This window comes from Megalopta genalis, chromosome 2, assembly GCF_051020955.1.
Source record: "Megalopta genalis isolate 19385.01 chromosome 2, iyMegGena1_principal, whole genome shotgun sequence".
Lineage (NCBI taxonomy): Eukaryota > Metazoa > Arthropoda > Insecta > Hymenoptera > Halictidae > Megalopta > Megalopta genalis.
The window spans coordinates 31649827-31886277 of NC_135014.1; the positions used below are offsets into that span (position 1 = coordinate 31649827).

Consider the following 236451-nt stretch of genomic DNA (forward strand, 5'->3'; position numbering starts at 1 on the left):
GAGGACTGCAGGTTGCGCGTGATGGATGAGAGGAATAGTTGAGAAATGATGGATAACAAATGTTCAGGCTGACTCCGGGGGGGAGGGGAGGGAGGGGCCGGAGGGAGGTGAGCGAGATGGGTATCGGTGTGATGGATAGAAAATTCGAGACGGAAATAACGAGAGCCCGTCGTAAACAATAAGTTAATACGCCTCCTCTCCGGCTGCGTCTGGGAACATGATTAAATAGAATTGGTGGTCCAGAGGCAGAAGTAAGGAGAAAGGATCATTGTCAACGTCTTAAAGAACTCTCTCCCGGATAGCCGCGGTTCAGATGGCAGACGGGAATGCCGGGAGCAGGGAACGAATCTCATAATATACAATTTAATAACAAGAAGTTCGCTGTAATCAGGGCTGCGTGAAGCCTTGGAGTGTCTCGATCGCTGACGTTAAGCGGCTTGCGTCCGGCTCCGGCAAAAATGGGATGGGTGACCGCTCATAAAAGTATCCTCTCTCTCGTCTCTTCTGGTTTCTCCTCCTGCAATTTGCTGCGGTGGATTCGGTGGATGTATTGACGGAGGGAAGCTCCGGCGAAAACCAGGCTTTTCCACGCGGCAAACATTATGGGACGAAGGAAAATTCTTCGGGATGCTTTATTTGTTGCAGCAATGCCGCGGGGATCGACGAGGTAGAAAAAGGATCCGAGCGGATTTTCTCTAATTCGTTCGTTTTCTGGACTTCTGTAATTATGGTTGGGTTCGACGTGTGTAAGCGTTTAGGTTCAGGTATCAAACGACAAAGTCCTGCGATAATTCGATCGACAATGCTGATCGATAGTCTTCCGAGTCAACTGCCATTGAACTTTGGACGTCCTCAGGTTCTCCGAATCTTCTTTCCCTATAATTGAAGTTGGTTCGACGTCCGAGATGATATCCCAAGTTCTAATCTTTTAAACAGTCTTTCCAGACCCGTTTGGCCCTGAACTTAGGATGTTCATAGATTCACGAAACCCCTCCGCTATAACCAAGATTGATTCGATGCGTCAAGATAAGTATCTAGGTCTCCGAAAAGAGGCAATAAAGTCGTGCGATGATTCGATTGACAATGCTGATCGACAGTCTTCCATGTCAACTATCATTGAACTTTGGACGTCCTCAGGTTCTCCGAATCTTCTTTCCCTATAATTGAAGTTGGTTCGACGTCCGAGATGATATCCCAAGTTCTAATCTTTTAAACAGTCTTTCCAGACCCGTTTGGCCCTGAACTTAGGATGTTCATAGATTCACGAAACCCCTCCGCTGTAACCAAGATTGATTCGATGCGTCAAGATAAGTATCTAGGTCTCCGAAAAGAGGCAATAAAGTCGTGCGATAATTCGATCGACAATGCTGATCGACAGTCTTCCGAGTCAACTGTCATTGAACTTTGGACGTCCTCAGGTTCTCCGAATCTTCTTTCCCTATAATTGAAGTTGGTTCGACGTCCGCGATGATATCCCAAGTTCTAATCTTTTAAACAGTCTTTCCAGACCCGTTTGGCCCTGAACTTAGGATGTTCATAGATTCACGAAACCCCTCCGCTGTAACCAAGATTGATTCGATGCGTCAAGATAAGTATCTAGGTCTCCGAAAAGAGGCAATAATGCAGATCGCCTTTGATAGCTTCTCGATATACCTAACACACATGAATCGATTAACTCGAGGTCCCCGATAAACCCCTAAAACCCGAGCACCAAGGACCCGGAGAGCACCCTCCATTGCATATTCGCGTCTCGATTCTAGTCTCAGCGTTCACGCGCTTATGAACGTCGGCAAGTTCTCAGGTATCCCGAAGGCGGCGCCCGTCCAACACTAAGGCGCAAACAAGTCTGATTGGACGTCTCGAACCCCAGAGCGACTATCTTGCGACTACACCGGCGTTTATGCCGAACTTATAAGCGCGTCGTCATTGACTTAGGTTAATGACGTCGTTAAGGGATCCCCGAGCTCGGTCAAACTTCCCGGGGTTTACGCGCGCAATAAGGGCGCGCAGAGCTTAGAGAAACCTGATCGGTTCTCAGCGTCATTAGGGTCTGTCAACGTTTATTTCCTAAAAGACAAAATCGGCGCGTGTAAAAAGAAAGCAAACGAGTGCCGGCGGAAAAAGGTGAGAAAATCTGCCTAAAAGGTTGTTCCAGGCTGCTCCGAATGTAACTGGAGATATCCGGCCGGCGAAAGCTGCGACGGAAAAAACTGGGGAAGATCTGTAGGTGTGAAAGCAGCTACAGAGAGATAGATATAGAGAGATAGAGAGAGATAGAGGAGAGAAGACAGGCGCCGAGCAAGGACAAGGGAAATCCTCGCGGCGGAACGAGGCACCTGTATCAAAGCGCTGTTTTGCCGGCGTACACGGCAAGAGGGAATGAAGAATCTCCAAAGGCAAAGAAAATGAAAACAAATGCCCGGCAGGGGTGGAGTAGGGGTAGGACGAGGGCGCGAGCAGGATCGTTGCCGGGAGTCGGAAGAACCCGAAACGGCCGCGGAGTGTCCGTGGGGCGGGGGAACGCGTGTTCGAAAACACGGACACCTATCCTGATCAAGAAAGATCGAGAAAGCAAAGGGGACGCGGAGAAACAGAAACGGTTCGAGCAGCGAGAGCGAGAGAGAGAGAGAGAGAGAGAGGGAGAAAGGGGGTTCGTGGGGTTGGAGATTCGAAAAGGGAGAACGAGAAAGAGAGCAGGCTGTGGAGTGGGAGAGAGATCGAGCCGGGAGGAGTAGGAAGGAGAGAGCGTCGGATAGCGAGAGAGAGAAAGAGAGAGAGCGAGAAAGAGAGAACGGGAGAGAGAGAGAGAGAGAGGATGTGGTTCGGGTCGGGAGCGCGAGAGAGACGGGGCGAGAGGATCGCAGAGAGGAGAGGGAGTAGCAGGAGACCCGAGGCTGCGGCGTAGCCTCAGTGCCGGCGCAGTGGCCGGGCCATCGTGTCCTGTGCCCAGGTTTCCGTGCTCTCTTTTCTCTCCGATCCTGCTCGGCAGCCGTCGTCGATCCTCCAGAGAGAAGATCCTTGGACCGTGGTGACGCGAGCAGCTTCCTGGCTCCCGAAGCCTTCCTCCCCGCCGCGTCGCGTCGCGTCGCGTCGCGCCGCGCCGCGTCGCGCCGCATCGCATCGTTCCAGGATAGTTCCCGAGGAAGTGTGACATAGCAAGCGTAGAAGAGGTCCTGCCGCGAAGGACCTCCCGCTGGTGCCTCGCTCTTCCAGCGTATCTCTCGCTCCGTTCGCGGCTGGCTTGTCCAGGTTTTACCGGTGGATTCGGTTCGGCGGACGCGTGAACACGCCTCGCGGCTACGTAGTGCTACCCTCGCTGAGTGAACAGGACGAACGGACGAAAGGACACCCTGCCGGGCAGCAGCGGCCGGGAGGATCACAGGCCGAAGAGGTGGGAGCCATGCCGCCCGGGCGAGCTTCCCTCGAGGTAGCCAGGATCGTCCGGCATCCCCGTCCTTACGGTGTACTGCGTTCGCATCGCCTCTTTTGAGGTAAGGCCATTACTGTTCTTTATCTCTCTATCTTTCTCTTTCTCTCTCACTCTCTCACTCTCTTTCTCTCTCGGTCTGTGCCGACACTCTCAAAGCTCTGTCACCATGCGCGTCACCGCCGCGTCCTCGAGGACCCGACTCGATGCTCCCTGCGGGCTGCGAGTATCATTCTTCGGCCTATTACCAAGCAGTCCGGATTCTGGACTCCGGAAAACCCGGATCCCTGCTTTGCGACTCGCTTTATCCCGACGGAGATACCTCTCAGGGTGTAACCGAGCTTCCCAGTATCTCGGCTTCTCCAGTGATCGAGCTTTTTCAGGAGCCGAGGCTTCTTAGTATCCAGTCTTTCCCAGCATCCAATCTTCTCCAGTGTCTTCTACGGTATCCAAATTCCGCGAGCTCGCAAAGTCGATTCCTTGAACCGTAATATCGATGGTCGACGCGATCAAGCGAGACCGCTCTTGCTCGGTCTACCAGGGGTTATTGGGTGTAGGTTGATAGGTCGCCGAAGATGCCGCGGAGGGCAACGACGTTCTAGGGTCAAAGCTCGACCCCGGCGTCATCGAGCAGCCTCTGTTGACATTCGGCCGCACGGCGAGGCTTCCGGCTAGGTTGGCCAGCCTGTCGATGCGGCGACGAGCACCTGTTCCAGAAACACTGGAACTTCTGCCGTGGCTCCCGTTCGATCACTGGCGTAAACATTAGGGATATACGAGAGAGAGAGAGAGAGAGAGAGAGAGAGAGAGAGCGACGGTTCAGGCTCATTTCGCGAGTGAACGTTCGAGGATCTGTGCTCCATTTTCGCCGTGGGAGGAGAGAGAGAGAGAGAGAGAGGCGACGGTTCTTTGCGGGCTGCGGCGATCGAATCCTGGAACTGCGTCTCGAACTAGTAAATCTTAATAGAGCTGCTCTTTCTGACGCCGTAGTGATTCATGGGATTGTGGTTCGTTCTGCACAGTGGTCGATTAAGGTGTTCTGAGATGCTTCTTCGGTGATCGATTGCTTCTGTTTTCGGTGCAAGAAAGCCAATCGGAGAGCTTTTACTACCGAGGATGTATTTACTTTCGTTGGGAAATTTACTATGAACGTGAACATGATTCCAGTGAATCTAAGGGGAACTCGATGTTTGCTCGACAGGTAGTCGGTTATGTATTTTGCGGAGCTGTTCGGGTTTTTGGCAGTGGATGTGATCTCAGGAATGTGAATGATATTTGTTTATAGGGATGTTTCTCTTTGGTAGATTTGTTACGCGATAGCGTAGAATCTTCTATAGAACTTTTCATACTTCTGTTTCAATCGGCTCTTTTGCTGGATAGTCGAAACACGAAGAAAAGGTATATTCTTGATTAGGGAAGTTTTGTTTTACCTTTCTAGATGAATAAATTAAAATTTCGCTCAGAGACGATGCAATTATGGTCTCTTAGGATTTAACTTTTGCGTAGAATATAATAGAACAATGCGATTATCGTTCTTGGATCTTAAATTATGTATAGATGAAATATTATTTATTATAGATTAAATATAATTGAACTAAATATAACTATGATTCTTAGAATTAAAATTTCGTACAGAGTATAATTAGACGATGTAACTATGGTTCGTGGAGCTTAAATTATGTATAGATTATAATTAATCTAAATATAACTATGATTCTTAGAATTAAATTTTGCACAGAGTATAATTAGACGATGTAACTATGGTTCGTGGAGCTTAAATTATGTATAGATTATAATTAATCTAAATATAACTATGATTCTTAGAATTAAATTTTGCACAGAGTATAATTAGACGATGTAACTATGGTTCATGGAGCTTAAATTGTGTATAGATTATAATTAATTTAAATATAATTATGATTCTTAGAATTAAAATTTCGCACAGAGTATAATTAGACGCTATAAATATGGTTCATGGAGCTTAAATTATGTGTAGAATATAATTAATCTAAATATAACTATGATTCTTAGAATTAAAATTTCGCACAGAGTATAATTAGACGCTATAAATATGGTTCATGGAGCTTAAATTGTGTATAGATTATAATTAATCTAACTATAACTATGATTCTTAGAATTAAAATTTCGCACAGAGTATAATTAGACGCTATAAATATGGTTCATGGAGCTTAAATTATGTACAGAATATAATTAAACGATAGAACTATGATGCTAGAACTTTCTAAAACCGTGTAACAATAATTAGTATAAAAGCCGAAAGCGCAGCGAAGCTTGGAGCGCGATATTTTGAATAAAATTCGATTCGTCGAATGAAATGTCGATGACCTTTTGACAGTAATGATCGAAATGTCAGGGCGACGAAGAATTTCCGCGGCACTTTACAGCCGAAATTAACTGGGAGGCCAGTCTCCAGCGGACATCGTCGAGTAATTATCGCGGTTCGGTGCTCAGTTTTTTCACGAAATAGTTGAAGTTCGCCCGGTAGGAACTTTTTATTCGCCGTTCACGGCACGGTGTCGTCACCGGGGCCACGGGTTCGGCGTGTCTCTTCGCCGTGTCTACCGATGTGTCGGTGCACTTTTATGCACACCGATTACCAGCGTACAACGGCGGGTTGGTTCGGTTTTATGCCGGTGGTGAGATACATCAAAATGTGGGAATGTTCCGAAGTATTCGCGGAACGCTCCGCGGAATTCGCCGGAAGGGAATAAAACAGCGAAGCAAATGTTCCAGGCGGGTTTTCTTTATTTTCGGGTGGGAGAACGTTAATTATACAAATTGTACTCGCTCGCCCGAGTTCTTCCCATTGACGGCCAAAAAAAAAGGAAACGTTCCGTTCCATTAATTCCTGTATTGTTGGCAAATTGCACGCTCGAGCGCGCCAGCTGAAAACATTTCCACAGCCCTCTGAGAACCCTTATCAAGTACCGTGTAACGTTCTTGTAAATGTCTACGGAGCAGGAAATGTTTTAATATCAATTTTAAAAATTTTCTATTAAATTACAAATTCTTGCTCTCGTTCCATTCGAATCACGGTTTTCTAAAGTAACATGCACGATTAACAAAAGACTACGAGTGAAATTTTGTTCATATTTAACGTGTACGTTCAGTAGACGTCACTGTGTATAATAAATAATGATTGTGTTGCTGGGATCATCTTTTATTTGTTTATTTGAGGCAAGGAAAGACGTCAAAACACACCCACAGTGTTCAGTTAGAAAAAAATAAGAAAATATTAAGAAAACATACTAAATAGAAGCTTAATCGTTAAATAATAAAATGTGGTGAATCGGATTTCAATATCTGGTTCCAATTTCCCGTTAAAAAAAGTTCAAAAGGAATTGTTTCGTTGCTTTTTCAGCTCCACGTGTATCAAACCCTGTCGGATCTTCGTGCAAACTAGCCATTTTCCAGGACTATTGTCCTTTCAATTAAATCACGTTCCTTTGAATAATTTTGATAAGTTGAAAATAGCGTAAGAATGTTATTAAATTCTTCTACAGTGCCTTTATAATTTTATATTCCAGCTATATAATTTTATACCAGAAATGCATAAGATCTACTAATCGTGCATCTCTCCGATTGCATGTTGCAGTTCGAATTACTTCAGGAATTTTGGGAACGAATGAAGGCGGGTCGGAGGGCTCGCGACGATTCCGTGATTTGAAATCGAAGAGCGGGCCCGGAGGAACCGTTTCCCCGCGGAGCCGTACCCGGAGAACAATGCCGCGAAAATCGGTGGTCCGCGACGCTCGGCAGACCAGCCTTATTTATTTTTAAAGGCCCTCGGCGGCATCGGCTCGCGCCAGACCCAACACAAACAGAGCCGTATTTATAGAAGTCAGACACGCTCTCTCTCTCTCTCTCTCTCTCTCTCTCTCGGCCCGTCGTCGTTGTCGCGATCGAGCGTCGGCGAACGGAAGTGCGCAACGCCGAGGCGCGCTATTAAATTCCTGAAGCAGCGATGCGTCGGGAAATATTCCACGGCGATATTCTGCCGTTTCGCGTTTTCACCTGACTTCGATACATTCGTCGAAAATTTCCTCGCTGCTGCTCTCCGCGTCCCTCCGATCCCACGGATTCATTGGCCGGGTCGTAATGACCCGTTCCGAGCTTTTGTTTCGCCGGAATTACAGCGGCGATTCTCGTCGGAGAAGCTGCCGAAAATCGTTTCGTATGGTTCAGGGAAAAGTCAAACTTGAAGCTGTGCACTTTTGCCTGTTCTATATTATTTCATCGTTTAATTTTGCCGCTTCGTTTTTATGCCGCGTGGTATGTACAGCTAGAGCTGTTGGAAAATTCTGTGAAAATTTGAGCAGACACCTTGAGGCATGCGAATTGAAGCTACACTGTTTAAATGTTCGGAAGATGTCGGGGAGATTAGGTTATTTGTGATTGTGTTTTGTGAAAACTGTTTGGTCGCTTCGATCGAAGACACACGCAATAGTCGTATTATTGTAACTTAGTGAAAAAAAATCGTACGACAGTGTAGCTTGCCTTGTTTTAAAGGGCGAAGTACGTATTTCGACGACCTTGGCCTCATTTTTCTGGTACATTTCTTTAATTCACGCAGCGGACAGGAAAGTGGACATACTTTTTCGTCTCGACAATTCTTCGAATTCAATCGTCTCTATAGATCTTGAAAAATTTTTCTCGCGGCTGAAACTTCAACTGTTTTAAAGGCTGAAGTCTCCTCTTTACAACGGTGTCCTCAAAGTTGACGTGCGATTTTTTTTCTCAGATTTATCGACACTGACGCAATGTGACCTCTCCGCGTATGTATCGTACATTAATCCAAGGCATATCTTTCATTCAAAGTCGAATAAAACGGTAACAAAAAATCGTACATCAACTTTTGACAAGTCATTGTAAAGAGGAGACTCCATTCTTTAATCTTATCGTGACATCTGTTAAAAAAAAAATTTTCTAACGACCGCAGAGACGTTTAAATTCGTCGAACTCCGAAAACGAAAAATTGCCTTCACTTCCCTTAAAAAAGTACTTGCTACACCGTATAGAACTATTTTCGAGAAAAATGAATACTGTACACTTAAAGCTGAAGTTTCACGCTTTAAAACGAGCCAAAGTACACCGTCGCACGATTTTTTCCGCTGAGTTATCGAAGCTCGACCCTCTGCGATTTCGGATCTAGATATTTTTAAAGGAATTCGAGTTTTCGATTACGCGGAGGAGCAGATTGCGTTCGACCGAGGTCATTGGTCGTTTCTCAGACGGTTTACTCGCCGATCTATCCGTGTACTAAGTACTCGGAGAACTAAAAATCTGCGGGGCAGGGAGGAGCCGGCGTTCGGAACGGAGCAGAACGGAATAAGGCGAACGGGGAACGCCTGGCTTCTGCGCGAGGAAAAATAGGGAAGGGTCGCGTACAAAGCGCCCGGTTTTTGTTTGTTTTTACGTTGCGTCGCGTTCTCTGCGAACGCGGAGCCCAAGGGACGCCGGTTCAGCGAACGGCAACGTTATCCCGGGCTTCGGGCTCCCTTAAATGAGTTTTTACGTCGACGCTGGAAAACGGGACTCGCCTCGCGTCGCGCGCTTTGATCCAGCCACGCAGCGAATTAACTCACCCCACCGACAACGAAATCCGCCGGTTTGTTGTTGCTTAGAGACGCCGCGGATTCGCCGGTTTCCAAGTTGTGCGAACAGCAAAGCCGGCAAGACGCGCCGCGCCGACGGGAAATCTGAAAACAATGGCAGATCCCTAACGAGTACCGAACACGCCCACGCTCTCCGGGCAAGAAACTTTTTGTCGGATTTCGGGCAAAAATTCTGCAACGAGCTCTTCTCCTCTCTGTCTATCTCTATCTCCGGTATTTGTTCGACGCGGCTGCTGAACCCCGCTTGGTTCGCTTTTGCGAAACAAATGCGGGCTTCGCGGTAATTTATATTCCGAGCGTATTCCGCTTCTTCATTATTTATTGTTATTTTGTGAAACACGTTCGACGTGATTCGGGCGCGTCGCGTCGTTCATCATGCTAGGATTCGCCTATTTCGTTTCTCCGTGGACAAACTCTTTCGAATTCAACGAGAAATACAAAGACGTGCCGAATCCATTTGATTTTTATGAGCGGACAACGAATTTTCTCTGAAAGTTGTCTGCAATAATTGCGAGACACGGGAGCTACGTAGACATTCGTTTCTTTTATTGACAGTCGAGTGATGGACCTTTTTGACGAAAATGCAACAGGGTCGATTTAATCGATACATTTTTTAATACAACAGTCGAATAAAAGCTTCTTTCTTTCTTCGACAATTACAGCGAGATGAAATTAATACAAGCATCCTGAAATTCTCGTCATATATGTATCCTTTTAAAATTCGCCCATCTATTATTCTAAATGATAAAAAGAAACTCGCATAAAGAAAATCGTAAATGCTCGAACATCAAAGCTCAGAGCTTGAGCCGAAAAATAGTTTCAATCTCAACGTCGCGTCTCGAAGGAAACACATTTCGCAACGCGAGCAAATAAAAGGCAAACGCGTCGCGATATCTGGGCGAAAGTGCTATGGCAAATGTTTGGCAGAAGCCGGAGGCTAAAGACAAGGATCGCGAAGGCTTCTGCGTAGCTGAAATTGGTCTCGCCGGTCGATGCGTCTGTTTAATAAAGGAGCTGAAATTTCGCGAACGGGGAGCAGAGTGCAGCGTAGCTGGCGCGGTTTCGGGAAGTTCGAACGAAAAATTCACGAGCGAGCGAGCGAGCGAGCGCATCGTAAAATCGTAGGAAGCGTTAAGAAGCCGCGGTCTAATAAATTCCGAAGGAGCCGGGATCTGTTCTCCGTTCGACAGAACGACCGGCCCGGAATTCTTCGAGGATGCCGTCTCAGAGGGATAGCCGGCATTCTTGGCGAGCGTGTTCGCGAGCGCGTACGACAATAAGTCACGCTCGAATTTGCAATAGCGTCGGCGCGGTGTCTAGCCGACGGGAACACGGCTCGTTCCCCGGGGATACGCAAATTTTGGCAGCCGCGGCGGTCCGTAAACCGGCGAGCCGCGTCTCGTCGCTTCCGGCACACGATATAACGACCGGACGGTATCCGAGAAGCATGCTCGTTTCTAACGACGAGCTCGCCCGATGGACGCTCGATGATCCTTCCAGCGACGCGTCAGCATTTTTGCGACCGTTCGGCAGGAACGTTTATCGACGAGAATTCGAATCCGGAGTTGTCTCGCCGGAGACATTTAACTTGTTCGCGACGTGTCGCGCGAGTCGCACCTGCTCCAGTTACTTGTCCGATCGCATACAAGCCGCGACTACTTGTCTGTCTTCCAGGCACACCTCTTCTATTTATCTGCACGAAGACAATGCTTACTTATCTCTGTCACTGATCTGCCCGGGGACGTTTCTGTTCCACGGTGATTCAATGGACTGCGATGCACGCGTATCAGCTATGTAATCGAACTCGCTACCTTCGTGTCTTCGCGGACGTAATTATTTGTGGATGCCACGGAAGGAACGGTATTTGTTTTAATAGGGAGTTGCATAATTTGGGTAATACTTCTTGGTTGGATTGATAATGGGTCGACACGAGTTCGGTTGTTTTCTTGTGTGACAAGTCAACTAAGACCTTCTTTCGTAGTATTTTATGATCAACAATTTTTGTGTGTTTTATAGCTTGTCTTGAAAACAGAAATATTGTAATAGTCTGATCGTAGACCGTCCTATTTCACTTTTTGATGCTGAGAAATTTATTTCCAATGTTCCTTGATAATAGACGATTTTTTTTCTACGAGTCTGATCATAGACCGTCATATTATTTCACTTTTTGATGCTGAGAAATTTATTTCCAATGTTTCTTGATAATAGACGATTTTTTTTTCTACGAGTCTGATCATAGACTGTCATATTCCACTTTTTGATGCTAAGAAATTTATTTTCAATGTTTCTTAACGCTAGACAATTTTTATTTGACTTAAGTCTTGCTTCACAAACAGATATCTTCTACGAGTCTGATCATAGACCATCATATTTCACTTTTTGTATCCAAGAAATTTATTTCCAATGTTTCTTTCAACGCTAGACAATTTTTATTCGACTTAACTCTTGCTTCACAAACAGATCTACTATACGAGTCTGATCATAGACTGTTCTATTCCACTTTTTGTGTCTAAGAAATTTATTTCCAATGTTCCTTTCAACGCTAGACAATTTTTATTCGACTTAGATCTTGCTTCACAAATAGATCTACTATACGAGTCTGATCATAGACTGTCCTATTCTACTTTTTGTATCCAAGAAATTTATTTTCAATATTCGATCCTTCTCTCACTTTACTAACTATAAACCGATGAATATTTTACCAATCTGATCACAAGCTGGCCTATTTCACTGGCATCTAACATATTCTAATATTATTGTAGCAAGAGAAACTATTTTTCAATTTGGCGAACAGAATTTTCCCGAGTCTCTTCGTAGCTCGATGGTCGAAAAGACGGAAATTTGACCGACGGATAAGCACGCCCATAGAAATAGGAGATTCCGGGATTTATATGGGGTCTGGAAATTTCCAATTCGAGCCCGAACGCGATGGAATTTGAAGAATTCCACCGCAACGGGAAATTTATGCCGCGAAACGTCGTGGATCCGAGAGGAACTTCTGCCATCTGAGTGCCCATTCGTTTGCCTGATATCCAATTCCGCTTCGATTCTCCGCGAAATTATCTTTGTTGAGTTTTCAGGGCTCGGTCCCCTGCTGGAAATAATGTTATATCCGCGGGACAAGTTACACGAGTTTCCGTACACTTGAGAGCGAGCAGCGAAGACGTTTCTTTCGGTTTTTGCGTTAAACCGTTCGAACGGAAAATTCAATCTCTCAAATAGAATTGTGGATGTTAAACAAACAAATTTCTTATATCATTTGGCGAAGCAGCTCTCTTCCGAAGCTGTCGATTTGATATAGACGCGCTAGAAAAATTTTGCTAAAACTAAAACGTTTTCGAAAACGGAATAACTTTTCTTTTTCAAATTAGACCAAATTATTTAATTCGTGTTAGACGTTAGAAGGACCAGTTTAGTAGACGTTGAGTAAACAAATTCTTGTAAACGTTACGGTTGATTTATATAACCAAACGACTAAAAGATTTATGCTTTTTAGCTTTTTTATCTGAGCTATTTGTAACGAAAATTTAAATACTGCATTTTGTAAATCATGTTTTAATTCTATCGTCAGCCCAATTAACTGCAACTTTCCCATAACTTTCTTGACACTTAATTGTCTAGAAAAATAGCCCTTAATTTTAGAAAAGGTATTCAATTTTAAGGGATGCACGCATATTTTTTTCACCGATTTTACATTCATTTCAGCGCACGCCGAAACGTTCTTAGGTCGCTGTCTATGAATTTTAGTTCAAAATCGTTTCGCTGCGTTCCAAGGATGATTCGATTCGCTCGGGGGCTCCTTCCTCGGGCGGTTAATTTAATTAGGAGTGTGCGTGCGGTGATAACGCAGTTATCGGACGTCATCGCGTCATCCCTTGTTGACGCGCGCACATTTTACGATCGCTGGCTACTCCGCTCGGATTACTACGGGATCTATCCTACATCGGAGCCGTCGTAAACCGGCGAATAGGGAATTCGTAGGTACTAGCAGCTGCATCTATTTCTCTGGAACGGCTTCCGTGAGTTCCTGTTTGTACCGAGCCAAGGACGGGGTTAAAATCCATTTCGGGCAAGGGTTAACCCCATGATAATCGCAAAACTGGCTGCAACCCTCTCCGGAGATTATGCTCTGGAAATATCTGCGGCAATAGCTGTTCCTCCGGAAACAACGAAATTTTCGCCGGATCTATTCACTGTAAATGAAAAGATTTTTTTAAAATTACGTAGATATATTTTATATATTTTTCTTCGCACTGGTATTTACTATTTTATCGTGTAAATAATTGAGAACTGAGCTGCGCGTTACCAAAGGCAACTGGGGTTGGCCAGGAAACTAATTTTTAGTGTACGTTCAATTTTTCTTATTGATCGTAACACCTGTGCCACTGATAAAAAATATTCTATTTTCTCTTAATTTTTTTTTATTTATTTGTCTGACTGTAGACTATGTCTACTTGCACTATTCGGCTGATAAAAGGCCGATATTTTCTACTTATCTGACAAATTACGGTACCCGCATCAACTGTCCGACGAAATACTGACCCATTCTACTTCGTCTGACTGTATACTGTCTCTGTTCTCATCGGCAAGGTTTCAGATTACTGTTTCATTTGTCTGACCTTATTTGTTTAATTGCTAGACCGTGTGAATATTTAATGCAGAATACAAATTGTCTGCGTCACGTATCACGTCACGTTGTAAATATCAAACGTGTCGCATTTAGCACTTTACGAATATTTGTCTTAAACACGTATTTATTATCCTTGTCAATTTCAATAACCGGACATAATCGTATAAATCATTCCATCCGATCTTCTTCGGACTGTTTCGTGTATTTTTTGCTCGCCTCGCTTCGTCGTAAATCCATAAAATCCGCTGTCTAATAATTGGAGTACCGACGAAAGACCAATCGAATCGAATGCACGCGGCGATTTAAATCCCCGAAATGACGACAATTCAATGAACGGTTAACATTCGATACGCGAGAAAATATGAGCGTGTGTCTATATCGAAAGTGCTCGATCGAAACGAGGTAAACGCCGCGGAACTTTCGACTGGCCGGTCGCCACCTCGATTTATCGACGCAGCTACGTATCGTATTATCGAGATGAGGGAAACTCTCGCAAATTAGGACACCGGCCAGAGAATCGACAGACCGGCGTCCCTAATCGGCCGCCGGATAATTCCTGTTTGAAGTCGAAACCGTGCTGCTCGGCCACGCGGAACACACACACACAGAGAAATCAGTCGAAACGGTGGAAAATTGTAACGGAATTATCAGGCGCGAAGTGCAAAAGAAATTGAAAATATCGAGCGGCCGCGATGGTTTGTTTCTCGTTCGGCGATCGGGACGGAGCACCGTTCATCCAGATCCCATTATTTCCGGGCCGGGTAAGGAGGATAGAAAATTATTACACTGTTCACGTAATCGATACACCTGCGCAAATAATCGAATGAGCCCTTCGGATCAAACGAGGCGCCCAGGGAGGCGTGAATCCTGTTATCCTGCAGCTTCCATCGTTGCTCGAAGAATTGACGCGGCGGCCTATTCGGCGAATTCGGAGACACCGAATTTTTGGGAAAAAAACGGAACATCGATATCGCGAATTTCGAAACACCGAACTCGTTGTATGAAATAGAGGAACGCTCGAAATTTGGGAAACGGTTCGAACAACGCTTCTGCCGGTGTCGAGCAACGAGAGAGCGACTCGGCGAATTTTGTTAAATATTATCGACAGCTCGCGCACGAAAATTTGTTGCGCGAGACGGCTTTGTAACGAGGCGTCGACACGCATGAAATGTGTTATCCTAATTGAAAGCGAAGCTGAGATATCGATCGACAGCGTGACTTTTCGAACCGGCGGATGCACTTCAAAGCGGAACACAGCCGAATGCACTGGAGAAACATCCGCGTGTACAAATGTTCGCGGTACCGGTCGCATGATTTGCGACTTGTTTTCGAGTTCTGTTCGTGTCGCGTCCGTGTTCGATCTTTCATGAGCCTCGTCCCCCGTCGGTGATTGATCGTTTGTCGGGCGTAAACAATGGTCGGCGTGTTTTTCCGCTTCGATTCCACGGTGAACAATTACTGTTGAAAATTAGAGACGGTTCACGGAAATGCAGGAAAAATCGCGACATGTCTGGCAGACAGTTGCACGTCTCTCGGGTTTATTATTAATAAATCTGCGATAGGATGTAATAATCTGCCACTAAATTCGCTTACTATGACGCAAACGTCCGACCAGATATTTGAATATGTTTCATTTTCTTCGTAATTTAGTTTAAGTACACCACTTTTCTAAGACATACAGGGTGTCCCAAAAATGTCTTGCAATCCGGAAATTGCGGGTTCCTCAGGTCATTTGGAGCAACTTCTTCCTTTACAAAAATGTTCTCCGAGGCACCGTTAACGAGTTATTAACGAAAAACAGTGACCAATAAGAATCGAGTACAGCTGACGCGAGGCGGTTCAGCCAACCAGCGCACGAAGCCCAGTTCCGCTCATTGGCTCGATCGCCTCGCGCCAGCTGAGCTCGCCTCTCATTGGTCACTGTTTTTCGTTAATAACTCGTTAATGGTGCCTCGGAGGACATTTTTGTAAAGGAAAAAGTTGCTTCAAGTTACCTGAGGAACCCGCCACTTTCGGATTGCGAGACATTTTTGGGACACCATGTATGATTTAGTAAATAATATCAAAGCATTTATATATCTTTTGTAACGAGTTGGCTGCTTTTGACGAGTGCACTCGTCACGAGGGAATGGCAAAATCTTGTGTTGTGGCGAGGATATTTGTCGAAAACGGCTAACTGGTTTTAATAATTAAAGAACTTATTTTACTAAATGTTACCAGATTATTACCGGACAGGAATAGATTTGAGTCCAAGAATGATTTTAGAAAGATACTAAATATTTGCGAGTAGATCAAAAATGTACTAATCTTCGAAGCTACAAGTTTCCTTAACAGACTCTAATACGCTGACAGATTGTACTATCAGTGTAATATGATGCAAAATGAACTATGCACGGCAGGCGTGTACAGTAGCGTAATTATACTGTAACTGCTAGGTCGCTAATGACTCCGCTGTTAAAGCGGCCTCCTATAAATTGACTCGATATTGACGAAAGAAAGTTCCGTGTTTCTAGAACAATATTTCGCCTGTAAAACATATAAACAGGGAACGAAGGGAGCCCAGTAAAAAGCGGCTCCTTTGTTAATGCGAAAGGGTCGGTGCGCGAGTCCAGCGGTGAGTACGATAAAAACGATTGTTCGGAGGGGAGTGTAAAATCCGAAGCACCGGTGAAAGCGGGGTCCGGCGCGAACACAAAAGCGATTCCGGTGATCATCGGCAGTTTTTGCGGGACACTGCCGGTCGTTAGCGTCGTACAGGTTGTTCGGCGATCGTTTTCGTTCGTCGCGTTATTAACGGGGCCGGGTTTCAACAATTCGCCGCGCGACAACGGACGCGTGGCTCCGGCTCGGAATTGGAAATTGAACCGGCGGATTAGCGTCGGACGTGTCCCGATCCGCGGGACAGCGTTCGTCGAACTCTTAATTCGCGCGGAGGAAATGACAAACGCGGGAAGTTCTCCTGCGGCCCGGTAAAAACCGGGCCCGGGGATTGCTGGCGAAATTAGCGACGACTCCATTCGAAGGCGAAACTTTCGCGTAAATTGCGCGGCCGGCCTTTACGGCCGATGCTAATGAAATTTCTGCACTCGCGCGATTCCGCTGAATTTTTCGTCCCATCCTCCCCCCCCCCCCCATCTAGCCCGGATCGGTGAGAGGAATTCATTCTCGCGATGGGAGAGGGTAAATGAGTTTTTGCGGGACAGTTTAATTACCGGACGCGTTCCTTTATTTTTATTGGCCGCGGCGATGCGTCGAAATTCGACCGCGGATTTCTGCGTTTCGAACGATGCTACTTACTGGATATCAGAGAATTAGGTGTTCTCGGACGGCTTTATTGGTCGCTGAAATGTCCAGGAGCTTTATTTTTTGAGGACGATAAACAGAAGCTGGAGGTCCGACACATGACCATTTTATTTTGCTTTAATTGGTAGCCGATGGTGTGTTTAACTGTGTCTGAATCTTCTTTTTTTTAAAGAATTTTAGAGATTACTTTTGTGACTATTGGAGAACTTATTCTACTACTTGCCCGCCGAGTCGAAGGTCTATTCTACTCGTTTCCTGATTATTGAACTCTGTATACTGTTACTTGGCTGGCTATTGAATGGTCTATTCTACTTCTTGTTTGATTAGTGAACGCTCTATTCTACTCCTCGTCTGATCACTGAAAGGTCTAGTTCATTAATTGTCTGACTATTGGAGAACTTATTCTACTACTTGCCCGCCGAGTCGAAGGTCTATTCTACTCGTTTCCTGATTATTGAACTCTGTATACGGCTGGCTATTGAATGGTCTATTCTACTTCTTGTCTGATTAGCGAACGCTCTATTCTACTACTCGTCTGATCACTGAAAGGTCTAGTCCATTAATTGTCTGACTATTGAATGCTTATTTCTAATGCTTGTTTGATCATTGACTTCTACTACATGTCTGACTATTGAATGCTCATTTCTACTGCTTTTTTGATCATTGACTTCTACTACATGTCTGATTATTAAATGCTCTATTCTACTACCTGTCTGATCATTGACTATTCTATTCCACTACATGTCTGATTATTAAATGCTCGATTCAACTACCTGTCTGATCATTGACTATTCTATTTCACTGCATATCTGACTATTAAATGCCCTATTTTACTACTTTTCTGATCATTGACTATTCTGTTTCACTATGTGTCTGACGATTAAATGCTCTATTCTACTAGCTTCCTGATCATTGAACGCAGCATTCCACCACTCGTTTATCCACTGACAATTTTATTATACTGCTTATCTCGTCATTGAATGCTGTACAATTTACTATTGTCTGTCTAAAAATCAAGATAACAGAACAGGCCACTCCACTCAACTCACCATAAATCGTCTTCTTCTCCTGTGACTGCTAACATATTCGAACGTTTAACATCGTCTGACACCTGGCTGCCCTATTTTACTTCGTCTGCCAGGAAGCTGTTGTGCTTTATCTTATCTAGTCGCGGCGTGCTTCATTCTAATTCATATCTGCCTGCAAACTGTTCCATTCTCCTCCGTGCCCGTCCGCAAAATGTGCAAACTATTGTCTGTCCATACACGATGCCACTTTACACGGTCTGGTTACCGTCTGTCCTATTCCACTTGTCAAGCCATATGCTGTTCTATTGCACTTGTCAGATCACGTGTGGCTCCACACTACTCGTCTGACCGTAAGCTGTGTTATATTCCACTTTAGGGTTACCGACCAGCTCGGGAAATAATTTCGAATTCCTTCGCAATCGTACTCGCCCTAACAAATTATGCGCCAAAAATCAAACCGAAAAATTCCTACGAAATCAAAATAATTCAATTAATACAATTGAAACTGGAATGTTAAAATTTATCAGAACGAGTGGTATTTTGGAGCGAGTTGTATCCTGCGAGAAAAATTCATTTTGTTCGAATATAGTAGGACAAAAATTAATTTCGCTTGGATTTTGAAAATTAAGTTTCACGATTATTATCTACTGCATCTTCCTAAGTTTATTAGACTCTGCGAAACGTTCGAATATTCGGAAAAGTAATCGATGCAATGCAGCTGAACTTTTTAGTCGAATTGTCGATAAACGAATTCAACGAACTTCAAGAAATTTTGTAGCAACTTCGCGGAGCTGCTTTCGATGAATCTTCTTCGCCCCTTCGCGCAGCCGGTTGCTTCTCGAGATAACTAGATTCTCGGCCCACCACGGCCTGATACAACGCCGACCGTGAAGCTTGATATTGCACCAGGGAATACCGCCGAGCCTTCTTTCGCACGGCCGGTTTCGTCGAATCTTCCGTGGACGGGCCGCCGCCTGTTATCTTATCATCAGCGGCATTGTCCAAGAAGTCGGCCGCGCCGCCCCAGTTGCGTCCCTTTTGTCGAGAGGCATCGTCGGGCAGAAAAACGGACGATTTTCATGAGCGAAAAGCTCGTTTGCCTCGCAGCGAGGCGCGACGGACTGAAATGGAACGCTTGTTTCATTCGGCTGTTTCGCAAATCGGCCGTGCACGGTTCGTAGTCGCCTGACTGCCCTCATGTTCATCGGCATCCCCCCACAGTTGCCATACTCTATACGAGTATTATCCGCGGAGTCTGTTCCCTCTATTGTCATTTTTTTCCGGGACAATTTGCAGGGAGCGAAAGTCCTGAATGGAGGGCCCGGCGCGGACCGAGATTTCTCTTCGCATTCAATCCGCATACCTCGGGATCGCCGAGCTGGTTAACTCGGAATTAGGGTGCGGAGGTATGGGCGCGCTGCAGCAATCAACTCGCCGACACGCGGAACCCACTCTTCCGGTTTAAATTGTGCTAATCATTTTAACCGTGATTCTTGCCAACGCCGGTCTCGTGCCACGAAATATAACTGTGCTTTGTGAATATTTTTCTGTGTTGCAGCTCTCTCTGCGGAGATCTCTTGATTTATAATTATCGCTACAAAAGAGTTAAAATAGCACTCGCTATGATGAATTTTAGTTTTCCAGTTTCGGTGATTAAATATTTTTGGTGGTACTTGTGATTATGTTACTAGGGGGTGTTCGGTTTTAGGTTTATTTTTGGACGGTTGCGCGCTGAAAATGATTATAAATTCTTTGTGAAATGAATAAATTAAAATTTTATTTTCATTACGATGCGAAAGTGACAGAAAGAAAATTCTCGACTGTTGAACTTCGATTTTGAAGAGGTCATTAGAAAACCGTCGGTGTATAAAGTGTTAATATTCCTTGCTGCTAATACTATTTTCAATTTTATGTTAACATTTTTATACTACATTAAGTAACATAAACGTTAATTATAACATTCTGCATTTGGTAAATCTTATGAAGAAGTATTCATTGTTCGAACGAGTTTTCGAATTCTCAGAGAAGCAAAGAAAAGCAGAAAATTAAAAGTTCCGTTTTTTCATTTTTTAAATGAGAAGATCGCTATATTTTTTGTCCATGGTCGCGGAAGAAAGAATCGGGCCGGAAGAAGCCCTCGTTAACACTTGTGGAATGCAAGCGGGAAGCCGCATGCGAAATTAGAAGCTAATTAGTCGAACGTAGTTTTCAGGGCCAGCGTGGAAAGAAAACTAGTTTCACGAAAAACGCCCTCGAAGTTCCAGCGGCAGCTGCAGTTCTTTTTTTCGTTTCGTTGGAACTGCTAGGTAACCCGGATAAAAAAAGTTTAATTCGAGCGTTGCAGGGTCCGTCATATCAGGATTCGCGCGTTGTATATCTCATCGGTGATCGCGACGGACAAATTATTTTTGCAATTACAATGTCGCATCGGAAGTGACTGATTCTGTATGGAATATCCGAGAATGCCTAGGGACTTGAAATCAGCGAGGTAGGAAATTAATGGAGCTTCCTCGCGTAAAATCACGACTGTCAGAATTAGACGAAGCTGTCAGCAAGCGTAATGGAGTCGCACGAGGTCTTGACGAAGACCTTGCAATAGCTCTCAGCCAATCCTATCGAATGCCAGCCATTTATTGGCAACTGTTTCGTAGGTGCACCAAAGTGCATAAATAAATTCCGTGCGCTTTCGCGCTTTATAATCTGGCTCTGAAGCTGCAATTACATAAAATCCGACTTAAAAATATTTCAATTGAGAAATAGAAATATTTGCAAACACTATTCAGTGAAATATTGTTATTCAGTGAAATACTAGTTAAAATAATTAATTGTTTTTGCAAACATGCGACAAGTATTTAAAGCAGATATTTTACAATTTGAACCTGGAATATTTCATCGATTTTGCAAATACATAATAAGTATTTAAAACATATATTTTACAATACGAACCTGAAACACACTTAATTGGAAAAAAATATTTTCGTTATTGTGCGCGAAACAAAACGCTTGAATATTATTTTCATGAAATTTTGCCGACCAAGCAACATTTCAGAGATTTATTATATGGGATATGTACATTGTTGAAAACAAACCGATTAAAAATTAAATTAATTAATGTAATTGAGAGAAATATAAGAAAACGTTTACTTTTCCCAAAAAATGTGCGTTTCACCTTTTTCTACATGTTAGTTTCCTTTCGTAAATGTTAATCTTAAGATATAGAATTTCAAATAATTAACAGAAATTTATACACATGAAGTACCATTTCAAATAATTATTCCCAGTATTACATAACCGCATGTGGTTTAATTATTCAATAACAAAATAAATAAGAACTCTTGTTTACGAAATCACATAATCATGTTTATGCGGATCGACGCATCGTTGTAGTTTCTTTGACAAATTACTGAGGCATATTTCGGTCGACAATCGATTAGCTTAGAAATTATGTTTTTTGTCCCGGGTGCTCATGCAATCGCCGCACTGCGCGGCATCACAATACCCGCGTATGCTGCATCGCCGGGCTCGCAATTAACCACCATTAAAGTATTTAATAATTCGTCAGCCGTGGAAAATCCACGGTTTACTGGCACAACAATAATGCGATGATAAAGTTTCGGATGGGAGGAGAATCGGCGCCGGGGATGAGAGCGGCCGGCTGGCATCCGTTCATTAGAATAATCAGGGGCAAAAGTCTCTGGAAAACCGAGAACGCTTTATATGGTTAACGGGAATTAATGTAAAACGGGGGATCGGGCTCGATTTTATAAAGCGCCCGCATTGTTGCAGGGACCGGCGCGGCGGCGTCAATATTGCGCGCGCGCGCGCGCGTGTTAATTTTAATCGCGCCCTCGATAATATTACATTCGACGAGCGCACGGGGTTCCCGGCGATTTCTCTGCAAACGAACAAATACCGCGTTGTCTCGCTGAAAGTAATTTCGAGAATCAATTACACGGTGCCCCCGCTGTTCGGTACGGGGTTTTTTCCCCATCTGCATCCGTGACGAGAAGTATTCATGAACTGAATCGAGCGTTTAGCAATTTTGTCGTTCGTGCTGTGATCATAAATTCGTGACGGTGAATTTTCACGCTTTATTACAGAAAGCCTGGTAATAGGCCCCCATTAACAGTTCAGTGAGTGAACTATGTCTAAGACATGGTGTATGCTGTGACATTACAAGTTTGTTTTCTCATAAAAATTGCACAGGTAACAGAAGAACCTAATTTATTTGTTTTATTACATTCTACTGTAAAATATGAAATTTCAAATAAAGTACAAATAAAGTACATTTAGGGTCGATTCACATCTACGTGACATAACCCTGACATAACTTTGGCATAACTTTGGCATAACTTTGGCATAACCCTGACATAATATTGGCATAACCCTGATATATAAATTTGGGATAATTTTGGCATAACCCTGACATAACTTTGGCATAACTTTGGCATAATTTTGGCATAACCCTGACATAACTTTGGCCTAACTTTGGCATAACCCTGACATAACGCTGACATAACCAACTTTGTCATAACTTTGGCATAACCCTGACATAACCCTGACATAACTTTGGCATAACGTGTATGGTCGTTATGGCATGATGTGTATCGACCCTTAAAGTACGATCTGCACATTTAAAACAATTGCAAAATAAACACGAGTATAATATCACCCTACTGTCCTTTCTAAAATGGTATTCGAGGAGTCGCTACGAGGTCGAAGAATTCAGATCGAATTTTTAGAGCCACCCTGTGTATGTCGCGCGTTGATTTTCGCCGGCCCGTCCTCGTTAAAGCGAAGTAATTAATGTTTCTCCGTATTGCGACCCGTGGACTCGCGTTAGTTCGAGAAGAGAAGATGCAACCTCCTCTCCGTATCTCACGTCCGATCTTCCAGCATGCCTGCCGGAGTGATACGCAGCGACGGAACGATAAACGACGGGGCCAATTCTCCCTTCTTCCGGCTTTATCCGGCTTTCGCGTGGACATTCTCCGCATTTTTATGCAAAAGCCCGGTGTAACTAATTCGGTGGCGGTCGGGAACGGTGAATTTGGCTCCCTCTCGACATTTCGGCGGGCGACCCGAAGTTCAGCAAAGCGGATTCGACGGTTTTACGGCTATATTTCTTTTATGCATCAATTTTCTTCACATATTTTCGGGCATCTTTTTTTCAGGTCAACGTTGATCTTCCCTCGCGGACTCTCGACACGCGTGGCTGATAAACCAAATCAGCCGCGGGAAAAATTAGAATTTCGGACGCTCGTGAAACTGCTTCGAAACGGCCCCGAGGAGAGATACGTTGCCGGAGATAATACTTTAGGACGAGGTGAATTTATTGTTTGCAGATTCAAAGGAACGTAATCGCGCAAGGTGGAACTGTAATGCAGAAATCGGAGTTTCTTTTAACGCGTGAGTGTATAATAGCGAGAAATTTTCCGTCGTACATCATTCCGCGTTTCTGCAGAAACTCGTAGTTGGATTTAAATTTTAAATGGCTTTGCCGGGCTCGCGGAAGAATGCCCGAAGACCAAGAAAATCGAAGCGTCCATTTATTCTGCCAGAATATTATACGATTACGCGATAAATTCGCTTGACATTCGCTTGACATTTCGGAATTTCGTTTTATAATTCCCAGTGGAAGCATTGCCATGATTTCAGTAATCGTGCAACGACGGATGGGAAATGCCGCTGTGTTCGGTGTTAGCGACCATTTTAATGTCCGCCGTCGCGTAGAAATGTATTTAATACCAGAACTATTAAGGGGGGGAGGTAAAAATGACCTGTTTGGAACCTCTTATAATTATTAAACATTTTCAGTATATTTTTTTTTTTTTTAATTTTGTGTGCCTTCTTCTAAAATATCTAAATAATTGATTATGTAAAACAGTTTCCTTTTTTATCGTTTCTTTGTTATAATAGTTTATGTAGTACACCTAGAAATACCAAGATGAGTCATTTTTAGAAAATTAAAAGTATATTTTCGTACATGTATCTTATTGTGTGCCACGATACTTCGAGAAATAATCCCATAAAATTATTTAGAAACCGTGGGAATATTTTTACGAAGCAGTAAAATAATAATGTTCTAAATAATTTGGAGAAAAAATTGTTCTGATACCGACTGGGATGATATCCGATGTCATTCGATAATGACAGTGAAGATTTCGACGTTTGCATAGAAAGAGAAAAAGACTTCAAGCGTTCCCCAATTATTATTATTATTCAGTTTATAAATCTATTTTTGCTCATAAAATAGGAAACTAAATAAAAGCGCATAAAATGCATATGTCTTCTTCTCTTAAATGATTTATTGATTTGAAGAACAAGTCATTTTGGCTCCATTGGTGGAAACAGGTTTACGTAAATGTCGGTAATTCTAGTGTAAAAAGTCACCCGCGTTGGCAAAATAAAACGGAACCAGAAAGGAGGATTCCGCCGAAAATTTATCGGAGTATCACCTAATTCTTCTGCTCGTGTCCGCGGAAACCATAAGGACCACACCCAGCGGGATCGAACGGGGAGCAGATGGAATTTCGTCGGCGTAGGAAAAGCGTCGCGTGCAAGCCTGGAGAGCACTTTTCCCCGGCGAATAATATAATAGGTGGGCGGAGATTTCCGCCGCGGAAAAATTGAATCGTTATCATGAACCGCAACCGGCTAAGGCTGACGCGTGCGGTTTTGTTGCTCGTGCCGGCTTATGACAGAACTATCGATCCTACTACTGGTCCAACTCGAACTTTTCCTCTGCGCTACCACCCACCGTCCCCGCATCGTATATCCCAAATTCCTCTCTCTTCCTCTCCTCTCTCCCTCTCTGTCTCTCTCTTTCTCTCTCTTTCTCTCTCGTTTGGCCCCGATCTCGTGCGTGAAACACCCTCCGCGAGAATGGCAAGCGTTACGCGTCGGGGGCGCGCGTTCACCTCGCAAATTACGTTATTTCGATAATCGATCCCCTTCTTCTCGCGAGCACGAACCTCTTATTCGGAACTTTGATTGAGTTTCGGATTAATTATGCCCGGGCAACTCGACGATCCCGCGCCTCGCTGTATCGCTGATTTCGTGTCTTCCGCGAAGTTCCGCGGTAAAAGCACGGCAATCCCTCTGTAGTTGTCGTTTCGGCTGTCGATAAGTGCTTTCGGGGAAGTTGCCCGGTGTTTACAGCCTCCGCGCGACACTGCTAACGACGTGGCAACTTTCGTCGTGATGAGCGCGAATGAATTCTCTGTCGGATTAATCTTTGACTTGCTGTGGCAGGTTTTAGCCCTGGGAACACAGAGAACGAACAATCTTATCGAAGTAGTATTGTAATCGAAATAAAAGAGAATTAATTCTGTATTAATTTCTTTACACTTTCTGTAGTGTAAAGTCACTTTCTTTAGACTTTCTTTATAGAGTTTCACCTAAAAAGAAAGTCAACGAATAATCTTATTGTACATTAAATGAATCGAGTCTTTTCTTAAGGACTAGTAGCGAGGTTGTACTGTGATCAAAATAATAGAGAATTAATTCTGTTGTATTAATCGTTGACTTCCTCTGCAGGTTTCAATCTTATAAAGACAAAGAATGGACAATCTTATTCGATGCAGCAAATATCGAAGCTTCTGTTGAGGACTAGTATCGAAGTAGTACTGTAATTGAAATAAAAGAGAATTAATTCTGTATTAATCGTTGACTTTCTGTACAGATTTTCACCTAAAAAGAATGTCAACGAACAATCTTATTGTACATTAAATCTATCGGGGCTTTTCTTAAGGACTAGTAGCGAGGTTGTACCGTAATCAAAATGAAAGTGCATTAATTTAATTGTATTAATTGTTGTCTCTTTTCGTTCAGGTTTTAATCTAATAATAAAATGAAAGAACAGTCTTCGTGGACACAAAATCTATTCGGATCTCTATTGGAGGACCAAAAGCGAGGTCGTACCGTACCGAAAATGTTAAACTCGTATCGATTAAATAATATCAATCGTCGACAATAATAATTTAATAACCTTGACATTATCATAAAGAACGAAGAGAAGAAACTGTTTGCTGAAAAGAGAGAGAAAATTAATTGAGACAACTAGCGAGGCAGCACTGCAATCGAAGATCAATCGAATTCAGTTAACCCTTTGCACTCGAAGCCATATTAACTGGAAAATTTAAATTAACTTTTTCGACTTATGATATTTCCATTTTAGCAACAAAGTGCATTTCATGCATACAAAATTGGGTCTTGTGACTGATCAACAGTTGAGACTTTTAACAATTCTTTATACCTAAGCTTTGATATTACAAAAATAATCTTGGAACGTGGCGTAACAGTTTTAGTGTCAGAGGTGTCTCAGAGTCACCGCTCGAGTGTAAAGGGTTAATATTTTACTCCACGTCCAATCTGTTCGCAACAGAAACGGCGGACAGCCGTCGAAATTGGATCTAAACAAGAAAAAAACAGCCCACTCCGAACCTCGCGATCCGTTTCCCCGTCCGGTCCACGCGGAGACCGGCAAACGCGAGCAGGAGAGACACGTGAAACATTTTTTCCAGCATTTTATATCGCTGAAATCGCAGAGCGAAACCTCGCGGCGCCGTTCCGACACCGTTCGCCAGCACGATTCCAAAAGCAATTCCACACCCTGTCGCTCTCCACACGAGATTAGTCAATTCGGCGGTGACAAATGCCGTTTGAAGCGCGGAGAATCTGCTCGGCCGGGTCTCGGGGGACGCGCGGAACCGCGGCGGGCGCGCGTCGATGACGTTCAGTCCTGTTTCCCGCGGCGAATCTTTCGCCTTAATTCGTTTCAATTAACGCGAGAACGTTCGCGGAGCTGCGCGCCGCGAAACGTTCCCTCGCCGAAGAAGAAAGCGAGGAATTAAGCCGGCAGGAGAGGATGTTCGCGAAAACGTTTACGAATTACGCTCGGTTTCCCCGGCAGCCACGGTTGCGCCGCTCCGTTTAGTACGAAGCATAGCGTTTCCTGCGACGCGGTTCCGTCGAACGATTCCTCTGGCGCGTCTCGCGAATTTTCCGCGGCCGTGCTTTGCCACCGAGAGCCTTCGTTTCGCCGCGGTCCGATCGGATGCTGCAGCTGTTCTACTCGGTTCCGGCGGCGTCCCGCTTCGTTCCGCAGATCCTCGGTCTAATTGACTGGATGTACACGACGCACGGTCTCATTGTCTGACAAGACTCCACCGTCCCCATTCTACTTGTCTGAATAGACACGGTTCGTGATCTTCCAGGCTCCGCCTGTATACGCTCGCTATTCCACTTGTCTGGCTACGAGCGGCCCTATTCCACTCGGCCAAACTATCAGTCTTCCGCGGTCCCTTTGTCCAAAGATCTCTGCCTATTCCACTTGCCCGACGCTAACTTTCTTACGATGAGAACAGCGCGATCGAGGGCGGCATTGTTTCACCGATTAGCTTCGGCAGATCGATCTGGCCAATTTATGTTATTTCAAGCTACGAGGAACTCGACGGAGCTTCGTATAGAGTGATAACGTTGGTAGAACGCAGATAACAAGGCTAGGATAAAAGATAATTGCCGGATAACGTTCCCTTTAGAAGCACCGCGTCAGCGGCACACTTTCCGTTTGAACCGCTGTAGAACGGCGGGAAAAAATCGTCGGTCTATTTTTTTGATCTCGTTAGAAAGGGGAGGCTTCGTTCGTTAAACTCATGATAGTTCGAGTACCGAATAAAATGTTTTCGAAGCCCAGCTCGAAACGGAAATGTTCGCGAAAATAAATCACGTTCGCTGAATTTTCTACTCTAGAAACTTCGTTGTATATAACCGTTGTAGAACAGCGAAACAAAAATCGCGCATCGGGGCTTTTTTTGGTCTCGTTTCTAAAGAGGAGTCTCCATTCTTCAGTGTAATGGTAGTTTAAATACCGGACAAAAATGCTTGAAGCTCGCGCACGCGATAAAAATGTACGCGGAAATAAATCGCATTCGTGTCATCAATTTTTTACTCTAAAAACCCCGTTGAAAATAACTGCGCTGTAGAACAGCGAGAAAAAATCGCGCGTCGATTTTTTTGGTCTCGTTCTAAAGGCCGGTCTCCATTCTTCGATCTGATGGTAGTTCAAGTGCCAAAGAAAATTTTTGAATCACCCTACAGAAGCTCGAAGGAACACCATACACAATTTCCACGAACGTAAATTACATTCGCTTCCTCGTTAATTTTCCACTCTAAAAACATCAGTTGGAAAAAACGCGCTGTAAGCGGATGAAAGTAGAGATCTTGCTCTTCAAGATGAGCTCAGACGCGTTATTGTCTCATTTTTGTTAAACGGAGTTACAGCGGGTTAAACGTCGACGATCGCATCGCTAGAAACGCAACGGTGTAGCGAAGACATTCGTCGTCATAGCGACGCGGCGAAGCAACGCGGCCTGAAATTAATTTATAAGCCGGCTAATTAATTTCCACGTAGCTCGGATTGTAATATAAGCAGAGTTTCGATTTTTTCCTGTCGAAACGGAGAAGCCGGTTCGCGCGCTCGCAGTCGGAAAGCCGTGCTAAAGTCAGCGGAGGCGTTCCACGGTCGGCTCTGTTAATTACCAGCGGCGCGATACCGTTTAATTAGCGATGATTTACTGCAAATTGACACTGCGACGTCATACATTTGCGGCGACAATGCGGAGCGGCGCGATTTTTCCAACAATCCCGTGCAGCCGCGCTCGATTTACCGACTTACACCGGCAAAATACAAGCAACAAATACCACCAGTTTCGACCATTAGTAAACCGAAAAACTTCTAAATGTTATTGCAGCGTGCACAAATAAACCCTGCAAATGTGACTGCGCGTTACAATTTCTTCGCGAAAAAACATGCCAAAGAAAATTAAACGAAAACGTTAAATTTAAACTAGAATACGTTCTTGTAACACTCCACTGCCAGCCGGGAAATTTAATGCACTTCCCGTGGAATATTTAAATGGAGCATAAATCGTTCAACAGGATCGCGACAAACAAACGGGGCAGCGAGGCAAAGGATCCTGGAAGAAAAATTGTAGCCGAAGCGGTTCGCGCGGACCTTCGCGGGATTAATTTAGCACGAAAGAAATCCTGAATAAATTAGGAAACCGTCTGGAAGACTGCGATCGCCGAGAGGATCGCGTCGTTATTCTTGCTGGAGCGTTTCTAATTTTCTTTCGCTCCGGGAACAGTGTCGTTCGCCCTCCGGAAAATATTTAATCGCGTTTGTTCGACGGTTGCTCGTTAATTAAGTGTACCGTTCCGCGAGTGCGCGGGCGCTGACGTAGTAGTTCTCTCGTAGACGGGGAAATGTGTCGGACGCACGCAGTGTCGAAATTCGCCCGTTAATGTCGCATTCTTGTCTCCGAGCGAACGAGTTCTGTTTGTGTCAGGTGCCTTTCAGTTCCGTTACAACGACACCCGGCGTTATGAATTAATGATGCGGCGGCAGCGGCCGACGGATGCGCGGTTGCTCCGCGGAGGAACGTTATCCGGACCGAATTATGTCCCGCAGGGGAATTTTTAGTCATCGCGGATTACTAGAATCTCCGCCGACTCGACGTTACGGAAATCCCGGCACTAAAACAACAGGCAAAGTCGGCGGAATCGTTGGAATAGCGTTGAACGATATCGTGCGATCTCGTTGTTGTCGAAAGCTACCGGAAAAAGCTACCGTAAAAAGAACGCTATCGTTGAATAGTACCGGAGCTTAGGTGTTACTTTATTCGAATTCGCCGCGGCGCGAAGCTCCGCTGGCAGAGATTTCGGAAAACTGTCGTCGTCGTTGTCGTGCTTATTCCGGGCGATTTTCATTAACGCCGGTCGCGCGCGAACACGTTGCGATGAAAATTTCCATTGAAAAGCAGCTGGGACGGGCAACTGGTGGCCGTTTGTAAGCCGGGATACAATTTAATCCTTCGACAAACGGGCGGACGTATCGCAGTATTTCATTGTATTGCGCGGACCGGGCTACAAATTGCGCGGAAAGATATAGGGTTATGCGCTCCGTGCGAATTTTCGAGGCGCTTGGCCCCGACCGCGTGTCCTCCCCGGCTTGCCGCTACAAAATCCCCGTGCTCTAGACCCAGCGACAGAGAAATAATTAACTACCGACCGTCGAGTGCTAACACTGGCATCAGGACATAAAACGCACACGTTCGTGTTCACGGTAAATAATTACGTTGTGTCCGAAAAGTTCTTTCTACGATAATGTCGTTGTCTGAGCGTGAACGGACCTTTACTACTGCTTCGTCACTGGCGGTTTATACTACTGGTAAAATATTTACATACATCGATAGGTGTACGTTGAGGTTCTACTACTTGTCTGACAATAGGTCTGGCTGTACTACTTGCGTGATAACAGCTCAGCCTATACTACTTGTCTGGAAACTGGGTTTCACTAGTTTTTTGATATCAGTGTGGCTTGCACTACTTGTCTGATACCAGTCTGGCTTGATCTACTTGTCTGGTATTAGCCTGGAGTGATCTACTTGTCTGGCATTAGTCTGGATTGATCTACTTGTCTGGCAATAGTATTGCTTGCTCTACTTGTCTAACACCAGTTTGGCTTGCTATACTTTTCTGACTTGGCTTGCACTACTTGTCTGACACCAGTCTGGCTTGCACTACTTGTCTGAACCAGTCTGGCTTGCACTACTTGTCTGAACCAGTCTGGCTTGCTCTACTTGTCTCACAACAGGTTGACTTGTACTGATAGTCAACGCAATAGTGACCTAACTTGCTTGCCTGATTACAGACTAACTTAAACTAGTTCCTTGACTAATTATAATATATAATTACAGCTTTTACCCTCGCTTGTACCACATATTCCATCGAATTTAAAACCGATTAAACTCCTTTGGCCCAATTTGAAAAAGTAGTGCCTTCTGAAAAGATTATTTTGGTTATAAGGTTGTAACCCTGACATAACACTTTCGCAAACCACGGCGTATCAAAATGGCTCGATAATCGAATGAAAAGAGCCCGTGACATCGGCTCGCGACAAATATTATAACATTGGCCAGCCGGCAGCGCGATTATTCAAAGAAAATGTATCGAGACCAGCGAGCAAACGACGCGCAAAGTGCGTCTCCGCCCATCGCTCGTTACCGGTGGTCCTTTATCCGATGAAAAGTCGCGGCCGTCTCGATTCGAAAGGATTAACAAAGGGACGATCAAAAGCGAGACGCGTCCGGGCCGGTCTCCGTTCAAAAACAATCCCCGGCCGCTGTCAATTATTCCGAGGGAGACTTTGTCGGTTCCTGAAGCGTAACGAGGTTCGTTTGCGCCGCAAATAAAGCCGGCCGACGAGCGACGTTTTGTTTCCTGCGGCGGGCCGGACTCGTCCAATTTTCAGGCTCGATAAAGTACCTGGCTGGCAATCCGGGCCGGCTGATGCCGCGTCGATTTAAGGGCCCGCGGGGTCCCGGCACGCGTCGCGAGTTGATTTCAATCCTTCGCCCTCGAGCAACGACACGTAAAATAGAAATACCGCAGGTCGGACAAACTGTTTCGGAAGCTCCATCTGTTTAAAATTGAAACGGATTCGAGGACAAAGGGTTGACACCTCGAACGCAACGCTAATTTTCCATGGATCGCCAACGCGATCTCCAAATTCCAACGTGAATTTCTTCTGACGTTACGGCGAAACGTATTTCGCACCAGGCAAGTTAATTAACGCGATCACGCGTGCCGCATTTACGTTCGTAGAAATCTCGACAGCGTTTTAATCGACAAATTTCGGAGTGTCGAAATTCACTCGAATTATGCATTTCTAGTAATCCTGGCTCAGCCCACGTCGCTACGAGCAAAGTGCCGGTCATCGGTGATCCTCCCCCCTCCCCCGTCCCCATGGCATTCAACGTGTTAATAACCGCGGATCGTTTGAGGTGTTCCTCGGCGTATATTCTCCCGGCACTGATGGGAATCGGCGATCGCGGTCAAAGCGGAATCGCCGATTTTATTGGGGAGCTCGTGCGACGACTCGTCCGCCGAACCCGAAGATTAAATTGGAATTCGATTATCAAACCGGGTTCGCATGCCGCTCGTCGATTTACTTTCGTCGACGATATTGCGGCCGAATGTCGCTTCCGACGCGCTCGGCCCACCGGTTACATTTTATTCGAATGCACAGTGATTAAATAAACACGACGCAAAAATGCTCTACCATTATGCCGAGCATTTGCTGACCGGAGCTCGGTGTACGACGCGCGTCTGACCTTCGGCCGACTTGTACTACTTGCTCGAATATATATTGACCTATTGCTGTTGTCTAACTACTGGCCGACCTATCCCATTTGTCCGACTAGATGCCGTGCTGTACCGCTGATCTGACTACAAACAGTGCAATGCATACTAATTGTACTACAAAGCTTATATTACTTGGGCGCAGAAGGGACGCAAGTTTATTCCCGTGTAACCGCGGAGTTGGCCGAGTTATACGACGTGTAAAACGTCTGAATTATTAGTTTATTAATTTAAACGTTTGAATTGTTCGAGTGAAAGACGTGTATTTGATTTGGAAGGCGACGTTGTCTGGTTGAATGGCAATCGTCTGATGACCAATCGGTAAATTCGTAGTCTGTCTAAACAGCGATGTATTCTACTTGACAGTCTGGAGATGGACATTTGTCATTTATTTGAACCACTTGTCGCATTTATTCGACTATATTCTGACCTGTACTACTGGTCCAACTTCAGACAGATCTCTATGCATACTCATTGGATGACAAAGGCTTGACTTTTACTACTTGTTCGCTGAGACAGGGTTCAAGTTTAGCTTCGCCTAACCTTGAATAATGTCATAAAACAAACCGAAGTGACATTTCTAGTAAAACCGATGTTACTTCGCAGTGTATAAACGGTTCCAGCGTCGAATTAACAACCGTTCCATCATTCACATAGACAATTATTATCATAAACTAATTCTTGAAAATTACAGCAGATATTTACCACTTCATAGTATTGGATAAAAATGGATTTTCATTCACGAATTTTGCCAGGATCAACGGTGCAGTTATTACTTTCTAATCTCGCGAAGCCTTGAGTCCACTTTTGAAAAGCCACTCAAGATCTCTGCTTGAGAAACAATGTCCCGCAGATCGATAGATTCAACGGCGAAGGCAACGCTCGTATCACGAACGGCAGCAAGCGTCGCCGGCGTCCTCTTTCTCCCATGAAAATCGCTTTTCCCGGCTCGGAAGAGAAACACACGTTGCTCGTACAGCATTCGATAATACACATGTTTCGTCGATTCGTGGCTGCTATCGGCGGGAAATTCTTACGGTCGATTGCGCGCTCGTTTCTTTCCCCCGAAGCCGGCTCGGAGAATAATTTTCCATTATCCTGCACGATGCTTTTCCTGTATCGCGCTCGCAGAACCTCGACCGTAAGCCCGCTGCCCCCTCCCGTCAAAGGGAATTTTCCTTTCATAATCGATATCCGTCCGGAAGAATCTTCATAACTCGGACGATTTCTCTCGGAAAGTTCTCCGAAGCGCCGACCGCCGAACGTTTTCAATAATTGTTCAAGGAATCCGGAACTGTTTTCGAAAGTTTTCAAGACCTCGCCGGCAAAAGTACGCGGCTCTGGCTCGCCGTGGGATACACCGATCGAGCTCGGAACGGAGGGAACAAAGGACGGGAACGTAGCGCGGCGTTTCTTTCAACAATGCTTCCTTCAGCCGCGGGTTTTCTTTCCAGCAGAGCGCCGATGGGTTCGAAAGCGATTCGCAGCCGTTCGTTTCGAAAGCCGTTCCGCAGAGAACGAGACTCGGTTTGCGGATCGTTCAAATCGAGCGCACCCGGTTTCGGGCTGCTGGCGTCGATATCAATCAGCTCGAGACGTCTAATTATACAAGCGGAGGATAAATCATGCAGCAGCACTCATGCCCGGAGCTTCTAAATATCGACGGACGTAACCCGTCTTCGAGAACAAATTATATTTTATGAAAATCGGATCGATCCCGTCTATTTGCGGCGTCCGACGAGAACGCTCTTCCGTCACCCTATAAACGCACGATTTAATCCACGGTGAACGGGATCTCGTTGAAATTCCGAAGCTTTTTGATCCCGGATCTCTTCCACTTTGTTATTTAAAATCTGTTTGTCACGGTTCCACATTGTTCGGAGCCGCCCCCCCCCCCTTAACGGGTGAATACGTTTCAGCGGATAATCGAACCGTCATTAAACAGTTCCGCGCGCATTTATTAACAGTAGTCCCGAAAGCAACGCGCCGACTGCGCGAATTTACGGACCGAATAGGATCTGTAATGGGCCGTTTTACGAAGGAAAAGAGATCAAAGCGATCCGATTTGCCGCATAATTTCGCGCGATCAACGACGGATAAATAAGTTCCGAGCAGAAATCGCGTCGCCTTCGTTGTTTGCGTAAATCGCGTAATTCCGACGTTCCGTTTGCGAACCTTTTCGGACAACAGCGAGATCGATTTTGTCACAGAATTATAATTTTTTGCGTCACTCTTGAGTCGTCCTATATCCAAATTAAACTGTTAATATAAATATGAAAATTCTAGTATACTAGATTAATTACGAATGAAGATTGAACGATGCTTTAAATTTATCCACGGTTCTAAAAACCGTGAAAATTGCTTTCAATTGTCTTGCCACGTAGCGCCTCAATCTACTTGCCTGATCAAAGGCGGGTCCTATTCCACTTCAAAAACCATTCAGTGTATCTGTCCAATTCACCTGGGGCCAAAGCTTAGACTATATTCCACTTGACGGATCAAAGAAAGCGCCGTTCTATCCGTCTGACTAAACGCTGTCCTGTTCTACCGGTCTCTCAAAAATTTGTTCCCGATCCTAACGCGACGAAACACCGACGCATTCTACTTGTCAGTCGAACGATTGATTCGTTCCATTGGCCCGTCCAAAAATTGACCGGTTTTACAATTAATGTATCTCTAATTGACGCCCAGATTGACCACAAAAATGGACAATTTGGGAGGAGGAGATACGATTATTTACAAATTATGTATTATATAATTATATTATTATATATAATAATATAATATTATATATATAATATAATAATATAATAATATAGTAATATATATATATATATATATATATATATATATATATATATATATAATAATATAATAATAATATAATAATATATAATATATAATATGTAATGTTATGTCAAGGTTATGTATATATTATTTTATATATATTATTATATTATATATATTATATAATTATATATTACAAATTGTCCACAATTATAAAAACGAGCCGCAAGGCTCTTCTTCCCAAATTATCCATTTTAGTGGACAATCCAAGCGTCAGTAAGGGAGACATTACTGTACCTGGCCGTTTAAAAAATCGATCTTTACCGCTTGTCGCGGTAAAAACGTAGCCGTTCTATTCGCCTGTCCGAAATCGAGCCGTTCTACTTATCCGTCGAGGATCGACCTGCTCCGCTCGCCTCGCCGACCCTATTCCGCGGATCGGTCGAATAGAACGACGATAAATGTCCCCTGAAAATTGTTCGGGTTGCAAAAATCGCGCGAAAGATTGATGAAAGCGTATAGGAGGTACGGTTTCACGTAACAGTCGAGCGCCAAGGGCGTCGGAAACAATTTCCCCGGAGAAATGCCGGCAATCTGCGAGCCAATCGACTGTCTCTATCGATTCGGTGTTGATTCTATAACCGTGGCGCGCCTCGGCCGCTGTCAAGACGTTGTTTGCAGCTTAGTCAACAGCCTAACGCGGCTGAGGCAGTTGGTCAGTTTTCTCGAAGTTCCTCTTAAGTGGCGGGAGGAGTTCAGCATCGAGTGTACCTCGAATATACCGCTGCCGGCTCGGACATGCCCGATACAGGTGCACGCGAAACTTTGGAAAACGATCGGAGCTGCTTGCGTGAGATATGCGATTCCGTGAAAATAACCGATCGAATGGGATTGTTATCGACAATGCGAAGAAATGCGGAGAAACGCGGAGAAATTGCTGAATTGATATTTTCGATTTTCGTTACGATCGTTTCGACAGCCGGAAATTGCGAGCGCGCGCGCTGAATCGTCGGTGTTTCCGCATTGTCTGTTCGACCATAGGTGGTCCGTTTCCACTGTAGCAACGTGCGCGGAGAGAATTACGAGTCTCGAAGTAATTGCACGCATCTATGGTAGGACGAAATGAAGGAACGTACGTTGCTGCGGTCGAGACTTGGTTCCCCTCTGTCCCTGTGTGTTGGTCGGTGTGTGGCCACGGGCTGACCAATGGAACCACAAATCCCATTACACGTCTATGTTCTCCTTGGCTGCGCCGGTATTTTCGTCTTAGTCGACGTTATTCTCGATTCATAGTGCCTAATCTCTTGCCGAAATTCTCTTTGCCTTGCGGACACGATGCACGGCTCTCGGAGAAACAATACACCGAGATGTATCTGCATCGTTTAACTCTGGAAATCTAGATCCTCTTTTCAAAGTATCTCTGTCATGCATTATTCCATGTTGACATTAATTTCCACTGAATCTACTCTGCTATAAAAACGACTGGAGATATACTGTTGCTATAAAAGAATGACAGCGATGAGTTTATCGAAATTTTTCGCCACTTTTGTTAGAATTTATTCTTGAATCGAGAAAGTTATTCGATCGTATTCTATGCGAGAGTTCTCGAAATTTCAATAAGTCTGGAATGAAAATGTTTTCGGTGTATGTGTGTGACAATGAATTTCTGAATTTTTACCGTCGAATTTCATCCATGTTCGACCACCGAATTTCGATAGAGCGAATTTCGGAGCGACGTCGAGCAAGGATCGTCTGAAAGGATCGACGATTTAGTCAGCGCTGAATTATGGTCTCCATCTACGGCTTAACCGGCGACACAAAGTATTCGAATTCTGGTTTTAATCTGGCACGGTGCTCCTTAAGACGTCTGGCAATTTCGCTCGTTGCCGAGCACGGCACTCGGAAGCTGAGCGATGAAATTAGGGGGTTGACGGTCGGTCATGTCGGAACTATAGAGGGTTAGTACGGCGGAAGGACCTTGAGGGCTTTAAATTAATTTCCCTCGCAGCTGTCTCGTCAGTTCTCCCAAGCCGCGAAGTCCGAGCCGAAGACGATCACCTTTTAACAACTTTGCTGTATAGTCTCTCGCGAGTTCGGAGTTCACTTGATTTTCTTGTTTCACCGAAATATGCACCGAATATCTTCCCTTGTTATAGATTTCCTGTTAAACTTTCGAATTTCTTTTCGCGTGACACCGGCGATACACTTTATCGCTTCCTCAAAATTTCGCGATATACTTTCTCTGCACTTTTATATATTCTTTTTATATCCTGATCGAGACACATCGCTGATAAAATCGAAAATTTTTTATTATAAATTATCGAAGTACCAGTCGCTGGCCTCGTGGAACGATTCGTGTCGGATCAGTGACGTTCCTCTTCCACTGAGTTCCTTGCTTTCATATGGAACGTGTCACCAATTTCTGTTATCTTTAAAAATTAATAACGCGGCCTTGCTACACTGTGAATAAATTTCCAAATCTGCGTTGAACTCTTTCGATCTGTGTCCGACCAATGACTTTCCTTTTCCACTGATTTACTCTTTGTTTAAATTCGGAACATTGCTTCATTTGTGGCATTTTGAAATTAACGCTGCGTGAAGTCTTGCCTCAGACTGTTATCAATCTTCTTTTCGCGTCCGACCAAAGGTATTCCCTTTCTACTGACGCACTGCTTAAATCTCTAAAGAATGTTTCTGTATTCTTTGATATTTTTATAATGATTCCGAGTTCAATTCGCACTGTCAATATTTATAATTTCATTTGGAACTCCTGCGTTGTCTGATCAGTGCCCGTCACATTCTCCTGCGGCAATAAATAATTCAACATTCCTCTTGTGCACAGATTGTATAAATAATTTGTTCCCACGACACTGTAATGACTAATTTTAGCAAATCTTGATTATTCTGCCGAACGCATATACGATTTTAGAGACGAGTTTTTCAAGGGATTCGACGCCAATGCGAAGTAAAATCGACGGGAACGGTTCGAGCGATACTTTCGACGCGTCTTCGCGGATCCATTAGAATTCCACGGTGCCAAGTTCAACCTTGTCTCCGTGACCTCTCGACGCGGGAACGCGGACGGGCCAAAGATAAGGCACGTAGTCATTAATTTCGGGGGCAACACGTGCCCGGGGGTGTCGACATCGCGTAGACGCCCGGCCGTCGTCACCCGTTTGTACACCCCATGTACACCTCCAATTCTACCGAACACTAATTGTGACCCCGTAATTTACTTACACTCGTGCCGGTCCCAGGAACGCTTTGAATTTCCCTCGGAATTTCTATCTCCGTCTTGGTTCGTGACACACTTTAGTCGAACGCATGCTTCTTGTCGGTCGAACACTCGAAAATATCCTTGGTATATCGGGGAGAGTCCTCTAATCTCGTTCATCACGATCCTCTCGACGGTAACAGAAATTGAATTAACACGCCAATGAATTCCGTTTCGTTGAACGCAATCGTTCGGGCCCCGAATGACCCGCCGATACGATCTTCGTCAGAACTTTGCAGCCGCTCGTCGCTTTCGAAAATCGAGAATATATTTTCTTATCATTCAACGGTCGTATCAATTTGAACACTAAACCCACCACGGTCAAAATGACCGATCTTTTACTTCACGATACTACAAACTTCGGAGACTTCTTCGTGGAAAATGATTGAATAAATTATATCATTGAAACAAGTCTCATAGTTAAAACTTTACAAGATCCAAGTGAATTCTATCTTGTCGCTCTTATGAGTCTCAATTGCACGCTAATCATCATTACAGGTTGGTTTAGTGTTAATTCGAACGCGTTTCTCTTCTTTTCATGTCCAACTAAACGCAGGCCTGTTCCACTTTTCAGACACACAACGTCCGCGGTCCGATAATGAACGTTGAATTAGAACATATTTGTTGAATTCGAAATTTCAATTAATACGGTCACCCGTGTTTTTGTAGTCATTGTAATGGACTTGTCGGACCGCGGACAGGAGCATTCCACTCGAAACAGAGGCTTTATGCGAGCGGTCTCCACGGGCGGAATGATAACACAAGTTATGTCCCCCAGACATTCGAATTCTATTGTCCTCTATAACGATCGATCCCGGCCGGCCTATTGTTTCAGGTTACCGAATTCACACCCACCTCAGAAGTTCGAACAATACTCGAACGGCCGGGCGAACGTTAGCGGTGTCGTTCGGATCGACCGATCGACTATCCATTGCGTCCGGAATTAGCCAATCCGATGCTCACGGTTTAGTCGGCTAGGGGCCAGAGACAACGCGCGCGAATTAGAACCTGTTCACCGTGAATCCCGGCGACTCGTGCTCGCATATGAATACGGCAATTAACGCCGGCAAATGTACGTACTCCGGCCGAGGAACACGGGCTCCGGTGCCGCTAACAATAACCTCCGACCGGTGGTAATTGACGTAACTTCGATTCCATTTACACGCGGCGGGCGAATCCGTCGGCACTTTTCTGCGTCGCGCTTCGCGTTCTCCCCTTTTTCGCATTTAATTAAGTTCATCGTTTCATCAAATTAGTCCTTTGTTCCGGCATCTATCGCGCGTCATTCCGCTCCGCTTTCACGGCGCTCGCGGCCTCCCCCTTCGTTGAATCGCAGTACCTTATTCAATCGTCGACTTGTACTACTGAATCCACTTGGACTCGAGGCTTCTTCGATTGTTCGTCGATATCAACGAAGTCCATTTATACTCTTCGACTCGATGAGATCTCTCGTTTGTCCGTCAGCATCGGGTTCCTGACTGCTCCCCCGGAGTACCGTTCTTTCAACCGACCGAGGATTGTCGAGCGGCCAGCAAAAGTTGTGCATTCATCGGTGATTCAGTGTATCTTTCGATCATAAAGTTGACGCCGGCTTGGCGAACCGCATTAAACGCCGCTGGAAATGCACACCCCGGGCCCGACGTCGCCGTCGCCGACCGGAACTTTTACCCACACACGTCGCCGACACGGACGAGGATCCGCATAGAGCTGCGGACGTGTCCGGCGAGGGAACTCGCCGAGAGATCCTATTCTCGGGGATTAGTTTACGCATTCGCGTGGAATCCGGCGTCCCCTTGCGGACACGCCGAAAATAATGGGAAGAAAGTTCGTGCTCGCGCTCGGAACGAGAGCGTCTCAGTTGCCGAAGAAATGGAACAGCTTCGTTTCTCGTCACTATGCTTTTCGGTTGCGCGGAGATCGGCGCCCTTCGTTGCCTGATTTCTTTCGGTGACTTATTTCTCTGATCTCGTTGCCGGTCACTTAATCAGTCCTGTTTCATTTGCACCACTTATTCTCGTAACCTTGATTTCTCCATTCGTTTCAGTCGCCGCTGACTCGTGCCACTTGCCTCACTTCAGACTGACTTGCACTACTTGCTTCGCTTTAGATTCTGTCTTGTACTACTCGGCGAACTTCGGATCGACTTGTACTACTTGCCAGATTTTAGATTGACTCGCGCCACCTGCTCCACATTAGATTGCCTTGTATTACTTGGCGAACTTTAGATTGACTCGTATCACTTGCCAGATTTCGGACGACTTGTACTACTTGCTATAGACTGACTCGTGCCACTTAATCAGGCCACGTTGGAGATTCACCTGCCGGTTTTCCAAGCGCCGTTCGGCTTCGTTATCGGCGATTCGTTCCACCTGCTTCGACGTGTATCGACTTGCACTAATTGTTCGTTAATCCTATCCGCCGCGTAAATCGCGATGAAATCGCGACGAAATTCTACCGTCGTATTCTTGTCGCTCTTCCAATCGAAATAACACGGAACACCGTATAATTATGATTACAATTACTTGTGCAATAAATACAAATCCTTGAAAATATTAAATTAAAAAAGTTATAGTATAGTATAGTATAGTATAGTATATATAGTATAGTGTATTATATTATATATATATAGTATATATATATAGTAGTATATAGTATATATATATAGTATATATATAGTAGTATATAGTATATATATAGTATATATAGTATATATATAGTAGTATATAGTATATATATAGTAGTATATAGTATATATATTATATACTATAGTAGTATAGTGTAGTATAGTATAGTACACGCTGTGTACTATATAAATGAATATCTGCATAAAAAATCTTGTACTAACTAATAAATTGAAATGAATAGAACACGGAGATTGTAACGAATAACATTGTAAAAATTCGTTCGTCGTAAATCGGTCGGTTCTCGTCGAGATCGACGTCGCTATTCGAAATTCCGCCACTCCGACAGTTGAATTTCTATCTCGAGATCCCACGTGTTAAGCGAACGATGATGACGGAGTGTCTCTCGGCTAGTTCGCCATTGAAAAATCGTTCTCATCCTGGGTAGAAGACCGCGCGAGACGCTGCAATCTCTCGTGAGGGACCGGGGTTGCAGTAATCCGGGCCGAAAACGTCACTCGGCTTATCCAGGTGCCTCCCCGGGGCCGTGTATTTGCATTGCACGGTACACAATCGCGCCGGCGAATATAATGGCATGACACGAATAATTGAATCTGACGTGGAAGTTCGGTGGCGCGCGGCGTTCTGGATATTTAGTTCGAGTCCTCGCGAAGACGCGGCGAGTTTCGCAAGCCCGAAGTTTCCCGTCGCAACGACGTCAGCCACGCCGACGGTTTCCGCGCGCCCGCGCGCGTGCAAAAGTGTTCCAGTAATATCCCGGTGTTTACTTTGGACACGAATTTTCTCGCGGGGACGCCGCCGGCCGCGTTTCCCCGGACAGATTCGAGAAAAATCTACTGCAAATAGAAAGCCGGGCGCGCGGCCGTGTGTCGCGAGTAATTTGAAGCAACACTCGCGCATCCGTTTCCGTGATACGATATCGGTCCTCGTGGATACGCGCGAGACGGGAAAATATTTGTCTGCTATTCCAGGAAGCTTTGTACGGTCGGACGAGTGGTTCGTGTCGTTCATGGCCAGACGAATAAGAGAGATCTCGCGGCGTGCGGGGGAGAAGCTGTTCAAAGAAATCTGCGGGACGGTAGACCGTTCAATGGGCCGAATAATTGGGTGTCTTATTTCTTGCCTGATTGCACGCTGACCTATTCTACTTGGCTCGGACAAAACCTCGGCCGAGATTCGACCTTCGCGATCCGATGAATATTAATCGAATCTGCGATAGAATCGGAGGTGTCTGCGATCTGTTCTACGGTATTCCCTTTGTTCGTTGCTGCTCGAATCGTAGATTTGCACGCGCGTCCGGCGGACTATGCGAAATTAATGAGGCTATTCTTCCTGTTGCGGAGAAAAGAGAAAAGATTTTCGACTGCGTGTTTTAATTAAGGAGCTCCTAACGAGTGGGCTAAGAATACAGAACGCGGATGTTCGCTTGGTTTCAGTAACGAAGGGATCTCGACCAGGGAAAGAAATGTCTGCAATAAAGCCGGTCCGCTCGCGGAAGAAACGTAAAAGTGACGCAGCGACGATCTGCTGCACGACGAGCTCCTATATTTTTGCCTAAGAAATAAAAGTAATTCCCGGCCGGCGCCACCTGCGCCGTGATAAAATTCCAGCCCTTAACAGCTTGATATATGTGAGTTTTCTTTACGCCTTATTTCGGTCGCGTAATTTATAAATTTAATCCAGGAATATTGTGGACTATACGACCACGGCAATATCTTTCCGGCTACTTGTCACGATATTGCAGAAAGCTAGACGTGCAATTCGGTTGAAACGTTCCAGTTGCAACGAAAACTGCAGTCGCACTTGCAACATTCGTGTTTTTCTATTCCGAAGGAATCGCCGGTTCCCGCAAAAATCGAGACTCGTTCCATGGAAATTTTGCAATGAATCTTATTGCTTTAAAAAAAGAAAAACAGCGGGCAATCGAGAGATGGTTATACGAAATTTCGCGAAGTTTTACGTCGATACCCGGTGCTCCCCGCGTCAAAGACGTTCCCGAATGCGCCTCGCTCTTTTCATCAGCAGGCCAAGTCTCGCGACGCCCGCCGCAAAAAAGAAGCTGCTGAAAAAAGGCCGGACCCTCTCGGAGACGCGTTAATTCCACGTACTCGCGGCGAAATTCTTTGCACATTCTTTTTCCTTTTCACCGCCTCGAGGGGGTGGTTGCGCTCCTTAAAGATTGAATGAGGCGCGCGCGGCGACGTTCTCGTAGCGCGCGCGTATCGATCCCGCGCTCCTTTCTTCGGTTTCTTTTTTTCTGAGCTCGTCAGCCGGATAGAGTTAATTACAGGGAGCGGTTGAGCCTTCGGCCCCGCTGCCCCCTCTCCGGCCCCCATCTCGCCGATTTCAATGAGAGAGCCCGGCAATTTTTCCCTTTTGCCTCTTGAATTTTTTTTCGTACGGCTTCGAGGAGCGCGCGTCTCGAACTCGAGAATCGCGCCAAGTGAAAAGGTTAATTAGGAAGGGGAAAGTTTACTCCGACAGTTCTCCCGCCGAACCGGTTCGCTAACAACGACAGTTGCCGGTGCAACCCGTCGCCAGATTTTCTTGTAGCTTCGGGCCAAGTTCTGTAATGACATCCGAGAACTATGGACTCGAGAGTTCCTTTATATAATGATAATTCTTCATAGAATGCCTTTTCGCCTTTGTTCCAGCTGCTGGGTTCTTGTTTCATCCCTTGGGCAAAATATGGATGGGAGTTGTTGACTTCGTGCTCGTGGATGTGCGTCAGATTCTTCGGAAGTTAAATTTATTCTTCGGTTTTTGTACGGTGTTCGTTGGCGAGAGTGTCTCCCTTGTCTGACTATGAAAAGCTCAATCTACTCGTCTGGCAATGAGCGAGGTCCGTCTACTTGTCTGGTTATGAAAAGGTTCTATCTACTTGTCTGAGAATAAACAAACTTCGTCTACTTGTCTACTACGTTTACTTGATTGTGAGAAAGCTGTAGCTACTTGACTGATAATAAACGAACTTTGTCTACTTGTCTGATTATGAGAAAGCTCAATCTACTTGTCTGACAATAAACCAACTTTGTCTACTTGTCTTATCATGAGAAAGCTCTATCCACTTGTCTGACAATAAACCAACTTTGTCTACTTGTCTGATTATGAGAAAGCTCTATCTACTGTCGCCTATTTGTCCGATTATGAGAAAGCTCTATCTACTTGTCTGACAATAAACAAACTTTATCTACTTCTCTGATTATGAGAAAGCTCTATCTACTTGTCTGGTAATAAACAAACTTCGCCTATTTGTCCGATTATGAGAAAGTTCTATCTACTTGTCTGACAATAAATCAATTTTATCTACTTGTCTGATTATAAGTAAGCTCTATCTGCTTGCCTGATCATGAGAAAGCTCTATCTACTTGTCTGTCAATAAACGAACTTCGTCTACTTGGCCGATCAAGACAAACTTTAACCACTTGGCTGTTTATGAGCAAACCTCATCTACTTGTCTGAACATGAGGAAGGTTAATCTACTTCTCCGATCACTTGTCAACATCATCTACTAGTCTCTCAAATAATCGAAATCTACTTATCAATCTGAACATGCTCCGTAAGCGTCATTAACAAATCCATAGTAGAATTAATATAACCAAGGTCCGAAATATCCGTGGCAATAATCTCGTAGCTCTCGAAATCTCAATAGAACCGGATCGTTATAACCTCTCAGTGTAAACAAGGTCAGGTTGCCCGGCCGAAAAAAAACATCGGAGGAGCAGCCCGCCGAAATTCCTATTAACCGGCGGCAATCATAATGACCCGGTCCGTGGTATTCGCAGTGTTCAAGCGAGCGCATCAAATATCCCGAACGACTCGGGCTTTAATTAGAGAGGGAAGCTTACTTTAACGGGCGCAGCTCGATTAAAGACCGCCTCGAAACTCCGCGGACGGAAAGTTTGCCCGGTTCCTCACCGGGCCGTGCCGCTCGCCGGTCTCTCTCCTTCACGAGTCAACACTCGGCGGACACTAACGCGTGGACCGCAACGCGATAGAAACGGTGTTCGGCCAGCCTGGGAACTTGGCCACCGGGAAAACACGCCGCGGGCGACACCCCGGCCCCCATCTATGCCAACAGGAAGAGACGATTACGGCATCGTCTCGCGCATCCGACAGCCATTAACCTGTCTCGTCCGGTGACGCACGAGTATCATACCTAGGCAAGAAGCGGCAAGAAAGTTCTTCCGGGTAGGTCGCTCGCGGTTTTGCACCCTTCCGCGCGAATTTTCGCAGCGTCGATCGTGACTCCTCCGTGTCCGCCGGGATATTTTAACGGTTGGAACGCGCTCCCAGGATTAGTATCGCCTCGTGTACCGATTTGTCAGTGACAATGTCGATGCTGCTGGTGGCCGGAGAGGAGCTGGATGTGACACCGCTCCAAGCGAACGGAGACCGAACGGTTCCATTTGTCAAATAGACACCCTGCCGGCGTGTCCGACTACAGGCGCGACCGTTCTACTCGCTTGATTATCCGGCGACGCGAGGCTTAAAGCGCCGCCTCGTCGCTGCACCGTCGTTCTTTATTTGTCCGATCACGAGCTTGCACGATCCACCGAGATCGTTACATCGGTTTAATTACTTACCCGAGTCAACTGCTATTTTCCTGGGGCGTACCTAATTATTCGTGTCGCGGAATACGACACGAATTCGTGCCGTTCCTCTGGTCCGACCGCAGCCAGACCCGATCTACTTAGACGAGCGTGTTCAAGTTAAATCTACTCGACGAAGTACATTCCGATCCAATCTTCGTCTCAACTGCATCATTTAGGAGCTTCTCTTGGTCACTTTCAGTATTTCCATGGAGGTTCGCGTTCTGCCTGCCTGAGACGGATACGATTCGTTTGACTGAAAACAATCCGTTCGCGCGAAACGAATTCACCACACGTTTCCCCGGAATCCCAACAACTTTTTAAGTAAAATATATTTTCGCCTCGCGGCGCGCGCTATTATCTTACTCGCCGAGCCAACAGGCGGACTTAAAAACTCCCTGATTAATTTCTCGCAAAGTGAATTTCAGTGTTCGATCGTACTCCCGAGAATTCCTTCGGCGAAATTAATTACTATCTCCAAAGTAACTGCGTTATTTCACTTGCCCGACGAAGAACAAGCCAAATCCGCTACAGCGACCGCGTTAGATCCACTTTCGACCGTGTGTTCAGCCGACCCGAACCGGCCAAATTGTTTTATTACCTTATTCTTTGCTTGCATCATTTGTGCGAGTCACGTACGATAGTCACGTCTTTAGCAATCCGTGTCGTAAAACATCTCTCCTTCCGACTATATGACAAGGACTAGACCCAAGAAATCCGAAGACAATATCTTTATGGATATTGCCACTTTCACCTAGCATGCCGAGGGTCGAACCTGCGAAACTCGCAGACACAAGGTAACGCGAGGATCAACCATCCCCACAAGGTTACCTTCCTGCAACGGGGTCCACGGGCGCGGACTTCGAATCAACTAAACGAATCACATCGAAAATAGCACCAACGAATCAGCACACTTTTGAGACAGCACACGCCCACACCGACATTATAAAACGCACAACATCCAGCACTCAGGACTTCATTCTTGATCAGTCGAACTGAAAACCGCTTAGCCCATCGGTCTACCGTCCACAGTTTAACCGGATAGAAAGCGAAATAAAGTTACAAGTGACAAACATCGTGTTCATTTCTCTAATCTAACATCCTTAGAACCCGACCAGGTTGTAGGGAATTCGTTCTGCTACGCGTTGTCAGGAAATCCTGAGTTGAGGATTTACGCCCTTCAACGACGCCGAAATTAGAACGGCATCACAGCGCGATACAACGAACACAGTGTATTTCTTACAAATTCAACGTTGTCTTTCGCAATCTTGCTTTCCTCGTCTCGTCAATGGCAAGCACGATCTACTCGAGCAAGCAAACAGAGACCAAATAAATAAATTCTCTCAATGGACTGCGGTTCTACGGTACTCGATCTTTGTTCTACTGATTGGGAACGAGCCGAGTCTGCTTGTCTGACCGCACTCGGACCGCTTCTACTTCGAAACGTTTCTCGAGCAGAAGGTCGTCCAGATTTCCCCCCTTCCCCCCGCCTCGAATAAATCTTTCCGGTTAACGCATCTGGACGATGCATTAAAGCTAACACAGTGACGTAAACGGCTAATTTCGAGCCGCAAGTTGCCCGGGCGGTGTTCAATTCAATGATCGCGCTAGTTCGCCATGTGTGAGAACCAGTCGGCTGGCTCGCGGCAATTCCGGCGAACTAATCCGAATTACTCCGGACCGCCGCCGCGTATTTCTGTCACTTCGCCTTGTAAAACGCCCGGATTCGCGGCTCGAAATTTTCCTTTGACGGATCCGCGAATCGCGTCGCTGAACCCCGGCTTGTTCGCAGCGGCGAATAATGCGTTGGCGTGACTTGCGTTTCGCGGCAACGCGACCCGAGTTAAAGATCGCGACTCCGCGAGCAGTCGTATTTAATCTGCTTCGCGTTCGTGCGGTTTGCGAGCACGCTTATGGAGCGCCGGTATCGATAATTGCCAAAGGAGCCGGCAGTTCGCCTGTTGAAACTGTTTTTCGCGAGACGCAGCCGCTCGACAATGACTGAAGCAAAAATAGCGGCGAAGAAGAGTTGAATCGCACTCTAAACTCGCCGTCAAGGATCGGACAATGGCGTCTCTCCAACCAGTCGAAATGACGGGACACTGATTTTTGAAGTTACGATTGCCCAGATTGCATTATTAGTGATTGTTTATTAGTGATTTAATCGATAGCGTTTGGCGTAGCTGCGATTAGCAGTAACACGACCCGAGTTAAAAATCGCAACTCCGTGAGCAGTCGTATTTAATCTGCTTCGCATTCGTGCGGTTTGCGAGCACGCTTATGGAGCGCCGGTATCGATAATTGCCAAAGGAGCCGGCAATACGCCTGTTGAAACTGTTTCTTGCGAGACGCAGCCGCTCGAGAATGACTGAAGCAAAAATAATGGCGGAGAAGAATCGAATCGCGCTCTAAACTCGCCGTCGAGGATCGGATGATCGCGTCTCTCGATCATTTTTGGAGTGAATGAAGATAACCCGCGTAACTCGTCGAAATGACGGGACACTGATTTTTGAAGTTACGATTGTCCAGACTGCAAAGATACGTTTATTAGTGATTTAATCGATACATGCGCTGCTTGCGGAAAACACCGATAATTTCGCAAACTAACGTAAAACAGCCGCTGCAAGTGCTCCGTGAATCTTCCCGTAAACGGGAATCGACGGAAGTATCTCTGGAAATCTCGGCGAATTGCGCAGGCGCCTGATGAAAACAGGATACGCTGATTGGAACCGATGACTTAGCGGCGACGCTCGACGAGAACCGACGCCGGGAATCGTGTTAAGCTGTCGACCGGGGCAAATTAATGGGAATACGAAATATCCATTGGGCGCTGATAGCAAATTGAATATTCGACGGTGCGTCGGGCATCGCTATCTATCAATGTTTTCGTCGACGGGACCTGCGGCTCGCGCGGATAACGGCACCACGGGCACACGAAAATGGCAGTGTTTTCGCGCAGCGAAGTCTCGAGGACGTCGAAAGTGTACACGGCGAGATGAACCAGTCGATAACTAACTCAGACAGAATAATGTGCTTGGGTGCCGTTTACGTAGGATTACTTCGGTTAAACTGCGCCCTGCGTAAATAGGCGAGGCTCCTTCAGAGTTTCGCATGTAACGGCGCAGGAGTTGGATTGATATTTAATTGCGGAAAGTGGAGCATCGAGCAGCTTCCTCTAAGATAACGTTAAAGCCGCTCGACTTCTGCATTATGCATGATTTATCGTTCCGCGCTATTCCATTATCTCGACGCACGAAAACAATTTGCCCCCGGAAATGACAAATGTACCTTGTATTTCATATCATTGAATTAAATGTTATTTCCTTTGGCAGTTTAAAATTCGATCGCGTTGACGAAGAAAGCGTCGACCAGTCACTTATTGTAATCGCAAGAGATAGTCGAAGAATTTGTAAACGTTGCAAAAAGGGTGCCAAAGAATGCGATAAATATAGCTTCGCGGTGAAACGAACGAATTAATTTACGCGGAGTTGTTTAACGTCGATGGAATTCTTTAGAAGTAGTTAGATCCCCTTTTGATCCGCCAATCGAATCTTCCTGGCGAAGCAGTCCGGGAGAACCTCTCTGCAGAGTCAAGGAGAATGCAACAGTTCTTGGTCAGACAAGTGGACTGCGTTGGTATGCGGTCGGCCAAGGAGAACAGGTCAGCAGCTGGCTCGACAAGTAGAATGAGATAGTCTCTCGTCGGTCATGCAGAATAATTCGTGCCTTGTGCGATTAGCGAGGCTGTTTCGTGACTAGTCGAACGAATCGAATGGCATAATTGCGAGTACAACATTCCTCGTTACCGCGTTGTTGCTAGTTCCATTACTTCGTGGCTGTAAATGTTACAAACTACTTGACTCGTTGGACCGTGAACTATCAAACGAATCGTATTCGTTTGTACAAAATTGATTCATAAATTGTTCGTGTGGATGACTGTAACGCGAACCCCTGTAAATTTGTTACGGTCAATTGAAATTTCGCCCGCGTATCCGAGAACGACTGTCATTTTGAATGTTATCAATACCCGAAACGACTCTCGTAATCCATGTTTATTCGTGTTTTTTTTCTCCAGCAAATATCCGCATTTCCATAAACGACGAATCGCGAATAAATTGACCAACAACTCACGTCACCGCGGCTCCCCGGCATCGATCACCGTCCCAAAGTGAAAATACCAACGCGTTATCAGATAGAGAATCATGATGGATAGATTCGTGGATTCGCGACCCAACGGCGGGATCTCTGGGCGCGCGACAAATTGTCAGGAGGATTTATCGTCGTCGATCCCGATATCGTTTCGGTTCTTTTTTTCTTCCAGCAGCGGGTCCCGGCTCCGGGACCGGCGAGAATATTTTCTTGAGAATACGTCAGCGAGGGATTTAGGGAAATGGCCGCGGACGTAATGCACGCAGCTCGCGCGACGCGGGCCAACATGGGAGACACAGGGCCGCGGGATTGGTATACTAAATTCCCCAGGGTTGACACGTCTCGTCTTGGCTGCTGCTGCTGCTGCTGCTCGTTGCCGCATTAGCCGCGGGGGTGGAGCGAGGTCGTCGCTGGAAATGCGGCAGCATTTCTGCATTAACACACACGTGCCAGACCCGCTGACTTTGCGAGCTGCCGCGAGCACAGACGTCGTGATTCTTTCGCTGGTCTGTCGCCGGCAAGAAATTCCGCTCCGTGTGTTTCTAATGGCTTAGCTAAGTGTCAAAGAAAACCCCCGGAACGGCGAGAAACACAGCTGCGCTGTCGCTTCAATTCAATCCGGCCGGATCAACCCGCGGTCGACCACTAAGCTTCGCGGCGAACAATTTTACAAACTTGCGTGTCCGACCATGAACAGAGTTTTTCCACTTGACGAGTATCGCGCGAGATGTTTTCTTCCGAGCGGGCTTGCGATAATTTCTTCGGTGAAATTTTCCGTTCCATTGTTGGTAAGTCTTAGCACACTTGTCTGAACGTGAACGACTCAATCTACTTGTCTGACTTTGATAAAACTGAATCTGCGTTAGACTTGGGTGAAATTCATTTCTCTTGCTGATTTTATTCGACGTGTTTGTTTATAGAGAGATTATTCTACTTGTCTGACTTACCAGCAACCCAATCTACTCGTCTGACTCACGAACTACCTGTTCTACTTGCCTGATCACAAACAACCCGGTCTACTTGCCTGACTATGAAAAATCTGCTCTGATCACGGTCAACCCAGTTTACTTGTCTAACTATTATGTTAATAATAAATTCTTACCAAGCTTAACTTGTCCAACTCTGAACAACCTAACCCATTATAGACAGACTATTCTACTTGTCCGACTTACCAGCAACCTACTTGTCTGATTCACGAACAACCCGTTCTACTTGCCTGACCACGAACAGCCCGAACTACTTGTCTGAAAAATCTGCTCTTCCCGTCTGATCATGGACAACCCAGTCTACTTATCTAACTATTAACAACCAAGCCTAACTTGTCCGACTCTGAACAACCTAACCCATTGTAGACAGACTATTCTACTTGCCTGACTACGAGCAATCCGGACTACTTGTCTGAAAAATCTGCTCTTCCCGTCTGATCATGGACAACCCTAACTATTATCTACTAATCTACTTATCTAATTATTAACAACCAAGTCTAACTTGCCCGACTCTGAACAACCCAGCCCATTTATCCTGGACTGCAGTGAAGCCGAGTTTATTTCCCACGGCGTTCTGCATTAATATTCAAAACGGCCTCATGAAAATGTATGCCGATTACTCGAAGCTGTACAAAACCAGCCGGGCTAACAGAGAAGTCTAGAACAATGTAACTACGGTGTACCGGTGCGGGAAACCCGTGGCACGAGGCAAAAGTGGACGTTTTACGGTTCCGCCGCTCGGCGCCGTGCGGCTCGATCGTTCCGTTTCCACCGCGACTCCGTTGTTGTTCGGCGCGGCTATTTTACGAGTTAATCGTGTTTATAGGAGAGCCTTGTTGTTATTAGACTTCTTGACTCTCGAGTGTGTTCCATTCAACGTTCGCAATTCCCATTGAGTTCCCCGTGTTCGACCGCGCTGATACTTTTCATTGCTCGACGGGGGGGGGGGGGGCGCACGCCGGTTAATTCAAACGATCACGGCTCCGAATCCGCTGTGGATTTAACGCGGACGCCGGGTCCGGAAATGAGGGCTGTCGGCGAATCGATCGAGGCTTGTTTGCCGAACGCTCGCGCGAGCCTCAGAGTCTGCCACATCCGCTCTCTAAATATGTCGGGTAATATTGGATATATGCCGTAGCATCCATATGATTTGTCGACCCTCGCCGCGAGACCGTTTGCACCTCGTTAACAAACTGATCGATTTTAATGGCAAAGATGCTTACGGCCATCCAGCCTCCATAATAACCCGCCGCTTTCAGCGCTGCCGATAATCTTCTGCTAGGCGGACGTCAAGCCAAACATCACGAGGATGCCGATCATTAGACTGTGCACACAGAACCTCTTTTTTTTATCCAGCGTTATAATGTTTAGAGATGTCCGTATTTTACCGCCACTAGCGATACAGCGTTGTATATCGCTCTGTCTGTCTGGTAATTGGCAGGTTTATTCTGCTCGCGTTAATTATGGCTATTCATTATAATTGTCTCGGTCTCGGTCTCGACAGGGCCGACCCATTGATGTTGATTTAATAGACTGAGTTACGGCATCTCGTCCGACTGGAGATGGGTCTATCTGCTTCGCTTGATAACAAAGAGCTTACTGTACATTCTATGGGTAAATAGCCAGGATTATTCCATTACACTCTGTCTAACAGACTGGCATACTCTACTCTGGCCGATGATTGGATTATTGTAGCTTGCCTGGCCGCTAAGTCGTCTATGCTACTTTTCTTCATCTGGAAATAACTGAATTTATGTCTGTCTGTATATATACACAGGGTGTCCCAAAAATGTCTCGCAATCCGGTAATGGCGGGTTCCTCGGATCATTTGAAGCAGCTTCTTCCTTTACAACAATTTTCTCAGAAGCACCGTTAACGAGTTATTAACGAAAAACGGTGACCAATAAGAATCGAGAGCGGCTGACGCGAGGCGGCCCGGCCAACCAGCGCACGAAGCCCAGTTCCGCTCATTGGCTCGGTCGCCACGCGCCAGCTGAGCTCGCCTCTCATTGGTCACTGTTTTTCGTTAATAACTCGTTAACGGTGCCTCGGAGAAAATTGTTGTAAAGAAAAAAGTTGCTTCAAACGACCTGAGGAATCCGCCACTTTCGGATTGCGAGACATTTTTGGGACACCACTGTATATCTGAACCAGTTCTGCGACAATAAATCTCGTTGCAAAATCCTCTGTCCGACTACAAAGGGTCCTGTAACACTCAGTCTGGCAACAAACGTTACTATTCTACTGCTTCTTGCCTCTGCAATGCTTATCCGGCAACAAAAAGGTATAATCTACTTACCTGTTACCTTTCCACTCGTTCAAAGACTATCTACGCGAGCTATTCGCCAGTTTTATCGCTCTTACGTCTGACCAGGGACTGTCCGGATCCCCTAAACCGGTCGCAAACTGCGTCCACGAACGCCTTTGACCAGCAGACTCCAGTGTACCGCGCTTATCGCACGCCGTGCAAATCTGCTTCGTTAACGTAGCATGCACCGTTAAAGGCGCAGCTTGCTGCCGGAGAGGTTCGCGAAGGGTGCGGAGCACTTTGTTTCGTTTCCGTGTCGGTGGCCGCGTCTCGGAGCTCGCGGTGGATGCAGGTGCGCGGTCGAGAGCAACGTTTCTCTTTGCATCCGAGAATAATGCGGAGTCCGGTGGCATTCTTTGCGAGCCGTGGGAAATCCTTCTTTTCTGCCGCCGTTCGCTGTGTCGTCGCCGACACGTGACAACGCTGGGACACATTTCAATCCTCCGCCCCCCCCCGTTTCCGGGAACGCGCGAAAGGCCACAGGGCGCTGTAAATTCGTCGCCGCGCATCAAAGTAATTTCCATGCAGCTGATCTCCGCGCGGAGCACGGCCCGCAGACGAACGGGCACGAAACCGGACAGAAAATTATCGGATTGACGAGAGGGGACCGTTGGCGTTCCTCGTTCCACGTTCGATCGAATTCTGTCTGAAATAACCTGCCGGATCGAGAGCACGGGTTCGGGAAAAATGAGTGGACTCGTGACGGGAATTGAAAAGCAGCCGGGATGAATGGCCAGGAAACGGCAGCGCCAAAGGGAAAGCGTTGCTCGTAATTACGAGGCACGCTTGAAACCGGAAGAGGACGCTGGGCCAATTTCAGCGCGCCTCGGCCTTTTCAACCTGCGACGCGATAATGCCTCTTTCCCTTCGTTCGCTCGGATATTCTTGCCCGGAAATGTTCCGAACGTCCGATACCGTGCTGTCCTAATCCACCGTGCTGATCGTTTACATTCCACGATCGCCGATCCGATATTACGTCGAACTTTTGATTACCTTTACAAACGTCGTCCGATCGCCGACCGAATCCACCGTATTGTTCGTGCAATCTTTCGGCGAGCTACGTGTTCGCAGCGGGCTTTTGTTACGCTGCGTTATTGTACCAAGTTCTCGCGTGTATGAACATCGACAGAATTATTCCACGCTATTCTGCACAGAAACGTATATTACAGTTTGTTGATACCTTAACTGCCATGTGATCCATGCAACGAAATTATTTGCTGCGATTCGAAAAGTGATTTTTGCATCAATTTGTCACGTCTTCCTAATTCGATCAGGTTTCGTGAAACGTATAAATGTTGACAGTTTAATTAATTTTAATTGTTTTTAATTGAAACTGTAAGGTTGAATAAAACACTTTAATTTCGTGAGGATTTTCAGGCTGTTCGGGTGCCAGTCAAATTTTAAGCCTATTAGGCAAGTCTTATGTTCCCTTTTTCTGTGAAAAAAATTATATTATTCTTGCGTTGTCTGTGCAAAAGGAAGCTTATTTTACTATATATGGCTATAAAGAAATTTATTGAACTACAGATAGATCAAATCTACTTTATTATACCAAGCCCGGGTCTATTCTACTTGATCTGATCAGAAACCGGCTTACCCTACTTCGTCTGGCCATGTAGCCTGTTTCATCTGGTAGCTCGAAGGCCGACTCCCACCACGACCTGGTCAAAGCCTGACTTATTCCAGTTGTCTGACCAGAGACACGGCTTCACTTGCGTAGCCAAGGATTGACCTGTTCCACTTGTCCGGCTAGAGAGTGATATGTTCTACTTGTCTGCCTCTACGTGTCATAATACTACTTCATTGGACTGCGTTCAGATTTTCGTTTCTGCACCGAATTTCGATGCAAATGATCTCTCTTCCGGCACAATAATTGACACCCGTTCTAAAACAATCTTCTGAATGGTCTGATCATGAACACTCCTATTCCATTTAATAACCACGCTTAATAACGCTTAATAACCACGCATCATAGCGGCGACTATTCTCCTTCTATGTTTGTTGATAAAATCGAAGCATCGCAAAAACGATGATTATAATAAATCAAGCAGCATTTCTCGAGCAGAACGCCGATCCATTTAACGTAACAACCGATCGACCGTTTATCGTTCATCCGGGAACGAACGAGGGGAACCGTGTTCGCCGTGGCGCGCCCCTCGTAATGGCCGAGCAGCTCATAACACGTGAAAGCCGTTTTCCTATCTCAGTTTCCCAGATCGAGCCCGAAGAATGCTCAAGGGCGTGCCGGGCAGGAAAGTCGTGGACAAATTGACGAGAAGCTGACGGGCTCGGCGCGTAGAGACGAAAGACCGGCAGGAAATCCCTGCGGGAGCGTCGAGTTTTCTGGCGCGGAGTGCGCCGCGAGTAAATCCCCTGAAATTTTCATGCGAAGGAAATGAATTTGAGAAAAAGGGAGACCGGAGACCGTTCCGGGCGCGGAAGCGAGCACAGAAAGACGCGATTCGCGCGCGGCCCGAGATGCGCGAAACGCGACGAGAAGGTTTTCGTTAAAAATTTGGCATCCCGCCGGTGATCGGCGTTCTCGCAAAACTCCCGCGCAACTCGCTTCGTTTTAAAAAGCGGACGAACTACGTGGACGCGGCGTAACGCGGAAATTACGAGCCAACCAGTTCGATATAATGGTCGTAACACGTTTCTAACGGCGGAGCGCTGCACGGCGTGCAACGTAGCGCGCTGGACTCCCAGCAAACTGACCAGGGTTCGAGTCCCCCCATCGCCTCTGGACGGATATTTTCTTCCTCTGAAAACTCCTTGCAGACCCTAAATGCTGGAAAACCATAATGGAGGAAGCACTTCAGAAACTTGTAGAAAAAAAGAGGAACTTTATTCCGACCACGTAGCAACAATGGAAAATTCATTCGGACCATGGTGGGAGACAAGCAACCGGTTTTCCAAGAAACGCAAAGAGGAGAGATAGCGTAGCGTGTTGTTGTGTTAGTTTTTCCCAGAGCCTCTGCGTTGCTGGATTCCTGAATGTTTGAAAATCGCACGTAGGTCACAGGAGAGAAAACACATAACTGTCGGCGCATGTGCAACGGGCGCATACGTGACGGACGATCGCTGGCGAAATTCAAGATTCGAGGAAACGGACGAGTTTCCCGATAGGCTGGGGACCCGAAACCGCGGGAACCGTATTCGGCAACGTGACAGGTGTTCGTGATTTTTCGAGCACTGTGGATGGCGGAATAGCACGGGAAACGAGCGGGTAGGGGAGAAAGAGAGGAGGATGGAATGCATTTTCCCCGTGTTGCTGCGTGCTTTCACGGATCCGAGAGCGCGTTTCCACGGGGAAAAAACACTCTCTCGTCCGGGGTTTCCCTTTGAGTCCATCATATTTCTCCGGGGCTTTTCTGCCGCGTTTACGATCATGGCAAAGCTAACGGCCATCAGAGAAATCATTTGATCGTTCCGGGTTACTCGTAAAAACTCTGCCACGTTCTTCGCCGAGGCCTTCGCGCAGCAGGCGCGGGCAGGCTTCGCTTGTCGTCCAGCCACGCGATGTCAACGGGACAATAACTTTTCTCCCCTCACCCGCCCCCCGCGACTGTTTCGAAGAACTATATTGCCAATATCGTGTCGAGTCTCGAAAATGACCAACCGGCTCAGGGAAAAACCGCCTTTACGGCGCGGTGTTATTACGATCATCAGGTATATTGCTCCTCGGATTTCGTCGCGCGTAAATTGCGGCTTGCTCTTAACTCTAATAATCGTCGGGAAGTTGCCGTGTTAACGGGCCACTCTTGGGACCGTCTTCGCACACGCGCCGTCTTAATGGGTCGTTATCGGGGATGTTAATAATATTTCAAATTTCTGAAACAGCGCCGTGCGAAGTCTCTTAAAATTCCCGGCGGACCGCCGCGCTGCCAGTCGTTGCCAGCAACTTGAAACAGTTTCTAGAGAGCAGCAAAATGCACTCGCTTTTTCATGCTGGGATTTCCGGCGCTAACACCTTCCGGCCTGTTAATTAAATAAAATTCGGAAACTATTCGTTTTCTATCATTTCGTGGAGCTTAGCTTTTAACGAAGATATAAGATATGATCAGTACGATGAGCTTCTGATTAACTCCAAACGAGAATCGATGATAGCTGACACGTCGCTGGCAATACTTCTTGACGGTGTTAACAATAGATTTACGGAACAATAATTTACGTCAAAATGACGGGTCAGTAATTTTTTAATTTATGATTATTCGTATCGTAAAGATACATTTACGGGCTATTTATTCAATTTATATGTCACTTACGGTAAATGTTACAGTAGCACTTCTTAAAAATCAGAATAAATGTCTCATTTCGACTTTTATAAATTAATATGAAACAGCTGTTTTTTGTGCTCCGTAAATCTAGTGTTAAATAATATTTTAACACTATACCGTCCGGTGGCACCATGCTGGTGCCATTTTAAAAAACTGAAATAACATTTGAACTATATTTCTTGGGTGTTAAAAGGCAGCAAACTATCCATAGCATTGTGCTTATTTAACAAAGAATTAAGTACGAAAATTCTTGGATGAGTTATCTTAATTTTAGGAATTTATATTACCGCCATCTCTTCGTATACCAATTGTGAACGATGAAACTGTTAAACGAGCCAACTCAATTAATTCGAAATTAATTGGCGGTCTTCGAGGCAAAGGGCGTGGAAGAATAAAAAGATGGCAGGTGTCACAATGGCTGACCTAGTATAACGCAGACCGGAGAGGACCTCCGCAGAGGTGTTACGCGCGTACGTGGGTGAAAAGTCGTCATCCCAGGCGCCGAGGCGGAAATCTCGATATGCAGATTAGAAGGGTCGAATATAGCGGGGCTAGAGCTCTGTCCAATCGGAGTTCAGACTCGGTTTCCGGCATCCATCCACTGCTGTGGAATATTCAATTGGTCGGGCTCTCCTGGCCGAGCCCGAGCCGGCCTCCCCCCTTCGATCCCCCTCTGTTCAACTCTCTCTCCCCGGACCGGACTAAAAGCCACTCTTTCTTTCGCGGTTCTTCGCGCTTCGTTCCAAATTCCGAGAGCTCTCCATCGTTCCCCCCTCTCCCCGACCCCTCTGTCTCTTTAGCTATCCTTCCTGCTCCGTTTCGGGAGGTCTCGGGAAAACAAGGAATCAGCCGGCTTTCTGGATAGGATTCATCGGAGATGAGAAACTGGTTCGGTGCCCATGCTAATTTATGGATATCGCGCGGTGGTTCGTTAATAACCAGTGTCCGCAGGGTCCGCGGGATCTTTCCACGGAAATATACGGGAGCACGCGGGATATCAAGAAGCCGGATACAAGCTCCGCTCCGAACGAGTCGCCGCGATTTTCGTGGCTCGACGACTCCGATGTAAATATTTGCGCTTTTCGATCCGAGCGTAATTTGCTAATGCAGTTTTTCGCTCTCGGCGAAAATAAAACGCGCGGACGTAACTCCTGCCGCAAATTGAAAATATTCTTGTTCAAGAAACGTTTCTCTTGCTACGAGATATCGTCGAATCTACCGTGAATAAACATTCGCCGGGACTTCGCGGGCGGAGCAGTCGAGCTTGCTGGACGGGAAACAAGCGCGACAACGCGCGGTTGCGCTGCTGCAATTGAAGATATTCCATCGAAGGAACTGTTGTCCGGTTCTAAAATATCAAAAATCTACTGCGAATAAATATTCCCAGCATGTCCGCTGATTTATTTTTCTTCGATTCCGAGCTTACGTTTGGGTTACGCGTATGGTAATTTGACAGATTTCTGCACGTTTAGTTGGCGAATACAGCTGTTCTGTTTATATATCGTGGAACCTTTATGTTTACTGTAAGAAGAATACAGGTTCAATTCCACAGGTTTTTCTTACTGAGAATAATAATAATAGCGATAATACTTTATTCGTTCATCGAGACGGGATAAATCCTTCGTAGAATACTTCGCGGTGTAGTATAAATAGCTTCCTGATTGAACCACCCTATAATCCGCTCCGTTCCCAGAACTACGCAAACGAACTATCCTCGAAGCTCCGTCGGGCGGGATCAAAGTAAAAGATTGCTCGGGAAAACGCACGATCTGCATCGGGAATGAAGTCGGCGGAGCTTGCGAGTCACGAGCCCTTTCTCGGCCGAGCCGGCTAAAAGTATGCAAACGACGGAAGCCGGCTGGTTTCCGAAGGGCCGTTGTCGGAATTAAGAGCAGGGTCGTCCGAAGTGAGGCCGGTTTTTCGTACCGGTGGGGCCCCACCCGGGTTGAGATTCATAACGCGGGCCACGGGGAACTTGGCGTTTCTGCTCGCGAATTTTTCTCATCCCGCGCCTCTTGATTTCCATACATTCCGCATTCAGGTGCAAGCTTTCTCATTTCGCATTCCCTCTCGCCTTTCACTTGCAACTTCAGCCAATTCATCTTCCGCCATTACCATTCCCGGCTGCCGCCAATTCCTCTTGTTGTTAACGGCACGACATTAACGCTAATTTTCGCGCACGCCACCCGAGCTTCCCGGTTCCCGCTTGTTCCCCCCGTCGCCCCCCTCCCCCTCATCCTCGCGTTGACTGCGCGATCCACTTTTACGCAGTCGGATTTACATAGATCGGCCCGTGATTTACGAATGATTTACACGCGTTCGCCCTCGGCTTCGATGGATCCTACGAAGTGTGCAACCCTTTTGAATATCCAACTTCGCGGCCCGCCACGCGAACCGAACTTCGTTCGAACGAGCACGCGAATTACAGGCCGAGGAAATTTTCCGCGGTTCTGCTCCGCGAATTCGTTACGCCGACTTTCTCGAAAAATCGATCTCTCCTCGCGTTTCATCAAAGTTTCATAAATTCGCCGTATATCTTACAGTCGGTGCTCGATGTTGGACAGGTCGGATACGAGTTTCAGTCGTCGTTTAAAAAATTTCGTTAGTTGCGTCCTTTATCAAATTTAAATGAATCAAATTTAATTTGTTTAAATGCACTTCAGGATCGTATGATGTTATTAACCTGTAATCGAAAGCACTGTAACAGATGTGATGCATACTGCACGCAGTGTACTTTCACTTGCAATTATAAATTCATTTTAGAAATGATTCGAAGCAACGTAATTCTTAACGCCGAATAAAGTTAAATATAAAAATAACGCGTTTAAAATTGTCGAAACGATTTTTTATTCAAACTCACTATTCTCGCAACGAGAATAGCAAATTGTCCAAATCGAGATTCCACGGTGGAACCAATTAATGATTTCGTTTCAACGCTCGGAAGTTCGTTGCTTGCGCGAAAATTCGCAGCTCCTATTAAAACATTATCTTCGAAAATAGCCGAAGTGCATTATCCGCGGGACTTTCAATTTATTTATGCCGTAGAATAGTTAAATGGCGGCTGCGGCTGGTCGGGTAAATGGGTTCGCTAGTAACAGCGCGGAAAAACTGCGGCTCCCGGCGCGTTTCATCGTGCGAACAGCGAGCTCAGCAGGCGCCGTTGCTCGGCCGGTTAATAAAATGGTCGATCGTGCGATGCGGGATCGATGGAGCGCAGGGCAGAGAGAAAGAGAGCGAGCCAGAGAGATCGGGAGAGAGTCGGGGATAGACGTAACGAGCGAAAACGAAGGAGGATTTCGCGCTTGTCGCGCTGCAGACGATATTACCCGCTTAATGACCGCGTGGATTACAGGCCGTATTTCGAAACGACTTCTCGTTGCCTTTGTTGCAATCCTGACGCCCCTCTTGCCGACGAGTAATGCGACCGAAGAGGCGATCAGTTACGGTGTCTGCGACGTTAGGCTCACTTCGGCTGATCGTTGTCTGAATGCTAATTACTAGACAGCGGATTTTACGACAGAAACAGCTGGAGGAGCACTTTAGAGCGGAAGAGAAATGAAAAGAACGAACGAAAGAAAAAGAATCGTCGGAGAGAGAACGAAATTTCTACGTGGAAACGTGGAACGTTTTTTTAGAATCGTTGCAGACGATTTCTGCATAAAAATCCGCGGTCAGTTAATTTCCGATTATCACTTATTATTATCGGATGAAACTTGCCGGAGAATTCCAGGAGACCGAACAATTTTTTTTTAGAAATATTATGACTACAAATGTGAAATTCGAAACGACATTGAATCGATGGTAAATTATTTAAAAAGCTCGTTTTAATTTTCTGCGACATGGCTGATCATGCAGTTCACGTTCCACTGGCTGTCTGACTGCAGAATGTTCTATTCTACTACTATTTGGTCAGACACCGACCTAATTTCGCGCTGCCCATTCACGCATTGACCTAATTCCCGCGCAGTCTATTCACCGACCGATTCTGTCCGTTCACACACTGACCCATTCTACTACGGTCTGATCATAGGCCGTCTAATGCTCCTGTTGTCTGCCCATGCACTGTTCTATTTTACTTCTGTTTGTTCATGCGCTAGCCTATGCTACTGTTGTCTGATCACACACCGGAGTATTCTACTATTGACCGTAAATATAGTGGCTAATACACCTATTGACTGTCCATAGATTGTGCTACTGCTGTCTGATCGCAGGTCGACCTACTCTCCTTTATTCGGCGATAAACTATCCCTTTCTACCGAGGACATAGAATGTTTTGTTCTACCGTTTTCGGCCTGTTCTGTTGTAGCCGGAGTAGCAACAGGCTGGAATATTTTACTTTTGTTGGCAACCGGTTCGAATATTCTACTTTGCCTGACCTCCGACTATACTGCGCTACTTTATCTGTCCATAGACTGTTCTGTGCTACTACTGTCTGCCTTACACGGTCCCATTTCACTTCATCCGACCAGATAGCATTCGTTTATTCTTTCGCAGTCATGTTCTGTGCTGTGTAGCTTGTTCGATGATATACGGACCTGTTCTACTGGAAAATGAGGATGTTCGACCAACGAACACTTCGCGTATTCAAATCACCTCCAACGTGCTAATTAACACGTTCAGCGCCGACAGTCGACCACAAAATTATATATATTACATATAATCGAAATAGTAATTAAATAATAATTAAATCGATTAATAATAATTAAATCGAAACCAGAAAGTTGAAATTTATCATAACGAATGCCATTGGAACTCTTTCGCATCGGAAACGTCCTAGCCAAATGCAGTTCGTTCGAATATATTGCGCTGAAAAGGAACTTTCAAAATTGGTAAAAAATTAGCGTCACCCATAATATGACCGACGTGTCAAATTCGCAGATTTTACATGTTCATAAAAATAATAATAAGCAAAGTACCGAACAGCGATAAATAAAAATAATTGAACGTACAATGTTACAAAATTTCTGTCCGATTAACCCTTTCGCTGCGGAACGCCTAAAAATGAATTACTCTCTCAGCAGCCGGCGCGATAGTAGATTGTCTGTACGAACGACACGATATGCGCGACGCTCGTAAGACGGTGTGTGAAACCGATTTTGCTGGTCTTTTCTTTGAGGCGACTGGCCGACACGGCAGCCAAACAATGATAGTAATAATAATGATAATAACAATTTTAGTGATTTTTAATAATCTTAAATAATATAGACAATTAATATAATATATTATAACAAAATTTAATAATCGAGCGCCAGAAGGCGCTCTTCGCTGAGAGAAAGTGTCTATAGCCGAGCGCCAAAAGGCGCTGTTCGCAGCGAAAGGGTTAAAAGCATAGCGAATGAACATATTTGTACACTTGAGCCGTTTATTTTGAAAGTGGCATAAGTCACTTTACCGTAATGAAAAGTGGTGATTTTTTAATGTTTATACGAAATTATTTATACTGAGAAAAATATCAGTATCCTGAGATAAAACAAACACAAGTGAATCTTCTCGAAAGTTAGCATCCATATTTTGAAACGCGTTAAAACGCAAACCCTTAAATATATCGACTTAAAAACAAAGTGACTTATGCCACTTTCAAAATAAACGGCTCATTTGTGTCTTGTAATTGATGCGGGTATCGTAAACTCGATTACGCGAAAAATGACGAAAGTACGGGCGCTTGTGATCCAGAGAATAGCGGCCGCCGCCGGAGAAATTGGCGTTTCGCCGGTGTAAAATGGGAACGATGACTTACGAGGAAGCGTTGTTAGGTCCCGAGGCAGGATGCGCCGCGGCTCGTAAACGGAAGGACGTTAGTCGCCGAATTAATAGTCGACCGCGAGATACCGGAAGCGTAGTAAAACTTCGTCCTTTCGTCCGCTCGGTTGCGCGCTCCCCATTGTTAAGCTACGACAGACAATGGTTTGTCAAGGTACCTGTTTCCCAACGACGACGTGAGAGTCAAGCGATCCCCAGTTCCCACGTTGCCGGACGACTGTTGTTTTATCGCGCCTCTCCGCGCAGCGCGCGCGCGATCGCGCCAAGAATATTGCCCGATCTAATAAAGTTTCCCATTGATTCGAAACTTTTCCGGTACCATCCGCTCATAAAATGCTCGATCAAAATTTCACGAGACTCCTGTTCGCCCGAAAATGAAATCAGAATGAGCTTCGTCGATTCCAATCTCTGTAGCAATTCGTACCTGCGCGAAAATGTTCGTATCAAATGAACTCGCGTCGATTATAAATCGTCCAAAATAATACGAGATCGTCCGATACGGAAATGTTTTATTGGTTTTCGTTTAACACGCAAGTCGGAAAATTGTTTAACATTCTTTAGCATGGGAATAATTTTTAGATACATTGCGCAAGCACGAGGAGCGCAGATTTCGACAAGCGTCGTAATGATTTCACTCGATCGACCGCTTCCAAATGAATAGATCAAGATTGCTACCTGGTCCGTCCGCGAATGTTTGCCCACCAGATGAGCCAAGAGAATGACCTTCCGCGCTGATACCGATATCCCGGAGTCCTCTGGAAATATTTGCCGAGGCCCAGCAAATAGGTGAGGCAGCTCCAAGATAAATAAGACAGTCAGGCTGTCCGATAAATGGGCTTCGTCCGAATCCGTCCTATCCCGCATCTTTGCAAGGCAGATTCAATGACGTGAGGTCGACCCCCCCCCCTCCATCCTGCCTCGATCTCCATGTTGATTAAGCCATGAAACTTTCTCTAATTTTTTTAGCGATTCTAGGAATTTCTTTTGCAACAGTTATAAAGGTATGACATAACTTAAGGCTTATGTCATACCATAACTTTATGCAATATCATTTTTCTAGCTTGAAAAAAATGTTCTCGTATTCTGTGATGGCTGGTGAAGATAATCATACAATTTGAAGTTTTATTGCGCTCACCTTTTTCGTTTAAAAAAAAAATTCATAGACGTGTGTAGACGATTTGGACGATTCAAATGATAGCAGAAATATACGACGTTCTCGATGGAATGTAACTTTGCCCAAAATCGCTATTTTCGCGTGACAAAAAATTCAGGCACACTAGGAAGCTTGCTAAACCCAACTGTGAAATTATAAGCGCGTAGGTTGATCCGTTTCGGTTTAAAAAATCCCAAACCTGCGTAACAAATCCAGGCGATTTAAACGATGATAGACAAATACGATGTACTTGATGCGATGTAACTTTGCAGAAAATCACTATTTTCGCGCGACAAAAAATTGAGATACACTAGAAAGCTTGATAAACCCAGCTGTAAAATTATAAGCGCGTAGGTTGATCCGTTTCGGTTTAAAAAATCCCAAACTTGCGTAACAAATTCAGGCGATTTAAACGATGATAGACAAATACGATGTACTTGATGCGATGTAACTTTGCAGAAAATCACTATTTTCGCGCGACAAAAAATTGAGATACACTAGAAAGCTTGCTAAACCCAGCTGTAAAATTATAAGCGCGTAGGTTGATCCGTTTCGGTTTTAAAAAATCCCAAACTTGCGTAACAAATTCAGGCGATTTAAACGATGATAGACAAATACGATGTACTTGATGCGACGTAACTTCGCAAAAAATCACTATTTTCGCGTGGAAAAAAACTTAATATATTCTCTAGAGTGTGCTGAAACCTGCCATAAAATAATAAGTTGTTACACGTTCATCCGTTTCGGATAAAAAAATACGACGACTGAGACGATCCGAACGATCGCGAGAAAACTTGCGGTCGAAACGCGGTCTAACGCACGAATCGCGATCGATTTGTTTAAAAAACCGGCATTCGCACAAGCCGATAAAATATCGCGGCCGTTGCCGTCGCCGTGAAAATCGCGTTGTGCTCGTTCTAACGAGGTCCGCGGCACTTTCGAAGCCCTAATGGCTTTAAAAGAGCCGGCGCGGCGTAACGAGCGCGCGATTAGACAATTATCGCGGCCGGTAATGCACGCTCGGGCATGATTCGATTGTTCATTAACGGTTTTAAACCGATCCGCGACGTATCGTTTGTTCGGCGTCGCCGACGCCGACGCCGGACTTCCGGCGTGACGCGTTAATATGCTAATTAGCGGCCAGTTAAGAGTGGAGAGTGCTTGCGGTCGTGGCCGGCCGTCCTAGCCGTCCAATTAATATTCGCGAATTCAGTGTAAGGAGAGGCGGGCACGGCGTTCGACGTTAATGGAAAATGTAATTAGCGGTCCCGTTTGTTTTGCTGCTTCGTTTAAATAATTCATGGCCGGCTGAGTTTCGGCCGAGGAAGCAACGTCTCCGAGATATTAATAGATTAATCGTTCGTCCGCCCCCCCCCCCCACTCAGCCCGCGGTTTCTTTCTTCCGGCTCCGTTCCTCCGCTCGTTCGTTTTTCTCTCATCCCGGTCCCGAGTGTTTTTGCGCCCCGGAGTGTCGCGACTCTTCAGCACAATACACTGCTCTCGAGGTACACCGTGGTAACCGCCGCGGCATCGAGAAACTCCTCGTTTGAATATTTTCAGTTCTTACCGCTTCCATTTGAATGCTTAACAAGACACTCCTCCATTGTCGGCTTGATCTTTCTCACTCCCTCATTTTCGCGGCTTAATTGGATTTTTGATGTTCCGCCGACGCGCCGGCACACAGAGCTCCTTGATACGCCGGGAAGATTTGCGAAGCTCGCCGGAGAACCGGAGCTCAGCCTCACTCGAGACAAGTGAGTCAATTTCGACGCTGTTTCAATTTGCCTCGGAGTTGCGAGCCCGAACTTGACACCGAACCATATCTTTCTTATTGCTACGTGTCTCGATAATACGCGAGGAAAAGATCATTCAGATTAAAATAACTAATCAGAGATATCGAACGATCGCCGCGTGTGCGCTTGCTTGAAACAATTCCCGGATTTCAGGCGTCCCCGTCGTCAATCTTTCCGTAATAAGGATTCTGATAACGCTGCATTCGCGTTGCGACACTCGCGTAATTGTTGCGTTGCCAAGATTTATTCGAATATTTCAGAATTCTTATAATACTCTGCCGCTGAGCAGAGAAACATATTCGACAATTTCCAATGGAAGCAGCTCGATGACTTCGATAATTATAAAATAAAAAATGTGCTACGTTCAGTGTTAAATTTAATTGACTTACTAGAGTTATTAAACCAAATCACGGCGCTTCACGAAGACAACAGACGTCGAAGAAACGCTGTTGATTTATGAATTATCATCGATTACACCTGAAATAAACTTTCACATTCGCTCGCGCCTAATTTCGTGCATCCCCCCGCAGAACGACGAACAACGAAGCGCCTCCGTTTTATCAATATTCTCCCATTTTTCTCTACGTGCCCGAACCACTACATCTGTCACAGTCCCCTAAAAAGGCAATCGCAGCAATCGAGAAGCTCTCGGCGTCGGGTTATCTATTTCCCGGGGACGCGACGCGACGCGACGCGTATTCGAAGCATGATCCATCGAGCATCTCTCGAGGTACTAACGCGAAAAGTTTGATGCGACGATTCGAGTGACCTCGGGGAAACACCCTTCGACCAATGGGGGATCAGACGGGTCCCCGTGTCGGATGTTTGAACGCCGATGGGGGCCGAAACGAGGGTACGTTTTACGACGATACTTCCGAGAGATCGAACCCTGATGAGCGTCCAAGTCGCGCGTTACGCCCACGCGAGGGTCCACTCCGGCATTTGAGAGATTCCTGATAGGGTGCCGCCTGCGATAGATAGAGTCCTAGGCTGATAGGAGGGGGCACCCTCGTGAGAGACGTTTCCCAGGGCCGATACGGATCTCGTAACTAGACCGGAATTACCGTCTCTTTATCTGCGAGCCTCGGTAAACACGAAATATCGTTCCGATACCGAGCTGCAAGGATTCGAGCTCTTGGATTAAACCGTTTCAGATCCTTCGGAGGGCAAGGTCTCGGTGCTCGTAGGGTTTCTAATTGGCTCCGTCGTGACTCGGCCACGTTCGTCGCATTCGAAATTGCCAAGTTTGGCGAAATCTTTGTAAAGGACTTTCGGAAGGAAAGGAAAGGATGGACTTTGTAAACATTTTTCTCGGCGTTGCCGTTCGCAGTCGAACGAAGCTCGATTCTTCCTCTTTGATTTAAAAAAAAGTAAACCTAGCTGCGATTTTTTCTCGCGAAGTTACAGCGCTTTAACCCTTTGAGAACGAATGTCGACATATTTATACGTCAGAAAATGTGTCCCGAAAACGTCTCGCAATCCGGGAATAGGAGATTCCTGGAGTCATTTGAAGCAATTTTTTCCTTTGCGAAAAGTTTCTCCGAGGCTTCGTTTCCGAGTTATTAACGAAAAACACTGACCAATAAGAGGTGAGCTTGGCTGGCGCGCGGCGGCCCAGCCAACGAGTGCGCGGAGCCCAGTTCCGCTCATTGGCTCGGCTGTCTCGCGCCAAATGATCTCGCCTCTGATTGGTCACTGTTTTTCGGTAATAACTCGTAAACGAAGCCACGGATTGCATTTTCGCTAAGGCAAAAGTTGCTTCAAATCACCTCAGGAATTCCCTACTTTCGGATTGCGAGACATTTTCGGGAAACCCTGTATATTGTTCCAGAGGATATAAAAATATAAATTGCTATTAAATTGTCATATAATATAAATTGTTCATATCATTAAAATCTTTGGTACATAATCTGCTTCTCTGAAAGAAATATTCTTAGTATTTTAAAAATCCTCGTCTGCAAAGGGTTAAAGCAACCCTTGCAGAGGGTACACAATTTTCCTCCAAAATTTATCCATGCTATAATTTTTTTGAACAGTGTATGCGTCAGATATTGACGTAGAAAATTTAGAATACTGAATCTAAGATGACGAGGAACCTATGAATTTACAATAATGTACACTTAAGTTTAATTTTTCTTCTCTCCAATATAAAAAAATTTCTACCTAAAATAAATAAGTTGTGTCGACTATCCATTTCGTCTCCATGGCGACCGGGAATAATTGGAGCCGAAGAGCGAAGTATCCGGTTCGTGTCAGTCCGGGTCGCGTTTTATTTCGGTGGTCGTTCAATCAGGAAGTGCTGAATGGCGGACACGCACCATTCAATGACAGAGCCGGGTCAAAGATCGATGCGGCCGAGACTTGGTGATGGGACACGCCGCGAGATCGTCCGGCAGGTGATGGTTCTGGTTCCCATGGAGACCAGACTTGGCCCGGTTTTCTCCTAGGTCAGGGCCAGAGCCCCGTTCCTGCGCCCTTTCTCTCCCCTTCGCTTCCCCGGCCCTGTCCCGCGAACATCGTCGTCGTCGTTGCATAACAGGTGTGTGTTTACCTTCCTCGCGATTCTTTTCGCAATCTCTCCGACGCCTCCTTGTACTCCGCGTATCCGCGCCCACCATCGGCAATAATAACAGCGATTTATTTGACGACGGTCCTTTGAAACGAAGAACGGAGTCACGGCGGAAACAACGAGGGCACAATAACGGACAAAGGTGATTTCAAAAGGAATGAGAAAAATAATAATGAAGATGCTGGAAGATTTGTAGATGAGAGAGTAGAGATTGTTATATTATGAAAGAAACAGAAATTGTTATGTATGGAAAAGTAATGAGATTGTTGGTTAAATTACATATGGGATTGATAATGCTGTGAAAACTGTAAGCGAAAGAATAGAAACTTCGTGAAATGAGAAAATAACGATAACATTGAGAGAATTGATAATGCTGTGAAAATTGTAAACGAGAGAATAGAAAGTTTATGAAATGAGAAAATAACGATAATATTAGAAGAACTGATCGTCGCAGACGAACATTCATTGCGCACCCATAACAATATCATAATCGTCCGTGTACTGCCATAAGTTTTGTCGAACGAACGTTTTTCTCGTTGAACGATAATACGTTGCTGTAAATAATTATAAACATCGAGTATAATAATTGTAGATAAGAGAGTAGAGATTGTTATATATGAAAGAAACAGCGATGTTATCGGTGAAATCGTGAATGAGAGGACAGAAATTGTTATGTATGGAGAAGTAATAAGATTGTTGGTCAAATTACAGACAAGATTGATAATGCTGTGAAAACTGTAAACGAAAGAATAGAAACTTCGTGAAATGAGAAAATAACGATAACATTGAGAGAATTGATAATGCTGTGAAAATTGTAAACGAGAGAATAGAAAGTTTATGAAATGAGAAAATAACGATAATATTAGAAGAACTGATCGTCGCAGACGAACATCCTTTGCGCACCCATAACAATATTATAATCGTCCGTGTACTGCTATAAGTTTTGTCGAACGAACGTTTTTCTCGTTGAACGATAATACGTTGCTGTAAATAATTATAAACATCGAGTATAATAATTGTAGATGAGAGAGTAGAGATTGTTATATATGAAAGAAACAGCGATGTTATCGGTGAAATCGTGAATGAGAGGACAGAAATTGTTATGTATGGAGAAGTAATAAGATTGTTGGTCAAATTACAGACAAGATTGATGATGCTGTGAAAACTGTAAACGAAAGAATAGAAACTTCGTGAAATGAGAAAATAACGATAACATTGAGAGAATTGATAATGCTGTGAAAATTGTAAACGAGAGAATAGAAACTTTATGAAATGAGAAAATAACGATAATATTAGAAGAACTGATCGTCGCAGACGAACATTCATTGCGCACCCATAACAATATCATAATCGTCCGTGTACTGCCATAAGTTTTGTCGAACGAACGTTTTTCTCGTTGAACGATAATACGTTGCAGTAAATAATTATAAACATCGAGTATAATAATTGTAGATGAGAGAGTAGAGATTGTTATATATGAAAGAAACAGCGATGTTATCGGTGAAATCGTGAATGAGAGGACAGAAATTGTTATGTATGGAGAAGTAATGAGATTGTTGGTCAAATTACAGACAAGATTGATAATGCTGTGAAAACTGTGAACGAAAGAATAGAAACTTCGTGAAATGAGAAAATAACGATAACATTGAGAGAATTGATAATGGTATGAAAATTGTAAACGAGAGAATAGAAACTTTATGAAATAAGGAAATAACGATAATATTAGAAGAACTGATCGTCGCAGACGAACATTCATTGCGCACCCATAACAATATCATAATCGTCCGTGTACTGCCATAAGTTTTGTCGAACGAACGTTTTCCTCGTTGAACGATAATACATCGCTGTAAATAATTATAAACATCGAGTGCTCGTGCCGCGAGTATAATAATTCTGATAGCTTTAGTCTAACGTCATCACCCGTAATGGGAAACAGAATACTCAGCGGGACATAACAATTGGTTGCGTTTGAAACAACATAGCGGTTACCATTCCGCTGTTTATGGCCTCGTAAAAATAGTAAGACCCGAAACTTTATCGCGCCTTTCATTACCTGTCTATTTACGTTCGAAAATTTATGAATCGACTCTCGAGCATTTGTTTCCCTCCGCTGATAATAAATCTTGGGACTAGACCTAACCGAGGTCCGATTTCTTTATCTTTATCAACACTTTATATCGAACAACTGGATCCTCGTTTTCTCGGAGTCCCGGTGCAATTATTTCAATAGTTTCATCGATATGTTCATCATTGACAACACTTTCCATTTCACTGACGATTTTAATTGATTGTCGCGGAATTATACTCGAAACTCTATGTCTCGATTATTTCATCTCCGGACTTTTTTCATTTTTTGGACTATTATTATTAGTAGTAATTAATTTGAACTTGATATTATTATTATTATTATTATTATTAACGCATAATAGAATGTGCAATATAGACACTATATTTGCAAATTTTTACAACGCGCAACACGCTACAGATTAAATTTTTAATTTCTATTCAAATCGTCTCGGATTTCAAGGTTGAAACTGAATTGAATTAAATTAAATAGAATTAAACTAAATTGAATTAAATTAAATCGAATTAAATTGGGGATTAAGTTAGATTAAATTAGATCAGATTATATCAAATCGAATTAAATTCAACCAAATCAAATTAAATTGAATGAAATCAATGTAAAATTAACTAAATCATATTAAATATGATTTGATTTAGCCAGGAATAAATCTGGAAATTTCTGTGACTTTGTCGCGGCAATTACAGGATCGATAAGGTCGCGTTAGGTCAGATTTAACGGAACAGAGATCGTTGGAGGAGAGAAGCAAGCGAAAACGCGCAAGTCGGTACTAGAAACGCGTTTCTATTTCGGCGGTGTCGCGTGCCACGAATGCCGCGATCCGAATCCGTCGCGTCGCTGACACGATCTTTCACGGGATACGGATCTAAGGATCGTCGTCGTGCGAATATGAGGACCTCTGGATCTCCTGAAAAATTTCGTAACCGGGTCTGAAAAGGTATACGCTCCATCGAGCACCCTTCAAAGAATTATTTTAATTTCAAAGAAGAATTTAATTTCAAGAATTTCACCGAAAATTTCATCGCGTCTTTTTACATTCGAATTTCATCAGTCGTTCGATCTATTTCACGGCGTTGGAATTATTGCTGGTTTGTTCATTGCCAAAACAGCAACCGTAATCGATCCAAAAAATTGGAGGAACTAGTTCAATGATAAAACAATCGTTTAACAATCGTACGGTATTTGCAATATTCAACACTTGCGTTTAGAACAAGCCGCAAGCAAAGGAAGAACTCAAAAAAATTTCTGTCATTTTTGTGATTCATTGCAATTATAATTCTCCTCTTCAGATCAGTATGATGTATTATTATTACAGAAAGCGTAATACTTGCATTTCGAATTGTTAAAAACGACAAAAGTGAAACATTCGTCGAAAACCCATGTTTCATAATTAGTCCGCGGATTTAATGAATTCGTGGCAAGAATGAATAGGTTAAACAGCAAACTGTAAAGGAATTAGTGTATTTCAGTATACTGTTACCTTATGTTCAAGTTATTACAGTTATTACAATAGAGAAGATATTTCTATCTAACTTACGTTCCCTACAATCAATTTAAATAATTTTTATTTTGCACAAAGATCCGCAGTTTCTTCACAATGAATATTCCATGAACAGAAGCGAGCAAGAAGATGAAAAAATCATTTCACCATTTCCTACCGCCACAAAAAGATCGTTCTTGCCCGGCCATCTAATATTGAAACCACCGATTAATAATCTTCCCCGAGCGTTTCCCGACATTTAAAATTCCAATTAGCTGGGCGCATATTAAAAGACACCGTGTGCACAGCGGACGGAATGAAAAACGTTCGGCTTTAACGTCGCTCGTATGAAAAAGTTGGCACGTTCGCCATGTTATTTTCGTTAGACGAAAATTATTATCGCGAGCGGAAGGCAGTATCGTTCCATCGATGGCGGCGCGTTTCCGTGGCTCCGAAAAATTTCGCGGTGCCCATAATGCACCGGGACTGGCGATGCAGTTCGTTGAACCATTCTTTTCTCTCTCTCTCTCTCTCTCTCTCTCTCTTCCTCTCTCTCTCTCTCTCTCTCTCTCTCTCTCTTGCTGTCGCTTTCTCGGTTGCGATGTTATTTACCGTCGGAAAAAAGGAAGTATTACTTACGGTTGCCCATTCGCCAACAATTGCGCCATAAACTAACTTTCTCGGACTTCTATTACCGTTACCGGTCCGGGCCATTCGGCTGGCCGCATTTTACAAACTTCCCTCGCCCGCCCTCCTTCTCTTATTTTCGGTTCTGCTTTTTTTTTCTCCGCCGGAGCTTTTTCCCCTCTATTTTCGCCGGGGCTCTCGGGACCAGAAGCGGCAAAGTTTACGCGATATTTTAAGGCGAAACCCCCGAAAACAATTGGATTCCTGGCCGCCGGTCACCGGGCCGCCGGATCGATCGATCGTAAACTTGACTTATCGTGTTACATCGAACGCCGTCGGGGGCCACACCGCTGCCGATTAACTTTCCTACGGCGTTACAAATTGCTCACGTGTCGACGAACTTCGGCGTTCTTCGCGAAATGCTACCGAATCGCTGCGCATCGTGGGCGGAATTCATTCGGTCGCTCGTAAGCAGAGGATTTGACGTGCTCGCGATAGAATTGAGTAACTGAAACGGAACAGTGAAACCGTCGGAAGAACCTGAGCTCACTGTTGTCTCGGCGCTAGATTTACGGAACCCGTCGAAATGACGAATTTTTTCATTTACGATTATTTATTTCCTTGACACTAAAGCGACCGCGGTCAAAGTGACCGCGTTTCTTATTTTGCAATTCTGAAAAGTTCCGAAACTCTTTCGTGGAAAACGCTTGAATAAGTTATATTGTTGCAGCAAGTTTTATAATAAAAATTTTACAAACTCTAAATAAATTCGGTCTTCTCACTTTTGCGAAGCGGTACGTGCTAGTTAGTATTATTGCTTGGCAGGTTTAGTGTTAATTATTTTAACGAGTTGATTGTGATACAATATTGGTGCTTGCTGTTTTATATTTGACGTAATTGCTTCTGTCCAAATTAGTCAAAGCAGGAATAGATTTTTAACTGGTTTCTGTCAAGAACGTAACAACGTTAAAATGAAATCGATTAAAAACGAAATCAAACGTACACGAAATTTATTTTTAAATTTATTTAACCAGCATTGTAAAAATCTCGGCGAAGTAAAATGTAAAATTTGAATCTCACATAAGTGTTATCACTGCGGATTTTTATGCAGATTTTTGTGAATTTTTGTTAGAGAACTCGGAAGGAGGAAATGATTTCTTACAGAAATTAGAAAATTTCTTATGTTGAACATAAAATAGCAACAGAATTAGTTTCTGTTAACCCTTTGCACTCGAGTGGAGATTCCGAGACACCGCAAAAATTACATCACGTTCCAAGATAATACGTATATTATCAAAGTTTAGATATAAAAAATCGTTAAAAGTCTAATTGTTGTACGAATCACAATTTCACTCAATTTCGAATGCATAAAATGCACTTTGTCGCATAAAATGGAAATACCGTAAGTCAGAAAAATAAATTTAGATTTACAGTTAAATCGGCTTCGAGTGCAAAGTGTTAATATGAGCATTTGATTGCACTCTAAAAATTTGCGTACACCGAAAATGCGCAACGATCCGAGTCCAGTTATCGTGAAATTTCTGGCCGCGTTTCAGTCTCCAGGTAATCGGGTAAAATTGAAAGAAAAGGTGGCACCTGGAGGGGATGAAGATCGAAGAGACCGGGAACGAGACACCGGACCTGTGTTTACTCAGTCACGAGCACGAAAGCGTTCGCTACGGTTCGAGACCGGAAGAAGAACGCGAGTGAAACCAGCAATCGTGACCACGAAATCGTCTCGCCTCGAAAAACGTCAGTTCTAATTCCGCTCGCGGTCTCGCCGCTTCTGAATCGGTTTTTGTTTTTAATAGTGCAGTGAATCGCGCGACCTTCCCTCCTTCTGTACGTTTTTTCTAGTATTTTCCCAGCCTCTCGAATCTACTTGTCCCATTATTTCTCATATTTGCTTTACCGATCTGACCTCTTCGTTGCGACGACCTCTTGACCACTGGACTTGGATAAAAATGTCGCGAAATATTTCCCATTCGTCCAACACTTTGTTGACAAATATCTATGTGCTGGCAGAGAACATTAATATAAATTTGTAAATATTGATCTCAAATCGTTTAAAGAAAATCAGTGGAAAATAAATATATTTATCATCGTATCAGTGATTATTAAATCGAACAGTTTTCAAGCAAGTGTTATTCGATGGAGGAGGTTAAAATAAAAATTTAAAAGATCAGTTCGATTGGTCCAAGATCAAAATTTCTTTAATTTTTCGCGAAAGTCAGACCAACGCGAAGGGTCTCGCGCGCACAATTATTTCGTAAAAACGCGTACATAGACTCTGAAAAAATGTCGACGAAGAAAATTCAACAGAGTTTTCGAAACCGTTGCAAAAATTTGTTTTCTGCATTTAACGCGAGGGCTGAGTAGATAATCGATTTCGCATCGCAGCCACGTCCATTTTCGCGGTGTATCACTTTTCATTTACTTTTCATCGCCGCGGAAAGTGAATGACGCGGAACGGTTCCGATACACAGTTTTCGTTTTTTTGCCGGTGCATCGTTATCTTGTGCACCGAATTCAGCGACATTTTTGGTGAATAACTTTTTCAAGTGTAGCGTCGGGAACCGTTTCGATCGCGAGAGCTCGGAGAGCCAGAGGAGTCGAGAGAAATCGAGTGTTCAACATCGATATTTTTCATTTCGTTCGTTATCCGTTCTTCTTTTTCACCGGGGCCCTTCGTTTGTCCGCGTTCTCTGTGCACACGGTTGCTCTATGAACGATCGCGATTTTCAAACGAACGCAATTTTCCGTCTTTCTCCTTTGCATCTTCTATATATAGAGTGACTCGCGAGAAACGGAACACCTGAACGTCTCGACTTGGACCTAGAAGCACCAGAAATGCTTTGATCTTAGCAGAAACGGGCTCCGGGTAATTAATTTCGCGCGATTCTTGCCGCCAAAGCTATTTTCAAGCGTTTGAAACACATGCGACTGCTTGGCACGGAACACGCGAGATAATTTGAAACGGGTCTCTATTCTTTTAATTCCAATTCATTGAGATTTTTCGCGGATTCCCGTAACCGTTTCTCTCGTTCTCTAAATTGCTGAAAAAAATCCTAATTTCAGACGAAAGTCTGATCCCGAATGCATTCGCACGAATACATTCTTACGAAATTACGTGAAAACGAGACCGGTCAACAATCATTCTCTCTAATCGAGTAAAGAATTATGCGAATAATTTAATCGAATAACGAATTACGCGAATAATGTATTCGAATATCGTTCGAAATAAATAGAACAATTTACAATGGATAATTGTTATTCAAATAAATAGATAGAATAATTTACGATGAATGATCGCGTTATTCGAGTAAAATATTCGAGTAAAAAGAACTCAATCGGATAATTATCTTAGACAAACTTCTATGTTCGAAACAATTCGAGCGACGTCCACCTCTGCCTCCGTTCTTTTTAATCCCTTCCATTTCTATATTTTCAATGTTTATGAACATCACGGAATATATTTTTATATTTCTCGTGCCAGCATCCTTCATCCTCCGTGCTCGATATTTCTTGTCATAATAAACGCTCGTATTTCAACGATTTTTATTCAGAGTCCAGCGCTGTTCACGTTTTCTTCTTTTCTCAATCGTTTTTCTTCCGATGCTCCGGGACTTCGGCAACCGTATTATCCTCTGCCTCCTGTCGCGGTTCTCCGATTTCTGTTTCGCAAGAAGCGCGGAAATAGTGAAAAGCCGGCTCGGAAAAACAACGGCGGTGGCCGTGTGTTTCCATCGGCGGTTCGCGATGCGCACGGAAGCACAGTTCGTTCCGCAACTATTCTGGAAATAACGAAAGCTCGGAGGTGGTAACGCTGCCGGATTCTTCTCTCTCTCTCTCCTCTCTCTCTCGGTCTCTCTTTCTGCCCGAGTGCAGTGGTTGGCAACGGCGAGGTTCATTTATGCCGCAATTATACACCGACCGACGTCCGCGGTTCCCACGAAAACTTCTAATGGAAACGAATAAGGCGCGCCACTTTAAACGCCGCGGCAATCATACGCTTTATTATCAATTACCTTGAAACATAAAATGTACATTCGTGCTTTACGGGCCGGCTGAGCAGGAGAAGCTTGCGACGGTGTCGCCTCGACGAGAGCGGTCGACGGAAATACCGTAACAACGGCGATTTTGAATCGGTCTCGTTCGGAAATCGTTAAATCGGAGCAGCGCGAATCTTTGTAACGACCTTCGCGAACATACTTCGTCGTGGATTGCACGGAAGTCCGCGGATATGTGCGCATTGCCGAGGAGAGAACGCCAGAAATATTTGTTGAGGAATTGTTTTCGGTTTAACGGATCCGAGAGCGTTTTATTATGGCCGCGTCACGGAAGAAATATCGGAGTGAATTCTATATTCAGACGTTTCTTCGGGACAATCTTGTGTGCCGCGCGACAAAGAAGAAGAGCATTTTCATGGAATTTTAACGCAGCAATTCGCGAAGACACGTCTCTCGCTTACATACCGAAAGCATGTTTCTCATTCGATAATGAACAGCGGTCGTTTCTATTGTTCGATCGAGAACGACGCTGTTATCGCAGTCCGCGGATTTTCATAAAACTTTAACGCGGCAATTTACGAAGACACGCGTTTCACGGTTGTTAAAGTCTTCTTTTCCATTCAACACCAAGAACAGCATCGCGTTTCCATTGTTCAATTGAAATGGGCGTGTTCGTCACGGTCCGCGCGGATTTTCGCGGAAGACACGTTGTTGTTCCTCGGTCGCGGAAAGACTTTTTCACTCGCGAGAGAAAACGGAATCGCCTTGCACGATCCAGTTCCACGAAACGCGTTCTTGTCTGACTCCGGAAATATTCATGCGACGTTAACAATTGTCTTCTCGGCAAGACAATTCTCGCGATCTCCGAGATAACGGTTTAACAATTTAAAACGTATCGGACGCCGCGTGTTGCGGTCCGCGGCGGATATGAAATTTCCTGGTAACCCGATTAAGCGAGAAACACGGATTAGATCGCGTAAGCTGAAACAGTCGCTCCCGATCGAGGGCCAACAATTACCCCTAGAATGATTCGAGACTGCTGAAAGAAGCGGCGAATTCGATTAGCCCTAAAAGGCTTACCGCCGTAGCCGTGGAGAAGTCGAGGCGTCTCTAACTTTCTTCGTGTTTAACGCTAATCATCGAGAGCCACTCAAAAAGTTGCGAGCGAAGTTTCGGCCCCGAGGGCGACGGGTCGCAGCGGCGCGGGATGCGAGAGGCAGCGTCCGATGGAAATTCTGTCCGCGAATCGCCTCGAGGCGGAGCCCCTCGAAAGGGCCGATTTAAGCGGGAGAAAACGAAGGGACGAGTCGAATTCGGTGACTCGATTGTGCACGGGGCCCCGGCGGAAACTAGCGGCGGAAGTCCCCCCTCCCCCATCCCCCCGCCCGTCACGGCCGCACCTGCTTCGGAACTCCGTGATCGACCGAGTGCGAGGAATTTCAATGCGTTCCGATCCGGCGTCGGTGCAACGCTCTATTTATTCGATGCGCTCGAAAAGCTCGGGGATAGCCCGTGCCGCGAAGGCTTTATCGCCACGATGAACTGTGTTCTGCTGCGCCGCCAGCCGGCGGAACTTGCCGGCGGATTTGTTAGCGTTCAATGGAACTCGCGAACTTCGGACGAACGGCGGTGACGCGGCGGAACTCGTGGAACGTGCTGGAAGTCGAAGAAATTGGAACGGGGTTGTACAGATTTGGCGGAACTTGTGGAAGTTGGTACACAAGGCGTTCACGCTCTTCCCGAAATTCGAACATTTTCGACGGGGAGCAGTCGAATTCGATGACGCTCGGGAGACTTGACACTGTTAGTGGCAGCGTTCGGCGGGACTCGATGAACGCGAAGTGTCCGAATTTAGGCGAACTTGGAATTACGGTGTTGGTATTTCGTGGAACTCGTTAAATGTTTGGACGAGCGGCGTTGGCACTTGGCGGAACTCGGTAAGTGTTGAACAGAAATGGTGAAATGGAACTCGAGAGGTTCGAGACGGGATATGGTAACGTTTGATAAAATTTAATAAACTTGAGACATGGGGTGTTAATAGTTAATAGTGCTTGATAATTTTTGGAACAAAAATGGTAAAATGGAACTCGATAAGTTTGAGACGGGATATGGTAACGTTTGATAAAATTTAATAAACTTGGGACAACGGGTGTTAATAGTTAATAGTGCTTGGTAACTTTTGGAACAGAAATGGTAAAATGGAACTCGACAAGTTTGTGACAGAATATAGTAACGTTTGATCAAATTCAATAAACTTGGGACAAGAGGTGTTAATAGTTAATAGTGCTCGGTAATTTTTGGAACAGAAATGGTAAAATAAAACTCGAAAAATTAGAGACAGCACTATTAGTTAATAGTTACAGCACTGCAAAGTAACCCTCGCATTTTTGTACCACCGTAATTGGTGTAATCGGATGTGCACCGCAAGGAGTTACTTTTTTAAGCAGTCTATTAATATCTGATAAAATTCTAATCCCTATCAGTTAGTACTAATAATTAATTCGCGCAGAGAATAATCAAAAGAATTTCGTAGGACCAATTTGAATATTTCGCGGATAGTTTCCGTCGCTTCGTTGTTTTATTCGTGAACAATGTTAAAACGTTCGAGTGGAATCCCTTTTTTACCCTCAGTTTCTGTGTTAAAACGCCCTGAGCATCGGAAACTCGTGCAGATTCCAGCATCATTTTATTCGAACGTATTTGCGATACTGAATCGATTATTGAGAGTAGAGAGAGAGAGAGAGAGAGAGAGAGAGAGAGAGAGAGATGCAAAGGGGGTCGATCGGGGTCGCGATTCAATTTCGACGGGAATTTTATATTCGTCGAACGATCCCCGATAATCAATGAAACTCCCAGGGATTCGGGAATTAAAATGCTATCTTTGGGATCATTTAACGATCGATAACGTCCCGGCGATATCTCGTTTGCGATCGGGGATGCGTGTTTATCGCGGGTCCTGCCTTTTCACCTCGTTTCGGTACAAAGAATTTTTAATCACGCCGCGCGAGCCGGTATTTGAGAAACATTTTCCCCTTTATGGTCTCCCCTGATTAATGATTTCCATGAATTTACGCGAACACGTTTCCGCCGTCTTTTAATTGAATCCGAATTCGTCGTAAATGTGTGTTATTCGACGAGCGAACGCAGACGTTGCGATCAAAAAATCCGGATGCGTTTAATTAAAGCGCGCGCGTTGTTTCTTCGTTTCTCAATCGTCAACGAATCCGATTAAAAATAGTAAAAATACGACGCAACGCGCGTCGACCGGATCGGCGAACAATCAATTTCGTTCGTAATGCAGATTGTTGGTGTTCAATGAAAATTGGTATTTTCGATGCCATACTTGGCATCGCTTACAACGAATAAATATTCCAAAGAAATCCTTCGCCGAGCGAAACGTGCAGCATACGACCTTCCGGCTTAATTGAATGAAACGAAAAGACGGCCCCAGCTATAAAACACGCGAGAACTAATTTCCAAGCACCTAGTATAATTTCCCGGGGCAAATTGGCCACCGAGAAACGTTATAAAAATCATTTTTAACGCGCTTCTCTCTCTCTGTCTTTCTCGCCGGCGCGTCGCGGCGGCCCGGCAATTAGTCGATAGCAGCCGCTCTCGAAATCCCCGGACATTTTTCACGTTTCTGCACGGCGGAATTTTCTGAACGCCGGCGAGAATAAAGGCGGGATCGCGAGTCACCTGTTCCTTCGAAGCTCGATTAATGGATCGTCGAGACCGGAGCGCGGCCGCCGAGTATAATTGGCGAGTTCTAGCCGTGAACGACCCGAGAATGGGACTTCAAGTATTTATGCAAATCGACGACGATCGCGTCGCGTTCTATCTTCGGCCGCCAGCAGGTGCCGGCCCGATATCAGGCTATCGCGCCCGGTTTTCTCTCCTGCGACGTATCGTTTCGCGGAGCATATTAAATCGAAGCCGGCCGACGAGATTTATGGCTGCGTCTCCTCTCCCGCCCGGTGAAACGACCCGCGAAACTCCGGGACGCTCGCCAGCGAAAAAGATGTCAAACCTTATTGATTCGAGTTGCTGTTTCCCGGAGAGTTCGTTACTAATCGAACCGTGAATCCTTTCGCCTAATCCCGCCCAATCGTAGCTGTTCGCTATTTATTCGACTCGGTAATCCTTTCCTTAAAGGGGGACACCGCTCTGGCAGCTCGAAGGAAATCGACTGCTTCTTGTCTTGACTTTCCTCCAGTTTCGAGTGTGCAGAATGTTGCGTCAAAAAGCGATATTTCGAAATCCGAATGTTCAGCTATCGTTGGTAAAGTTGGAAAAAGTCTTATCTCATCGGAGAGAAAAGTTACCTTAAAACAACTCGTACGTTTTTCTCGAAACTATATTTTTCAATCGGGAATTCTCCGGAAATATGCGTCCGATTTACTTCTGGTATTCTGCATTTTAAAATCATTATTCCCTACTCTCCCGTTGAAATTATTAACCCATTCGCACGGCGAGGAAAAACGAAACACAATGACCTTATCTTCAATTGCTTTCCACAGCATTATGCGAAACGACGAGCGCGCATAATCACTTTGCGTTATCACGCCGACGAATTGTTCCCCGTCTTTTCTCTTCCGACGAACGAACGTCGGTATTTTTTTTAAAACCGTTCACCCAATGAAGCCGTTCCAGTGCAAACAAAAAAAAAACTATTAAACGTCCCCGAAGTTCCAGCGTGTCGCAACATTCCGCTGGACACATCCGCGCGCGTCCTCCGTCCATCTCGCCGCGTAGACAAAAGTGTCGGATAAGAATGCAAAGGCTCGCATAATTTCTCGCCGGCCCATTTTTTTTCCCTCGCAGCCGCGGCAATATTTACGGCTGGCGATGAATATCCCCGATGTTTGCCATGTCCCGTTCTCTCGGTCCGCCGAAAAAAGCCGACCGCGTCCCGCTCTAAATATACGCGGCCGAATCTATCTACGTCGCGGCGGGGGCGGCGGCGTGTGAACGGCTGCGAGATAGAGAGGCTATAGATAGAGGCACGTGTCCGGCGACAAACGCGAATCCGTTCCTCCATTGAGAAAGAATCGCGGAAAAATCTGGTGGACAAGGCGCGGCGCGGACACGATCCGGCATTTTGTCCGCGTGCTCGGCCGCCGCTTAGCCGTGACATTCTTGGCAGCCGCGGGGCTATCAATATTTCCGTCGCGGCGGCGGCTACCACTGTCTATTCTGGAACCGGCCGAGCCTGCGAGCGGATCCGCGTTCACCTCAGGTGGAAAAGCGGAAAATGGTTTTCGGAACGGAGCGCGGAAGTTGCCGGAAAATCGGCGCGATTTTGACACGATTTGTCTGTCCCTCGCCGCGATCCGACGCGTTTGTTTCTGAAGAAATCGTACACCGTGTATATCGACGCATTGCTCGCGATCAATGGGAACTATATACATATTACATATTACATTTTACATATTACATATTACATATTATATATTATATATTACGTAATTACATAATTACATAATTATATAGTTACACAATTACAAATTATGTAAAAAAAATGTAACATGTAATAACATGTTACATGTTACATATTACATATTACATGTTACATGTTACATATTACATATTACATATTACATATTACATATTACATATTACATATTACATATTACATATTATATACGTAATACATTTATTATACATACATATTAATACATATTATAGATGTAATATGTAATACATATTACATATTTACATATTTACATATTTACATATTTACATATTTACATACTTACATACTTACATACTTACATACTTACATACTTACATATTTACATATTACATATTACATATTACATATTACATGCGGAGCGTTTCGCCTCAATATTTATGTAAGATAATTTTATTTGTCATAAATTATTCTGTCCATTTATTCGAATAATTCTGTATCAGTAATTCGTAACCACACACAACACTATTTACTGTTCAAATCGATAAGGATGACATCTGGCACATTAAATGATTGTTCCATTATCCGAACATTCGTGTTACCTAATTCAAACCGGCAAATCGAGGTTTCACTGTAATTATTTAACATCGTAACACGCAGCATAATATTTCGAAACTTCGTAGCTCCTCTTCGACATTTCGATCGTATTTTATAACACGATGTATATAATACTATAAACACAATAAATGTAACTAAGAAACGAACTAACAACGAATGTATTAATTTGATCAAATAAGTCAATCTACTTCCCCGCAATCTTTGCAATCGTCGACAGTGGCGTGGCACTGAAATCGTCAGTTTTGCTAAATCATGGTATTTGTCCAAATTTTCGCTCGCGCCGACCGCGGTGCCAAAAACCGACAAGAATATACCGCAAATTGAATCAGCCGCCGGCGCAGGTCCGCGCACGTACGGCAAAGGACAACGTTGGGAATAGCAGAGATTGCAATTTGCAAGTCGGAGTCCTCTAATCGGGGCGGACAGCCGGAAAAGGGGGCCGGGTAAATTGAAAAACGGAAGTGGCCGGGTTCCTTGGCCACCTTTTTAACCACCGGTCGGCTTATCCGGCTTTGGCCGGGCCGCGCTGATGAGAACGGAAGACGGGAGGAAAAAACGGCGCGAGAGGCACGGTAAACACGGCTCCTTCGCTGCGAGAGATAGTAGCGGCGGCGTAATGGAATTTCGCGAGCGAAGAAGAGCGTGGCACAGTGTCGGCGAAGAGTCGAACTTTCGTAGCCCAGTTCCGTGAACGGGGCGGCGCGCGTCCCGCGGATTCGGTCACCGGCCATTCGGAATTTGACTTTCCCGGCTGCCGGATCCGTGTGGATTTTACCGGAAGTCGTTGTCGGCACCGGCCCGGCCTGTTCTAAACAATGGAACTTTTTCGAGAAAGTTTCGGGATTGCGAAAGGGAAACGGCCCGTCGCGGCGTCCGCCCCGATGAAGCGGAAAAACGAAGTTTCAGGAAACTGCGACCGCGCGCTGCCGTTCGGCAAGCTCGGGATCGCGATGACAATCGATTCGTCTCGTTGCCCGGCCTCGGAGACCGTTAAAGCTGTTCCGCTTCGGTCATGTGGAGGAAACATGGGACAAATTATGGATATCGCGGCGCACTGAATCCTGCGTTCTTTAATGCAATCCGTCGAATTTAACCCTTACAGTGCCGAACATCGATACACGATATATTCTTAATATTTATAATAAATACGACTGTTATTCCTTTGCATGCTTTTTCATGAATTTTGAGATATTATCTTACACCTTATCAAATTGCATTAATTTTGGTATTTTTTGCTTAGGGATAAATTTTCTGCTGCCATTAAAAGAGCGAAGACGTATTATTTATTAAAAATTTCGCAGTGTTAGAGTCCTGTGCAGATTTAACATAGTAATTTAAAAAGTTGCGGTTATCTTGCTATTTTCGCGAATGTTTGCAAATTTTGGAATAAGATAATAATAATAATATGTTTGTTATGTCAACTGGGTGGATCCTTTGTTACAGAGAATGTCGTATCAGCATCATTAACGATATAGCAATAGTAACAATAATAAGAATAATAATATAGTAACAACTACAAGAGTTAAAAATACGTTATAAATATTGGAACAATTATTCTCGCGCTAGGATTATTTTTCAAAGAGAAATATGAAATGTTCGAGAGCGGAGGAGCACGATCGAAGCAAGATTGAACGAAGCTGACCGTTCCGGTAGGCTGTCGAGAATTTTTCGATAAGCGGATCAATTTGGACTATCGTCCAGAGACTCGTGACGATGAATATGATCGCCGTTCTTAATACCTGATCGCTGAAATCCGCTTAATCGTTTCGGACGAAGGTAAACGGCGCGCTCGAAACGCATCCGCATGTATAATTAATGGTACGCCGAGTGATAAGAGGGAATAATACATGAGTCTCTTTACCTTTTGAGGTGTTGCACGATATAGTTCCTCCCGAAAGTTCCAACTGTATCCTGTTTACTCTTCCGAGCCTCCGGATCTCATCTTCGAATGTCCCTGAAACCAACGAATCAATGATTTGCACAACGATTCCGTCGTTCGGTATTCGGTTCGCTGCAGTGGCATTAAATAACAATTCAGCAGCATGGTTTTAACAAAATTAAATTAAATTAAATTAAATTAAATTAAATTAAATTAAAGTAAAGTGAAGTAAAGTAAAGTAAAGTAAATTAAATTAAATTAAATTAAATTAAATTAAATTAAATTAAATTAAATTAAAAAAGGCGTGCGCCTTTGATAACTCTTTTAAAATTGCATCGAACCATTCGAATTGTTTTCAGATGTTAGAAGAATTGGTTTCAATAACAAACAGACTTAATATTGCAGAATTTTTCATACTCATTGTCTAGTAAACTAGTTCTTCTAACATCTCGAAAATATTCAATTAATTTGCTAGAGTTTTCAAGGTAGGTTATTTTGTTTTCAGTTAGAATAAACATCGATCTTCCATTAAAAACACAATAACCTTGTTGTAGCCTTAACAAACTCGTATCTAAGGAGCTAAACAAATTCTCTCAGGTTGCCAGTCGCTTCTAAATAACGGCGACGAGAGGATTCGTCCGTCATACTTTTTAGCAGCGATAAACTAGGGATGCTTCCTCAGATTCCGATGTGATTTTCATTATAATTCCGTTGCCATCGGCGCGCGGATACCTCGAATTTTTATCTGCCGCGGAAGTAAGGACCGGGCGGAGCTTCCGAGGGAGCTTTTCCAGTTATTTTCCCGGGCGCGGCGCCTGACAAAGTTTCTTGTCCGCGATATTAAACCGGATCAGGTATCCGGGACTCTGTGTCGGGCGCGAGTTTCTCTTTTTTTTTCGCGTCGCGATAACGAAACATGTAAATCTCCGGCAAGTTCCTTGTCGTTGCCGCGTCTATGCCGTGATTGGAAAACTCAACGGAGCGTGTCGCTTCGTATAATGAAGTGCCATATCACTGACGGGAAACGAACGGCACAAACAGATCGATGTATCAACGGCGGCCGCGCGCGCTGAACTTTCGCGTGTAACGCTGGCCGGTGTGTGGCACGGGTGTCTAGTCGCCGCCGCCGCGAAATTTATTCCGTGATCTATTCGACAGGATACAGCGGCTAGTAAACATGCTGTCCACCCTTTTCGATAAAGCAAGTCGGCATTTACACGATCGGGCGCAATATTTCTGCCCGGCGCGATTTTCTGCCGGCTCGGGAGAGCCGTTCCGCGATTTGTCTGATCAGCGCCGATCGATTCTACTTGATAGAAATGTTCGCCGATAGCGCCGGATCGTCTCACAATTTCGTGCCGTTTGCTGTTCCTATCTTTTTTTTAATATCTGTGATCAGATAATTTTGGGACGATCAAAATTTGGATGTCTAGAACGTGCTCGACCTTCAAGACTTTCCTTTGCGAAATGGAGTTTGAATTTGCAAGTGAACAATAAGAAAATTGTAATATTCCCAAATAGCACAATTTTCAAGTAGATTGGGAAAGATTTCTCTGCACGTAGTCCGACTATTCTCGTCTGTTTCTACTTGCTCCAGGAATTAATTGTGAAATGAGAATCTGCGAGACGATTTTACATGTTGCAGCTTTGAAAGCGACGAAGAACACGCGATTTTTAAGAGGCATAACAATTAAGTAGTTTCGGAGAAGCTTTTACGTGTACTTCGTCCGACCATATTCTAGTGTTTCTACTGATTAAAGATATCGATTGATGTTTGGAACGTTGGCTCATAGAGGGAAAATATTTCGGGAGCTCGACGAAGTTAGTTTGTTCATTTAAATTTATGTAAATGATGTTTCGCGCGTCACGGTATGACGATGTAAACGACGGCGAAGTTAGCGTGCTTAGCGAAACTGCGTTAGACGTCGGACGGCATTGAAAGAGCGAGTAATCTGAACGGAAAAATCGATGCCATGAAAAAGCGAAGTATTGGCTTTTTGTGCTAATGTAAATAGAACAATGCCGAATGAAAGTTTTCGAGGCGACGTTTTCATGAAAGCTCACACATCCGGCGCGCAACGCTATTGAGGTTTGTTTAACGTGTCGGTTTGTAACACGCTCTTGCGCGCTTCGCGCTGTGTTTGTAAATATTGCCGGTGGGTGCGCTGCTTCCTAAACCCGGCGATAAGATTATGTAAACAATTGGGGCCGAGTGTAGGAAACAAATAACAACGCGAAATTACGACTTGAACTGCGTCAATAACTTCGCCTGCAGTTTCGGCCGCATAAATTAAGCATCGTCCGAAAGTAAGGGAACATTTCGTACGTGAGGATCGTATATTTCGTAAACAAATTAGGATCTTCCGGAAACGCGATTACTTATACACCAGCTAGTATCTCTTACAGGATATGGAATATTATTTCGAACAATATTCTCCAGCGCTAACTAACAAATTAATTCAGTGGGAGATTGATTTCAAAGAAGAAATGCACCATGAAAGAAAATCCGACAAATTAAAGGATCTGTATCTTATAAACAAATTCGAATACAGCGAAATGATGACTTAAACCCCTTCTAATTCTACTTAAAGTATATCATCCATAATTGTGAACAATATTCTCCTACGTTGACGACCAAAACTCAATTAATTTAATAGTAAAATGTTCCCAAAGAAGAAATACGCGATAAAACTCAAGATTTGGTAAATTGGAGGGTCTGGATCTTGTAAACAAATTCGAATACAGCGAAATGATGACTTAAACCCCTTCTAATTTCACTTAAACTACCTCATGCATAATTGTGAACGATATTCTGCAACGCTGACGACCAAAACCGATTAATTTCATAGTAAAACGTTCCCACAGGAGAAATACGCGATAAAACTCAAAATTTAGTAAATCGAAGGTTCTGGATCTCAGAAACAAATTCGAATACAGCAAAATGATGGATAAACATGATCCATCGTCTTAAACAAAATCCCTGGCAGCAAGAGACGATTGTTGTATCGCGAACTGACCTACAAGGAAGCTCCAATTTCGGCCGCAAATCGAAAAGCTCGCGACACCAGGCTGACGCATCGTAACGAAGCGGGGCCGTATCGATGACAATAGGGCGATGGAAGACGAGGCCGAGGGATGCCCTGGTATCTGGCCCGGTGGCCGAGCACGTGATTAATTGCTCGATTCTCCCGAAACGCTGACTAAACGGCCGGGAGAGCCGAGGTGTCGCCCGATGACGCCGCCGCGGCCCACGATATCAATAACGAGCCGAGCGAAAAAGGAGGCCGGCTTCCGGCCTTTCAGTGACATGTCAACCGTCAACCGACGGAGTCAGCGGGTTCCTTGCGAGGAAACGAAAGCGGACGACGCTCCAACGACTTTCAAAGCTGATTCCGGCCGCCGCCGAAACGATAAGAGGAGGGGACGCGGAACTGTAATACACGCATGACTGTTTTATGAGAAAGGAGTAACTGGAGCCGGTAACGGTTTCACGGGATCCAGAGAATTTTATCCGATACAATCTCGGGTGATTTAATCTATTAATCGGACGGCTGGCTGCTGGGCTCAGCGTCCGGATGTGTGATTAGGGCTGATTAAGATTGATCGGCCCCGACTTAGGTTCCGATGGAAGCTTCGCGAACTTTGTCCTACTTGCTGAATCTAAATTGTTCGTTGAGGTAATTATTCGGTTAGATTGTCCGTCGATCGTAGTTCGATTCGTTGCATTTAGCAGGCATGCGACGCTTTAATCGGTTCTCGAGCGTCGTTCATTGCGAAAAGTTTAAATAATTTCTCGCAAGTTGTACCATCAGGGACGCAGTATGAAATGAAGATGAATTGCGATATTTATTTTAATTTATTTAATACATAGATATTGTTCGTTACGAAACGATGTAAAAATTTGTCGAGCGTCGTTTATTGTGGACGGTTTAAATAATTTCTCGCAAATTGTACCATTGGGAATGAAGTATGAAATGAAGGAAAGACGAAGTGCGATATTTATTTAGTGCATATTACTATTCGTTGAATGGGAAACAGAATAGAAAGTATTCAAGATGCAAATTGTTACGGGAAACTCATTCGAGAAAGTCTCAAAGGGATAAGAAGCATAGAAGGTAATAAAAAAACTACACTGAACAGCCACCGATGGGTGATGTATCAATTTGAACGATTGGACGTCCAGCGGCTTTATCTTCCCAGGGGTAACGTACAGTAGCTTGGGATAACTTACCGCCGCTAAAAAATTAACCATAAATCCTTTAAGACTCTCCAGACTTTCACGAAGACCTTTTCGATTTTTAACGAAGCGTCGAAACAACAGCCAGTGTAGTATTAATTTGCAGCATACGGAACGATTAAATCTCTGACGATTTCTCAAGCACCGAATGAACCTAATGTTCACGAAGAAAGTTCGGAGGCGCCATATTTAACCGGACTTCCGGTTACCATATTTACATGTCGGTAACTTCGAGCTTGTAAAAATTTGTCTCAGAGATGTTCGCCGATTCTCGCCAAAGTCTGCCGGCAATTTTGAAAAATTTTCCGAAGCATCCATCGACGTTCGCAGTTTCGATATGAGTAATTTCACGATGCGATGAGTTTTATGGAAAAATCGACAAGTCGGCCAAGGATTTAGAAGAATTCTCGCAGAGGCACCGGCAAGCGCGGTATTAATTCGAACGACCGGATGTCTGACGACCGCCGGATGACCGACGTTCCGCGACGGTTCGACGGCGACATTTCATCGGGCTTGTGTACACGGCTCGGAGGCCGCCGAGAAAGAGGAATTGTCCGCGCGAGTAGTCGTGGAAGAGCGGCATTCAGAGAAGCCGCTTATACCGCGCGAGCGACGCGCAAGAATCGACTGTGCTCTCGCGCAAGGAGGAAGCGTCGAATGAGAGAGGACGAAAGACCGTAAAGAGATGAATCGGAGGGACGGTACAGAGCAGTAGGAGGAGGCGGCGAGAGAGCGAGAGAGAGCGAAAGAGCGAGAGAGAGAGAGAAGAACAGCGGAAGAGGACGTATGCCGAGTGGAACACATGCTCTCATGCGGAAAGACTCGTCGTTCTGTTTTTGTCCTCTCTGTGTCGAGCAGCGAATGCGGCGCGGCTGGAAAAAGGCGAGCGCAAAGGGTCGCCGGCTTTTTCTGCCGTTCCTAAATGAAGGAATTTCGGGGACCGGCTCGAAACACCGAATTAGAGCGCCGCTTCATTAGGATCGTGTAAGCCCCGCGGTTTAAATTATCCACTATAATTGATCTCCGTTAAATAAAATTGCCGAGTGAGTTTGAATTAATTGTCCCGGAGGGTGATTCGCGAAATTAAGGGTAGCTCTCGCCGCCGACGCGACGCCAAATGAAAATTTGCGGGCAGCTCCGGCGACAGAATTAATTGGACAAATCGCGGATGCACTACTGTTATTTGTGCAGGAATTACGCGTTGTCGATGATTACCGGGTACTCGATTGTTTAAATTGCACAGGGGACGATTTACTTGGGAGAATTTTCATGATATTAGTATTATTATTATTACTGTTATTGCTACTTCGTTGTAAGCAGTCGAGTTTTAAAATTCTCTCGAGGGTAGAAAGTTTGAAGTAATTTTTTCATTACCAGAGCGTAATGTGCAAATGCGCTGGACCAGTTGGTTACACAAATCGAGAACACGTTATTGCTTCTTCTTGCTGGATATTTTTATTAAAATTAAATTTCGTCAACGAAACATTTGTTCATTAAAATAGCCGGAAGCCTATTGAATTGAAGGAATATTGAATATTGAAGGAATTTCTCTATGTAACGGAATGTATAATTGTCGCAACACGTTGTCAATGTCCGTCGAAAAAGTATAGCATTTTGCAACTTGTTTTTTATACATCCGAAAGTGAAATATTTAACGTCTAAAATTCCGCACCGTTTTCTCGGTTTCCAGACAGAAGTTGCGGGCGGTATTCCTGTAGAATTTGCCGCGTTCTGGCCACGATGATACAGATTTCCTCCCTTTTTACGGGCTTTTGTCTAGAGGAGTATTTATTTCTGTTCCCTGGACCGGACCGACGACAATGGAATCCGTTGCCAAACTGAAAAACCCCTTTTATTTCGCCGACAATCGCTTCGGGGCGTTCGTTCCGCGACTTGGCACCGATTTCTGTCGCTGAAATTCGGTGGAAAAGGCGCAGCCGGCGGGAGGATGGGGGAGGGAACGGGTCACGGGGGAAAAAAAAAATTAACGGAGTTACCGTCGGGTTTGGACCCGCGGACGACGAAAGTTTCCCCGTTATATTTGAACCCGAGTTCGTCCGTCTTCCGTCGCGAACTGTTCTCGAGCGCCAACGAACGCGGCCATGTTTGGAAATCGACGGTGAAAATGGGTCGCGGAATGAATTAACACGGTTCCGCGAAATTTCGTCCCGACAGACACGCCGGTCTTCATTCAACATGGTAGCAGCGCGTTTCACAACTCGTGGAAATATTTTCTTAGCGCGATAACCGGTCTTTCTGTACGTTTCCGATCGTTTTGAATTCGAGTGAAAAAATGATCAAGTTCCGCGTTATTCAGGAGAAGCAGAATTAAAATCTGGAAGACATTTAAAAACCTGTAGATTATTATACTATGATTCGTTTACGATGCTCTGAATCGGTTAAAAGTAAAATTAGATGTAAGTAGAAAATTCCGATATTGGTCAAACAGAGTCGAAATACAACTCAAATATTTTTCTTGTACGTTTGTGTCCAAGACGTGGATGAATTTGTTGTCGTTCATGCGCTGTTTTCTAAGACTTCCTATTTATAACAAATGAACAATTAAGTAGAAAATCATAGTACTAGTCAGACATAATCGAAATGAAGCATTTACAAGCAATTTACATGCACGTTTGTTCGACAAGATTTCTCCTGTTCTTCACGAGCTGCAAGTAGACAATTCTGACACCGGTCAGACACGAATAAAATTCAAATTTTTAATCATTTCAAAATTTTACATCTGTGACATTGAATCGTTGAAAAATCAATTCTATTCGCGAGAAACGGGTTCAAGTAGAAACTCCCAGTCATGCTCAGACATGAAAATCAATTCTGTTTTCTGCAATGCTATCGTCAAACGTGATTCAATATCGATTAAAAGGTGTCTTTATGAACGTAACGTGAATCGCGTACATTTTAATGCGCGTAGCATAAAAATATCAGCGCGTTCTTTAACGCGACTAGTTTTCAGAAAGAATTTGCACGGTCCGTTGAAGCGCTCTTACATCGTCCAGAGTGCATAATAACGGGCGAAGAAGAAGACTGACATAACTGAGGATCTCGCGGGGTTTAAGCAGAATCTCCGTTGCGCCGGCCAGACGCGTTTATCTTCGTAGCTAATCAGAGCAACGAGATTAATTCATCTTGAACAGCATCGCCTCCGACGTTATCATATCTTATTCACCTTGGAGAAATCCGCGCTTTTGTTTCGCAGTCCCGCAGTCTTCGCGGACTTCAATAGCCCCCGATTTGCATATACTTCAATAGCGTGGTCCTTGCACCTTCGTCCGCGTCTATTCCCGGATAATGAAGCCCTATTCCTTACAGCGCTCTGTAAATTGTTTCACGCGGCGGCAGTCACGTCCGCGATTCACACTTCCGGCGCAACCCCTACGTGACATCGTCCAGTTTGCTGTCTCCGAAAGCCCGGCGAATCTCCGATCCGATTTAAAATTCGATGCGCGGCCCCCGCAGTTGCGCGGGAGCTAATTAAATCCGGGAATATACGAGATAAACGAAGGTGTTCCTCGGGTGCCTTCTCAATTGTCCCGCTTCTCGCGATTAAGGGACTGCGATCGCATCCGGTGACGATAATCCCGCTTTCCGGCCGTCGCGCGGAAACTATTGCGCCCCAGTTCGGTACACGAATCGGTGCAATTGTTGCGTTTATTCATTTATTTTCAATTATTTTATATTATTCTTATTATATATATATATATATATATATATATATATATATATATCTATATTATATATATAAATAATTATTTAGAATTTAAATAATAATTTATATATAATAAATAATTATATTTAATATATTATATATATATCTATATTATTATTATTATTCATTTTTAACGCTAAACCTACCGCGGTCAAAGCGACCGCTTTCTTATTTTGCAGTTCTGCAAAGTTCCGAGACTCTTTCGTGGAAAACGCTTGAACAAGTTACATTATTGGAGCAAGTTTTATAATGAAAACTTTACAAAATGTAAATAAATTCGGTCTTCTCACTTTTCTGAAGCAGTACACGCCAGTTAGTATTACTGCTTGGTAGGTTTAGCGTTAAGAGAAATTTCTCACCGACGAAATATTTCGAATAATTTTTATATTAAGAATTACATCGTCGCAGCCTAATTGTAATCTTATACGTGACGCAATAAATACTGTTTTTTTGTCGCACAATGGAGTCAGAGTGATCTATAAAAAAAAAGATTGTAACCCACATATTCGCGATCCTAATGCGACGTATGAATTCATCGGGGACCGAGGATCCACTCTGTACATACAACGTGTAAAACTAGAAGCTAATGACGGCTGGCTCTCGAGTATACTTGGTATAGCCTCGAGATTATCGGTTTCCGAGGATCGCACGCCGCAAGCACCTCGACGGGTCGAGTGCCTCCGCCTCTATCTTCCATTCGAACCGGGAATATCGTAATGTCGGGATGATATTCGATACGGCAGAGGGTCTCGCGGGCATCCACATGGCTCGTTCATCCCCCTCATATTCTCGGGACGGGAAGATCGAGCTTCAAGATGGCGGATTACCGGCTTCCGCAAGCCAACACGCTTCTTCCGTCACTCATCCTCCGTCCTATCTTTCTTGCCGAGCCCCGCACTCTCGCGCAACCCCTTTTTCGTCCTGTTACTATGACCGAGTTACGTTCGCCGTCCGGCCTCGCCCGTGAAAGGGTGACTCGAGATTACCGACGTTAACTTCGTTTTTGAAGTTTTAACGATGGCTCGGCTTTGACGGCGCACGAAGAAATTTCAAGAAGATCGTTCGCTCGTGTTTCAGATCCAAGAACGCTCAAATTGGGACGCGATCGCGTCGTTCGTGATAGATAACGCTTGAAAATTGTGCGCGACTCGCGGATACGTGGAACTTACGAAACTGCGGTTCATTTGGAACAATCGATATTGTAACGGCTGCGAGGTAGAAATTGTTCCGTTAATCTTGACTTTCCGCGCAGCTGAATCGCGTGTCATACTTTTCCTTTATTTTGAAAAAGAAAAGGTCAGACGCGGGGCTGCGATCTTTTTACGCAAAGTTATTGCACTTTGAAGCGATCCTTTCGATGCGACAAACATAACTTCACACTTAAAGGATTACAGCGGCGAGGATGCGTCGAGGCTAAAATCCAGGAAGATTGTCGTAAAGTGGAGGCTTCAAGCCTCGATTTAAAGAGACGGTCGTCAACCCGCGATGATTTTTCGCGAAGTTATCGCTGGTCAAAGTTGGACAATTTTTATCTGAAACATGATGATTGTACGCGCGTTTGATTAAAACTTTTATTAAGCTGTTGTTAAGTTTGTTCGATTAAACATTTAGATTGCATCTTCAATGTTTATACAATATAGTCGAATATATTCGGATCGGGTCTCATTCATTATCAAAGAACAGCGGATAAAATAGGATTTCAAAGTTAAACATTTAAACATTCGATCGAGTCGACTGCGAATTAAATAATCAAGAAGCCTCTCACAAATCGGGCACACTAATAAATAAATAAATAAATAAATATATAATACTTTCAGTAACCAGCAAGCCGATACGTAAATTAATGAATCGATAATGTCCGACCACGACTGACGCATTCTACTTCGATCCGCTATTACCAATAATCGCTGAACGCTCAATGGGCAATTCACCGAGCGTAACGAACAACGACGAGCATAATCACCGATACAGATACCGAATAACGAACCAAGAAACAATCAGTGCCGAGATCTTTATTACGGTCGTTCGGTTGGCCGTTCACGGCCCACAAAACCGCCGACAAACCATTCGTCGGATCCGACCCGCGAATTCCCAGCAATTAAACCAGCTCGGCGCGATCCACGCCTATTAAAACCGCGCGAATTTAAGAGCACAGAAGAAAACGCGGGGGAGTGGAAGGAAAACCACCGCGAGCTAAACGTTCTCAAGCCGCACAATAATTATCCTCGCTTTATCCTCGATACGAGGGAACCCCGGGGGGGATGAAGGCGATGGGGGGGGGGTGGGAAGTTCTCCGGCCGGAAGCGAATTGTCTCGCGAACGGGACACGCAAAAATGGGGTGCTGCCAGCGAGAACTGGAGCACACGTGCACATCGGAGAACTTTCTCTCGTTCGGGGGTGGAGGCCGCGAAGCGACACGGAGTGTGCTGCTACCCCCTCGAACGAAATGAAACGAGAGGTGGGGGAAGATCACGTGTTAAATATCTGCGAAATTTCTTTCTTTTTTCTTGTTTATCGCTTTTCAAGTATATTTGCCTTGGACCGTGTACATTTTTATCCGCGAATCTGAAGAGGTTCGTTGAGAAATTCTTTGAACCAACATCTAAGACGATATTAATTATTTCGTGTCGATTAATTAGGCTGTACGTCGTTCGAGATGTCTTCGGTGCTGTGGAAAGGATAATTGATTTTTATTTATGAAGATGGGGAACGTGATTTGTTGGCATTTCTGTGGTACCGTAGATAAATTGCATTGTGTTAAAGAGTATAATAGAACGCAAAATTTGTGTTAATGCAAAATTCATTAGTCTGATAAATTGAAGGAAAGTGTATGGTGTCTGACATATTTATTTGACTGTCTCCCACCGGCCATTGTCGCCAACAGCTGTTTCAGATATGAACATAACCATAATAATAATAATGATACTAACAATGATAATAACAATAATAATAATATTGATAATAATAGTAATAATAATGATAATAATAATAATATGATACAAGCTTCTCCAAAAAGAATATATCTATCTAAAAATAGAACATAATGATAATAAAAATAATGATGCTAACAGTAATAATAAAAATAATAATAATATTGATAATAATAGTAATAATAATAATGATAATAATAATAATATGATACAAGCTTCTCCAAAAAGAATATATCTACCTAAAAATGGACGAAGGAGACTATTTTTGACGCCAACCAATTACGAAAATTGCAATTTTATATTTTGCAATTTATTGCAATTTATTGCAATTTATATTCAAATACTGTTTTCCGCTGGAACGTAAAGTTACGACGAGAAATTACCGAAAATTGATCTTGCTGTTGCGTAGTATTTTTCGTTTGTGTTTTTTGGGGGGGCGAGCACGTCGGAGTTAAAGATGGCGACCGGACAGGAGGACAGTAACAGGACAAAACTGGTCGTGGCCGGTCGGTTTTGTTCGAGGTAACGCGTATCGATCGGCGCGTCAACAGACAACGTCCCGCGAAACGGAAAGCTTCGCCGAAGTTCGGCGAACAGCGGTTCCGCGGGGCTGTGCTGTTTACCGAGCTATTTCGGGGCGGGCCGGGGGTGTGGATCTAATAGGAAAAGTGTGAGGGCGTGGAGTTTCAGGGAAAGTTCGCGGCGCGGCTTGGAAATTGCGTTCGGAGGCTGGAGAAACGGGAGCGCGAGCGTATCTGGGCGCCGGGCTCGGTCCCGATGATAGTTAATTAATGCCGTGGTTGGATAATAAGGGACGAAGGATCGATTCGCGGTGAGATGTTCGATAAACTTTCATCTTGGCTACGTACGTTGCCCTGTCTCAGACATTGTTTACCTGAGAAACATCTCTCTGTTATCGACCATCTCTCGTCGAACTTACATGCAGCATATTATGACGCAGCACGAGCAGGGAAGACTTGCAAAATGGCGCAGTTTAGGCGAACGAACATCGGTGATACGTTTTATCCGGTGAAACGAGTGTCCCTTTTACAAGATGGCGAAGTCTAATTTCGCTTACTATATAGGATGTCCAAAAAAGGTCTCGAAATCCGGAAATGGCGGGTTCCTCGGATCATTTGAAGCAACTTTTTCCTTTACAAGAATTTTCTCGGAGGCACCGTTAACGAGATATTAACGAAAAACAGTGACCAATGAGAGGCGAGCTCGATTGGCGCGAGGCGACCGAGCCAATGAGCGGAACTAGGCTTCGCGCGCTGGTTCGCTGGACCGCCTCGCGTCAGTCGTACTCGATTCTTATTGGTCACTGTTTTTCGTTAATAACTCGTTAACGGTGCTTCGGAGAACATTTTTGTAAAGGAAGAAGTTGCTTCAAATGATCCGAGGAATTCGCCATTTCCGGATTACGAGACATTTTTGGGACACCCTGTATTTATCACAAATATAATTTGATTCTTAAGTTAGACTATAACGTACGCGACGTTTTGACTTAAATTGATTAAATTACATACATCAACAACGAGACAACGCAGCTAGAAGTAACAACATGCGTCGAATAAAGCACCCTAGAAGCAGCAGGGAATTAGCAAAGCAACTTAACAAACAAGCTCGGATTTTTTGTCAGTTAATTAATCAAGCACTCGTAAAGCGGATCCGCAGCTTCGAAGAATCGCTGGACGTTTAAAGAGCAGAACGTTGGATTGCGGTGGAGACAGATAACGGTAATGATGTTAATAAACCGGCGGTGGGACGATCGAAAGGAAATTAACGACCGAGGAACAACAGTCGAGCAAACTTTCCCGCTCTCCCGGTGCCAGCTTCTCCGGACGGTTTTTATTTCGCTGGACCGTAGACGTCAAAGAACCGAAACGAGATGGAAAGAGAGAGAGAGAAAGAGAGAGAGAGAGAGAGAGAGAGAGAGAGAGAGAGAGGATCTCGAACGGCAGACAGTATGGATTCCGAATGGCTCGTCTTGGCATCGAGCCATTCCGCCGTCGAAAATCGAAGCTAAGCCGTCTAGGATTCATCCATCCTGCTTCCGTTTGTAAGCAAACATCGTAAATATACAGCCTCCGGGTGGCTCGCATTCCTGAAAGGTAGACGTGCAGAGGAATTGATGAAATATCGCGTGCGTACATGCTATCTTCCCCGGCGCGGTGTCCCTCGGATAAAAAGCCGAGAAAATTCTGGCCGGCTGACCGCGCGCGGACCTATACCACTGCCGTGTCCCGAAGTATCCTTTGACGGTCGCTATTCGGTCTCCGACGCGAGTATATTGGGGGCTGAAGTATTTATTGCCGACGAATGGCTGGCTGCCTGCGACCCCAGACTTATGAAATCCATCGATTTACGGCGCGTCTGTCCGCGATTTATGCCTCGCTAAACGCGCTCGCGATGCGATGCGCGCGATGCATTTCGCTCAACTTCCATGCTCCGCGGGCTCGACGAGGCGAGCGTTGCAAATAAGTTGTAATATAAACTTGCGGCGGGAGTTACAGGACACCGAGCTATCGGCAAACAAGCTTTGGCGGGCTACGGCTGATTTAGGCAGCGTCGTGCTACTTAAATTGAGAATCGTGTCAGGGTAGTCTTGCTTCGCTGACAAAATATACAGGGTGTCCCCAAAAATGTCTCGCAATCCGGAAATGGCGGATTCCTCGGATCATTTGAAGCAATTTCTTCCTTTACAAAAATGTTCTCCGAGGCACCGTTAACGAGTTATTAACGAAAAACAGTGACCAATGAGAGGCGAGCTCATCTGGCGCGAGGTGGCCGAGCCAACGGCGCCAGCGGTCGAGCGGTCGAATCCCAGCTCAGCTGGCGCGAGGCGACCGAGCCAATGAGCGGAACCGGGCTTCGTGCGCTGGTTGGCTGGGCCGCCTCGCGTCAGCCGTACTCGTTTCTTATTGGTCACTGTTTTTCGTTAATAACTCGTTAATGGTGCCTCGGAGAAAATTTTTGTAAAGGAAAAAGTTGCTTCAAATGACCTGAGGAACCCGCCACCTTCGGATTGCGAGACATTTTTGGGACATCCTGTATATAGTTTGTGACAGCGAATACGAAGTCATAATCGGGAATTTATGGGGTAAAAAGCTCGTGCTTTTTGTGCTTTCGTTGGAGAAAAATTGATTTGCACCGTTATATTATATATACTGAAATAAATACACGGACTCGATGGATTCTATATTTGTTAATCGACTGCCAGCGTGTATATGCAAATATAAATGCTTCGTCATGGCTGACCAACGATCGTCCGATTCTACTTCATCTGTAAATACTACTGAATGTAAACTCTGCAACTCTGAATTGCAACACTGATTCATGTGAAAGCATTATTTTCAGGATCGGTCGAGAAGCAGTAAATTCTAAAAAAAGAATTATATTATAGTATAGAGTGTCTGATATTAACAGGAACATTCTACTTAAATAGAAAAGACAGTATGTTCCTGAATCTTAAAGCGACTGTTACGAACTGAAAATATTACTACGTGAATATATCTGTACACAAATTTACGTAGCTTCTTTATTGTCTGATCTGCACTGTCTCGATCCACTTCAACAGCACTTATGGAATGAACAATATTAACCACGTGCGTCCGATCTGACCAGCCTTGCTCTACTTGAACGGAGCCGACCGCAATTGTTGTTCTTGGTGTGTCAGGATCAGAAACGAGCGGCGCGTTTTTATTCCCCAAAAATGCATCAAAATGGCGTCGGCGAGCCCTCGAACAAATTTCCGGGCGACCGGCCGGAAAAAGGATCCGATTCTACGTAAACAAGAAAAATCAATTTCCAGCGATTTGTTTATGAAACTGTGAACGCCGGGCTCGATATCGCCGGGATTAATGTTTGTCGACAACTGTTCGGACAAAGCGTCGGCGAAAAATGCGGGGAATCGACGGGACATTTGTAACGAGATCGTATTGCGGATTCGCGCGGATATTCTCGGCGGAGCGAGGATTTATGCCGCGACGAAAGCGAGACGTTCTCCGGCGTGGTACGATGATGCAGCCGGTCGAACGAGGACGCATAACCGCGGGAAACGACATGTAATGTAAAACATTCGGAACGACGTTCGCGCGAATCGCTCGAAAAGCGGTTTTTTCGAATGATTTTTTTCGAAAGATTCGAGAGAAACTGGCCCCGGGATTCGGCCGCGAACGGCGACCCACCGCTCGCCTCGATAATTCCATTCCATCGCGTTTATTTCATTAACTGATACGACGGGACGTGCACCGGCGCGCCGGCGAACGAAATTTCGAAAGCTGACAGAGCGTCGCCAAATAGATCAGGCTAATGGAATCTTTGAAATTCCCGCGGGAGTTATTTCGCACTTCCGACTAATTTCGGCTAATTTCAAGACCGGGGATTCCGTGCTGTGCCGGTCGTTATTGTTGGCGCATTAGGCCAAATCTACATTTTCTGTGCTATTATTTATCGCAAACTATCTTCGCGAATTTTTGCTACAGCTATTTTAGACGCCTGGACGTCGAAGTTTTAACCAAACAAACTTATTCGGGTAAATTGGTTGAAACGCGTTCAATTCTATGATAATATACAGGGTGTCCCAAAATTATTGTATAAGCGGAAAATCAGGGGTTCCTGAGCTTGTACAATAATTTTGGGACACCCTGTATATTTCCATAGAATGGAACGTGGTTCAACGAATTTATCCGAATAAGTTTGTTTGGTTAAAACTTCGACGTCCAGGCGTCTAAAATAGCTGTAGCAAAAGTTCGCGAAGATAGTTTGCGAATTGTTTGTGTCCCAAAATTACTGTTTAAGCGGAAAATCAGGAGTTTCTGAGCTTGTACAATAATTTTGGGACACTCTGTACACGATGGTGTTCGGGAAATCGTGGTACATTTGGCAAAGAAATGATCTACTTCGTGTTCTACTTGAAGCTCAACGATACCGTCACGTTCATGGTAGAAAGACCATTGCTGGAATCGCGTGGAAGTAATGACTGCAAATATGTTCTTTATGTCACCGAATATGTGAACAGTTCACTGTTGCATGTCGCACCCAAAATGTCCACATTCTACCACAGAGAAACAGTGTACAGTATTCCTTAAGTGTGCACCAACTTGGAAAAAGTTCTCAAGAAATGCAAGTCAGTTTCCATAACTGAATGTAAACGTATCTTTCTGCGTCTGACATCAGCCGTCCTATTCCACTTAACGTTCGTCGGACACGTCGCAAGACCTGCATACACGCGCGATACAACAAGTAGTAATACCGTAAAAGTAGTAACAGCGAGTGCAACGTGGAAGTTACACCTGAAAGATGGTGCCGCGACTTTTGCACGTCTGACCAAGAACGTCGCATTCTACTTGGACGGAGACTAATATAAAAGCGTTGCGCTACTTGTAAGGCCCATTTACTTTCAAAGCAGTCGCGGCTGGTAGAAAGTAGATTTTTGAAATGCAGAATTTGGCAAACAAACCTTTCTTGAAGTAGTAATTAGGTGTGCGTATTACATGGTTAAATATATAATATTTATTTATTTGTTCGGTCGATAAATAAAGTTATTATTATTACCATTAATAATATTTGAAATGCTATTAGCATGTGTAACCACTATTTCAAAAATAGTTTCTTTGTCAAATTCTGTATCACGTGTGTGAAAGATATTAAATTAGATAAAAATATTTATGGTATATTTTAATTATGGTATACTTTATATTTTAATCGATTCTACCCCAGCCTTGAGAACAGCTCGTTAATAAAAACTAAATAATAACAATGAAAATGTAATAATAATACATAATAATAATAAAATTAAATTCTAAAATGGCGCAGTGTCTGATCCAAACAGCTCTATTCCACTAAAAATCGTCACTGTCCAAGTACAGTAATGTCTCTCTACTTGACGCTCATATTGCACACAAAAATAAACAATTTTGGAAGAGAAGATACGATTATTCCAGCCTTGCAGCTCGTTGTTATAGCCGTTGGAAATCGACAACCATAAGAGACAAGCCACAAGGCTCGAACAATCGTATCTCCTCTTTCAAAATTGTCCATTTTTTTGCACAATCCGAGCGTCAATAATCGCATTGCGTATTATACCAACGGAAGCGATCCGGTTGTCGTTCGTCGGTGGCCGATCGAAATAGCCGGCATGCCGGTCATTAATTTCGGCTTGCGGGCTCCTGTAAACCGACAGCGACTGGCCTCGCTTCGGAATTTTACCGTTTCGAAAATATTTCACCGGGGCGCGACGCCGGCGAGCCTTTCCGGAACGCTGGAACACCGGCGTTCATTAATAGGAACAGGGAGCCTCGCGCAGTCCCGGCTTTTTTCGCGTAAATTCGTTAGCTCACCCCCGTATTTTCTTCGGCCGGACTGTGCACGCTCCCCTTCCCCCCTTTAATTTATTTACACAAAGTGCTTTCTTGCGCCTGCGGTTCCCGATGGCTTCTTGCCCGAATGAATTTTAATTCCGGCGTGCCGGTTAATGCATTCTCTTGTTCCGCCTCGGGCACTTCCGGTTTGCAAACAAGTCAAACACCGTTTCCACGAAACCAGATAACGAATTTTTCGTTGATTCGGAATTCGGGGAGAATCGGCGAAGAATTCGGCGCGTTTGACATTTGGGGTTTCGAAAGACGAAGAGCTTATTCGAGTAAATAATTCTTCGATTTATTCGGAGAGAATATTCGACTGAAAGGAATTCGTTCGGATAATTATCTTAGGTAAATATTTCATCGAAATAATCCGCGAGAGGCAGAATAATGCTCAATTCTGCTTGGAAGCGAGATATCGAGTTCCAATAAATGGAACGATGTTCGAGAAAATTATATTCTCGAACGTTTGCTTGCAACCAATATTGCTAGATTTTTAGCGACAGTCGTTTAAGAACTGTATTTTGGTCCGTGTGACCGAATATGACGTCACGTGTTTCGCATACGAAGCGTGACAACGGATGGTTAAAACGAGTGCACGGTGATTAATGGAAAGCGATATTTCGGAAAATCCATCGGCCGTGAAGCAAACGCGATAAACCGAGAACACTCTCTCGATATCGCAGCTTTCCCGTTAATTAGGCGATTATTATGGCCGCAACTTTTCGGTCTATGACGTTTAATGAACTGTTGCGCGTGCACAACTTTGCGGACGTGCACCTGCTGCCCACTTTGCAACGATTAGAGCCGGCCAGTAAAAAGCGTGAAGCTTATTGACCTTGTTCGAGGATGGCTCGTGATCCTGTTTCGAGTGCGATCATCAAGATAACGTTGTTTAGCAATTTCCAGCTGGTCGATACACGATGTCAGGCGTCTTTATCTCGTACCATCGTCTCGCGACATTCGCTGCAACGCAAATTAAATTCTTGATATTAACCAGCTGCTTCTCTACACATTTTTGAGATTGCTAAAAAATCTTTGGAGCATTTTTTATCCTTCCATGATGTGTCGGACTGTGTATTAGGTTTCTATAACGTTTTTACTCTCGCCTTTGGCGGAGCAAAACTGATTGAAATTTTAAAATAAATTTTGGCTTTCTTTTTTATTTTAATATTAATTATTATATTCTTTTATGTAATAAATTTGAAAAATATTGTATTATAATGCAGTTTCTAAAGACATGTATGTATGTTTTTAGTCCATTGCTTTAAATTTTCGTAGACAGCCAGAGGAGTGTTAAATGATTAATATTCTATGAGAAATTATTTTTTAGAAACCGAACGATTTTTTCAATGTTCTGTAAAATCTGCAGAACTTCATCATGCATCAGATAATATTTTTGAAAAGTATTCTGCACGACTTTTAATGTGTACATTTCTGTACCACAGTTAATTTTCTCTGAGTTTGTTAACAAATAACGACTTGTATATACTCTGTAAAAGCGTTAACACTTGAATTACCGTTACTTGAATTACTTACTCTTGGGTGACGCGATTATTAGCTTAGATATCATAAAAGAGTAATTGATATCATGAAGCTTAACTTCTCAATTTTAATTCGATTAACACAAAACCTACCAAGCAGTAATACTAACTGGCATATACCGCTTCACAAAAGTGAGAAGACCGAATTTATTTAGAATTTGTAAAGTTTTTATTATAAAACTTGCTCCAGTAATATAACTTATCCAAGCGTTTTCCACGAAAGAGTCTCGGAACTTCGCAGAATTGCAAAATAAGAAAGCGGTCACTTTGACCGCGGTAGCTTTAGTGTTAAATAAAATATACCTTTTAGAGGTATAAAATATATACCTGGCAGTTCAAGCATTAATCATTCATCATAGTCTTCCCAAAAAATCGATACAGTTGACGTGCTCTCGTGGCAAATAGGCTAACTCGCAAAATCTGCGGCGAACAATCTCGTCTATTCGGAATCATTGCTCGGCTCAGCAGGTGCCCCGATAAAACGCTGTCTGTTTCCATATTCATGCCGCAACCACGAGGGTTCCGAAACAATGCAGCGAAGAGATCGGACCGGCATCAGCTGCCGCGCAACAAACCGCCCCAAAACTATCCCCAATCCGTCAAGTCGGCCGAAGTCTCCATAGCCGAGAGCCTCTATTCAAACCGTTTCTCCGATAACAAATTAATCTCTCGCAGACGTCGTCGTGTCGATGGGCCGGTTCTGGGGTGCGGCCAGGCTACGGGGTATAGTGGATCGAAGAATGCGTTCATCAATTGCTGTCGCGCGAAATTGGAACCCGATCGGAATAACTTGAAAACGGCGAACGGCCGCGTGAACCCGAAACCATCCTATTTTGCACGTTTCCGGACTTCGAGAGTTTTCGTTTTCCTCTCGGCTTGTTCCCGGTATCACGCACTGCTGATTCCATAACCTAGATTCCCATAGCAAACAGAATGTCTCATTATACTGATTTTCATAGGAGGAAAATGGAACAGTGCGCGCTAGGTAGATAGAAATCATCGTCCGTGCGCGTGAACGTTTGTTTCTTCTTATTTTGTATCATAATGTCGCGTTGCTTTATTGAAGTTAATCTAATTTATTTAATAATTTAATTTATTAATATAAGGATAAGCAATAATGATCGACACAGTATATATGCATAGTATATTTATATGTATATCGATGCAGAAGGTACATTGAGATGTACATATATGTACTTAATTAAGAATGAAAGTAACACAAAGGAACGTTAAATATTAATTATGGTATTATTAGCGGATTATGGGAACGAACAAAATGAATGACAGGAGAAATCGGAAGGATCAGGATAACGATATTTATTATATTAGAACAGAATCGATTTATGTAATCCTGTTGGCCATGAGCGGTTCTATGTAACGGTAGAGATTTATAGTCATCCCTTGTCATAGTATGAGAAAGTGGAGTTATTTGATTGGAACGTCCGGTTGTATCATCTCACGTCATATCATCGTAATATGTTACGATCATGTTACATCGTTCTCTGTCAGGTTATTGTAGTAATTGAGGCACGTTAACGATAAAGTCACGTTATGTTGTGTTTCTCGTGATTACTTTGTTATAATATATTATGCTGTGCTGCATTGATTCAGATTGTGATGGATATCGATGTATTGCATCGTATCGAATGGTATCAAGATTTTTTAAGCTGTATCGTGTTGTATCGAGATTTGATGAGTTACATCGTGCCATTTCAAGCTTTGTTAAGCATTGCCGTACTGTGTCAAGCTTCGTTGAGTTGTATCGAGTCATATTAAGTTGGATCAAGTCGTATCAAATTGATTCGAGTCATATCAAGTTGCATCGAGTCGTATCAAGTCGTATCAAGTTGCATCGAGCTGTTTCAAGTTCGATCAAGTCGTATCAAGCTGAATCGAATCATACCAAGTTGTATAGAGTCGTATCAAGTTGTATCGAGTCGTATTAAGTTGTATCAGGTCGTATCAAATTGATTCGAATCATATTGAGTTGTGTAGAGTCGTAAATTAAGTTGTATCGAGACGTATCAAGTTGTATCGAGTCGTCTCAAGTTGCATCGGACCGTATCAAGTTGTATCAAGTTTTATAAAGTCGTACCAAGCTGACTCGAGCCATATCAAGTTGTATAGAGTCATATCAAGTTGTATCGGTTCGTATCAAGTTGTATCAAATCGGTTCAAGCTGAATGGAGTCATATCAAGTTTTATAGAGTCGTATCAAGTTGCATCGAGTCATATCAAGTTCTACTAAGTCGTATCAAGTTGAATAGATTCGTATCAACTTGTATCGAGTCGTACCAAGTTGCTCCGAGTCGCATCAAGTAGCATCGAGTACTATCAAGTCGTATCAAGTCCTATCAAATCGTACGTCAAGTTGTGTGCCGTCAAATTATCTTAGATCCCACTTCATCCCACGTCATCGAATCGTGTTCTACTTTGTTGCGATGCGTTTCATACGATCGTATCGCGAAGTATCATCGCAAGCAAAAAAAAATTCCCCCAGAACGCAGAGATCCAGAAGAACGGGAGAACAGCTATTAGAATCTGGCCAGCGTGAACGTCGAAATCAATGCGATAACGACGACTGTACAGCGCCCCGAACGAGCAGTCCCGAAATAATCCGGCCGGGAAGACGCCGTGCCGAATCGTTTCTTCAATTGGTATATTAGTCTCTGGATCTGGATCAAGTATTTCGAGGATGGCTCAGAAATGGGAGTCGAGGCTCGTTGGAAAATTATCCAACGAGAGCGAAGCAAATAAGGGTTGAGGCCGTGAAAATGCGAATCGAAGGAGAGCAACTTCCTTTGGGGGTGGATGGGTCAGAGGAGAGGGTTAGCGAGGATGAGGGATAGAAGGTGGGACCGGTTCGACTCCTCGAGAAGTGTTTCGAGGGATGGGGCTAAGGGGATGAAGGCTTTTCGTTGATTAGAGTGCCTCGGATTCCGTGGAGTCGGGATTTCGTGGATCGCAGGTCGGACAGCGATGCTTCTCTCTTTCCCCCTCTCTCTCTCTCTCTCTATCCCTCTCTCTCTCTCTTGTTCTTCTTCTTTTTCTGTTTTTTATACCGCGACTAGGGGATGTTTGGGATAAGTAAACGGACGAAAGAATCGATGCTTCCGTGATGGGAAGGATTGTCGTCGACGGGGCCGAGGGTCGAGGGACAGGCTTGAACTTTGAAAGGGGAGTAATGAGCGAGTGAAGCGGCAGAAAATTGCGACCCGGAAGGAAACTGATTGACGTCGCGTTGCCGAATGGTAATTAAGGGGCGCTGTGTTTGTTCGGAACGGTGGCGAGCGTTTTTGCCCCGTGGGAAAATATCGCGAAACGGAGAGGCGATTTATCCGGAATTTCATCCAATCTATCGTAGAGTTTACAAAATTTCACGGGGAATTCAATATGGACGCCGTGAAACGTTTATAATTATTGGCAAATTTAATCTTTCGGTGATATTTCGAAATTTAGAGATCGAGGAGGGGGGGCTAGAATTTAATTGTCCACGTTTCTGGCATTTTCGGATGTTTCGGAGAATCATTTTCACGATGCTAATCTACAGGGAGAATCTATAGAACTTTGGTATTCGATGTTTCCGTATTTTCTACACCGATACTTCATAAATTCCGAGATAGCTCCCGAATATGGCAATTCTTCGGAGCGTAGTTTCGCCCCTTAAGCTTCAGTCTTCGACTATAAAAGGAAACCGTCTCCCCTATTTTTAGCTGTTATGCGAGCCTGTACAGTTTTATCAATGTCGCTGGGGAACAATCGAGTATTAGAATATGGTTTGCATAAAAAAATATACAGACGAAAGATGTGGATATAAAATATTTTGAATTGTTTAGCAACGTGTTTTATGTCTGGCATAGTCCACCATATTCTACTGAGACCATTCTACTTTTATATTGTTGTATTTAATAATTATAGGGAATGTAAAGCGGTGGTTAATAATATTATATTCATCAATTATAGTTACAAGTTACAGCAGAAGATTGTGAATTCATTTTAGAACGACTCGCGAAGAACTGTCCACTCTACTTAATTAAAATATCGTAGATAGTCGTATGTGCTTCAAAAAAAGTCATTCTCAAAATGAAATAATAAATTGTGTCTGACCAAGAACGACCAATTCTTCTTACATGTAAGATCACTGACAGACATGTCAAATATTTGAACAGAATTTCAACTTTTAATTTGACGCAGCAAGCAATTAGAACGTGTATCACAATGTTAACAATCTCCCAAATGAAGTGATGACCGACGTCCGACCAAGACTCTGTTATTTCCCTTAAAATCGCCGAGAACTTAGCGCGCGCTGTTCGCGTCGAAATAAATCGTGAAACACCTCTAAAATTTCGGGAATCAAATAGAATTCGAGAATACGATGTGAATCACGGCGGACAGTAGAAAAAAAAGCGAGAGGCACGCACGAACCGTAGACGTGTGGTCAGTCTAACTAGGAACGCCGGTAATTGCAGAGGAAATTTCTCCGGATTTCAGCGGAAGATCTTTGAATCGGGAGCCGGCCTATTTTTTTTTCCTGGACCGTTCGGACCCTCCTCGACCGGGGGAGCGAAGCTCTCTAGGTAATTATGGCTTCTTAACCGAGCGAAAAATCCGAGAATGTGGACCTTGCGAAACAGCCGCAGGCACGGCTGCCGGAGCAGCGTGGACCCGGACGGGAACTTCCGCAGCACGAAAACGGCTTATATCCGACAACCGAGTGTTCTCGCCGAATTTCGGAATAACAAATCACCCCTTAATGGAATAGAAAATCCGTCAGCGGGCAACGGACGAGAGTTCTCTCGGACGTTCGATCGTTTGCACTCGGAAATTGTGTTGTACCAGCCTGGGTATATTGTTCTGGCTACCTTCGTATTTGTTTACACCGGAAATTCATGAAGTTCGCCCCGTCCATTTATTGACCCTCCGCCTCTGCGCCCTGTCGGACACGCGACGCGTGGATTTAAAATTGAATTTAGCTGCTTCGGTTCGCGTGGCCGAATGGAAATATTATTCCGCGATTGGCGATAGTCGCATCTCTACTGCTAGATATGCAGTTTTAGGGAATACCCATACCCGGTAGAACAAGAATTGACAGGAAATAGAAACACCCGCGATATCTAATTCAATATCGACGCGATCTCGTTGATTGAACGCGGTTATTGATATATTATTGCACGATAATGCGAATAAAGAGGCAAATGAAGGTAAAAATAAATGTAATTTATCTACGAGATTTATCCCGGTTTCTGTGATCGAACTGTCGCAATTTAAATGAACTATAATCGACTCAGTTATTGTATCAATATCGGTAGTGTACAAAGTTTATAGCTTGACGCAACGTTGACACATTAACAGAATCGTTCACGATTAATTGAAATTCAGCCAGTTCAAACGCAGAATCGGAAAACATTTGATACGCATATGCAACAAATAGATAAATTAAATATAGAAATATTATTTCAAGTCAAGTTGTATCAAGTTGTATCAAGCTGACTCGAGTCATATCATATTTCCACAGCTTAACTTGTACTATCATTCGCCTCCTTATTTACACTATTGTATAATAATATTAACAATATATAAAAGTTGTTGCAAAATGGTTTAGAAATTCGCCGAAATTCAAGCCGTCTAGTTTCTTTGAAAAATTAAGAATTTCGATAGCTCGGGGTGAGCATAAAGTTTCCACGTCGAATAAATAAAAGCTGATCCGTGTTTTATCCGGCGGGAAGGCGACGACAGGCCGTTTGTCAAAACGGTGATACAATATTTTCGAGTGCGGCGCGATGCATTATGGAAAACGGCGCAGTCGAAGATTGTCTATTTCACGACCGATTCTCCGGGGCGTGATATCAGATGCGGGAAATGGCGCGCCGGGGTTAAGAAAATATTTTCCCGCGACCACTTTCGTCGGGGCAGGATCGGATGAATGACTTCCGGTATAAAAGGGAGCATTCAGATGCCAATCGCGTCTACCTAGAGTACACGTTGGCGTTTTCACGATGCAACAAAGCCGCCGTTGCCGCGCGTAAAAAGGATTTCTAGAGCTTTAAGGAACAAAGATGAGCCACTTCTGGCAGCTGCCTCGCAGATATCAGATTACAGCTCTTTTCTGTTGCTTCCTGTGTCGTTCTAGCCGAACGGAACAAACAATCGTATTTACGTTAACGTCCCCGTGCCCTCATTGTCTCGGTTACTTCTGCGGCGAACACCTGGCGAAATTGATCTCGGCGCGGGGGCGTGCCGGGAGACATCCTCCGGCCACCTGTGCGCGGGTCATTGATTCCTGTTGCGACGATATCTCGAGTTCGATTGTCTGTTGATACAAAAGAAAACTCTTAATGTGTAACGTATGCAAGAATTAATGTGGTACAGACTCGCTGTCGTGAATGCAAACAGGCGCAAATTTGTTTGCGAATTAAAGGACAACTTTTTCGAGGTGACGATGATATAATATCGAAAAGATCTTCGAAAGTACAATCTTGAGATTGTGTTTCATTGTGAAATGTTTATTTCTACTATAATAGAATAATTGAGTAATTAAAGCACTGGTAAGAGGTCATGGTAAGAATATAAGAATGTATAGTAGTTCAGGTCGGTGAGCTTTGTTGAGTTGTATCGAGTCGTATTAAGTGTATCAAGTCGTATCAAATTGATTTGAGTCATGTCAAGTTGTATAGAGTCGTATCAAGTTGCATCGAGTCGTATCAAGTTGCATCGAGCTGTATCAAGTTGCACCAAGTCGTATTAAAGCTGATTTGAGTCATATCAAGTTCTATTAAATCGTACCAAGTCGTATCAAGTTGTATCAAGTCGTATCAAGCTGACTCGAGTCATATCAAGTTGTATAGAGTCGTATCAAGTTGTATCAAGCTGACTCGAGTCATATCAAGTTCTATTAAATCGTATCAAGTTGAATAGATTTGTATCAACTTGCATCGAGTCGTATTAAGCTGTATCAAGTCGTGTCAAGTTGTATCAAGTTGTATCAAGCTGACTCGAGTCATATCAAGTTCTACTAAGTCGTATCAAGTTGAATAGATTCATATCAACTTGCATCGAGTCGTACCAAGTTGCATCGAGTCGTATCAAGTTACTCCGAGTCGCATCAAGTTGCATCGAGTCCTATCAAGTCGTATCAAGTCCCATCAAATCATACGTCAAGTTTTGTACCGTCAAATTATCTTAGATCCCACTTCATCCCACGTCATCGAATCGTGTTCTACTTTGTTGCGATGCGTTTCATACGATCGTATCGCAAAGTATCATCGCAACCAAAAAACAATTCCCCCAGAACGCAGAGATAAAGAGAGCAAAGTAAGAATATAAGAATGTACAGTAGTTCAGTTCGGTGAATGATCAGACGCTCGCCCAAAAATATAATTCTATCTCCAAGAATATAAGAAATTTCCGTTCCTATGTTGAGGACATTTAGAATGATTTATTTTTTATATTTAGAATGAAAGGTTAGGTCGGTCTTAAAATTACAAACCAGGAATAAAATAAGAATCCTCGGTGGTTCAGGTCAACGGATAATGAGATTTCCGTCTGTCGTAGCATTTCTATCGATGATGATCAAATGAACTTCGAGCAGACTTCTGTCATTCATAGAACAAAATACTTGATCGGATTATCGTCAAGGGTATCCAATGCATTAGTCAAGCTCAATGGAGTCTGAGACAGGGCCGCCTGCATTATTGCATTAATTCCACGTGAACGACGATCGGACACGAGTTCTCAATACTCTAATCGGTTTATTAATTCGTAAAGCTTCCCTAACTGGCAGCTGTTCCACCAGTTAATCATCGGATCGGTCAATGCTTCAGGGGCGCAACGTGGCCCGGGGCACCTTGCATTCTGTATTTTTCTCGGGCATCGAGCGATATTCTCCCTTGTTACGAAGGCCTTCCACCCATCGCAAGAATTTTAATAAGCGACCGACTTTCCGCCGGCACGCCCCCTTCCCTCGACCCGTGGGAAAGCGTACGGCTCGTCGGTCCGGGTTAATTAAACCACCATCATAAATTTCGTGACCCGCGCCAATAAAGAGGTAGACGAGAGGGAAACGGCCGCGCGCGTGTTACGTCTCGCGCGGAATCAGATGAAATTTGAGGTAGTACGTCTCGCGGCAGGTATGCGATTTTTTTACAGGCAGAAAGAGAGAGAGAGATAATTAACCGGTGATACAGTGCGAATATCCGGCGGCCTGGATTGCCTTCGATTTTGTTAACCGGAGAGTAATATCGTTAATATTCGCCTAATTTTGCTCGAGGATGAAGAGGTTTGATCAAGCGGCCCTTGCGAGAAATTTTTATCTCGCCTAATTAAGACGCGAAGCTTCTACCGAAAGACGTGGAACATTATTTTTACAAAACATAGAAGACCGATATTCGAATTTCATTTGAATAATTTACTGCATGTCTGAACAATTCGGCGGCGTTCCACCGAATCAAATATTTATATCCGATTTTTAACGAGAGTGCGCTATAAATTGCGATCCGACAGTGTCGTCTTCCGTTTAGTATAAATGAAACGTAAACTATTCACGTGTGATCGTTAATTATTATCTGAAATTAATTAAGAAACACTGGCAATGCAATTGCACCGTTCTCTGAAAATAAAATTTTTCGTAAATTTGATAAATTCATTTTATGTGACTATATTATATGATAAAATAATATTTTATTTTATCGCATAATCTTTTTTTTATCGTTTCCATTTACGATTCAATGTAAGTAGTTCCTGATGAAAGCGTACCGATAATTTTGACGTCGCTGAAGTTATTAGCGAACGCAGCGATCCATAAATGATTTCGTAACGACGAAAAGCGCGCGCGTAGTTCGCGAACTGGCTGCAGCGAATCTGACAAAGGGCGAAATAAAAAAAAGGAATTTCAACGAGCAGGATCTTCAAATGCCCGGCTCCCTGTGACCGAACTACACCGGGCAAAGTAACCTCCCGCACATGAGGAAGGTCCATCGGTGACCAGCGGGTCGATCGTAAAACGGCGCTAGTTTATATCCCCATCATAAGAACTCGCGGCATCAAAAACTTTTAGGGGCCATAATGGAGCTTCCACCCTGTTCCATAAAGTGTCACCGAAATATCGTGTGAAAGTTGTAACGCTTGTTCCTGTGTCTGACCGACAACGGGCAATTCGATTGATCGTTAAGAAGGACTTCGATTCGGGAGAAAAATTCGCCCCAAAACTGAGAAACTGCGACCTGTTCGTGAGAAATACATGTCCAATCGTAAGTCATAATTTCCGTCAACTGTGGATCTACGATAGAAATCCTGTAATCATTTCGATACAGGTTTCTTTTCATTATTTTACGCAATAAATATTTATATTTCTTAAATATATGGTTACTAATAAAGTAACAGTAAGCTGAAAATTACTGGAATCATCTTAAGAGAAAAAAATAGATAGAAATAAAAAAATAGAAATAATGCTCGGCTTTAATGTCTGATAATTATCAGGCTACTCTACTGACGAGAATTAAGCTCTCGACGACGTGATCGACTGCTACAAAATAATTGAATTAATCATCAAACAAGTTTAATCGCTTTGCAAGAAGGAAATATCAGTTGTCTCGAGCGTCCGACCATCGCTGGCTCATTCTACTTAAAACCACGAATCCGTTCTAGATCAGTGAAACCCAGCGAATGCGGCGTACGGTTAAAGCAATGCTTCTACCACCTTAACTACCTTGAAAGAAAGAAATAGCAGTTGGCTTCAGCGTCTGACCATTGTCGGGTTATTCTACTTAACATGATCGCCTTGTCGTTATTAAGCCAGACCGCGGACTGTAAGGAACGATTAAGATAATTTTCGCGGCGATTTAACAGTTCTTGCGAAAGAAAGAAATATTACATGGTCTGAATGGCTGGCCACCGCTGGGTTACTCCACTTAAACTCGCGCTGCGTCGCCAATTATTTAGGATTACACGATGTTATTTCCTTATTATTTCCGCGGCGCGAACGTTACCGCGCGCCGCTTTAGGATATGATTGTCGCGCGACGCCGGCCGGAAAGCGTGTCACGGGAAAAGGAACGCTGGAAATCCCGATCGTAAAGATAAATTGGACCGGGGTCAGGGGAAAACGGGCGTCGGTTTCCGGCGTTCGAAGAGCAACGATCACGTTTGAACCATCTGAATTCGTCTCCGGCGAGAAAGGCCGTGGTTCTTCCCGGTGAGAAACGACGGAGCCGGTAGATTGCGTTACTGCGAGGAAATTCTGCCGTTGGCTGGGTGTCGTGGCACTTAATTAATCTATAAAGCTTGTATTTTCATTACCGTCGTAAGTCTGTTTTAATGGTGGCCCGCGCGCCGGTGTTGAGTTTAATTACAAATTACCCGGAGACTTTCAATTTTCCTCGGGTTATTTTGACTGGCTTTAGGAGCCAATAACTGAGAAACTAGAGATCACTGTTCTCCCTCCCCCCTCCCTATGCTACTGCAAAACCTGGCAACACTATCAATACTCATTGCTGCCGATAGTTTCCGATCCTCTCGAATCGAATATCGATAGTCTCATCAAGCCATTTCTCGCTGTTATAATAAAAAAAATTCTTGTTATTTTAATAGTCCACAGAGGCTCCCTTATTCGAACATTTCTTTTTACAATATTCTGGTACTCGAACGTTCTATTGTATCATTTAGATCGTATTAGTAATTCCTAATTAATTCGATGATAGAATGTCTTGGTATCTCGAATCGAATATCGACAGTCTCATCAAGCCATTTTTCGCTGTTATAATAAAAAAAATTCTTGTTATTTCAATAGTCCACAGAGGCTCCCTTATCCGAACATTTATTTTTACGATATTCTGGTACTCGAATGTTATATTATATCATTTAGATCGTATTAGTAATTCCTAATTAATTTAATTATAAATTTCTTGTATTATTTAGATGCGTTATCATGTAGTAGAGAACTTGAATAACATTTTTCGATAATAGAATATATCTTGATATTAGAATATTACAAAAATAAACGTTCTACCAAGAGAGACTTTACTGTACACAGAATTAAAAATTGTTAAAAATTTAATTACTAATTTCTTGTATTATTTAGATGCATTATCGTGTAGTAGAGAACTTGAATAACATTTTTCGATGATAGAATATCTTGGTATCAAAATATTACAGAAATAAACATTCAAATAAGAGAGGCTTTACTGTACAAATAATGAAAAATTGTTTGTTTCTCCGGTAACTAGATCGATCTGGAAATCCCTGGCTAGTGATATTGGCTAAATATCAACGTCGAGATATTCGTTTCCATTCCAATTTCCATCCTAATTACCGCTGCACACTTTCACGTTTCTACTCTGCGGCCGTAGGAATCGACGACAAACAATTCGTGCATGCGGGAATTTCGGATTGTTCCCGGAGAGATCGTCTCTACGGACCAGCGCTCCGTCTCGCATTTTCCGGTCGCCTAATCACCGCGATTAGACTCGCGAACATCAACCACAGCGAACGTTTCGCTCGCGGAACAGAGGGAAGCTCGCACGACACGAAATTCGCCCACTCGTTCGTCGCGCTACGACCAATTACAAACTCACACTTTCTACCGGGAAACTCATACAACTTGCCCCTTCCCTCCCCGTACACTAGCGAACCCATCGACCGTGTGACGCATAAACTTTTCCAATCATTCTCTCCCACGGCGCAAGCTCCATAGAAATATTTCGGACCGCTGCCGATGCTGGGCGAATCAAATTTGCGCTCGGATGCTGGACACGGCTGTGTTTTCACGTTTCAACGATGCTCCCATAACTTTATTATGGTCGTCGGTAAAGTCTAATTCATTTGAAATTATGTACGTTCAACTGTTAAATCTATTGAATCAATTTTAGTTAAATGGATCTACAGGGGATTTGTCCTTTGAAAAATGGGAACATATTCGATTATTATTCTATATATTTATTGTTATTAGATATTTATTAATTGTTATATTATTATTATTATATATTCGACAATTCTTTTTGGAGGAATACTGCAAGTAAATAAGTTTATTGTTTGATAAGGTTACATAATTACGGAATTACCTTGTACAGGAATTCATGGACACGAAATTGCTGATGCATAGGCTATCGATGCTGAGAATATACAGGGTGTCCCAGAAGTTCCTCAGAACTTTTTTCTGCGCAAGTACGCATTAATCGAAGTCAAGAATAAACTGGTTTTTCTCGTGATGAGCGTCTGAAAAAAAAGAATCGCAGCGGTAAGCCCTCTGGAAATGGATTTGCCCTCTGGAAAATGGGTATATATACGATTATCATTATATATTTATTAATCATTATATTATTGTAATGATATATTCGACAATTCTTTTTAGAGGAATACTGCAAGTAAATAAGTTTATCGTTTAATACGGTTCCATAATTACGAAACACCCTGTACAGAGATTCATGTACACGAAATTGCTGATGCGTGGACTATCGATGCTAAGAATATACAGGGTGTCCCAGAAGATCCTCAGAATTTTTTCCGCGCAAGTACGCATTAATCAAAGTCAACAGTAAACTGGATTTCCTCGTAATGAGCGCCTAAAAAAAAATCGCAGGTAAACCCAGTTCCCGAATTAATAATCTCACGTTCCCATGCGCACGAATGATCAAGTAGCCCCGTTCCAGCAAAAATCTGCCAGCTTGCGCAGCATTTTTGCAACCATCTGCTCGGCTGTTTCGTCGTTCGACCGTCCCGATTCGGACCCGGTTTCCGGCAACCGAGCAGTTAATGCCGCTTTAAACGCCCGCGACAGGACAATGGCGCCGGGATCCGATTCGATTTGATTCGTAAAACTGCGATTGCTGACGCGGCCGACGCCGTCAAATCCACTCTGCACTGCCGGCAACGAGAGGCTGGCGGGGCGGTTGAAAGGGGCGGAGAGGCGGAGAGGGTGGACAGACGGTGGACGCGTGTTGAAAGGTGCGAGAAGCGGGCGTTCGACGTGGAAACGGGTGAAAAGGGGGCGGCGATAGTGAAAAGAAGGTCTGCAGGGGTACGAAGGTGGTGAAAGGTGGTGAAACAGGGGGGCGAAAGGGGTTCGCTGGCGGATGAAAAGGAGTAAAAAGGGATGGGAGAGACGGCAAGGGGGTGAAAGAGGGTGAGACGGGGTGGGAAATGGAAGAAAGGAATAAAAAGCTGGAGAGTGGGGATTGATGAGGATGTTGGGGGGCAAATGGGGGGAGGGTTGTCGGAGGCGGAGAGGGTGAATTCGCGAGGATCCTGCAAGTTGGCTGCCGCACCGACACATCCGTCATCGTTTTTCAACGGGACACCACCTTTCCGCCGTCGGACAAATGAGCTTGTTTTCACTGCAGGCTCGCGGGATTCTTAGCCGGGGCATTGATTAGGGAGGACGAGGCTTTCCGGGCCGGGATAGGGTTCAATCGCGGTAACCTTGGACAGGTATTTATGGTCCCGGTCAGAATCTACGGGCAATCGGGCCAATGAAATTCCGATTTGCCGGATTCAGCGAAGTTTTCGCAAGTTCATGGGGGGGTAAGTTTGCGACGGCTTCGCCGATGGAGGCGTTAGAGGCGAAATGGCTGATCGGTGGTGGGTCGGTTTTAATTAGGATATTCCGGATGCGAGAGAACTCGAAGGTCGCCGAATTGACCGATCCGCGTGGATACGGAAGCTCGTACGCCGCTCGGCTGTTTCGGCATTCGCCGCGCCGCTGCTGCTCTCGCCGTGGAAATTTCATTTGCCGCGCGTATTGTCCGGCATTCGCAGGACCGTTAAAGAGATAAGCGTGTTCATGGAGTGGTGCATGGATATACGGGGGGTGGGGAGGGGGGCAACTTCGGCGGCGGATTCAGCACACGTAAATAATAAAAAGAGTTTATACGGAACGGTTGTCCTATCTGACCCTGTTTCAAAGTCTCCGAATGTCCCGCGCGATTCATACCGCTTTATCGAGTTTTATGAGGGACATTACGCCAGGTTTCACGACGCGACTGTATACGTACGCGGGACAAGTCGCGCGAGCAGCCGCCTTAATATCCGCAACGCTAACTCCGCGTCCGGTTCTACATACAGCCACTCGATACCGCATATAACGTATGCGGCGGACGCGATCGGCGATCGAGCGATCTTCGGCGATGCACACGGGGTGTCCCCGAAATGCTGCGCCCCAATTTCGATGCAGCTTCGACGGAAAATATGTGGAACAATTGAATCGTAACTTTTTACCGAGTCCTTCTCTGTCTCCAATTATACCGTCTTGCGTCAACTCGTCGATTTTTATGTCGTTTCATCATTCTTGAGACACCTTGTATAAATGAATACCTGAATCTGTCATACAGCTTCTTGTTTCATTAATTTCCAGACACCCTTTATAAACGAAATAATTATTACACGATCGGCGATCGAGCGATCTTCGGCGATGCACAGGGGGTGTCCCCGAAATACTGCGCCCCAATTTCGATGCAGCTTCGACGGAAAATATGTGGAACAATTGAATCGTAACTTTTTACCGAGTCCTTCTCTGTGTCGAACTATACCAGCCTGCGTCAACTCGTCAATTTTTATGTAATTTCGTCAGTCTTGAGACACCCTGTATACATAAATAGCTGAATCTGTCATACAGCTTCTTGTTTCATTAATTTCCAGACGCCATGTATAAACGAAATAATTATTACTAGTCCAATTGCACGAACTGCAGCTACTATAAACAGATATCAAAGAAAAATATAGGAAAATAATTCAAGACGAGAATGAATGTTAAATAATTACGTTGTCGTATGAAACAATAATCAGAACAAAATTCAACATAATTTATCGTATTTGAAAACAGATAACTCTCGCGGATCGTTTACATTTTCGAGATGACAGGTCCGAATTAAAAGCAGCTCGCTTTGTAAAGCCATAAAAAGCAAATCTCGAGAAAATCTGCGAACCTGTCCGAAAGTAGCGGTAAAACAGTGAAATATCTCATGGGTGCGCCGAGCCGAAACTCCCCTTCGAGAGGAACGAGACCGAAATATGAGGTAGCGCGGAGCGGATGAATTCAAAGTTTATTGCTACAGTTGTTGCAAATTCGTGCGCCCGCATACATGCATGCGAAAGGGTTGAGGCCGCGAGCCCGCGTCGGGGGGGTCGGAAGTCACGGAATCGCAGTAATACGTATTCGAGGGTGCACGGGGGCAAATATATCGGCCGAAACGTGCCAGAAACGGAATTACCGTGAAATATACAGCGAACTCTGGCAAGCATGCACGCGATATTCTTTGCGTCGGCCATAAATCATGCGCGTCGAAATCGCGAATCGTCGTCGAACGATATTGGTGCTCGAGGGAACGCGGTCATGGTATTTGCGTATCGTTCTGCATAACTCTGCGAAGCTATTAAAGTGAAATTAATTCGTGGACGCAACAGTCCAGACTTTGAAATGAAGGAAATCTTAATTTATCGAGATCATAAAAAGAACTGCAGTTGCAGGAACGAAGGTGGCAATCCGTGATGTTGTTGAGATAAATGAGCCACGTCTGACTATTGCCAGACTCGTTCAGAAAATATTTATCTTATTATATATAAAAGGAACGTTAAATGATCAAATTGGTTTTTGTCATGAAGCATGTGTCTGATCTTTGCACGTCTTATTCTACTAGCAAGCAAACTCGGGCAATAAAATATACAATAATATAATATAATATACACAGGGTGTCCCGAAAATATCTCGTAATCCGGAAATGAGAGGTTCCTGAGGTCATTTGAAGCAACTTTTTTCTTTGCGAAAATTTTCTCCGAGGCTTCGTTTACGAGTTATTAACGAAAAACATTGACCAATAAGAGGCGAGCTCGGCTGGCGCGCGGCGGCCCAGTCAACGAGTGCACGGAGCCCAGTTCCGCTCATTGGCTCTGCCGTCTCGCTCCAAATGATCTCGCCTCTGATTGGTCACTGTTTTTCGTTAATAACTCGTAAACAAAGCCGCGGATTGCATTTTCGCTAAGGAAAAAGTTGCTTCAAATGACCTCAGGAATCCCCTACTTTCGGATTGCGAGACATTTATGGGACACCCTGCATAATAATATAATATAAATAATAAAATATAAATATCTGACCATAGCACATCTCATTCCACTTACAGCCTCTTCGCATTTCAACAACAACCAGACGGTTAATATAATTTTCATCAATGGTCACGACAAAGCGATACAGTTAATGTAACAAATGTCTGGCCACGACATATCCGATTCTACTTCCACCGTACAATCGCATATATCCTCTTCGTACTTCCGAAAGAAATTAACTCGAAGATGTTTATCCGTAAACAGCACGGCTCGCCCGACCAAAACACGGTCAATTCCACTCGAATCGATTAATCGGCGATAAAAGCCACGGATTCCACGGCAAGAAACCGGGCTTTTTACGGTCGGTCTCTCGTCCGTCGCCGGGGACGGTCGAGACGGAAAAACGCTTGGTCTTCGCCAGCGGCGGGTGAAACGGCGAAGAAAAATCGCGCGAGACACGCCGCAAGAAAAGTTTAACGAGCCAAATTGGCGCCGAATCGTTGGCCAGCGAGAGAAAATAGCCGGGGCGCGCCGGGGAAAAAAGTTTGCCCGGGATCTCGGGGATCTATTCGCGGCGCCGAGCCGCGTGAGAATTCGATTACCGTAAGAAGCTTTCGTTTTTGCCTTGGACCATGTAAATGTTTTTGCTGGCCACGTTTAGCGGCGGAGCAGCCCGACGCGACAAAAAACCTCTAGCCAAGTCCGCGCGAGATTTCGCGCACGGCCCTCCCCGCCCACCGCAAAAATGAGACTCCGGGGTGCTGGAATATAATCACTCCGGTGGTCGGTGTCCCAGAAATTTTCGTTCCGCCGCGTCATTTTTTAACTTCGAGCAATGCCGCATGGCAGTTTGCTGGGCGCTAAGTAGATTGCGCCGTCACTCGTCGGACGTGCTCGCAGATGAATTTCGTTCCTCTACCTTCGTATTGTTAACCCGCTGCTAACCAAGAGCGCGCTAAAAAGTTGCTCCTTCGGATTGTACTCGAATAAACTTATTGGACGAGCGCGCAAAGTAGATTGTGCCGTCGCCCGTCAGACATTCTCGCAGACAAATCTACTTCCTTTATTTCAGCATTGGTAACATTCTATAGCCACGTTGAAAGGTTACTCTTTTTCGATTGTACTGGAACAAACTATAATCGGTCAAGCGAATCATTTTCCAGAAGTAGAACTCGCAGGGAACGCGTTTCTTTAAATCTAAGTAGAATATACCACAGCTGGTCGGACGACGAACGCAGAAAAATAGCTACTTTTCTCCGGTCGTTATTCACCGGTGAACTGTCGTCAGCCGTAAGAATGAATATCTCGCTGGGACACCATCTTGAATCTTCTTAAGTATAAAAGGTATGAAAGGGCGATCACCGGAATCCGGAACTTACCCTTCGATTAATAACTAACTCCGAGTTTAATGAATTTTTACGGGCAGAGAGGCTTCTCGACAGTCGGCGCGTTAATAACAACGACCGAGGACGCGGAGGCCTCGTGAACCGAGGACGGGAGGGTTGAATAGAGGGTGCAAGGAGGACGTTGTCCTCGCGGAAGGGTTGCCACGCTACCCTCCCGGCCGGTGACGTCAGCAGGGGTTGCGTTACGTCAGCAGCGCTGCAGACTGTGTGGACTCGAAGTCGCCCGATGGAGGGGTTGCACTGAACTAGGCTGCCGGCGGGGTGCAGCGGGAAGGTGGGGCGGGGGGGGGCGAGGGATGACGCAAAATAAGGTCGTTCCACCCCGGATTTCATTCATCAGTCACAGTCGACGGTGGCCGAGGCTAACCGGATTAATCGTCCGCAGTTCTCAGGCCCTGTCCGAACGACAAAACCGAAATCGGAACCCGCGGATCGATGGGGCTCGAAAGCCCACGCTGCTCGGCTGCGTGCGAAACCCTTTGTGACCGTGCCCTCTTTCAAACCGACGCGACCGACCCACCCCATCGCACCCGACACCCCCCTTTTTGTCAAAGAATTTCGGTACTGGAGAGGATTCTTCGTGGCGAACGGGGCTAATGACGGCACCGGACACTGTTTTCTTTGATCTGGTGCTCGAGCACGATTTTTTATCGAATTCGATTTGCGACGGAAAATTATTTTATCCAACTGAAAACTATCTGAATAACAATAAGTGATTCTTACTAAAAGCGTGCATTTATTTCCGATTTTATTATTTTAAATTTGGCGCATGTTCGAGAGAGGATTCTTCGTGGAAAACAGGGCTAATGACGGCATCGGCCACTATTTTCTTTGATCTGCTGTTCGAGCTCGATTTTTTATCGAGTTCGATAAAAATTATTTTATCCAACTGAAAACCATCTTAATAACAATAAGTAATTCTTACTGAAAGCGTGCATTTATTTCCGATTTTATTATTTTAAATTTGGCGCATGTTCGAGAGAGGATTCTTCATGACGAACAAGGCTAATGACGGCAACGGCCACTATTTTCTTTGATCTGCTGCTCGAGCTCGATTTTTTATCGAGTTCGATTTGCGACGGAAAATTATTTTATCCTACTGAAAACCATCTGAATAACAATAAGTAATTCTTACTAAAAGCGTGCATTTATTTCTGATTTTATTATTTTAAATTCGGCGCATGTTCGAGAGATTATTGGAAGTCTCGTCTTGGCAGTTAATTGTTTTAGCAAGCGAGGATGTCGGGCTGACTTCTTAATGGATTCGAACAAATTAAGAGCATTGGAGTGGTTTTATATAAATATTGGAAGTTGGTCTCGTAACTAGCTAACGGCATTAAATTAAATGGTCTGAAATATTTCGGAATAATAACGAAGGTGCACACAGAGAAACGTAAGAGGATTGTCAGAAGCATTAGGAGTGGTTACAACCAGGTAATTTAATCGTTGTCGTTTCTGCCGCGGTTTATGCGCTATAAAGACGTTAGCATTACGGCTAGGCCGTTGCGGAACGAGGGCTCGTTTCATCGTGTTAAGTTTATCATTGCTTCTCATCCAATTAAAAGGAGAATCTAATTAAAAAGAAACACGAAGACCGTCCCACGTGTGTAATAAAAATGCATTACAGTCAAGCGTAATTTTCATCCATTCATATGAACTATGTCACGCTGAAAGGACTATTCGCGCAACCACCAATTAACCGTTCCCATCAAGCCAATTACATTGTGACGCTTGTTTCGAGATATACGCTTAACCGAGAAAAATTATGTAACTTTACGTATCGCTAACGTTTGCATAAAAGTTGACATTTCAAAAGAACAATAGATATTACAGCGAAGCATGTAACGCATTGTTTATATTACAATATCGTTTCATTCGGTGCGCGCGACAAATAAAAGAGAAAAGAAAAAGAAAAGAGTAATTAAGAAGATAAGAAAATGATTTAAAAGAAAATAGAGAATAAATTTGAAAAATAGGAAATGAACTGAGAAAATAAATTTAAAAAATAAAAAATAAACTAAGAAAATGAAAAATACGAAAATGAAATAAAAATTAAAAGTTAAAGAGATTATAAGAATATAAAATTAGTATTTTCGTTGACACAAGAGAAATTTTCACGCGAAGTTTTACTGCATCAAGAAGGATATGCATCTGTGAAACGCGTTCTTTAATTTTCATCGATAAATGTACATCTATTCAATGAGAAGTGTACGATCAAAAATACGTGCCGAAGCGGGATAAACAACAATTATTACCTTGCCTCTATTCGATCAGAAATACGCGATATAAAATAGGAACGAAAGTTAAAAAAAGAACACTCTATTATTACCCTCGACGTCGCTGAAAAGGATTCAGGAACTCCTGGAGCCGAAATTACCCAGCCTCCGTTGGGAAAGTCAGGTCAGAACTCATCGCGATTCATTGCGCGGCCATTGAATTTGCAATTGGCAGCGCGCAAACACCGCGACACCACTTATATCGAAGTCGGCAGAGAGAAAAAGGCGGAACTTTAATTAAGGTTAATCCATCGCCGGGGATGGTGGCCGGCGAGTGGGGGTCGCGCGGTGGAAACTTCAAAGTGTCCCGTGCCAATTTCGACCGCTTTCGCAGCGCCGCTGACGAACGGAAAGAAGCCAGCGGCGTAATTAAATGATTCCTTCGGGCAATAGCAGTCGGCCAGCTGCCCGACTGCCTCATTATCCGACTTCTCCGCGATATCGCGTCTCTCCGCTCGCATCAGAATGATTGAGCGATCCGTTTCCGACGGCGGACAGATTCCGAGACGAATCGAACGCTTCGTGCACTTCGTGGAGCCCGAGAGTCAATTTCTGCGGCGAATCATACGTCGCCAGAATGTACAAAGTGCCGAGATGTTATCACGAAAGTTCGAGTCGATGACGAATTTTATCGAAGCGTTTCGAGAAGTTGAACGGAAATTATTAATCGCTCTGGGATGCTTTTGAAAGAGCAAGACATTTTTCTGGCCGCGCGATGATCGTTTCAATGATGTCTGAGATGAAAGAGTATCGTTATAAAAGAGTCGTTTGAATGATTTTATATTTTTATTATATTTGTATTACGCGAATGTTATTCGTATGATTTAAATTATGAATATAATATGAGAAATAATCAAATTGTTTCACTCTCTTTATGAGAAATTATAAAATTGCTTCACTTTGTGAAAAATTATAGAATCGTTTCACTCGACAAGAAATTATACAATTCTTATAAAATCATTGTAAAAGATGCGACTTTAGAAAAATCTACAATAAATGAATGAAAATCATGAATAACCAAACTTGTACATTTTGAAGATGACGCACTGAGTATGAGAATTACTCGATTGAAAATCGATATAAAATTCAAGAACACGATATTATTAATTTTCTATTATATATAGAATTACTATCGACCCTTTGCACTCGAGCGGCGAGTCTGAGGGGCCACTAAAAATTGTTACACCATTTTTCATTGAATAATTGTAACAGTGGCAGATTTGTTGTATTTAAAAAACTGTTAAAATTGCAATTATTGTACTTGCCATATTATTGTACTGTATCATATAAAATGGAAATACTGAAAATCAGAGAACATCTTTTGGATTTCGAATTAAAATAGCTTCGACTGCAAAGGGTTAATTTTAATAATACTATTAATAATACTATTAATAATACTGTCAATAATACTCTTAATTATTATATAATTACATATGATAATTACTATTTTAATAATACTATTAATATCAGAGATACTATTAACTCTAATGAAAAGTGTTAATCAACGTATCTGTGAAAGAAATCGCGGAAGGGCGTCGTTCAGAATTACGAGCTTCGACTTTTATTGGCAAGCACACGTTCTCATGTTCGTCGGATCAAGAAAACGGGAGTAATGGCTGGCAGATCGGCACGAATCGATCGGGAAGTGAAACCAACGCGCCGTCGAATTCCTGCAAACGCTCGGACACGGCGAGCGACGGCCAGCTTCGGATTCAAACAGTAATCCCGTCGCCGGCCGCGCGGAACGGGCTCCCTATTGAAATCGCGAGAGATATCCCGTGGTTTTTACGGCGCTCCGTCACGTCGAGCCGAACGGGAAGCTGAAATGACGCATGCGGTCGTACGTGAACTGTATTTTCATGCAATTTTCCGTCGCAGCGATCCGCCGCCGCGAACAACCACGGGGCGAAACCTCGGACTGGGTGGCCCCCGAGAACCGTTGCATAAAAGACGCCCTTCGTTTACGGCCACCGCGATAAACAATGAATACAAAACGCCGAGATTACGTAAAGCGCAGTGCTGCACCCATTGTCATCGGAACGGGACTTGTTCGGCGCGCCTCTAGCCACCCCGAGCGACGGACTTTCGCGGTACTGCGAATTTTTCTGCAGCTGCGGACATTTTTGTGCGACTGCAGAATATTCTGCGCTGTCTCCGGAAGGCAAAGATTTCGTAGACTTTTCTGCAGCCTAGATGATCACTTGCCGGACCATCATTATCCGAATTGTACTCGTTGGTTCAATTAACACTCGAACGACGGACCTTTCTCGCGAAAATTTAATCGAGCGTGGGAAAGATCGTTCATAAATTGGCCAACTTCGACAGACGATAACTCCGCGAAAAATCATCGCAGGATGACGATATTGTTTTTAAATTAAACCTCGAAATCTCTACTTTAAGACGACGTTCGTGGATTTTATGTTTGATGCATCCTTATTACTGAAACCATTTAAATCTGAAAACAATAAACATAGATTTGTCATATTGAAAACTGTCAAGTTCAACGAAATGCACGGACTTCGTAAAATTTTTTTCGGAGATGCCGTTTACAGCTGAATAAAGTCTGACTCTTCCCCTTTAATCTGAAAAAAAAGTCACAGGGCTGCGATTTTTTTTCACGAAGTTACAGCACTTTAAAGTGACCCTTGCCTCGTGCCTCTGAATTTACATGAAATGCTAACAAAAAACACGAGTGTTTCTTTGATTAGTTTAGATAACGAAGCTTCGGCAGTTTGAAATGATAAAATGATAGGCTTTTTCATAGCCTATGAAAGATAAAATCACATCCAATTCGTCGATGGTTAACGTAACGCGGATGTCTTACGTTCTAAAGACGATAAGGTTCGCGTTCAACTTTGCGAAAATTGAGTTACACACTTCGGAAATGATAAAAGGATTCTATGGTCGAAGTTTTATCATAGTAAGAGGTTAAGATCGTACTCGAAACTTCGAAGATTGATATAGAGGTATTGGAACCGATAGAAAAATGATTAAATACTGCTATTAACACATCGTACAATTTATGGTACTTACGAAGAATTTGATGTAACTCTACCATAGATATATTTACCATAATCGAATCACGCGAAATAAAAATGTATCTCGTCGATTATATAAGACAGAAATAAGATGAAAAATTATTCCTTCTTTTAACGATGATAAATCAAAACTAGTGCTATTACTATTGCTATGCTAGTATTATTACACTGTGCTTGCATCTTCATTGCTCTGCGTTTCGTTCATCCATTTCTGCTGTAAATGCTTCTAATTCGCAAACCAATAATCACATTACACCGTCACGGGTCAGCGAGCAGACGCAATTCGCAAAAATCACCGACATCTGTGCCATTGTTTCTGCTTAATTGCAAATGAAATAAAAGCGCGGAGAGATTTCAAAAAAAAAGAAAAAAAAGAAAAAACGATAAAAAGGAAAAAGACTGGTCGGTTTCATGAACGGATAATTAAAGGAACTTTTCACGAACCAATTCATGACTTATTCTGCGTGTAGCATGAACGAGGAGCGAAATGCGAGAAGACCAACGGGAAATTCGCAGCGGCGGCGGCGGCGGCGAGCGCGATACTTCCGTCCGATAGCTCCGCAGCTCGCAGCTGCAGTTAAATCGCTCTTCCGCGTCGCAGTTTTGTAAACGCAATCGCGGAGAATTTAAATGCACCGGCGGCTGCGGGGGTGGAGAAATCCGGCAGCCGCGGAAAGGCAACGCTGCCGGCCTTGTTGCGCGCTCTTTGCATTCCTTTTACGTCCCATAAATTCCGCGCCGACCGGATCAGTAGTTCGTTATCGCGATCCATGTTTCTGCTGCGCTTGCACCGAGCTGCAACATCGTGCACTATTACCGGCGAGCCGTATCGCGACGCGATTAATTAATATATTATACGAGTTCATAGAATAACCTGCATTAGAGCTTCTTCTCTTCCAGCGCACGAGGTATTGCGGCTGTAATGTCTTCATCCGTGATGCGAGAATATTCTGTTGATGAAAAAGTTCAGCGGAAAGATCGCAATGGTTTTATTAAATCTTTTTTTGTTGTAGCGTGCGATGGAATGAGATGGAATTTAACCGAAGTTATTTTCATAGAATTAGATTGAGAAGCAATTTTTCAAGGACCTTTGTTTCGAGAATCATTGTTTTACGACTAAATTGTGGATTAACTCTTTGCACTCGAGTGCTGACTCTGAGGCAACACTTAAATTATTGTATCACGTTCCAAGATAATTTTTATATTAACGAAGTTTACATTTAAAACATTGTTAAAAGTGTAACTGTTGTACGAGTCATCGGAAGACTCGATTTCATACGCATAAAATGCACTTTGTTATATAAAATGGAAATACTGTGAGTCAGAAAAATTATTTTAGGTTTGCGATTCAAATAGCTTCGACTGCAAAGGGTTAACATGCAATTGTTATACCTTTATTTTAACCCGAGAAAGATAACCTACGTCGCAGAGGCGCCTGCGAAGACTGTTGATTTTTGTTAATTTTTCATAGAGGTCTAGTGATTTAAGTTTAAAATTACTTAAAATATAAAAAAATATAATATAAATACATTTTATTTTTACAATAATGCCAAACCTTTAAAATGACTAGATTAACTTAAATAAATATCCATTGTTAGTATAAAATTGACGCCTTAGAAAAGCATGCGCCTCTGAAGCGTATGGTTATCTTTTACGTACGTTGTCATATGGTTATCTTTCTAGGATTAAGAGCGATATTCCCTTCACGATTTTAATTCGTTAGAAAGACGTGCATAAATATGTTTTAACGAATCCTGACGTTTCTACTGCTTTCAATTGCACGCAGTCATTGTCTTCACAAATGCAGAAAATGCACAATTCACTGAAACATGGAGGAATACGTGCATTTGCACGAAAATGGATAAGCCTGCAACACAAGTGTAAACTAAAATAATAAAAAACAAAAGAAAATTACCTAAAATATTTTCAATTATTCTAATTAAAATCGTAAGAAGAGAATTAAAATTACCTAAAATATTTTTACAAAAATGACTATCTAAAAGATTGGCCGGTAAGCTGGCATATTTTGGTGCAATACCTGCGGGAACAATTTTGTTGGTCGACGAAGCGGATACGTTTCGCGGCGACGGTTAACGGTCAGCGTTTTCGGAAACGTCGACGGCCGGGCACAGAAGAAATTGGAATGTAAATCGATACGGCCTGTTAATTGTCCCGTAATTCGTCCCCTTAGCTCGGTCCCTGACGGACGATGCACTGCTTCATATGCATTTTGGATTTGCATGTCCGCGCGGCGCGGGCCTCTGTGGCCGCGATTTGAAATTTAAATCGAAAATAAACTAATGGCGGTGGTGGCGTGGCGTGGCGGGCGGCCTCCCGCCGGCAAATTTCGACTTTAATTAAATTATTCATAGGAGAAGACTGACAACCTGAGCGGGTGTAATCCCTTATTCAGGTTTAATTCCCCGAGGAATTCGTAATTATCCTTTGTCCCTGCATCGCGGGGATGATTCACGCGTTCTATTCATCTTCGCCGCGGCGAGGCCTGGTAATCGCGTCCGGGCATTAACGGAACGACAAATATTTTCGTAACGCAGCCCACGGCAGCCGATCGTTTGTTTCGCCGACGAATTATACAGAGGATCCGTTGATCCGCCAACTTGCGGAGCCCGGCGAATTTGTATCGTTCCCACGCGGAAATAACTTCGGAAAGTCTGCCGTCGCGAACGGTGCCGGTCGCGGTCGTCGATCATAATTGCGTGATCGAACTTTTTTTATCTTTCGATCACTTTAACTTGGCGGTTTGACAACGCGCGTAGATATATTTATGCTTCGCACAGTAACGTCTCCCTAACTGGCGCTCAGATTGTGCACAAGAATGGACAATTTGGAAAGAGGAGATACGATTATTCGTGCGTTGCGGCTCGTTTTTATAATTGTTGACAATTCGTAACTGTAAAAACGGACCGCAAGGATCGAATAATCGTATCTCCTCTGTCCAAATTGTCCATTTTTGTGGACAATCCGAGCGTCAATTAGAGAGACATTACTGTATACAGGGTGTCCCAGAAATGTCTCGCAATCCGAAAGTGGCGGGTTGCACTTGCAATGCAGATAAAATATTGTCTAAACTCGCTGCAAGCTTTTCATTCGTTGCACCAATTTTCCCAGTGGTCCGGCATTTTTCTAACAAATCCGCGGCTCGTTCGACTAATTTTTCCGAAGATCCATTATTCGTTACATCGAAGACTCGAGCACATTTTGTAATTAGGTCGAGGATCTCCGCGCAAATTTCCGCTTTCGTCGATTATTTTGTACGTGCTAGGATAACGAGGAAATTTATTTTGCTATTTAAACGATTCTGTAGGATTTATCCGATTCACGATTTGGCAAAACTTGGCAAAATTTGGCATGTCGCCGTAAATGCATGAGCATCTGCGGGCTGTTTGTAATGAACGCGGACGATTCAGGGGAAAATCAGCGGTTCATCGAGGGAAATGAATCGAGACCGGAGAAGGTGAAAGAAACGAAGCGTCGCGAGCAAATTGCCATGATATTTCGCCGAGAACCGTCCTTAACCTTTTTCCCCGCGGATGGAGCTCTAATCAAAAATCAATATTAATCGGTCTATATAGTGGAGGGGTTTCGACCAGCTCACCTGGAATCCGAACAATAACGTTTCTTCCAGACTCCGATTCCCCATTACCGTGTTTAACTTGCCGGTTTGGAAAGTCAGATTGAATTTTCACCGTTGTCTGTTATTCTTTGGCTCACTTCTACTTTTTCTCTGTCTCTCTCTCTCTCTCTCTCTCTCTCTCTCTCTCTCTCTCTTTCTTTCCCACCAGCCAAGTCTTCGAACATTTAACTCTCCGGAAACAGTTTCCTGATTCCTCCGCCGATTGCTCGCTAATTGGCAAAACTCCGACCCTTTTTGTCTCGTTTATTCAATCGTCGACGAAATACCGTCCGTCTTGCCATTCATTCCACCATTGATTACCTGGTTTTTGTCCTTTGACAATGAGATCCGAGCCGGATGCCTCTGAATCAGCCGATGTGAACAAAGCGAGGTCGAAAAAATGATTTTTGAAAGGAGAAGCGTCCGTGTTGCAAGAAAGAGAATTTTAATTACAGACGAATAATAAAATCTGTTACGAGCGTGAATTAATGGAACGAAAATCGTACGTAAACTTTGGAAGATGAGGCTCGCGTATGCAGTGTGTCCCAAAATTATTATACAAGCGCGAAATGATGGGTTCCCAAGGTCATTTGAAGTAACTTCTTCCTCAGCGAAAATGCAATACGAGGCTTCGTTTACGAGTTATTAACGAAAAACAGTGGCCAATGAGAGGCGAGATTAGTTGGCGCGAGGCTGCCGAGCCAATGAGCGGAACTGGGCTTCGACCGCTGGTTGGCTCGGCCGCCTAGCGCTAGGCGAGCTCGCCTCTCATTGGTCACTGATTTTTCGTTGATAACTCGTTGACGATGCCTCGGAGAAAATTTTTGTAAAGGAAAAAGTTGCTTCAAATTACCTTAGGAATCACCCCTTCCCGAATGTTAGCATAATTATGGGACACATATATGTACATATTGATAGAATATACTTGTGATAGAAAGATGACAAAAGATGAATACATTTATCAAATGTAGGACATATTTCCGGAAGCATTTATGAAACGGAGGATATATTTAGAAATATGTTGCTTAAAATGTAGAACACATTTAGCAAAATTTCGATTAAAATATAGAATGTATTTATGAATACACGAATATCAAACATAAAACATACATCCACACGTAAAATGTACAGAATCACGTGGACCACATTTATAAATAGTATATCAAGCGTGTAACGCATAGGCGAATGGAGCAAAGAGTCGAGAAAGAGATTGCAGAACAATGGGATAATATTTCTTTTTCTACGCGAGTAATTGCACCCGACGGGGTTGATTAATTAGCCAATCCGGGGATTGTTGCAGGTGAGGAACTGTGGATTGCTGGTGTTGGACCTCGGCCCCAGGAGTGGCCCGGGGGTTACCCTGGGGACCTCGGGGAAGTACTAGCGCAAGGACGAAGCTGTTAGGAACGACGAAGGACACGGGGGGCGGAGGAGGAGACCGCTATGAACGCCAGCGTCAACATCGAGAGGAACTCTTGGCGGCTGCCTCCCGACGAGACCGTCCAGGTCGCCGATCCCCGTTCAAAGTCAGCCCAGGTAAAAGAGGTAAATCGCTCCAGCAGAGGACCGTCGTCCTGCGTGCTCCCAAATAAACTCTCTCGAACGTGTCGCGTCGCGCCGCGTCGAGATCGTTCGTTGACCTGGACCTTTCTCTCTCTCTCTCTCTCTCTGGCCCGGGTTTTCTATCAGGTTTCGAAGCATGAGTCTGTTGTGTGCCCCACTACACCCTTCGTCGAACCCACCCAACCACCCACCCACCCCGCCTATCCCACGTTTTTACTCCCCCGCCCTTCTTTCCGTTATCGGATCACTGTACCGTGCACAGCGGGCGAGGGTTGCTCTCCGACGAAAATGAAATGGATCTGGCTGTTTGACCGAAACTCTCCGGATTAGAATATATCCGGTTGTACGTCATACTTCACAGTTCAGGACAAGAAAGGTCGCAGCTCGATCGGACGGTTGGATTTCGAGATAAAAATTCGCGGGTGACACCTCTCGAAATGATGTTTCCGCGAGGACAGATCGACATTCCGAAGTTCGAAGATTTGTATTTTGGAAATGTGATTATATTTTAGTCGGATATTTTATTCGTATTTTATTCGTCATAAATTATTCTGTCTATTTATTCGGATCAGTAGTTCGTAATCAACTGAATCCAAGGCGAATCATATATAAAACAGTTTATTGTACAAATCGATAAAGATGACATCTGGCACTTTAACTAAATAATTGTTCTATTACCAGAATATTACCAGAACATTCGTTCTGGTAATATAATATTATTAATATATAATATTATATAATATATATATTTTAATATATATATTAATATATAATTAATAATAATATTATAATATATTAATATATATTATATAATATGTGTATGTAATTTAATATTATAATATAATATTATTAATTATTAATATAATTTATTCTTCATAAACGATTTGATCTATTAATTGGAATAATTCTTTATAAAACGAAATATGAAAGATTCTTATACGAATAAAATCTTAGTCGAACGAATTTTTATTCGAATAAAGCTCTTATTCGATTGAATTCTGTTTCGAGCGAAATCTTATTCGAATATTTCATCTACATAAATTTTGATTAAGTTTTTCGATTGGATATTTATTCGATAGTGTCGAATAAAAATTCGTCAGTCTTGATTCGTCGCCCGAATAAAATTTCGTCGCTTTGAAATCGGTGAGCCGACTGCTTAAAGTCTGTCTAAATTTATGTGGACCGTGACGTAGCAGGTGGTTTATTTCGTTTTTGTTCGATGGAACCCTCGCACGAACGAGTTTACGCACACCATGCACCTCACGCACCGTTTCTGTTCGTTCCCTCAGGGAAAATTGATGTACATATGTGGATCACACGGCGACTGAAACAATTTTACACGACTGTAACGCATGCTAGTGTGAAGAGTCCTAATATAGAAATGAGAGTAACGGTTGTGGATCGGTGGATACTGACTGACAGAATTTCAGTGTTGTGGTTGCGCCGTGACTGACGCTTACATAAATTGCGAGCGCGTGACGCGGGCAAGAACGATACTGTCAGGCACACGCATTCGCGCCGTGCCGATGGGAACATTGTAACACGCAAGATGCTTAGAACTCGTGTATGGTAGTAATATTATTAGGAACTTGAAGATTTGAGAGCTTAAAATTTTCGAAGCTCGAGAAACAGAAAGGTTGAACATTTCTGTGGGGATCGGAAGATTTGAAAGCTTAAAAATTTGAAAGCTAACGAACTTGAAATTTGCGAAATTTGGATAGCTTAAAAATGTGAGAGCTTAATGTTTAAAAACTGAAACATTTCGAAGCTGGAAAATATAAAAAAAACTTAATATTTAAAAGCTGAAACATTTCGAAACCGGTAAATTTAAAAAGCTTGAAAATACAAGAGCTTAGAATTTGTGAAGCTCGAATATTTGGTAGCTTAAAAATCCGAAGGCTTAAAATTTGTGCAGCTTGAAAAATCGAGAGGTTGAGAATGTGGAAGCTTGAAAATTTGAGAGCTGAAAAAATATGAAAGCTGCGAAATTTGGATAGCTTAAAAATGTGAGAGCTTAATGTTTAAAAACTGAAACATTTCGAAGCTGGAAAATATAAAAAAAACTTAATATTTAAAAGCTGAAACATTTCGAAACCGGTAAATTTAAGAAGCTTGAAAATACAAGAGCTTAGAATTTGTGAGGCTCGAATATTTGGTAGCTTAAAAATCCGAAGGCTTAACATTCGTGAAGCTTGAAAAATCGAGAGGTTGAGAATGTGGAAGCTTGAAAATTTGAGAGCTGAAAAAATATGAAAGCTGCGAAATTTGGATAGCTTAAAAATGTGAGAGCTTAATATTTAAAAGCTGAAACATTTCGAAGCTGGAAAATATAAAAAACTTAATATTTAAGAGCTGAAACATTTCGAAACCGGTAAATTTAAGAAGCTTGAAAATACAAGAGCTTAGAATTTGTGAAGCTCGAATATTTGGTAGCTTAAAAATCCGAAGGCTTAACATTCGTGAAGCTTGAAAAATCGAGAGGTTCAGAATTTGGAAGCTTGAAAATTTGAGAGCTGGAGAAATATGAAAGCTGCGAAATTTGGATAACAGAAAACTTTGAAGGGCTGAAAACTTTGAAGAGATCAAAAATGTGAGCTGCTGAAAATTCTGAAAGCTTCAAAATTGCGGAGCTTAAAATTTCAGAACCCGAAAGTTCAGCGCGAGTTCGCAACTGAAAACAACAACGTAAAATTAATCAGAACAAAAATTCGCCGAGAACGAAGTCTCGAAAATTTTTGGAAATGTACGCAAATTCGTCACACTCTCGCGAAGGTAAACAAATTACATCCTCCGACGCTCAGAGGCTCGGAGGGATTCCCAAGCGCCGCGGACTGCTAGTTTCAATGACAACAGCCGCGGAAAACAGGAAAACTGGCCAACGAGGCGCGCGAGGGAACACGGAAATTACGCGCGCGAATTAAGTCGGCGAATTCCCATTGTCCCGTCGCGAAACACTTTAAACTGGAAAGTTGCTCGTCGTGCGAAGAGAGAAGTGCACACATCTTTTTCCGGCTTTCATTAGCCGCCCTTTGTTCGCGGGGATCTGGCTCCGGTTTAGGATCGTTTTCCCGGCTGAAAGAAAGACCCCGTTACCTCCTTTGAACGACGTCAGAGCGGTCTGTTTAAGCAACGATGTCCGAATTAACGAAAACAATTAATGCAAACGAGCGTGGACGTAGAGCCGAGCCGGGTTGTCTTTCCGCGCCGGCCCGACTTCCGTGTGGAAGATCAAATTCTATCGGAATATTAACCCGGCCGTTAGCTTGTGCTTCTAATTATGCGATTCGCGCGCGGAAGTTCGAGCTGCGAACTGTTTCAGCCGGTTTCTTACTTCGCTATTATCCGACGAAAATATTATCCACTCTTGGAAATTCCCTGGTAACAATGGAACGATGAAACGATTTAAAACGCGACAACAATTCCGCCTACGTCGTCTCGCAGAAGTTGTTAATTACTTCGACTTAACCGGTCGAACAACAGGAAAAAATTGTATGGAAGGGATTTATCAAACTTTTTAGAACAATGGACTGATTTTGCAACTGCACTCTCGTGGCGCATACGACTTCGATAAACATGGGGAATTATTCCTCAATCCAGTGCGCTTAATTTTAATAGCGCGTAGGATCAATAAATTAACGCTTTACCGATTTATCGAACGACTGTACTCTGTCCAAGGGAATCTCGATCATTTTCGCGTAATTAAATTGAAGTTACATGAAAACAATAATCGGCAGAAAAATGTAAATTTCAGTAAACCGGATGGATAACGAGAGATGGCTTAAAGATTAATCACATAAACAATGCCTTTCCGAACACTTAAGAATCATCATTAACGAGGAGATTTAATACTTGTTGAAAAAGAAAAGGGCTGATTGTGTATGAAGAATAAAAACCAAATTATCGTAGTTCGATTATTTCTGTAAACTTTAATGGATTACGTATGAGATTACATTTCGAACAATTTAAAAAAATTATTCAAGAAATTCCTAAATCAGAAAACGGCCGGTAAAGCGTAAATAAAAATTATTTGCAGAACAGAGCGATCGCAGGCGGCGTAATTTCGTAAATTTCGTTGCTTCGTCGCGATTTATCGGAGGACGAGGATTTCCGAGGATATTCAATTGCAGGCGATCTAACTCGAGCGATCCTCGAAGCTATCGATTAATTAGCGTTGCAAATTGCGAGACGGTTCAGCGCTGCTTGAACTTGGTCGCTGGGTCCGACCTACGCGACGAGGCGAGACCAGAAAAAAGAAAAAGAAGGAAGGAAGGGTTTGCGAACGGTTTAAGGAACTGAACGAAGAGAAAGGTGCGCTAATTGCAAGGCAGCGGGCCGAGTACACGAATCAGAATGGACTGGAGGGCCGGGGATTCATTATGCCGGGACTCCTTACCTCGGCTCCCTTTGTTTTCACAGCACTCGACGCCTGGCCGCGCGAGAATCGACTGAATAAGGGCCTCGGATGGCCGATGTCGCGACTGAACGCTGTGTCACCGGGATACGACACCCCGAGAAAGTTAATTATGCAAAGGACCGGCGAGGAATCGAGCTGAAAGCCCGCAAAGTCGATCGGCAGAGCGCCTTTCACCATCGCGAATAAAATAAACTCCATGAAAATCCGAGCAAAGGATTATTAACGGAGGTATTGAACATTTTCTGGCTGCCAGGATCAAATAACTGAATATTCATTGAAGTTTCAGAACGATAAAGAGGAGCTGTTTCTCCTTTATTTTCTACCATTGCTGTTCCAATGTGTGAGATCAGTTGTACATCGTTGTTAACGCTAAACCCACCGAGCATTAAAAATGAAAAACTTCTGTTGCCTTCTAAAAATGACAAAATTAAATTGATTCAGACGTCTCCTTATTTCGATTATAATGTATACTTAAATTCGAAAATTTGTCGAATCATTTCCAATGAAATAATCGTCACGATTTCAACAATTTTTAAATGAAAAATGTGAAATCGATCGTCCCGTCTGGCACGGTAAGTTTAGTGTTAAAATGAACGGCATTTAATACAAGCAAATACATGAGTACGTTCTGTATAATATGTTAATAATACATTTAGTTCTTACAATACGATATTAGAATTATGATTGTTCAGATATAAAAAAAAACGTATGCATTATTTCTTAAATCAATCTCGCTATTCTCAGCGACATTTTCTGCTACAAAAGTCTGCAGATTTTCGCCTCAACAGAATAGTTTAACTTCAACGAGCTAGACCGAGTCCCAAAAAACGACGAAACTTCTTCGTGAAAGAAGCAAATAAAATTAAAAACAAAAGGAAGCTTTAAGGAGATGAGGAAAGTTGACCTCGTCAAACTCAGCTTCATCAAACTTTCCATCATCATTTTTATTTTCAGCAGGCTCGAAACTTTGCGCTGCGCCTTTATTGAATGTTAAGAAAGCTCTCTCTCTCTCTCTCTCTCTCTCTCTCTCTCTTCTCTGAGAAAATACGGGCTCGCGAATACAAGGGAGATTGAAAAACGCAGCAAATTTAGCGATCGACTTTACAGCGAATTAATTGATACCGCCCGGTCGCGTATCGAGCCTGATCCCGCCGTTCGTTCCCGAAGAGCCATGGTCGCGCCATCTCGAGATGAGGAACAGATGCGTTTAAAGGCGGCGGTGCCGTGCGAGCAGCAGATAACTCGAGCAGAGCCGATTTTCTCCGAGGTATAATTCACCGGGAGAACTGAATACTGTTCACCATCGCCGCGGCCTGGATTCTTCGGGAATTCTTGCAGCCGGGTTTTCACCCGTTGATTGCATCCGCGATGGAAATTCGTAGCAATAAGAAGTTGCTCCGGAGGATGAAGATAACCGGGTGAATCGGCGGATAAGTATCGCTTAGTAGCGGCTCTTCGTATTAAATTCTTCGAATCCCCGGAGTCAGCGATATTTCAGTGTTTCGAAGCGCTGCGAACTGCTGACGCGAATTCTGCGAATTTTAACGTTTACAATTATTGTGTTGCGATCCGCGGAACGACTCGGTCTCTCCGGTGAAACGCCAGAATTCTATTGTCTTCCTCGGCTCGATGTAATTTCGTCTTTGGAGAACGGAATAGTTGTTGACGATTGTTGAGCTTTTTAGGATTATGGAACAATTAAATTGCGGGATAGCGAAATTACGGAATAGATAAATTACGGCATGCCCGAGCACCGCGGTCTAGCAAAATCGATATTAAAATGCGGCTGAATAATTCATGGCATATAAATTAAATACAGTGATACGTCACGGCTGACTCTTGCGGGCATATACTACTTAATCGCTGAACGCGCAGTATGTGGTAGCCTGCGCTCGTGACACGGTTGACTAACCGCCAATCAGCACTTATTAATCGATCACCGGAGCACTCGGTCCCGTCTACCCGACATTTAGCGAGCCGAAAGTCTGCTTAAAAATCTACCGTCTACTGGATGTCCTGAACGAATTTTATGAGTCTTGCTTTTCCGCTTGAAATTATTTTCTCGAAGCGAACTTCGAAATCCAACCCCTTGGAATTATCGTGCAATTTATAAAATTGATTCAGAGCTTTCTGAACATGTCGGCGTTGAATTCTAATTATATTATACATTCGTACGTCCTTCACGAATAATAATTATAGTAATTAAGTTGTCAAGTTGTACATTATTTGGGATTTTAATTTTTAAGGGGACAATTCTATTTAATTTGTATATTTATTTTTATATTCTATTTAAAATGTAAAATTAAGTAACTCGGAGGAACGAATAAAGGAGACCCTCACGAACTAAAAATTGATTTTCACGTTAGAACATTTTTCCCATTAATGGACAAACTTCGCAATCAAGCGTTTTACTGTGTCTAGAAATAGTAAATTAAAAACTAACGACCTCGTTGGATCGATGTAATTTCAGAAATTGTTCTTAAATTTATCTTCCTATAATAACCTATTCATTTTCGTAATTAATGGACTAAACTTCGCAATCGAACGTTTCACTGAATCTAGAAGTACGTTAGATCTTCCTTCTGACATCGCAAATCAGAAAACAATTTGTCGATGCAACTTCTAAATTCTTCCAACAGTTCCCACGGTTCTCTGTCTGCTGTTAATTTTCACCCCAAGTACGAAAAATCTCCAAAACCGCCTCCAAAATCAATCCGACACGATCGAAGATCCCCACGAAATATCGCGCGATCATTTAAGCCGCGACGATCAATGGCGAAGCATTTAGGGCTCGCGTGATCCGCGTCGAATTTCCGCGCGAAGGAAAATGGCACCCGGTTTAAATATAGCCGTACAGCTAGAACGTGGGTGACCTTCACCGGCGATGTTCATTCATGAGAGCGCGTGCGGGAGACGCCGCGCGCCGCTGAAAATGCACCCTCGAAGTCCGCGAGAACCGAATAAAATGACGTCCGTCTATCGTTCGCGTATCGCTGAACCGGCATTATCAACGGCGAACACCCATGGTCATTGAAGAGCAAAGATCCCGAGAATTTGCTGCGAGGTATCCGGCGAAGTTTGGAAATAGTTTCAGAGCGTAGAATGCCGCCGACGGCTTCGGGACTGCGTGTGCCTCGGCTGCCGTATTATTTATAACTGAACTCTCCTAGATACCTCGTCGTCCAGGCTTCTCTGTGGTGGTCTGTACGCGAGCAGGTATCCCATAGAACGGCGGCGAGGGCATGGGAACAAGCGGATTCCCGGCGATCGATAGAACCTGAGGCCTTCGATGCGGCGTGAAAGTCTAAATTTACACCGACTGCCGGAATCCAACTGTGCGTGTTTGGATAATATTTACATACCGCGGCGACAATGTTGCGAGACCTGTCCCCGTAAATTTTCAGGTTCCCATGCAGATTTATTCATGAAACCCCTCCCTTTTGCTCTCTCTCTCTCCCTCTCCTTCTCTTCCTCTCTCACTCTCGCTCTCGCTCTCTCTCTCTCCCTCTCCTTCTCTTTCTCTCTCACTCTCGCTCTCGCTCTCTCTCTCCCTCTCCTTCTCTTTCTCTCTCATTCTCGCTCTCGCTCTCTCTCTCCCTCTCCTTCTCTTTCTCTCTCATTCTCGCTCTCGCTCTCTCTCTCCCTCTCCTTCTCTTTCTCTCTCATTCTCTCTCTCTCTCTCTCTCTCTCTCGCTCGTCACCGCCACCGGGGCTGCAATGTAACCGCAGTTTCTACCCCGCAAACTGTAGTCATAACCGGGAGGAACTCGACGGTCAAATAATTTTCATCGGTTTCCGGGATCGAAATTGTTTTACCCGTTACGTATGCGCCGCCCGGCACCTGCATAAAACCGGAACTGCAATTCCTTCGGAAGGCATCGACGCGCTTTTTATTGTGCCCCGGTCCTTTCTGCATTCATGGGAGCCGCGGCTCCGTGACACGGAATAACGCGGAATGGGAACGATTTGTTTCGTTTCGGCGCGGATGTTCGGATCGTTTCGGCCTTTTGAGCTGTTCGACGCGAAGCGAGTTTTAAATAGATCATCGTTGATTCGAGAGCTGCGGGTTCGATGATGGACTGCGCATCTTTACGCAGCTCAGAAACTTTGATCATTGGTCGATGGAAAACGGCGGTCGGATCACAACGTTCCGTTCATAAGGAACATGAAACATCACTGTTCGAGGAAGGTTGTTAATCATCGTACGATCAGGATGAAAATTCACTCGACTCCGGTCTTTAGGCGCAGTCATTTGTGTCCTGAAACATGCTTCTTTATTCTTACGGCCACTTTCACCAATCATTCTTGTCAACATGTTCGCGACCAATCGTTTTTGTCAACATGTTCGACCAACCATTTTTGTCTACCAGTTTTGCCAACCACTTTTTCCAACCGTTTCTAGCAACCATTCCTGCCAATTATTTTTGCAAACCATTTTTATCAATTATTTTCGCCGACCACGTTTGCCAATTATTTTTGTAAACCATTTCAGCCAATTATTTTCGCGAACGATTTTCACCAGCCATTTTTATCAACTATTTGCTAGCCAGTTTCAACACGTTCATTTTTACCAACTATATTTACCCGAGCTTCGATTATTTCCTGTGCGCGTTGTAAAATGGATTTCTTTTATCTGTAGTTTTTAATGAAACGCAGTCCGTACGTTCGTTCGAACTATAAAGCACAATTTAGTGAATAGTATTATCCTAGAGCCTGTTTCGTAACCATTTCTGTGTGAAAAGGTATATCATTGACTGACTATGCAGAACAAACATTGTCATCATTAATCGAGTCGTTGAAAGCAAAAAAGGTCGAGAAAGGTAAATTGTGGATAACGAAGGATTAATTAAGAGCTCTGCAAAATGCAATAACATAGATATTGTTACAACCCTTTTATGTAAGCCATAAAGTAATAAATAAAGTAATAAACTTTCAAGCCTTAAAGTAAAATAATGCAAAAAAAGATTAAAAAGAAAATATTAAATTAAATCTGATTTACTAATACTAAATCAACCTTGCAAAATGTTCTTACATCACTTGTATATCAAATGGCTTAAATGCAAGATTCAAGCACCACATAAACAATTATTTCTTCTTTTAATCGTCTCAAGCAGATCTACCTATTCTTATCTTAAATGCATAAAATCCGCAGTTTAATCCATAAACTCTGATCGCTATCGATTTAATATTTCGACTTAATCGCCATTGAATCTCGACTGAATCTCGACTGAATCACGACAGAATCTCGACCGAATCTCGTAGACCGGTGCAATTTAGCGACGCGTCGAGCCGAACAGAAGGATCGACAGGGAAATCCTTTCGGCGACAGGCTGGAAGGCGGGAAAAACAGAGCTCGAGCCCGCCTAATTGGTCGGGGCTGACAGCTGGGAGCTTTCCAGTCGGTCCAGGTTGTTGGTAGCGCGGCGATTCGCGCGCGACGGCGACGCCTTTAACGACTGCGATCGCTGTTGTCGCGCCGGCGATCCATTAACACCGGTGCCGATGCAATCTCGCGAAAACTGCGCCCGCGTTTCGTCCTTTGCGATCGTTCCGCGTTGATCGCAGGACCCCCCACCCTCTCTCTCCCTCTTCTTGCCCGCCCTTTCGCTCCGCTATAATGAGAATTCCGAGCTTTCGAGCGCGCGAATCGCCGAATGCTTCGCAAACCATGGAAATGGGAGCCGAGGAACGTTTCGGTGAAGGAAAAGTGAGCGCACGATGGAGAACTGTGGTGTATACGTAGAGAGCAATGTAAGTGCCAAACGTGTAATTTTCTAGGAGGAAGTGAAAACACTGCTCTCTGCAAACAATTAACAAACCTTGATTTATTTTTTTGTCTTTACATGTAACTAAGACCACAATTGCTCGAAAAGGTAGCAGAGTTCTTTTATTTCTTACATTAGCACATTATTATCTCGGCGATATTATTTATTTTTATATCAGCGATATTATTTATATTATATTTATATTAGCGATATTATTTTTTTTATTGTTAAAATGGTTATATATGGTTTTTGTAGATTGAGACTGCTTCTGGCGAACGGGGTTTAACGTTTGACCACGTTCGACCACGTTTGACCACGTTTGACCACGTTTGACTACGTTTAAGAAGCGTAATTCTGATTTAATTACGTCCAACTCAGTATAATAAGCCCGCTAAGGACGCTCCACGTTCTACCATACCGAAATATTTACTTTTAAAATGTGTTTGAAAACGTCTGGGAATGTTTGACCAGATCCGAAGCCTCCGAACAGATTCCTGGGAACTTTGAGACATCGATTCTAATTGTAATTTATACAAACGCTTCGCTACGTTTATCTATGTTGAGACATGGCAAATGGAAGCATGGTTTGAAGGCGTTCGACGATGTATGACACTACAGTCGACAATCTCGAAGAAAGGACTGCTACTAAATCCGCTAACAATGGTTCCGCAGATCGAGCTGTCTCGAACCGGAGCGCATGTTCGAAGGCGTTTGAAACCGCCTATCTACCCTGAACAGAAAAAACATCTACATTTCTAGCTAGCTTCTAGCTTCACCGATTCGCGCCCAAGTGCGCGCTCCCCAATTACCTTGGCATAGAGCGGTCATTGGTTCCGTCGATTCCGACTTAATCCCGGCCGGCATGTTTGCCAAACAACGGGGTCACAACAGGCTGATTACATTCAATTATCCAGTAAAAGCAGCGCGGCCCGATCCGACAAGCTGTCCGCGGCTTGCCACCCACGCCGACGAATCAGCTGCGCCCGTCGTCCCCCAAACGCAGCGGAGCTGCGAAACTTTCCTGAAGACGACAGGCCAGGAGGAACTCGCCGGAAAGTGGACCGAGTGGAACCGTCGCCGCGCATCCGAACGCGGAATAACTTGATCATCCCTCCACGGAAGTGGATGAAGGGGAGAGAGAAAGAGAGGAGGCGAGCCGAAGTTGCGATTGTACGTGTGTGTGCGGTTCCTTTGAGACGGCCGAAGTCCGTTGCAAGCTCTGCGGGCAGCGCCACCGCAAAGGCAACACCGTCCGGTTTGCCCGACCGTTTCATTGTCCGTTCCGGGTGTTATCTCCGGACCCTGCTGATGAGGAGTCTCCGGCGAGTCCGGCACGATAATCGAACCCCCGGGTAATTGGGACAGATAGCAACCGGCTGGAAACTGGGTGCATCCAAGACCCACAGAGACCGGGGACCCGTTTCACCGGCACACGGAAAAATTGCTGGACTACGATGCTCCAAGTTAGATCCGCCGTGAGATAACTCCCAGACAAGCCGAACTCTGAAGGATCTCGTCCTCGATGGGGATTCCTGCAAGATTCAAGCTCTCTAAGCCAATCCCGGAGATGACTTTCGTGCCCAAAATCGGAAGCCTGGTCTCACGTTGCGTTCCGCGCGATAATTAATTCCGACTCTTCTTTTCTGCTCTTCTTTCGTACTCTTCTTTTTCTTATTCTTCAAGCATTGGCCATTTGTTGACATTCTTGTCGTTCGTTAACTCTTAATCTTTAAGCCTTTACGATCTGATCGAAATTTCGAAAGGGAGAGCTGTTTTTTATGAGGTAAATTAACTCCAATTGTCTGATCATCTGTCGAGATTATAACTTGGCATAATCTTAATTGAACCGTGTCCTCTAAATACGAGAACTTAGCGTATGGAACCTAATTGGAACAAGTCGAACCTAATCGGATCAATTCGCCAAAATCCCCCAAAAGGATTGAAAACAATGGAAACATCGTTCTCCCTCGCTGCCACTTGTTCCTCGGCGACCGAAACATCCGCTCGATTATCGACCCCTCGAAGTGTCGACCGTTGTCTCCACCGAGCCCTGAAGGACTCGACCCACAGCCGAATCGGCAGTCCCTTTGAACTCGCCCTTCCTCATCCGGGAACAGGGAAACGAGGAAACGGGACGGCCCTTTCCAGCCAGCTGCGAGCACGTCAGTTCGGCATTGTCTTCGGGGCTGAACGGTGCTGATCTCGGCTCGAGGAGTCAGCATTCTTCCCGAAAATTGAGATCGCGGCTCTGGAAATCGCCGCCGAGAGGAACCATCGTTCTAGACGCGCGATGCTGAATTTTTAGAAGCTCTGCTCCCTTATTTCTAGCTCTCTGAGAGGCTGCATTGGGTGGGCCGATTGAATCGAATCAGGAAAATGATTCTGGCGCTTCGCAAAATTACTTGCGATTGCTATTGGACAATCTAGATCTAAGCAAATCAGTTTAGAATCATAAATCTTTGCAGAAAGTTGGCCCATGATTTTTGTATCGCGCAAGTTTTACCATCATCAAGGGAACTTTTGTTTACGCTTTTAATGTTTAAACAGACATATCCGAGCGACGGTGACATTTCTCCGTGGATTTTTAACCCGTTGCCTTAGAATAACGTGTCAAAATCAGAATTGAACAATTGTTGAACATAGTAAGTATGGATATTATTTATCTCTGTCCCAAGCCCGGTAAGGAAAGCTCGTCCCGAACGTTTTCGCATCGAATTATTGCCTGCGGAATCGTATGACGTCGGTCCCTTTTGGATCGGGCAGGGGGGGGGGGACAGGCGGGTGTATCGACATTTTTCGCGAGGTCCGCGGGCACATTATAATTGGAGCGGCGACACGCGGCCGTTAATTGGCGATGAATTTATGTGGCCGGGCCTGCGCGTTCGGGTCACAAAGGCGAGACGGCACCGTAAACGATTTACAATACACGAGCCGGAGCTTGCGGGTATATAATTTCTAACACGTTAAGAGAGGCACGGGCGAGGGACAAAGAGAACACTGAGGTGTGGAGGGCAATGAGCCAGAAAGTCTGGCAGAAAGATTCCTCTCAGTCGAGCCTCGTTCCTCGATGACGAAGGATTATGCTCGTTCGATCGGCGAGCGACCCGTGAACATAAAACGCTGATCGTCGCCGAAACAAGTGTCCTAAGCGTGTCAGAATGAAGTGTTCCGTGCGGCCAGTGATTCTCATCGGGGGAACCGCTCGTTGTGCTATTTAAGGAGTCCGACGCCGACGAGCAGCCATGGCCAATACTCCGGTCAATTTGTCAGAAGATAAGAAACTTTCTAATAACGTCACGCACGTTTGTCGAACGAATTTTCGCACGACTCTCCCCTTCCGATCGTCCCTCTTATCGCGTCCTGCTACCTTCCGAACATTTTCAACGTTTCGTCGAAAGACGGGCGAACCTTTTTCGAAGCTGCGTCTGTTCTTGATTCAAGCTCCGTTCGCTTTTTGGAAATCGACGCAAGGGAGACACTGATCCAGTTTCTCGTTCACGGTTAGAAAGTTTTTCTTTTGTGCTGAAATTTTCTGCGACGGAAGAGACAATGGTCTTTCCGTTTTGGCTGATTTTTTTCGAAACGGGCACAGTATGTTCGTAAATTCTTTTAATTTTTTCTTGCAAGTTACGATTCGTAATTTGTTATTCTAAACGAACGTACACGACATTTAATGCAATCAGAGAGAAATCATTTCGTCGACCAGTTCAAATACAGATCAAATACAGATCGAACTTTATTTATTTACTGTATCATCGACCGGTCTTATTAAAACTCCGTACTAAAATTAGTACAGCCTGCACTTTATTTAATCGACTATGAAGAATAACAATAAATAGTAATGTCTAACTATAAAATAAAACGGGCGAAGGGTAAAAATAGAGGAAATGATGGTGAAGGGCGAGGCTCGAGATCTCGTTGTTACGTTCATTATGTCGATGCATACGAAATATCTGGTTTTTAACCCGAATGTTTCTCTGCAACTGTTTCGTATTATTTTGTAAAAGTAAGTTTCTTTTTTATTCACCGCAACTAACACATATTATTCAGTGAACAACTCATAAATGCGCATTTGACGAATCGTGAATTAAAAAATTAGTGGCCCGTCATTCCGACGGTTTCCGTATAAACCTGATGCTAAATAAACATCTTGCAAAAATAGTTGCGAAGTTTTTAAACTAGTCGCTTAAAAATCCGACATTTCGCATGCATCAATCTGATACGAGAAGAAGAAAGCTCGCCGATGATTAACTGCTATTTTGATTCTAGTTAGCAAAACAATCGGTCACGCTTGGTAGATAACTCGGAAAACCGCCGGCCATCAGAATCTATTTTCTTCCGGGCCTCTCGCCATGTTTTTCCCAGAGCTCGTCTCCCAACGATCGGCTAGCTGCAGCCTCATTGAACTAAATAGAATTTGTTTGACGGGAACCTTGACGGACGGTGCTCGCTCCGTGTTATTTCCGTACTATTTCCAGTCGTCGCGCACCTGCGAGAACTCGCGAAACGCTGCCAGCACGGACCTTCGCACGGATTCTTCGCCACCGCACTACTGCTCAATTCTCTTCGGTCGCGTGGGAACATTTGGCAATAACCAGATGCCCGGCGCATTCACTCCGCCCACGTCCACTTGATATTACGTCGGTTCAAGCAACCCGCGCAGCTAATAAGACCAGAATATCAACAATTTTCGATAACTGCGAGCCCGGGCCTTATCAACGGGTCACCAACCTCCCTTCGCTTCAATCTTCGCGTCACTGTCAAGAATTCCGTGACCTTATTTGCCAACTTCTCTTTAACGAATTTCATTTCAGAAAAACTCCACCGAACTGAACAATTTGTTGCGCGATCTTGCAGACTATAAATGCGAAATTATAAAGTGCTTTAAATGATACGTTACGAAATTAGTAATAATAATAATAATAATAATAATAATAATAATAATAATAATAATAATAATAATAATAATATTTATTTAAGGGAGAAAGTCTCTTTGCTACAATAATATGACATGTCGCACAAGTAGCATGTGAAAAAGAAGTAAAGAAGAAGGAGAAGAAATAATCAAATAAAAGATACAATAGAAGATCAAGTGATCAAGATATTTAAATAAGGATAATAATAATAATAATAATAATAGTAATAATATTAGTTTGTGAAGTTGTCAAAACATTGCTGCAGTTGCACATTGAGGTGGTTGGTTAACACGCGTATCTCGCTGATAAATTCCTACGTGAGACATATTTCACGTTCATATTTCGTTCGTCGTTCATATTTCATGCGACCTTTACGTCAGTGTTTAAATATTGACGCGATAGAACGGCAGAATTCCATTTGAATTTAATACCAAACGCGCGCCGCCGCGGCTCAAATGGCCAGTTTCCAATTTCATGCTTTTAGGATTATTGGATTGACAAAGACGCTTTCATGGGAAACGATTGACCACATTTTTTCGTCCGAAATGTATATTATAATGAAAATGAGTCGAAGTCTGCATAATACGAGACGAACCCCCGGTCACTTTCAGTGCTGAAAAAGGCGAGCAACATCCATATTTAGTAGATCACGTCCCAAATCTCCGAGTCCGACACCGATTTGCGAGGGATCGATTAAATAGAGCAGAAGCCAATTAAGCCACGCTTCGCATAAAAATACTCGCCCGCTTCGCGAGTGCGGACTAATCCGCGATTCCGTTACGAGAATAATTAATATTAACGCGGAGCACGTTGCTAGTTGGTCAGACATCCCGGTAATTATCGACACGCGATAGAGAAGTTACGCAATATCACGGCACACGTGCACACCGGGGTACACATATAGCTAATCACGTCAGCGGTTCAAGGAGATAGAAAATATTCCGGCGGCGCAGTTACGTATAATCCCGCGAGCCACGAGTGTATCAGTCTACTAAGAGAGAGGTTCGCTATATTACTAAAATCTGAAACTAGCAATCGCTGTTATCTCAAGTGTTGCTCGAGCATTCCGCTCTCTCTCTCTCTCTCTCTCTCTCTCTCTCTCTCTCTCTCTCTCTGTCGGTTACAACGAGCCTTCTTCAGAGTTCCCCTTACGCCAATAACAACAAGTACTCTTCAAACCAGTCGCAGGAAGTTTACTCTGCGACTGCAAATATTAACACTTCAACGGAGCACACTGGCGCAATTTAAGGTATTTCCATTTTTACACCTAGTCCAGTCGAATTCGCGCCAAAACCGGGAAACACGGAATTGTTCTACCAGCTCACCTTCGAAACGCTGTTCTTATTTGCTGCGCCGAAACGTTGCAGCTTCGAAATCATTTTACGTACTCCTACGTCAGATTAGGTCTTTCTCTCCAAGGTCTTCCCATTTTTAGCAACCACTTCGGCCAATTATTCTTAGCAATCATTTTTAATAACCAGTTTTACCAATTATTTTTAGTAACTATTTTTACTAGCCATTTTTACCAACAATTTTTACCAACCACTTTTGCGAATCGCATTTTCAAGGACCATCTTTAGCAATGATTTTAACCAACCATTTTTTCGTGTTTTTTTTAACCACCGCGCATTCTCGTCAATCATCATTTCTGACCACTTCTACCAACAATTTCTGCTAATCATTATCACCACTTAAATTTGCAAATAATTTTTCTCAACCGTTCCTGCCACTTATTTCTGCTAACCACTTTTAGCGATCATTTTAGATAACACATTTAATTAAAAACAAACACGCATAAACAGCAAAAGTATTGGAACAATTTGAGAACACTCACGGTCGACTGGCGAAATCGCCGAAGAGAAGGAGAATCGCTTGAAAGGAAGCCTGAAAAAGAAACGTCACGTTGCATAAAGATCCGCAGGAAAATCGTGAATTTCATTTTAACCGGAAGCTGTGCAATCTCGGCCAAGTTATCGTGACGACAGTCTGTCAGAGTGGATCGCCTGAACCCGGTATAGTCAGCGACAAGCACGGACAGCCCGAAGAGGGTGGCAACGAGTAGTCGATAAGCGGGTGCCAAGCGGGGGCAATGTTTCTTTCCGCTGGATCCCATTGATGGCCGGCTGGGAAAGGGGGCAGAAAATTTTCGCGAGATAACGTAACGTTTATTGGCTCGCGAATGCGGGGGTTGGTTTCGCAGAGAGATATCGGGTCGCGGGCACGGGCCAGGGAATCTGGCGAGCTTTATCGGATTGCGGAACGCTGCAGAATTATAGGCGTACACGGATTCCTTTCTTGGCCGCTCGGAAACTTTCCTCCCGTATCGTGATCTCCGGCATAATTGTTCGTTCGAACAGTTCCGGATCGAACAATACCGCGACGTCCTCGAAAACATTCTCTATTTTCGCCGGAATCGCGTAGAACGCTTTACAGATTCTTTGCTAGCCTAAACCGTTTTACTTATCGCCTGTAACCGATAACTGGATTTCTTTTTGTAACGTTTATAATAAATAAATACGTAAATACTATTCGTCTTCACCTTCGCTCATAATCAAATTAAATTTCATGTATATTTTCTATTGTTTCTTTTCTCTCGAGTCTTTCTTATATTGTAGATTTTTTTTCGTATTTCATCCATCCTTGTGTGACTGTTACATTTTTATTACATCCTTACACTGTAATTAAGGGTTTCTCCCGTCAATAAATAAAGTTATTATTATTATTATAATATATATATTATTATTGTTAATATTATGATACCGTGGAGCTTCTGATTTGTATATTTTCCTGCCGCGACCAATAACAATGCAACAGTAAACTAAATTTAAACAGGACAGCGGTTTGTAAATAGAAGTCCGGGTATTTTTGTGCATTTACGTCACATTTTCGATTCTTCCATTGGAAAACCGATTGTCGCGAATTTACTTTCGTTGCGATATCTGTAGGGTGGCATATGTAGTGCAGAAAATATGCGCGATAATTTTATGATGCGGATTTAGTATTTATTTTCACCGGTTCTAATCAATTTAAATACGTCTATTGTTATATGTTAAGTACGTTTAATCATCGTTGCCAGGTAAACGAAATTAATCTTTAAGCGACGCTGAATTAATTAATAAACGAAAAATTGTGTGCACTCTTAAGCTAGATAAAACGATATAACAAACCAATACACATCCAAACAGCTGAAAATCAACTGAAAAAGGAAAACGAATATTTCGCCAATGACACGATTTTGTAGGGGGGGGGGGGGGGGATGAATAGCTGAAACATAAAGTAGTAAATGAATGGAAAGCAATTAAAAACGCGCGCGCGCTGACGCATTAATTCTATCTTATTTAAAACATTTAAGAGAGAAACAAGATTGCACTTCGCTGCAACGTCTTGCAGATGGTGCAGTCAGTGTTTACTTCGCGTAAAAATCCGCAATCCAACGATAAACATCGCGTCTGAATTTTACCAAGAAATCGGATCTACGCGACCTTCGATCGCAAATATTTAACCGTAGAGAAAGTAAGATTTAACACTTACGAATTTCCGAGCGTTGTCCATCGCGATCGAAATCCTGTGCGACTCGAAACAGAGATTTACGCGACAACGGGGAGAGATCAATGTAAAAGTTTCCTAGAAAATCGGGCTAATTGCGCCGGTTAGGATCGCAGAACTCCGGGCACCCAGCTGCCGGGCGATTTGAATAATTAGATCGGGGTCGTAAAAATGTTCGGCGACGATAAGCGGGGCTTTTCTTTCGGGGCTGGATATCGGGAAAAGCTCGGCCGCGAGAGAAACGGCCGAGCCGAAAGTTCGACGTCGGCCTCCAGCACTCCGGAATATATATATATATATATATATATATATATATATATACATATATATACACATATATATGTTATTTCCATCGGGAACGCGGGCACCGTTGTAAACATGCAAATACCGCAGTTACGTCAAGCGACGAGTACGAGCCGCGGAACTATATTGTGTAAATAACAGCGGGTCGGGAGAGGCGTCGCGGCGCGCGGCACCGGTTCCCTCGGTTTTTCGACGGCGCAACATTAGTGCACCGTATTATTCACGGCAGCCGTGCGCCACGATGAACGAGAGCAACGGTGCCGCGACGGTAAGTGTGCAAAAACATCGCGAAATCAGCGTGCCGCGCGGAAAATTAGGTATTCCGTTACGCCCGCGCGTCGCGCCGGCAATGAACAGCTGCCCGTTGACGACCGTGTTTGTTGTTTCGCGAAAACTCCGACGACGTACAGTGGTCGACTCTTTTTCTATTTGTAAATTCACGCTTAAAATCTCTACTTCACGATACCGTATTCTAATATTTAATATCGCGCATCCCTTTGACTATAGTGTTCGAACTCCGAGGGCATCGTGATACCGAGAAAGTGCAGATCTTTGTTTGTTTTCCTATTGTTGACAGAAAAATTATTCTCGCGCATCTTCCGTTCTCGCATTTCTCTGTTTATGAATAATTAGAATAGTTAGTTTTGCTTTCGATTCGAGCAATTTGTCTTTGAAACGCTGTATTTCGTCGTAAAGATGTCCGACGAAATGATGTCTGACTTTGGATTTTCTGATGTTATTATATTGTATTATATTTTATTTTATTTTTTATTACATTATATTATATTGTTCGAGGTTATCAAACTTTCGGCCACTAATTACCGTCCTCCGGACCACCGTTCGCCGAAACGACGGTCATCGAGCCCTTGTTGCTTGGCCACGTTTCGCGAAAGTTGCGAGAACGGTTTCTTCGGCGGAGCTCGCGGTTTGCCGCAGTGGCCTTTATGCGGATTTCGGGCGGTTCGATCGATTACGACTAGTGGATCGGGAGACTTCACGTTGCTAACAACTTTACGCGAACGTAACGCCATTCATCCGGCTAAGGGTTAGAAGATTTCACCTCGGTAAACGCATCGTACGGTAATGTCTCTCTAATTGACGCTCGGATTGTCTACAAAAATTGGTCAATTTTGGAAGAGAAGATACGATTGTTCGAGCCTTGTTGTTCGTTTTTTGTGGTTACCGATTGTCAAGAGCTATAAAAACGAGTCACAAGGTTCGAATAATCCTATCTCCTCTTCCCAAATCGTCCATTTCTGTGCACAAACTGAGCGTCAGTAAGGGAGACATTACTGTATTTTGATCCCAATCTTCCCGGACACCCTGTATGCACAACGAAATGATACGTTCGCAACTTGCTAGGTAAAAATAGGCTAAATTACTTCTGGGTAATACGACGTTTCATTGAATCTTTGCTTAACACGTTCCGTGCCGAGCTTTTTTTACTCGAATCTTCACACTTTGATATTTTACTAAAACTTGATGTATTACGTGCAATTATTAATTCTCGTACACATAACAACGTAACAAAAACTTATCAACGCCCATTCTTGCGGTGGAAATTGATTCTTCGGTTCTAAATTTCTTGTAAACAATTTGTTCAGTTCGCTAAGTAAACATGCAAGCGTGTACCATCGATGGTACACGTGGCACGGAACGTGTTAAATATCGTTAAAAATGCAGAAGTTAACTTCGAGTCTATAATTATTCTCGTCGTTGCATTAAGAATTGTAAATAATGGTCTACAATGAACAATTGACGAAGAAACCGCGGCATTTTCGGTGCTCGAAGGATCGCATGTCTCGCGAATCTCCCTGACAAATTCGAGATCCTAAATTCTGGCTCGGCAGCGGGGATGAAACGACAAGCTCGGACGGCCAGGTTTCATTACATTCCGTTGCTATCGAAGTCGAAAGTTACAATTGAAAATCGAAGCGCGCCCGCGGATGTTCATTATCGGAAGAAACGGTGGCGAGCTCTAATTGTAGCAAAATTATTCCGTGTTTCATTATCGGAATGGCGGGCGAGCTGCAGATCGGCCGGGGCCAGCATCGGCAACCATTATCTCCACGGTCGATTAATTCCGGGGCCGATACATCAATCGGGACGCATCGCATCGCATCGAATCGAATCCTATCGAATCGTATCGAATCGCAACGAGTCGCATCGAATACCATTCGAAGGTTTTTCATGCTGTAGAAAAGTTTAGCGGTGTCCTACTTACTCGACGCGACCTTGATAATCTTATATCCTGATGCCAACGTAACAAACTTAGTATTAATACGTTCACTAATTTTTAACTAGCTTTTTGAAATTCGTTTTTACTGTGATATATTGGACGAATTGAATGTTACCAGGACTTGTGAAATACAAAATAGCTGAACTAATATTTCTTATGGGAAGTGTTCACTTTCTAGTTTCGATTTCATTAATTAAATCAATTTGATATCGCGTGAATTTTTCGAGTTTATGCTCGGCATTTAACGTGTTAATGTATCGAAATGCTCAACGATCCGCATCTGATTCTCCAGAAAAAAAGGGTGCACACAACGTTGCACACAATTGCGTTATAAATGATGTTAGATTGAATTCAACGAATTGAGTTCTTCTCGGCGCATCTTAAATATTTATAAGTAAATAAAAAACGAATCGAATCGAATCGAATCGCGTCGCGTCGCGTCGCATCGTGACGGGTCGCGGTCCCGCCTTCCGTGTTCTCTTTTCGTCATCGCATTTGCGGGGCCGGGTCACAATAGAGTAATCTCGAACGCCACGCAGCCAGATATTCCATTCCCGAGCTCGAATTTCCATTCGTGGCCCCATAGGGGGGCCATATTGTAGCCCGGAATATCAACCAGAAACGACCGGGGCGAGCCACTCGCCCCAGAAAATACTAAATCCCTTGGAAGACTCGCGGCGGTTCCTCCCTGGACAGTATCGAGAATCGATGGACAATAAAAACAGAAATGCAAAGTGCACGGGCCGCGTTGCGGGGGAAAAAATTGTGTTACGCCGCGCCGCGGCAGAAACTGTCTCGGATTGCCGCTGCCGCGATATGCATCGCCAAACGATCGACGAATCTATGGGATAAGTTATTTCGCCGTAATATATACATGCCGAGGCAGCCGCGCGAATGTTGAATGCGGCGGTGCACTCTCTGCGGCAAGTTATTCGGAAGAATTCGCCGAGTTATCGATTGCGAAGCAAATGTAAATCTCGAGTACGTAAAGCACAGCGAATTTTATTGTTAAGAAAGGAAATTTTCGAGTTTTACCGACTGTTCTACCGCGTAATAAAATATATTGTTAACAATATTTTGAATACGGTGCAGACATGTTGGAATCGAAACAAAATTACCATTGTTCTTTGTAAGCCATTTTTCATTTAGCTAATTTTCATTTCACACAAAAACTACTCAAAGGTTTTTCTCGCGAATAAATGAACAATTTCGTTTCAATTCAATTCAATAACTAGTATATATGTAACGTGTGACAAATTGATTTATCCCTTCAATTTTGCAAGTCCACAGTTACAAGAATTCGCCGAGTTATCGATTGCAAAGCAAATGTAAATCTCGAGCACGTAAAGCACAGCGAATTTTATTGTTAAGAAAGGAAATTTTCGAGTTTTACCGACTGTTCTACCGCGTAATAAAATATATTGTTAACAATATTTTGAATACGATGCAAACATGTTGGAATCGAAACAAAATTTCCACTGTCCTTTGCAAGCCATTTTTCATTTAACTAATTTTCATTTCGCACAATAACTACTCAACGGTTTTTCTCCTGGATAAATGAACAATTTCGTTTCAATTCAATTCAATAACTAGTATTTATGGATGACAAATTGATTTATCCCTTCAATTTTGCAAGTCCACAGTTACAAGAATTCGCCGAGTTATCGATTGCAAAGCAAATGTAAATCTCGAGCACGTAAAGCACAGCGAATTTTATTGTTAAGAAAGGAAATTTTCGAGTTTTACCGACTGTTCTACCGCGTAATAAAATATATTGTTAACAATATTTTGAATACGATGCAAACATGTTGGAATCGAAACAAAATTTCCACTGTCCTTTGCAAGCCATTTTTCATTTAACTAATTTTCATTTCGCACAATAACTACTCAACGGTTTTTCTCCTGGATAAATGAACAATTTCGTTTCAATTCAATTCAATAACTAGTATTTATGGATGACAAATTGATTTATCCCTTCAATTTTGCAAGTCCACAGTTACAAGAATTCGCCGAGTTATCGATTGCGAAGCAAATGTAAATCTCGAGCACGTAAAGCATAGCGAATTTTATTGTTAAGAAAGGAAATTTTCGAGTTTTACCGACTGTCCTATCGCGTAAAAAAATATATTGTTAACAATATTTTGAATACGATACAAACATGTTGGAATCGAAACAAAATTTCCACTGTTCTTTGCAAGCCATTTTTCATTTAGCTAATTTTCATTTCGCACAATAACTACTTCACGGTTTTTCTCCTGGATAAATGAATAAATTCGTTTCAATTCAATTCAATAACTAGTATTTATGTATGACAAATTGATATATCCCTTCAATTTTGCAAGTCCACAGTTACTATAAATGCACGAAAATGCCCGACCCACGACAGTTCAACAAATTCCAGCTTTACAGTCATTTTCTCAATTTCTCCACGTAGTCGCCGCTATCCGGCAACGTTCACTGGCAATCTCCATATTCTACACGACCGCCGCTACTATCAAAAGCGATGGGATCCGGTCGACGGCCAATCAGGTGCCGTCGCACCGACTCATTGTAGTCGCTACAGCGGTCCCAGGCGACGTATTGCCACCTTCGAGCTCACTGTTCCCGAAAAGCGAACGAAAGTCCTGCCGTAGAACGGTCTCCGTTGCGATCTCGCGGGTTCCGAGCACGTACGAGCGAATGAGCTATCGGGAAAAGCGACGGTAGAACAGGCTGGAAAAATTCAAGCTAGATCGCGGTACCAGGTAGCGGTGTTAGGCTGCGAAGCACCACGCGGAATAGTAAAATGACGGTGTTACAACGCCGTCTAAGATAGTATTAAACACGATACGCGGGACACGGTGAGTTCCGTGGGCGGCAAACGCGACCGAGGAAATATAATATTCTCGCCGCGGCGTGGGTCTCCGCAAGAAAATATCGCGGCCCGACAAATTTCTGGTGTTCCGTCACGTACCGCGTTAGGCGAGTTAAAGTGGCCGCCGCCGTGCCAGGTAAATATTAATACCGCGGAGGCGAAATATCGAGCGATTTCCGCGGGCAATGAGCACCGGGCCGTTTCCATTGTCGAAACTATCGCCTCGATTTAACGAGCCGAGATTAGACGACGCCGATCGAAGTAACAATGGACCGGCGTGTACCCGAAAGCGACTGTCGACTGTCGAATTTAATACCTACTATTTCTTTTTTAGAACGACCTCGTAAAATCTCGTACTGTATTATTCTCTTTCATTTGCTCCGTTCTCGCATTATTTAAATATCTTGCTCACGTGCTTCTGTCGTATCTCTTCTCTTTTATTATATAATCTCTTTTTCGGGAATTTCTCTTCTTCTTCGGGAATTTCTTCGGTTGATCAAATAAATATTAAATGATTATAATAGCAATATTTATTTGATCAAAGATCATGAAAAAAGAGAAGAGATTGTGCAGTGAAAGAAAAGATACGATAGAAGATGAAGTGAGCGAAGTACGATTGAAATAAGCGGTTTATTGAATTATTTTCTATGAAACTGTTTTTATAATCGCAACAATTTTAATACTTTATGCATTGGGAGTTTTCATAATAACGTACTTAGGTGGCAACAATTTCATTTATAATTCAACAAATTCTTTGGACTAATATTGCGCAACAACTTCTTCTGAAATTGTTGTTTCAACAAAAATTATCTCGTCTCACAGACGCACAATTATTGAGAAGCTAAGCTAACAGCTCTTTTTACATAGAGCACGATTATTGAAAATTCTATTATTAGACTTCTGATATGTAAAGTAGAAAAAGGAATAGATTAAATTAATAGATTAAATAAAAATAGAAAAAGAATCGGTTATCTTAATAAGTTTAGCGATAACATGTTGCCGGTGCAAAAAACTGAGCATTATTATTTAATAAAGAGAATATTTAAGGGCATTTAATAAGAATTTAATAAGAACAATCTGATAAGATAAAAAATAATCGAGAGAGAATCCAATAAGAACATCTAACAACAACAACTAAGAACATTACAGAATTATAGAGTACATAAAATTACAGAAGCAATGCAACATTTCAAGATCGAACGCGGAGTTCCTCGTGCTCGTCGCAGGCCAAATAAAATCGCAGCAGTTGCGCGCAGTGTTGCAAATAGGAATCCGTGCCAAGACAGAGAATGTTTTTGCGCATCGTCGAGGATTACAGAATTTTTCGAAGCATCGCGGCGTTGCCCGTTCAATGGAAACTAGAGCATGGGAATAAAACTCCTGCTCGCATTCATTCCCCCCTCGTCATAAATGCAAGCCGAACCAGTTCTCCAATTATGCACACCAAGTCGACGGATAAAACTGGTTCTCCAAACGTATTATTTGGATCCCCGGTGCTTCTGCGACCGCAACCCGCTATTAAATTCTTCAATGACCACCGTATGCCGTGCATTGACAATATCCTGAACGGGATGCGCTCTCGGAGACACCGCATCTTTAATAGCACGGCAAACCAAATGTAATGTTTGCCAAATAATAATAAGAAAGAAAGAAATCGAAATAGATAAAGAGATCTGCATCTATATAATTTATAGAATAAATTATAATAAATAAAAGTGCACTAACATATATGTATATTAAACTTATATAATATAAATGTAGTAAATATCTAAATTTGTATATAAATATATACACTATTATAATTCTAATTGTATTATAATTATAATTAATTATAATTGTATTATATTCTGCGACAATTACACACACGCACAACCACTGTGTATATATATACAGGGTGTCCCAAAAATGTCTCGCAATCCGAAAGTGGCGGGTTCCTCAGATCATTTGACGCAGCTTCCTCCTTTACAAAAATTTTCTCCGAGGCACCGTTAACGAGTTATTAACGAAAAGCAGTGACCAATAAGAGTCGAGTACGTCTGACGCGTGGCGGCCCAGCCAACCAGCGCGCGAAGCCCAGTTCCGCTCATTGGCTCGGTCGCCTCGCGTCAGCTGAGCTCGCCTCTTATTGGTCACTGTTTTATCGTTAATAACTCGTTAATGGTGCCTCGGAGAAAATTTTTATAAAGGAAAAAGTTGCTTCAAATGACTTAAGGAACCCGCCACTTTCGGATTGCGAGACACCCTGTATATATATCGCAGATTAATATAATTAACTTTGAAATAAATTTACGGAATTAGAACAACTACCTACCGGTTCTTCAAAATTATTTAATTCTCCGTAAATGTCTTAACGCTTTTTGACGAGGGTGTACATCGAACAACTATTATCGATATAGAATTAAAATGGCTTCGAGTTCAAAGACTTCATTTGTCCGAAAGTTCCCGTACATTTAACGAGGCCGTTCACATCTAACTGCTCAATTTGCATCGGAGTGCACGGATATACGCGAAAAGTTCTAAGATTGTCGAGAACCGTGAACAAGTAATTATTCAGTAATTCGACGGCGTGGTAAACGGAGCCATTCGAAATTCCCGCAGACTGCATGTTCCCCATTAATGTTAGCTTACCTGGATCGCCTCCGGAATTAGCCCATAGAGACGCGAACTGCCATAAGCGTCCGCAGGCTGATCACGGCGGCTCGCGTGTGTGCACGCATTCAACACCGCCGCGGGAACGGTTCTAACGTTTCCCCGGATCCGCCCGTTGAATTACAACGAATAATCCCGCAAAGTGCGCCCGGGCGCACCGGCAAACAAGCGTGCCCGATCACGTTGCATCCTGATGCAGCCGCGATCCCGCGTAACCCTCCCGTCTTCGCGTATCGAAAACATTATATCCTGCTCGGGGCGCACGTGCACACGGTTGCATGCTCGGAATTCAAAGGCGATGAATCGATCAACTAACCGGAACTCGAAAGAGCGACATTAGAGGCCGCGGGGGGCGGGCCGGGGAACGAAACGGACGGAATAAAGAGCACGTCGAATGGGGGGGTGGGGAAGGGATCGCGAGAGAAAAAGGCCGCACGGATCGGAAGAACTCGCGGGGGTTCGACGATTATTCATCAGGGTAAACAAGTCGTCCGAAAGCGATTACCGTGTCCTGATGCCGGCCAATCGTTCCTCGATTTGCATGCTGCGATGCTGTTTCCTCGGTGATCGTTACACCAGCCAAAAAGTTCATCGGATCGACGTCGAGAACGATGGAGACATTTACCCGCGTTAATATAAATCAAAGACGCGCGTTCGATGCGCTACAGTGCACTTTTGCAGCTTTTTATAATTCACTCAGATGCATTATCGGTACCACACGATGCACCGGGACTTTCTGATAATTAGTTTCGAAATGTTCGAGTTCAGTAGTAAAACACGTTCGATGCACTCGAGTGCATTCTCGAAGCTTTATAATGCACTCAATCGCGTTCTCGGATCATTATAGCGCACTCAGATGCAATCTCGATGCTTTGCAATACGCTCAGGTGCATTCTTGGATCATTATAGTGCACTCGGATACGATATTGGAGCTTTGTCGTGCACTCAAGTGCATTCTAGGGTCATTGTGTTGCACGCAGACGCGTTCGTGGAGCATTGTGATGCACTCGGATGCATCGCCAGAGTTCTGTGATGCACTCGGATGCATCGCCGGAGTTCTGTGATGCACCCGGGGCTTTTAATAATTAGTTTCGAAATCTTCAACGATTGAGATGAGTAGCAACTTTATTTCTTTTATCTACTTTTCTTTTTCTGTATCATTCTGGTCTCGAGTTTGCAAGTTGTTTAATCCGTTGGCGAATTAAGCAAGAATACCGTTGAAGTATCGTTTTGTTGAGAAGATCGCCGGGGTCGGGTTACAGGGGTTGAAAAATGGAGCATGATTTACCGGAAGTTCCTTGGAATCATGGGGAAAAGAGAAGCCGACGTTCCGCGAAACATTTTTCATGCTTACGTATAACGAGGCTTGCCATACATCGGGTGCGCGGAATATTTTCGAAGAATATATAGTTTCTGCACAAACTTTACCATTTATGGCATCAATCGAGTAGATCCAATTTCAAACGGCAGAAAGATACGATGTAATTCGTGCACATCGAATAAGCAACCCTCCCGATCCACTTTAGCGGCCTTCCTTTTGCGATTCTGATTGTAAGGCGATGTTGCAGAATTTTTGAGAAATAAACATCCGGTATTGTGGCTACAAATTTTGTATGCTTTTAAAGTAACAGTCAAAGCATGTATCAAAAATTTGTTCACGTTGTAATCATAATTTTCTGCCAAATTAGAGCGATAATTCTATGTTGTATTCGCGGTAATGTTTATGAATATGAATGTTTCAAATTAATTTCCGAACACAATCGTATCTCGAAATAACATTAAACATTGTTGGCCAAACGACAATGCTTAATATTACACGAATCAATGATCAGCTTTCTCTGTCACTCCATTAAACACGTTTTTGCACCGATTTCGACGAGATACCTGTGAGTGGCAGTTTTTGCAAAAACATTTGACACGCGTGTACTTTTATCGGTCATTCATTCATTCATTTTATCGGCCGAAATTTTAAGGGCTGTTTTCACGTTGCCGACATCGACGATGGTCAATCAAAAAAAAAAAAAAATACGCGTCATATCGTATTTGTCCGGTGATCACTTCTCGCAGCGGTTCCATCAAAATCGACGAGTGCGGACAGTGTCCTTTTTTTTTATTCAGAAACATTAATTATTTCCAAAATAACGGATCGAGTCAGCGATATTTTGAAACTCCGACGAATGCTACACCGATCGAACCGTGATCCGATCGTTTCCAAATTTCCTCAGCAAGCCTCGTAAATTCGATGGAGCAGGACGAGAAAGATCCTAAATCGAATTTCGGCCGAAATGAATCGAACGAAACGTTAAGTTAATGTTGAAATGCAAAAACACGGTGCGTCTTGCGTTGTTCCGGCCGCATTTCCGGGTCGCGTGGGCTTGGCAGAAGGACATTTACCCGGCGGATGTCACGAGGCCAGGCCCGCCGGGTCTGGAGGCGGATTAAACGATGATCGTTCACGACAATTCCGTGCGAGCAAACAGCGGCGCGGATTAACCGCGTTTACGCGTCGAATCGATACGCCGGCGGAGACAGGGCCGCTCTAATTGTAAGCGTTCCCGGCGCGGTGCGTCGCGACATCGGTCCCCGGCGCGCAAACACGGTCGTGTTTGCGCTCGTAACGCGTTTTCGGCAGCGGGTGCACGCGTGGGAGTCGGGTCGCGTGGCGATTCTAACAGGTCCCGAAAATCCGACCGCGCCGCGCCGCTGCCGGGACGTATTACACCGCCGGTACGTGTTATCCGGCTTAGTCCCGCAAACAGAACGAGGGTGCCCGGAGTTGCAAACATAACCCGAATGCAATATGCATGCCGGCGACGTGACGCGCGCGTCCGGCAACCGCCGCCGCCGCGTCGAAAGACTTCCGATATTCTTGTGACCGTCCGCGTCGACGCGATCGAACCCGCCCGACCCGGGAACGTCCTCGTCGATCGCCAAAATAAAACGGCTATTTAAACGTATCGACGAACAGCGAGACACCTGCGGGCTTCTTTTCATTATTTCATTCGTCGTTCGGTTTCGCTGCTTCCATAAATCACGAGCAAACAGTGCCACACGACGCGCGGTGAAGCATTTCGTCCCTAAAAGCTGGCCAAAATTATTTCTTTCTTTTTTTTATTTATTTTATTTATTCATGTATACGGGTGAAAGAACCCTTTGTTATAGAGGAAGATATGAAAAGGAAGAGATTTTATGTAGCCATTTTGTATATACAAAGTGTGCCATTATTTTGTTAATATTGGGAAAGGGGTGATTCATGAGGTCATTTGAAGTAACTTTTTCCTTTGCGAGAATGCAATCCGAGGCTTTGTTGACGAGTTATTAACGGAAAACACTGACCAATCGGAGAGCGAGTATGGTTGGTGCTCTGCCCTCACGGCCAATGGCGCGTCGCGCCGGCTGTCTGACGCGGCGGCAGTGGTCGCGAGGGCGGGGCATCAGCGATCTCTCATTGGTCAGTGTTTTTCATTAATAACTTGTAAACGAAGCCGCGGATTGCATTTTCGCTAAGGAAAAAGTTTCTTCAAATCACCTCAGGAATCCCTCATTTCCCGGAAATGCCATAATTTTATACTCCCTTCGAAGTATAATAAAATTTTATATGGACTATTTGAAATACCATGTACTCTGCTGTATTATTGGTAATTCTTTCACACATTCTTCGTTAATCTTGCACAAATAAACAAGCATCTTTGGCCACGTCTTCAGTCAAAAAGTAAAGGTGCTTTCACGTTGTGGAACCATGTATTGTATTTCCTTACTAAAAGAATAATATATGAATTGAAAAACTGTACAGTCCAGTGCTTTCTTTTGAGAGTTTCGTGCAGTATCATGTTTTGCAGTGGACACGACAAGAACATTATCTTGAGTTCTGAACCACAAACTTCATTTACCACTCACGTAAACATCCGTCAACATCCCAAATATCAACATATCCAGCACCTCAACACCCATTCTAACAAGAGTTGATCCCCAATCCGAAAATTCAAGAAATTCTGAAATTCTGAGAATGTGCACAGCGTGTGCAGATTTGTATTAGGCAATTTCGTGTCCTTGCGCAATTTTACGAGATGGAAATTAAGCTCCAAATATTCGGCTGTATTTTATTATCTGTAATCCGCTAACTGTACGAAAGACGTAACTTTTGTTTGAAGATTTCTTTCATATCTTGCACGATTTGCGAATTACAGTAATAAAATAAAAAGTAGCCGATTATTCCATGACTAATTTCCAGCTCTCGAGTTGAATCCACCCACGAATACAAAATTGCGTGATGCATTGTATGCACAAATGCTCAACGTATCCCGAAGATTTCAATACTTCTCGAATTTCCGAGTTGCATATCATCCCTTCTACAGGGCGTCCCAAAAATGTCTCGCAATCCGGAAATGGCGGGTTCCTCGGATCATTTGTAGCAACTTCTTCCTTTACAAAAATTTTCTTCGAGGCACCGTTAACGAATTTTTAACGAAAAACAGTGACCAATAAGAATCGAGTACAGCTGACGCGAGGCGGCCCAGCCAACCAGCGCGCGAAGCCCAGTTCCGCTCATTGGCTCGGTCGCCTCGCGCCAGCCGAGCTCGCCTCTCATTGGTCACTGTTTCTCGTTAATAACTCGTTAACGGTGCCTCGGAGAACATTTTTGTAAAGGAAAAAGTTGCTTCAAATGACCCGAGGAACCCGCCACTTTCGGATTGCGAGACATTTTTGGGACAGCCTGTATAAGTAAAACACCACGAAAAACAGGTGGCCAGGAACAGTCTCACTCGAACACTTGTTCCCCCGACTATCTCTATCAGTCAAAGGCTATCCGAGACGAAGCCAGTTAATCAATCAGCAGAGCATGCGTCAACTACCAGAACAGATCAGACTGTCCCCAGAACACGTCCAAGGACCTCGTGACCTGCATGCCGTCAACGCCAGCTTTCCGCATTGTAGATCCGCAAGCCCGCCGGCTTCCCCGTGATCGATGGATCGTTAACCGGCGTGCTGTCTGCTCTATTCACAGGATCTAACGTACGCGGAGGGCGGCCACAACTGGCGGAGCATAATCTTCTCGCTGCTGGTCATCGGGTTCGTTATCGCCGGGATCGTCACGGCCATCTACCTTCTCGGGTGAGTTTTCCCCGGCGTTTTTCTGCCCGTTTCCCCGCAGATCCTGTATTCGGGGTCTATCTTGGCCGAGGATCTCGACCGTGGAGAAAACTATAGCTCGCCGGGAAAGCCGGTTGCGCCGGGTGCTCGAAGGCCGAACCGTTAACGAGCCCACCGGATCACCGTGGACCGCTCTCCGCGAAATTAATCCGTTCCCCTTATCCCCGGGAATCTGCCGATCCTTTTAGCGACGCGATCCGTGACCCGTGCCAAGGAGTATGACCCGAAACGGATCGGATCCGGCTAAGGATTTTACGAGGATACCAAGTGGATCGGTGATTCGAGCTGGTTCTATGAATGGCGCCATTAAAACCTCGAACACCGGTTGTTCGTTCCTCGTAAAAAAGGATTATTCCATTGCCTCCTGGTGTAAGAACGCTGGTCCGGGAAACGAAGCATCGAAATTGCTCCGCCGATGATAATCGTGCCTGTGTCCGCGCATTTATCATTTCCGGATTGCGATGCAAATGATTCTTTTCAGTGGCCGAAGAGATTCGCGCTGTCTTAAAGGCGTTCGCTGTCGTCGCTCTTTCGTCGAAAATGTCTCATTAGGTATTTCGCGAGTTATTTCAACCTTTCAGCAGACAAAAGTTGTGGACGTCCTAATTATTTATATGTCAATGTGCATGAAAGTTGTTTAACTTTTTCTCATGCGCGGACTTTGCAAGGGTCGCTTTAAAGCGTCGTAACTTTGTGAAAAAAAATCGCAGCCAAGTTTCTTTTTCTCTAAATTAAAGGGGAAGGATCAAGCTTCATTTCACTGGAAACTTCATTCTCTAAAAAAATTTTGCGAGGTCCGTGCATTTCGTCAAACTTGGGAATTGTCAATATGACAAACATGGTATCATATTTGAAGGGTTGCAGCGGCGAGGTTGCATCGCAATTAAAATCTAGAAACATTATCTTAAACTAGACGTTTCAAGCTTCAATTTGAAAGAAAGTTCATTATCTTGCGATGATTTTTTACGGAGTTATCGTCAGTCGAAGTTGGACCATTTTTACCCAAAATGTTTCCATGCTATAATTTCTTCTTCTTAACGTTTATGAGAATCTTCTTGCATGCAATTACTGGACAGCGAATTTTATGCATTTCTGACGAGATAAAATATTATTAAAGGATGGAAGAACTTTCGATTGTGTTTCGTTGCTGCAATCGATGCACACAATTATTATCTTGCATAATAATCCGCAGGCTAGGAATTGCTGCGGATATTCGTGAATCGCGGCTGATGACGAATGAACGGTTAGGCGTAATGAATGAAGATAGGATACGATGGGTATGAATATGTTTAGGTACGTCGACGAGCTGCTGTATTGGAGCGGCAGACGTCTCACGTTAGACGAGTGCCTTCGTGATGACCTGACGCCGCACAGGTTAACACCAACCTGGGTCTCCCACGACAAGTTTGTTTACCAAGCTGACGATGGCTCCCTCACACTCCTGGACACCACTAACAATTCCGTGTCTCTTCTTGTCTCCAATCACACACTCGTAAGTATCGAATTCTCATTTTCACGCGACATTCGCACAACAAACTCCAAAAAAAAGACAAAATAAATCGTGAAACGAAAGCAAGCGTCGAAGCCTCGAGCGAAAAATAATTCCGTATAAAATATAGTCCGCTCAAAAAAGTATATAAACGCAACACAAACACGTGGCCCGGCGTCGAAATACAATTGATACAATTTTCATTTAATTTGATCCAGATTGATCCCGTTTCATCGGACAATTCGTACACCTGATAACCGAGCAATTTCGTCGAAAGCATTTATTCGTTTAAATGGAATCGCGATTGTTGATTTTCATCGAGCATTATCAACGTTGCTGCGAACGTTTCGACTACCGTGCAGACTCGAAATCGATACAGTACGAATACATACAGTAATGTCTCTCTAATTGACGCCCAGATTGTCCACAAAAATGGACAATTTGGAAAGAGGCGATAGGATTATTCGAGCCTTGTTTTTATAATTGTTGACAACTTAAAACTATAAAAGCGAACCGGAAGGCTCGGATAATCGTATCTTCCCTTCCAAAATGGTCCATTTTTATGGACAATCTGAGCGTCAGTAAGGGAGACATTACTGTACTCTGAATTCCGTCGAATCAGATTTCTGACGCTAGATTTACGAAGCACCGAAAGCGGCTGATTTATATTTTTACGAATGTAACGATAAGACATTTATTCCGATTTTTAACGGGTGTTATCGTGACGTATGCCGCGGAGTAACGCGCACATCGAATAAATCACTCGTGAATGTGTATCGTTACAATCCGAATAATCGTAAATCAACAAATTAGTCACCCGTCATTTCGACCGGTTCCGTAAACCTGGCGTCAAAGTCACCTTTATTTACAACTTTTCGGTACGGTGATTTATTCGCCGCGACCGGGTTTGTTTCACCGAAACGATTTCACTGGCAATATTACCCTCTCGACGCCAGATTAAAAGATTTGTCCACCCACGCGCCGATGATTGACACCTTGAAAAACTGCCAGTATGCACCGGCTTGCGACCTGCGTCGGCGACGTTATTTTTCAAAACGAGTTCTTTTTTCACTTAATGTCGTCGCGCTCAAATATTCGTCGAAACCGTGAACTGGAACGAATAGCAAATCACAGACGTTTACAGTTTATAGAAAAAAGATATTATTAAATGTAATAACATATTCCAAGAATATTTATATGTAATATTTATATATAATATTTAATATATTGTAATATATTGTATATATTAATAATAGTACAATATATATTAATAATAATAATATAATATATATAATATATATTATAAATATTAAATATATTGTAATATATTAATATATTAAATAATATTTAATATATTGTAATATATTAATAGAAAAAAATATTATTAAATATGATAACATATTCTAAGAATATTTATATGTAATATTTATATATAATATTTAATATATTGTAATATATTAAATATATTGTATATATTAATAATAGTACAATATATATTAATAATAATAATATAATATATATAATATATATTATATATATTAAATATATTGTAATATATTAATATATTAAATAATATTTAATATATTGTAATATATTAATAGAAAAAAATATTATTAAATATGATAACATATTCTAAGAATATTTATATATGTAATATTTATACATAATATTTAATATATTGTAATATATTAAATATCAATATTAATATTTATTATATAAAATCAAAATTGTAGCTCTTCAGTGTTCCGTGAACCCAGCATCAAACGATAAATAATTAATAAGCAATGGTAAATCGCCTTTATCGTTCGAAAAAACACCTTCCGCGTTAAAAACCCGGCGAACGTTCGATTTACCGAATCATTTTCACCGCTTCAAACGAACCCACGTGACGCAATCTGATAAAACGATCGCCACACCACTATAATACAATGAATTTACCGATATTTTTCGCTGGATGTTAATTTCAATCATCCGCGGACAAAGTGTCCGACAGCGATGAAAATTAGATAAAGTGCCGCGGGATCGCCGGTGAAGGCCAACAAACCGAAAACGCGCTCTCGATCGGCCAACAAAACAAAAAACCTTTCGGAACTGTTTCGGAACCGTGGTAGACCGACGCTGCGTTCAATCGAGCCGCGCGGGGGCGAGTGTCGCGAGCAATTTTTCGAAAAGCGTTCTCGCCGCGTCGCGTCGCGTCGCGTCGCGGATATCTCGTCGCCGATTCGACGATCCGATAAATGCCGTGTAACGAGCAATCGTCGGGAACAAACGGGGTACGAAGGGCCGATGGCGGCGTGGAAATTAATTTGAAATTTCGTCCGGGAATCGCGGCGACAACTGCTTTAAAAACGGTCGATGCCCGCCGAAAATATCCGAGAACGCCGGTGGACGCGTTTTCATCGGGTTTTCGCCGGAGTTTTATTGCACGCATACCAGCGATATTGTTTTCCGATCCCCCCGTGACCAGTTGAACGACGCCTCGGTAATTCCCTGATTCCGGATCGGCGATCCAGACGATCGTTCGAAGCCGATCTGCATAACCTGTCGCGGCTTTTAGTTGCATTCTCGTCCTCGGCGTGCATCCTCATGAATCCGCCGCTCGCTGTATAAAAACTTCCGGTGTCCCAATAAAACCGGCTACGGTTGTCGTGACTTATAAAATTGCTGGTTTATTCATCCGGTTAACGATCCACTAATGACCGACGATCTTCTTTCGCTGCGGTGATCGCAACGGCGAAATTCTGTTCGGACGACGGATAACAGACGAAGTGCGACGAATAAAATTTTATTCGACAGTCGTTTAGCTCGGTCGATTCGTATCGGATTCTTTTATATCACCGATTAAAATGTAATTTTCTCGAATTCGATTCTAGAATTCGATTCCGAAGCATTCGAATCGAAACGCTGCAATCATTTGTCATTGCAACTTCGATCATTTCTCGGTACGAAATCTGAGACTTTCTGCCGCATCGACGCGTCGTATTTTTTTGAAACGATGACCGGAAATTGATTCGGAATGATTTCGAAAATTACGTCGACCGTAACTGTGTTCTCCGAGTGATCGATCCGGAAGACCCGCAATAACTAACGGCGGCCAGGTCCCGGCCAATCAGGCTCGAGTCGTCGAATCGATCGCCGCGCACGAATGATCCATCATGTCAGCCAACGTACGAGCAGATCGTTACGCAATTTAGAAACGTGTTTCTCGGCCAATTAATTCGCGGCCGGTCCCCGTTACGTCGCGCATTATGATCCATATTGCAATTAGTCCATTAGACGGCTCGTTAATGAACCTAACAAATTGCTATAATCAGCATGGCTCTGCCGAGGAACCGATGATTTGTCGCGGCCTCGATGTGTTCAACCGGAGACTTTAAATTCGTCGGTTCATTACCGTTTAATCGGCTGTTCTAATGTGTTCCCATTTTTCAAAGTAAATATTATTTCATGGCTCGTGTCACGGGGTCGTTAATTGCTCGAGGGATAAGCGGAAATGGCCGGCCATTTGAAATTTCTGCGATGGACACGTCACACTAACAGAAAATTCAAGGAGACTCTGACATTGTTCACAAAATATTTTAGTGCGTGCTATTTTGTTCACGTTAGAAGAAAGTTGAAAGTGAGTCCAAAATTGTTAACTAAATATTGCAATGAGAACTACTTTGCTCATTCTGAAAGAAAATTGAGGGAAACTCTGAAATTATTAACAAGAATATTGCAGTGAAAACTACTTTGTTCATTCTGAAAGAAAATTGAGGGAAACTCTGAAATTGTTAACAAGAATATTGTAGTGAAAACTACTTTGTTTATCCTGAAAAAAATATTGAACGAAACTCTGAAATTGTTAACAAGAATATTGTAGTGAAAACTACTTTCTTTATCCTGAAAAAAATATCGAAGGAAACTCTGAAATTGTTAACAAGAATATTGTAGTGAAAACTACTTTATCTATCCTGAAAAAAATATTGAAGGAAACCCTGAAATTGTTAACAAGAATATTGTATTGAAAACCACTTTGTTTATCCTGAAAGAAAATTGAAAAAGACTCTAAAATTGTTAACAAAATATTCTAGTGAGAATCACAATTTAAAAAAGATTTTAGAATATTAATTCTCATGCAGCTCGAAGCTGGGTGCAAATATATTACGTAAATTGTATTTCAATCGTTTCCACGAATTCGAATCTTCATTATAAACGGTAGCAGTAAATATATAATAAAAAAAATATAAATAATAACATAAGACTAATATAAAACAAAAAATATAAGACCAATATCGTAAAGTTTGACTTAAATTACGAAAATATCGCATAAATTTCACTCGGACGTGTTTGCGTGTTCAATAAATTGTCGAACGCGCGGAAAGATAGAACGATTGAATTGCCATAAACGAGTTACAGGGCCACGCGACACCAATTTCTGCGTCGGCGGAATTGAAAGAGAAATGGTCGCAGAAAAGGCAGCCCCCCCTGGGAAATTGGGTGCACGTTTCAGAACGAATTTTTCTCGCTCGTAAAATATGGAACGTATTTTTGATGATCCACTGTGTGTATATTGTTTACCGTCATGCGTCAAACATCGACGAGAGAATCGTGAAAAAATTGTTGCGGTAAAGATGGCGGCGCGGCGTCGGCATTTCCCATGCGAGCCATCAACATGGCCGACGAAACGGAAACGCGCGAATTCGTAGACGGCCACCGCAACGGGGCGCGCCGTGAACCTCATTTTCGCGAATTACCGGGCTGCACGACGAAATTAATGAAACGCGGAGGAACGGGCCGCGCCAGGACCCAGCGCGGCTCGATATTAATTGTAATTAAACGGGGACCGCAAAGACGCCGCCGACCGAAGGGAACAATTGCTCGCCGAATTTCGCTCGCGCTACTCGCCAGCGAAAAAGTGTAGAAATATGTTATTGACTTTTTTCACGGAATATTAAATATAATCTTCCATTTTCAGATTTATTTATTTATTTATTTTAATTTATTATTTACTGGCGGGTCATGCCCAGTTAACGATCTCTGATAAACGCGATCTTTAGGAATTTTTTCCTGAGAGAATTAGTAAGCTATTATTTTAAATGAGTACCTCGGTTGAAAGTGCAACATATCGTGCAACTTGTAGCAATTTTGTTGCTGCGAAGCAATGAAAAATGGTTGAATGGTAGCCACTTTTTCAAAAGTCGTTTTCCTAATGAGCATAAAATAGAAAACTTACAAGTGTCGAAGAAAGAGTCTATAAGTCAGGTATTTTTCTAAATTTTGTTGCAAAAAAATTACTGAAAATAGTACGAAGCGTGTACTTTACACTGTAGTACTTGTTTTAGGAAAAGACCCATTAATTTTGTCAAAAGAAATTACCCGAAGCCGCAGATATTCAGACCTGCAAAATAGGTGAGGCCATTTAACGAGCGCGCTTTTGAGGGTTGAACGGTTGCGTGTTTCGTTCGATCTACGAACGTCGGGGCAAATTATTCGCGATTAATTGACACAGGCTATCGAGGAATCGAAGTTCGCGAACACTATGAAGTAATTAAAGCGGTAATGAATGGAACTAATTACAAACATCTCCGCGCCGCGCCGTCAATATCGCCGACATCTCTGAATAAACTAACGGCTGCGGAGGCAGAATTATCAATCGGTTCAAGGCCACCGTCCCCATTACATCATTTAGCAGCCCCGATTACTGAAACTTCAACCTTCCTCCTCCGGGAGATCTTTGCAAAACACCGGCACCGTAAATAAGCCGCGGAGAGAGAGACTCCGGTGTCGTGGTCGTCGCGCACGGTGTAACATAAATAATTTATAACGTCGGGTTTACCACAACATATAAGAGCAGAAAGGGTTGAAAGTTCAAGAACATAAATAGAAGTTCACTTCGACCTATCTAGCACTCCTACTATTCAGCTTATAAATAGCCGGAGGTGTAATAAAGAGTAGCCACTTATTTCCAACGGAACACGCGCGGTGGCGATAATCGTGAACGGTCAGATGCTTTTGCATAATAATATCAATCTAAATAGCCGGAGAACGATGTACGATCTCGCTCGTCGTCGAACCGAACGCGATTCATCGTCGACGCTAACAGAGATTAGCAGAAAGTTGAACGAAATAACTCGACAAGTTCGAGAAGAACGTACGAACAATTTTACGGCACGATTTTCTTCGGCACAATTTCAAGGACAATTGTTCCAGATCGCTCAAGGTCAAGCAGCCGACAAATTGAAGGTTCAAAGTTATATTCACCCTATGCCGCCCGTCTATAATCTTCCACGGATGCTCGAACGTAATTACTGGCGGGCATCCCCCACTGCTTTTTAATAATCGGAACTTTGTGTGCTGCATATTACGGCCTGCATGAAACGGAAGACGACGGAGTGCGAGCTGAAATTAACTTCGAAATTTGTTGACACGAGTCGGACTCGACGTGTTCAAAGCGAAAACGCTGGGCGAAGACGGTTCCGAACGGAGTCAAATATTTACCCGAGATGATCATACGAATGAATTCCTTTTAGTCGAATATTTAATTCATTATTAGTCACAAATTATTCTGTTTATTCAAATTATTCTTTATTTTATCTATTTACTTATTCGAATAATTCTTTTTATTCTATATATTTATTCAAATAATTCTTTATTCTGTATATTTACTCAAATAATTCTTTATTCTGTATATTTACTCAAATAATCCTTTATTCTGTATATTTATTCAAATAATTCTTTATATATATATATATATATATATATATATATATATTCTGTATATTTACTCAAATAATTCTTTTTATTCTGTATATTTATTCAAATAATTCTTTATTCTGTATATTTATTCAAATAATTCTTTATTCGGTATATTTATTCAAATAATTCTTTATTCTATCTATAATATTTATTCAAATAATTCTTTGTTCTATCTATTTATTCAAATAATTCTTTATTCTATATCTTTATTCAAATATAATTTATTATTGTATATATTTATTCAAATATAATACTTTATTCTATCCATTTATTCAAATAATTCTTTATATATTCTATCCATTTATTCAAATAACTCTTTATTCTATGCGTTCGTATTCGACCGAATTCTTAATGAATTCCTATGAAACCTTATTTGGATGAATTTCTATCCGGATAAATTTGTACTCGATAGCGTCGAATAAAACTGTATCCTTATCATATATTGTATCATCAAAATTGGTATCCCTTAACCGTCATCCGAATAAAGTATTGCAGAACCCCGGTTTCGAAAGTATATCAGACGGGATGCAAATGAAAAATCCAGCAGTGGAGAAGAAAGGCGAAGAGGCCGCTGTAGGAGGGGGGGGGGGGCAATAAACAGGCTTAACCTCGGTATCAAACGGCCGTCCCTTCGAGCCTTATCTATCAAGGAGGCGAGCGTAGCCCGCGGCACGCCATAAAACAAAGAGTGTGGCCCGTATATAAGGCAAAGTTCGAGGTATTCTCCGGTTTATTCAAGGGAAAGGGGGTCATTCCTCTGCCCCCTCCCCCTTGTCCCCCCGGCCGAATATTGCATTTTCTGCTCGATGGAGCGATTCGTGCCCCGGAGCACCAGCAGCCCCCGAAAACGATAGACCGGGCAAACAGAAAGCACCGGAATTGCCGGCGATGGCCTCGACCGAGGAATTTCGCGCGGCTTAATAGACACAGAATAATTTTCATCCTCGGACGACACACTTCCATATTTTTCTTCTCATTTTTTTTTTTTTTTTTTGTTGGGGATAGAGACAACGTGGGAATGACCCAAATAAAATTCTGTTCTAATGGTGCCGGGAAATTCTAATTCTCGCTGTTCTTGGCGTCTGTCTGCGCTTGCGGATGATCTTGGAAAATTGTGCTATATTGTTGGAGCAGCTTGTAAAAATGCTATAATTGCGAGACGATTTATTATATCGATATGCGATAGATGAGGATTTGAAGATCAATCGTGTCAGAAGAAAACAGTATTAAAATGTCACTGTGGAAATAAAAATAATTTCGAGAACGTGGATAGAAATTCCGGTACTCTGAAGCTTCTCAAAATTATTATCTTACTCTGTGTGTATTTTACTCTTATTATTTTCTCTGATTACGTATCACAGCGTTCAGATCTTTTCTTCAAAAATTGCATAAAATTGAACTATTTTATTCAATTTTTTTTGTATTTCAAAGCGTTCTGAACGCTCTCGCGTCGCGCGGATCCTAGCAAAATTAATAGAACACAATTAGTAGATTAGTGTAAAGATTAATTTTCAAATCGGAGCGAATAATTTACGGCACAGGCAACGTCTTGAAGAACGAATCGGGACATCGTGGCAATAAAAATCGAGTAATCCGGTTGGCTCGGAACGGAAGGAACATCGCGATAACAGGAAAATCGAACAGTTGCCGCTGAAAGTGCTCGAAAACTGCCGTTTCTATTTCTTCGTGGACTGGCCAGACAGGGTACAGATGAACGAACACACCGCATTGATCCGATCTGGCGTCCAACAGGACACACGCCGCGCCCGTCTCGCCGTCCTTTCAGAAACAAATATCGACTGCTGCCTGCTCAATTCCGTGCATATCCACTGGCCGCGTTAATATCGCGCTAGAGAGCATCCGCCGATCCCCTTTCGCCCCGTTCCAACGAAAGAGAAACCGTCCCCCGGCGAATTCTGCATCCTGCGGATCCTTTAAATCCTTTAAATCCGCCGAATTCGCGGAAATATAACCGAGGCGCCATTAACGGTCTCTTTAGACGTTTTTGTTCGCTCGATCGATGTAAATTTACGTTGTGCTGTACTTTTACGGGGTATTACAGTATTTGCCGGTTACGGGAACTGGCGATATTAATTGTTATAGAACAATATGCACTCTTGCCACATTTTTCATCGCTCGACTAACGTTAGCTTTAATTTTTATATTATATTTTTATTGTTATTATATATATATTATTATATATATACAATTATTATATATATATTATATATTATTTTTATTATATTAATTTTTATATTATATTTAGTATAGAAAACAGCAGTGGCGATTTTGTTCACTTTTTATCACTCGATTGGTGTTTATTTTAATTTCCCCATATTATATTCGCATATTAATCTAAAATAGTGAAATTGTGATATCTATATTTATTTGCATTTTTAGTGATATTTATATATATCTTTTAACATCTATATTTTTTAATACCTATATTTTTTAATACCTATGTTTTTTAATATTTATATTTTTAATACTTAATATTTTTAAATTGCAACGAAGTCTTGAATTATATTTTAATTATACCGCGAATCTAATACAATTTCCATCATTTTATTTCTTTTCTTTTACGACAGAAATAGAATAAAAATAGCATTGATTGTTATCAAAGTACAAACGAATTACATAAACTGCATCGTAAACATACATAAATCAGCAGTATAATCATAATTGCGCTCAATAACAACTGTTTAAAACGAACATAATAAGCGCCGTTTGTGAAGAAAATGATCGCCGGTGCCTAACGTAGAGCAACAGGCCCAATTAAATCGTGCTGAAATAAATACACCGGCGCAACTGGTCTGTATCGCGCGTAATATCCTATCAAACACGAGCCACGGCGCGAAAACTCGTTAAACTAAATATTAATCACCGTGAGCAGCGGACACGAGCTAAACACGCCGCAACGGGGCTGCTAAAACACAAAAACCGAAATTCCCGGCGACTCCGGGCGGCACAAATCACGGTTAGAAGCAGCTAATTCCGCGTAAACATCCACGGTTTAGCGATAACGAATCGCGGTTCGGCGGGGAACGGTGATGAATGGCAGAGTGTTCATCGTCGCACGGATACCCGGTGCGGACGCTTTTAATCCATTAGGCGAACGATTTGAAGACACCGAGCGAGCAAGATCGCTCGAATAGAACGTATCCGGGTGCGCGGAGATTCGCGGGAATTTAATGCATGCGTAATGAGCTACGGACGCCGCGGTGATAATCAACATCTGACCGGCCGACGGCGGGCTGTAACAACGTAATTCATAACGTCCCCGAGCAGCGCGTAATTAAAGGGCCGTGATCGATGTCGTCCGGCGACTTGTTCTCGTGCTCGGTAACACTGCCCCCTAGCCTGACACGCTGTACAATTGCTGTCGTGTGGCACTTTGGGGGCAAAGCAAACCACAAAACTCCTTACACGGACGCGGAGTTAAGACTGGGTCTTCCGTACCCAGCCTAATGAACGATGAGCGAAGGCGGCGATTTACCCACGTTCGGACCCCTCGTAGGTGTTCCGTCGGGGGGTAGGTACTAAATTTCTTGTGTATGCCAGATCTGGCGAGGAAACATATCTGCGCCACCTCCGCGGTGGCCAGATTCGCAATAAATGCTCGGTAACGCCGCGTCGCGTGCGTCGATTCGGGAAAAGTTGCCGCGTGATTTCGCGTGGAACAATCAGACCCGGTGTTTTTTCTTCTTCTTCCTTTTTTTCGACGCGTCGGAACTTCGGGATCGCTCGGATTCGCCGGATTGGCGGGGCTGTCGGAGTTGTTAGCCCGGAAATTCGAGCAGCGGCCGAGAAATACACGAAACCGTAAATCTCCTGCGACTTTATTTTCAGAGACAGCTGAACGTTCAAGGCTACCAGTTCAGCGCCGACCTACGTTACGTGTTGTTCAAGCACAATGTCAAGCCGGTGAGTAATGCCGTCGGGAAAACGGCCTTCGTTAGACCACTTAACGATGATTGCCGCGAGCCGAAGGATCCTGTGCAGGATGACTCGGGAGCTGTTAGAGGACTCGCGGACTGTTTAATGTCGGGGGAAAGTTCCGGTGAACCGAAACATCGTGCGTCAGGGAATTTGGATTTTCGTGTTCTCGGAATTTCATTGGATCGCGGTTGACATTCTTGGGATTACTACGATTTAGTAATAAGTTTAATTATAATAAATTATAATTTTGATCGTTCAAGGACGAACGAATTTTAAGAGGTTTATATTTCGAGCATTAGATTGCATCGCGGAAGACATTGAAATCTGGACGATTTATTATGGATACTTTTGCAGGACGATGGATAATTTGATCCTTACAGTTGCTTTTCTGAATCATCCTGCATGCCTGGAATTATAATTTAAATTCTTCACGTGCGAAAGAAGTTCGGAGCTTTATATGTTGAGAATTTAATTGGATCGCAAGTGGCGTTCAGTTCTGGACAGTTTAATGTAAATAGTTTTCTAGGACTTTTGCAGTCGCTTCTCGTAGACATCTTGTACAGTAAATTCTCCCTAATTTTCCTTACGAACAAAAATGGACAATTTGGCAATAATTGTACATTTAGAAGCTGAAGGAAGATTTATTCACTGTATATCTACGATTGTATTTCGAATTCCACAGTAAATTATTCTTGTATCATCTATGTTGAAAGATAACATAATATAATTAACATAATGTAAGACAACCTAACATAATCGTTAAAAGAATTTTATGTTTCCAGGTGTTCAGAAATACTTTCACTGCATTCTATACAGTCTACGACGTCACGAACGAGTGAGTACTCAAATATATTATCTGAATATTTCTAATATATTCATAGAATCTGAAATTCCAAATTTAATGTTAAGTATACAAATCTACCAACCCCCAAAACATTAGTTCAGACATATAAAATAAATATCAATATTATAAATTACATGCGAACGCATTTGTGTCCAACCAAAAGCCAGACCAACCTGTCACCCCGTTGACCAAACAAAAACGTCCCTTCTCGAGCGACCCACCAAAGAAAATAAATTACCATAAAACAGTGAACTCGACAGACTTCTTGGCACCCGATTTTTCTCTTCTAAACGCAAAATGGAAAAAAATCGCGTTCAAACAGCAAGCAGCCCAATAAATGTTCCCCGATCTGCAGCATTTCCAATATGTCTGCAGCCACCACACGCCGCTCCGATTGTCGCGGATGATGCAGCAGACGCGGTTGCAGCACGCCGTCTGGTTGGGCAACACGTCCGGTCTCCTGATGATATCCGACAACGACATCTTCGTGAGACTGGAGCCGTCCGCGACCGAGGAATCCCGACTGACCAACACAGGTGTTCCCGGCGTGATCTACAACGGCGTGCCGGATTGGTTGTACCAGGAGGAAGTGATGCCGCAGCCGGAAGCTACCTGGCCGAGCCCGGACGGCACGCATCTGCTGTTCGCCTCGTTCAACGATACTAAGGTCACTGCCTTGGAGTTCCCCTGGTTCGGCACGCAGCCAGGTCAAGACGGATCCAGCTCCAGTCCGCTTTCTGCGACCAGAAAGGGCACCTTCCCGCCCTCGAAGTCCGTCAGGTACCCCACCCCCGGCTCCCACAATCCGGAGGTCAAACTCTGGCTGATGGAGCTGACGAATACGACCACCTCGAACGGCAGCGTGATCACCACCTTCGGAAACAGGACCAGGCTGAAGCCGCCGCCTGTCTTGGATGGGCAGTAAGTGTGACTTGAACGTGGACCTAGACGGTTGCTGGTTTGAAGCAATTTGTGAAGGCACTTTTTCGGAAGTAGAGTCTTTGGTAGACCTGACGGAAGCTTTAAGTCCGATGCCTTTGAATTTGGAGCGATTGAGTCCAAAGCCTTCAAATTCAAAGATTTCGTGTACAAAGCCTCGAAGTCTAAATCCCAGACCTTCCAAATATTTCAAGTCCGAAGACTCTAAGTCCAGAGCCCCAATGTCTAGAGCCCCAAAGTCTAGAGTCCTAAAGTTCAGAGCCCCAAAGTCTAGAGCCCCAAAGTCCAGATTTCCAAAGTCTAGAGCTCCAAAGTCTAAAACTCCAAAGTCCAGAGCCCCAAAATCCAGAGCCCCAAAGTCTAGAGCCCCAAAGTCCAAAGCCTCAAAGTCCAGAGTCCCAAAGTCCAGAACTTCAAAGTCAAGAGCCCCAAAGTCCAGAGCTCCAAAGTCCAGAGCTCCAAAGTCTAGAGCCCCAAAGGTCAAAGCCTCAAAGTCCAGAGTCCCAAAGTCCAGAGCCCCAAAGTCTAGAGCTTCATAGTCTAGAGCCCCAAAGTCCAGAACCCCAAAGTCCACAGTCGCAAAGTCCAGAGCCCCAAAGTCTGGAGCTCCAAAGTCTAGGGCCCCAAAGTCCAGAGTCCCAAAATCCAGAGCCCCAAAGTCTAGAGCTCCAAAGTCCAGAGCCCCAAAGTCTAAAGCTCCAAAGTCCAGAGTCCCAAAGTCAGAGCCCCAAAGTCCAGAGCTCCAAAGTCCATAGCCTCAAAGTCCAGAATCCCAAAATCCAAAGCCCCAAAGTTCAGAGCCCCAAAGTCCAAAGCCCCAAAGTCCAGAGCTCCAAAGTCCATAGCCCCAAAGTCCAGAATCCCAAAATCCAAAGCCCCAAAGTTCAGAGCCCCAAAGTCCAAAGCCCCAAAGTCCAAAGTCCCAGATTCCAAAGCCCCAAAGTCCAAATCAGACCCTCGAAATATTTCAAGTCTGAAGCCTTCACCCTGCGAAGCTTTCAAATCCATCGCCTCCCATACCACGGTTCCAGTAAACTGATCTACAGCACCTCAACCACATTTTGCAGGGAGTACTACTTAATATCAGCCGGCTGGGTGGGCGAAGACGCAAACCAGATAGCAGTCGTGTGGATGACGAGGTCCCAGAACCTTTCCTTGGTGACTGCCTGCCGTGCGCCATCATGGGAATGCGAGGAGACTCACGCGGAGAGAGCGCCAGAGGGACAATGGCTGGATGCTCAACCTCACCCGCTGTTCGCCCCCGACGGCGACAGTTTCTTGCTGTTAGCCACCGTTCAGGAAGGCGACAAGGAACACTTCACTCACATCAAGCACGTGACCCTCACGCAACAGAGGATAGCGGTGCTCTCCCACGGTCGCTACGAGGTGAGCGACCCATCCAAACTGATCCGGTCGGATCAGTATTCACGTTGTTGCTTGTTCACCAGGTGAGCGAGATCCTAGCCTGGGACACGAAGGCCCACCTGGTGTACTATTTAGGCACCAGGGAAAAGAGGCCGGGTCAGAGGCACCTGTACGTGGTGCGTGACCCCACTGCCGACGATCCTCGTCGCCTGGAGCCGTTGTGCGTGACCTGCGACCTGGGCGAGGTCCTCTGGAGCAGCAGGTAGACGGCTAGATAATAGAGTCGGAGATAGCAAGCCATCGCGTGGTCAACGTTAACGCACTTGTTGCTGCAGATTCTACTACACCAACTGCACGCACTTCAGCGCATCCGTCAGTCCGCCGGTCAGAGACGGCGGTCAAGGTTACTATGTCCTGCACTGCGAAGGACCCGGCCTTCCTCTGGCAGGCATCCACATGATGACCTCGCACAAGATGATGCGCCTGCTCTACGACACCAGGCTCCAGCGGGGGGACAAGCTGTCTCAGCTGGCGCTGCCGACTCACAGGAGCTTCGAGGTAGTTAAACACTTTCGCTTCTGTTATGCTCCTCGTTCAAGAAGACCCTGGAAATGGAATCAATCACGGAATACAGTCCAAGGGCTCAAATGAAAATGACCCCGATGCCTGTTCAGGTACCGCTGCCCCAAGGCTGGAAAGCCCAAGTTCAACTTCTGCTGCCACCGTCGTGGCGAGAGGAGCTCAGGGATGCGGCTTTCCCGGTCCTGGTCGAAGTGAACGGTCGGCCAGGCAGCGAGGCGGTCACGGACCGCTTCAAGATCGACTGGGGCACCTACATGTCCAGCCACAACGACGTCGTCTACGTCAGGCTGGACGTACGAGGCGCCCGAGGCCAGGGGAAGAGGGACCTCTTCAGGAAGATCGGCGGCGTCGAGGTCCAGGATCAGCTGACGGTGCTGAAGCACCTGTTGAAGACCTTGAAATACCTCGACGTGACCAGGGTGGGGGTGTGGGGGTGGGGATACGGCGGATACGTGACCGCCATGGTGCTGGGCAACCAGGAGAACGTGTTCAAATGCGGCGTCGCTGTGAATCCTATAGCGGATTGGCTCTATTACAGTGAGTTCGTAGCTGATACAATTAGTCTCGGCTTCTGTTAGCATATTGGATCGTTGGGAGAAGTTCGTTTGTTGTTCAATTGAGAATTAACGGATAACGAACGAAGCGATCTCTCCAAGGTTTCCTTCGATCTAAAAGACGCAGAGCTTTGTATGCACCGATCATAGTTACGTTAAATCGAAAGACGATGGAACGAACTTTCCCAACGGTCCAATATTCTGACGTCGGTTGTCGACGTTGATGTCGACCAGGTGTTAATGCCGAGTCCTTGAATGCAGATTCCGCGTTCACGGAGCGAGTTCTCGGCGCTCCAGCCGACAATTACAAGGGTTACGTGGAGGCGGACCTGACTCAACGAGCCAGGCTGGTGCCGAGCCACAGCCTCTACCTTCTTCATGGTCTAGCTGACCTCACAGCGCCTTACACGCACGGCGTCGCCTTCGCTAAGGCACTGTCCGAAGCGGGAATCATCTTTAGGTACCAGGTACGTGAAATTGGAACTGGAATCCTTCAGGCTGAAGAACCTTGAAGACCAGTCTAGCTTCTTTCTATGGTCGATTAACGCTAAATCTGCCATGCCAGGTCAAAATAACCAGAGTCATAATCTTTGTTTCCTAATCGCTGAAATCATGAGGACCTTATCTTAAGAAACAATTGGTGGCTCTTACTTTGAAGATGCTTCCATTGTAGGCTCCTTCTTCAGGAATTGTTGAACAAGCAGAAGAAGAACTATTTGAAAGCCACGCAAGTTAGTTACTTTCAGAGCTCTGCAGGTTCAGCATTAATCGACTCATTAATCGATGATTATCAACAGCGAGGGTAGACGTAATTGTTAATTGACGCCCAGATTGACCACAAAAATGAACAATTTGGGAAGAGGAGATACGATTATTCGAGCCTTGCGGTTTATTTTTATAGTTATACAGGGTGTCCCAAAAATGTCTCGCAATCCGGAAATGGCGGGTTCCTCAGGTCATTTGAAGCAACTTTTTCCTTTACACAAATTTTCTCCGAGACACCGTTAACGAGTTATTAACGAAAAACAGTGACCAGTGAGAGGCGAGCTCAGCTGGCGCGAGGCGACCGAGCCAATGAGCGGAACTGGGCTTCGGGCACTGGGCCGCCTCGCGTCAGCTGTACTCGATTCTTATTGGTCACTGTTTTTCGTTAATAACTCGTTAACGGTGCCTCGGAGAAAATTTTTGTAAAGGAAAAAGTTGCTTCAAATGACCTGAGGAACCCGCCACTTTTGGATTGCGAGACATTTTTGGGACACCTTGTAGATCGTCCACAATTATATAAAAACGAGCCGCAAGGCTCGAATAATCGTATCTCTTCTTCCCAAATTATCCATTTTAGTGGACAATCCGAGCGTCATTAAGGGAGACATTACTGTACGTACGGCATGGAGTATGACAAATCAGGATCAATTATTGTTGGCAGAGTTACGCGGACGAAGACCACGCCTTATCAGGCGTGTTGGAGCACGCTTATCGTTCCATGGAGGACTTCCTCGCCGAGTGCCTCTCCCTGGACGCGTCCTAGTGCCTCAAGCCGGATACTCCCTCGTTGTCTCTAGCTCGCCTACTTCCGACACATCCGGGACGTCCGTGGATGCTCGTCAGGAAGGCTCGCCGTTCAGGATTAGTCTGCGCCGAGTGGCTGTCCCTAGTCGTCCCCATGATCCTGCTGTGTGACGGAATACAGGACCGGGACTCGCTGGGAACGCGGACGATGTCGTTCGACGAACGATCGTGGATACTAGGGACTAGGATGACGAACCTAGCGTTTGTATAATTAATATCGTTAGCAGAAATCTAAAAAGAACAAAAAAAAAACGTTGTATATCAGCCGCCGCCGCCTGCATGAGCCTGCGGATTCCTCTTCGCTGCGGGAAAGGACACACGCAAACGACACCGTTCACATTGCTCCACGGAGAGAGAGAGAGACAGGCGCCCGCGGACAGGTTCCAGCGATCCATCCCCCCCCCCCCTACCGAAACGTGACCTTGGAAAACCAAGGTCGGGACACGACGCCACCGTTCGGCTCGGTGGACGCACAGGCTCGGCCACGCATGGGCGCCCGCACGCGGGGCCCTGGGACGTCGAGCTTCCCGCGAGCTTGCAACCTCGCCACACATTTTGTATACCAAACCTCCATTATCCGACTGGACACACGCTATAAAAAAAAAAGAGAAAAGAGGGGAGACACCGGAGCGAGGGCACGTTGATAGATCACGGTGGTGGGACGATGATGAGCGCATCGAGCTTAGCGCGAGTTTGCAAGCTCGCGACAAAGACCACGTTTTTTACATGTATATCAAGGTGGTACACCGGTCGTGGATGAGTTTCTAGCTCGCTTTATTTCCCCGAGAAGCGTCGAGAGCTTGCCGGAGAGCGAAGCTTGCTGCGACACCTCTCCTCGCTGTTTCTACTGGTTGCAACCAAATTATTGGTGGTTATTATAGCGTGATCGCCGCCGGGCCGCGGGTCAAAAAAACAGGCTTCGAGAGAGCTCACCGGCTCGCACGCGATTCCTTGATTCCCCGCTCTCTACATACGGTGCCTCCTACATCCCCGATGCCTGACGGGGGACAAAGCTGGCCACGCCTACGCGAGATCACACGTCCAGGGGCTGTCGACACCATTCACACCGTTAAATACGAACGCTTAGCCCTAAGTTTTGTGTTGTACAGCTTGGCGCCTAGTCTAATGTACCGCGAGGTAACGCGCGTCTATGGAAGCGGCGAGAGAGAGCGAGAGAGAAACACGGTCCTGGCAATCGGGCGTTGATACGCGATCAGCTCGATCGTCTTGCAACGTGTCGACTTTAGTTTCAATGATACGCGACAAAAATGCGCGTAACATTGACAAAAACATTCACAAAAATTAACGTGCGAACGTTGATCGGTTCGAAGTCGTTTGAACCGAGTCTGACCAGGTTTGTAAAATGTATGGACGTTCGAGGACGGTTTCATTAGGTTCACGTTGGGTTCGATTGTAAAGACGCAGGTGTAAATGTGTTCAGCAACAAGGATTTTACTGGGTTCGAAGCTGTGTGAGCAGAGTTTGATCGCGTTTGTAAACGGTGTGCACATTTGAGACCGGCTTGATCAGGTTCGCGTTGCGTTCAGTTCGCAGGCACGCGTGTAAATATGTCCAACGACGCGGATCATACTGTTTGAAGCTGTTTGAGCCATGTTTGACTGCGCGAAAATGATCATATTTCTATGTACAGCATCGTTCGACGATTTGAGGCCGGTTTCACCAGGATCGCATTGAGTTCGGTTCAATGGCACGCGTGTAAATATGTCCAACGACGCGGATCATACTGTTTGAAGCTGTTTGAGCCAAGTTCGACTGCGCGAAAATGATCATATTTCTATGTACAGCATCGTTCGACGATTTGAGCGCGGTTTGATCAGGTTTACAGGTGGTTCGGTTCGGAAACCTTGACACAACCTGCGCGGAAATATGTCAAATAACATCGGTTCTATTGTTTGATGTTATTCGAGTTATTCAAGTCCCCCGTGAAATTAAAGCTCGGCGATGGTTGAACATGCGAGAAAAATTTGCTCGATAAAACGAGCTTCCGCGTACGTTCGAAGGCAATTGAGATTAGGATACGCCGCGTTTCGCACGATTGCCAGGATCTTGTTCTCGCGAGCCCACACCATGCCCCACACACCGTTCGATTCCTTGAATATTTGTATATATCTATACACGTCTATTGGAGAACGTCTGTTGGTGTAGGGACGCGTTCCCTCGACGAGGTTCGCATGTGTTCCCGTTTCGTCGTTGATCGTTTGTTGTACTATATCCGTAAGGTGTACTATAATGAGGAGAAGAAAGCGAGAGAGAGAGAGAGAGAAGATTGGAGGAGACGAAGTGAAGAAGAAGAAGATGTCGCAAAGGAAAGGACACGGTGGAACAGATGTTCGCGGGTGATGTAAGTGAGCGAAAAGGGGTGGCGCGAGGCTTTAGGGTAAAACGTTCAGATTCACCGTATACTTTAGCTCGTTCAAGCACCTCGTCAAGGGCAACGGGCCTTATCGTATACATAATACCTTTTACTCGATCAACGTCGACCGCTTTCAGGGTCCTCGAGAGCGTTCTGATTAAGTAGGATCAGCTAGATCGTTCGGGACTTTCGTGATGTTCGCTCGGATACGGTCGATCGTGGCCGACTGCGATCTACAAATCCTTGATCCTTTCTAAAATCCTTTTAATCATTTATTTTTTACTAGACTGCGGACTGCATTCGTCGCAAAAATGAGTTGCTGCAATACAATGCGAAGGCTTGAAGATATTTCTAAGAATAATGCCAAATTAGTTTCGGTTTATCGACGTTATTATATAAAGAAATGCATTTCTAATTTATGTTTCTTGCTGTTAACACAGAGACATTTTATTTCGCATGAAGAACCGCAGTCTATTTACTGCGGCGAAATTTGAAATTGAATGCTGGCAAACTGTTGCTCAAAAATTAAGAGTCTATGGAAACGAATCGGAGATCTTTTTTCAAATCTATTTGATCCGCAACGTTAAACGATTTGGTACCTTGATGATTGTAAATATTGAGAACCGTCTAATCTCGAGGATCGTTAATTTAATTTTATATTTCTGAAAATATTAGAAAAATTGAACATTGGTAGCAGTTGCTTCAAAATCGAGCAAATTATTTGAATCATCCAAAAACCAATGACGCTAATCGTTCAAAATAAGAGGTTCCAAAGGGTTCAGCTAACGATTTATCAACGAGACAGAGAAACCACGAGCAGTCGGTCCACGATCGACTTGATCAGAGTTGCGCTCGAACGAAGAGAGTCGCACGTCGCCATAATCGCTGCCTGCCCAGCAGCCCTTAAATGCCGACAATCAAGGCTAGTGCAACTAATCAAACGATAATAAATAGAAACGGAGAAGATGAAGAAATTACCTAATAATATTTAATGAGTCTTAGATGAGTGACCGTCGCGACGGTGGGTTCGTTCATGTCATTCGCTGCGTGGCCTCCACGAGCATCGGCGAGAGAACAAGCGAACAATGAAAAGCTAGCGTAGAAAACGAGCCACGAGAAATCTAGGAGCAAGGTGAAAAAAAGAAAAAGAAAAGTATTTTGGAACGGTAATCTCGTGGAGGATCATCGACACGCGGACATGGCAGATCTGTGAATGGAGATCACGTGCTTGACTGTAGACAGTACAAAAAAGTGCGGCGCGTGGCGAAGAGATCCAGAATCCAGGTTTTTAGGATCTAGGATGATTTTACTCTGATAGAAACTAAAAGGTCACACGTTTTGAACTGTCGTTCGTGCTAGGTGACAGGGGCTCATCTTTCGCCACTCAATTGATCCGGGCCTCGCATTTAAAGCTCCTCGGGGGCTCGGGACTACTTTCCAAAGAGACATTGCCTTATCTACGAGCGTTCGAACTCCGCAGCTCTCAGATTCAGTTCGATTCGGCGTGTCCTTAACTCTGGGGAAACTCGATGAAACAGCGGTCGGGATTGCATTTGTTCCGCGACACGCGTTGCATTTACTCCGAAATGTTTCAATCGTTTGCCGCACGAATTCGTTCGCATGGATGTTTCGTTCTGCTTCATTTTGCGGACCATCGATGAATTTTTCAGACAAAAATAGGTAGCGTGTTTTCGTCGCAGGTTTCTTTTATAAGTATGCAAAATAACTATTTCCGAAGACGATTGTACGAAACACTAGTCGAATAAAAACAAATTGTTCCTTTTAGTAATTTCAGTAGGTTTGATGACTTTGAATTAATCGAATAACTTTGAATACTTTTAACAAGTTCAGAATAGTTTCATAATGTTATAAAATTGTTCTTATGTCTTCAATATTTATTTCTTCATCCTTAAAGGCATCGTTTCACAAGAAGATTGCATTGTTTAATACATTGTTTATCAAATAACATCATGTTTAATGTTTCGAATGCTTCCAGCCGCATTCTGAATCAACATCGTCATTTCATGCATCATTTCGCGCACCATTTTATACATTTACGACGAAGCCGACTAATTGAAGTTTAATAATAATTGACAAGAATCGAAAAATCGTTATCACTTGTTGCTTATCGAAATTCTCGAAGAGAGATGAGATCTCAACGTGGCCGTTCGTTGCTCTTCCAAAGAGATCTTCGTCCGGCATTAAAATCTGCGTTGACGCACAGTTGAACAGCTCGATTGCCCAGGGTTAATTACCGCGAACGATCTCTGCGCCACGTGACAGAGACAGACACGTAGCTAGCACCCGTGGAAACGTTCGTCCCCCCAACGTCATTGTCAAGGTCCTCGTCACCTTTATTCCGACTCGAGTGGACTCGAACGAGGCGTGAAAGGAGACGGAGCGTGAACGGGATATGAGCGAGCGAATGGTAGGAGCGAGAGAGTGTGCAATCGCAATCAATTATTAACTATAATAACGGCAGAAAGTGCGGCGGAATTTACGTAGGACATAGGTACACGGGTCTCGCGAGGGGGGAAAAAAAGAGAGAGATACATACCGGCAGGCAAGCTGACGATAGAGCGAGATCGACGATCAAGAGAGACAGAACGAGATATGGTGGTGTTAATCGCAACAAAAAAAAACAAAAAAACAAAATGAAACCTTGGTAGCAGCGCATAAGGGTATCCATAAGCTTTTGGTAACGTATTATCGCCGCTAGGCTAAAAGAGAATTAATAAGATACAAAAAAAAACAGAAAAATATATATATATATATTATATTATGGAAGAAAAGACAGTGAAGGAGAGAGAGAGAGAGACGCGAACACGCAGGAGAAAAACATTATAACGGGTGGACTGCGGATTTCGCGCATCGGAAAGTTTGTAGATCGAACGTGAAAACGGCGACGAAACGGTTTCCGTTGTTTCCAAACGGTTCACATTGTTTAGGTTGTTTCCGTGGCAGTGTTTGTATCGCGCGGGCCGACGCGGACGATTGTTCATTTCGCAGACGAAATCCGCAGTCCACTGGGCGAAAAACTCGCGAGGAGACTCGAGTGTGTTTCGAGAGCATCGGGCCCGTGCGAAAACGAGACCTCGACGAAAATCAGCGTCGCGGCGACGAGAACCGCTCAACCGGCGACCGGAGATCGCACCCAACAGTCGATGCTCAACGATTTCAGCGGCGAGAACAGAATGAACGGAACTGGAGGGAACGTGGAACGACGAGCGTTTGTATAATCGGTCAACGGGGGGGGAAAAAAAACATGAAAATAATATTAATAATTAACGCGATACGTCTATTCGGGAAATTATTTGGATAATCTGTGATACTCAGATTGACGATTATTATCGGTTATCTCGGTCGGAACTATTCGGAGAATTTTTGCGCGGGCGTTTTTAATCGGTGGCGTACGTAATTAATATCGGGCCTGTTTGACGGGGGCTCGATTAGGACGCTTGCTGGAGGGACGCGACCGCGAGACTAGGTCGCCATCTTGGATACGAAAGTATCCGCGAGATCCATTTCGATCATTACTGGTAATTAGTGACATCGATAACAACTGATATTGGGAGACGAAACGTCGTTAAAAGATTCTTAAGCAGAAGATTTATGTAATGACGGTCTCTTCGTCGAATTGGCGAATGAGAATATGCTTTATTTAGCATCAAAAACACACTGAAATGCTCTAAGAGATTGAGTAATTATCAATTTAGAGTTTCACTTAGCAAGCGAATAATTTCTTCTTCGTCCACAATTTCACTCAAAAGAAAATGAAATTAATTATCAGAATTTCTACATTCTAAAATTCAAAAAATATTTATAACTATAAATGTACAACTATCCAAACTTTATAAATGATCAATGAAAAGAATTTACGTTTCGTTGCGAGGATCCAGGAAAATCAATTATACAATTCGTCAAGACTCAGTTCATTAATAAATTATTTTGTCGTCGTCCACGATTTCACTCGAACAAAAATCAAATTAAATGTTATCGCGATTTCCATCCCCTAAAATTCGAAAGGTACGTACAGCGATAAATTACGCAACAAAAAAGTTCACGATCGTCGAACGATCGGCGTTAGGGATCTCCGTTTAATTGAGTGGATCCGGGGGGAAATTAATTATAAAGTTCGTCTAGATGGATGGAGCGTGGACTTAGTTTCGCGATCGCGCCAATTTGTCACGATCTATCGGGACGCTCGTGGTAATCGCCCCGTGGCCAACTGGAGGCGAGGTCCGGACCGATCCATGGATCATCGGTGATCGGTAGATCGGGCAGATCGCAGGTGCTCGGAAGCGTTTGAGTCGGGAACGTTCGGCCCGGCGCTACGCGGCGCGGCTCGTTGATTCGATTGCGGCTGACGCGCTCCGACAGATTGTTTTTTATATACATAATGTTTGCTCGGATCATCCAGCGAGCACGCGCGAGACTCGCGGCGATTAATCGTTCGGGAGATGCGTACTCGATAGTTTCTCGTGGGAGGCCAGAGCACGCGGATTCTTTCCACTCGGTTTTTTTACGATATTCGCACGGACCTGGAGATCGCGCGTCCACGAAATCGGCCAGTTTTCTCGCCGATTCAACAATCTCTTCCGCCACGATTGATTTCTCCGACTTCGCCTGTTCTCAATCGATCGCTATTTATTCCTATCGGTCGCTATTCATTTCCGAAAGTTTTCGCCGCGAACTAAAATGATTTTCCAACAGGATTGTACCGAAGCAAATTACAATTGTAAATTCGTGAACGGAGAGTGCGCTTGTTTTAGCAGATCCGCGGTAATCGACTTCGGAGAAGTTAAAGGAGAAGCTGCAGTTCGGCAAGAGAAATTGATTTCCTAAAGTGGAAATACCACGAATCTCTGAATCGACCGTGCTCATTCTCATTTGAATAGTTTCGCGTCGTAAGAACTCTAACGAGAGCAACCCTAATTCGAGCGAAATGCTGCAACGATTGAAATGCAGACTCGACGCGTCGTTGTTGAACGATCGAGAAAAACAATTCTGTTTAATCGAGCAACGATTTTTTAAAAGTGTGTCACGAAAGCGACGGGTTCGTTTATATAGCGTCTGGCAGCCGATTTCGCGGATGTCGTTTAAGTTGTATTCCACGTAACACCCACGAGATAATCATGTTACTAAGACTCTGCGTTTTTTAATATCAGCGAGGCTCGGCCCGGACAACGGGCGGACAAAAGTGTTTTCAATAAACTGTTACATTACCTGAACCGTCTCTGCCCACTTTATTTCCCGCCACCGTGTAGATCCCGTAGAGACGACCGACGTCGAACACGTTCAGGCGAACGATCCTGTAGCACTTAGCGACACACGTTCATTTCTCGCGTTCAATCGGATCTGTCAAATGTGGTTCCAAGAAACGACGAGAATCGAATCCGAGTAGAAGAGATTCTTTTTTCTATTCCTTTAATTTATATGGTTGTTCTAAATTTAATTTATATGGTTAATCGAAAATTATGTCGTCGCCGAAGCCACGGAAACCACGAAAGCTGTGGAAGCGAAGAATGTCGAAGAGAGAGGACAGGAAATCGACATTAGTTCAGTCGTTCACGACAAAATGGTAACGAGAATGTGCAAACGATTTGATTAAACAGTGCTCTGTAACCTTGTTTCATTCGTGAATTCGTTTGCTCGTTATTTCGTTTAGTTGTTAATTGGTTTATTCGTTATATCGTTTACTTGTCCGTTCGTTCATTCGTTATTTCGTTTAGTTGTTAATTGGTTTATTCGTTATTTCGTTTACTTGTTCGTTCGTTAATTCGTTATTTCGTTTAGTTGTTAATTGTTTTATTCGTTATATCGTTTACTTGTTCGTTCGTTTATTCGTTATTTCCATTACTTGTTCATTCGTTTACTCGTTGATTCGTTTATTCGTCATTTCGTTTACTTTTTCACTCGTTTACTCGTTAATTCGTTTATTCGTCATTTCGTTTATTTGTTCATTCATTTATTCATTAATTCGTTTACTTGCTCATTCGTTATTCCGTTTACTTGTTAAATCCTTTATTCGTTTACCTGTTAATTCGTTTATTCGTTTGCATGTTAATTCCTTGTCTCGTTAATTAATTTTATACGAATATTTATGAGTACGTTCTTATAAAAGCACGCTGCTTCTTTGTGTACATTTTCGTCACGATTTAATCTTTCATTAAGTCTAATCATTGCGATTTAAGGTTATCCAATCATCTTTATGAAACCAGATCGAAGAGCACTCGCAACATTGAAACGCAAACGCTTATGTCAGAGCCTTCGACGCTGTCGAGAAGATCATCAAAGAGCAGTGTCATTTGCTTAGGATCGTTCAGGAAAGTCCCGGAATTAGTGAATCTGGAAGACAGCAGCGACGACTGCGAGATCATCAAAATGGCGACCTTAGCTCAATCGGAAATTAAAAAGTGGGACCAGAATGTGCGCTAATTTTCTCATACTTTTCTAAAATTGTTGCACTTCAAAGAATCGATCTTGAACACAAAATGAAGCGACGATAGTCTGTGATAGAAATTACTTCGCTTTATCAATAAAAATTCATTTTCAACGCGTATCTGATTTATATATTAGAGACGGTTTGCGATAGAAATGATCACGCTTTATCAATAAAAATTAATTTGAACAGATATTTGAATAATATATTAAAGACGGTCTGTGATAGAAATGATTACGCTTTACCAATAAAAATTAATTTTCAATACGTATCTGATTTATATAGGAGACGGTCTGTGATAGAAATTACCACGCTTTATCAATAAAAATTAATTTTCAACGCATATCTGATTTATATATTAGAGACGGTCTGTGATAGAAATGATCACGCTTTATCAATAAAAATTAATTTGAACAGATATTTGACTTATATATTAGAGACGGTTTGTGATAGAAATGATTACGCTTTACCAATAAAAATTAATTTTCAACGCGTATCTGATTTATATATAAGAGACGGTTTGTGATAGAAATGACCACGCTTTATCAATAAAAATTAATGTTAACAGATATCCGATTTACGTGTTAGAGATTAAAAACTATTCGAAATGAAAGTATCGTCGACTAAAATTTCTGTGATATAGAAAATCCTAGATGTAATCGTCACCTTTAATTTTGCAAGGCAGGTAAGTCGCAATCAGGAATCTTCTAGCGAAGGAGGAGACATTCTCTATCTCAGCTTTACCAGCTCGCATAATCCGGAGCTCTCCGAGGAACGCCTCGGTCATGTAAGGTCGGCCCTCGATGGCGCTCAATTTGGATAAATCGAATTCGGTCAGGGGAATCGTGTTCACACCCAAACCTACTAATTCCGACGGATGAACGCCGAGCCAGCGCACATTTGGACAAGCTAAGCTCTCCTCTTGGTTGGACAAACTCGCAGATCCGAATCTATTTTTAACGGAAACGAGAGCATCGTCAATACAGTTCCGTTCGATCAATTATACATATTATTTGCACTCGTTTAATTGCAGTCGTTAGAATTATTTTAAAAATTATCTTAAAAATTATTCTAAAAATACGTTAACACGTTCCGTGCCGAGCTTTTTTTACTCGAATCTTCACACTTTGATATTTTACTAAAACTTGATGTATTACGTGCAATTATTAATTCTCGTACATATAACAACATAACAAAAACTTATCAACGCCCATTCTTGCGGTGGAAATTGATTCTTCGGTTCTAAATTTCTTGTAAACAATTTGTTCAGTTCACTAAGTAAACATGCAAGCGTGTACCATCGATGGTACACGTGGCACGGAACGTGTTAAACTGTTTTAAAAATTCACCAAATGACTCGAATTTTTTCTTGAGCTTTTAGACCAACTAGTTTGCTAGGCAACGAGTAAACAAAGTTTTGTAACAATTGAAATTGGTTATATATATCATATATATTATTGGAAATAATTAACGAATATATATAACGAATATAAAATGCATTTTTCGTAAAAAGAAATTGAGAAAACACCAGTTTCTAATTTGTTTATCAGTCCAATCAATCGCCATTTTTGCACAATCTTTTTACTCATTGTCTAGTAAAACAGTCCAACATTTCATTTTTGTTTTAAAATAATTTAACGACACTTTCGTGAATAATAAAAAATGTCCATGATCTCGCTCACTATGAATGGCAACAAAAATTGTGTCTACAAATTGCTGAGTCAATGAATTTGTTTGCGATGCATAAATTGAACGAATTACCGATAGACACACATGATGTCGACACCGAATGGGTCCGCGTCGACGAGCGCGTAAACCGGAAGTGCCATTTTCTCCGCTAACAGTTTCACCAGCATTCTCGTGGCCACGTCGGGGTAGCCCTTTCCGGTGACCAAAATGCAATTCAACGACCCGGTGCAGTCGTCCTCTAACAATTTCTGGAACACCGAGTCCTTCTCGACGACCAACACCATTTTGGCTTTGGTGCGCACGGAAATCAAGTTCGACGCGACGTTCGGAATAAGGGCGCCTCCCGGCACGGTGCAGTCGATGATTCGATTATCGATCAGCCGGAGGGTTAATTCGCCGGCAGCTAATCCCTTTGACGTGGGCAGCAGATCTGTACAATTGATTGTTAATGCCGTGGATTACGAGACTGTTTCCGGTTGTTGCGACGTAAATTCGCAGGATGCGGCAAACATCTCGTTAATGGATTGTTGTGGCTGATGCGCGCGATTGCAGGGAGTTTAGGTTGCTGTTGCGGTGTCCTAATTTTCTTTGTGAAATCCGCGATTCGATACAATTCGGTGCAGTCTTATTTTAGTTATCATTTTCTGGAAGCATCGTTTCTAAAATGTTGGTGCAGCTTTCTTTTAGCCTCAAATTTTTAAAAGCACTATTCGCAAAATGCCGTTTTATAATAACATTTAAACTTTTTAATATTTAAGATTTAATAAAACGAGCAGTTTACTTTCAACTTGAATTTTCTGGAAGCACTGTTTGTAAAATTGAAGATCCAATGAAACGTGCAGTTTTCTTGAAAATTTGAAAAAAGAACTTAAAAACTTGGAAACTTGAAAATTTCAACTTTAAATTGTTCCTAATTTGCTTCTAATAGTGAGTATAATTTAACTGACTGCATATAGTTGCAGTTGACTTTGAAATTGTACAGTTCACAGCAAAAATATTGTTTTATCATACAGCCACCATAGAGACATTTATTTTCGAGCGATTAAAGCATTTGATAGGACTCCTTGCTAATATTCTTTCGCATAATTAAAGGACGGGTAATCAAAGAAAGAGGGATGAAGAAAATAGAGGACTTACTAAGATCCCAGGGTGCGCAGTTCAATATTTTTGCCACCTGGTTCACGGCCAGGTCCACGTGTCTCTGTTCGGGCACCAAACTCAAAGTTCTCTCGTTTTTTAAATCGTAATAGAGCGATCTTCTCGTGATTGTGGTATTGGTAATTAGCAAACGATGAGCAGCAGCCATCACCGTCATCAACAGCGCAAACTTCTCTTTGCCTCTGGTCCTGGCGAAATCGATTACCGATCTTTTCCCACTCGTATCTCTTTCATCGACGATTTTCTCGAGATCTTCTATGGGTTCAGATTCTATGGTGCTATCCTCTAACATCTGCGTGTCCACAGAACTGTAGGACTGCGATGCTGAGTACGAAACGAAAGGCAGTCGACCGGAACACAATTGTTCGAGCATTGTCATAGTCACGCTCTCTATTCGAGCAACTAATTCCTTCCTAGATGTTACAAACAATTAAATAATCGGTTAAACAATTAAATAATTGATCTCCATTACAACTCGTTATACATAATAGTTCCTACAGTTGTATGGGAAATATAATTCATAGTTAAACGAAATGTATAAATATAATCAGAAATGAGATTATTGACGATTTATTAGACAAATATCGAGTCTGCTTAGCTTAAATTTAAATAACAATTTAATTAACTAAAACATAAATATAGCGCCGTTACACGCAGTGGCAAAACGCTCAAACTGGTGGACAATATTACTGACTGTAGATAATCGTTTGGACAGCATCAGATGGCGCCAATGTAAGTTTACAAAAAATTAGCCCGTTGCCGGTATAATTAACGAAAATTTCTATCTTATCGATTTTCTTAGTTTTCTATGTTATCGGTAATTTTAATATTATTATTTATGAATCGATGTTATTGAAGAACTTATGCATTAATTTCACTTTTCGTAACTTACCAATGAATTTAATTTGTGAAACGGTTTCTAATAGATCTTCGAAGCATATGTAAATAAAAAATTTCACCACTTGTTGATAATATTGCCTAGACCATAATAGTTACCATGTGTGGATAATTTTGGCGAACAGTTTGGGCGTTTTGTCACCGCGTGCTTCGGCGCTGTACGAACCCCCTAACTCTAATTCGAATTTCCGCCACAAGAGACGCCACTTGTCACAAATGCGCTCTGTTTTAAATTTCCAAATCATTTCTGCCGCACACATTATGTGTGGTATTTACTTGCAAGATTTTCGTTGCTAAACTTGTTTAATTCTTAAAATAAAAACATGGTTATCTTAACACTGATAAGGTTGCAGGGAACGCAAAAATTATAATGACACACTTGAAGTCCATAAAATAGCGTGCCAGAAATGTACTGAACGATGGTAATTCAATATCTTTGGAACAAATCGTCAAAGTATTTTTATATCTTGTTTAGAACATTAAATTGCAATTGCTTACCGAAACTCGGAATTATCCACAACAGGAACATCGATCGTCTTCTCTAAACTTTTTGCTTCATCGCCTGTAGATACTTCCTTGATGATACTTCCTTTCGTGAGATTCCAATTGATTCCTGACATTTCGCCTGAAATTTTCATGAACAAGCAATTTTAATATGCAATTCCAATTTTATTAAATTACTCGAGTCATTGTAATCACACCACCCCAATAATACAAAGAAGAACATCGTCATTCATCGACTCATTTTATTAACCCCTTGCACTCGAAGTCATTTTAACTGTAAATCTAAATTAATTTTTCTGACTTATGGTATTTCCATTTTATATGACAAAGTGCATTTTATGCAATTCCTGACATTTCGCTTGAAATTTTCATGTACAATATTAATATACAATTCTAATTTTATTAAATTACTGGAGTCATTGTAATCACACCACCCCTCCAAACGTAACACAAACGAGAACATCGTCATTCATCGACTCATTTTATTAACCCCTTGCACTCGAAGTCATTTTAACTGCAAATCTAAATTAATTTCTCTGACTTATGGTATTTCCATTTTATATGACAAAATGCATTTTATGCATACGAAATTTACACTCTTGCGACTCGTACAACAATTAGACTTTCAACAATTTTTTACGTCTAGACTTTTATAATATAAAAATTATCTTGGAACATGATGTAACAATATATTAATGGTGCCTCAGAGTCACCACTCGGGTGCAAAGGGTTAATACCATTTAACGAATTCAATTTCATTAGAATCAGAACTTTATAAAATTATTCGGGCAGCAAAATTAAAACATTCAACCTTGACAAAACTCGCACGAAGAAAAATACAAAAATACAAAAATACAAAAATATAAAAGCCATCGCTCCTACCAAAAGAAAGCAATAAATCCTTCGTAAAACATTCGAATCCCAAAGCCTCCGAAAACACACTAGATCCTCAAACCGAAAACCAAGTCGATCAACGGTCTATAAAAGCGCAAGATTTTATATTCGCCCGACCGCTTTGAAAATAAAAATCTCTGGCTACTTAAAAGGACCACGGCATTAAAAACTCCACTAAAATGTTGACGATCGCTCGGGGGCCATTAACCGCGGTGAAAAAGGACGCGGGAAGAGGGGGAGGGGAGGGGGTCGAGGAGTCGAAAGGTCGAGGAGGCAGGATCCCCGGTCGCTTTTCGCGACCGCGCCAGATAAAAATCTATCGGCCATCCGAACGTAACATTCTCACAGCAATAAACATATTAAGTTGTGCCACGGCCCGGAGAAGTATTGATCCCGGCGGTGTCGCTGGCCGCGGACCATAATCGACAACGATTTCCCGGTCTGGGGGACGGCATACGTATCGAGTAGCGAATCTCAAGAGAGCCGGACACCCCGCTGCGCATTTGTGAGCGGCGGCCATTGAACGCTGCGCTACCGAGTGCACTAAAGACACTTCACGAGCTCATTGTGTGGCGCGAAACACAGAGGCCCGACGATTGTAACGAAATTCGTCGGACCTCGGTCGATCGACTAATTTCTCGGTCGCGGGGACGGACGATCGAGTTTCCGAAGACTTTCGAGCGAAGACGGAGCATCTTGAAAACAATTGTAAACCGTGATTTTTCAGCGCGCTTCGATATATTGCTGTAGTTTATTTTTAACCCTTTGTAAGTACAGATGACATTGTTTGAATGGCGTGCGTATAGTGTAAATATAATAGATTGTGTGTTTTAATTATGTGTATTAATTGTATGGTAAATTATATTTATATTTATATAAATTGTATTGTAATATAATTATATTAGAGATATAATATAATTATTATATTATAATATAATTAGATTAGAGATATAATATAATTATTATATTATAATATAATTAGATTAGAGATATAATATAATTATTATATTACAATATAATTAGATGACAGATATAATATAATTATTATATTATAATATAATTAAATTAGAGATATAATATAACACTATTATATTATAATATAATTATATTAGAGATATAATGTAATTATTATATTATAATATAATTAGATTAGAGATATAATATAACTATTATATTATAATATAATTTATAATTGCATATATGCAATTAATGCATACAATTAATATATACAATTAATACAGATAATTAAAAAATACAATTTATTATATTTGCACTATATACGTGCCATTCAGATAATGTTATTAATTATGATAATTATTGGTTGCATGTATTAATTGTAGGTATTAATTGTCAGCATCAAAGTCATAAAAATAATAAATAAAAGTCAGATATTAATCCTATTATATATAATTCAGTACTGAAGGGGTTAATTTACTGACTGCCTAGAAAGAATGATTTAATAGTAATCTCAGTTTGCCTTAGTTCACAGTTCGTCATAGCTAGTTTCCAGTTTCCTTGTTCCTTAGAGAGAACGTTCACAAAGGATTTTATGCAACACAAAATAATAAGTCTATAAATTAAACTACAATTTATAATATTTTTAAAAAACTCACTTCGATAAATTTGTATTCGTTGCATTCGTCAAATTGCACATAATGCCATCGATCGAATATTTACAATTTCTTGCGACACTTTATGTACGCACTTTAGAAACACCATTGTTCATGAATATGAACAATGCGTGTTCTACTGTACAGCGTACGAAACATTGACAACACCTTTTCGGGATCGCCGTTGTATTTTGGTCACGGACAGTCTCGGTCCGCGCAGATGCGGCGATAAATTTCGCCGGCGAAAGGACACGTCGCAGGTTTTCGTGAACGTTTACCGAAACTGTCTACTCGAAGGGACAATGAATTCTAACGAGCACGCCGATGGACATTTGCGGCGCGTGCCAAAACATTTTAGGGTCGCCTCCCTCCACAGCGACAGCTATCCTGCGGCCCATGAATGCAAATTTATGGACCGCTCCGCTCGTGATATCGCAAAAAAGGAACGTTGTATTCATCGCTTCCGTAAGCTAGCTCGGATTCACCGTGTCGTGGGGCACGTTAAGTTAGTATTTAACTCACGGAGTTATTTTGGATAGATTTATAGACAGTATTAGATGCAATCTTGGCAATGATGCGCGCATCTGAAGCAAGGGGTTCGTACCTTTTCGAATACTTTGAAAGCTTTTCTGACAGTCCATACTAATTTTTATTATTCTCTCTAGTTACAGATATTTTTAATCGTGGGTAATATTTGTACAAAATTATAAAATTTTATTTCTTAAAATTACTAATAAGAGATTTAATAGAAACTTAAATTATAATAAGAATTAAATAGAATTTTTAATTATAGTAGACTTTTAATAGAAAATTGAATTGTAATATATTTTCTGTGGAAATTGTAATTATAATGAGATTTATAGGGGTGAAATTTATTTATGATAGACTTCTTAATAGATATTACAATCTTGGCAATGGTACGCGCATCTGAAGCAAGAGGTTCGTACATTTTCGAATACTTTGAAAGCTTTTCTGACAGTCTATACTAATTTTTATTATTCTGTCTAGTTACAAATATTTTTAATCGTAGGTAATATTTGTACAAAACTATAAAATTTTATTTCTTAAAATTACTAATAAGAGATTTAATAGAAACTTAAATTATAATAAGCATTAAATAGCATTTTTAATTATTGTAGACTTTTAATGGAAAATTGAATTGTAATATATTTTCTGTGGAAATTGTAATTATAATGAGATTTATAGAGTTATATTATAATGAAATTTATTTATAATAGATTTCTTAATAGATATTATAATTTTTAATTATAATAGAACAAATTCTATTGCTAAAAATTTAAGTATGCTACCAAATACGTGATGCAGATTTCGAACAGAATTTATTAGATATTATATATTGGAATTTTTAATTACAGTAGAACAAATTCTACTGTTAAAAATTTAAGTATGCTACCAAATACGTGATGCAGATTTCGAACAGAATTTATTGAATATAAACGTTATTAATTCCCTCTAAATTCTAAACCAAGATAGAATTAAAGCATTAATATAAATTCAAGAATACAACAAGTGTACTCTTTTTCTCCTAAAATCATTAAGAACAAAAAAGTCGCAATCATTCTAGTACTGAAATAAAATAATAACAGAAACAACAACGCGAAAATCCAAAATATACGTTATTAATTCCACCAAGAATTAATTAACATCCAGCACCGACTCTAAACCGACTCGAAACCGACTCAAAAGCAAAATTCGCCGCTCAAACGTACGACAAAAAAAACCGCGAAAATCAGGTCGGATCGATGTCGTTGCACCGGTGGTCCCCGATGATTGCATACATTGCGGTTCGGCAGTGTCGAACGATTTTCCAAGCTGCTTGTCCGCGCAAACGAGCAGAAGCTGAACGTCGTCTTGAATGGCCGGCCACTTTCGCCGTGGATAAAGGACTCGTTCGCGACAGAATAACGCGCGAGAAAGAGAGGAAAGCGAGAAAGAGCACACCGCGCCGCTCGGTTTCACATTAAAGACACTCGAAGATTGCTCCTCCATGAAAAGCAGCGACAGGAGGGGGGGATAGTGTTACATTGTGCGACGAGTACGTTCGAGAAACACCCCTGAGAATGCAGCGCCCTCGAGCTGCTCAAATGGCCCGTATAGGCGACCTCCTCAAAATATCGGTTGTAAACCAGAGCGAAGATCACGAGGAACTCGCTTCGATCAGCCTAATCTCCGTTCACACGAGCGTGCACGACGCTGTGAATCCATTAGAAACGATCGGGGGAATTAAAGACGGTCGCGATTCTTCGTGATCCGTTGCCTTTCGGTTCGAAACACCTTGTCAGGATGTGTTCTCCCTTTTGCTTTTCCGTCGGTTTTCGGGGATTTTCGACGGACAGGGACCTCCGAGCTGCTTCCGGTGCGGAGGGTGCGAAATCGTAACTCGATCCCGCGGCTATTTTACATATCGAGAATAATAATCAGGCCACGTCCGTCGAGCCTTTCAATGCTAATCCCTTCGGCCGATTTGCTCGACGGGGTCGGAACGCGTAGCCGTTGGAACGCATTCACGCGTCCACCTCGCATGATCGAGTCGCCAGAATGCAGGTCCGTGTACCTGTTCGATTCACTCGGCGATTTGTCAAATCCGGGAAAATTCTCGCGGGCGCACGTGCAACAGGACAATCGGATCCGAAATATTTCGGCTTCCGCGCGACGACAGGGAGACCGATGGATGATCCTCGATCCTGGCATCTCGGATTCGAGATCTTTACCGGTGGCTTGAATACCAGAAAAATCGTGTTTGCTCGTTCGTCCCCCTATTTTTCAGTTCGAATCTCTTAGTCGTGCATTATTATGTTGAAGTTTATTGGAATTATTTGAGATTTGTCGATCGTTGTAATTTTAATTTATTCTGTTCTGAAGAAGAAAGCTATTTTTCTCTTTAGCGTTCAGCATTTTCTAGGATATCATTTAATTATGCAATTTTTAAAAGTTCTTTTTAGTTGTTCGTTGCTTTGAGAATGCACAAATTAAGCTACTTTTAGCTTTAATTTAACACTTTGTGGAACACCGTTTAATTTGGTAACTTCTTGAAGGGTCTTTTCAGTTGTGAATCTTTTTGGGAATTATAGAAAAGTTTTAATTTATATTTATTGAAAGAATGACCTTTCTTCTCTTCCATACATCATGACAAGTTTCTTTTTTTTTATCACGTGACAAGCAAAATTCGTTGATAAAATTTATATAAATATTAAATATTTAATATTTATAAATAAATATAATATAAATATTAAATATTTATTCGATTTAAAATTCGATTCGAAATATTACCCACCTAAATTATGTTTCTTAATAATTATATATCTGCAGTGAATTAATAGTAGATATAAATATTATATATTAGTTGTAATACTAGTATATTAATATAAATAATATATTACACAAATAATATATTAATACATTAAAATATTAAATATTAATAAATATTAATATCAAAATCCACGATCTAAGATGCTAATTTATAAATAAGCGAAGTTTCACTTGAAAAACGCATAAATTCGAACGAATTCGATTCCCTTCGCAAATAATTGTCGCAGTCTCGAAAGGAACAATGGGACCCACGACAAAAAGTTTCTCATAGGACGAAAAAAAAACAGTTCCATTACAAATTCACGACGAATTTCCTCGCATCAGCGAGCAATATCGATCGACAATAGGAACACGAAGAACGCCATTCTCCGGCCAGGCACCACCCATCAACATTTCTTTGCCCCTGTACGTTTAACCAACCCCATGCTCCTTCGACTCCAACCCCCACTGTTTGGACAAATACGATGTTATCTTCCGTTTCGCCTTAAGAACATAACAAAAACCGCGCGCAGGCGACGCGACGTAAAGAGATCCGATCTACACGTTCGACAACGTCGTCGGTTATTCGAACCGCTCGATTGCGTAAGGTCGATCGATTTATCGTCTCGATTCCGTGGCGTCCGCATTGTGACATTCCGCAGACCTGTTGACCGCGGGTATCGTTTACGTGATTCGAACAACCCCATGGCGAGCAGAGAGACGCGTTCTTCGGGAAAGTCGTGCGATGCTTCTGTGAAAAAAAGTTGATAACAACTTTTAATTAAATTCTCGTTTAATTTCTGTTTTAAAGGGAGGCCTGCGAAGCTTCCAATAAATTAAGAATTGTGTTGACTTTCTTATATTTATTTTAAATACGGTAAATTCTCTCCAATTTTCACTCAGCTTGTAAACAAAAATGGACATTTCTGGGAAGAGGAGATGCGATTATTAAATAAGCTTCGCGGCTTATTTTTATGGTTGCCGATGGTCAATAATTATAAAAACGAGGCGCAAGGCTCGAATAATCGTGTCTCCTCGTCCCAAATTGTTCATCTTTGTTTACAAGCTGAAGGAAAGTTAGGGAGAATTTACTGTAAATAGTTGACTCAACGATCCGTATACGACAAGATTTATTTTCAAAGATAACTTTTCGAAATAACTTTCCTGCTATTCGAACGGTTATCTTTTCATAATTGATTCAGATAATCGAAGTTCAGCTGTTTATATAGAAATAAAATTGTCTCAATAACTGTATTATTTATTTCACTTTTTGCACCCTTGAATATATAGTTGAGAAATTCGAGATAAAACTACGTCCTACTCCGCCACTATAATTCTAATTAGATTTATTCTTATTATTATTCTAATTCTTCTTCTTCTTCTTCTTATTATTATTATTCAAATTCTTCTAATTATTATTACTATTATTATTCTAATTCTTCTTCTTATTATTATTAGTATTATTATTCTAATTCTTCTTCTTCTTCTTATTATTATTATTATTCAAATTCTTCTAATTATTATTACTATTATTATTCTAATTCTTCTTCTCCTTCTTCTTATTATTATTATTCAAATTCTTCTAATTATTATTACTATTATTATTCTAATTCTTCTTCTTCTTATTATTATTATTATTATTCAAATTCTTCTAATTATTATTACTATTATTATTCTAATTCTTCTTCTTCTTCTTATTAGTATTATTATTATTATTACTACACTATTGTTTTACATCACTTATTATTGTTAATATCATACAATAACGTTATTATTGTTACTATTATTATTCTAATTCTTATTATTATTAGTAGTAGTAGTATTATTATTACTGTTACTATTATTACTACTATTGTTGTTACATAACTTATTATCGTTAACATTACACCGTATACCAACGTGATTCTGCGATCATCGCTTATCATTGTACATCAACGTCACTCCATTATCTTCTTATCGAACATCCCGAAATCTTCTGTAAGCCATGATTTCACCCTTGACTCATCCTCAAACTCTGCCTCATCCTCGACCACGTCATCTTCAAAACTCTGACTTTACCATACTAGCCCTTACGACTTCCTAAACCCTCACCGCTCGAGTAAGAACCTATATATATGTATACATCAACTTTCCCTTGGCGCAGAGCCCTTCAAAACATGCGTCCAACGAGATACCGATCCTCGGATCTATTCGCATCGACGACACGCTCAGAAATAATTTCTAAAATAAAAGAACTTTAACCTGGAACGAGTCTCACACATTTTTTGAGAAACTCCTCCGTCGTGTCGTGACGACATAAAAATCACATTCTTTTATTTCTTAATTCTTGAAATCGTGGAGCTCCTTCCACTAGCAATTGTTATACGCATTTCTTTAACCAGGCGCGTACCATTTAACCATTATAAAACTTGTAAAAGATTCAGATAAATTCACAATTTTCATAAGGAAAAAGAAACACACACATAAGTCGCTTTCACGGCTCGTTACGATCATCGTTAAAGATCCCGGCAGGTCTCTCCGGAGCCCGGGAAGATCGAGATGCTCGCGCGATCGAAAAAGCAAACGCAAACAAAGCGCCGTCGAGAAGGCGGCCGGTTTTTTCTCGACGGCAGAGACACACACACCGTGGCCGAGCAAAAAGATGCGGCGGCAAGAAGAGATCGCGGCAGAGGCGAGTGACAAATCGCTGCCGGCGAAGACCCACCCACCCTCCTCGGCGAACCGCGGCCGCAAAGATCCGCAAAAAGACGGTGTCGATCGGCCGCGATCATGATCTCGCGTCTGCGCGTGGGGGGCGGCCCGCGAAATCCGGCGCTCGGCCGTCAAAGACACCGCGGGATCGTTGAAATCTCTATCGAGGCGCGCAAAAACGGCCGGAGCGGAGCCAGGGAACGACCTTCTGCTCCTCTCGAACATCAGAAGCGTGTCGGGAAACAACAGGTTGCCGGTTTCCATTTAATTGGCGGCCGATCGGGAAACCAGTTCGTCTGGTATAACTGACCTACACTTAAGAAACCGGGCACGCCCGGCTCGCTGCGTGCCCCCCCCCCTCCCCACCCCTCCCCTCTGCCATGGCTACAGAATTGGATGTTAGCTGAGTCCATCGAGCGAATAAAAAATCGCTGAGAAATGCGAAATATTCGGACCGTCGGCCTCGATGTGACAAGTGACGAGCGACTTCGTCCGGTTGGACATCGGTAAGGTCGTGGGACAAAGACTGAGAGAGATTCATTGTTAGAAACGTCGGTTTCGGGATCGATTTTAACGCTCTGTGAACCCTTTGAACCCTTGGTGTACGATTTTATTCGCAATGATCTGAACTGGTTCGATTGCAACGATTTCGTGGAAGAAGAAAAATATGCACGATTTATCGCGTGCCCACGGAATTTTATTTCGACTGATAATAACATTCGAATAATAATATTAATAATAACGATATTTATTATAATAATGTTCGAATAATGATATTGATAATAATGATATTGGTGATAATAATATTCGAATAATAATATTAATAATAATGATATTGATGATAATAATATTCCAATAATAATATTAATAATCATGATATTGATAATAATAATGTCCGAATAATAATATTAATATTAATATTTGAATAATAATATTAATAATCATGATATTGATAATAATAATATTCTAATAATAATATTAATAATCATGATATTGATAATAATAATGTCCGAATAATAATATTAATAATAATGATATTGATAATAATAATATTTGAATAATAATATTAACAATCATGATATTGATAATAATAATATTTGAATAATAATATTAATAATAATGATATTGATAATAGTAATATTCGAATAATAATATTAATAATAATGATATTGATAATAATAATATTAATAATCATGATATTGATAATAGTAATATTCGAATAATAATATTCGTAGTAATGATATTGATAGTAATAATATTCGAATAATAATATTAATAATAATAAAGAGGATAAACAAATGTATGCAATTTTTATTCGTAGTTATTCTTTAACATTTGTTTTTTAATTCATGATGCTTCATATTTAAGAAATAATGTGGAATATTTAGCATTAAGAATTTAAGCCTTCAAATACTGTCTCAGAAGAACCAATATTATCTCTGCATTCAAATCTAATTAAAATTACAATTGTAAGTACTCCCTGTAGTCAAAATATTGCTATATAATTAAAAGAATTGTTCAAATTCTTGTGTTCTCGCATTTCCGTCGAGACAAATAGCCTCCAACAAACCATAAACCACGTTGCAGCATGAATAAAAACTGCATTCTGCGCTCTCTCGGATCAAATCGAATCTAAAAATCTTAATTAAATATTAATTAAAACTTCAAGCGAGACCGAAGCCAACCCTTCAGACCGCATCTTACGTTAGTCTCGCAATTATGCGAACATCTGTATGGAAGTTCGTTCGAAATAATTCACGAAGAACGAGGCTTTCGAAACGGACAATAAACGATAATCGATTTCTCGAATTTCCAGCACCGCGCCGCGTTAATTTCGCATTGTTGCCGGCCTCCTTCCCTCCTCCCCGTTGGTTCCTCCTCCTCCTCCTCCTCCCCGTGCTCCTTTTTCTCCCGTTTCATTTATCTGGCCGTGATCCTTGAGAAAATATTTGACGTGCAATGAGACCTGCTCGTTTCTCCCTGCACCCCCACCCCCGCCACGGGGTAGCTGGAAGTCTTAGTTAACCGAAGCCGTGTGCACGGGCTGTTATTAAGGAGTCCACGGCTTAAAAGGGAGCCGCAGAGTGCTCGTTAAGTGATTATGCCCGAAAGATGAATCAAATTGCCGTGAATTACTCGTATAACCCATCGTAGTTTATCGGGTGCAAATGCATCCCGGTTCGACTCACCGGACGAGCTCTGCTTTCGAATCGTGGTACTCGATCCGTGGCAATCGGTGACACGGGGACTGAAACATTTGTATGTCAATTTATATTCTTTCGTTCCGTTGTTTTACTTGATTCATTTTATTCGATATCGTCGCTGTTGCACCGTGGAACCGGTGCTATGCGATTGCATTGCATATGCATTGCAATGATTAGGAATATTCGTGTTTGTAAAGGTTTATAAACAATTTAACGTTTCATTTGCGGGAATAGGAACGAAAAAACTTAATGCGTTGTCATCTGAGGATGTGAAATGGCGTCGGAAAATGAATGCTTCTGCGCGGAAAGTGCAATATCATTAATAACGATCAGATCGCGGATATTTGTGCAACATCAAAATTTTGTGCATCGATTGAAATAAACAAAAAGTGCATTTATTCCTGTCCGGAATCACCTTAATGAGTTATAAATAATATATATTTATATATATATATATATATTATACATTTTTATCACGAATGCATACAATCTGCAATATAATAATGATATTCTTTGTATCGTACTTTCATTTCTTTGCATTATGCAGTCATTCAGATTTCTTGGATGAAAAACGAAGAAACGAAATATCAATTCACACAAATTACATAATTCATATTCAATGTGTGAATCGACATTTCATAAAATGTAATAAAAACATACTCATAATTCATATTATATATAATACATATTCAATCATCACGATTTAATTCCCTTTAGGATGTGCCATAAAATGCATTAACTATATTAGGACGATAATAAATTGACGAAAAGAAGCTGAAAATAATTGGCATTAATAAATATAAAGGTGATTTATATAGAATTTATATAGAATTTATATAGAAATAAATCGAAGGTTATTTATTTAAAATCCTGCTTGAAGTAATACTTAAATCGAGTGAAACAGTTTGCTGGATTAAAATCGCAGCTTTATAGAATAATTCTACAACGGAATTATTTAATACTACGTATTAAAGCACGAGAACGTGAATTTTGAAAAAATGTCGGAGGGGTTGACCGTGTAACATTTTTAGCACCCCAGTCACCGCGCGATAGCCTCCCAAAAAATTAATTCAAGGAGTCGATGACTGTTGAACGGTCGAAAACTTGCCGTTTAAAGTGACAGACTTTCCCAAGCCCACGATTCCCGTCGAGAGCACACACTCCGAACACCCTCTTCGCAGTATGCGAGCATAGCGGTTGTTACAATCGCTCCGGCCGATCCCCCGAAAATCCGAGTTCGAGCACCCCGGATAAGTGCACTCGGCAATTTCATCGAATAATCTGTTCCCGTTGTGTGCCTCGTCCCCGAAAGAATTTGGGAAAGTCGCGATCGAGCGAGTCAACAAGTCGAGATCTCACCTTTCGCGACAATTAACGCTAGGTTTCCGAAGCAGGCGACCATTTTATATTATTTTACACGAGTAACAATAATATGTTTATCTGGATTCATAGCGATTATCATTGGTTTTTTTACACTTCCCAAGTAACAAATTTATAAAACCTGCGTTGTTTTATGTAAGGGTGTTATATAAATCAAATAGGGTGACCCAAACAAAATGAATGAAAAATAATTATTAAATTATTAACTTAAAGATTATTAGATTAAAGATGATTGGCTTGACGAAAATAGAATTTATAATGTCGATGTCACGACTAAACCGCGATTTATATGGAAAACAAATGAAATAGCGGCATTTAAAATAGTCAAATAATTATATAAATGCAAGATTATCAATATATTATTTCCATTCTAATTTGGTAAATATTTTGAACAACATTGCCTGGCTTTTATAAAAAGATCTATCGGATTAGAATCCGCGTCAATTCGATTAGACTTTCTCGAATATTTTCAGAATTTTCCTCAATTAATTCGAGATTAATGCGAGATAATTCCACGATTCTCCGCGAACTGCTCGATTACGGCGAAATGATGGTAAAAAAATGTGAACCCGATGATCTTCACCGGCGCGATAGGCCTAACGTTACGCGAGGCTGTCGTCCCGCCTCGTTCGATTAAAACATACGCGACGTGCTCACGAGAGAACGCGAAGGGCACACACGTGAACGAAGACGAAATCATGGCGCGCTGCCCCGGCCTTGGAACTAAACGTAATATTCTGTCGGTAACAGTGAGAGTTTTAAAATTGTTCGGCGTGTGTCGCGTGACGGGGCGGTTGCAGCTGCCGGAATTTTTTCCGCGAATTTTTCGCGATTCCGAGGCGAGCAGATGCTTCCTTTCCTACGGAGATGCGCGATTCTCCTCTCTGTCCTCCACGCTTCATCCCTCTCGCTCGCCGATTCGTTCGCTCTCCGCCCAAACGGATTACAGGCACCGATCGATCGATCCTCGCCGTGATCGAGGCAACCTTTAACTTCGCGGGCCACTTCGCGCAATTATCCTGCCGTCGTAATTTTTACACTTCCCATCCCTCCCCCCTGTCCCCGTCTGGCAAGGACTCACGATCCCTCGCACCTCGTTGCCTCGCGAAATTCGCGATTTATTGGACACAGATTGATCACGTTGAAATCTTCGATGCTTCTATAAGCATCCTTTTGATAGATTCGCAGCTTGATTAGAACTTTACGCCGGAAGTTAGTAACCTTTCAACGCGATTTTAGGATCATTTACATTTTATTTTAAACGCTGCTAATGTACATTGTTTCGCGACGATGGTAAATTTGGATTTAATTTAAACTACGTACTTGGATTTATTTAAACTTTAATTATAATACTTCAATTATGATCTATAAATTTCTCATAGATACATTTTCATAACATCAAAAATTGTGAAGAAACTGACCAAGAGTCGGTCACTTTGCCTGGCTTGATTAATATTATTAGTACGTTATTAATATTACTACTTGAATAGTTTTTTCGAATTTAATCGAATCCTAATTTTATTGAAGACAATTTTACGTTTTACAGAACTACAAATTTGGATTGTTGCTGACAAACTTGTTCTACTTGATATTGTTTGAAACGTTTAATGTTTATTTGTTACCGTATATTAATTATTATTTATTATCGTATTAATTATTTATCATCACGTATATTATTCATCATATTGACTATTAGTCATCATATGTATTATTTATTACCATATTGTCTATTTATCACCATATATTATATTATCATATTGACTATTAGTCATCATATGTATTATTTATTACCATATTGACTATTTATCACCATATATTATATTATCATATTGACTATTAGTCATCATATGTATTATTTATTACCATATTGACTATTAGTCATCATATGTATTATTTATTACCATATTGACTATTTATCACCGTATATTATATTATCATATTTATTATCTATTACCACATTTATTATTAGCACCATTAATCTTCTATGTATTTACGTCCATAATTAGATCAACTTCTTTTCAATCATTCGATGGACATGTTGCATTCAGAATGCACCAGAATGTTTCAGACAATTAACGAAGCACTCGATTCGACAGGATCAATGTCCCACGAAGTTCGTTCGCAGACAAAGCTTTTCCCGGGAAGGAGGATTCCCGACACCTTATTCGGCAACATCAAAAGGTCCGGGAGCAGAAGATTAGGGTCTAGTTAGCGGAGGACAATTCGGGGTTGCAATAATTAAGCGACCGGCGGCGAATCTGCGGATCGTTGATCCTTAAGGGCGGTCTTTATCGTGGCTCAAGTGGGGATTAACCCTGAGGAACGAAAGCCGTTGGCTGACCCTGAGGATCATCGACTCCTCGATAAGAAGTGAACGGTGCCTGATAAGCCGCTGTGACTTTCCCGCCGATAATCGCTCCCCGCGACATTGAGATAATGAAGCCGCGAGATTATTCGATGTGATTTCACGGTGCATTAAGCCATTACAGGTACCACGGTCTATAAAGACGAAACGAGAAGGTATCCAATCGAGTAATTGGAGCCGATTATGGTTTCACCTATTTTCCTCGAGCACCGATGATTAAGAAATCAAAACGTCTCGTAAGAATGGAACGTTCGAAAGTTAAAGTCGCGACGTTTCTTGTCGTTTCTCTGCGATAAGTTAAAACTAATGCAATGATTACACGCGTACTTATCGCGAATAAAATAACAAAACGTTGCTACCCTAACTTCAATTTATTCAAATTACTGAAAGAACAAATACATTCCTCTTTAATTGTGTACATTTGTGACAAAAATATGAGACTGCGAACGCAGTAAAAAAATGTCAGAATTTACGAAATTATAAAAGAGCTAAAGAAGAAATACATTTTTATTTGATCTCAGTTTCCTACAATTGCGTTAGAAAAATCTTGTTTTGCACAAAGAGATCAAGTCCAAAATGTTTATTCGCTTTCATCCGGCAACGCGAATTTCAAAAAACGAAATATTCTATTTTTACCGCTATTTTTACTCCTTCGATTGCGACAAACGTATAAATAAAAATCGTACGCGAACTTCGCAGCGATCATCGTCCGAATGAAGCTCTCTCCGACGTAACCTCGGAACAGGAAACGGTAGGTAAACTTGCATAACGCAAAAATCCGGTCGCATTCGACGCAGTGGCAGCCCTGAATGCGCTCGATCCTATCGATCTGTCGAGTGTCCCTCGATCTTAATTGCGATCGGACGCGGGGTAGCTGCGCCTTTGTCGGGCATCGATGATCCTAAAAGGATTTTCGTTGCTCGCGAAAGGGTTTCCCGTGGCAGGTCGTGGCATTGTCCACGGGGCCCGACGTTGCGCGACGTTATACGATCGCATTATGGCAACGCGGGCGCCCGACAGCGGTGGCACGAGCACAATGTGCATGTTGCTTCGATGTCCATGCTGTGGTGTCCTTCCCACCCTGTCGCAGGATCGGGAGGCGCGTGCTCCTCGTCCAGGTGATGCTAGACTGGCTGTCTGCTGCTCGTCCATCCGTTCTCCTTGGTCTCTCTCCCTCTCTCTCGTTCGCTCTCTCGCTCTGTTTAGCTCTCTCTTTCTCTCGCGTTTTCTTGCTCTCTCGCTTTTTCTCGCTCTCTCGCTCTCTCGCTTTTTCTCGCTCTTTCTAGCTCTCTCTTTCTCTCGCGCTTTCTTGCTCTCTCGCGCTCTCTTCTCACCTTTTCTCTCTATTTTTGTCTCCGTCTCTCTCTCTCTCTCTCTCTCTCTGATTCCCTTTCACTTTGTCTCTCTTTCAACCTTTCGCTCTCTCAATCTCTCTTTCTACTCTTCGCTCTTTCTATCGATCTCTCTTTCTACTTTTCGCTCTTTCTATTTCTCTCTCTCTCTTTCTACTTTTCGCTCTTTCTATTTCTCTCTCTCTCTTTCTACTTTTCGCTCTTTCTATTTCTCTCTCTCTCTCTTTCTACTTTTCGCTCTTTCTATTTCTTTCTTTTTCTATTTCTCTACCTTCTTATCTCTCTCTCTCTTCCTATTTTTCTCTCTTCCTACCTATCTCTGTCTTTCTATTCTTCTCCCTTCTATTTTTCTCCCCTCTGCCCCTCCCTTTCTCACTCTATTTTTCTTTCCCTATCTACCTATCTATGTACATCCCTTTCTCCTTTTCCCGCTGTCTCTCTCGGTCTCCTTGCACGCCCACGGGAACATATGTTTACGAACAATGAGCCCCGTGCAACGGCACGCTCTCGAAAAACCAACAAACAGAAGGGATCGCGCCTCCGCGATTCGACAGACCACTGATTTATATTGAGCATCCTTCTGGGTTCGGTTTCCTTCGAATCTGTGTTGGACCGTGTTGCAGGCCGGGAGAACGTGACGGCTCGATTCCGATCGCTTTGGGAAACGATTACGGCGTTAGTAGATTGTAGCTGGGAAACTGGAAATCGAGCTTTGATTTTTTGCAATCCGATGGCTTCGTGATGAAGCTGCTGGAACAAATTGTATTCTATTTCAACTAAGGATTGGGCATACTAAAATAACTCGTCAGTTAATACTCTCGAAAACAGATAAACCACTTTGTATCAACTGTAACAACAACGGTACAACAACGGCACAACAACGGTAGGAGAAAAGTAAACATTTTAAATACTGCCAAAGAGTGTTTAGACAAGTATGAGCATAAGCTAAAGTTATGTCTTTTATTAAATTATATAGTAACTTATGAAATCTGGATTGAGACGATAATGTTGAAGCCATAGCGTTTAATATAGATAGTTTAACGTAAAAACTATTGTATATATTACAATGCGACGTTAAATAAATAAATTAAAGAAAGAAAGGAATTTCAAATGAAATTTGTATATCATAGTGTGCTTCTTTGTAAATGTTGTAATTATTGTGTTTTACAGAATTCGTAATTTCTTCTAAAACTTTGCCAAAATGAATCGCCTTGACTCGTGTAAAAAAGTAATCTCGAATGGAAAGGGAAATCGAAAATCCAATTTTGCGGAGGTGAGTTTATGGGGATGAAGTTTCTGGGGTGCTGGATCTTGTGGTTATGCTAGATCTTTGATAAGCCGAATCTCGTTTGTGGTACGTTTTAAGAGAACAAGGACCAACAGCCACGGACCACTTAATAAATGACCAATTGAAGGACTTTTACGTGTCCTTGGTTGCAATGAGAGATGTTTGTCTCACGCGCACGGGGATCCGTTAAGATAATCGGGCATTATTACAGATACGAGACAAGGAAGATCGAGCGACTGATATTTGTTTGTTGAAAATATTTCTGACTACCTTTCGGGCATAATTAACTTTATTTTTATCGAATGAGACGTATCAAATCATTTTTTTTCAAAAATAAACGAAATTAAAGCGTAACAAAACGTAATGTGCGAAACAAAGGAATACAAAAATTTTAAACTTAATTTTTTTATTCCAAATTGAAATAAAGAATTAGGAAAACTTAAGCTTAATTTTTTCATTCCAAATTGAGTTAAAGAAACAAAAAGACATAAATTTAACTATTTTATTCCAAATTGAAATAAAGAATTAGGAAAACTTAAACTTAATTTTGTTATTCTAAACTGAAATAAAGAAATAAAAAAACATAAATTCAATTTTTTTACTCCAGATTGAAATAAAGAAATAAAAAAACTCAAACTTAATTTTGTTATTCTAAACTGAAATAAAGAAAAAAAAGAACTTAAACTTAATTTGTTTATACCAAATTGAAATAAAGAAATGAAGGAACTTAAACTTAATATTTTTATTCCAAAATGAGATAAGAGAATAAGAAAGTTTTAATTCGATTCTTGTATACAAAAATACAAGAGATAACAGAATAGAAAGATTTCACGCGTCTTATTCGATAAAAGTATAACGTTAATTACTCCCGAAAACAAACCAAACTCGGTAACCGACTCCACTACCCCAGGTCCAGTAAACCGTCGTTGCTCCCGAGCTGTTGCGGGGAAAATGATGTTCATTTATGTTGATCAGCCGTCTTTGTGATTACGATGGCAGACCGCCGCATGCCCATTTTAGTAAATACAGGTATACGATTAACGTCCGTAAATCTACCATAAAACCAAATTGAACATGAATTTTCATTCTAGCAGTTATCGTAATCAGTAGTATAATATTTGCAGCTGGCGCCCGGACAATATAATGGTTCCCATGGCGCACAGCGGCAATGAATTCTCTGAATCGCGCACCGAAAAACCAACGGTCGCTTCTTTCGACGTGGTCTTTATTGATCGTGACGCCTTCCGGTTCGCGATGATTGCCGCGCGACAGTCGATCATAGGCGTCGCGGTCGTTTATGCATTATCTAATAGAATTGTTCGCGGCCGCAATAATGATTCGCGGGCCGCGTCCGCGGATAATGTTCGCCATTAATGTCCCGGGCTACGTAATCACGGCTTAACAGCCTCCCCCTTTTAAAAATCGCTCGTAAATCCTCGAGGACGGCAACTTCACGCCATAAAACACCGTCCACTCGTTCGAACCAGAGAGGAAATAAACGTTGTCGTTAATTACACCGAGCATCTTGACTGATATTTATTGCTTGACATTTTATATATCTTCGACAGTCGCAGCAGCTCTTTATCCGCCGGACCAGCGCGCTCTCGCGCGTCGATCCTTTGTGCTCGCGTGACAAATCTTCGAGATTCGCTCGAAATTACGCGTCATCGTACATCGATCCGGAAAAACTGGACAGAACGGTTCGTCAAGATTTACAGGTTTTCTAATGCTTTAATGTCTCGTTGATCGTCGATCGCCTGGAAAACTGCCGCGATTACCTTCAGCGAAAACGACTGAAGAATTATGGTCGCGCATGTTGCAATGGATTGAATCAAACGTAATTTCTTCTCTGTCTGGTTCAGCCGATCAGATCGATTACAGGCTGCTGCGGATTCTACGAGATCGCGACGAAATGGAGCAGATGAAATTTAGGATAGACGAAGAATACTGCGAGAATTTTTATGCGGAGCTTGCTTTCAGTATTTTCGTTTTCAGTGGTCGAATAACTCTCGAACTGATTCATTTTCAATCTTTGTGTCGAATAGAACGTTTTTCAGAATAACTTTATTTGACTTGCTGTCATATAATTACTCGGCAACTTTTGTTTGTCAATGATTGAAGAAATGCATCGATTTCTTGTATTTTTCAAGTTGAAATTTCATTAACGAATTAACGTACTAAAAAGTAAAAGTCTACCCCCTCCTAACCCTAGAACAGCGGACCTTATCGACAGAAATATAACTTAATATGCTTGGGGTCATTTATTATTTTATTTAGCAATTTTTTCAACGTGTGTTTTAATGCGCCTCTTCTGCACACGTCAGATTTTATATAGATCTTAACGAAACGGTTGACAATTTTAATCGATTCCGAGAAACTCAAATGACAATATTAATATTCTGGGTCGAAACTTGTACAATGTGTTATAAATAGACAGCGGATTTTACGCATTTATTGAACAAATTGATAAGAGAAATGGAACAGCGAAGAATTGAAGAACACAATTGCATAATCGATCGAGTCAATCAAAAGATGAAATACATTTTCATTTAGCTCTAGTTTCATACAATCGCTGAACAACAATTTTTATTCCGCATAAAGATCTGCAACAAATCTGCATAAAGAGATGCAACAACAGAGTAATCGCCTGCATAACATTTGAGATAACTGATACCGAACAGGAAACCTAAATATTTTTGTTTGAGGTCCCCGATCGCCGAGAAAAAGCTAAAACATCGACAGCAGCTGGTAATGCCTCGTTATCACAACGATCGCGGCCATATTTCGAGCCCGGACGGTGCAACTTGCAGCAGAAGACGATAACAGAAACATCAACATCATCAACATTGTCCAACTCGCGATCGTTAAAAGGATCGGTTACATTGTAGCTACGGTCAACGTGACGATTTCGCACAGCGTTAATTGGATTTCCTATCGGCTTTCATTCTTCTCCTTTGACTTCGCGGATCTCTTCAATTCATTTCCTACGGTTAAAAAAAAAGAAGATAAGAAAGAATAGCCAAGGATGTCATAAAAACCGTTCTCACATCGCGAAGGTTAACCGGCGCGCATTCAACCCGACAGTTTTACTTTCATATCCCGACCGTCTCCCTTTTCCTTTTGCCTATTTTGCGAAATTCCCGCCGCTGTGTACGCCGTTATCGATTGATTTCGTTTCGAAGATACGGCCAAATGGGATTTAAAGTGGCCTGATTATGCCGCCGTATCAATTACGCGTTCGTCTCATCAAGTCCTTACGATTTCTCGCACAAGGTGCGGCGAATTTATAGCAGCTGAATTGGCGAACGTACGATGCCGAGAAGTATTCCGAAATGTTTATTCTCCCGTCAGGATATTGCGGGATTTCTTGATCGCCGATCCGATTGAAATTCGATTGAAATTCAAGGAAATCCTCTTCAACGCGCTAGTTTTACAGAAATCGTCAAATTGACGGGTCGCTGATGTTTTTCTTTAATTTACGATCTGAATGATCGTAAAGATGCATTTATGCGTTTTGTTTATTCGATGTATGCGTTACTTGCGGCAGATGAATCTCTTATTGTTATTTTTATGAACTAATATGAAACACAGTCGTGATCTGTAAATCTATTGTCAATCGTTTGAGTCGCGCGATGCAGCAGCGCGATCGCGCTGTTCAGATCTTGTGTCGCGATCAAACTTTAGTGACGCATGTACATCGCATAGCTGCTGTTCTTTTCCTTTTTTTCTTTTTGTTTTGTTTGTCAATCTTAACGAGCGCTATCGCGCCGCATGACTCTCTTTGCAATCAATTAAGACAAGCGTTATTACGCTGTTCGACATTTTTCGACCGTGTTTTCTGAATAACACCTGGGACTCAAACGGTTAATGAAGCTCATAAATTACTGACAGAGGATCTTGTAGAATGTAGACGCACATAGTTTTATTCAAAAATAAACAAAATTAAAGAATACAAATATTTTTTCATTCAAAAATAAACCAAATAAAAGAGTGAAAATACTTTTTTATTCAAAAATATACAAAATAAAAGAATACAAATTTGTTTTTCATTAAAAAGTAAACTAAACAGAGGAACAAAAATATTTTCTTATTCAAAAATAAGCAAAATAAAAGGACAAAAATATTGTTTTTATTGAAAAATGAACAAAACAAGAGAACAAAAATATTTGTTCATTCGAAAATAAACAAAATAAAAGACCAAAAATATTTGTTTATTCAAAAATAAACACAATAAAAGAATAAAAACATTTAATTCCTCCCATTCGATGAATAGAAAGTTAATTATGCCCGAAAACAATCCAAAATCACAGCAATTAGTCACGTCACAGTCTTAAACCAAAATTGTCCAAAACGTGACTAACTTAACCCACCCAAATTGTCAACAATGTTTGGCACGCAGAAATTTCCCAAGCAATTCCTCTATTTCATTCAGAGTCCAGTAAACCCTCTAAGAAACAACACGAAGACATGTCTAACGCGAACGCGTTAAAATGTGACCCCACAAGCCACGCTCGCATAACTCGACGAAACTCGAGTTGTCAAACTGCGTCACGGGAGAGTCCCCCAAGGAGTTCCAATTCCCCAGTGCCCCATATCCACGGTGTCCGAAGACGTTGCGCCCGAGGTGCAGGGAACTGGGCCAATCGAACAGTGGCACTTGTCGCGAAAGCGGTCCGGGAATCGCGGCACCTTGCCGATCCCGAGAATGCTCGGAAGGAAGATCGCGGTCCCCGCAACGAAGCAAAAGAAACGAGATCGCCGGGGGACTGGTCCGGGTCCCCAAAAAGGCTCGAGGTGTGAGAAATCAGAACGGAGAAAACGGCGACGAAGGAGGAGACGAAGACGAAGACCGAGGAAGGAGAAGGAGAAGAAGAGGAAGAGGAATAAGAATGGAAGAAGAGGAACGGTCCCAGGTGGGCCTGGCGTAAGCACGTATAAATAAAACGTTTTGTAGCCGGTTTCGGGAGTGCGGTCGTGCAGGCCCACCTACCAGAAAAAGGGCTACCTGCCTTCCCTTGTGCCCTTCGCCTCCCCAGCCACGGCTGCACCCCACCGAAAAAAAAAACTTTGAGATCTTCATTGAAACGTGGATTCCTCGCCGGGCCTAGGGCCCATTGACTTCTACCGATGAGCTGGCACGGTAGAGGGGACCTTTCTCGATAAAGGGAGCTAGGACCTCGATATATACGTCAGGACAATGGGAGAACGACGCTAGGTCAACTCGTCGTACAGATGTAATCGCCTGGGAATCCGCGAGCCGGCGACTGTCAGACGACTTCTTTGACTTTTTATACTTGTGGAAAATAGGAACGGGGAGGAGTGGGAGGGGACCCACGTCGACTGTTACGCGGGCACAATGGCCATACGCCGCACCGCGCCACCATACATATTAGCGATCCATCATAGGACGAGCAGCCACCGGTGCGTGGTCTCCGAGATTTTCGTCGAGACTGATCCCACATTAATCTGCCACGGACGCGCAAGCGATCAGATAAGACAAGTGCATTGCACCTTGTGCAACCTGCGCCGACTTCGGCGATCCTCCGAGGTTCTTGAACCGGCGCCGCGGCGGGGCCGAACGAAAATGTTGCGCCAAAATCGATGAACTTTTTGATAGGAACGGGATAAAGCGACGCACGGTTTCCTTTTTACGTCGAAGCTGAAACGTTGCGGAATATTTGTGTTCACGTTGAAGATTCACGTGAAACTTGAAATATTCTAACACAACCGTGATTCAACAAATACGGTGTACACTTGGACTTTCTTTTAACGTGACATGTTATGCATCATTTCTCCTGGATTTTGACATCTAATTTCACATTCGGTTGCAAAACTTGTCAGCCGATTCAGGATTTTGAGAGAATTCGATTTCGGTGAAAAATTGCAATCTTCTGTTCCTGTTAAACAATTTTTAATCGAGTTGTAATCGACGTATTAATATTTTCAGTTGCTTCGAATTTTTTCGCTACAAATTACTATTTAAGATTTATGATTAAGTACGCTTCACTGTATAACGAATAAATGTCACGTAAGAATTGGAAGCTCCTAATAAAGAAACAAAAGCAGAAGCATATGTCTTGCAAATACATGAAATTGCTATCGAAACTCGAGCATCTACGTGAACGTTAAAGGGAACGGTCGGATCCTAGCGGTGTGGCAGTTTGAACAGGCGTTCAATCGCAATTTTCAACAGGCGGTATCGTAATCGCGTTACAAGATCAATAGAGGTACACTCGATGATCCTGATTAATCGAGGCTCGTTACAACGTCCATTAATACGGCCGGTCGGTTCTGTCCTCGTCGAATTTCCAAGTTGCAGCCGCGGCCCGAACGGTCGTCTACGTGTGCAAGGCATTACGTATCCATTTAGTCCGGCCGTAAATGCGTTTTGCAGCTGCGACATTTTTCTAGCCGGCGCCCGTGCACGGCTCGTGTTAGCGTGGAACGTCGGCGTCTCGCGGCAACAGCACACCCCACGCCGCACGCCCATCGCCGGGGATTTTTTTCGCTGCTCTACGGATTCACCTGGCAACGATAATTGCGGTGAAACCGCAAAATAATCGCGCTCACTTCAGGTGCGCCGCGCCGCGCCGCGCCGCGCCACGCCGCCTCGGCCAGCGTTACCTCGATGCGTGTTTGATAGACGTTATGTGGTTGTAGACAACGTAATAATTGAAAGCAACATGAACGGGGATGCTCGACGAAACGCGGTTCTCTTAATAACGTGTCGCGGTAAATTGGATCTCTGTTCTACCGGTTCTATGATAATCAGTTTTATATTTAACAGCAGGTGACAACATTTTTCTCATTATTTTACCGTCATCGGGGCGATTGAATGATCGTTGTTTTTCAACGTCGTTAGGCCACTTTTCATAGAGCTTTATGGCGCCGGGTGGCGGACAAAGAGGGCGGCGCCGCCGCCGCAGCGCGTTTCTTTCGCTCGACGCTGCGGTAGAACCTCATTATCCGGTTTTACGATATCAGCATCATCTTTGATCGTATTACTTTGCATATGTGCATCCACGCCGCAAAAGTATTACCGTGTTTATAAAAAAAAATCCAATAAATTTGGAAAACCGGTAGGAAATTGTTATAATTTCTCGAAATTGTTTCGCACGCTGATTATATTTAGCTGTAACGAGTACATTACATGTTTTATATTATAATAAAGATCACGTAAATTTCATAGACGAAAGTTAAATCGTCTTTTCGTCGATGTATACAGTTTGATCATTCTTTGGAATGATATTTCTATAGATTAATCGCCGCGGTTTTGAATTACTTCTTCGATTAATTTCGGCATTCGTTTTATTAATTTCGCTATTATTTCTGTAAATATTTGGTTGCTCGCATTTTTCGGTGTACAACCAATGGCGAAAAGTATTCGAACACTTTCCAAAACGCAATATAACCTTTTTCAAACTGGATTAAAAATTTTTTTTGAATGTTAAAGGGACAAGCTTGCTGTGCAATGATTAAAATACCTTTTTTTTTAATTTTATCATTACTTGGAATGACACCGAAAAATAAAAAGCTCGTTCTTTAACCTTCTTATCTGCACCAGGAACGAAAATTTGAAAACAAAAACACGTTCTGCAGATCTCGGTGACTCATACACGCGACGAACAAATACCTTTTTTCTCCATTTTCCTTCTGCAACGTATTTACATAATTCGATAATTTTCTCTCGCACCGTCCGCGGTATTTTCCCGTTCAATTTTATCGTTCCGGCAACTCCGCATAAACAGGACACGATAAAAAATCGTTCCCGGACAATATCGCGCCGAACGAAAGCAAAGGGTTGATAGATGGAAGACCGAACAGGCATCTGACAATGTGTATCAGGTCGCGCCATTGTGATGTATATTTCGCGTAGGTGGGAGGCTCTCCTATCTGATCAGGCGAGCCTGCAGGGGGTGGTCCGCTGACCTCTTCGTCAGCGGTCGATCGCGAGCCCTTAAAAAAAATAAATAACGCGTAATCTGCCCGATCTGAGGACATGCTGCCGGATCTACGGCATCTGCCCGATGATCGTACACTTGCACAGCAAGCCACTCGGACCGGTCTACGTCGCTACGTCGAGCTTCCCCATTCAACTTTCACCTGGAGCAGCCCATAATTACCAGAAAACCGAGTGTCCGATTCACGGGACGTTCTCAGACGCGAGTCCCGCCCCGATTCGTCAAACGTCCAGCTCGTCGATCATCCCCGATCGTTCCTTAAAGGCATTCCGCGTGTCCATGCCACTAATGGGGCACCGGCATTGAATCAAACTTACTCGGAAATGGCTATATCGTGGAGGATTCGTCGCGAGACGATGTGTGTGCTTAGGCCCCGATTCGAAATCCACGGTCTCTTCGACGGGGCCCCGTATAATCGATCTTAGATGGACCGTTTTGTGCGCACGACCACCAAAGAATCCGAACCGCGTCCCTACGTTCGGTGGGGTGGAGGACAGTGCGGAGAAGGTTCGGCTGGATGCGACGGTGTCGCAGGATCGCGCGAGAGTCCACGTGGGAGTCCCGTGGAGACGTCGCGTCGAGAGGACACCCTGGGACACGTTGAGATCGCGATAAATCAAACGCGCAAGGTGGAACGTCGACCATGGTGCGAGAAAGAAAACCGAGGAAGAAAAGCGGGGGGTGTGGCGATCCCGGAGAAAGCACCGGCAAGAAAAGGGCACGCTCTGTTGTGACTCCGGATGATAATTTGTCCGCCCATTCGGACAGTTTGCGACTCTCTGGAAAATTCTTGGATCCCAGGCCCCTACGAGACCGTACACGTTCCCGATCGTTCCCCTTCTCGCGGTAGCAGGTCCCCGGGATAATAATCGTCGCTGTCCGTGGGCCAGCCACCCCCTCTTCATCCTTGGGAAGATTGCACAGGTGCTGGAGTGCCGGGTCGACGTCTCGGCTCGTAAAAATCGATCCTTTTTTAACGAGCACGGAATGCGCTGCAAGTGGATCTTCCGAGTGATCCGAGAGACGTTCGCTTCGGGCGCTTTTTTTCGCAGCGGTTTCGAAGATCCGGGTCTAAGCAGTTCTTTATTGGGGCCTCACAGAGGCGAATTTTTTCGGTATTAGCGGAACGCGCTGGATCTTCGATCGTTCGCGGAATTACTGCGACATTTAACTGTCGCATCGACAACAAATTTGTATCAAGTTAAAGTTCAGCTGTGCGACGTCAATTAGTTCTTTTCGAAATTCTTACTTTCCTAATGGAATTAGGAAAATCTTCGGAAAATAATTCCGTCATTCGGGTGTCGTGGCAGTCAAAAGATTTACTTATTTGATTTCGTGCTCGCCACCTTTTTATAATATTTTTGAAAATATAATAAAATGTAATATAATAATAAACAAAATGTAACAATACAATAAAATATATCCATTATTAGACCGTGGACTGTCGCGCAAAATAAAAAGTGTCTGCATTAAATGCAAGATGCGAATACTTCGTTGATCATTTTATTCAATTGAAAATAATGCGACAGTACTTTTATTCTTTTTCTTTTCTATAAACATACCAAACAAAACAATATATAAAATTCGTCTTCCATTAAATCTTCGTCCCACAGACCTATTACACATTTAGTTACCGTTTCAAGCAAATAGACTTCGTCTACATCGATCCCGTGTTTAATCCTATCCGAATGTTTTATCCGACAAATACTCGGCAGCGTCTTAAGAAGGGGTTGGACAACGGATGGCGGGAAAAATGGGTTTAGGAAATAATTGAAATGAGCTCGGCTCGTTCGGGAGTCCGCATGCTAAACTTCCAGATAAGGGGGGCTGGCATCGAAGTCGTCGTCCTTCGGGCCCGCGAAATCAATTCTATTTTTGCTGGCACGCGACCGGCCGAACGCATGCGTCGCGCCGCGCCGCGCCAGGGCGCACGCACGCGTGCAGAAGCGGGCCGCGGTGCGGATTGCGAGAGGGCAGGCCGAGGATGGGAGGAACGGAACGGAACAAGCCGGACGAGACGGCCAAACAGAGGAAAACGAGCAACAAGCAATGAAAGATCGGAGCGAACGAGTTCCCGCGGCCTTGGGATCCCTAACCCACATCTAATTCGCGGCTCCGGGGAACGGGACAAAGGATCTTCTCTCAGGAAATGCTCTCCGATCGCGATTCCCGGCGGGAAATACAGACGGCGAGGCGACAGCGACAAAATCAGCAGGTTCTATATTCCACATTTCTCTCTTTTACCGACGCAATCGACGAAGCGAGAACCTTTCTCAAGAAATGACAAACGTTCGGTTGCTTCTCCGACCGCGTTAATTTCACGTATACGTTAAAAACAACGAACCAAAGTCGATTCGTCTCGATTAGAGCGGCAATAAGCTCAATTATCGATGCGGCACAAGATGAAGAAAACGGCGGAGATAAAAGCCAGCTCCGCGCGGTCGAACCTTGAAACAGAAGCGAAGTAATGATTTCTTCGAATATTCCGCGAGCCACAGAAACTACAAATAAAATCACATAGAAGCGTCAAGGCTGGCCGACGCAACGCTACGTACCGAAAGCCTGAATAAATCCAGCCACGAAAGGTACAATAAAGTAGTCGACCCATTGTTGATGCTTGACGAAACGCGGAGAACACGACGGTTCCCCTGCGGCGCGCGACTACGGCCCGTTTAAACAAAGTGTAAACGAGAAGCGAATCGGCGGGACGTTCGCATAAAGGCGGGATCCATTATCCTGGAAATTGGCGAGTAAATTCATCGCGGACGGGATGAAAAGTTGTAAAACCCCTTCGCCCTGGGTGACGGTAACGAGACAAATTGCACTAGGCGGGCAGGGCGCGTCGCGCCAGGGGCGAGGATATGTATACTTACGTGCATACATTTTGTTATAAAACGTCGGCCGGACGTTCCGAGGACAGGATAATAAGTTTTCGCCGCGGGACGGCCGGTAACGCGCGTGTGCGTTCCTCTCCTCCGCGAGATAAGCACGATCGGCGAATCGGTGCTTATGCCGATAAACAAATAGGTAGCGGCAATTTGTGGAACGTGCAATTACCGGTGTCTGTACCACTTAATCCGTCCCGTTTATTCCGCCGCCGCGATATTTGCAAGGCACACTTGCTGGAAACCGCGTCGCGCCGTGGAGCTCTATAACTCTTTGCCGAGGAAACGAGCGTTTTATTCAATGTCTCGTGTGTTTCTTTATGGGGAATGGAAATTGCGAGGTTCGCAACGGCTGCGAAATTTCGTCGATGCCTTAAATCGTCCGTCGCGTTAAATCTTCGTCCGAGAAGCTCGAACGTCGCTAACGCGTTCGCTACCAGCGTACATAGTTACGTTCATTATGTTTGTATTTTATCGCATCGAATACATCGTATCGTCTTAGAAAGTATCCTCTTAGGAAATGTCCTCTTGGAATATCTTCTAAAAATTAATTCGGTGTTCTTCACGTGAAACGCGAGATCGCGATCGTCGCTCTCGCGCGACGCTGGCATCGAACCTCTGACGTTAATGCGTCAGTATTTGTCCACGAAATCTCCGAAAACGTTCGCAGCTATCCTCGATGCAGAATGCAATCGGTGATTCGCCGATTAGGCGATCGAGGACCGAAAACTCGCGAATCGAGCGCGGAATCGACGCGTTCGAAGATCGCGATCGCTTCGACCGGGAAAACTAGGATGACATCGAGTCTTAGTCGTCGGTATGGCTGTCATAGATCATCCGGAACAGTTAGGAACGATTCCGTGGACAGCGAGGCCGGACCGATAGGCAGTCGGCCGATCGCGCAAGCGCTCGCACGCTTTGGCTCGTGCCAGTAATGAGCCCGCATCGCTACCCCGGCGACGTGTTTCAAATACACAAACGGTCGCACGAGCGATTCGCGTACGCAGAGAGAGACAGAGAGAGAGAGAGAGAGAGAGAGAGAGAGAGAGAGAGAGAGAGAGAGAAAGTGAGAGACAGAGAGAGACAGAGAGAAAGAGAGAAAGTGAGAGACAGAGAGAGAGAAAAAAGAGAGAGAGAGGTGCTCGCATCACCGTCGACTCACAAACGGCCGCGGCAGACAACGCAAATAGACGATGCCACACGGGGCCTAGCACCTGCCCACCTTGTCTCGCTCGCTGCCAGCGTCGCGCGAGCCGATAAAAATATCGGAACCGTAAATTTCAAGGGAGTGCGCGTCCTCTGTGCGCACCCTAAGGGCTGGAGGCAGAGGCTGTCTTTCAAATTTCGGAATTTTCGGTGATACGAATTCTAGGGGTGGAGTCGCTTGCGGATCGAGGGACGAGCAGCGGAACGAATTTTGAGTGTATCTGCGATTAGGAGTGTGTCTGAGATCGCTTAGAATGGATTGTGAATGGATTGGAGGTAGATTTTGAATGAAGGTGTTTTTTAGAGCCTTCGAATTAGTAGGATTATTGTGTGGTTATCGTCTTTTTATTTATTTCTACTTTACATATTATTTTATTTATTTTTATTGTATACATTATTTTATTTATTTTTATTTTGTATATTATTTCATTTGTTTTTATTTTATATATCTTTATCTTAATTTCTCATTTTTCATTTTTATTTTTATTTTTATTTCTATGTATCAGCTCTTTAGAACGTTCGAATGTATATTAATCTTTATCTTTGATATTTCTATATTAATCTATATATATAAACAGACAAACAAACAACAAATAAAACAACAAAAAGAAGAAGAAGAAAGCAGAACGTCCAACGAAGCTAAGGAAGGAGAGAGAAGAGCGTAGCTGAAGAAGAACGTCGAGCGGCACAGTGGAGAAAGAAGAAGGAAGGAGAATTTCCAACTTTAACATAATAAATAACGAAAATAAATTCCACAACAGCAACCTCAATATGCAACACACTCCCATAAAACCACAAAGAGCCCGAAAAGGCTGAATCACGGTTTGCATCTGCAGCTAAGTAAGCTTAAACAACGTCACTCGCCGGCTATTTCTGTTAGCGGACAGCCGCTCCGCGAATGAAATCGACAAAACGATAAAGGGAAATTCGCCAGTTTTCAATGCCTAGATACGGCAGATGTTGGGCTCGTACGAGTAAATAATACTCGTTTCACGGTTCTGCACCTGCCGAACGGTGTAACCGCGCGCGGTACGCATAGATGCGCACGCGAACACATCGTCGGCGACGTCTTTCCTTCTGTCCGCAAGTCCCGGAGTCCGGGGACTTGCGTCGGTTAACAGGTTCGTTGGTCCCCCTTTAGACGCGGCGAACACCTACGGATTTGAATAATCGATCTTTCGCCGGAGTTGCGCCATCGCTGCGACCTTATTTCGCCGTTTTCGGCGAGCCGAATGTTGGCCCGTGTTTCGTACGCGTGGGCGGTTGTGTCGCGCGAACTCGACGAACGAATTCGTCGATCCGTCGACGATTCGAATGGAGGACAATCGAGAGTGTTCTTCATCGCGGCTGTTTAATTCTTTACGGATTGGTATCGTCGTTATCGCCGATTCGACGTTTTCGTTTGTTTCTAATTTGTGCACGCTTGATGGCTTCGTTCTTTTTAATCTTCTGAAACTTCTAATTCGATCAATGGTTAATCGAGATCGTTCTTTAGCCTGCTTTTTGTAAAATTCAGTCGTCTTTTCCAAGCGTGGTAAACGTGTTAAAAATTATTTCCTCATCGTATTTGAATGCTAAACTATTTAAACGAAGTCAGGAGAAAGTGTAAAATCGAGAACAATACAGTAGAAATAATGACCTCGGAAGAAAACATCAATAATATAATACCATCTTTTAAAGAAAACGAAATTCATATTAAAATTTAAAGTTAGATGTAAAATAAGCTGTGAATACGCATAGCGATCGTCAGTGACAATGTGTACAATTCTTCAATAAATGTAAACGCGAATAAAAGAGAAAACACGATTTAATCAAATACAAACTCTAAATAAATAACTCCGAATGCAATACAATGTAGCAAAGGCAAAAATCCGGGTCCGTTTCGAGGAAGAGAATAACAATCGCAAAAAGGATTTCGAAGTTCGAAAGGAAACTGAGGCGTTCAGAGAAAATCGTTGGATCCTCGGAGGGAAATAAAATCGAGAAAGAAAAGAAGGAAAAGAAATCGCCGGCCCAGTGTTTCCACTATTAAAAGATCATCGAGGGGGGCCGAGAGAGGGGCCCGAGGGTCGTTCGTAGAATCGCGTGCAGACGAAACGTAGTATGCAGGCTCGTTCCTTTTAGCGCGTATTTAGCGCTGGTATTCAGTTTCGCACAATAAAGCGCTTTGTGGGGTATCCGCTTACCGGGGGCGCGTCGAGCGCGTGCCAAAATGAAAAAACCGCAAAACCGGCGCCCCGGGCCCCCTTACGCGGCCCTGCCACCCGTCCGGTATCGAAGATGGCCCGCCATAGAGCGAACATCTTTTTTTCCCATTTCGAAATCATAGGCGAGACTAGTACAACGAAGCGTATTCGTGGCATTTAGTCGACCGAAGTTATTTCTATGGAATGTCCAACGAGGTTCTGCTCTAGTAAAGCACAGTATAATTCTACTCTTGTTATTATAGTACAATAGGTTAGCCATAATATCGATCGTAACGTCGAAAAATAGTACAGTAAATTCTGCCTAATTGATGCTCAGATTGTACAGTAATTTCTCCCTAATTCGCGCTCGGATTGCGCACAAAAATGGACAATTTCGGAAGATATTATTTATATAATATAGAAGGTGTTATATAAATCGTTTTATAAAATTCTCGCGGAACGGAAAATGCACAATTTCATTCCTCGATTTACGCATTTGTAAAATGCTTGTAACAACATTGCAATAGCGAAGTATATTGCAATATTGCAATAGCGAGTAACAGGGAATTATTTGAGAAACATCTGTTATAATAATATTGCAACAGTGAAACATTTGCGAAATATTATTCGAGGCTTGCGGCTCGTTTTTCCAGTTACCGATTGTCAACAACTATAAAAACGAGCCGCAAGGCTCGAATAATCGCGTCTCCCTACCCGAAATTGTCCACTTTTGTGCGCAATCCGCGCGTCAATTAGGGAGAATTTACGGTAACTCGAAGCTGAAGAAAATTCTCGACTAAAGCGACCATTCGAACGATAATTCGTCCTTTCCTCCTTTATTTCGCGGAGAATAATATTTCGGAAAGAATTTATTCGTCGAGGTTCGGCACAGCTGAGCCTGTACGAGATTTACGACGAGATGTAAAACGGGGAACAAGTGGCGGGCAATAAAATGGTTGCTTCTCGTCGGGTTTGCTTGTCTCGCGACGCGAGCAGAACCGGTGTTTACTGGGACGCGCGTTTCTGTTGCATTTAAATGAAAGTTCCTCTAGTGTGACTGCCGGCGCGCGACACTAGGCAGCTGTCATACTGTTCGGGGAATATTATTTAACCTAACCAGAGGCTGGAGAACTGCGACGCTGCCTGGCCAAGGGGTTGGAAACCCGAGACCGTGATCACCGATAACGTTCGAAGCACCCTGGAGCACACCTTGCGAGTACTCGTGACTTGGAAGTTTATGTCTTCGCTTGCCGCGAATGATTCCCGGTAACCGTTTATGGTCGTGGCATTGTCCTTTTGTCAGTTATGGAGATGCAGCAACTTTTGTTCCCATAATCTAGAATTAATTAGCAATTCTTGTAAACAATGACAAGAGAAATGATTCTCCGTGAATTTTGATGTTTTGGAGAAGGATGATCGTGAATTTGCCATGAATCGAGAGATTGGAAGGAGATACGATTTTATGAGTTTTCTGTTTTTTAGAGTCTTTTTCAGTCCTTTTATTCTGCAATTTTGTCTTAGATGCCATTTTGTCTGCAATGAATGGTGATAGTCTGAGAAAGAATTGGTACAGCTGCAGACAATAATTGTGGAAGCGTGGCACGGAATATTTGCAAAACATTATAGAATTTCCAGTTCGATATTAAAATATTGAAAACCCAAACTTTGTTAAAATTCTTACAATGTGTCTGTAATCGATAAATTGACGAATAAAATTCAGTCCATTAAAAGGAGACCCAGTTTGACTCGACAATACTCCAGTCACTTAAAATCCCATAATCTCCCGACGGTGCATCGAACAGCACACGACCAAATGAGTCTGCAGCTTCGGAATAGACCCGAAAGCGACGATCATCATCCCCAATTTATGGCTCGTGCCCTCTCCGTGAATCGAATGATACGGCCCCCGTGACTTTCAGTGTCAGTTCACGCGGCGACGAGAGGAATTCAATCAATCGATCCACCGAGCTCTCTGCCTATATCGAATCATTTCGATGACATCAGGTTAATTCCGTCACAGATGGCCGGCTCCGGTCCAGCCACAGAGAGAGAGAGAGAGAGAGAGAGAGAGAGACCCGCGCCAAGAATGATTCCGCAGAAGCTGAACGAATCGCAATTCGGAGCATATTGCGAAGCCGTGCAGGTACGCGGGCAAGATGGCGGATGCTGACGAAGTTAGGGGTCGCGGGGGTGGCACTCGGTGCGATTAACACTGTAAACGATGACGGTGTGCGCATCGGACGGACTTCTGGAGTCATTACTCATTCCGATAATTGTCCGTCGACATTAGTGCCGGATTCTTTAGCAGGCGGTGGGTGAATGAAGGGGGAGGGATGAAACTGGGCGAGTTCGAATTTAAAAGTTCGGAGATCTTTTTACTTATATGATTATGGCAGATTTTTTCGAAAAATTATATGCGTTAGGAATCTTCATTTTGCAGAGATATTCTTTTATTAAAGACATTTTTGGTACTATTCTTGAAAATTGATGATTATAGATATATTTGTGGAATGATTGAATCTTTTTTTTTTTATAGAGACACGTGTAAATTAATATCAAGGGGATGTTTCATTTCAAATAATAATTTTCGATGTTGACTATTTTTAAAGGCATATGTTAGAAAGCTGGACCTATTTTCTACCGTTTAAAATACTATGAATTACCATTTTTAATAAAATGCTACTCTGATCTAAGCACATTTGGCATTCTTCTGTAATTTAGTTTAATTAGTAAAACAGTCCAAAGTGACTGAATAAATTCCAAAAGGGTAAGAACGAAGTTCAATCCTCATCTGGTACGATGATTTTCATAAAAATGAACACTATTCCGGCGTCGTGATAAAGGATAAACGATCCATTCTATTCTATTCTCAGCTACCGAATAAACGATAAAAACACGTAAAATTAAACTTCGCCCAGAATATAAAATATCAACACAACGATCGCCATCCCTCGAACAATTCTGCCATTTCCACCGAAACCAGCGAATTACCTGAGAAGCGAGCACCGATACCGCTCGAATCTTCATTACCGTGCAAAGAACAGTAAAAAAGCCATTCATCAGCCACGTGCCAGGCACAACAGGTCCTCGCAGCGGCAGCTATTGTTCCCGAGGCCGAGCTTAATAGGTTAAACGCCATACTAAAATTGCAATCACGTTTTCGCCATCCGTTCTCCTCGGCGCGGCGCGACGCGGCGGCGAGGATTCGGCGACGTCGACGCCCGGCGTCGATATATCGTGCAAGTCACAGGAAACGCGAGCGACAGAAGCCACCGTGGAAAGTCCGGAGAGGAGATAATCAGCCCGTATGTTATAATCATCGCGTATTTGTTTCAGCCGTTATCTATCAGCCGCTTCACCTGCTCGCGCAAAGTTGAAACGCGTGCGCGCCGCTCGCAATCGCCGTCCCCTCTAATGAGCGGCACCTATTATTGGACGGATAAGCGAGGCTCGCGGTTCCGGAACACGGGATTCGGTGTTAAATCATCGCCGGCATCGTCAAGGAAAACGTGGCCACCACGCATTCGCGGCATAATTTCTCGCTTCTCTTTTCCGCCGCGCGCAGATACCAGGGTGACGTCAGCCGGACGATCATTCATTCTCAATGCCGATTATTAAATAAATAAGAGAAAACGGCTCCAGATGCCGAAGCTCTCCGTGATCGGGCGAATTGGTCATCCTTGGGCGGTTAATTACTGGCTTCGCGAGTTCTTCGGATTATTTATCGAGAAACCGCCGATGCTTTTCGAACGATTGCGCTCGATTTTATACGGGTAAGCTGCGAACGATTTCGTCGATTTTAAGTAGATCCGTTGCTTTGCGAGTGACTCGAGTCGTTCATTTTACGAACGATTGTTTCGAATTTATTTACCAAGTGAAAGAGAAAGTTGAAGTGACTGTGATTCTAGGTGAAAATTGAATAAATAATTTATCATGAAACGCAGCTGTTTCAGGAGCAATTTCTTCGATTTTAAGAAGTTCTGCTTCTTCAGGAATAGTCAATTCACTAAAATAATAGAAGAGAAATATAATAAAATAGAAGAGAAAGTTTAAACAACTCTAGTCCTAAATGAAAATTAGACGAACAATTTATTAAGTAACGTAACCGTTTTACGAACATTAGAGTCCGATTTCACATAAAAACGCTTCACAAAATCTTTGCCGCACGAAATCATCGCCCGAAACGTTTCGATAAAACGGATAAGTATTAACCGTAGCTGAAATTCGCTATGAACAATGAAGCGAACAATTGTCCGAATGAACGAAAACCGGAACGAATAAAAATCCAGCTAGATTCCTGGAGCTGCGCAAGGGGTTGCGAGAGGAACGGAATTCCACGGCTGCTTTCCACGGCGATTTTTCGAGGCCGAGGCGGAGGCGAGGCTTGCCGTGAAAGCTATGAATCGCGTATTTGCCTATGAAAAGGATCGAAGACACCTGAGGCGCCACACACGGCGACGGTAACCCAAAACCCCCAACCCCTGAGCCGGCCGCAGCATCGCGACAGACATGTCTCGGCACAAAGGGTCCCTCTAAGAGAGAGAGAAGGCCCCTTTTCAGGCCGCGCTCGAGATCATCTTTCTATTGATGCAACGTTCCGTGCCGCGCGTAAAACTGCGACGATAATGAAGCTACGCGAAAATCTGTCCGGTTCGCCTGTCCCCGAGCCGATCGCATTATCCGCCGGCGAATTCTATTGAAAATGAGGGATGCGAATTCCTCTGGTTCGTTTCAGGAAGCTCCTTAACCCTTGGAGGAACTAATCGTCGTCTTTAATCGTGGGAAGTTTATCATTTTGTTGAAAAGCCTTTAGTTGCTTCTAGCGTACCATTATTTTTGTTAAAATATATTTTTCGTAATTTTTCGGAAGTTATAATTAGACAGCGGATTTTATGCAGTGATTAGAAAAACGAGTAGAAATTAATTAGACAAATGAGTGAATATTTTCACGATTAAAAATACTATTACTTTCACGTTACTAAATTTATTAACGGAGGATATATATTTTTAATCGACTTCTGATTATTGCGATCGAACCAGACAATTTCTATTTTACGAAATCATCCTCTGTCCACAATTATAAAATTATATCGGCATTATACAATAAATTAGGGAAGATGTAAAGACAGCTATACAATACTGTTAAATAATACATTTAGCTATCTGGAAAGATGAAATATAAAAAATTTATAAAAGGACATTGTTAGAACGAAAATACATGTTTAACAATCTGTGAATATTTTTGGACCCTCCCTTAAGCATGCAAGGGTTAACAATCCCTTAAAACGACAAAAAAATTTATGTTTACCGTTTGACAATATCTACGTCGATCTTCGAATTTAATTTCGATTTAGAGGTAAAATTTGTCGTGTCGACGACGAGTCCGACACGACGCCATACATCAAGGGGTTAATTTGCAGGCTGGGAGACATAGTTCCGAATGTAGGGCGGCCGCATTGAGTCACGATCGGTCCGAAGATCGGGTAATTTCCGCCGATTTTCGGCGCTGTTTGATCAGATCCGACACCCGGGCGAAATTTGACGAACATATTGGCCCGACACGCGCCGCCCACGCATCTGTCGCGAAATGCCGCACTAATTTATGCTGTTTTAAACGCTCGACACCCTATTCATCGATGCAGGGAAAAAATTGTAATTCGGCATGTGCACACGCGTTTGCGGCGGGGCAGCGCGTCAAGGGGGTGCGACCACCATGGGCCCAGGCTGCGGAGAAACGCGACGACACCAGTTGCGCGACGCCATAATCGCTGCAATTACGTATGGAAATTCCTGATTCATCCGACCATTTTTCGTGGACGTCCGTAGTTTTCACCGGTCATGGGTCAGCGCCGCCAGCCTTCGACGTTCACCCCATACAGATTTTTCTTTATGCTCTTCCCTACACTTTTTTCCGTCGATTTTTATTCGTGATCGAGTTAAGTATATTTAATTCGTAATATTTAATTCGTAATATTTCATTAATAGAGTTCAATTACGCAAGGGACTAGAAGACGCGATAATTAATCACGATGTACAACGAACACTGCATTATTTATAATCTTGGAATATAGGAAGTGACTTTTTTATATCAACTTTCATATAATTTTTGTATATATTGTTCTTTAATAAATAAAATATAAATATACTTAAAATATATTTATATTATAAATAACATGTTCATACTACAAATGATATATTTATACCATAAATAATATATTTAGATTATAAATAATACATGTATACTATAAATATATATCATAATATATTTATATTTAAAATATATTTAAGATCAATACCGTATAAATAAATTGTATAAATAAATTAATAAACAAATCTTGTTGAAACGATGAATCGAAGAAAAAAGGAGAAAGATGTCAAGATCAGTGATTAATATCCAGAAAACACCTGTACGATTTTTCGAAAATTCCATGCTGCTGACGATTTTCAGATAAAACGTTTGTTTTTGCCATGGAAGGCAGAAGCTACGGTCGTTTCCTGGTAGCAAACCCGTCCGCTTTGACCACCGTCGTCCACGAACCGACGCCATAATTGAATTCCCGAAAACGGAGCGACGCGCGGCGGCAGAAAGGGCGAGCAACGACGATGGCGTGAAAACGTTTCACGCGAGGTAGAGAAAAAAGCCTGCAATTATACAGTCGTTACTTCCACAAATTACGCCGCGAGCCGCAACCTATCAGACGGGATCTACCCTTCCTGGTCCCTAGCCGCCTCCCATTGATCGCGGCCCGCAATTATTAGAGAGAGGACCGAGAGAACAACGCGGTCCCCGCTCCCGTTAACCTATGATTCACCTCTTAATGCGGCTCCTTCTGCTCGACCATTACCGCCACGAATTAAATGAATATGTACACGAAACTCCGGCTAACTCGATTTACTCTTGTTAACGAGCCGGCCGTTTGTTTATTCCCGTCGCCGAGCTCGTCTCAGACGCGGAAGCTAAACACATTTTCGTATTCGGCTTTCGATGTTTTACGTACGTTTTCGTATTCATTTTGTAACGTTAATCTAAATTTTCATGTTCAGGTTTTGGCGTCAGTCTACAATTTTTATATTCATTTCTCGATGTTAAGCTAAATTTTTATATTCATTTCTTGACGTCAAGCTAAATTTTTATATTCATTTCACGATGTTAAGCTAAATTTTTATATTCATTTCCTGATGTTAAGCTAAAGTTTTATATTCATTTATTGATATTAATCTACATGTTTATATTTATTTCCTGATATTAAGCTAAATTTTTATATTCATTTTCTGATGTTAAGCTAAAGTTTTATATTCATTTCTCGATGTTAAGCTAAATTTTTATATTCATTTCCTGATGTTAAGCTAAAGTTTTATATTCATTTATTGATATTAATCTACATGTTTATATTTATTTCCTGATATTAAGCTAAATTTTTATATTCATTTTCTGATGTTAAGCTAAAGTTTTATATTCATTTCTTGACGTTAAGCTAAATTTTTATATTCATTTCTCGATGTTAAGCTAAAGTTTTATATTTATTTCTTGACGTTAAGCTATATTTTTATATTCACTTCCTGATGTTAAGCTAAAGTTTTATATTCATTTCTTGATGTTAATCTAAATTTTTATATTCATTTCTTAACGTTAAGCTAAATTTTGATATTCATTTCCTGATGTTAAGCTAAATTTTTATATCCATTCCCTGATATTAATCTAAATTTTTACATTCATTTCTTGACGTTAATCTAAATTTTCATATTCAGATTTTGATGTGAATGTATGTTTTCATATTCATTTCATATTCATTCATGACAATTTCAATGAAAACTAAAGAGACTTCAACACATTTTGAATAAAGACACGCCCCAAGATCGACTTAATTGAACAATCTCCAGAAGAAGGCCCCCATGGTCCCTTTCACCCATCAGAATGTTCCCCATCGAGGCAAGGATTCCTGGTGAAGACAAAACAATTTCATCCCTCCTCGATCCTAACGTACCTGTGCCGAACTCGCGCAGCATTGTCGATCGCCAAATTCGACAATAACTCGGTCCTCGTCGCAACAAAAGCAAGACAAAGGTATCCAGCAAGCGTGATTGCAGTAACACGATAATTAGTATCAATTCTAGCACACCGAAATTCGCGCCGCACGAAGACCAATCCACGAAGCGCAAGCTCGTCGACGAAAACAGAACCGAGTAAGGTTATAGTCTTCGATACGTTCGAGTGGCACTCGAGACACCGTCGTTAGGCGAAAGGGCAAGACAATGGCCGCTGCAACGGAGCATTCACCTTAGCGGACATTGTTTTTCGGGGACCACTCTGGGCCCTAGAAGACCGACAGGAAGTGGTCTTCGCCCGGGAGGATAATAACCGGCGAAGATTCCGACGCACAGTGGGGCAAGAGGCGCCCAAAAGCGGAAAGACATTTTCGGATCGAAATCATGTACAAGGTGTCCCAAAAATGTCTCATAATCCGGAAATAGGGAGTTCCTGAGGTCATTTGAAGTAACTTTTTTCTTAGCGAAGATGCAATCCGCGGCTTTGTTTACGAGTTATTAACGAAAAACAGTGACCAATGAGAGGCGAGATCAGTCGACACGAGACCTCAGGAACCCCCCACTCCCGGATTGCGAGTCATTTTTGGGACACCCTGTATTTATGCCCAATTTTTTGATATTTTACGATAAGGCGTTGTATAGGGTATTTATTTTATCATGTCATTTTCGCTGATATAAAACAGTGTCTCAAAACAACTTTGTTCAGTTCATAGCTAAGAATATTATAAATATTAGCTCTGACACATTTCTTTTTTGTATCGGCAAAAATATCGGTGGGAAAAGATGCAATTTATAAATGTCGTCCATCTGGACAAAAAATAAAGATACAAAGAAGATAAGGAGAAGAAAATAAAGAGAAAATAAAATAAATAAATTATTTATAAAAATAAATAAAACTACCTAACTAACAATCAGCAAAAATAACGAAGATATTTCAATGTACAGGATAAAACAAACACACCATATATTTGTACCGAAGAACATTGGACAAATAATAAAATTTATCTTCTAACAATGTTTATAAATAACCGTGATGGCGGTTACGGAAATTAGCAAGGAGAAAGCATAAATTGTTCATGGGGGATGAGGACCATCGCGGTTCACGGGGGGTAGATTCGCCGACATATGGCCCTCGGAATTCCAAAGCTGTTGCTCCACTCTTTTTTTCCGCCGGTGCAGTGCATCCTTCCGCTTTGCTGCCATTCCTGAACGCTGACGAAACTCGATGCTATGCGAATGACAGCCAGCTAGTCGTTTTTTTGCGCGTTTTCTGCAGTACATTAATTTTTAACGTACTCAATGTGCGTCGGATGGGAAGAAGAGCTAAACAGTTGTGGAAATGCGAGCGCGCGTTTATTTCGGTCGTGAACTGTAGAAATGACGATTTTTGATTAGGGTTGAACGAAGTGATAATAATTCGACTACGGATTTTATGCATTTTTGGCGAAAATAACTGGGTCGGAAACAAAACAGCGAAGACGCCAGAAGAATTTGATTCGTGCAATAAATTGATTTCTACATACAATTCGTCTTAGATTGAGCTGATCGCGAGTAAAAAGTATTTAAAAAACAGATGATCTGTTTTTCTGACACTGGAAGACCGGATAATCGAGGTCCAACTGTACTTTTACTGCAATTTATTAAAATCCTTAAAAGTGGAAAGACATTCTCATCCGACTGTTAATTCTTACAAACAACTTTAACGATTTTTATTTTGTACAAAACCCGCAGCGTATTAATAGTTTGCTCACCATTCCGAAAGAAGACAATCAAAAACCCGTTCTTACGGTTATCAGGAGCTCAAAAAACGCAGAGTCCCGAACAATTAAAAGGGAACAGCAAGTCGGTTGCATCAAAGATTCATTGGGGGTCGGACTAATCGGGGGATGCATCGGTTTATCTACCGGGTGTCATAAACACGCGGTCAGGCTGCCTAGTTCCCGAAAATCCCATTGTCTCGAGCGCGAGAGCCACAAAGCGGTCCCGAGCTGGTATTAGTGCACTTGTATGCAGGGACCACGGACATGTCCGCAGTCAGAAATTGCACGAAGTCGCTTTTGGTCGGCGAGACGAGCGACAGAGGTAGATAGATAGAGAAAGAGAGAGAGAGAGACAGAAGTAAAGAGAGAGATAAAGAGAGAGAGAGATGGAGATAAAGACCGAGCTATGGAGAGAGAGGGAGAGAGGGAGAGAGAGAGCGAGAGAGCAATGGAGAGGGAGAGAGAGCGAGAGAGCAATGGAGAGACTGAGAGAGCGAGAGAGCAATGGAGAGACTGAGAAAGAGCGCGAGAGAGCAATAGAGAGACTGCGAGAGAGCGCGAGAGAACAATAGAGAGACTGAGAGAGAACGCGAGAGAACAATAGAGAGACTGAGAGAGAGCAAGAGAGCAAGAGAGCAATGGAGAGAGAGAGAGAGAGAGAGAGAGAGAGGGAGCGAGAGAGCAATGGAGAGAGAGAGAGAGAGAGAGAGAGAGAGAGAGAGAGAGAGAGAGAGGGAGCGAGAGAGCAATGGAGAGACTAAAAGAGAGAGAGCGAGAGAGACTGAGACAGACAGCTTCAAGATGTTTATCTTGCGGCGTTGAGGACAAAGCGACGTTTCTCTACGCTTGTAAACGCGTTTCGTGGCTTTGATGCGTCCACCTCAGTTCCCCACCTACGGATGGACGAGAACTAATTGAACCAGTTAAAAGGAGCCACCCTATACCGATCCCGAGGACCGAGGTCCATAAAGTGGCGCGGCGGACACCCCTCCCTTAATTCGTTTATTACTCTCGTTAGAAGC

The 236451-nt window shown here is 43.2% G+C and overlaps 3 protein-coding genes across 7 annotated transcripts; 2 read left to right on the forward strand and 1 right to left on the reverse strand.

The window, feature by feature from the left end:
- Positions 1-2924: 2924 nt before the first annotated feature.
- Positions 2925-188833, forward strand: LOC117225580 (inactive dipeptidyl peptidase 10). 5 transcript variants are annotated; one of them, XM_033479265.2, is made up of 13 exons: positions 2925-3491; positions 131110-131354; positions 163064-163170; positions 164503-164701; positions 175286-175360; positions 176158-176210; positions 176595-177140; positions 178226-178544; positions 178607-178785; positions 178859-179081; positions 179198-179642; positions 179921-180126; positions 181086-188833. In XM_033479265.2, the coding sequence occupies exons 2-13, from the start codon at positions 131253-131255 to the stop codon at positions 181185-181187; spliced, it is 2556 nt and encodes an 851-aa protein (XP_033335156.2). In that variant the 5' UTR covers positions 2925-3491; positions 131110-131252; the 3' UTR covers positions 181188-188833. The 5 variants fall into 5 exon arrangements, with proteins under 5 accessions (XP_033335156.2, XP_033335158.2, XP_033335157.2 ...); XM_033479267.2 differs by having other exon boundaries at positions 131110-131345; XM_033479266.2 differs by lacking the exon at positions 2925-3491 and adding an exon at positions 78514-78656.
- On the forward strand, positions 177251-178217 carry LOC143258898 (uncharacterized; the record flags this gene model as incomplete). Its single annotated transcript, XM_076519426.1, has 2 exons — positions 177251-177351; positions 177413-178217. Coding segments are annotated over exons 1-2 (906 nt in total), but the record flags the coding sequence as incomplete, so codon positions are not given.
- A 1860-nt stretch (positions 188834-190693) lies between the features above and the next one.
- On the reverse strand, positions 190694-194408 carry mei-W68 (meiotic W68). The gene is made up of 4 exons (XM_033478783.2): positions 194287-194408; positions 192871-193304; positions 191806-192163; positions 190694-190994 (listed from the first exon to the last, which is right to left on the reverse strand). The coding sequence occupies exons 1-4, from the start codon at positions 194406-194408 to the stop codon at positions 190694-190696; spliced, it is 1215 nt and encodes a 404-aa protein (XP_033334674.2).
- Between the last annotated feature and the right edge of the window lie 42043 nt (positions 194409-236451).

What these genes read in the sequence shown, in the direction of transcription:
- mei-W68 (XM_033478783.2), bottom strand. Translation starts at nt 194,408, where the DNA reads ATGTCAGGAATCAATTGGAATCTCACGAAAGGAAGTATCATCAAGGAA. An exon ending in CTGCGCACCCTGGGATCTTA is followed by an intron (nt 192,164 to 192,870) that starts GTAAGTCCTCTA and finishes TCAATTGTACAG; the next exon opens with ATCTGCTGCCCACGTCAAAG. An exon ending in GACATCATGTGTGTCTATCG is followed by an intron (nt 190,995 to 191,805) that starts GTAATTCGTTCA and finishes CGTTAAAAATAG; the next exon opens with ATTCGGATCTGCGAGTTTGT.
- LOC117225580 (XM_033479265.2), top strand. Translation starts at nt 131,253, where the DNA reads ATGAACGCCAGCGTCAACATCGAGAGGAACTCTTGGCGGCTGCCTCCC. An exon ending in AGTCAGCCCAGGTAAAAGAG is followed by an intron (nt 131,355 to 163,063) that starts GTAAATCGCTCC and finishes CTCTATTCACAG; the next exon opens with GATCTAACGTACGCGGAGGG. An exon ending in TTGTCTCCAATCACACACTC is followed by an intron (nt 164,702 to 175,285) that starts GTAAGTATCGAA and finishes CTTTATTTTCAG; the next exon opens with AGACAGCTGAACGTTCAAGG.